Source organism: Fistularia commersonii, chromosome 14 (assembly GCF_037954325.1).
Source record: "Fistularia commersonii isolate RoL2024-O1a breed Wild chromosome 14, RoL_Fcom_v1.0, whole genome shotgun sequence".
Classification (NCBI taxonomy): Eukaryota; Metazoa; Chordata; class Actinopteri; order Syngnathiformes; family Fistulariidae; genus Fistularia; species Fistularia commersonii.
The window spans coordinates 7,815,555-8,090,109 of record NC_141297.1 but is presented as its reverse complement, the minus strand read 5'-3'; the positions used below and the strand labels follow the sequence as shown (position 1 = coordinate 8,090,109).

Genomic DNA, 274,555 nt, shown 5'->3' with positions numbered 1-274,555 from the left:
TTAAAGCGAATCAAATTAGGTTGTACGATCCGATATTATTCGACTTAAGAAATGATTATGAAGATGCACAAGCGATATAAGCAAACACCCATGTGTTACCAGTGCAAAGACGGAGAAGGTTGAACTCTCCCTAACCTGGAGGGGTGAAGGGCCGAGTGTGTGAAACAGGATGGTGCTGCTGTCACGTGGCTGAAACGGGTATTACACACTGGCAAACAACTGCAGAAAAATAATAGTCCTGAAAACAAGTTAGTTGCCTAAAGACTAAATATAAAGGGAAATTGTGATTACGAAGAAAGATGATACTACTCTTTTAAGTTGAAAAAGGAAAAAGGACTTGGACTTCAGGTATTTTCGCTTTATATGTCAGAAAATATGGTAACAAAAGTTAAACTTGTTAAATGATAAAATTAAATGAAAATGGGAATATTGCCAATTTCCTTACAATAAAAACCCCTGTGGCCAGGAGGAAGATTGAAAATGCAAAACGGTGTTTCTGATGAGAGGGATTTGTGAAAGTTGACCTGAACGCATCATTTTGATGAGGGATGTGATGCATCCTCTGGTGGCCTCATTCCATTTCCTGTCAATCACTTAAACACCTTCCATCCATCTCTCCACTGTACAGCACCGCAAATCTGCTCCAGCACCTGTAAATGACCAGAAAGACTGGATGATAAAATGATCTCCCATCCTTGAACTCGGAGATTTTGGGAAGTGATGATGCAGCAGATTTGCGTCATGTGAGTTCTTCCCCCTGCCTTGTGAGTTGTCAGCTAGGGAAAAATATCCACATACAATCCACATGTCGTTTTCCCGTCTGAATCCAAACATGGATCAGACAATAACAACCTTCTTTATCCTTTACTGTTTTTTTTTTTTCTAAATTCTTTGCAAATTTGGAAACAAAAATCAGATAAAGGAGACATTAAAGTACAATTCAGCAAGGAAATGGTAAGAAAAGTCTTGCGATGACTATGAAATCAGAGAAAAATCAACAAAATATTAAAGTCCCCAGTAAATGTGTCTGTGGAGGCCCTCAGTCATCAAGGTCATGGTGAATTCTTGTCGAAATCTGTATTGGAATGACTTCACTTCAAGCTGTTTCGCTGCTCATCCAGGAGGCTTCTTTAGTTCTGATGACCTGTGGGGAGTTTCTGAATATAACGCAATATAACATATTTGGGAACTCCCCGCAGAAGCCTCTCGGTTGAGTTGCGACAAGAATTCCCTAGTAAATATCTAAAAATCCAGATGTTTGGATTCAAAGCAAAAGGAAGGATTTTTGAGAATCAGTCCAAATTACCTGAAAATGATCAGTATCTCTTCCTAGAAGCCACAAAAGAGATTAAGGAACAGGTGAAAGAAAAAATAAGCGGAGGAAACACACCTGACCAGGAACCAGGAATAATCTAATTAAACTGTCACTCTTTCCCCTGCACCTGAAAACCTGAAAAGGTATGAACCAGCCAGGAGAACTGAAAAGGTCAAAGTGCACGATCTTTATTGGATATGCAGTGAAGTGCAGTGCCCCGAGAGCGCAAGAGGGCAGCAGAGCAGTGAATCTCATAAGTATATGTATATAGATATATACATATAGAAGGCTTCTCCTCAAACTCCGTGCCGAAAAACAAAAACAGGAGGGACGTCTTCAAATGGCATTTATAAATAGACTGAGCAATCCATTGCCCATAATCCATAATCCCATGTGTTCATGTCAAACACTGGCAGCCTGGGATCTGATCCTGGAATAGCCAACCCTGAGATTAACTCTCCGACGTGCAGGAAATCGCCAGCAAACCTTGAACTCAGGAGCCCCGTGAAGACACAAAATGATCTTAAAAAAGGACTTTTATTATCCTTTCTGCCTGTCAAAATTTTCCTCCATCGTTATTTTCAACATTTTTATTCTATATAAAAAGAGAATCATGGAATATTTAATCCTCATGATGACAGGATAAAAAATGAACAAGCTATTTAAAAAAAACCCTTTCCGCATAAATTATTTTACTTTCAGATGCTCCATAGAAAAAAAAAAAAACAAAAAACAGCTGGGATTCTATGCCGCTTTTTGCTCGAGTCATACGATGCCAGGTCCTGTGGAGCCGTGGACTGTATCATCGTCTGCTGGAGCCTCTGTGGCCACGGTGCCGCTGTCATGGTCGACTGTCAGCCTGTGATCTCCTCACAACTGTCTCCCTGCAGGCCGTGGATTTTCTTCCGGACCCTTTTTGGTTTCCCCTCCAAGCTTCTCATCCTGCCACCGAGGGGCTTTATATGATTCATTGCTTTCCGCTTCAACATCTTTGGCTGTTTGTTTTTTTTTAATGTGATTGCAAGTGCATGACGGGAAAACCAACAAAAAATCTGAGGAAAAGAAATTCGACCCGCTCACGCCCAGTGAACCTGAGCTCCCAGCTTGGAGTGACGTTTGGCCTCCATGATGGAAAAGGCCTCCTGCTCCTCACTGATCTCCTTCAGCCTCTTCTCATCCAGGAAGGAGACCAGGGAGTCCCTCATGTCCACCACCTCAATCATCTGCTGCAGGATGCGCTCCTCTTCTGCCTGCTGCTCCGCCGTCTTGTCTAGAAGGAGAAAAAACAAAGGCAACTGGGATGAAAGATAGGGTTGAAATATTCCCACCGTGGGATGATTGAAGAAATATTCTATCTGATTCTAGCCTGGACAGGTCACTTTTCAATCAAAAGTCAACATATAGACATCCAACTATTCACTCTGTCAATCATACTTATGGATAACTGAAGAGTCTTCAGTTAACCAAATGACTGTTTTGGGAACCTGGAAAGAACATGGAGAACCTAAACAAGATAGCCACTGGATCGGAACCTCGGACCTTCTTGCTTTGGGGCAAAAGTGCCAACCAAACACCAAGCTGTTGCAGCAATGAATATCGATTTTTGCAGCAACCAAATAGGAATGAAATAGTATCCTGAGTCTTCGAAAGAAATACAAAAAAATGTAACAGTATTGTTGTGACTAATTATGATTTTTGAATAGTGTTTTTTTCTATTTTAAACAGACTTTATTTTTCCTAATACTTCAAAAAGAGTAATCCACCCTTTCCTTGTTCAAAGTGATATTGGAATCAATTCAATTAATATTCTAATATCCTAATTTGTGATTTTTATCTCATTCTCACCTCAGACACAGAGCTACTTATTTTGACAAACATGCACAACTGAAGCTCTTCTTGTCGCCCTGCAAGGTGCTATGCTCCTTTACAGGAGAACTGCTGAGTCAGAATAATTCAGCTGATCCCCATTAAGAGGCAGGAGAAACAGGAAGCACTGGGTTTGTGATTTAAGTGTGCACGTTGACACACACCTTTGAGATCTAGGTACTTTCGGAGCTCCATCTCCAGCGTGCTCTGTTTGTCCTCCAACTCCAGCTGCCGAGACCTGAGGCAGACAGCAGCGTCAGTGTGGCAAGCATGGCATTTGAAGTGGTGCCTGGCCAATGAATCGATACAGGCGCCACAACTCCGTTTCAAATGACCTCGCAGGCAACGGCTGTGTGAACACTTACGCCACCATGAGGTCGGACTCCTCCGAGACTAGGGCGTTCTTCTGATGCACAAGCTGGATCCACTGCTCGATCATGTCAGGAGAGCCACTGGTGCCTGGAGGAGGAAGACCAGAGGCTTTCGATTGCTTACGAAGTTACAAAGGCAAGGAGGAAGAGGGGGGACATGATGGGTGATGAAGAAGAACCTTGCAATCCTCAGACCTGCTGACTGATCAGCCCTAACAGCATCAAGATGACTGTGTAGTCATCTGGATGTAAGAAAAAAGTCAGTATTGCACTATTGAGAATTAAAATGATTTTCTTTTTGTTGTTTTGACACAAATTTATAAATCATAACCAAGTCCTTTATCCCTTAAACAACACAGTACGTATCCGTGGTTCTCAGCTGTAAATGGGATATCTTAATTTTGCCTTTTCTTTTTATGAGATCTGGCTATTTTTGCAGATTTTTAATAAAATATTTAAATGCATTTTTTTGCACTATTTCCCCTCTCAAGTCCCATTCATTCACACGTATGTCACATACATTTTAAAGACATTTCTCTCTAACACTTGGGAAATTTCTGGCAAAATCTGAAAATGAATTAATAGATAAGGTTTTAAAGTTGAGGGAGGGGTTTCTGCCTTTTATTTTTAACCAAGACAGAGCCAGCTGTTGCCAGCAGTCCTTGTAGTTAAACTCCCATTTAATATTCTCCACAATTGAGGCCAAATATTCAGCAGCCCTATCAGGGGAGACACTAAAAATTGAATTCTGTTCAAGTCCTGAAAATTAAAAGCTTTAATCTGCAAACAAGGCAGGAAAAAAAGCCTCATTCAGATGCTGCAGTGGCTCATGTTGATGTGAGCGGGGATGGGAGCAGATCAGATCTGAAGCCACAAAAAAACTTTTTTACAAAGTTTTCTAGGCTGGTGGTTCAATTTAAGGCCAAAATTGAGATGACTGTTTCCCTTTAAGACGCCTTACAAAAAACACATCTATTCAAGTCAGTCACATCAAATAAAAAAAATAAGACAAAATAAAGGTCGGATAACAGTTTGCCTAATCCCAGATTGTTCCTGTGTGTGTGCCTTGCATCCTCGCATTTTTACACCATTCACATTTTTTGACAAAATACTCTATTAAAATGACCAAACTAGGTGTTTCAATATTCACAAGAACCAGTTGGGCTATCTCTAAAACATGGTTGCAATGGATAAAAACAAACAATAAAACGGAATGGTACTGTTGACTTCCGGATCTTACCTGCCTCTCCACGCAGGGTTTGTTCCAACACTACACCTTTCTGCTCCAGATCCCTGAAGGTAACCTCAATCTCCTCCAGTCGTCTCTGAATCGACTAAGAAGCACAGAAATACGGAAGCGGAGTTAGTTGGTATTTTTGGGGATTTATAATATCTATAAAAGAACCACCATTTTAGTTGTATTTTGCTTTCCTGCATTTCATTAGCAGCAGGCCTTTCCTCTACACATATTAGCTCTATTTACACTGGATCCACCTTATGCCAGATTTTTCCACAGAATATTCACTTGACTGTTTTCAAATCACGGGAAAACAACACAAGTCAATCAAGAGTTAGTCACCTTTAAAAATCAGCAAGTCTGGACCTACATATCAAAGACTTACGAAAAAAATTTAGTAAATATTATTTCTATAAATACTAAAGAAACAGACAAAACCCTGCATTTTTTAAAAGCAATTATGAGAAAATGATCAGCAAACGATAACAAAATTGATTGTAAAAAGTACACATTTATTATTCATTAAAAATGTATTAAAAGCAAAAGTTTAATTAAGCGTGATTAAACTAATCCAGACAATCTGGAGCTTTTAAATTTCCACCAGCTTCAGGATTATCATCTAGGCATGTAGATATTTGATCAAATAGCAGAGCACCAGCTGACTGACATTATCCCAATGCCATGACACTGACCTGAGCATTTCGGAACCGCTGCAATTCACTCCTCTTTGCCCGCCTCTCCAGTGTCTTCATCTTCATCATCTCCAGCTTTTCAGCCTCGACGGGGTCCTCAGGCACTGCCTGGAACTGAATGACACATGCCACGATTGTGAGTTTGCGGCTGGTATCGTGACATCATCATTATCGTCACAAAAAAAATCTCAAAACAAAAGCCCTTTTCCTTACTTTCTCATCAAATAAATATATGTCATCCTGTTCAAACATGTCATCTTCATCATCATCGTCGTCTTCATCTCCTTCCACACCCTCTTCCGAGGTGTTGTGAACATGTTGAAATGTAGTTTCTGTGAAAGAAACACATGAATAGTTAATCATTAATGGAACATTTTTGTAGCTGGAGCAAACATTGTCCAGTGCCACTTATATTTTATCATTTACTCTTAATTTTCCATTTTAATAGAGGTAAGCTCAGCTAATGGCCACGACTACTTCCCCACCTTCCGTTAACTCCCAAGGCTGTGGGTGATTTGGAAGTGACCAGACCAATTAGTATCAATAATGACACTGATGTCAAAAAAAAAAAAATTGAACATCCAAACATAAGAGATTGTGTGTCCAGAAGACTAACATGGAAAAATATCGACACATTGGTGTCATTTGATAAGAGAGGGGGAGCAATTGCCATGTGGGGTATTTATAGTATTCTTAATATTTAATTCCCTTGGGGGGGGGGGGTTGTCCTCCACGTACCCACTCTCCCAGGCTGATTAACCAGGACACTGAGCCGGGTGTCTCTGCTGATCCTCGGCGAGGACAGATTCCAGGGGGAAAACTTAGACCGGACCCTGGGCTGCCCGCTCGGCATCTCTTTCCTCCTGAAGCAGCGGCGATTCCTCTTCTCCCGGATGTGACCGGCAGTGCTACCGCTCCAGTACCCCTCCTCCTCCTGTCCATCCAGGCCCTCTGCTTTGGGAGGGCTTGGACCTCCTGCAGTCACTGAGGAAGAGGAGCAGGATGAGGACCCTCCGGGGGTCTCAGAGTCCGAGTCGGCACTGAAGCTCTGAAGGTTGACCAGTTGGGTTTTCTCCTCGTCTGTCAGCTGGAGCTTCCGGAGGGATTGTTTTGGACGGGAATCTGGTCCTGGTTTCTCTGGCACGGGTGTTTTTTCTGGAGTGGAGGGGTTAATGAGGTGGACGGTGCGAGGTTTTGCTATTGGGGGCGAGGAGAGGGGGCTGGGCGTGGTCTGCCGGGAATTGCGGGGCTTTGGGACGGGGCAGGGGATTTCAGGAGGAACTTCCACTGTCTTGTTCTGGGAAGGTTTCTCTGTTTTGGATGGAATATCAGATGACATTTGGGATGTCTGCAGCTCCCCTTCAGAGTCTATCTGGTCCACTGCAGGTTTACATGGGCCCGGGGGTCCACTTTCCGGGGTGTGCTCATACTCCTCGTCAGATGGAGACGGAAGGTAGTCGTCACTGGAAAGGCCATTCTCTTCATCTCCGTCCTCATCCTGAAAGCATGACAAAATGTGACATTTAGAATTTTCAGTGATGAAACGATGAGGGTAGAATGACCTTTTTAACATCACAATTTTTGAGACAGTATTTAATGTCAACACCCACACACAGACAACTATCAGGAATCTCGTTTTTTCTTAATCTGTTTTGATAATTTGCCAATTATATTTTTATTCACAGAATTAAAGGTACTGTTGCAATAATGAGACATCCAGTGGATGTGAATGATGACCACAGATGAACCACTGCTGTGAACACAACTGGCTGGAACAACAGTCAATCAGAAAAAAAAAAAAAAAAAATCAGTAAAAAACTGCAGAAACTAATCAGGCACAGGAATTGGGATGGAACAACTGATCAGAGTAGCCGAGGCTCGGAAAAACATTTGGTTGAATGTAGCTCACGACATCAGGGCCAGGAAATCTGATGCTGACCATTTAATTTCGACCCTGACAACAGCCATCATCGATTTTAGGTAATTTCATTAACATTTTCCAAAAATTTGTATATTAGTATACATTACTTAGAAGGTCAAAGGGATAACATCTCCAACAACATTTGTTTTTTTAAAGAAATGGCAAGATAAAAATTAAAAAAAAGTAAAAACAATTTCCAATATTTCATTGGATGAAAACTGAACTGTAGTCTGTTCTTCCCTCCTCTGGCTCTTTCTCTGAACCCACTTCAAACCACTGGGTCTCCTGAAAATAAAGACACCTGGGTTTGAGAAGGGGTTGGCGATGGTTTCATTATTGGGTCGTATATAAAACCCGCTTCCTCTTAAGTGATCAAGCTATGAGTGCAGCCAGCCCTCAGCAGCCCACTCCGTCTGCATATGCATCTGGGAAATGATACGGGAGATGAGTGCCTGAGTATTTCAGGAGGGAATTTTGGGGGCTGGCGGATCTGGAGAGCTGATGGATGAATAGCCGAAGAACCAGGAGAATTTCTGGGCGAGGTAAACCGACCTCCTGTGTTTGCAGTGTAACATCAAACAGCTGCTTGAAAGAGTGATGGAAACCGACAATCTTACTACGTTTGAGTTTGAGCTTTCTGCTGTCAGAATTTCCGTGAATGGTTGCATTACAAAGCACTTCCTGTAGCAACTAGGAGCGACTGAAAAACACCTCGTTCAGACAGGTTTCGGGCTCAAGTTATGAATTATGAAACAATTTCAAAAGAATGAAATTCGGTTTTAAGGAGAAAAAATTATTGTACAGTACTTTTTTTTTCCAAAAAAATGCCCTTCCCTTAATAGCATTAAAAACTAAATTTAAATAACCCCACTCTTCCTTGACAGAACAACATGCTCCTATGCTAGTCAGCTCAATGAGCGTGCATCTCATTGGTTAACAGATGTGAAAGTCAGTTCTGGCAATTAATGATGACACATAACCAGACATTGCAGGTCGGAATGTTCCTCAACAAAGACTAACCAGAAAGTCAACATTGCAGCTGTTTGACACAAAGTACTTTATTCCTGGCCTGTCTGGATTTACCCACTCCAGAATTTTGGCAGAGGCTGCTGTCAAAGTGTAGTTGAATTTTCAGTAGTTTCATTTTAGCTTGTTCAAGAAATTCATTTGAAATGTAAAAATTAGGGCCTGAAGCTCTAATTTACGGTGGACTGAAGTCATAGCTACCCTGACACATCCCCATCTTTGAGGCTAAGGTATAGGATGCTCTGAATTAGGGATGGTAGGATGATTTTAAAAAAAAACACGAAAAAAAAACAAAAACCACAATGTTTCTGACTAAGGCAGTGGAAGTAGAATGGTATGGTCCAGAGGCCGCATTGACCTTGACCTTCAAAATTTCATAATTTCATTCTTTCCGATTCAAATGGACATTTGTGCCAGATACAGTGACAATCCTTCCAAAGAATTTCTAAAATATAGAAAATATATACAATAGAATGAATGGCTCAACACCTTTTGTCCTTTTGTTGGACCATTTCTATCGGTCTATCCAGAAATTCAAGCGGCCACATGAGTTTGGTCCAAAGAAATGCCCTCCAGACAGGGCAAGAGAAGGGGATGGATGTGGGGTCATATTTTTAATTAAAACCACCAAAACCAAATCAATCCACTCTTTAGACCACATAAACACAAAAATAAAAGAAACTCCTCAAGGTGCTCTGGAGATACTGTGTATGGAGGAGCGGGACGGTAAAAGAAAAAAAACAAACCTTTTCCTCAACACATCTTCAGGTTTTGGAACACAGAGAAAATGTCTCATCTGCTGAGTTCAGTAACTCACCTTACAGGAGGACATTCCGGTGGTGTTTTCCACTAACAGCTCCTCGCTATGCAGCTCGCAGTAAAACTTCCCTGAGGGAACGTCACAGATGAGAAGGGTCAGAAACGAGCATGGCGACACCATGTCTCCTACATTATTCATCAGTCACTGCGGATGAGAAACTACTTTTGAAAGGGGTCCGAGTGGAAATGGCCAAACGCACTGCCCATAGTCCTCTCTGCCCAAAAGAGAGTTTTAATGGAGGTGTCCCCCCCTGAAGGAGACCCCAGCATCTCACATCTGATGGTAAAGATGCTTGCAAAAGGATTGCGAATGAGCAGTTACCACAGTTGACTCTCCACGGATCATTTTATATGATCAGCAATCATCAAGCTTCAAGAGATACTAATATTTCCCCTCTTCCCCCTCCTCCTACTAGTAGCACGGATATGTTCCCTCTGAAATCTCACAAACCATTTTTTGCTAAATTTTGCCTAACTGTGAGAACATGTTAACCTCTTGCTAATTTTTAGTTTTAGTCAATTTGTGTCATTTTGAACAACACATTCAGTAATTTGTGGTTAATTCCTTTCTAATCTTAGTTTAATTTCTTTTCATTAACACACATTACAAGAAAACAGCAGATTTTGAATAAGACTAAATTACACATTATCCATGTGTTTTCTGTAACTGTTTATCTAGTAAGAGAGCAGTTACCTGATGCTTGGTCGAAGGTGTAGCCCCCAAGGCGGAGTGTGATGCCGCACTGATGGCAGGTGAAGCAGCTGCGGTGGAAGAACTTGCCCTCTGCGCTGATTCTCTCCAGGGCATAAACTCTCAGGTGGCAGAAGTAACATTCCTCGCTGTTAGTCAACGTCGCAGTCTTTTCGGGCTCAGGGGACCGAGGGGTTGTGACTGCTGAGGGGGCAGGGGAGGCAGGGGAGGCAGGGGCCACTGCCGCCTGCAGGGACGACAACAAAACCCTCAAGAATTAGTAAGTGTTTTTAAGACCTAAGTGGGATTTTATTTTCCAATGACATTTGGATTTATGAGTTTGACAGGGATGAGCAGTCACCAGCTTCATAGGAGCGGCAATAAAAGACATTTCCACACGACTGTGAGAAGTCACTTAACCTTATTTGTATAAAACACCTATTAGAGAACTTCTTGAAAAATTATCTGTACTGCCTTCTTTTGCTCACTATTTGTTTTAGCTAATTTTTTGTACTGATTTTTCTTTAATGCTTTGGTTGTTTTCCCATGAAATTTGAGCAGGTTTTCAGGGAATGTCTGAACTATTTTAAAGGTAATTTTAGGTGAATTTTTAAGAGATAATTTATTGATCGCTGTCAGATGATTCAGAGGAAATCATTTGTAACTTTAAGCCCTTTAAGTAATTTGAGGATTTTTTTTTCCAGGCATATTCTCACCTGATCTAAGGAACTTTGCTGATTTTTGATTGGTTTGAAGGAATTCTGTCCCTTTCAGTTGATTTCTTGCTGATTTTGATTAATTTCTTGGCTACATGAAGAAAATATTTCGACTAATCTATAGGTTGAAATCTTGCAGGTTTTTGAAGCCATTTTAGTTTTAGTAATTATGGTATTAAATAAAGTAAGTAAAGTTTCTCTATCATGTTACCAGCCACAGCTACTTTGTTGCTTTGGCATCAGGATATATGAGAACACAGCAGGATAATGTCAAACTCAGAGCATTCTGTAGGGCGTACAAAGAACCCCCCTGGAAGAAGGACAGCATAAACAAACAGCTTCATCTCTGTTGGGATCCTAGAGGTTCCTCCGGCACAGAGAAACATGCCTTTGGATTTTTACTAGACACCACTGCTGGACAAACACCAGACAGTTTATCCATGATAATCCTTTGGTCCCAGAGAGATGAGAATGACTGTAACAAAAAATTAGGAAGTGGCCATTGCAGGTCAGAAATGATTTTGTCCAAAAACACTTACACTGTCCTCATCCCCCATCGCTGTCTCTCTTCCACTGCCGTGTTTCACAGATGCCAGTTTCTCCTGTAGAGAAATGAATGACAAGTTATATGATCGAACAGTCGCGGGGGCCAGGTGACCTTTTTCATCTGACTGTCTGGGGACAAACTTCCTGGAAATAATGTCCAACATGATGCCACTTAACAGGACAAACCACGCGTGTCACGGGAGCTCAGACACAGAGTCCTGCCGGCATTTGATTGGGTTGTTGGCAATGTTTTCTGTGCCAACAGTTGAGTGATGGTACCTTGCGCCTCTGCAGGGAGTTGTGCTTAAGCTTGCTGAGGAAGAAGATAGCTGACTGGGTCCTGGAGAGGGTCAGGGGTTTGGAGGAGGAGGGCAGGAGGCCTGCAGGACCTGCAGGCCCTGAGAGCAACAGGGGAGAAGACAAAAAAAAGGAGGAAGTTTAAGTTTTTTTCCTGTTCTTGAACACACTGAAAAAAAACGAAACAAAAGAAAAAACCTTTCTTGTAAATTTTAAGCTTTTTTCATGTTTTTTCTTTAAAGGTGAGTTTAAAAAAAATTTCAATTTAAGATACTTCCTTGTTAATATTTAGATAGAATTTTTGCTTGCTCAAGTAAATTTAAATGATTAATGCCATGACTAGTTAAAGGTGCTAGAGCCCCCCCCCAGCTTCCAGGCAAACATGACTGAAAATAAATTAATAAATAATAAAATGGCAAAAACACATGATAAATTATCTAAGTCTTTCTATGAGAATTTTTAGTATGTCTAGCTACATGTTTACATCTTTTGGAATTTTTCCTGCAGATTGACTGATAAATTAATTTCATCACTGACTTTTTCTTTGAAGTATAACATATGTAAACCCAGAGGGCATCAAGTTGATCAGATCTATAAACCAGACAGCTATCGGGGGGCTGAATGTGAATGGGAAGCCATGTTGAAGTTGCATTCAAGAGCAGCCTTACTGTTAAATTGTGCAAATGTGTCTCTTGAGTGAGACACTTGGTTAAAGTCAGACCCTTACTCATACTTCCTGTTGGCAAAAATTGTCTTCCATCTTTCAGATAAACCAACTGTTTTTCCGGGGTGTGAAACATGTCAATAAAGTGGCCGATAATAATGATAAAATATATTATTATTGGCTGATTCGGATCAGATATCTTCTCACTGACAGTCAGAATGTGTTTCTGCTTGAGAGGATAGAACAGTGCCAAGCACCAGTTAAAAGTGACTACCTGGAGTTACTCAGCCTTGATAATTGGGGCCAGTAAAGTGACCTGACAAATCCAAGGACAGCTCGAAATTTTTAAACCCCCCCCCAAAAAGTGTTATTCATATTCATTAAATACAATAAAATTCTCTACATTCCCTAATTTTTTTCAAATCTACTGAGAGATATATTCATGCAAGAATGAAAACGCAAGACTCTGAATACACGACTCCCAAATCACGAGAAAAATTCATAAGAATATACTGTATAAAATCCATGCACATATAACAGGGTTATTTTGAGGTAAACTGGTCCTTGACAAAGTCTCCCATCATCCAGGTAAGCAGTGAGTGACAGCTTCCACCTGCATGTCAGTCACCATCACCCACTCAGGCAGCAGATTTTAGGGCGGTAAGTGTAATTCTACACAATCACACCCACTTCAGCCTTTTTGACGGTGCCGCTTCACACTAGAGAGACACAGACGGTCAGTCAGTCAGTCAGTGACACACACACACACACACACACAAACACACACGCACACACTCACACGCACGCACTCACACGCACGCACGCACACACACCTGAATCCGGAATACCCGTCCGGCCCCCCAACAGCCGAGGAGGCCGATGAAAATACCTTCTGGGGGGAGGGGGGTACAAGCAGAGGATCCTGGTCCGGTCGGACGAGCCAGGGACGCCTAAGGAGCTGCTCAGTGGCTGTGTGCTGCTTCAGTGCAGTGGATTCAGTCACTTTGCCTCAATGCATTGTGGGAAAACAGGCTCTTAAAGAGACACAATCCCCTTCTGATGGCTTATCAGCCACATACACACACACGCACATACACGCGCACGCACACACACAGACGGGCGCACGCACACACACACTCACACACACAGATGGGCGGACGCATACACACGCACCCAAACACACCCAAACACAGATGGGCACACATGTCATCTGGGAAGATTAATGAGCCTTTTAAGGTGATGCTTGTGCTGACTGGTGCCTAAGCAACACTTCTTATGTAAGAGTCTTGTAGCCAGTGGCTCCAAGGATATTTTATGAAAATGACATTTAAGTCACTTTCATAATGACAAATGAGTGACAAATTAGCAAGAGATTCCCAGTAAAACTGAAAATGAACATTTCCCCTAAAATACCAATATATTTCTGCACAATTCAGCCAAGACTTTTCAGTGAAACTGCCAGAAATCATGGGGGAAAAAACAAGGGTTGTAATGGATACTGAATGACTGACAAAATAGCTTGAAATTGGGAAACCGTGTTGAGAAATACAAATGAAATTGGTGGACAGTCAAAGATCAGCATCAAATAGCTAGTAAATCAGTCGTAAATTGCCGGTAAAAATCTCTATAAATTTCTATTAAAAATGGCAAAAAAAAGCTAAAAATCCACACTGTAAATTTTTTGCAAAATATCTGCAAGAATCTACCAACAAATCAAAAAACACCGGAAGACATGTACAGAAAAAATAACTAAGCGAGCGATTACCATAAGAAAGCAAGAAATTAGACAAAAAATAAAAATAAATAAAAAAATTAAAAAGAAGATACCTCTTGAAATTAGAAATGTTTTTTTTTTCCCCGAAAAATTGGCCAGAAATAAGTAGATGTTTTCATGAAGGTCATTCTGCTGCTGGCTGGTGTCTAAGCAACCGGGTTACGTAAGCTTCATGCGTCCAGCAGCTCCTGAATTCTATTAGATTATAAATAAATTGCTTCTGGGATGTTGGTAAATGGAACACAGGCAAACACTTGATTGGTAATTGCATTATTTCGAAAGGGGATCTGGATAAATTACAAAGCTGTAGACATGAATTTCTCCAGTTTTCCTCGATGTTTTCAATGACACTCCAGGTGGGAGGTCTTCTGATATCTGAGCTGTCAGCTGCCACAGAATATATTATCTCTGCCTGTATATTCATTTAATTGCATTTTTTAGTGACACATTTATTGGTCAGTTATTGAGTTTTGATTGATTCTTTCCCAGCTCTGCCCTTTTCTTGTTATGTTACCACTGTTCCTACCTTCAGTCAAGTCATGTGAAATTACCTTGAATATAGCGGACTCTAAATCAATTTAAAAAGTCAGTTAAAAAAAGTTGTGAAAAAATATGCAAAGAGTAACCTTAATATAAGCAAAAAATTAGGGGTCAATATGTAACAAATTTCAGGTGTAAAAAAAATTATTTTGTTAAAAAAATTGAATATTTATCAGATATATCCAAATTATTTAAGGTATTCCAGGAAATTCTGTCAGACTTATGCTGAAGATGCCTATGAACTGAAACTTATGCTAACATTCCAACCCCCCCCCCCCCCAAAAAAAACGGATTATTACCAGGCAATGAGTGAGAATGACCAGCAAGACATTAAGAAAACTTTGTGCAACATTACCTAAAAATCAGCAAGAAATTCTCCTACAGTAGGCAAGAAAACCCTAATAAATCCGTAATAAACTGAACATAATCAGCCATAAACTAATAAACAACTGTAACCACATTAAAGCTAGAAATGAAAAAAGAATGAAAGAAAGACAGAGCCAACTATACCGCGAGACAGAAATAAAAACAGAAAAAAATTGAAAAGAAACATCCATAAATACACAATAATACCAGAAATTTCAACAGAATCCATCTAGAAGACGATAAAATGACATTCTGCTATTAATGCAGGATTTTACTCACCCCACCTCCAAAAAAAAAAAAGAAAAAAAAAAATTGACAACACCTCTCTGCTCCCTTTCTTGCAGATTTGTCTTTTTGACATTTGACCTCAGTATGTCGGATTTTTCCCGTGACCCTTCCGGGTAACACCCACCTGAGCCGGAGCCTTTGCCGTGGGGTAGCCCGGAGAAGGCGTCCATGACCTGGGTAAGGTAAAGAACCATGGACAGCTTGTCGATCTGTCCACTACTGGCCAGGTCCCTGGCAGACATGACAGGGTGGATGCCCAACTCCTCTTCCAGGATACCGAAGGCCAGCTGATAGTTGTGCACGGGATCAGAGGCATCAAGGGAGCTCATGTCTCTGAAACGGAGGGAGATGCAACTAGATATTCAAAGGTCATTTCACTGTGGCGGCGCACTGGATGCCAGCTTCTGAGATTCAACTGACATACATCAAGCAGAAGAAATATTTAGAAATAATCTTTATCAAAATAAAAAGGACACTTTACAGAAAATGGTGTGATTACTTAACAGCACAGACCGGATGAGGGTGCCGGAGGCTTCTGACAAACTAGTCCACACATTTTTATATTTCCTGTTCATTTTCAGCATAAATACATTTGACCAATAAAACGTCAAAGGAGATCTTGATCGCAATACTTTTTTTTCAGTGCTTTTAAAACATTTCAAAAGGGGAGACTTTCAATGTCACTTGAAAGAACGTCAATTGATTAATCTCAGCGTCCACACTTTGTTAGGGCTCATACGGCTCCACACTATGGAACTCTGAGGAAATACCCACATGGCCTGGGGTCTGAAGTGATGGATGAGTGCACACAGTGCCAAGCCTGACTGCCATGAGTGGGTGAAGTCCTGGACGTGAACGTTGTCGTAGCCTGCTGTGTGGTTCTGGCACCACTTTAGCAGCTTGTCAGAACCACTGACCGAGCCTGAGTCTATAAACACACATACAAATACATGCAGGAAGACAGGCAGGCAGACACACAGAAAATCAAACTTCTTCCACTTCACACATGCTAACTATTCCTGAAAAACTTGTGTTTGTGAGGTTAACAATGAAGAATTATTCACATTGCCTCACCGAACTTCGCTAAAATTCATACAATCATTTGATTAAGAAGAGGTCCTTTGAGTGTGTATGTGTGCGTGCAAGCACTCACAGCTTCTTTAATCTAATGTTTCCTTAAAAAAAGAAAAAAAAAAATAGCTTTTTGTTAAGAAGATGGAGCATGTCCTTGGTGATAGAATTACAGGGGCTGAACGTACTAGGTTGGAACCTAAAGACACACACACACACACACACACACACACACACACACACACACACACACACACACACACACACACACACACACACACACACACACACACACACACACACACACACACACACACACACACACACACACACACACACACACACACACACACACACACACACACACACACACACACACACGACTGACCTTGACGCAAGAAAGACCACCTGCTCTTCACTTTCTTGCTGGAGGAGTTGAGTTTATCTACATCATAGAGGTGCTGCACCTGAACCACGTGAGAGATTAGACAGATTAAAGATTTAAGATTGTGTTTATATGTGAAACAACAGAAGGTCATATTTGTTCTCTCCTTTTTGTTCTGTTATTTTCAGCAGAGTCCAGCTGCCAAAAAAAACATAACTCAAATAATTGGGTTTTTACTGGAATTCAAAGAGCGGCAAAAATATATTTTCTGACGTCATATTGTGGATATGATGGATGTGTATGTGTGTGTGTTAGGGAGGGATCACCAATTCTGAATTCTGTCACATTGGAGATTCCAAGTAGGACCTGGGACTGAGGTCAAGGAGGATTAATCAGGCATTATTTACCTGGATGTAAGGTACATAAAGGGCTTCTGACCTGGCTTGTCTGGATGGAGGACATGTTGACCCTGATATAGCGTGTCTGTGGATTGATGCTGTAAGCGGCATAGCTCTTGCTGGTGTTCTCTGGTGTTGTCTGTGATAGCAGCTGGTAGACACTCTCTCTGGACAAACGCACAAAAAAATGAGACTGCTATTAGAACCGTGTGGAAAAAGGAAAAAAAAAACCTTCGGAATTCACCCTAAGAATTGTTTTTCCTGACAAGACACCAATATGACAAGAAATATTTTAATTCTACTTCATACTGATTTTTCTTTTAGGTTTTTTCAGCTTTTCATACAGATTTTAGGGACATTTCTCATAACACTCCCCTAAATAATGTCACATTTCCTATTGTTAAAAAATAAACAAAAATACTATTTTTATATTTTTGCGCTCCTTCTCGGACAGTTTAGTTTCTTGACTACTCACATTTTAAATGAAAAGAAATTACTGAAATAATAAAACTGATTTTCTTTTCAGAGAAAAAAAAAATAGCCTATCTCATTTTTTGACATGTTTTCCTGAAGCTCGATGAGTGAAGAAGTCTTACCGCTCAGCTAGAACCTTCAGATGTGGGACTCCCAGACCCCAACTCCTCACCATCCACGCAGTATCAAACGCCGCCATGAACCCTCGGGCAATTCCAGTGCCCAGTGGCCAGAAGGGCTGTTACCGCAGAGGAAGCAACAATAATGTTACAAATCATGTGACCGTGTTTGACCTATGAAGCTAATCAGGGGGTCTGACCTCCACTAGGCAGTCTCCGACCAGCCCCATCAGCAGTTTTTTGCCGCGGCGCTCCCGCACAAGTGAGGCGTTCTCGGCGCGGTGCATGCAGGTGAAGTCAAACATTGCGACATCAGGCTTGTGGGCGTGGTTTTCCACAAACTGTAGGTCTGGCAGTTGGCCCCCAGTTGAGAAGTTGGCTGCGTCATGAGCGTAGCTGCACAGGGCCTCATTATCCACATTAGCGGGAGCCAGCAGATCGTCTGCGTTGCTGTGGTCCTAAAAAATTGATTACATTTTCCAATTACCAATAGTTGACATTAAAATCATGACCAAATTAGCTACCCTTACTCTGTAATTTATTCTAAAATGTTCAAGAAACTACAAAACACTTGAGAAAGCATCAAGAAATATTGAAGTATCGGGGGGAATTGATGACAGTAACTGAAAGCTTAAAATGAGCAAGAAACTACCGACACATGCATAAATTCAGCAAAACGCAAAAAAAACAAAAACAAGAAATAATGAAAAACAATAAGGGGAATGATGAAGAAATCAATTTTGGGAATCATCAACATTAAGATTTTACCATGATTACAAATTGGCAGTCAAGGAATGACACCAAATTAGAATATATTATTACCAGAAAAAAGCTTTCATTAAAGCTGTGAGAAAAAAAAATAAATAAAAAAATCATCAATTCAAAACATTCTGCGAGCTGCCATTAACAAGCAAGATTCAAAATTTTATCTCTCCCTTTTTCCGAGGAAACCAACTACAAAGGCTACAGACAGACAGAAGCCCGGTCTTCCCCCAGCTGACAGACCTACTCCTCACCTGTTTGATGACCCCCTTCTTCAGCAGGCTCTTCTTCTTGGCCGTCATGACAAAGTAGTGGGTGTCGTCCTTGTAGTAAACAATGTTCTCCAGATCGATGCCTGGACGGGAGATACAAGCAACAACAACAAATCAGAATCCAAAGAAATCAGAATCCAAATCCAAGATGCACACAACTAATCTGAGCAACAGATGAAGGATGCTGAGGTGTGACTGTAAAATTGCTGCTGCTGCCATTTAGGCCTTTGAACCGAAGATAACTTAACTCTTTCAACCCATCGAGTTTCCTATGACAGGAAAGTTACTGGACAGGTTTCCAGGCTTTTCCCAGGATGCTTGGGATACCAAAAACAAGAATTAACACCGGGATCATACCGGTCTGGGTCAGCAGCTCCTGGAAGAACTTCTGGTTGTAGATGCGAGCAACGCCGCTGATCTCGGCCACCTGGGCCTCAGCCGCAGTATTTCTGTTGACAAAGTTGGCTGTAATGCCAATGGCCAGCTTCCCCCGCAGCTCCTTGTGCTTGAACCCTGAGAGTTTGACAAAGTCAGTGAGGCGGGAACGAACTATTCAGACGGTAAAAAGGAGCTGTCGCTGCAGGAAGTTTGTGACTTTGCATGTTAAAGCGGATTCTCTGCTCTCACCGTCAGGGATAAACCTTCCTCCTGCAGCCGAGATGAAGACATCAAACTGGAAGGCGCAGGCAGGATGGGTCCCTGGAACAAGCTTCGCTGTCCAGCCTGATGTGACACAAAGTATTTTTAATGCTACTGACATTTGGGTCGTGACGTAACACCTGAGTTTACAGGCTGCTGGTCTTTACTAAAGAGAATTCATGTTGAAACTCCATTTCTTTTTTTTTTTAAAGTAATTTATTGAGATTTCTTCATTATTTTTTTAGGGGGTAAATGCTTATTGTTTTCTGCTATTTCCTGTTTTAGTCATTTTGTCCTTATTCATCGGGAAATTCTAGTGAAAAGGTTTACATCATTGTTCATTTTAGGGTCATTGGACTATAAATGTGTCTAAAATATATCCATAGAATAAGTTAAGTTGGAGGATAAAAATAAGAAGGTTTAAACCAAATTTCTACTTGAAGTAATTTTTTGATGAATCTGAGGCAATTTCTTAGCAACCTTTAACATTTCTGCCAATTCCTCCAGATTTTACTTTACCGCTCACTATTTTTTCTGTAATTCTCGCAGTTCCTGCAGATTTTCAACTTCATAGCTTGCCAATTCACAATTTGTAACCTTCAAAGACAGCTTTTATAAGCTTATGGTAACATTCAAAGTCATTCTTCAGTGATTTATTTCCCATTTCAGGAATATTTAACACCTTTTAATTTGTTTCTATTTATAAATACCCAATAAGCCAAATGCACTGCAGACAGCAAAGTTGGAATTTCACTGTACAGGGAAACATGTTTCTACACAGTACATGTGACAATAAACACTTTGAATCCTGACTCTTGAATTACATGTCTAAATCATTTTCCAGCACTTTTGGCTTTTCCCTGGTTTTGGATTTGAGGAAAAAGGCAGGGCACAGAACCTTTTTCTCCTGACGGCTCAATCAGACCCTGGAACTCGACTCCAGTGTGAACTTCCACCCCAAGGAGCAGCGCCACCTTTAAGAGAATCAGCTGCAACTGACGGATACCTGCAAACACACACTAGCCTTTCAGTTGAGATTAGACGTTGTAAGTGAGAAGAATAAATTCCCTGAAGTGTCCTTTACGTATATATATATATATATATATATATATATATATATATATGTGTGTGTGTGTGTATACATATATATACATAAAAATATTTATATACACGTATATATATACACATATATATATACACACACATATATATATGTGTATGTGTACATATATACACACACACACACACACATATATATGTAAATATTATATTTATAAATGTATTGGTAAATGTTAAAATGTCTGTTAAATCACATTAAAATTATAGATTTAACAAATAACGCATATAATAATTGCATAATTTCATTTTATTTTCAATGTGATTCTCTTTTAATGTAATATTCTTTCATTACAAATTTCATGAATTTTACTGCATTTTATCAGTGATACATTCAAGCAATTGTATAAACTCACTGATATGATCCAAGGCACCGGTGCAGAACTTCCCATAGAACTTCTTGGCCCCAAGGCTCCGTAGGTCACAGATGGTAAAGGGCCAGAGATGGAGTACGTTGTTCCGAGAGAAAGACTCTCTTTTCTCCAGAACCAGAACCTGGGCTCCCAGCAAGGACAGTTCGATGGCCGTCCTGAGGCCGCAGGGCCCCGCACCCAGAACCAGACACTGATGGTCAGACACAGCACTAGTTACTCCCAAATTAAAAAAAAAAAAAAAAAAAAGAAAAAGAAAAAAAAAAGGACTAAGTCGTTTCTGCTTCTACTTCTACTTCCTTCCAGCTGTTCCTTTCAGTGGTCGCCACAGTGAATCATCAACCGTCAACTAGCCTTCTCCTCTGCGTCCCCTTCTCTCACACCCACTAATTTTATGTTTTCTTTCACCAATGATAGATCTCCTCTTTGGTCTTCATCTAGGCATTCCTCCAAGGCAGTTGCAACCTTGGCATCCTTTAACCCAGATCTTCACAATCCTACCCCTGTACATGTCCAAACCATCTCAGTCTTACCTCACTGAATTTTTACAAAAACGTAACCTGTTTTATCCCCCTGATGGAGTCAATCTTTGTCCTATCCATCCTGGTCACTCCAAAAGAGACTACATAACTTGTCTCACCACCAATTTGCACAGCTTTACTTTGATTCTGGCTTATACTTTATCACTTGACACTTTTCCCCACCCGTTCCGAGCTGCTTGCACACATTTCTTCAAGTCTTTTCCACAATCTCCATTGTTCTGGACTGTTGATTCTCAGTACTTGAATGCTCCACCTTCTGTTTCTCTCCTTCCTGCATTCTCAACAGTCCACTAGGGTCCTATTCAAGCCTATGTCTATATCTCCACCTTTTGAGATTTTCCTCTTCCTGCTTCCTTTCACATCATAGTCCAAGCCCAATTATTAGTGAAAAGAAAACTGGCAAAAAAATAAGGGGAAAAAACCCACACCTGAGTTTTGGAGAAAAATATCAAGTACCATTTTGAATGGATTCTAAATATACACATATACATAAAAGTTGGGGGTGAATTTCATTACAATAATTTGTTATCCTCCACTGATCACACAGATCACCAAAATTAGGACATATTGTTTATAATATCAATATTAAAAAGAGTATAACGTGAACATTGATGAAGCTCTGAGGGGAATTTTGGCAATAGGTTACATTTTTACATTCATTTAATTTCCTCCGGGATCAATAAAAAAAATTCTGAGTCTGATTAGAAAAAAAAAAAATTCAGGAAGCTATTACCTTAGAAATTATGAGATATCACCTAAAGACAGGTAAAAAGCCCATGATAGATCTGAATTAAAAATGAGAAACAGTAGAATAGCATCCTTCTCGATCACATAACAATGACATAGGCCACCCAATAAAAATAAAACATTCTAATGTAAACAATTGCAATATACTAAAATGAAAAAAATGACTATGGCAAGGGAATACCTTGTTCTTGCTGCAGGCTTTCCTCTGTTGGTAATCTGGGTGCGAGGCTCGTTTGTCCAGTTTAGTCCACAGAGCCTTGGCCTTCCAGTAGTTGAGCTGCTCTTTCAGTTTATCATAGAAGCTCCTGAAGTTGGCAGAGTCGATGTCCAGCTGCTTGGAGAGCGCTGAGAAGCTCTCCTGCACGTCCTTGCAGGTCTGGGCCTGGACGAACTTGTCGAACAAGGTGTGCGAGGGATTAACGGCATCCTGGTTCGCCATGGTTGGGGTGAAGTGGCCTCGGCTGGCAGTCACTGGGTCTGACTGTCAGCTGTGAAACAGGAGATGTTTGGCTATTAATGGACAAAAAGAGCAATTAAACATAAACATAACAAATGCTGTCCGACTGTGATAGTACTGTGAATTATTTTTCAGGGATGTATTATATACTGCTCAAAAAAATAAAGGGAACACTTGAACAACACAATGTAACTCAAAGTCAATCACACTTCTGTGAAATCATAGTGTCCACTCAGGAAGCAACACAGATTCATTTTGACTTGTTTTAAGGACATTACATCAAAGTTGGATCAGCCTGGAGTTTGTTTTTACACTTTAATTTTGAGTGTGATTCCTAATCAGACCTCCATGGGTTAATACATTTGATTTCCATTGATCATTTTTGTGTGATTTTGTTTTCAGCACATTCAACTGTGTAAAGAGCAAAGTATTTCATAAGAATATTTCATTCATTTAGATCTAGGATGTGTTTTTTAAGTGTTCCCTTTATTTTTTTGAGCAGTGTATATGCTGGCTGCTACATCTACACTATTACTATCACTTGAATATCGGGTAGAATTGACAAGAAATCAGTGACAAATGCTCAGAATTACCTCAAAATCAGACCGAAAATGACTAAAATATGTCTAAAAACAAGCAAAGAATCCCCTGAATTTCAGTCAAAAAAAAACAGCATTTAACTAAAAGACACCTCCATGTGTGGAAGAAAATTAATGAAAAATAGAGAAAAAAAAATATTGCCCCAAAACCAGCAAGAAAATTCCTTGAAATTTATCTTAAAGAAACAAAAAAGAAATAAAGAAATAAAAAATACATTTCACAGAATTTGCCTGAAATTCAGTTTAAACACAACATAAAAATCGCTTAGAGAAGAGAAAATTCACACCATCTAGGCATTAAGAAATGCAATCACAATTTCCAAGAATGCAGCGGAAAATAAGTGCGACAGTACAACATCCAGAAATCAGTCTTTGTAGGTGGTGATTTGTGATGATCAAATGTTCCAGACCCATAGTAACTGTGTTGTTCTTTGGGTTGCGGGTTGTGTACGTATGTTAACCCTTCCCCCACATTCCTAATTATGGTCCTGACATGTCAGACGTTTATCACCTAGCTGGCTGAGTCATTACCAGCTTCCTCATTGGGTTGCTTTTTATGAGTGCAAATATCTCAAGTCATTTTATACAGGCTGCGTTATAATGTGGGCATGGGTGGGTGAGTGAAGAACAGTGTGTGTGTGTGTGTGTGTTTGTGTGTGTGTGCGTGCGTACGTGCGTATGTGTGTACGCTCGCTTGTGCAAACAGTTTCAGTAGGTGTCAAAAGCTTGAGGGAAACCTGCAACAGTAACACATACAAGTTATTGCTAACTTTAAAAACAGGAAGTTCCATATTCAAGATAATGCTAAGAAGAGTGTAGAACCTGTGGCTGCTGATGATTTCAGATCAACTTTTTCAGTATCAACACTACTAACAAGTGACTAACAAGCTAGATGTGGAGGAAAAAACCCATGGCAGATACAACACACTAATGACTGTGTTGTTTTATTCTAGCTTTTTTTTTTTTACCCTAACACCTGTTAAGTTTGTGAGGCAGCCAGGCTTTCCTCCCCCTTCTTTGACTGCTGACAGATTTCTGGAAAGATTTTTGTCCACTTTGTGATTTGAACGATTGTCATTGTGATGTGTTCATTTCTTCCTCATTTTTTGGATATCTTGGAGTATTACTAAACAAATATTCTTGATAACTGTTGGGTAATTTCTGGCTAATCTTATGATGATATTTTAAAAGTACTATGATAAATATTTTAATTGTTGCCTGTTTTTTGTTAAATTTCTTGATATTTTGGGGGATCTTGCAAAAAGTGCAATACGATAAAGGTTGTTTTTTTATGTTTGTGTTTTGTTAATTTTTTATGAAATTTCTTGATTATTTTTTTTAATAATTCTTGGACATTTTCAGGTAATTTCCCATTACTTTAAGATCATATTTAGACACTTCTAAACGTTGATTTTTGAGGATGATTTGCTATAACTTGCATAATGATTCTGAGGTCTCCATTTTGGCCAAGTGGACCATCATCTAGGAACATTTAACTGAATGCAGAGAATGAACTTGTGTATGGATTTTAGTTGTAGTTTTCCACACAATGCAACTGCTATTAATTACAGAGTGTATAAAACGTGTTTATACACTGTCCCGGACTGACAGGAAATTCATGTTCATTTATAAGTTATATTTACTCTGAGTGTTTTTTTAAGACACTAGTCTTTTAAGTCAATATCCAGCAGACAGACATATGCACACTAACAAACATACAAACATGAACGCAGCCCTACAGTAAAGTGTGTGTGTGTGTGTGTGTGTGTGTGTGTGTGTTCATGTCTTCCTGTAAGCAGTGTTTGCATCATTTCTTGTCAGCTTGGTGCCCTGCCTCTATCTGAGACATAAAAAAACCTCACAAACTGTAATTACTAAGACAGCTGCACAACCCCTGTGCGCAAGTGCCGTCACGTGGTAACTGCCTCGAGGACAAAACACCCTGCACGCATTTTGTAAGCAGTAATCGAGCAGGATTTATTGTTTCACCATAGAATGACTCTTAAGGCCAGAAGATAGCAGATAGGTTTGTTTGCCTTCAAACATTTAAAGATGACGTTTCATCAACCACTAAACTTATTTAGTTAATGAATTATCATAATCTTTTGGTGATTTGATGAAAATATGAGGGCAGGTTTTAGCCAATTTTTTTCAGAGGTTTCTATCATTTCAAGTAAATATTTTCTTTAATTCTCAACATTTTTTGCTGGTTTGGGGTTATTTGATGACAGTAAGTAGATACATCTCTGGTGACTCCGAGGACATATTTTGTTGATTATTTAGCTAAATTCTTCCAGATATTTTAGTATTTCTCCCTGATTTGATTGTGATCGATTGTTGCTCTTTGTGTATGACATTTTTCCTGTATCAATTCAATAATTTCTAGACCTTTTTGGTTCAAATTTTTCCAGTCCTTTTGTCAATTATGGACAATTTTGTAATGGAAAAAAACAACAGAAAAGGAAACAGTAGTAGAATACTGTTCACTTTAACTTTGCAATACATACAGTGCAACATCAGTTAAATTTGACTAATGCATTTAATCAATCATGGATGAACCCTGCCACTCAACAGCACCAGGGGAGCAGTTAGGAGTTCAGTGTCTTGCTCAACAATACTTCGACAGGCTAGGAGGAGCACAGGAATCAAACCAAGAATATTCGGTTCCAATGACGTCCGCTCTAACCCCTGAGCCACGCCGCATCTAAAAGCCACATCAGACTGTCGATGCAGTCAAGTGAACTGACCTTTGACCTGACAATAATCATCAGATTGTTACAAGGAAGTAAAGGGCTCCAGCTTCATCTCAAGACGTGAAGCCTGTCCAATCTAAAAATAATTGCCTGGACCCTTTCATCTGACGCTGCTGCTCGATGCCGTATTTATACCCTCCGCCTCCAAAGACGGCGGCTGAAGCGGCAGGCTATGAAAACATTAAAGCACATCCTTTTTCTCAGCGAGTGACACTGCCAAATATAGTCTAGAGGTGGTCATGTTGTTGTGCGACTCACCATCATCTGACTGCAGTTAACTACTTCGAGGAAAATGTGGATCATATGGTCTGAGGTAATTTTACCTCAACTGATTACTACTTTCCTACTGATTTCAGATGCCTTTTGCATTTTTTTTTTGGATTTATAAGTGTTTAAATTAATGTCATACTGCATCAATGATATAATTCAGATATGCATAATATGTTTTTGATAATATTTTTGAAACCTCATCTTAATTATTCTTCCTTCAGCCTGATTTCTTTAAAGGTGACTTACTGTCAATTTAAAACGCATTTTATTGCAATTTTAATGCAATTTCATGGTTGACTCATGCTGGTTTGATATACTTTCAAATGTATTAATTTCATACTTTCTATCTGATTTTCAGGTAATTGCTTACTCACCTCTTGCCTTTACATACATATTTCAGAATCAGAAATACTTATATATTGATCCCGGAGGATGTTGAGTGATATATACTGCCCAAAAAAATAAAGGGAACACTTAAACAACAAAATCTTACTCCAAGTCAATCACACTCCTGTGAAATCAAACTGTCTACTTGGGAAGGAAAACTGATTCATTTTGACTTGTTTTAAGGACATTGCATCAAAGTTATTCCACTTTAATTTTGAGTGTGACTCCAAATCCAGAACCCCATGGGTTAGTAAGTTTGATTTTTGTTAATAATTTTTGTGTGATGTTGTTGCCAGCACATTCAACTATGTAAAGAGCAAAGTATTTAATAAGAATATTTCATTCATTCAGATCTAGGATGTGTTATTTTAGTGTTCCCTTCATTTTTTTGAGCAGTGTATGTATAGCGAGAGAAAAAAAAGAGATAAAGAAAAATATATAAATAAATTGGAGCTTTAAGTGCCAAGCCAACAGTAAAGATGAATTAACCTGATTCTCCTCAGAGTATCTGCTGAATAGGATTGACCCACCTTCTCGACATATGCGTCCTACTGTAAGGCGCTGTATCAGGATATTGGACAGAGCACAGAGCTGAGGGAGGATAGAGAAAGACAGAGACAGATTGAGTGAGTGATTTAGTTTGCAATGTCTTTAAATACATCCTTAGGAGAAAACAATTTGAAAAAATGTTGCAATGTTTCCAAAACAATATTCAAACTCCGTATTTATAGCTCATTTTTAATATTTGTATTTTGTATTTGCTAACATGAATGTCACAAGTTCTTTTCTTAACTTGATTACTTTGGCTTAGTAAAATATCCTGTTGCAATTAAGTGTTTTTGATGGAATATGAATTGGAAAACCTGAGAGAAAAACAAGATGCCCTTTCAAAAAGCTTTTAAAAAGCTGCAGTATGTTTTTTTTTTTTTTTTTTAATATGAGTGTAAGCTGTATCCCAAAGGCCTGCGCTTTCTCGTACTGTCTAGTGTTATTGTCTCGAGGGATTGCACAAAGTAAGAATTTCATTGCACTGTCTGTATTTCCATATTTTTACAACATACGACAATAAAAAACCTTGAATCGTAATATTATTTTTATAGCACTGTGCAATGATGGGTGAGAGGAGGATGTTAGCCAAGCTGACATCCATCATGGACAATCTCTCTCACTCTGTATGACACTACGGGAGCTTTAAGCAGCTCCTTTAGCTGCATCCACACAGCAAGAAGGAACACTACTGCAGGTCCTCCGTCCCATCTGCCTTAAGACGGTATATTCCACAAACTAATGAGCATTTACTTGTATATCGCACAGCGTACATGCTGGTCACGGGCATCACAGAAATATGTGCTTCTTTTTCTTTTTGCACCACCCTTCAACCCCCATCCATGCAATACTTATATTACCATACATTTCTCTCCAGGACACATCTTCCACTTGTCCCCCCAACAATATTTTTTTTTCTATTCCAACCTCCACGTTTTTATTTGTGTTTTTCCCCCATTGTTGGCTGCACAACTAATCTTTTCCCATTTACTTTCACTAGAACCCCGCTTGTGTTGACACTGTAGGCCTGCGTGTGTTGGCTTTGTCAACGTGGTTGGCGTGTCAATAAAGTTCGTTTTGAATAACCATGAACGGCAGATGAGTATACAAGTAGGGAGCGTGGGACAGAATGAGAGACACAGAAAATGGTTGAGGAAGAGAGAGACCGACAGAGAGAAACCAAGAAGGTGGAGGGGAGATGGCGAGAGAGAGAGAAAGAGAGATTGAGGGCAGTCATTTCCTCAACTTCAGGGTTAAAAATCGTTGCCCTCCGGTTCACAAAGATAGGAAGCCAATAACCGTCTGCGAAGGCGTGGCTCCGACGCCAGACCTCAGAGTTTAGCCCGCGGCACATTAAAATTGGGTTTCAGAAAAAAAAAAAAAGAGAAACGCGAAGCCCCTGACTAGGTGACACGCCGCGCACGTTTAACATCGAGGCGCAGTCTCCAAACGCCAACCCCCCCCCCCGATTCGCGTGTCGGACCGGGAGAGTTAAACGGCAGCCTGACCCAGAGCCGGACCCAGAGCCGGACCTGGACCCTGAGAAGTAGCTAGCAAAGAGCGAGGGCTAGTTGATGGAAAAACACACAAAATAGGGCTTTTTAACAAACGGACACGGAGCGTCTCCTTAACAGAAACACGCGACACACACACCTAAACCAACCTTAGCCGTCTTCTTTTTCTCTCTTTTTCTTTTCTTTTTGTTTAAAAGGCAGGCATCGCGTCGAGCCGCATACCGGAGTCGGTTGGCCGCCCCTCCTTCTGTCGTTGATTACAGATCAAAGTGGGGAGCGCGCGCGATATCACCTGCGCGCACGCTCTGTGCTGCGCGAGCGGAGTGAAGCCTCTTCCGGGAGTTTCTGGTAAAAGTAAGCGGCGGTCACGTGATCACCGGGGGGCGCCATCCTTCATAACATAACATAACATAACATAACATAACATAACATAACATAACATAACATAACATAAAATTAGATAAGATAAGATAAGATAAGATAAGATAAGATAAGATAAGACAAGATAAGATAATCAATCTTTGTAGTTACAGTTAACAGTTAAGACAATTCATATTTCATTGTATTTCTTATTCTTCCTCCTTTCTACTATTATCTATTACTGTTATGTTCTTTACTTGAAATTCTGGCACAACAATTTCCTTCGGGATAAATAAAGTTGTTCTCATCTCATCTCATCTCATAAGATATACTTTATTGATCCCTATAGGTGCAATTCTTTTGTCACATAAGTGCAACAACGGTATCAATAAATATGAGCATAAATATAAATAAGAGAGACAATTGAAAAACAGCAAAAGACATCTGGCAGAGTGAACAACAACAAGGATAAAAATAGACAACAGAATGGAAAAAAAAGACAAGGGTGAGAATAGATAACCAAAACGACAACAATAGGGATAAGAACTATCAGCACTATATACGAACAGCCATTATTGGCTAGTCAATATATATAGCCAACAAAGGGATAATAAAGTACAGTAATAAAGTACATATAATAATAAAGTGTGTGTGTGTGTGTGTATATATATATATATATATATATATATATATATATATATATATCCTTGTCCTTTGTCAAATTGACCTTTTTGACTGGATGTCTGTCTGATGTTGAAGTGACGTATCATGAGAGAAATAAAGGTAAACAGCTACTTCTACTCGTTGTTTAAGCTGCAGTGCTCAAAGCGTGTGAAAAAAGTACTGGCTTAGTCCATTATTGTCCATTATTGTCCAGTCCCTATATAGAGTCAACAACATAAATAATGATATAAAATACATTTTAAAAATCTTTTTCTTCGAACTGTCATTATTGTAGTTATTTTTTATTGCCTCTAAGTAAAATCTGTTGACATCTATCACTGATGCATGTCTTGCTTCAAATTGATCTTTTTAACTGAATGTCTGTCTGCCGTTGAAGTGCCATTTAGTGCAGCCGGTATTTACAGAAATATCACATGGTCAAGCAGTCAACGTGTCAATTCAGCGCCAATTACTTTTAGTCACAAACATTGTTCCATTATGGGTTGGCCCTCACTTAACCCATTAATGAAACTACTTAATTCCCCGCTCTCACTAAATCATTGAACGTACAGCAAGTGCATGACTTCATCACACAGCTAGGGGACATTTATCAATCACATCCATATAATCGATCGATGTATCGTAGTTGACATGGACCTATTTATTCATCAGTTTAATCAATTTCTCTCTGTTAAGTTTCTTGTTATTCTGATAATGATAAGATCCACAGAGGTTCTCCAGCAGAAGAACAACCCCGTAATGAAACCTTTGATCGTGGATTATTAATCCCAGCCAACACGTCGCTGGCCTGCACAGATCCTCCCTCCTTATCTGTAAAACCAAAAGTCAGAACTCCATTTTAAAAACAGGATGAGACATACAAGGCATACAAATCTTTATTCAAATGTTAATATCAAATCTTAACAATTCATCATGATTTTATTTTTATTTCCAAGAGGTATTAATGTGAAAATTCCCATTGGTTATATTAGAAAAAAAAAAAAAAAAAAGAGTATAGAATGGGATTATTACAGATTAAATAAAACATCTGCATAGAGGGAAAGGAGGGGTGAACGAACCAGCAGGAAGCGATACATCGACCCGTTTGAGTCCCAGGTATGTTTGGCTGTGAACGCATCACAGAGCGTTCACTCGTCGTGTTGAGCGTAGCCCATCAGTTGGTTGGCAGTTTTCGAGCTGAACACTCAGAAGAGGAGACTCCTGATGCTTTGATGAAGAATAAAAACCTCGAAGTTTAGTTTAAAACCTGGTTTTATTTAAATGTCTTCTTATGATTTTAGAAAATATGGAAGTTCAGCTAAAAAAGTAAAAAAAAATAGTATCTCCTATTTGACATTCAATTCTCATTTTTATGATGTTTTCTCATTTGAGATAGTTGTATGGTAAATTTAGAAATGAAAGAAATCAACATTTTTTTCTGTTCTAGATAGTGTTTCTTGCCAGATTAAGAGTTTAATAACTTTTTGCTGGTTTAATGACTTTTTATCCTCCTTTTATCCTTTTACAGATAATATCATTATATAGACCTTTATTGACCTTCCCTTTGACTTCAAATAATTTCACCTCAGAAATGTTTAAAAAATATACCAGGCATGATTTTTGATTAAATTCTAAATGAGTCACCAACTGATTTGGGTTGATTTAACGCTGATTAATTTGGTCAGGTAATTTTCTACTGCCCTTTTTTTGGGAAATTTTATCTTATGTTCAAGGTGTGTATCTGTTTCTTTCCAATCCTCATAAATTTTTGCTAAATTTCAGTTTTCCGGGTGGAATTTCAGATTTTCAGGTAAATTTTTGTCAAGTTCTTGAATTTGTTTTGAACTATTTTATCAGTAATTTCCTTCTGATTTTGGGCTTGAAACCTCAGTTATTTTTTCCATCGCTACATTTTTCATTCATATGTGAGCTGCATTTCATCTTTAAATCAAGTTAATCAATTACCAGTGAGGAAGAATTACGGGTTAGTTTGTTGTGAAGAATTTAAAATGTTATAAGTAGTTGCACTGCAGAACCAAATGTACTTGTATCAAAATACATCAAGTGGTTGGCAACCTGTGTTCTTCAACATGAGTGAAGAAACAGCGAGAATCAAGGGTTATTTTATAAGGAATAAATTATACAGACAGAAATATATATATATATGATTATATACAAGATATAAACATTCAGGATATTTATTTACAATCAACGTTTAATAATACCAATTTGTGAGCAAGGCTGTGGTCGGCTCCTTGCAGGCTGGGCGAGGCATATTGACACCGCAGCACATTTTAAACTTTCTTTTCTTAATTCTAATAAAGGTTTAATGACATTTCCAGTATACGATTGGGTTTGGGTGAAGCTGAATGACGTCTGGTCAGGAACATCACGACATTGAATACCTTAAGTGTGTCTCCACCATGAGGAGGAGCTGTGAAATGACACTTTTATTATTATCATGATCATTTGAAATGGAAGATGGCACCATTGTATATTTGTTATTGCAAATGTCATGCGATGAATTTTTTTTTTGTTTGTTTTTTTTACTGATAGCAATCTCTTGCTAATTCTGAAATCATGACTTCAGGATCATGAATGAGGAAAATTATGCAAACTGTTTTTACTGAAGAATAAAATTTGACTGGATAATTAAGAGGGTAAAAAAAAAAAAACAACTGTGGAAAGTAATATCACAATATTTGATATTAAAAAAAGAAAAAATTTCCACATTATAACCACAGTTACACTGACATACAGGGATAAACTGCCCAGCTTGAAGAGCAATCGACTTAATTTAATGAAGAGCAGAATTAAAAGGAAAAACAAAAAATATTAAAGAAGATTCACCTCATTTTCATTTAAACACTTTAAAAACCCCAAAGAGCAGCTGAAAACCCTGCTGGTGAACCTGAAGGTGCAGGACAAGTTTTCAAACAGTGTGTTTTCTTCTTTCATTGAGTAAAAGCCAAACATCCACTTCCACCAGCCCTCTGACTTCATGGTAAGAAAAGTAGTAAAATACACTTTTTGCACGGTAGAAGAAAAGTAGAAAATAACCATTCTCATTGGCACAAGAGAAGTCCTTTTTGCAGCGAGGCGGTCGTCTCCTTGCCCCCGAGTCGACCACCGGGGGATCAGTAGCCTTTTTATTTTGAAAGAAAGTTCGTACAAAAGTTTGTACAAAAATCTCACAGCAGTCAGAAGCAAAATAAAAAAAAAATAAAAAAAAAGGAAATTCACCTGATTCTTTTTTATTCCAGTCAATCCAGGTCAAATCAGATGAAAAAAAAAAAAAAAAATCAAAATAAAAAATAAAAGCAACTTCCATGTTCTCCTGCTTCATGAGCGTCCAGGTTCTGCCTGTCGGAGGGGAGGCCGGAACCAAACCGAAGACGAGACATGCTAAGTGTGTGTTTTAAAATAGGATCTTCCAGAAAAAATGTGGCAAAAAATTGACTTTTCAGCAGGACAGGCGAGGGGGCGGGTTCAGGAAAAAGTGCATGAGGAATGTGTCCTTTGACAGGAGAAAACATAGTGTCCTCTGTTTTTAAAGATTCAAGGTAAAATAAACTTGTACCCTCTGATGAAGTAAAATTAATCCACAGAAAAAAACAATAATAATAATAATAATAAAGCAATGGTGACTTTGGAGAGACGAAGTTGCTGACACTCCTGCAGGGTGCTGATTGTACCAGAATGTATATTGTACAAACACACTCATACACACACATGCACACACACACACACACACGCACGCATTTACACACACTCACTGTCAAGTTATTCGGTGCAAATTTTTGTAAAACTAATGCAGTTTGATATAAAAGTCCTATGGGAAAAAAAAAATCTTTCTGGAGGATTTAAATGTCCAGTTTTCATCGAATACTTTTACAGATGGTTCATGTTAACCATTGGTTTGCACTATCGGCATTGAGAGACAATGATGATTTAACCCCCCCCCCCTAAAAAAATCTGCAAGAAATTCAAAAAAGTAAAACATGAGCTTGAGGGGAATGACCTGCAAATCTGCAAAAAAAAAAAGCCCTGAAAATTATCATTTAAATTAAAAAAACAAAAAACTCTCTGTTTGTAATTTAAAAGATATAATCATAAACCAAATTTTAAAATCTATATACAAGAAGAATCACTTGAACCATAATTTGTTTTAAATTAAATTAAATTTTCTTTTTCATTAGTGAATGTGGATGTGTGTAGGCTGGGTGCGGAAGCCTTTTTTGCATATATTTAAGAAAATATGATCTATTTCTTTTTTAAATCTTAGAATTCAGATTTTGCCAGCCGCTGTGAGAAGGAATAAGTATTCAAAATGCATATTCATTAAAAAGAAAGGAATCTATTAGATCAGTGCAGGTTCAGATTCAGTAAACTGTAAAATATGATATTTTTGATCCTTGTGGTTTTATCCCCCCGGACTACATATCAAACTGCGTTACTTTCACGGTCCCTAATGAAACAGCGGGTGTTTTTATCCACCCAGCCCGGTTACAGGTTTTCTCCCGGCTGGTACTGCGGCTCCGTGGAGGTGAAATAATCCTCCAGGAAGCCCTGCAGGTACTCGAAGGTGGGTCGCTCCTCGGGCTCCTTCCTCCAGCAGGTCAACATCAGCTCGTGCATGGACTCCGGGCACTCGGCGGGACACGGCATCCTGTAGCCGCGCTCCACCTGGTCCAGCACCTCCCGGTTTACCATGCCTGGGGTAAACAGAGCCACGGTCACATGATGAGACAGGGGGATCGACTTTTATTGTGGGTTTTCTATACATCCATTTCAGCTGAGACTAAAAGAACTACAAGGAATTGTCAGAAGTGACCATCAAATGACCCAAAGAATCAGCAAGAAGTGACCATCAAATGACCCAAAGAATCAGCAAGAAGTGACCAAAAACTTCCATATAATCACCTGAAAAGTTGCACTATTAGACTGGAAACCAACTAAAAACTTCCGAAGAGATGCAAGAAATCGCAGAAACTCTTTAGAGACCCGTAGGAGGTACGTTACCTGGGTACGGGACTCGTCCCTTGGTGGCCAGTTCAGTGAGCAGGATGCCGAAGGACCAGACGTCCGACTTGATGGTGAAACGTCCAAAAAGCGCCGCCTCAGGCGCCGTCCACTTGATGGGGAATTTGGCTCCTGTATTCACACACCCGCCACATCAGTGACTTGGACTCAATAAGTTGTCACTCAAAACCCCAAGTTTTGGAAGTCACCCTTCCCTCCCTGAAGTCTTTACGCTGGAAACATGAGTACCAACATTTAAAACCCCAGGTTTTACCATGTCCTCATTCCCAACTTTCCAGTCTTTACACTCAACATCGAAGTCTTGACACTCAAGCCGCAAATCGGTTCACTCAAAATCTGAGTCCCAAGATTTAGGAGGCGAGTTTTTTACACCCGTGACCTACTTTTTCAGTCAAGTCGAAAGTTTTTGCTCTAAATTGCATGGCAAATTTTAACAAATATGCTAAGTCTCGAGTCTTTAGACTCAAGTCGTATGTCTTTACTCTCAAATACATTGTCTTTACTTTCTTATTCCAGGTCTTTCTGCTCGAGTCCCGAGTGTTTAAACTCAAGATGATACACGTCCTGAGCCTTTACTCCCAAAAAACAAGTCTTGACACTTTAGTCCAAAGTCTATGCGGAAGTGGGGCGACCCTCGTGTTGGCGTTCTTGCGTGTGTGAGCACATGCCCGCGCCGACAATTTGTTTCGCATGCTATAACAGGGCAGATGGGGTGGAGGTGCTTAGCTTTTCATAATGTTCCTTGCCGTTGATGAGTCCCTTCAGCGGCAAAACGGGGCCGTCAAGGAAAAAGGGAGCATTTGTTGTGGTTCGATCTTTATTGGGTCTTTCATGGGGATGACGGAGGCGGCCCAGATCAAGCCGCCCTATTCAATCCCTTTGTAAATCATTGAAATGTGTTACATTTTAATATCCCTGTTGGCAGGCTGTTGTTTAAGTATTATTGAATACTTCATAACCTTTTATGTCATTGTTTGTGTTGGTCGATTATGTGTCCCCCCTTTCATGTGGCAAGGGTGCTGACCGCCCCCTATATGTAGGTATGTCTAGTCCAGGGGTCGGCAACCCGCGGCTTGGGAAAATAAATTATAAATATTTAGTTGAAGTGTATATCATTTGTGTTAATTCCTTGTTTTAACTTTTAGTTCTAAGTTGAAAGATTTTTGTGATCTTGAAATATTAAATAAAATTATATTCATTATTTTTCGCCGCTCAAAATAACGTCACACTCGCGGAAGCCGGTATACCCGCCAGCCGGTAAAGTCCCGATTTGCGGATGCTGTGCGCAGAAGTTCAAGAGCAGAAGTCCCATAAACCAGTTAAAATAAATATTTATGAAGATATTTTGCAAATATTTAATTTTTATTGTTTACTGACACAGTGATTTTTTTCCTGATTTATTTTTAAAATTCAGGTCAAGGCTTCACTGCACGCTCTGAAAGCCCAAAGCTCAAAATGAGTTCATTACATAAATAAAATTTAATTTTCTCTGTAATACTTTGTGAATTTCAGAAGCAACACACTACGCACTTGTTTATACAAAGTGTAAAGGTAATAAAAAGCAATTTATACAGTGGTACCTTTATTTTAGACGTCAAAAAGTAATTGCGTCTCCCGGTGTTTTCTTTTCCGAGGAAACCGGGTCCAAATGGCTCTTTGGGTATTATGGGTTGCCGACCCCTGGACTAGTCGCATGTCGAGGAGAGATGTTTGTTTTGATTTCCCCTATTACGTTTGACCTTGATACTATAGTTCTCGGCTTTCATTAGAGACTGACCAAGTTATTTTTGAGTCCGGTATTTGATTTTGTGCATTGCATTTACTCTTGCTGCATAGTTGTTCTCTGTTCATATTGGAAACTTAGCAAGTTTTGTTTCGGGGACACGATGAGAGTTTGACCTGGGTTTTAGGTAATGACACATTTTACCGCCCAGGTGTTGACAGTGCTGTGCCGCGGAGGGTGCGCCGCTCACCTTGCCTGGCCGTGTACTCGTTGTCCTCGATGAGTCGGGCCAAGCCGAAGTCGGCCACCTTGCAGACCAGATTGTCTCCCACCAGAATGTTGGCGGCGCGCAGGTCCCGGTGCACGTAGTTCATCCTCTCCACATACGCCATGCCAGAGGCTATCTGAAAGGGGCAGGGAGCATCCCATGAGTAAATCGGGGCCCCGGCTCAGTAGAAGAAGAGACGGGTCCGACGTTTGTGCTCACTTGCGACGCCATGTCGACCAGCTGGGGGAGGCGGAGCATCTTCCCCATGTCACCTTTCAAGAAGTCCAGGAGGCTGCCTGTCGGCGCAAAGTTTCTCCAGTTTATTTCCTAATCTCAGATTATAAAGTGAGGACCGGGGCTGGAATCAGATGTTTACATGCGGCTATTTTCTAATGTGATAAATCATGTTTACAATCATTTCGACTATCTAAATCACTGGATGTTATAAATCTTTAAAAAAATAAAAAATAAAAAAAAAAGCGCGGTAGACTTTGAGCGATCAAAGATGGCCAACCTTGCCCCATGTACTCTGTGACGATGTAGATGGGCTCCTCAGACACCACGGCGTAGAGCTGGACCAGCTTCTCATGGCGGAGCTTCTTCATGACCTGCGCCTCCTGCAAGAAGGCCTCGGGCGACATGGTTCCAGGTTTCAGGGTCTTGATGGCCACCCGCGTCGTCCCGTTCCAGGTCCCTAACGGGGTTGAGGCACATCATTAATATAAGCTATAATCATTCAATATCACCGAATCCTGAATAAATGGCTTAAACCAATGATCGGAAAAGTAGTCGTTTACTGTCGAGGAATGAGCGAGAAACGGCACTAAAACCTGCCTGCAAGACATTTTAATACTTTTTTAATAAATTATAAGAAAATGAGCATGTACGGTACTGAATTGTTAACCACTGAACAACGATCAAACCAGTGAAGCGATGAACAAACCAGCAAAAGAGCCATCAAAATCAACAAGTTTTATTTTATTTACTTTTTATTTATTTATAGTTTTCATCATGCACCGCCGAGGAACTCTTATCACAGCAAAGCAAAGAAGGGAAAAAGACTATCATGATTTTAAGAACGGTACAAAAGGCTCATGTTGAATTCAAGCTAACATTAGCAGCTAGCTGTAATGCTAGCTCATCCAAGCACTGATTGACAAATGGGATACTAACAAACAATCAGCGAACCACCAAATCACCAAAAGTCACACAGATATTAATTTTTAAATAAAATTCCTCAAGCAATGAATTAAAGAAGTGGCAGCTCAAGTGATGATCATGAAAGCAGGAAGTTGTTTTAAAAAAATGGCAGGTATTGTTCAAGCATGCTAACAGAAGGAAAAACAAAAAAAGACGAAACATTTAAAAATGTTAATATTCAAAATAACTGAAGGATCAGATAAGTGATGAAGTACTATATTTTTTGGTGTGAAATAACCAAATGGTGTGAAAGATGTGAAATAAACTTCAATCAAATAGATAAAATTTGGGGTTTGTTGCTCACCCATCCAAACCTCCCCGAAGCAGCCCTGTCCAAGTTTCAGGTCCAGGCGGAGCGACTCCCGGGGGATCTCCCAGGCGTCCTTGGCCAAACCCTGGGTCTGAGGCTTCAAGACGGGGCAAATGTCCGTCAGACTGTGACACAGGCCGTCGGCGTGCTCTGGACAGACATGCAGACGCACAGGATCAGGGAGTGGCCGCCACTGGAGCCGATAGCGATACATGGGATTATAGGGCTTCAAGTTTGTAAAGTGGTACCTGGGGGTTACCAAATGTGTCTTGGCACACCAACAGAACTGTGGCTGATGAATAAACTAACTGCTAACAGGCTGCTCAGAAAGAGTCGCTAAAGGGACTGTACCTTCTCAAATAAGAAGCAGAGTCATCAGCATAGAAACAAGGTTTTCTAGGCTATCTTGGGCCCATAATGACTTCTAGCATATAAGGCTTGTATTTTGGCAGGTCTGGAACAAAAATTGAAATATCAAATCAGATGGAGGTGGGCTGGGCAAAACTGTGGCTAACAAACAAGCTAACCGCTACATGGCTGCTTAGACAGAGTCACTAAAGGGAGTGTACCTTCTCAAATAAGAAGCAGAGTCATCAGCATAGAAACAAGGTTTTCTAGGTTCTCTTGGGCACATAATGACTTCTAGCATATACGGCTTGTATTTTGGCAGGTCTGGAACAAAAACTGAAATATCAAATCAGATGGAGGTGGCGGCTAACAAACAAGCTAACTGCTACCTGGCTGCTCAGAAAGATTCGCTAAAGGGAGCGTACCCTCTCAAATCAAAGCAGAGTCATCAGCATAGAAACAAGGTTTTCTAGGTTCTCTTGGGCACATAATGACTTCTAGCATATAAGGGTTTTATTTTGGCTGGTCTGGAACAAAAACTGAAATATTTATCAGATGGAGGTGGGCTGGTTGGGTGCGGGCGGGGCCGGTACTCACTGCGGTAGTGGTTAACCAGCTGCTGCAAGGTGCTAAATTGTGTGCGAGATGTGATGTAGAAACCTCCACTGTCCAACTTCCTGATTTTATAGTGCTTCACGTTCAGCCCCTTGGCGTTGTCGTAGTCCAGCACGGACAGGCAGTAGGCCCCTGTTCAGGAATATACACAAGTGTGTGTGAGTACCTGCATAGCTTTTGCACCAGTGTCATGGACACAATAACACATTATCTTATTAATTTGCCAAAATGTGTTTTTAAATATGACTCAGATGACTAAAAATAACTCTCAAGAGGGGTTGGTGTTGCACTTATTGGCCACCAGGGGGCAGTGAGAGTAAGCTGCTCCAGGGGAAGCCCCCCCTTTGACACACACACACACACACACCTTCCTTCCATGTTTGAATCGGGCAACGTGCCCTACGGCTGTACAGCCCTCAGCCTCGGCTGCCTCCGCACTGACCTAATTCTGCCTGACATGCCCACCCAGGACCACCACCCCAACCACCCCACACACACACACACACACACACACACACACACACACTCAACATCCCCACCCCGCTGTCTCCTCTCGTCTCCAGCTCGCCGCAGCACTGCACACGCTGTTACATCCTGTAATAAGAACCAACAGGAATTCTGCACTACGCGAGTCTACACACTCACACACACACACACACAGCTGAAGCCGAGCAGCTGCCTATCAGAAGTATCTCCAGACGGCGTCCCACAGGCGTCACATCCAACCTTCTCCATCTGCCCGACGCGTCTCTTTCTAGACCACGACTGACGCTCACAGTTGGGGGCCGCCGGAGCAGCGCCGATCTCGTCTCTGCTGCTGGAACGAATTAGCTTTCTTCTCCTTCGGCACCGCGAGGCGTGGTGGAATTCAAACCCGCCGGGATGCAATATTTGAAATAAAAAAAAAAAAAAAAAAACAAACAGGAAAAGAGCACGCTTTGACAATCCGGACGTAGCTGAAGCCTGCTCCCTTTCCTTGTGTGTGAGATCGCTGATCAATCCACATTAATCGCAAATTATTTAGAAGTGTTGCGTAAAACACCAGGGGTTTAACCCGTATTGTTTGCACGTATGAAATTTCCCAAAGCAGAAAAAAACACAGATCTCTCTTCAGATAAAATCTCTAGAGGCAGAGACAGAAAGTGATTTTAGTAATTTAGAAATAGGATAAAAATGTAATAATCATAAATCAGCCAAAATTAAATAAATGTATCTTCTTCAACATGAGTGTTATCTGCCTGTTTTGGAAATTGGAAAAAATGATCAATAACTAACTCATTTGTTTTTCATACTTTTTTTTTTTTGGTGGTGGGGCCCTTCTATTGCCCCAATAAAAAAAATGAGAACAACGACTTTATCTTCTATTTTTTTTTTTGGCTCATTTTAATCAGTGCATTTGATTATTTGCTAATCTAGGATTTATGTATTACCATTTTGTTAAGCCTCCATTTTTTTGGCTGACCTAGTAGGAAATGCGACATCTCCTTTTCCTTTTGGCTGTTCCCTTCCAGGGACATCATCTTTCTCCATCTAACCCTCTCCTCTGCATCCTCTTCTCTCAAAACTAACTTCATGTCCTCTTTCCCTCTGTCCATAAATCTCCTCTCTGGTCTTTCTCTAAGCTTCCTGCATGGAAGTTCCAACCTCAGCATCCTTCAACCGATATTTCGAAGTGAAGACGAAAAAATATTGACATTTCTGGTCAGGGCAGGTGTGTTGTGGTGTATTTTTTCTGTTTTTAAAAACATTCCTGGGTTATGAAGAATCTTGATTTGTGGGTTCCCTGAACCCACCGAGTTCTGAGAACATGTTGCATTTAACTCCGTCAGGAGAAATTTGTTTTTTCTTTCTTTTTTTTTTACTATTCTGAGGCAGGAAGCCCCTCAGACATTGCGGTTCTACTGGTTCTCTTGTGACTCGATGAACGAAAACAAATACCGGGAGGCGATCCGGGGTGTTGGGACATCCGTTCAGAAGAGCTGAGAATGTGATTTAATAGGCCACAAAAAAACAAAATAAAACAAACAAACTCATGTCTTAAGCAAGTTTTCTGCTGGATAATGAATCCCTGGTTTCTCTGCAGTTGCAAAAAAAAAATAAATAAATAAAATAATTAAAACCGAATATAATTTCCACCGGTTTGGCAAGAGAAAAAAAAGAGTAGTCAAGGAAAGAAATGAGGGTTGTGACCACAGACGGTGACGCCACTCGCAGTCACCCCCAAAGAAACAAAGGGCGAGTGTGTCCTGATGTGTTTCCAGACGCATTATGAGGCGTTCAGGTGAATCACGAAACACGGGCCGGAAAAAAAAGGGACAGTTAGGACTCGGGAGCTGTCGAGCTCGAGTCCCGGTCGGGTCATGAAAGGAGAAAGTGACTGAGGCAGGAAGTTTATCCTGTGAGAAACAGAGGCGGACATGACTGTCCTTGCCCTTTCACTGCGTTTGGAGGCTGACTTGTATGCTTGTACTGAAGAATAAATACGGTTAAATAAATGTAACTAAAATACATAGGATAGGAGTTGAGTGTGTGTCAGAGTTTGGGGGCGGGGGGGCACCCCCCCCCCCCATTCTGTCCTTTCAGTTGCTGAGTCACTGCATTATGTTGGGTGGCAGGAAGTAACAACATTCACCAAAAAACAGGGGAATCTTGATTTGCAAGCTCACGAATTCATGAACTTTTTGAGAAATGTGCCAGGCACTATGGCACTTTTTTTTTTTTTTTTTTGTGATACAAGCTGTGATCTGAGTTACGAGGGAGCCGGATGAGCGTTCGACACTGTCGTTGCCACCGCTGTCCGTGAAGCAGCATCTAAATACAGTCAGGCATGCCATCCGCCACCAGGTGGTCTTGCAAAAATCATGGAAAACATGAGCGAGGTGTCCCGACTTGTAACATCAGCGGCATCAGCAGAGTCATCCCCAGTAGGGGATGATTTGATTGTTTTTAAAAGAGGATCGGGTTTCAGTCATTCGCCAAATCAAGTTTAGTGATCAAGTGTAGCATAGTGAGCAAATTAAAGTTAGCAATACATTGCAGCATTAAGTGTGTAGTATGTTAAGTGATAGAGCACGAAATGAAAACTCCCCGAACCTCAGCACCTTCATGGCAAACAAACTTAATGAAACCAGTTCATTTCATTACATTGTCTTTTATTACGCATTATAATTTTTAATATTTAACAAAATCTTCTTCTCGTGGCTTGATTTTTCTTCAAGTTCATATCAAGTCTAGTTTTGTCAAAGATTTTGACAAGAATTAACCATGACCTGGATGACTGAGAACATCTACAGACATTTTTATACATTATTTGTTATTTATTAAATACATTTTTACTTTAATGGATTAATAGGAAGTAATTTTAACGGTGAAATTTAATTTGATATACAAGCAAATTCAGCTACGAGCTCGGTTCCCCTGTGCATATGGAGATCGGTTGCCGTAACGACGGCAATGCCTCGGAGGCGGAGGTCTGTGCATCGGTGCAGTGATTAAGAATAAGAATAAGAACAATTTTATTTATCCCGAAGGAAATTGTTGTGCCAGAGTTTCAACTAAAAGATAACAATAATAAATTGACAGCTGGGGAGGGAGACGACAAAGGTGGCAACAATGCATCGTGGGCAAGATCTGTTCCCGAAGTTGCTACAGGATGTCGTCCCGAATTTCGCGTCAGGACCAGAACGTCCGGACGATCTAACAGATCGGGACGAATCTTGGGTGGAGTTCGGCGAGGGGTGACGGTCGTACCTTTGGTGGTCTCGCTCTCTCGCACCAGGAAGGTCCCCCTCCGGTTCTCCAGGCTGAGCAGCAGCCGCTCCGAGTCGCGGCGCGTAATCTTGCCAAAGTACCACCTGATGGAGCGGAAGCCACAAGGTAAACACGACGGGCGAGGAGGAGGAAGAGGAAGAGCGATGAAGCAGGCGTCAGGTGACGGGTTCACAGAGGTTACAGGGATCTTACCTGGACTCTAGAGTCAGTCTGAGATGACTGGAGGAGGAGAAGATAAAGAAGAAAAAGGAGGAGGCACAGGTGAGACGTGGAGCTGTTAGAGAGAGTTAGCTTAGCATACCCATGTTAGCAGTGGATGTCCTCCAGAGCAGGGGCTGGGTTTAAATTGAATTTTAAAGATGATAACTGGTCCCGGTTTGCGGGAATTACTAAAGGAGCTGACAGCTAACATCATGATCATTGGAGGTGTTTCCTCCAATAAGAAAGTTTTGGGGACCCCCTGCTGGGGAGGAAGAAATAAACACAGTCAAATGTAAAATGGGACATTTTGGGAAATTTATTCACTTTCCATCTCGGGGATGAAACGAGTTCCTATTTCATAATGAGGGTGTTCTCCAGATTAATACGTTGCTGCAACATAATAGGTTGCTGCAATCCTGGTGACATTAGTTCCAGAACCCGCTTTGCTAACCAGGCGACAGATATGTGCTACTTAACGGTGACTAGACTAGGGTCAAGCAGCAAATCTACTTTGGGAGATTTACCAAAAAAACACAGTGGAAATAGTACAAATGGAACTGGCGTTTCATTTTGAGGACTCCAGATTCAATGAATTTGTGTCAATTTGTGGGAATTCTGACGTCACCAGGAGATGAACCTGTATTTCTTTAAATATTGACTTGAAAGAAACAAGGCATGCTAAGCTAAACTATGCTAATTGGCTGCCGGGCCCTTCGTCACATCTGTGAGGTATTAGGCCGCGAGACTTCTCGTCTTACCCGCGGCGTGAAAGCAAATAACCATCCTGAAATGTCTAACTGCCAAATTGGGTTGAAACCGCGTGGAGATGAAAGGCTGGAGGAACCTTCCAGAAGATGTTCGGGGCTCTTTTATCCGTCACATGCTCAACAGATAAAAGAGGACGACGCCTGAGACGGGGGGGAAAAAAATAAGGGAAAAAGGGAAAAGACTTTTATACTCTTCTGCCTGGATGGAGTCGGACGGAGCCACATAATTGCTGGGGATGTAACCGCTCTCTCCGGTGGTCAGGGAGCGGGCCAACCACCAATCCCCTTCTCTGCAAATGACCAGAACCAGAACACAGAGCGTCACACTTGCCCAGAAAACACACACACACACACACACACACACACACACACGCACGCAGTATGGGGTTCAGAGCCGGGTTTTATCAAGCCTCTTGGGGTAGAAATGAAATTCGGCGTGCAGAATTTCTTTTTTTTTTTGTGTGGGAAGGGAGGGGCGGAGCCTGTGGTTGCTGGAGAGGCTCGATAAACTCCGGACCGGGCGTCTCCACGGCGACGTATGGATGTCATGGGGTGGCAATGAGACACATGCGCTTGGGCGGAGGACGTGCACTTTAACAGCGTTCGTAGCCTCGCAGCACCGGACGGAGAAGCCCGGAGATTTGTAACGCTAAAGGTGCTAAGCTGAGAATAAGAGCGTCCGACTCTTGACCAATCAGAGCAGGGGAACCAGGAAGCTGCGGCGCCCCCAGATGTCCAGCTCAGATTCATTTCCTTTTTCCGCGCCGGCAGCCATGTTGGATCGCCGAATCATTTTGACGTCATTAGCCGTTTTGACGAGCGTTGACCAAAACCGGTCGCGGTGCTGCAAAGCTTTCGGACAAACATTCCCCGGTGTCTGCGCTACCATGACGTGTCACTTGGCGGGGAGGGTGGCGGAGTTAAGTGCGGCCTCCTCTCGGAGGTAGGCGGCATTACAGTGGAGCGTCACAAACCTGCAGTTCACCTTCCTCCTGTAAAGAATGGCGGTGGCAGTTTACGGGAGGAGGAAACGGAGAGGAGAGATGGATGATGGTGGGGAAAAAAAAAAAAAAGACAGGTGGGAGTCAAAGCAGAGGCAGAACGGCTGAGTAAACAAGACGGACGAGTAAAGGTGAAATCAATCAATAAACCTAGAATTATTGTATTGATTCAAAAAATTGAGACGCAGAAATGATTGGAAGTGGTGTTCATAAAAAGTTTAAAGTTGGATAAAATGAGTAATAAAATGAGAGAAACAGCTGAAAGGAAAGGAGGAAGCGGCAAGTTACCTCGGAATCAGCAGACAGATGTGAAAATTCTCATAAGTTCCTCCAAATTTGCAAGAAATGTTCAAAAAGGTTTAAATTGAGCCCTTTATGGATACTCTTGGTAGATACTGAATGATCGTATTTGTGTCAGACGGCGGAAAAAAAGTGTTGCAAAAGCAGAGTCGGGGTCAAAGGTCAGGAGATGAACGGCAACAAACATTATTGTTATTATTCACAGCGAACAATTAAAGTGGGCCAATCAGGAGGGCTGAAAGCCCACTGTCTGATACCTGATTGGACGGTGAGAACCTGTCTCTCAGCTCTAATTTTGAAATACATTTTGTTTTCTGTTTTCACTAATGATTTTTATTTTTTTTTTCAATCTGGGTCAGATTTTAATCTTCAACTTTTCATTTTCAAATGCTTTTAGTTTATAAACCCATACCTGGTGTTTATTACACATTAATAGATGCTATCACGTAATCATACTGGTGTGGAAGCATCTCGGAGGTATCCAAAGTAGTCGCTCTCGTGTTTCCCAGTGTGTGTGTGTGGGTGTGTGTGTGTGTGTGTGTGCACTCCCAACCCTCCACCTGTGCTCAGACAGGAAGTCTTCCGTCACTCAATGCCCGAGTCATGTTTGCCCTCTTCTGTTGTCGCCGCCGGTGAGGAACTTCCTCCACCTGACTCTACCACTTACCATAGCTGTATGTTTTACACGTTCATAATCAAATTTTACATGATTCTCATTTAGTTTAGACCATTTATAAACGTAAACGCCAGAATTGTACCGTTTTTACAGCACTGCTGAATTACTTAATTGGTATCATCACACCGACAAGGTGTGTCTGTGTGTGTGTTTGGTTCGTTTCCTCACGTGTTGTTGACGATCTGCAGGCGTTCGCCCTTCCTGAAGGAAAGGTCCGAAGCTGTCCGCGACTCGTAGTCGTACAGCGCCACAAAGGTGGTAACACCTCCTGGGGCGCAAAAAAAAAAAAAAAAAAAAAAAAAAAATTGATTTTTGCAATTTTTTTACCGCCTGGCATTTTCTAATTTAAAACATTTTTTTTTTTAAACAAAAAAATTTTTTTTGAAAAAACACCATTTCTTGCACTCGGGAAATTCCGACTGAGGAATGAATGGAGAGGGTCCCGAACCTGCGAGCGTCATCCGGTTGGGTGAAGCCACGCTGTTGGTGTCGACACCCCCGAAAAGCGCTAGCTCTGCATTGCTGCTACCCAGCGCCTGGCTGCCGGCGAGGCCTCCGTCCACCGTGGAGCTGCGGTTGGGCGTCAGGGTGTGTTGGCTGGCGTTGAGGTGGTGACCTCCGACCCCTCCCCCAGAGCTGAGGGTGGTGTCCAGGCTGCGGGTTCGCTGGCCGGCATCCTTGGGTTTACTCTTGGATCCCCCCATCTTCAGGCCTGCGGGTGATGGACATAGAGAAAAAAAAAAATTGGTTTAAAAAAAATTCAAAATAAGTAAAAAATATCTTCCACCCTCAGAAAATTTACAAAAACTTTCTATAGTCAAGGAAGACTGAGAGGACTAAATAATGAGAAATAATAAAATGAAATAAAAAAAAAATTGGAGGGATATTTCTGCAACTCTGCACCCCCAGAGGTCAGTTTGGGGAGAACAAGTCTGAACCCTTTCCAGAAGCTTGTCGTGTCACCGGATGCACGAAGCAGCTGCCGTTTCTTGCTGTCAACGCATGCAGGAGATTCATGGTGGCATGCTGACACACACACACACACACACACGCATGCATGCGTGCCTGCGCGCACACACACAAACACACACACACAGACAAACACAGACACGCACACAGTATGGGGACATGTTCCAGCGTCCGTTGGTCTCCAGATTTATATATTGGTGGGTGCTGAAATATTTTCTTTTTCAGTTGCCATGACGACAAATAAGTCAGGGTCATTTTACCCTCCACTGGGATCGTTTGGATTTTTTTTTTTTCTTTTTCCTTTTTTTTAAGTTTGCATTTTCCTTAATTCAGTGTCTTCTAATAAACAAGTGTCAATTTCTGGAAAAATACATATCAATGAAGAAGGAAGTTAATTTTTCACCATGTTTGTTTGGAACATCAAATGGAAACGTTGAGGATGAAGACGAGGACGAAGACGGTCCTTGGGTACAGTTTGGAATCTGTATTTCCGAGCTGCCCCTCCCCCCCTGACCTCCGCCGATAGAAGAGGCTCAGATCACAGATTAGGCCGTGATTACACTAATCCCGACATTGTTTTGCTGCGATGGAGACGAGGAAACAGCAGGAGGTCCCGCATCAACGGCTAATTGACTTAAAACGCTCCGAGGCCGGAGGCGCGGGAACCGAGGGGGGTGCGGGCCGGGGGGGGGGGGCGGCCGGGTGGGTCGAGAGCCAGGTCAGAGAGCAGGGCGCTCTCAGATGCTCATCCTGGGCTCGGACCAGCACAGACTACAGATTACACTGCTGTAATCTGAAGCCCCCTTTCCTCATTTACAAACATGGCCTGATATCAGTGAGGGGATTATCTGACCTCTCGTCCTGGATTTACTGTCCAGTGGGACGGATGGATTCACACACACACACACACGCACACACACACGGATACACGAACATATACAATCACTGACAACAGCTGAAAGACACACAACCACTTGTAAAAACTGGCAAACACAGGCACATACACACACACACACACACGCACACACTACCACTGCTACACACACACAAAATCATACAACCATTTCCAATATCTGACAGACACCAAACCTCTTGCAACAACTGCCAAACATGCACATACAAATACACACTTTCACTGACACACATACAACTGCACATGCATATACACATGCACTGTCACTGATTCGGATACACAAATTCATACAACCACTAAAAGCAGCTGATAGACATGCAACCACTTACAACAACTGACACACAGGCACACACACAACTACTGACACAGACACACAAACACATCCTACTGACAACAACTGATTGACGGACCGATACTACTACCACTGAGATGAAAATACACACAACCACTGACACCAACGGACAGACACACACGCACACACAAATGCACTCGAGAACCGGCAAAAGCTAGCAGACACCTGAAGACGCACGCCGACAAAGAAACAGACACACACAAACATTCAACTACTGACAGACGCACAAAACCAATGACAGAGACATGCAAATGTGTCGCACAAAGACAACACAGTTGACTGAACATACAGGTTACTGGGTTCTCTTCGCCCACACCCAAAATCCCCCCCCCCCCAACCACCCTCCAGAGATTTCTTGTCATCCTCATATTTTTAAAACAAGAGACGTGCATTTCTGAATTAATAAATATTGTAAAATCAAGAGAATATGTTAGTTTGAAACATTCAACAACCAATAAATTACTATTCATACACACACAGATACACATATGTGTGGGTACATATATTTATACATATATACACACACACACACATACATACATACATACGTATAAAAAATGTATAAAAAAAATTCTGTCAGAAAATATGAAAAACATGAATGGTTGATGCCACCACCCCCCACTTCACAACCTTAAGGGTGTGTCTGCATTAGCGGAGCCGTGTCACACATAGTGCAGCGGTGACACACACACACAGACATGCACACAAGGATGCATGTGCACACACACACACACACACACACACACACACGCACACGTAGCCGGCGGCTCTTTGTGTGTCTGAGTCTGGTGTCTTGAGGGTTAACCCTGCAGTGGCTGCCGGCGTCCGTTATCTCGGGTCACATGACATGGCCATGGCCGATCCACGTAAATCTTACGTCAATTACTGTACGTCGCCATGGCGACATGACTGGGATGGAGCCTGAATAATACAATACTCTGCAGGCGTGGTGATTGATGGATGTTCAGAGGATGAAATGAATTCTTTCAGGATAGAAAGGATTTTTTGAAAGAAATTTTCTTGAATTCAGAAATTCCTCATGAAGTTTAAATAATTACAAATATTTTATGAAAATTTCCCTCAATTTCCTCCTGATTTTTTAAAGGCCTTTTCATCTTAATGTTCGAATAAAAAAAATCTTGGTCATTCTTTGAAAAACCCCAAAGAAATCAAATGTCAAATGAGCTGTAAAAAATCTGGAAAAAGTAAAAGAAAATCATCAAAAAAAGTCTTTCCTGTTGAAAAATTACACCAAAATTGTTTACATAAAATGTTTTGAAAATTAAAATTGGAAAAAAAAAAAAAAAAAAAGGAGAAAGGAAAAAGGTTTCCCACAATTTTCTCATGATTTATTAAAGGCCTTTTCGTCTTAATTTTTGAAAAAAAAAAACCTTGGTCATTCTTTGAAAAACCCCAAAGAAAACAAATGTCAAATGACCTGAAAAAAATCTGAAAAAAGTAAAAGAAAATCATAAAAAAAAGGTTTTCCTGTTGAGAAATTATTTTGTTTACGTAAAATGTCTTGAAAATTAAAATTGAAAAAAAAAAAAAAAAAGGAGAAAGGAAAAAGGTGGAATTCTTGAAATAATAACTAGAAATAACAACGAAATTCTAGGCTCCGCTGCAAGAACCTGGGAGGCACGGAAGCATGCAACCCCCTCTGGCATGGGGGGGGGGGGGGGGGGGGGGGGGCGATGGGATCAGATGAGTGGGGGTCTGTGCGGGTGCGAGGGGGGTCGTCTTAATTATGCATAAGATCTGGGGATGAGTTCTGTCTCCAGGGGGTGTGAATGAAAACCAGCCTGCTGTTTGCCTCTGCTCACCCTCCTCCAAAACTGTTATTCAAACATTGCCCTACCGTTTGTAGAATTAGAATAAAACAGGATTTTTTCATCCATCCATCCATCCATCCATCCATCCATCCATCCATCCATCCATTCCCCCGCCCCCCATCATGAAAGTCGGGCATCTGCTTCTCCTCTACATCTCTCAAGACGGATCAAACGGTGGCGAATATCAAATTTGAACGCGTCTCAGATGTTTTGAACGCAGCCCCTTAATAAGGAAGGATTCAGACGCCGCCCCAATATGGAGGAGAAACTGACAGCAGCGGCTCCATCATGAGAAATTTTGCCAAAAAAACAAACAAAAAAAAACCACACACATACATATATATATATATATATATATATATATATATATATATATATATATACACACACACACACACACACACATATATATATACATCATATATATTTATATATGACATATATATATATTATATATATTATAAATAAATATAAACTTTGTCCAAAATATAGCAGGGTATCATATAATTTCTGTGAAGACTAAAAATGATAAATAACATGTCCAAAAATGACAAAGAGCGTTAGATGAGATGGAGAGTGAGAAATAATACAAAAATCATTTGTAGGAAATTGTTGCAAGAATGCAACCAATGCAATCAATTAAATAAATAAGAAAATGAAATATGAATATGAATTTAAAAAATCAAGGAGAAAAAAAAAAAGGAAAAAATTGACCAGGTGTGTAAAAAAAAAAAGCCAACAAATCTTTAGCTCGCAAATGAGCTAACTGCTAACAAGCGGTAGCTGACACACATCAGTCTTACTGCAGCATCCCTTTTATGGACAACCCACTGAACTTAGTGCTCACTAATTTTTAGTGCTTTGATTTTAAGATTCAAACCAAGACAGGTGAAAGAGATCGTAATGTGAACAAGGCGTCGGTGTTTGAACGATACTGCTAGATCACTTCTCTGTTCCTTCCTGAGGGACAAAGGAGACAAAGGGAGCTGACGTTCATGGATATGAAGATGAGTCATCAGCATAGAAAATACTTTTTCCATGCTATCCTGAGCACAGGACTTTAAAAACCCTTAAAAAAAAAAAAAAAAAAAAAAAAGCTTTTATTTTGGCACTTTCGGAACAGAATCCTTCCATTGTCTCTCATGGGAACATTTGTTTTGGATCGCGAACATTTTGGTTGAAGAACAACAATAGGAACGAAATCAATTGGTAAAAAACGGAGGCGATGCTGTGTCAGAATCAGCGTTGCCAGAAAATCCCCCTAAAAATTGTTAAGACAGGATATTAACAGCAGTGTTTTCCAGTGTGTGTGTGTGTGTGTGTGTGGACACGTAAAACCTGCAGCTTGTTGTGTTTGGCCTGCAGCCTCATGATAATCCCCCCCCCCTTCACCAGCCCGCCGCCGACATTGTACAAGCGTATCACAAACGACACGTTTGTTGGCGTAAAGACGCAGAGCGAAGGGCCCTGTGCAGAAACAATGCAGGAAAGAAAAGCAGGATTAGACTCTCTGACCCGCAATGCTCCGAGAAAAAAAAAAACAACCGGAAAAGAAAAAAAAAAAAAAAAAGGTGAGGCCGGGTAGGGATCCCAGCGCCACACCCGATCTTACCCTGTCGCTCGGAGGCCTGTGAAGATTTGTTGAAGGATGTGATTTTATTTCTCTAGCAAATTTTTAGGAAATTTAAGTTGCTATACTCCACAAATCACAGAGAAAAACGGCATTATTTTTCTCAATCTTTTTTTTCCTCCCCTTAATCAACCCTTAAATGACTGGAGTCTAGAATGAGAATGAATTTCTCACTTAAAAAATGTGTGCAAAATTAAGGGAAAACTCAAACTTTATGAATAAAAACATATAAAATAAATAAAAAAAAAAAAAAATCACCCAAAATAACTGATCCCCTAAATTTGGATTAAAACACTCATTCAAAAAAAAAAATAAAAATAAAAAATAAAAAAAAGCGATTTTTCATCTCCAAGAGCCAAGAGCAAAAAGCCAAAGTTTGTTAAAAAAAAAAAAAACAAAGAAAAAAATGGGTGACCAAACACCTGACTTTGTGTGTGTGTGTGTGTGTGTGTGTGTGTGTGTGTGCGACTGTGAGGTCGCATCCTGCTGCATCCTAATACTCTCTATGTAATTACTACACAGTGAGAGATGGGGGTGGTAGTAGTAGGAGTGGGAGTGGGAGTGGGTGAAGTCCTGTGTCAGCAGCCGCTGCCGGTAGCATAATCCAGCCGCTTGTAACGTCCAGATTACCAACATCCATCCTAATCTCATTCCATCTGGGGCCCTGAGAAAGAACACACCACTGCAGGGACCCCCCTCAACAGGAAGCTGGGAATGTTTCTTCCTTTGGATGCAAAAAATTTAGAATAAAAAAAAAAAGAAAGAGGAAAAAAAAACTAAAAATGAGCAAAAATGTAAGAAAAAGAATCAGATTAAAAAGGAAATATAAATAAAAAGGGAAAAATAAGTTTAATAAATGAACAAGTTGAAAAAAAAGGAAAAAAAAATCTGATTAAAAATTAACAAAATAAGGGAAAAATATGAAAAAAAATGTAACAAACTAACTGGATACTCTAAAAATTATTTAAAAAAATCTAAGAAATCAGTAAAAATGAGCGAGAACTAAAAAAAAAAAATCTGTGGGAAATTATTTTTGCATGAATTTCAATAAATATTTCTGTCTGAAAAACAACAGAAAAAGGTCAGAAATAAATTCAATTCTGAAAAAACAAAACAAACACAATGATATTTTTGATTACATCTTATGTCTAATTTAATAAATATGATATAAATACTCAGATTGTTTCTCCGGTGTCACCTTCTTGATCCACTGATCTTTCTTAGATCTTTACAAATATATGCTGTCGCCATGGTGACAGGTCAGTCACCTTTCTTATTCCTCTCTAGGCACCTTTATACACACACACACACACACACACACAAACAACAAAGAGCTGTTGCTGGTATTTCGGCAACACACACAACCCTCCTCCATGTTTGGAGTCTGAAAGTAAACACACACTGACGCCACAACTCTGCTGAGCCCTGCTGGATGAAGTGTGTGTGTGTCGACCCCCCCCACCTTCCACTGCCATCCTGTCGCAAGCAGACACTGGGTTGAGAAGGTGCTGAAGTCAATATTTACTGCTATACATACAAGCGCACACACACACACACACACACATGAAGCCGTTGCCATGGATGCAATTCCAAGCATTCCACAAAGCAACAAAGTGCACAGATGCAAGACAGCGGAGCGCTGAGGGGAAACCGCGCGTTACTCCGATGGAGGTCTGAGTTCACGTGTCATCAGGAGGAAGGCGAAAAAGAAAGGAGGGAGGGAAGGAAGAAAAAAAGAAATCAGTCAGAAATGACCTTAAATCAAAACTGGGGGACGTCGAACGGGTTGGAAAAACAAAGTGGCGTAACAGGAGGCAATGTAGAAAATCATCCTGAAAGTGGAAAAGAAAGAAATGTGTATGTGTGCCTTAAAAAATGAGAAAGACTAAGAAGAAATGTATGTTGAGGTGGGACATGATATGGAAAATTATCCTTAAAAAAAAAAAAAAAAAAATTGTAACATCGTGAAATTCTCCAAAAAAAAAAAATCATATGAATAATAATATGTTAAAAAATGAGATGAAAAGATAAAATACCCTCAAATGTTTCTAAAAAAAAAAAAAACTGAAGAAAATTCCTTAAATATTTAAAATGAAAGGTATAGCCGAAAAAGGAATAATATTAAAATAAAAAATAAATTCATTAAAATTCAGCAAGAAACAAACTAAAAATCAGGCCTGCACCCCCTCCTGAGCTGGTCCAAGTTTGGGATCACCGTTTTTTTAACTCAACCAAAGAGTGTGTTCTAGTCTGCACTCCCCCCTCCAACCGTGGCCTCGCCAGCTGCTGCAAGCCGTCCCAGACCCCCCCCACCCTCCCGGTGTACGTCCTGCTCAGATTAGGAGTGGGATCACCGAAAATCCCTCAACCTGCCGCCGCTGCCAGGACTGTTTGTTATGTTGGACGAATAAAACTCCAGCATGGAGAGGAGGAGGAGGAGGAGGAGGGTTTGACGTCCAGCTGCCCTCCTCTTGCCCCCCCGCGGGTCATGTGGTTCTGCGTTTTAGCGAGTCTGATCCTATTACAGGCCGAAGCTGAGGGACGCGAGTGGGCACACCACACAACACACACACACACACACACACAGAAAAGAAAACATGAGAGAAAGTGAAAATACAGAATATTTACTGGTGAAATCGTCATTGTGCTTCATCCCAAACTTTTCAATGACGGGAAACTTGTTGGTTGATCTGATTTATTTTTGGCTACTTTTTGCCAAATTTTAATATAATGCTGATTTTCTTACAGAAAACTGTTTTTTTTTTTTTTTATCTTTTAGGGTGGATTTTTTTGCCACATTCATATATTCTATATTCCAACATTTTTTATAGTTTTTAAAAATAAATATACTTATTCAAAAAAAGGTTATTTCTTGCTCTTTGTGAATTTATTAGGATTAGCTTTTCAGGTTAATTTTTAGAGATATATTCAAAAAGAATCAAATTGTATACGATTTCCTTATATTTTCCTTATATCCTTATATTTACAGATTTATTTTATAATATCATTTATAATTAGAATTTATCCTTTATTAATCCCTTGTGGGGAAATTCATCTCTGCAATGAAGCCATCATGGATGAACCATGAGCAGTCGGCTGCCCGTCCTCCAGTGCCAAGAGTTCAGTGAGGTTTTTTTTTTGGTTATTCTTTTTTGTCAAATGCTGCCAATTATAATACAAATAACAAAAATAATAACATATAATGATGATAATATTTACTGAAAGGAAAGGTGTATAAGTGGTGAGACCAGCAATGCTGTATGGACTAGAAACAGGAACAAGGACGAAAAGACAGGAGGCAGAGGTTGCAAAGATGAAGATTTATGGACGTAGTGAGAGAGGACATGAAGGTAGTTGGTGTGAGAGGACGATACAGAGAAGAGGGTTAGATGGTTGATTCCCTGTAGCGACCCCTGAAGGGAAAAGCCGAAAGGAGAAGAAAAAGATATATTTTTATATTTTTTTTTAGTTAATTTTATTATATTTTTAATTTCATATTTTAATTCAGTCAATTACTCATACCTTTTTTTTTTTTTACAGTGGGGACATTTTCAGAAGGAATCAATAAAATTGATAAAAAAAAAATAAAAAAAATCAAATAAACAAGACAAAAAAAACTTGACATGTTTCATTCAGGAAAAAAAAGCAGCATGTAGTTTTTATGTAACTGCAGGTGTGTTCCAACACTTCAGCAGCTCCCATTTGTCCTGTAACTGTGAACGCACCGCATATAAACAACGGCAAAAAAAACATAGCCCCTCCCCGGTTGTCATGGAAAATTAACATGTCAAAATTTCAATTACGACACAACAGCATCCACATGGAAGAGCGGTTACGCAGGTAAGTTACCTAATAACCCTTCCTCAACCCCGGTCTGCACACACACACACACACACACACACACACACACACACACACACAAACAGACACACACACACACACACACACAATTGGGAATAACACATTGGGTGTGACCTCTGATTCCTCCACCCCAAACAGCGGATAAATCACAGCAGGGAGTGTTTTTTACGCCCATCTTTCAATTTGATTGGACCAAAAAGTAGCCCAACGACTTCACACAGAAACATCAGAAATGATTAAGCGGTGACTTTTAAACCTGTGTGAGGTTGGAGTATAATCAGCGGGTTATTACTCAGTAATTAATTCAATAATAAGGGGAGAACAACAGGTATATTACGGAAAAAAATACACAAAAAAACTGAAATTTCAGGAAAATATGGAATGAAAATTGTAGAAATTCTAGTTGAACGTGACATTTTTTTTTTAAATCAGCTGAGAATCGACAGAAGATATAATCCTCATAAAATGACCCCCCCATCCCACAAAAAAAAATTAGAGGGTAAATAAAATGATCAAGAAATCAAAATTGAAACTGCCCAAAATAAAAGAAATTTGTTTTAAAACATGAAATTGAAATGTAAAAAAAAAAAAAAAGAAAAAAAGAAAAATTGCAGAAAAAACGAAAAAGATCAGCAAAACATTTATTGACAGAAAAAAAAATCAACAGAAAAAAAGGACTGAGGAATCTGAAAAAAAAAAAAAAATGCAAGAAAATAAAAATAAAAGTGTCTCAGAGCTGCGGAGTCTCGACTGCCCACAGGAAGTGACGCCGCTGCATCCAAATATGGCCGATGACAGGACAGAAGGGGGAGCAGGACGGAGGAAGAAGAGGATTATCCCCAAGGGCTTTCACTTGCTGCTCCCCTCCTCCTCCACAATTCCTACCTCCAATAAATCTCCCCACACACACACTCACACACACTCACACACACACCTTCCAATCCTTTCAGGAGATTTTCCAAGAGAAACACTGGAAATAAAGGATTTCACTTCCTGTCAGGAAGGAAAAACATCCCTTTTCTGCTTCCAGAGTCGATGCGGTCCGCACTGTGTGTGTGTGTGTGTGTGTGTGTGTGTGTGTGCGCACTTTCACAAGTTCTTGCTATTTTCTTCCTGATATTTTTTGGGTCTGCGTCACTTATTTTCATGTGTCCCTCTGTCTAACTTCTTTCAAACCATTTGTTGAAAAATGCATTTTTGCTGATCAATCAGGAATTTTCTTGTTTATTTCTTGTCTATTTTTATTATTTATTGCATTTGAAATGTATATGATGGGGTGACTGGCTAAGTTAGAGCAATCGAACCACCTGCCCGCATACGGAAGAGTCCTTGGGCAAGACACTGACACTTTTATATTAATTTTTAAGTTCATTTTCTCAACTTCAATCTTTGCATTATTGTATTTTCAGCTACTTATTTTTGATTGTATTCATTTTTTTTTTTTTATTTCCGGGTGTTTTACAATTTCTAGAATCTGTTTTTTTCTGGTGAGGTGAAAGAGGAAAAACCTCGGTTCTCATCTCGTAACGACACGAAACTCAGCGATGTCAACGTGTTCAGATATGAGCGAGGCATGCATGTGCGTGCCTGCACGTGCACACACATACACATTCGCAGACAGGCATTAGGACATTCCCAGGTTGATAGTTATCAGGTGAGTTCTCGTTTTTCTTTCTCTCTCTTTCTGATGCAAATGAGCTTCTAGTCTTAATCTCCATGCGATCTACTCGCGCTTTTCATCAAAAATCTTGAAAAAAAACAATAATCGAATTAATCTATGGATGCTTTTATTAGGCAATTCGACCATCGGTTACTCCGATGTAAAAGATAGCTTTTTCATTTGTTTGTGTTCATGAGTCCCTGCAGATTTGTCTTTTTCTAGATCTCTAAGACAACCATCCGGATTTCTTTCCAGATCTTTTGTGGGGAAACTTTCGATCGCGAGTCGTAAGACAGAGGAAGCACCGGATTGCAGTTTGTAACGACAGCTAAACTCAACTATGTCAACATGTTCAGATCTGAGCCAGGTGTGTGTGTGTGTGTTTGCGACATTCCCAGGGCTGTTGCAGCAGCAGAGACTATGAAGCCACTCATGATTGAGGAATGCGGAGCGAAGGACGAAGGCGAGTTTCAGCGGCTCTCCTGCTCCGGCAGCCCCCGGCAGGAATGTCGGCGGGGAGCAGGTACGAACGGCGTCCGGCGTGGACGCCTCCCCCCCCAAATCCCAAATCCTGAAGGCCCCGCCCACATTCCCCTATCCGCCTGGCAGGCGGCGGTGGGAAGAGGCGCGACGCTAACGCTCGGCGGCCACGTTGAATCACGGCACGCGAGGACGAGAATGCAAAAGAAGGTCGCCCTGCGGCCTCTGCCCCTCCGTCCCGCCTAGACTTTATTTACAGATTTCAATGTGAACTACAACTTCCATTTAGCTTTTTTTTTTTTTTTTTTTGCTAATCTCAATGTCATTTGTTCCTAAATTTCATGCAATTGTATATTTTCTTACATTTCGACCATATTTCTTGTTGATTGTGATTTTAATTTTAAGCGCTTGATATTCCGCAGGGAATCTTCAAATCTTTGTATTTAAGACCTTAAAACACTTGATAGCCTTAACCTTGACAATTTATATTTTATTGTATTTCTTTGTCTCCCTCCTTCCTACTATTATCTATTATTGTTATGTTTTTGCTTGAAACTCTGGCACAACAATTTCCTTCGGGATAAAAAAAGTTGTTCTTATCTTATCTTATCTTGCTTTTATTAGTCATATTTTTTGAATTTAAAAAAAAGTGATCTTTTTGATATTTTATCCAAATTTCTATTCAATGTATTGCTTGATTTTAATTGATTTCATTGTAATAATAATCTCTTTAATATTCAGGAATTAACATATCCTGTGAATTTCTGCCACTCCTCTCCTGGTTAAATGTGCAAATATGAATTTAGAATAGAAAAATATCCATTCGGCGCGCCATTATCGCGGTGGTGCTTCCTCGCTAATAAACAAATAAGGCCATCAGAAGGGATCCACGACCCACCTCCGTCCCCCTAAACCACCTCCCCCTTCCCACTGTCCCACACACCCCTCAGAGATTGTTATTAAAATTTCAAAATGAGTCCATGTCACGCTTGATCATCAAAACATAACCGCTACCCGCCACGACATTTCCATAGCAGATTGGAGGGCGCGGCCCGCCGCCACCGCGATTTCCTCCATGGCTCTCAAACCAGCCCTTTGTTCAGAGGGCCGCCATTTCAATATTCAAATGTGGCTCAGCAGGGTGGCGAAGCCCGTGAGCGGGAGAGCCGTCGGGAGGGGCGAGCAGTGAGGTGGAAGTTCCACCTTCACCGGTGAGAAATTTACGACAGGGTGCTTGGAGGTAAAGTGATGTCACGGACCCGCCAAAAAAAAAAAAAAAACAGAGCTTCATCCACGTCAACAAGAGGCGACTTTATCAGGAAACATCACGCTCTCTTCATATATGGGATGTTGTCAAGTAAATGCTAAAGCAACGTTGTCAAGTTAGCATTGAAGAGGCGTCAATTTAGGATCGGAGAAAAGAGACGTCCATTCAGTCAAGTTAACATTGCAAAGATGTTATTTATACCTTCAAGTTAGCATTGTGATGACGTCCAGTTAATGTCATGTAGATGTCAAGTTGAATTAATCATGAGACAGATATATCTCATATCTTAGCTGAATTTACATCGCAGGAATATCAAGTTAGCTTGACGTAAACCTCAAGTGAATGTTAGACAGATTTTTGCGTGGAAATTGGGCAGATGCCCATCAAAAATCGCAGAGACGTCAAGTTAGGGTCAAAAAGATGTCAAAGTGGCATCATGGAGTTGTCAAATAAAATCCCGAACATGTCAAGTTAAAATGACAGAAATGTCAAGTAAACATGATGGAAACATGAAGTTGACAGCATAAATGTCAAGTTAACGTCACAGAGTTGTCAAGCTAACGTCACTGAATTGTCAAGTTAACGTCACGGGGTTGTCAAGTTAACGTCACGGGGTTGTCAAGTTAACGTCACGGGGTTGTCAAGTTAACGTCACGGGGTTGTCAAGTTAACGTCACGGGGTTGTCAAGTTAACGTCACTGAGTTGTCAAGTTAACATCACGGAGTTGCCAGGCTAGCTTTACAGAGTTGTCAATTTAGCTTTACAGAGTTGTCAACTTAGCTTTACAGGGGTGTCAACTTAGCTTTACAGAGTTGTCGACTTAACTTTACGGAACTATCAAGGCGACACCAGACTCATACTGAGAAGAGACAACTTCATAATGTCAAGGTGACATTATAAAGTTGTCCAAGCAAAATCTAAAACATGTCAAGTTAATGTCACAGAAATGTCAAGTTAGCATCATGAAGTTGTCAAGTTAACACCACGGAATGCTGACATCACGAAGTTGTCAAGTTAGCTTTAGAGAAATATCAAGTAAATATCAAATAGAACTATTAGTGAACATCATGAAGGCACCAGGTACAAGTTAACAGTACATAGAAGTCAAGTTAACGTCACAGAGATGTCAAGTTAACGTTATAGAAATGTCAAGTCAACATCATGGAGACATGAAGTTAACATCACCGAAATGTTGAGTTAGCATCATGGAGTTGTCAAGTTAGCGTTACATGTCCAGTAAATGTCAAACAGAACAATGAGTGAAGAATCATGGAGACGTAACATGCATCCTGGAAAGACTTCAAGCTAACAGCACAGAGAAGTCAAGTTAAAATCCAAAATGTCAAGTAAGATACATAAATGTCAATTTTACAAGTGAGGGAGCGAGAGTTGTCAAGTTGAAAAGCGGTTCAGTGTTGAACTCCAACTTCAAACAACTGTCCATTGTCCAATGGCCACATCAGAACGTCTGAGCAACATGACAACTAGCTGAGATCTTAGAACAAGCTGGCCAAATCTTAAACTTCAGGTATTGATTGATGACAGACTGATATTAGGTCACTCAGAAATCGATCGACAGGAAGTGCCCGGACAAAAGACGGCCAACGTACACAGTGTCGTTCGTATCGCCGTGAGTCACAGCAAGTTTGAGGATTTGCTTTTTCTAAATCCTTGTGCGACTCAGTGAAGGGATCATTGTGCGTCAGACATCCATTAACGCATATTTTGGCTTTCTGGAAAATTCCACACACACACACACACACGCACAAAAACAGAGTCTGGTCCTCTTATCTCAGATTATAAGATCTGCTCAGGCTGAAAGGTCGATTCTGACACAGCCGATCATGATCTGCGCGGTTCTGAGAGCTGGAACGTGTTCTCCTCCTCTTCCTCCCGGGCCGGGCCCTGCACAGCTGCGACCCCACAAAGACACAAACAAACACACACACACAGACACACACACACACACGTCACATCTACACACACAGTAGTATCTTTCTTAAGGCCACAAGGAGCGAGGACAGAGCGATGGGAACGAAACTGTGAGAGCGAGGGCGTCCCCTCAGAGGACAACACTGGCTGGATTATTGATGGAGGGGACGCCTGGGCCCGGGTCACATTGGCTCGGCCCCAGAGGACGGGTGGGGGGGGGGCAGGAAGTGGCCAGGGGTCCCCGGAGGATACAAGTCATCCTCTGTTTATATGTTTCGGACCATCAAAATTCACCATTCAGCGGCGCGAAGAAGGCAATGGGCTGCTTTGTGGATTCAGTTTTACGCCGACGATACTCTGCTCTGCAAGCTCAACAGTTGTCGGTTTGTCCCCTCGTGTCGGGGTCTGTTTTGGACCCAAGTTCGGTAAATGCATTTTTCCTTTTTTAATTCACCGAATTCATCCATGAGAGAAATGATATCCTAAAATCTTTTTTTTTTTTTTTTTTTTCAAAAATTATGCAAAAAATTATGAAAAAAAAAATCAATGAGAAATCAAAAAATGCCTCCAGGAAAGTGTAAAAATGATTATATACAAATAACAAAAGACCCCAAAATTATCTATATGAATAAAAAATACAGGCAATATCATTTTTTCTGGAAAAACAGGAAAAAAAATATTGAAATGGAACTTGCAGCCGATGTTAAGCGACGCTACGTCAAGACATTCATGATTTATTAATCTTAAAAGTTGGAATCAAATTTATCCTCGTCCCACTTCCAGTTCTTTCAGCCAGGTATTAGAGGAAAAAAAAGGGGGTTCAAGAGAAAACTAGGACAGCGACGCAAAGCCGAACAGGTGGCGCCGGCGTTTCCATGCCCAACCGTATGTCCTCCAACGCAGCCGGGCAATAATTAGCAGAAATATGGGCCGGGGAAACAGAAGTTTAGTTTCAGTCTCATCAAAAATTTACAGATCTTTGTCAGGAGGAGGCCATCGCGCCCCCACCATCTCCTGTCTAGCCACACTCCCTCCGTCTAATCATGTTCGCCGACAAACCCGGGGCGGACGTCGGGTTTTGTCGCAGACGATCGCGTGACCTTTCATTGTCGGGGCCCTTTGGTCTTCGTGCCGTCGTTACCGTATCAAGAACAACTACAATATGTCGCCGGCGCTCGGCGCCAATTAATCCTTATTTGCCTGAAAGTGGGACACGGGCTGCGTCAGATGACGGACGCCGGCAGAGTGTGTGAATGTGTGTGTGTGTCTGTGTGTGTGTGTGTGTTGGCTTCAGCGCAGAAACACCCAAGGGAGAATACACGCATCTTAAATGGGAGGGATCTTTCTGATTTTAATGTCAGGCTGGTTTTCAGGGGATTTCTGGTCATTTAAGGGATTTGGCGCTGATTTATAATTATTTTCTTTTTTTAAAACACAACTACTTGCAAATTTTTCTGAAAGTTTATTCCTGCTATTTTTTCTGCTAACAGGATTATCTTTTTTTTTTTTTTTTAATGATTGTTTTTTGTATGATTGTTTAATATTTAGGCTGATATTTTACAGCTAAGGGATTTGGCGCTGATTTATAATTATTTCTTTTCTTAAAACACAACTACTTGCAAATTTTTCTGAAAGTTTATTCCTGCTATTTTTTCTGCTAACAGGATTTTTTTTTTTTTCTTTAAATGATTGTTTTTTGTATGATTGTTTAATATTTAGGCTGATATTTTACAGCTTAAAAAACAATACTCTCCTGCAAATTTCTCAGTTGTTTTTTTTTTAACTTTACTTCTTTTGTACTTTCAGAAGTTTGAGTTAATTTACAATCTTTTAGTGAATTTCTTGCAAATCTTCATGCCTCTGGGTAAGTGTATGTGGGTGGTGGTGGGCTTAGGGGGGGGTCTCAGCACTCAACATACCCCTCCCGCCTCTTAGGACGCGACCTGTCTCGATTCTCTGGATCGTCACGGAAACAAGCGACTCATTGATGGCAGGGTCTCACCCTGACATACAGATCCCAGAGCTTGGGGTGGGGTGGGGGTGTCGGGGGTTCACACAAAGGAGCCACGTTGCCAATTAGCAGGAATTTCAAACTCGAGAGCCACTTTCCAGCATCTCGCCGGAGCCGACAGGAACATCCAGGGCTTTTCACTGCAGGCATTCATGGGATTCCAAGGAGCTTTAGATCCCGGAGGCCATTTCTCGACCTGCCACTCAGGAGCCGCAGCGCAGCCTCGCCGACGCCCAGGTGGAGGTGGCTGGTTGCGAAGCGTGAAACTGATAATGTGTGACAAGCCACACACAAACTAGCACCCTGCGCCCAACACGCTAACACACACGGGAATGATATGAGAAGGAAATACCAAACAAAAAACTGAATGAAATTTCCCCCCAAAATAGCAATAGATAAATTAGATTAAAATCGAATTACCTTGAGAAAAAAAAAAAAAATGACATCGGAATGATGCTAACCAGAAAATCTTTTTCTTGAACAATCACTGCCAACAAGCCGTGACAGTCGAACTCCATCTCACACACACACACACTCCAAGTAGTTGCTCTTCAACGTTCCCATGAGCTTTGACAGAATTTGGCAAAGCAGCATTTTCCTATGGTGCCCAATGGTCATGGAATAACATCCCCCCCAAAAAATGACAATTTTCATTTCTGATTTTAAGAAGATTCTAAAGAATACAGCGAAAGAGGAATTTTTATGTAATAATTGTGTGTGTTTTCTGTCATTTTTACATGGTAACTATCTTGGCCGGGTGTCCCTCACAAAAGAGATTTCGTATTTCAGTGGGACTTCCTGATATTATAAAAGTTAAATAAAGAAAAGCGTTGCAACATGCATGTTGCCTGTTGACCTGGTAACTGACCGCTGGCGTGTTTAAGGACATGGAATCCACAGGAAATAATATAATGAATCATAATGTTTTTTACTTCCCTGCTGCCAAAAGTCTAGAAAAAATAAATAAATCTAATGCCTTCAAAATAATACACACACACACACACACACACACAGATGCGCACGCATGCATACACACACAGCAAAAATCTGTGTGGGATTAGTCCGACGCACGACTGACCTGACGTTGCCATAATTTCACTTTTAATTAAAAAGATTGTCACTCGCGTGAAACATTTCAGGGCCGGATTATTGAAACGGAAAGAACACAAGCTGGGAGTTCTGATGTTTGAGGGCAGGTCAGGAGGCGGGAGGTGGGAGGGCGGGTCACAGCACTTCGAAACTGACTGAAAAATGACCCAGAAAGCAGGAAGAAATCGTTTTGATATGAATTAGAAATTAACAGAAAACTGAAAAAACTCAGCAGCAAACAAATCGTAAAAAAAGTTTAAAAAAAAAGGCATTAAAAGGGGCAAAAATTTGAAGGGAAAAGGGTCAAGAAATGGTTAGCAGAAAGAAATTATAAAAAAAAAAAAAAATGAATAAAAAAAATCAGCACAGATTTAATAAGGAAAATAAGTTTTATTTTTGGTATTTTTGGATTTAATAGAGCCTTTAGCCTGAGTTCGTCATGTTTGATTTCCGCCTGATATTCCAGGGAAAAAATACACCAAAAATCACTGTTTTTTTTTATTGTCCTTTTTTTAGGAGCTGAGATAAAAACATTGAAAAAGGTAGATCAAAAATAGATGATCCAAAAAAAAAAAAATTGCCTTTCAATTTTAAGATGGCCGAAGCCCGGGTGTGGATGAATAGTCCACTGCTTCATCTGGAAAAAAACATAACATCTTTGGACTTTGGTTGCCTAGACATTGAGGTGGATTCTGTATTTTAGGTTTGCCTAACAACTAAAACACGACCCGATTTCAACACTGGGATCAGGCGTCCACGAACAACAACACATCAACATCTGACCAACACGGTTTCCACCTAGGAAGATCCACGTGACAAAATCATCGGATGAAATACCGATCACGACGGAGTTTCCACCCGTTCACACTCTGTTGCCATGCAAGTTGCCGAGCTAGCCGTCAGGGGCAACCGGTGGGTTCGGTATGTTGCCCGAGGCCAACATGGCACACAGACGGGAGGGCGCGGGAATCGAACCGACAACCTTCTGATCAACAGACCTACCGGCTCCGCTGATGGTTCATTCATTAACTGACTTCAGTCTAAAACTTTATCACGTACACCTAAAAATGTAGAGTAGCACATGTTGGTGTAGCTTCCGTGTGTGTGTGTGTGTGTGTGTGTGTGTGTGTGTGTGTGTGTGTGTCACCACCAACTGATATTTAACAGTCTGTCTGATTGAGATACTAAAAAAACTGGTTTTTAATTTCCCCGTTGAATGACAAAAGACTTAACTCTCACACACACACACACACACACACACACACACACACACAGACAGTGGTTACCATGCTCAGTACAGACAAGGTCAGGTAGTTTCAGTGACAGGAAGTGAAATATATTCAAATATATTTGTGTAAGATTAGACGTCTTTCGGGATACCATTTGAAATAAAGTCACGTCCCAAGGTTTTGTTCATTTTAACTGTTCAAACATTTTAAAACTAGTTCTTTGATGAAATGTTTCATGACTAAAAACACATTTCAATCATGTTTTTCACGTCTGAGGCCAGAAATTCAAACCAAGAAATGACAAAAATGCAAGTGAAACTAGCCATGTGGGGGGAAAAAAAGATGCAAGAAATCACATTACAATTAGAATAAAAAAACATCTTATAATATGTCTAGGACGCCCCTGGAGAAAAAAAAAAAAAAAAGTATTTTTGTTGAAGTAGCTGGGAAACATATTGCAAATAAATACACAAGAAACAAACGCAAAGACACCATTTAAACCTGCAAAACACACATTTTTTGTTTTTGAAGTACTAGTGAGCGCTTCATCAAGTACAACTCTGACTCCCTGCAGATACACAAGTGACGTCACTAGATATCCATAGAAATAAAGTCCTTACAATAAAACTCATGAATTGAAAATAAAAGTCTGCGTGCGTGTACGTGCGTGTGGACTTACCCCGCCGTTACCGGAGACCTGGAGTCGTCGTCGCTGTGCTCCCGTTCGAATTGTGTGAAAGTGTGTGTGTGTGTGTGTGTGTGTGTGTGTGTGTGTGTGTGTGTGAGGGGGGGATCACGGATCCCGGTGAGACACGGCGGGCGGCGTCTGTCGGTACCGGAAGAACCGAGCGGCGATCCCGGCCATTCAAGTGGAGGTGGTCGGTGGTGGACGGTTGGGCGGGTGGAGGAAGCCGAGGAGGGGCGGCCCGGTGAGGTCACGGCGGGGAGGAGGGGGCGGAGGGAGTCTCCCGGTACCGGAAAAACATCTCCGGTCCCGGAGGTGAAAACGGGATCGTCTCGGGTGAAAGAACGAAAGAAAGAAATAAAGGAGAGAATAATCAAAAAGGTGTCCGTTCCCGCCGCGATCACGGACGCCAAATACCGACCAAAACACCGGGGCGTGTGTAAAAAGCAGGGGGCGGGGCTCCACCGGCGGAATGCCCCGCTCTGATTGGTCGGCTCCTCTCACGCATAATTGACCACGGGTTTAGTTGAATGGCGGAAGCGCCGCCTCACCTGGAGAGGCGGGGCTTAGTGGAGAGGGGGCGTGGCTTCAGTGGGAGGGGCGGAGCGATTTTACCGTAAGAGCTCAGTTGCGCTTGCGCGGTTGAAACGCGTGTTTTGTTTTTGTTTTTTGTTTTTTTACCGTAATTAAAAAGATAAAATCGCGGAGTGAATTAAAAGCGCCCGGATTGAGATTGGTCAGTCCTTCAGGTGAAACTATTTAAAAAAACCATATCATTATCAATTTATTTATCTTTTTTGAAGAAAAAAGACGTTTATCATTACCCACCTCCGCTTTCGAGACAATGCTGCCCTCTGCTGTTAAAATGAAATAGCCACGCTTGAACGAGTGCTAATTTTACCTTATCTGTTAAAAACACTTTTAAATGTTTGCATTTTAAATGTCTAAATTTACTCTGTGAAATGTATGTGTTTATAAATTTGTATTAAAAAATTTGGTTAAATGATTGGTATGTGAGGTGTATTGATAACTAGAAAAACTATATGTTTTCTACCTTCCATTGAAGGGATTAGCTGTAAGAAATTAGATTTTTGTTTTTAAATGTTTGTTTTAAATGATTGATGTTTTTCTTTTTTGTGTAGGAGACAAGTTGCCGCTGGAGGTTCTCACAGCATTTTCACAGTACTTCTCTATTGTACTCGCTCATGCAGTAGACTAGTCTGTCACTGAAAGCGGTGCGGCGGATCTACAGGTTTTACTGGTCATTTGTTCTCATGCTGCTGAGCAAATTCCCCTCACTGGGAGAAAGGTCAAAGGTCAAATCTCACATGTCTTAAGTTTGATGAGGGAAAAGTAGTAAATGTGATTTTAAATTCATGCGAAATACATGCTTGTTATTTTTTGCATGTTCATTGAGATGTTTTGGTTATGTACTGTCTGCAGAATATATATTGCCAGATGTTATTTATATTTATTTATAAAGGCTGGTTCCAGGTGATGCATTGTATCTATGAAATAGGTGTTCAGTGTATTACACATTACATACATGCTTTTTCCACAGTTAAGTTACAAATTTATTTTTTTTAATTGAAAAAAATTTAAAAGGCAGTTGTTTTTAAGAGAGAATTTTTTTCTTGAGAAAAAAAATGGATTCGTTTTCTTCCCAATTTCATTTAATTCTTAGTCTTTTTTAAAAATGTGCTATTTGCAGTCAATTTTTGAAAATTCAATTTCCAAGGTAAATATTGTGATTCCTAAGGTATATTTTGCAGATCTGTGTGTACTTCTGAGACACTATTCAAATCACCACACGTACCTCTGTTTTATGGCCACTCGGGGACGCTGTGAGTAAAAACAAAAGAGATAATCATTAAATACACCGAAAACCAAATTTTAATAATCACAATCAAAATGACATTGAAAACAGTAAGTAAAAGGAGAAAGACAGAACTATTTTTTAATGCAATAAAATTAGATTAAATTCACTAAAATCCATCACAGGAATCAACAGATGCAACAGAAACCTCCAGCATCTCTGGGAGTTTGGGTTTATTGAAATAATTGTCTGTCCCCGCGGACAATTCTACATTTCAGAATAAAAGCGTGAATTTTCCAAGACGCTGCTCTCTCATAGTCTAAGCTCTCGAGAAAATTTATCGTATTTTAGTTCCAGTTTTCCCCTCATGTTGTTATTATTTCTGCTCACATTGGGTTTAATTTTATTTCATTATTGATAATTTCTCTTTCATCAACATTTTTTTTAAATTTGTCATATAACGATGTTTTCCAAAGGTCCTCTGCCTTTAAAATGTAATCAATTGATTAAAAATCTAAATCAAACCAATCATATATTTATATACATTCTTTGCCTGTTTGTTTTTCTAATTTTTTTTTGTTTGTTATTGTGGTTGCTGTGGAATTTTTGAGTGCCACTTCTCTTTGGCACTCAAAAATTGAACTCAAAAACGAATTTTTTTGAAAACTCCTTTGTGAGGCTGGTAGCTTCTCGCCCCCTTCCTTCCGCCGTTTTTTTCAAACCGTCAATAAAATAAACGAATAAACAAATCAGACACAACCAGAGATGGTTCGTCCAGAAATATGAAAAGTCGCTGCTACACCGAACGGCTGAATTTCTGGGAAGACGTTCACGACGAGCCCTCCTCTTCCTCTTCCTGCCGAGCCTTAGTCGTCCAGGCCGCGGGCGTCGGACGTACCGATGGGGAAGAGCATGTCGCTCTCCAGCGACAGGTTGCTGCCGAGGCCGGCCACGCGGCTCCTCAGCAGGAAGTGCGTCCTCCTCTGCAACAGCCGCTGCTGCTCCTGCTTCAACTCCACGTAGGAGCGCGAGAAGGTGTGGAAGATGGAGGTGACGGGGAACGCCATGAGGAGGATCCCGCTCAGGATGCTGCTCAGGGCCACCACCTGGCCCGGGATGCTCCTGGGCACCATGTCGCCGTAGCCCACCGTCGTCATGGTGATGACGGCCCACCAGTAGGTGGCGGGGATGCTGGTGAAGTCGTGCGAGGCGGCCATCTCGTTCTCGATCAGGTAGAGCAGCGGGGAGTAGAGGGCGATGGCCACGCAGAGGAAGAGAAGGAGCAGGCCGAACTCTCGCGTGCAGCGGCGGGCGGTGAGGCCGAGCGTCTGCAACCCCAGCGAGTGGCGCGCCAGGCGCATCACGTACAGGATACGTAGGGCCCTCAGGACCCGCAGGACCAGGCCCACTTTGTCAAGGTAGCTGCTGCCGGAGCCCAGGCGCTTCTCACCCGTGGAGGTGCTGTCCACCAGCAGGGTGATGTAGTAGGGCAGGATGGCCACCACGTCGATGAGGTTGAGGGGTTGGCGGAGGAAGGTGAGTTTGCTGCGGTCCTGGATGAAGCGAAGCGAAAACTCCAGCGAGAACCAGGCCACGCACACCGTCTCCACGATGAAGATGTTGTAGCACATCCTGGAGCAGGTTCCCTGCAGGGGACGGACACACACACACACACACGTGAGACCGTCTTACATGCTTTTCTGTGTGGAGTCTCCATGTGCTCCCCGTGTTCTCTACATGGGTTTTCCCCTACACATCCAAAGACACGCATGTATTCATTGCCAATTTGTGCAAATGAAAGAGTGAAGGAGTGTCTTTGTATTGCGTGCTAACGTATGTCTCTATGTTATGTGAATGGAAACGTGAGCAATTGCATGGGTGTATATGACATGCGACATGTGCATGACGTTTATATGGCGTGTGAATGAGAGTGTTATGCGTCAATATACCCTGAGTGCGAGATAAGCCGAGAGGTTAATGAATGAATGAACGATTTAGACATTTAATACAAATCATTTCAAAAGGCAGAAGATGGACAGCTTCGCTTTCACAAATTTTCTTTCTTACGCCAAATGACTCATTGGTAAAGAAAAGAAATTGCTAAAAAAAATGCAATTGGTAAGGCGATTAATTCTCAACCAATTGGCTTCCCTGAAGCAGGTGTGAGTATCAACTTTGACCACCAGGGGGAGGTAGCACCGCTTCGTGACAGCTTGAGTTCACAGAAAGACTCACAAGAAGAATGGCCTGTTTCACACCTTCATCGTGTGTGCACGTGTGTGTGTGTGTGTGTGTGTGTGTATGTGTGTGTGTGTCATTCACACATACACATGCATGACTTTCATCAGGTGCATGCTGAGGTGTGTTTACTGACCTGCCATCTCAGTGGTAGTTTAGATGTCTGTCTGAAATGTTGTGTTTAATTTCTAAGAGACTATAAAATAACTGAAAAAATACATTTTTCTGTTTTTGATTTTTTTTCAGAAGTATCAAATTTGTCTCTCCCCTCTCCTTGGCGGGGGATGAAAAGAGGATTTCTTTTATCTGATCTGTGACCTCATCTCATTTGCACGTATGTCTGCAAGACTATCGTACAAAATGCAGCAGGCAACTACAGGGCTGACAGAACATCCGGAGGGCGTGGAGAAAACAGACACTAAATATCCATCGTCTGCCACTTCTGATGTACGAAGGGTCGCGGGGGACGCTGGATCCTATCAAGAGGTCAATCGCAGGGCCATGCCACTAAATATAATATAATATAATATAATATAACATAATATAATATAATATAATATAATATAATATGATGCTGCTGCTGATGGGAAAATTTTGAAGCAGACTATTTTCTGGATAGGCAAAATGTTTTTCATTGACGAAGTGCCTGAGACAATATGTTAATTCAAAAAGTAAAATGTAAATAAAGATGAAGCTTTTATAGCTTTATAACAAGAGACTCAGTTGTTATTTTAGATCAGATATAAACCCTGTAATAGTCTCATATCATTGTTTTTTTGTTTTTTTTTTTAATTTAAATCGATCTGGAAGGGATTAAAACTCTTTTAATTGTCTCTGGCCCCGATGGGGACAAATTATCCTCCCCTTCCCTGGAGAGACGCCTACGAACGCCGATGAACCCGTTGTTTCTATCAGGAACTCAATCCCTTTCGCTTTTTAACGAAGGGGCTAAAAGCAGAAGCGAGGAGGTGTGAAAACTCAACGAGTCTCGCACCTCCAACATCAACCTGTGACTTTAGAACGACATTCGTTCTTAATCACTGATTCTAAAATCCGGCTGAACACAGATCACTCTTCTTTCTTTTCGGATCAATCCAATTTGTTGACTATTTCTTTTTTTATTTAGGTGTAAATGCTTATTATCAAAAATAACTATGTAAAATAATAAAAAATAAAAATAGATAAATGAAAAATAAATATATGAAAATAATTCTCAGATTAAGGTAATCATCAAAAGATGATTATTCATCGAATAAAACAAATTAAATCAGATATGAGTGAAAATAAAGTCTAAATTCCAAATAATTAAATATGTATAAATAGCAAAGAAATCAATTTTCAAAAAATATTTGAATTTAAAGTTAAATAATAATAATAATAATAATGGAAAATGATAATAATAATAATAATGATAATAAAAATCTGAAAAATGGGGGATTAATCTGAGGAAGCACGAACTTTGGATCCCAGATTTAGAGCCCTGAAGGATGCTGGTAATACGGCAATTGAAAATTATTTTCAATACTTTTCTACTCCAACCGGGAAAGTCATAATGACTGAGCAGCGATCAAAAGCCGTGAGGGAAAAATTTGCATAAACCAGCCAATCGCCAGAAAAATAACCCCGCCCCTCCAAAAAAATACCTGAAAAGTACATTAAAAATATATTTGAATATGAATATTGATTTGAATGAAAATGAATTGTAATTCTCGCAAAATAATATCTTAAATAATCGGCAAAGGATCAGCAAGAACATTCAAGGCCCCAGGATGGAGCCCTGAGGGACACCCAAAATAAAAGCATGCCAAGAAAATATTGTAATACATCTTGTAAAAATTGGAGAATGCTGCCAGCTGTTGGAAACAAACCAGCGACCTTCTCGCTATGTAGCAGCGGCGCTGACCACTGGAAAATCCTAAGAAATAAGAATAAATCAATTATCCTTTTTTACGATTTCATGAATAATGCATGAAATAAAACTTGACTTATAGGACTTTCCACCGCAGCTTCGGCAATAATCAAATTCCCTGTCACGCTCTCCCTCCCGCCAGCAGGAAGCGCCTCAGATCCTGAACACACACTTTAACTGAAACTGTTGTGTCCACAAACAGCGATTAAAGCATCGGCTCTTCACCCAGAAGCGCCAGAATTTCATTAAACCGCTCCTATCTGCTGAAAAGACACGCCTGTGGTTGAAATGCTCCGTTTGACAAAAGAGACAGATTGTCGTGGTGGAGCTAGAGAACGATGGGAAAACTAAAATAAACTAAATGACCTGATAAATTAACAAGAAAATAATGAAAAACTGACTGGGGGTGCTGAAAAATCTGCAAAAATGGAAGCCGGAATTGAAGATTAATTGACGAGAGTTGGGAATATTCAAGGAGAATGCACTTAAAAATAGTCAAAATGAACTGCTGTTAATTTTAACAAAACAAAAATTATAAAAAAAAAAACATCCAAACACATTGTGACATCAATAACACATCAATAAATTAGAAATCAATCTTGAAATTATCCACTTGAAAATCAATGATTAAGCTGATCTATAACTTGGATTTAAAATATAATATTGATGATAAGGAAATAAATTGGCTAAGATTTGACGGATGTTTCCTGTCGGGAAATAAACTGGTGGTTGCAAATGAAATAAGGGGCCTCCTTTAAAACCTCCATCCCGCTGGAAGAACTTCATTAGTTGATTCAACTAATGAAAGCATTTTTTAATTTCGTCCCAATTTGTCCCACAAATCATCTCCTCTATGTTAGTACAGCTGCTATTTATTCTATCTATTCTATCTAATTACTGGGTATGACACGTATTAAAGTTCCTCTTGCCGCCCGAAACAATTGTTATTAGCACTATGAAAATGATGATTATTATTATCATGTAATGTAATTATCATGTTGTTAGCGCCTGTTAGCCGAGGAGCCATTCATTCTGAAAACCAGTGAAAGTCTCACCTCAAAATTATTCACGTGCCGGTTTTCCGATAAATTGTCCAAGAAGTATCATAATCATCGAGCTTGATGAGATTAAGAAGATTATTACATGGTAATAAACATGACTGTGACAGACAAAGGTTAAATAAAAAAAAGTATTTAAGCTACGTCAAAATGTCACAACAGCAAGGATTATCTTTGCTGTGACAAAGACCGATAAATAACAATTTTATCTTTCATGGCAAAAAAGTCCGGCCTGACCTTTGGCCAATCAGAGTGAAGGAGGGAAAGTGGTAAGAGCCAATCAGAGGTGCTCACTGGAAAGTAAACAAACCATTTTCTGTCTATAAACCCTAATTTTTCTTTCATTTGTTATTTGCTCAGTCACATAATTGGACATCGCCCTTTATTTTGAAATTGTGATCGGCTTAGGTCAGAGGTCGCCAACCCGCGGCTCCGGAGTCGTATGCTGCTCTTTCATCCTTACACTGCGGCTCCGAGTGGCTTGGAAAAATAGATTATATTTTATTTGTGTTAGTTACTTTTTGCAATTTTAGATCTAAACTGGAAGATTGTTGTGATCTTGAAATATTAAAATTAAATTATATTCATATATTTTTCCACGCTCAAAATATACGTCACACTCGCGGAATCCCGAACACCAGCCACGACACCGTCAATTTGTCGTAGGCAAAATACGAAAAAGCAATATATACAGCGATACTTTTTATTTTAGACGACAAATAGTAACTGTGGCTCCCAGTGTTTTCTTTTCCGTGGAAAACGGGTCCAAATGTTTGGGTGTTGAGGGTTGCCGACCCCTGGCTCAGGCTGATGTGGACTGAAGAGCGATACGGTCAGATTCCTCCGGTCACCACGGTAACCGCCTTCTATTTACATCGCACCCGAAGACACCCCGGCTCGACGACACTTTGTCGCGCCCCGACCCCTTTCGGACTCACCGCCTCCTCCTCCTCCCTCATGGCGGGCATGGTGCTGATGGACAGGTTGACGGCGGTGACGGTGACGAAAAGCACCGACAGGCAGGCGAAGATCTTCCCCGGCAGCCCGGAGTGAGGTCTCTCCACCATGTCCCTCAGCCTGGCCATGCAGCGGCTGACCCCTGACTCCGCGCGGCGCCCGCCGCCGGGATCCGACAGCTCCTCCATCAGCTCCTCCTCCTCCTCCTCCTCCGCCCTCTCGATGGCCTCGAACTCCTCCACCCGCTGCAGGAGGCGTCGCCGGCAGCACCACTCCAGGCTCTCCTCCGGGACGCCCCAGTAGAGCAGCTCCTCGCGGAAAGAGAGGGCGCACGTCTCCCGGAGGAGGCGGAGCTTCCCCGCCCGCAGGAAGGTGAGGATGGTGCGAAAGGCGCAGGGGCTGCGGTCGAAGAAGAACTCGTTGTGCGTCACGTCGTAGTCGTCGCAGACGCGCATGATCTCGTCGAAGCTGGTGCAGAGGTGGAGCCGCCCCAGGCGGGACAGGGGGAAGTCCTCCAGGGTGGTCCAGGGCAGCTGGTAGCGCAGGCCGCCCACGTTGATGATGGCGTGCAGCCTGCGGGCGTTGCGCGACGGGGCATCGTCGCGGTGGCGGTGGAGGGCGCCGGGCTCCGGGGCCGGCTGCGCCCGCTTGTAGAAGGCCCCCTTCTGAGCCTCCTGCTCGAGGAGCGGGGGCGCGTTGAGGGAGGTGTCGGAGGCGCAGCTCAGGGCGCTGTAGTCGTAGTCCGATCCATCGCCCGCCAGCAGCGTCATGGTTACCGGCTGATCACATCCCGCTGCTCCGACCGCCGGCTGCAACCGAGAGAACAGATGGCCATCGGCGACCGTTCCTGTCAAAGGGCGATTTATATTTCATTTATCCTGACGGAAAACACAAACGGGAAAAGGAATGAGACGGTGAGAAGGTCATGTGACCGCGGCCTCGCTAGGGATTTGCTGAAAGGTCAGCGTGATTTACACCTCGACGTGAAAGTGACCCTTTAGGTAAAATAAGAATAATTTATCCTTTATTAATCCCCATGGGGAAATTTGTTCTCTGCACTAAACTAGCAGGGGGGGGGGGTTCCAGACATGCTGCCCCCTAGTGGCTGGGGGTGAAATTGCGCCCTGGACACATAACACCAACACAAATCCAATTGTTATCCGGCGCAAACTCCACCTACAAATAGTAAAATTCACATGTTTAAATCATCAATCTTCTAAGGGGACAATGGAAACCTCCAGGGGGGTTGAAACCTTCCCAGCAGTCACAGAACATGAATAACATCTGCGTGTTGTTGGAAAAAAAAGAAGGCTGCAAGCTCACGGAAACATCTATTTACACCGTGTGTGAGTGCATGTGTCTGTGTGTGTGTGTGGGTGTGTGTGTGTGTGCGTCGCATCACTCAATAGCGAGTGTGGATTAACACACTTAGGTGTGTTTAATGACATCATCCTGTTTTTCTCCTGCAAAGAATTTTTTCCATTTTTATGACAACTGCTCTGCAGTATATCAAAACAAAAATCAGCAAAGCCAAAATGTGAAAAGAATACATGAAACTAAAATAATTTTTTCTACAAATCAATGGGAAAATTACACAGTATGTCTAAAAATTATGTGAAATTTCAAAAGAATTCACAAAAAAAGCAAAACATATTACCCGTATTTATTTTTCATCAGGGTGCTCTTACCGTATGAAAAGAAAAATATGCCAGGAATTATCAATAATAACTCTAAAGGAACTTTAGTGGAGTCAAGTGAAACATATTTTCTCCCATAGTTTGAGATTATTTCCCCATTTTTGTTACATTTCTTTGTGCCTTTTCAGGAAATGGCTTACAGCCTTTTAGGTTATTACAGTAGAAATTTGGCATTCAAAATAAAATCTTGAATTTTTTTAAGATTTTAAGACCTCTCAATAATATATATTTAGAGAGGTATTTTAGCATTCTTTATAAAGTAGCAGCTGTGCATAAAGAACCACCATAATAACAAAAAGAATCAGAAAATATGTTCAGATATAAAACATACATTTAGACATAAATGTGAATTAGCCGGGAATATAACTCCATATTTGATAAAAACGTGCACTTCCATAAATATATATAGATTCATTTATTGATAATTTTTCCTTTTTTTTTAACCTTATCTAGTCTTTTTTTTTTCATTTTTCAAAAGGGACCATCTCAGTTACATTTCCAAGATGTTCATATTGATTTATCTATATTTTAAAGATTTTAAAAATTAATCAAGGCTTTTCTTTACACACACACACACACACACGCACACGTACTTCAGGCTGTTCAAACACATTGTGTGTGTGTGTGTGTGCGTGTGTGTGTATGTGTGTGTGTATGTGTGTGTATGTGTGTGTGTGTGTGAAGCGACTGCTCAGGATCACTCCATCCTGGCGCCATGGAAACGCCTACATCAGTGCCGGGATCAACATGGCCTCCTACCATCATACTTCACCCCTCAGGGCTCAACATTCCTCACGCTGGGCTTTTATTTATTATCTATTATTTTCTAAGTTGTGTGCACCCCCCCCTCACATGCACGCTCACGCACACACACAAATCCCAGGATGATGAGGGGATGGGATGGATGGAGACAGCAGCCCGGCTGGCATCGGGCCCCGGTGTGACGATGGCGGCTCAGACGCCGGCCGTGTTCTCCAGATTGACTGGTGACTCACCGCCCGGCGAGACGGCTTTGTGCGTTACCGTTGGTAACCACGGCGCTGTCAAACACGGCGGGGTCACGTGACCCTGCAGAAAACACTGGGATTCTTGAAAAAGCGACACAAATGTTATTGATAATAAATATTGAGCTTTGTTTGTGCCTGGTGCAAGATGAGATGGAAATACGCGCGCGCGCGCGCACACACACACACACACACACACACACACACACACACACACACACACACACACACACACACACACACACACACACACACACACACACAACTGTTTTGTGGTAAATTCCAGTCAATTTTTCAAAATATCCCTCACAAATGTTCTTGTAAATTATTTACTACATTTCTCAAATAAATTTTGCGAAATATTCTGATAATCCACTCGTTCTCAAGCCATCTTTCCACTCCGTTTTCTCTTGATTTTTTTCCCGCTTATCTTATAAAATCTCCAGTAAATTCAAATTGACATTTCAAGTCATTTTTGAAGTTTTTTTTTTTTAACACTCAACTTCAAGTATTGCACCATCAGACAAACTTTTTTTTTTTTTTTTAAATAATTTCCCCTACAAACAACATTTATTTCTAATCCCTTCTCATGATTTCTTTTTTTTTTTTTTCCTTCTTTTTGGGCGGGGGTTATTTCTCTCTGAACTCGCAATTACATCCTCACCGACTTTGCTTCGGCGTCCAAGATGGACTGATGGGACTCATCACTCTGTCATTTCGTGCTCTCAGTTTTACCGCCATCCAGACGGCCCCCATAGACCCTCATCACCCCCCCACCCGCCTACACACACACACACACACCTCCGCCCACTATAGCTGCACCCGAAAAACACCCCCCTTCCCCTTTCCACCTCCCGCTTCCCCCTGAAGCTAAATTTATACATTCCCTTCCTGGGTGGGATTTTTTTTTTTTAACCGCCGAGCTGGTGAAAATCATTGGTTTCAGTTTTGACCTGATTGATACGTTGAATATTGCTTCTCTTTCTTTTCCAATTTTCCAATTATCAGAGCCACTGGTCAAAAGAGTCGCTGCAGAATTGTCAAAAATAAACCAAATGTGTGGATTGTATCACTCAAAAATGAAAACTGTGAACGGTCTCCGCTCATAATTACACCTGATTGCATTTATCCAATTCACACACCCTGCCACGCCAGGCGCTGTCAGTTGTGGCCTAAAATCAATAATCCACTGGATTTTGAGGAAGATTGTTTTATTTATTATTATTATTATTATTATTAAATATATTTATTTATCTGAAAACAAAGTTCAAAATTCCCTGAGATGTCAGCTTCCAGAAAAGTTATTGAAAAAACATAAAAAAAAGGAAAATGAAGTAGGAAATATGAAAGATGTATAAAAAAAATAAAGAATATTCACAAACTTATTAATGTTTTGCAATGTGGGCACAAGGAGCTTTTTCTTGATCTTTATTCCATCTTCAAATTAGAGAATGATACAGTATTTTTAAGATTAAAAAAAAAATCACACTCACTTCAGGGTTTATCTCAAGATTAATGGGGGGGGGGTTGATGATCATTCACAATCAAAAAACATGAAACAATCGCCAAGTATGTAGAAATTTGCAAGCAATCGCCCAACAAAAGCGAGATTACACTCCTTTAGATTGAGTTAAAAGCAGATTATAATTCCAGATTAGCAGTCTCATTGAACCCAAATCAGGCCAAAACAGTTTCCTGTTTTGTTTTGTTCTGTTCAGACTAAAAAGTTGTGTTGCAAAAACCCGATTTCTGTGAGACCGAGATCTCAGAGAACCCCGTCCGTGCACACCTCAAACGTGAACTCACCTGGGAACGGAAGATTATAATCACTTTCCCTTTTTTTTGTCTTCCGGTGGCCGCGGAGTAAGACAGACACTATTAGCAGTTAGAGAAAAGTCATTAGTTGATCTCATTACGGACGGAATGAGGAGGAGGAGGAAGATAGATCTGGTGTCAGATTTCACTGATGCGCAGTGCTCTGATCCCGAAGCTGCACGTAAAGTGAGAGGACGATGAGCAAAATTGGTTTTTATTGAACGCTCGAGGAAAATAAACGTTTTATTCATCACTGGCCAGAGCGAATGAAAGTCCAGGGTTTATTTCATCTGTTATGTATTTAAATCATCCACATGTGTGTATGCATATACACTTGCATTCACAAATATATGAGATACATATATTGATAAAAATAGAACTTTTTTTTTTCTGATGATGTATATACAGTGAATATGTGTCTTAAAATTTGGTACAAATAAGCCAAAAAAATGAAATAAATATATGTTTATTATTATTTCTGGTTATTTTTGGCCTGAAAATGAATGGATGTACTTATAAAAAAAATTACTAAATAAATAAATGTGCCTGAACAAAGGTCAAGGAAATCAAACAAAAATAAACAGGAAGCGATTTCTAAAACAGAGATTATTTTTATGAGTCAGCTGAACTCTGGCGACAAACTAAGTTCTTCCACCTAACATCATTGCAAAAAAAAAGACAAATAAAAGCAAATTATTTTGCTATCAGTGAAAGTTATTCTACAAAGCAAATGAAGGCTTTATCCATTATTACAATTTGTTTAAAAATGTGCATCAAAATAAAAACTTGGCTGCATTAATAATAATAATATAATGATAATAATAATAATAATAATCTCACCAAGGGACGTCTTTTAATCAAATAAAGTAAATAACTATATAAGAAGGATTCTATTCTTTCTGAAATTGGGCCCAATTTTTCCTTTGAATCCTGATCCTCTTAATCCAAACGTTTTTATCTGTTTACATTTAATTACTTAGAGCTCTTATTTTAATTTACTGCAAACTCATTTCCGTGCAATGAAATGCATAGTATAAAATTACATCTCAATATCAAGTATTAGATTTATCAGCATTGTCATTATTGTAAGTTTTTTTGAACGTTTTGTTTTGTAGTCAAACACACATACATACACATTCACACACACACACCCACACACACACTTGCGCGCACACACCCGACGTTGCTACGGATCGCCCTCCCGTACTATTATGGGATTGATGGGGGTCGGGACGCAGTCGGCCTCACACACACACACGAATATGCACACACACACACACATGCACGCACATACGCACGCACGCACGCACGCACCGTGTCTAAAACTTCGCGCGAAAAGTCCGGCAAGTCCTGCACAACGCGCAACAGCATGAACTTCGAATGATCGCAAACCAATAATTGAATATCGATAAGTGATAGCAAGGGCGGGAATGGACTCACTGCGTGTCGGAATCCGTCGCTCCGGAAGTTTGGTTGATTTGTTTTGTTTGTGTGTTTTTTTTTAATTGATTTTCTTAAAAAGAGCTGGAAGGGGGAACGCCGCGGAGGGACGAGACGCGCACGGGGCTCCTGCTGCCGCCGCCATCTGCTGCACGACGGTGATGAAGAGGAGGATGATGAGCAACAGGCTTCCTCCTCCTTCCTCCTCCTTCCTCCTCCCTCTGGCGCGGCTTTAACTCCTTCCCTTCGGCTCCATCTTCTCCGCCCGATGACGTCACTGGCGAGGGGGCGCGTCCCTTCCGCCTCAACGCTTTGATGTAAACTCCATGGCAACCGGTTTCAGGAGAGCCACCTGTGTGGCACGTGCGATCGTTTGTACGCATGCGCGACACCTCCAACTTCATAAATTTGTCATCCCTCGAATTTTTGACTTTATTGTTTTATTCATTTCAATTTAATTTGATTCTCCCGTTGGTTATTTAAAAAAAAAAAAGATGTTTGAGGATATTCCCGATGATAATCGGATATTTGAGAGGCGAAGTGGCTGCGTCTGTGCGCATGCGCGGCTCCTCCCCCGCTGCTGTCTTTCTGTGGCGAGAAATCATACATTAATAGGTGAATTTAGTCCTTAAAGTTTCTGCTTATTTCTGATTTAAATTACTCAATTTAATTTTATTCAATTCTGTTTTATCTAATTTAATTTCAAATTAATAATGATAATAATAACTACATTTGAGGATATATCCTGATGATGATTGTTTGGTACAATCTGGTACAGCAATCTTGTACCAGATTGTTGGTTTTGATTTATGGCCAGGGTATTGCAGAATTTGACGGTGATTTATTTCCCCTTGAAGTTGTTGCTTATTCAAAATTGAATTAAATTCAATTCAATATTAAAATGTCCCCTTGGTCATTTTGAAAACCACATTTGAGGATCATTTACCGGTTTTGCCCCAGGGGGAGGGTTAGGGCAGTCGTCCTTGGACCCTTATGATCCAAGAACCTTGGATTCAGGAGGAGCAGTGTGATTTCTGTCCTGGTTGCAGAACAGTGGACCAGCTCTACACCCTCAACAAAGTCCCAGAGGGTGCATGGGGGTTTGCCTGACCAGATTACATGTGGTTTGTGGACTTGGAGAAGGCATTTGGCCGTGACCCTCAGGGATTTCTGGGGTACCAGACCCCCAGTATGACTGGTGTCAGAGCTTGGTGTGTATCAATCTAGTCGGATTGTGAGGTTTGGACTCCACCAGTGCTGCCCATAGTCACTGATTCTGTTCTGAACTTCATGGACAGAATTTCAACGCCCAGCCATGCCATTGAGGAGATCCAGTTTGGGTGCCTCAGGATTGGGTTTCTACTATTTGCAGACGATGTGCTTCTGTCAGATTCATTCAACCCTGATCTCCAGTTCTAACAGGAGCGTTTTCGCAGCCGAATGTGAAACACCTCTCCCTAAAAGAGAAGTGCCCTCCCTGGGTCGAGGATGATATCCCGCCCAAACTGTCTTGTGGTCTTGTTAATGGGAGTAATTATTTCCAGTGGTGGCTTGTCAATAGGGGGCACCACCTTGCTTGTCCCGCATGAAAAACAACAAGAAAAGCGTTGCATAGGATTTTCCAAAACGTGAAAAATAAAGGTTCCAGTTGGTGAATACAGAGTACGATCGGTTGTCAAATGTTGTTTAAAAATGTTTGTTTACAGTAAGCGAGTTGTCAAATGAGACATTTCCTCAAAATACAGAATCTCACCAGCCGCCACCGCTGGCGTTTAAGGTCATTTGTGATCGATATCAGCTGATATTCAACTGCTGACGGACGCCGGAGAGGGTAATGTGGAGTTCAAAAGGTTTCGCCGGCAGAGAGACGATCGGCCTGAAACAAAGTCACGTGATTCTCATATACTGGGTTTGGTGTCAGCTTTGCTTCCTCTGAGACGATCCAGACCTGGCCGGCCTGACCGCAATCCTCGCTGATTGATGGCCACGTCCCGAAACTGAGCGCGCTCTCCCACAGGCGGCGCTGACACCAGAACTGGATTGGTGGATTCAGTCCAATGTCTTTGTAACTAAATTTAAAGCTTAATGTGCTGTTTTCCTGGGGGGGGATTAAAAAAAAAAAAAAAAAGATTAAATAAAAAAATCAATACAGAATTGGCTATGTGCTGAATTTGAAAAAATAAAAATTATGAAACTTCTTGATAATTTTAAGTTGTTTTTAATTCAGCTTCCTTATGAGTTTTGAACCGTAACAAACTAACTTCTAAGAACTTTTTTTGTAATTTACCTAATTAATCATATATTTTCTTTTCTGTGGTTGAAAATAAAAATAAAATCTTAAGAATTAGAAACAATCAGCTAATTAGCAAAAATTAGCTGTCAATGGTTGCTGTCAGCCCCTCAGTTAAACCATTAGATTAAACGATCATTAAAGTTTTTAATACATAATTAATTGCAGCCATGCCTGCTGGAGAACAGACACCATCACAGATTAATGTGAAATTTGTAATCAGAATTCTTTATCATTATATTTCGTCGCCATACGCTCAATTATTCTCTGGATATTTTGATTTAACCTTTACTTTCTATACATCCAGGGTTATTTTACCAATAATTCCCTTCAAAGCTTCTAATCTGTGTCAATCCAGCGGGTAGAGGTGGCGGCTCTCCGTGAAATGTTTTTATTTTTAATTCCTGGCAGCAGTGCAAAAACTCACAGACAGCCGGCCCATTTCCACCACTGGCCCACTTCCTTAACAACACTAGGTTGTTAATCCTGACTAATTATCCGGCCCAGGTTTGGGTTGCAACGGCAACAGAGGAAGACGGCGCTTCATCTTCGGGGAGTTTTTTTTTTTTGTGGAAATCAATGACTAATAATGGTAATTAGATTACTTTAAGAAGTCGATTTGTAAAATGATTTTGTATCACCTAGTTGTGAGGTGTGCTGGTTTAGTGTTTTTTTTCAGTTCGTGCCTTCACACGTGCAGTGCTTCGGCCTTCATATCTGGGTTCTGATCTGTCATTTCTGAGTTGTGCATTTGGCCGTGGAACAAGTTCCCTGTAATAGATGGATCCGGTGCAGCTTGAAATCCTGCCTTTCATGCTTCTGCGTGCGTGTTTCCGAGTCCGAGGTTCAATCTCAAGTTTTGATCAGGCATTTCTTTATGTTCTGTTTTTTTTTTTTTTTTTTCTAATTATTTACCATTTTAAGATTCTCCAAGGTTTCAACGTTTGAAATAAATTATTTGAAATGATTAAGCTTCCTCTCCAGAATTTTCAATTACGCATTTCACAACACAGACTGGCCCAGGTTAAGTTCCGGGCTGGTCTCGATTTGCCTTCGATCAGTAGACAGGTCCTATTCGGGTTTGGTTTTGTTTTGGTCCATAGCTTTCAGAAAATAGATCCAATTTGTTTACAGATCGGCCTTTTGCAAGAATCCCAACAAGTAGACAGGTCCAGTTCGGCTCAGGGAGGTACATTTCCAGCTCTCTCTGGGTTTGGAGAGAAGTTCTGGATCTGCAAAGAGCAGGGGCAGTGGCGTCTGGCCGCCCGAGAGCCTCTGAATATTTTTATCTCGGTCGGGTTCGTTCCGTCTGCCTGGCCAGGTTCTCTCAGGGGGGAACCTGCTTCAGAGAACAGGCTGAGGGTGAGGCGTCGGGGTCACCGTTTCCCACAATGGGAAGAAGAAAAAAAACAAACTCCCTGCATCTTGAACAATAAAATTCAAACGAATCTCCGCAGCATTTTCTGAGAAGTTCATCCCACCATTGCTTCAGTTTCTCATAAACGGAAACCTGCTGATAATGACGGTTTAATGACTCGCTTTTTTTTTTTTTTACCCGTCGACATTCTGTTATTTACCAGACTGCCTTCTTAAGAGACGGCAGAGAGCAATAGACTGTTAAAATGGACGGGCAACAAAACAACGTGGGAGGCGTTTAAACGGAAGCGTTCTTTTCCACCGCAATGTGGAAATAAACACTCAAACTGTAATTTGACGGAAAAACAGCTGCTCAGCTTGCTCACTGACACTGCAGCTGCTCTTTGTAATTAGCAGCTCCGGCTTAAATATCCCCTACAATGTTATTTGCCAAAAAAGAATCTTAAAGAACTTAAAATGTATCCGGTAAAACCTGATAATCAGGCCCTTTTGTTATTAGCTTTTTAGAATAATTTTCAGCACCCCTCCGTTTGCCACTTCCTCGGATGTTGCCGCCTCGTCAACCATAAAGTGAACATTACATCATATCAAAACGTACATGATACGTAATCCAAATAATATATTGAAGCAAAATGCCCTGGTTAGCATCAGACACCTCTAAATGTATGAACTTAGCCTAGCACCCTGCTAGCATTAGCATAAGTTACATAGGAATTCAATGAGATCACTGGCGTAACAATGCTAATGTTCATATAAAAGACTAGAAATTATTACCTATTAGCATCCAGCAAAGAATATGGACTTTTGAAGCACAATTAATGGCCCAAATAAATGTTCTTATGTGCAGCCTCGCTTGCCTACAAATAGGGAAAGCAGCGAAAAATCAAGTTGATGATAATGATATATCCAAACTGTAAACTTACAGGATTATGTGGGCCAAATATCACTATTTGTCAGGACGGCGAGGACCTTCTGTTGACCTGCTGCGCACTACAGGTATGCGTGGAGCTATTATTGTTTTTCTTGCCACTAGATGGTGCCAAAAACTCCAGAAATAAATCTCCAAAAAAATTAAATCCACAGTGAAACGCAAGAGACTAACAGAAGGCTCAGTGCAGGCTATTGCAGCTAATTATTAGCATGGTCTAGCATGTTTGAGCGTCATTCATGCTTTATTTGGGGGGGTTATATTTCTTAATATTTTGGGACATAATCACTTCTTTCTGACCATATTTTCATTTAACTTTATTACTTTTTAAGCCATGTCTTAAACCTCTTGACGGGGCTAATAGGTGACACAGGGGAGCGAAAGTGGCTAACAGATATCTGCTACCTGTCAGAGTGAGGCTAATTTTGGCCGATCAGTTTTTTGCGGGGGAATATCTCAAAGAAATTAGCAGACGCAAACAAATGCAAAAATAGACAGGGAAGAAATGTACTAATTTTAGTCTAAAGGAATTAATCCGCTTCGGAATCGTGCCAAAACACAAGAATAATTGCACGAAATTACTCAATAAATAAACACATGGAAAAAAAAAAAAAAATCAGCTTTCAAGTACTTTTAAAAAAAAAAACAAAAAAAAAAAACAGATGACCAGCAGTGTGAAATCCATCTCTGTCAAGGGAACGATGGCAGCCCGTGATACAATTCTGCCCGCGAACGGTACGGAATTGGCAATCCTGCGGAAAGTAACGACAAGCTTTAATGACCTGAAGCGCTCTGCGAAAGGCATTATTTCAGGGGCTTCAATGCAGCCGGGCCTAGTTGTGTCCATAGCAGCGAGGAACCCTGGGTGGGTGCAGTGGGAACATGAGACCGATCATCTAATTTCCTCATTATCTGACTCGTCTGCGGGGGGAAAAAATACGTTTCTCCGCTGCCGGCGGGTCGATGCAGCGCCGACCAGGTAATTGCGTTTCCTGCAGATGGCACTTAGTTTACCGACGGAGGGATGCAATGACCTCACACGTAGATCCGGATATAACAGGCCGAGAGGGAGAAAGAAAAGAAACACACTGCTCGGAGAAGCAGCTGCGCCTGTTTGACAGATCCGGCTTCGAGATGCCAAATTGATTTTGAAACGGGGATGCTGATGTTGAGTTTTCTCAGGTGACGACAGGAAACTTCCGGGGGTCCTGCGTGACGGGAACACGGTAATTCAATTTATCAATTCTTTAGGGGGAATTTCTCATCTCATTTCACGGATCTCGATCCGCTCTGATTTTTTATCATTTACACCTTTTTTCCATGACTAAACCCAATTTTGGCACTTTTTTTTGGTGCGTTTTTGTTGTTTTTAAAATTTTGCACAAATTAGCAGGTTGTTTTTTGTTGGGTTCTTTTTGCAAAATTTAAAGCAATTGTGATGCTTGATAAGCTACAGCTTAGAACAGGATGTTATAACTGAATGTTATATTCAGACCAAAATATTTACAAACCTAAACAAATGTTCCTGTAAGAAACAGAAAAAGATAAATCTGTTCCTGACCTGCCAAAATAAAGGCTCTTTTTGCCATTTTAGTGTCCGACACACAGGATAACCTAAAAAACTTTTCTATGCTGATGACTGTCCCTACAAAGCAAGACCTGAAACACGAAAAGCACTAACTTAAAGTAACGACAACTAACAAGGAGTTCTGCTAAAGATTTGCCTGATGGATGCTTGACACGCGCGTCTTAACTAGCAGCCTGTTAGCAGTTAGCTTGTTTGTCAACCAACATTTTGATGTTGGACTGAGTCATTTTTGTTTAGAATTTTTTTATCGTAAATCAATTTGTTCAGGAAGCTGTCCTATCGTGAACCAAGGTATCCCCATTCAGAATACAATTTTAGGTGAAGTACTGCAGTTTTTGTGTGTTTTTTTCTACCCTGAACTTCACCAACTCTATCCAAACATGGACTGTTGAATTCTTCTGAGGGGGACTGGGCTTTTGTCAGAAAAAATTTATGCTAAAATTAGCAAAAAAAGAAATTCCATCATACAAACTAGAGGTCAGATTTAGAGAAATTTTAAAGACAGGTTCCTGAAGATCTTTCGATCTCCTCCCTCCACCATTTTCTCATCTTCCTCTTGACAATGTCTTAGATGCAGACGAGGATGTTTGGCCCAAGCTGAAGAGGACAAGGCCGCTCTTCATACAACCAGTGCCGGCTTTGGAACTGAGCTTCCGAAAAAAAGGAAAAAAAAAGAAAGAAAATGTCGGACTAACTGGGCAAAATGAGTGAAGAGCTCTGTCACCGGCTGACCTGGTAATTGGATTGTAATTTAAACGGCAGCAACTTAGTTTTAATTTGTTCGCCGCAGAATGAGCCACCTGCCCGGCTGTAATTTTGTTAACGGGCCGTAAAAACACCATGATTCACAGGACGGGTTTGTTTTCAGAGCCGACACTTCGAGTGTCTGCTTCCCCCTGTAGATTCACCTTCCGGCAGAACATATGACTCTTTTCCACGGTGCAATTCCAGTGCAACTTAGCTGCCCTTTTTTTCTGTGTTTTAATCATCAAAAGAATTAAGAAAAAAAAAAAAATCCTGCAAGAGCGCTATATGGCTACATGTTAGCATGACTGCTGTAGCCCTTTCTGGCCCTTATTTTGGAGAAGCACCCAAACAGAGCCGAAACTGTCCGGTTGCTAGTGTTTTTTAATACTCTTCACATTTAAATTATTTTTGCATAGTTTCAGGCACCCACATTTATTCTCTTCTTTTTTCCTTTTTGTAAATTATCAGGCGGCTTTGTGATGCGTCTCAAGTCAAGTTCTAATCACTCATTCAGCAAATCATCATCTACTCCAGGGTCGGGCAAACTACAGCCCGCGGGCCACATACAGCCCATTGGTCTTTTTCATCTGGCCCGCCAAAGATTGGTACAGACTTCATACTTGATTTAAATGATTGAATGATTGGATCAATGAATGCGGGAGCTCAAACAGGAGATTATGTCATTTTTGGAGCTACTTGAGAATTTTCCTGAACTGAATGACGGATTGGCTTTCTGATTTAGCCTTTAGCTTCTAGCCAAACAAAAAAAACAAACAAACAAGAAATTAATGTATGTATATGGTTTTGAGATGGCTATTTGGTAGAATTGGTTATTGAATTGCAATTTTTTGTAAGTCGCTTTGGATAAAAGCGTCTGCTAAATGACTAATGTAATGGATGTACTGACACACATTAATGAGCTGCACGTGAAAATACAAGGGAAAAAACGATTTGTGCATGAAATGCTAGCAAACGTCAGAGCCTTCAAAACCAAGCTGGTTTTATTTTCAAAGCAAGCAGGCGAGTCTGACACGTACTGTTATCAAATGCGTTTTTTTTTTATATGTATCATATCTTGTGCTGACCCGGCCCGTTTGTCAAATTCTAAAAGTCAATGCGGCCCCTGAGCCATAAAGTTTGCCGACCCCTGATCTACACCCTTTGCCCGGGTCATTGGAGCCTATCCCAGCTGTCATTGGGCCACAAAAAGAGACATACAATCATTCACCTTCTTATTTAGGGTCTCCAATGAATCTTCTGCATGTTTTGGACAGTGGGAGGAAACAAGAGGAACCCTACCAGAGACATGGAGACTCCTCACAGAATCAAACCAGGGACCTTCGTGCTAGGAGGTGGAAGCGCTAACTCCTCTTCCATTGGTCGCCTTGATCAGCAAACCATCCGTGGCAGGTCACATGTAACATTTAGTGATGTTGAGAGTGAAGCCCTTCCCTCTTCCTCCCTCTCTGGCGTGCCACGTCTTTCAGGGTGAAGTGAACCCAGGGGGAAACGGTCGGCTCTCGAGCCGTCTGGCGCCGGGGCGAGTGTTTCACAGAAGGCTTTTAGAGGGTCTTAGATGAAAAAACATCTCTGCGGGAAAAGTGTCGGAACAAAGCAGCCAAAAAAAAAAAAAAAAAAAGGTGAGGCTTGAAAGACGAGGGGAGAAAAAAAAAAATGTATCGATGGGCTTTTGAGATTCTCCAAAAGGCGCAAAACAACTTGTTCATTTGAGGCTGGATCAAAAATGCGGAGGAGGTGAAGGAACTCTAGGCTGACCTACTTTCCTTTTCCCCCAGTGCTTTCAAGTAATTACACTGATAAATTAATAAAGAACATAATCAAAATAACCACCTTAAGTTGGACCCACATTACATTTATTTATTAGACTAACAATGAATAATAAATAATAGTGCTTTTACATCTTATTTTACAAATGTTTGAAAATAAGAAATAAAAATGGGGTGTAAAATGACTTAAATCAGTGACGTGAAAAAAAAAAAAAACCTTTAGTTTTTGAGAGATACAGTAAATAAATGCAATATTAGAAAAATGTAAGTAATAAAATCCAAACTATTTTTAATAAAAATATACATAACGGCAAGCCATGAATTTGAAGTCATGAAATGAAAAAAAACAAATTTAAAACAACCTCTTTCAGTTCAACCCACATCAAAACTTGTATACTAATAAGACGAATTATAAATAATAATCAAAAGAAAAAAAACTTGGCTTTTGATCCTTTCTTTACAAATAGCTGAAAATAAGAAATTAAAACTGGGGGTGTAAAATGCAAAAAGCCACTTTAAGTTTGTTACAAAAATTCCACAAAATAAATTCAAATTCATTAGGGAAAAGTATATTAAATAGAAAAAGAATATTTAAAAAAAAAAAAAAAGTCAATAACTGCTGTTACAAAAAAAATGCTAAAACAAATTCTAAATAATTTTAGTGCGAAATGTCGGACGGATGACGCCGCACGTTTCCATGAGCGTGAAACACCCTAACCGCCAAACGTGCACGCATGAGAACATAATGTTGCAGAGGGCCTATTGTTAGACGCCAACGCCGCTTCAGCGTTAGCCGTGTCGACGCGTGATGAAGCACCGAGCCGGAGGGCCCGGGAGCCGAGGAGGTCCCTTTCATTACAGCAGAGCGGAGCCATTGATTTCTGCAGACATTAGTAGAACATGCTTCATGCTACAGCAGCGATGGCGCAGGATCCTCCCGCGCTCGCTGTGCCGCTTCACACCCGTGACTCAGCTCACCTTCGTCTCTGAGCAACCGCGCTCGGGAGGCTGGTAAGTGAATCGAGCGTAAGTCAGGGCGGGGGATTGGGGTGAAAAAAACAAAACAGGAATTTAGCCATTCCCTCTCCTCCTTTAATTTGAAATTGTTAATTGGGTGGGGGCAGATAAGCAACTGGCGATGCTTTTCTGAAACGAACATTGTTTACTTAAATTAAATTGGTACATTCAAATTAAAACTGAGATTAAGTCTTTGTGAGAAGAGGGTTTACGTCTAATCCTCCGGTATTAGAGGAGGTGGGATTATTATTGTCTCTTCCTGAAGTATCTTTTTAATTGAAATCTCCCCCCCCGGCCCCTCAACACTGTCTCGGTGCAACATAAATAGCGGTGCATTTCCATAAACACTGGAAGAAACAAGGTGCCTGAATTAAAAGCGAGCATCGTGACAACTGCTGAGGACAAACTACGCCGAAATATACAAAGAAAAAAGCCGAAAGGCCTGAACACAACATAAGTTCTGTACCAAGTCACAAAGAAACAGTCATTTAAAAATAAACGCATTTTATTTTAATAGTCTTACACTTTTTAAATTTTGTTTTAAAAAATTAACACGTTCACCTCACTCCTGCGCTTCACTTAGTCAAAGGGTTATTTGGCAAGTCAGCAAGCTAACTCTCGCTAAAATGGCCCAAATATAACTGGAGAGCTTATTTGAACTTTTTTTTTTTTTTTTTAAATCACATCATCCCCCATGGAAGTGAGGGTTGGGAACACTGTTTAAAAATTAAAAAAAAAAAAAGTATGTGAGCGGGGATTGAAATGAGGATAACCAAAATAAGAGCACAACCAGAAACCAGAGATTTAAAAAAAAAAAACCTGAACAGAACCTAAATGAAGTCTTGAAACCTGAAAACGCTGTCTGGAGGTCCGTTTTTATGGCTGACAGGAAGCCGATGTGAGGTAAATGTGTTGCGACATTATCCTCGTTTTATCCAATCACTCGGATCAACGATTCGACTGGGCTTGTTTGCAAAATTTTTGCTGCCGGAAGGAAATGCAGCAGTGATAAGAAAATGTCAGAAAGGGAGCAAGCTTTCCCCGGAAATACATTTTGACCCCGCGACGATGCGCTGCCACACACACTAAAAGCAAGGATCTTAAAAAAAAAAAAAAAAAAAAAGAATAAATAAATAAGTAAGTAATATCGATCTTTCCACAGACAGGAAGTCCGTCTCAGAACCACTCCGCCACTCTTAGCAGGGACTCAGGCAGCTGCGCCCTGGACCTGATGGACGCTGTTAATGGAGGCCTGTGAGGATTACTCAGGGTCAGTCTGAGGATGCTCCGGTCCCAATCCCATTCACACACTGTCTTTTTTGACCCCGGACATATATTAAGGTTGCAAACTGGCTTTGCAATGCTCCTACTTAAATCAATTGCTAGGGTTGTTTGTAAAATTAAATAAAAAGTTTCGGTACATTGCTGAGGGTTCTATAGAATTACCTTTTTTTTTTTTTTGTTTGTTTTTTGTAAATGTTGATTTGTGTGCCATAAGGTCACATTTTTATTTTTATTCCCTAATCTGAGCTGGGGGAGGCATAAAGGTAGCAGAACAGAAGAGGACCCGGGGTCGACCCCTGAGGCGCTCAATATTTTCACTTTGTCAATCATGCTGGGCTTATACCTTAATACTAAAGATTTTTAAAAAGACTTGTGTAAACATGACACCGGCTCACATCTTAAGACTATTTCTTTTTAGAGTGTTTAGTCTCAGCATAGTCTTATTATTCACTAGACTCTCAGATTGAAACAAGATTTTAAAAAGACTCGTGGAAATTTACAACTTAGTTCTTTTACCATTTTTTTTGCCAGACGTGCTTACATAACCACTGTTATTTCAATAAAAAAAACAGAATCAGAGAAACTTTACTTGTTCCCAAGGGGCAGTTGGAGGACACAAAGAGAAGCACAGCAACCTAGAGCAGAGGAACATTTATAGATATATTTAATAAAAATCAGATTAAAAAAAAAAAAACTCCAACATCAATAAGGCACTCTAAATAAAATGTATTATTATTATCATCATTATCATGTTAGCTCCACCATCTGACCGTCTTTACTGGATGCTCCATAATGATCAGGACATCCTTCGGCGTTCCTGTTCATCCATGCCGCCAACAAATATTGCCGCTGCCATCAATAACCCTCTTGATCATTTGTCTTCCAGGTTTCCTGTTTCCGGAATTGTCAGAGCTCATGTATTGGTTGTTGATTCAGTATTTATGGGGACGTAATGCTAAGACTTGCGAGAATATCAAACATGTCATAAGCCCTAAGACTAGGAAAAGACTGAGCTATGACTGCACTAAGACTTAAGATGACCAGGTCACACTTTATGACTTAAAAAGTGCGAGGTGAGCACCCCACGACTCCGCTGAGACTTTGGCTTTCCTTACAACTGCAAGTTGGAAGTCTGTGACTGGAAAATCGTAAGGAGGCAGCCTGGAATTAATCAACAGCCAAGCCAAAACTGAAGTGCTTTTTAAACCGTCTCGATGGCGCTGGAAGCAGATGGTACGAAAACAAACAAACCAAAAAAAAAGAATTCAGATGCATTTTAGCCAGTCTTTGAAATTCACTGCTTCAGGGTGCTTCCACTTCCATGAGAACTGCCGACAGCAGGGCACTTTGGATTCGATGGGTATTTTAATCGACGTATCTACTGTATCCGAGCAGAACTCGACCAGAGCTTTCTTTTGCTTTCTTTTTTTTTTTTTTTTTAAATAAATTTTCCGACTTTGTTTTGGCGGAGAGATCTCCCAGGAGTTTTACATAAACAGCAACAGCCCACACATCAAAAAGCGCATTTTGATCGTGTCAAGTATCGAACGACTTCTGGTCACGTTTAGAGTAACCATGGCAACAACACACATAAAATGCCATTGGACTGAATGCGGAATGGATTAAAATGATTCCTCCGTGGGTTTGCATACAACACCAGTTAGATTGAAATGTGCATGTTGTTTAGGACAAGGGTGGCGTAAGTTTTGGTGACGTGTTGAGTTACCGTGACGAAAAAAAAAATAAAAAATCTAAATCCCATGGGAACTGTAAGTAAACTGATTAAAAAAATTTGAAAGAATTACAAAATTTTTTTTTTTCTTGCACCAAGTACCATCTATGTTCAACAGGTCGGTGGGAATGCATAAATCATTCACATATTATCTATACCAGGGATGCCAAACTCATTTTAGCTCAGGGGCAACAAGGAGGAAAATCTATTCTAAGGTGGGCCGGATGGGTAAAATCATGACATATGAACTACTGTTACGTACCTATTGTTCAATTCACTATTCCAATATGGTATTTTTTAGCTTTGCGAGCCGGATTAAACCTGTTCACGGTCCTAATCTGGCCCACGGGCCTTGAGTTTGACACCCCTGATCTATACCCTCCTCCATGAGCTACCATGGTGGAGGGGTTTGCACATCCCGGTGATCCTGGGAGGTATGTTGTCGGGGGTTTGTTCCTGGAAGGGTCACCCGAGGCAAACAGGTCCCAGGTGGGAGACCAGACAAAGTGTGGCTCAGAAGACCCTGATAAAGTTCTCCCTTGCCCAGACGTGGGTCACCGTCCCCCCTGAGCCAGGCTGGGGGGTGGGTCTCAGTGGCAAGTGCCTGGTGGCCTGGCCTTCACCCATGGGGCTAGGCTGAGCACCGCTCAAAGGAACAACATGGTCCCTCTTCCCCCGTGCTCACCACCCACAGGAAGGGCCAAGGGGGTCGGGTGTAGTGTGAGCCGGGCTGGACTCTTTTTATTCTGGAGTTCGAGGCGCTGGGCAGGGGTGGCAAATTGATTGCCCCCCAATCTTGGCAACGAGAGGGTAGCCTCAGAGGGTGTGCTCCAACTACAGGGGGATCGCACTCCTTAGCCTGCCTGGTAAAGTCTATTCAGCAGTGCTGGACAAAAGGGTCCACCGGATCCAGGAGGAGCAGTGTGGTTTTCATCCTGGCCGTGGAACAGTGGACCAGCTCTTTACCCCCGGCAGGGTCCTCGAGGAAGCATGGGAGTTTGCTCAACCAGTCTACATGTGTTTTGTGGATCTGGTGAAGGCATTTGTCAGTGTCTCGCGGGCAATCCTGTGGGGTGTGTTCCAGGAGTATGGGGTACAGAACCCCATTATACAGTCTGTTCGGTCCCTGTAGGAGCTTGGTTGGATTGGTGCGACGTCTGCAGCGATGCAAACTCTGTACCGGTCTGTCATGGTGAGGAGAGAGCTGAGTCAAAAGACGAAGCTCTCAATTTGCCGATCGACCCCGGATGCAAGCGGACGAAATGAGAGGTTTAGTCATCTGGGGGGAGCTCGGAGTAGAGCCACTGGTCCTCCATATAAAGAGGAGTCCGATGAGGTGGCTCGAGGATCAGGTCAGGATGCCTCCTGGACCCTCCCGGGGGAGATGATCCGGGTATGTCCATCGGGGAGGAGACCGCGGGGAAAACCTAAGACAGAGAGACTGTCTCCAGGCTGGTCAGGGAACACCTCGGGATCCCCTAGAGGAGCTGGAACATGTGGCGGGGGAGAGGGAGGTCTGGGTCTCACCGCTCCGGCTGCTGCCACCACGACCCGACTCCAGGTAAGCAGGGGAAGATGGATGGATGATCATCTATACCGGTTATCCTGCACAGCCTTTCCCAGCTGCGATTGGCCAAAATTTGGCTCACGCTGGCCACCGGCCTGTCAATCACAGGGAATTGTATACGGATACAGAAACAGACAACCATTGTCTCATCTGGGCAATTGCAGGTCTTCAGGGAACTTCCTGCATGTTTTTGGACTGAAGAGAATGTGGAGACTGTCGGAATCAAACCAGAGACCTTCTCGCCGCGAGGCCGAAGCACAGCCGCGCCGCAACGATAACTCGACTTCAATCGATATCCTGGCTGAAAAAAAAGTTAATCATCTCAGTTTCTTTGGAAACGTGCCCGCGGTTCTTTCCGGGCGCGGCGCGGGAACCATAATTACACAGCTGCCTCACGTGGAAGCGAGAGGGAGGACGAGGCGAAACCGCAGTTGGCATGGTAATATCGTGTGTCTGCGCTCCCTTCTCGTCAGGAGTTCAACATAACCTGATGCCAAAAATAGAGCGAGGTCGCGGCCCCGCAGACGCTCCGACGGAACCACGTCGCTGCAGAAGAACAAGGTTCCTGTGTTCTTCGGCTCCAGCTGCTGCCTACGAAACTGATAACACACACACACACACGCGCGCCTAATCAAGTGATAGAGTAGGTTCTCCGTGTTCTCCTTCTCCATCTTCCTCCCGCAGTCCAAAAACAGACAGCAGGTTTACTTGAAGTTCACTTAAAGAGAGAATGAACGGTTGGATGATTGACAGGTGGTAAAACCACGCCTCACCGACAGCTAGGATTGGCTCCAACGTGATTACTCACACACACACACACACACACGCGCACACACACTTTCCGTTGTCAATGTAATCAAACAGTATAAAAAGGTTAGGGATCCTCTATCACATACTATGATACGAACAATAAAATTCAAATTGCAAATGTCTTGCTAACCTTCCAGGACAACTTTTAAAGGGTGTGTGCATTTTTTAAATGGACTTCATCTGGAAGTAACTGCTGCATGATGCTATTTTTTTGTTAATTTAAGTCATTCATACTTTTCCTTTATTTACAGATTTAATTTGAATATAAGGATTTGCTGCCATTCTAACAGTGCGAGTGGGTGGGGGGGCTCATACTGTAGAGGTACCCTTCCAAAAAAAAAAAAAAAAAAAACTAATTCGAAATATGCCTGAAGTGAAAATATTTTTCTTTTAAAACAGGAAAAGCAATAGCTTTGACTCAGTCATCACGCAATTGCTTTACAGCAGCGGTCGGGAACATGTGGCTTGCGAGCCACATATGGCGCTTCCGGTGACGGCATCCAAGACAATTTTGAGTTTAACAAAAAAAAAAAATTTTTTTAAATCAGTTAAGAGCTGATATTTCTTCATAATACTGTGTCATTTTTACAGTAAACAGAAAATAGTTTTGAAAATAAATTTTACGGGTCACCCGTTGGTCGGGTCGGTAACCAATGGCTTCCGAGCATGTCCGGGTCATTGTAAAAGTGAAGAAATTAATTTTATCAGATAGTCAACTAGTTTATCCGCTTCAATCCTTGTAACGGAAAAGATGGTGAAAAGAAAAAAAAAAAAAAAAAAAAAGATTACCGTGCATTCCAGGCTGCGTGGACAGAGGAATTAGCATTTTGATCCGTGGTATGTCTAATATTCAACATTAAAATTGCATCAATGAAACTGGTCAAATATAAAGCGGCACTTTATAGTGTATAAACATGATTTAATTCATTGTACGTTAAAAACACTATATGAGTCTCAGTGAAATATATTTCGAAATATTTGGCTTTTATGGCCCTCCAAGTTAAAAAGGTTCCTGACCCCTGCCTTACAGGATCGTCACATTTTTACCCGGTTTACTTGGAATCTACAAAACGTCCCAACGGGAATTGTCGTAAGTCAGATTACTTCCGTTATTTCTGTTTTTCCCAATCAACATCTCAAACCACAATATGACCTTTGACCTCACAGCAACCGTCGATTTCCCTTTTTTTAATTTATATATTTTTTAATTGCAGTCATTTCTCATAGATTTCCAGTCTATTCAGATACTCCCACGCTAATTTACATTTTCAACCAAACTCTCCATCAGGATGTTGCCAAATATTTGGTAATTCCGATAAAATTCACAAGGCTTTTTTGCTGATCTAATGTCATTTATTACCATGCACTGTTATTCACACTATAAGTAAAAAACTGTCAATTTGTAATATATTCCCCTGAGGACATCAGCCGGCGAAGGGTTAAATCCGGTCAGAAGGATCTGGACAAGGATGAGAATTGATAGATACCTAATTAAGAGAATCGACATGACAAGTCTCGGCTGTAATTTGCAGTGCGGGGGCACGGGGTCGGGCCTCACCAGGATTGGAGCCGCTGACCTTCATATTGTCTCTTCATCAGTATTTTTCCACACTCGCTAGAGAAAATTTAATGAGTGGGATCAGAAGATCAGAGCATGCGAGGGGTGGGATTTGTGGCGGCGAGTGGACGGAGCTCGGCTTTCCAGAACGAAACGCCCTCGGTGCGGAAGGGTGGTGGTGGAAATGAGTCTTCAATAACCTGAGGCCTTAATTTAGGATTATCGCAAAGTCAATAAAGTGAACTTGAAGCCATGAGAGAGCCAGGTCAACAAGGTACATTTCCAGGAATTTCTGTTCATTGAAAATCTATCAGGGAAGAATCAGGCGAACCAGTGCCGCCGAGTCCCGCTTTAATTCGGACTCTTCCAACCGACAACCCAACTGGACAAACGTCAAGCCATGAACACCTTAATAGCAACATGGCCTCGCCCAACAATCCAGTCTGTCCAGTAACAGACAAATCCAAGAGGGGGCAACTGTCGATATGCTCCACCCAAGCTTAGTCACTATAACAAGAGTACTCTGAGGAGTCAGGACTGGATATTCAACAAGTGAAGATGTGTACACAGCCTGCGCGGTGAGCATGGTAGCGAAGACAAAACTATCCAGGACAACCCGACGTGCAGGGGTATGTTTCAAAAGAGACCGTCTATCAAGCTGTTGTCGGGATTGTCCGACAACGAGCCGGGAGTACAAAAAAAAAAAAAAACCAAATCAGCCACGACGAAGACCAACAAAACTGACACCCATGAAACCATAATCACCAACCTTGTGCAGAGTCCCATTGGCTGCATCCAGTCTCTGACCAGAACGGTCAAAAGAGCCCCTGGGAGTTGCTGGGTTGAATCTCTTCTGGGCTCCCAAATCCACCAGAAGGTGCCAACAGGAAAACAAATATTCCAAGAGCACCTACTCATCTCTTTGGTTAGTGGCAACAGCTGCTACGGAGCACTGGTAATTCCCCATACCAAGAAAGCACAGAGCTGCATGCAGGGCTTAAGCACAAAATGTGGTGGTAGAGAACTCGGCCCTGGTGGCAACAAAGTTTGTATGCTGTTTGTGAAGCATTCAAACTTTGTAATGATTTACAAAGTAAATTGTTCCCTTGCAAATAAGTAAAAACAGCAAGCATACAAGTCTGCTAAGAGTTGCTGTTACAGAAGTAAACTGAACAGTTCTGACACCTTGGCAGCAACCCAGCCCCGCCCACCATCCAGGTCAATTTGATTCAGGTGTGCAAGACAACCTTGTGCCTCCAAACTGCCGCAGAATGAAATCAAACATTTTGAAAATAATCAAAATTGCTCAGAGTTGAAGAACCTCAAATAGAAGTTCTGTGAAAAATAAATGTTTTCCTGTGAAATTCAAGGAGAAATTCAGTAACCTGAGAAATCTAACAAGCAATATTCAAGAGCAAAAGTAAAGATAAAAAAATAAATATCAGTTGAATATTACTTTGACAAAGGTATTAATGGTAAATAAAAAAAAAATGAATAAAAACAAATGAAGAAAAAGGGTTTATTTCAAATGGATAATAAATTAATAAATAAATAAAATTCCTAAAAAAGATGCCTATAATCTCTTTTAATTTACACGCAAGCCATCTTGGAATCACTAAGGATTTGTCAGAAAATTGAAAAATTAAAAATCTGTTTGCCAGAAGTGACTTGAGTTCCGAGTCACATGATCCAGAGGGACGGCAGAAAAGGCCAAGATGCCCCCGGGAGGGGGGAGGAAACACTCCCTCACCCGGAAGGCCCTGCTTCAGCCCACAAAAAGATTTCATTTGGGGATCAAGGCGGGATAAAGAAAGGTCAGTTGACGACCATCAGGTGAGGGTCTTTGCAAAGGTCACGCCTGAGGTCATTTCTATGGCAACGCCCCCGGGGCACGGACATCGTGGGCCCGACCACCTGACCGTCCTATTTTAAACTCGACTTTTCAAAGCGACACAGGGCTGAGAGGGTAATAATACCCTTTGGTATTTAAGTTTAATTCCGTTTCCATGACGATGTAGCGGTTGCCACATGAGGGCAGAGGGACGAGAGTCACATCCTTGCTTCCTGTCTCCAAATGCTGCGAAACGCTGGAGCCTGATTTCATCGGCCCTTGAAATCGATCAATAAAAATATTGGTGTTTAACTTAATCAATGATAACATTTATAATAATGATAATGACAATAATAATAATAATAATAGTACAAGGAAAAATCACCATCATGCCAAAGGTATTTGTGTCCTGGACTCTGCAGGAAAATTAGGAGAAAAACAAAGAAACAAAAAAAAAAACAAAGAAAGGCAAACGTGGCTTTTTTTCCTTTTTTTTCAGGACAAATCAATTGGAGGTCAAAGGTCAGGGAGGGACCTTCAGTGAATGCTTGCGGTAGATTCAACATTTCCTGGAGAACATCCAATCAGAACTGCTGAAAGGCAAGTTTCCTTGCGTTTTCAATGAGCCGTTTTTATGTTTTCGGCCTTCGTTTAAATAGAGGCTCACCTAATTACCATCATGTCGCAAATATCACGGGATCCAACATTTCCTGACACCTCAAAAGATTTGCATCCCCACTTCCTCTTCCTCTCTCGGGCGGAGGGGAAGGCGTGGTATCGGGGTTTGATTGGTATTATTGGCACTGAACGGACTGGTGATGCTGAGATTGCTATGGCGACCGTTAAGACTGGTGCTCCTGGTCCGACTGGTGTTAATGACGGCGCTCGGAAGCGCCTGCAGGGAGTCGGCAGGGAGGAAATTAGGCCAAATTACTGTCGGTGAAAAAGGAAAAGGCTCCGTCAAATTACACATATCAATAGTAATTAAAGAGGAAAATGTAATAATGGACGGAGAAAACAAATCATCCCCAAAATGAATCCCCGAAAAGTTGAATAATGTTTAAAAACATACCGCCAAAAACTCTGGTGCCGTTTTATTAATTATTATTTCAACTTATCAAACAATATGCACAGAAATGAAAGCGTTGCCGGCGGCAACGTCGGCGTTGATATTCCCTCCGACCTTTAAGCCGACGGTTCACCCCTGGTGGAACCGACCGCCAATCACGCCCCTCATTTTCCCGCCGCTCTGCTTTTTGACCGACGTCCAAAATCCCACTGACCGGCGCTAAATCGCGTCGCCCTCCCGGTCTGGCGGCGCAGACGGCGGCGGGATGCAAATGAGCTCTTGGACTGGATGTAAAAGTGAGACGAGGGAACAGGAGGCCGACGCTGTCTGTTCCCCACTCGGCAGATGGATTCCTGTCCCTTCCTCTGTCTCTCTCAACGAAAGACAATATGGCGCTCCGGAGAAGAAAACACGCTAACGGGGGCAACGGGATTGGTCAATGAGGAGATATCGGGATATGACGGATTCAAGAGACCAATCTGAAAAGACTGATGTGATTTTCCCTTGACGCTGCGCTGGCTCAGTTTGGTTTAGCACCCCCTGCCCCGCCTCCCCCATCGGTGGATATAAATAAACTCGGAGGGAAATTCTCCACAGACATGACGGGAAGTAATGGGGGGGGGTGTAAATGCAGACCAATCGCACAGATGTCCACGCAGATCCACGAAAAAAAAAAACAAAAAAAAAAACAACCAAGCACTTGCTAATATTTGCATGACGTTATAAAGTAAATGTATGGGAAGTATTGATTTTCAAAATTAGCTTTAAAATATACAGAAAAGCATAAATAAAGGTCAGTGAAGCTGCCATGAAAATGTAAACCGGTGATAAAACATGAGGAATTTAATTATCAAGAAAATACTACGACGTCTCACTCACACACGCAAACACACACAAATGAGTTAAATAGCAATAAGATTTCAGTCCAATATACTAGATCAAAATAGTGTCCATTCATCATTGAAGGCAGAACTAAATGAAACACTTTTTTGCCGCCAGGGGACGCTTTACGGTTTCAATGAGACAAAAGGGAAAAATAGCAGGCGGGCGGGTGGAGGAAATGTCAGAAAATGTCAAAAAATTGGTTACAAACTGAAGATTTCTAAACCACAATTAAATCAAAATTTTTTTTTTTTTTTTTTTTTTTAATTATGCTGAAAAGCGTTGACCTTACAGATCCTGGTGCGGTATGGACTTTGGTTACCATGGCAACGCCTCCTGCCAAAAATCAAACCACAAAAAATTGTATTGAGACCATATATATGAATAAAAGTTATTCTAAATAATCATAAATCGCCCAAACTATATTACATGATAGTTATAGTTACACTGTAAACATCCTTTAACATCTTATTTATTAGGATCTCATACTGTCAGTATCTGATTATAATCCCTTCAATCACAGATTATAATCTCATCAATCTCATTGGATCTGCTGCTGGTGTATTCCTGCGTATTGATAGTGTGTATGTGTGTGTGTATGTGTGTGTGTGTGTGTCTGTAGGGTTTGTGTGTACTATATGAAACCCTACAGAGTGTAGGTTGTGTTTGCGGTTTGCTTGTCCTTGAACTCAGTGTGCGTGTGTAGTGCACGTGCCCCTGAATTTCATAGGTGTGTGTCGGTTTGTGTATCAGTGTGTGTGTGTGTGTGTCTGTGTGTGTGATATAAGTGTCTCTGGACTCATTGTGTCAGTCTGTATTATGCATGTCTGTAGTGAGCGTGTTCCTGGACTTCCTATTTGTGTGTGTGTGTGTGTGTGTGTGTGTGTGTGTGTGTGTGTGTGTGTGTGTCTGTGGTTTGAGTGTCTTTGGCCTCAGTGTTTTAGTTTGTGTGTGTGTAGTGCATGTGTGTGTGCATATCTGTTTGTGTGTCTATACTTCTATGGCATGTGTGTGTGTATGTCTATACTATGTAAGACCATGGAGCCTGTGAGTCTGTGTGTTCATGTAGTATGTGTGTCTCTAGACTCTCTACGTGTGTGTGTGTGTGTGTGTGTGTGTGTAGTGTGTGTCCCTGGACTCAAAGACAGTCTGTTTGCCCAATTACTTAATAATCTTGATTTTTCACCCCCTCGCTCCTCCCACCTCAACCCCCCTTCCTTCCAAATGACTGAGTGAATCCAGCAGCTGCTCTTTTCAATCACGCCGCTCTTCATCGCCTCTTCCTCCTGCAAATGAAAGGAGAAAAAAATTACAATAATAAAAAGAGGTGTGACTCCAGCGGAGGAGGAGGAGGCATCATCGGCCCCGGGTTCCGGATCTAGCATGAGTTCCTGTCTCCCTCTGCAGGTCGAAAGGGAAACTGCTGTTGAAATATCACTGATTTTAATTATTAATAATACTTTATTATCATTCTTATTATTGTTGTGTGGTTCGCACTTCGCCCTCACAGCACGAAAGAACCTTGGTTCGATGCTGCGTGGAGTTTGCATGTTCTCCCCTTGTCGGAATATTTTCCATCATGTATATTCCATCATTCATTAATAATGGTTATTGTTGTTTTTGTTATTGTTGTTGTTGTGGTGTTGTGGTAAAGTCACGTGAACATTACCAGGATGCTTCTTCTTTTTTTGTAAGTTTTGTAAACAAAGATGGTCAACAGCTGAGGCAAGTAGACGCCTACAAGTATTTTGGTAATTTGCACTTGTAATATTATTTGCTGCAGCATTACTTGTTCCTTTATTTTATATTCCAATGTTTAGATCTTACATCACCTGACCATGATTGGCTGCCGTGTCCGCGGCATCATCACGACGAATGACATCCAGACTCTGAAATAAGGTCATTTACTCCTGTCTGGAAAATTTGATCAATAGACTTAAACAACACAGAAAGGGAAGTTAGCAGACGCAGTGGATTATAGTTTTTTTTTTTTCTGTTGATTTACATTTATTAAATCTTGAACCGCGCTGTTGTGTCCCCCAGAGGTCGACACCGGGGCCTCTTATGTTCTCAACGCTAACGTAAGAATTAGCCTCTGCCTTGTTACAACCCGGTTGCCTTGGTGATTTAAAGTTGTTTTGAGAATTTTTTTTTTTTTAAAAACATTGAAAATGTGAATGAAGGGAAAAATATGACGTGATGGAAAATGTAGAAATAAATTAAATCACTCTTGCAAAAAAAAAAAAAAACAATGGATATTTGAGGAAAACTTGGGTTGTCACTCACACTGACGAAACCCCGTTGAGATGAATGGGATGCCGAAGTCCTGACGTCTGTCATTCACGTGTCGTCCCGAAACCGGTTACGACATCCATCTTTATTCCAAAGGTCGTGTGAGTCATCTGGACGAGGGGGGCGACGAGAAGGCCACTCGCTGCCATTTCTCCCATTCCTCCTTCTTCTACATCTGCGCTGATGTCATCGTCCGGAGACTTCCTGAACACAAGGTTCATTCACCGAGACCCCCCCTCAGCCCCATCTCTCTCTCAGCCGGCAGCAAACAAGCCATCTCCATGGCAACCACAGCCTCCAGGCATGCCAGCAACCCCCCCACCACCACCACCACCACTACCATCCTGCTATTTGAGGCAGTTTTAGCATTATGTTCTGGTCAAATGTGTGCGTGTGTGTGTGTGTGTGTATGTGAGGAGCGGGTTGCACAGTGACTTCTGTGTGTTTATATGCTGCTGTAAACAAACGTGCATGCGCACGTGCACGTGTGTTGCCGTCCCGGGGTGGCAGAGCAGCATGATGAGTCACTGTCCACTCCATCCACAGTTTCCTCTCAGCACCTTTCCGGGACACGTTTTCTTTTTCAGGTCTTTTTGTGTTTCTTTTTGCTGATTTTTAATGAATTTCTCATCTATTTCGGAAAATTTAAGGCGATACGTTGCTATTTTCCTGGAACTTCCTGTTTCGTCATTCCTGATGCAATTCCTGGCCCGAGGTCATCAATCAGGCCCTAAAATTAAATACTTTAAAAAGGTTTTACCCATACTCATGGGCAAAAAACATTTGTGTACTAACTCTCGGGTGCCGGCGGCCGGCGAAATAAATCAGAGCAGGGTTGAATGAATACTTCCGTTATTTATTGCTAATTTCAGGATACAAAAATAGCGGTGAAACGGTCAAAAAGAACAAGATGCCGAAAAACACAGAGGCGTTAATAACTCTTCTCTCGGCCGACACGCATTTCGTTTTAAAAAGATAATAATAATAAACAGATAAAAATACACCAATAATCAGATAACTGGATCCTTCAGATTCCTATTTTCCCCTCCTCTTCCTCAAAATAAAGCAGATAAAAAGGATATGAAATCTAACATAGTGCATGTTATAAATGCAACCGATGGATAAAAGGTAAAACAAGACGCTTCATTTTCTTTTCTCCTAACATTAGAACGGAAAAGGGTTACACTTGAAAAAATATATATTTACACAAAAAAAGGGGGGGGGGTTTACATTCAAGAAATGTCAGATGCACCTGTGCTGAACTGGCTCACTGGGAAATATAATTTATATCCTTATTAGACTCTTGTAAGAAAATACACTCTCATTTTTCTATAAAATAGGTCCATTTGGTATTTAAATTTTTTTAACTTCTTTACAATCAAGTAAATGCCGTTTGCATTTTTTTTAATTAAAAAAAAAAATTCAAAGAAAAACTCAAATTCTCCTGGTTTAAATACCCCACTTCTACAAAAATATTTCTTTTCAAAATGTAGATTTTTTTTCTCTCTCCCTAGAAAGGTGAGTTTTTTTTAAATGAATTTTTTAATGATTATTTTTTTAAAAACTTTTTGGCATCATTTATCCACACAATCAGTGTTGCAGGTTGTAAAATAGGGAGGGGTCAAAGAGAAGGCTGCATAGGCAAGGATTTGGCTTTTTACCGATTGTCTTTGCAAATAAAAATAAAATAGAAATAGACCACAAAAAAAATTAACGTTGTGTGGGAAATTGAAACTAAATTACATGCCAATAATAAAATAAAAACACATTTGACTGAAATAAAAGAACTGCTTTAAAATCTAAAGTGTAAAATAGGTTCTCCTTAAAATGACGGGAGCCCCGTTACTTCCATGAAAAATTGAAAAAAAAAAAAACCACAGTCACGCGCCGTGAGGCCTCTGCGGCATGTGGCCTGAATGAATGGCCATGATGAAATAGATCTATGTATAAATTTATATAAATTTATGGATATAGAATAATACAATATTCACATGACTCAAATATACCCCCCCTCCCATGTTTGAAAAAAAAACAAAACAAAACAGTGCATTTCAGGAGGTTTTCACAAGAGTCCCCCCTCCGGACTGGAAAGGCGATGTAGCGCTTAGCTTGTCGCTACGACGCTGCGCTTGTGAGATGATGGCTGCGTGGTCGGCGCCCGCCGACGCCAAACACACACTAACGACACTTGTTTGAAAACAGCAGGTTAAACAAAAATGAAAAAAATAATAAAATAAACGGCAGAGGAAAAAAAAAAATACAGAAGGCAACTTGTGGTGAGAAACATCCGCTGGAGTGACTTCCTTTTCAAATGGAAAGCTGTTTATAAACATGTAATAACAACACTCTGTAATGTTATTACACAACGTAATGTTATTACACAATGTCATAAAATGTGAGAACGCCCATTTTTTTGTAATGACCTGCTACGCGTGCTTGATAAACAGCCTGATGTGCACATCTTTCGTGCACTTTTGTGGTAAACAATGACCTAATAAAGTCTGAATGACATATCGCTCAACAGATGGAGCCAAGATCAGCCTTTTTGCTATCAATATGGAAACTTTGCTGATCGATATTTAAAAAGCTGATCAGGGTTGGTGTTTCTATAACCTCTTACATACACGTTACCGCGGTTACGACTAACCTGGAGGGAAGCTTTCTTTGGGTGTGGCTTTAGAAGGTCCGTCCGAAGACAACGGCGAGATAAACACAAAAACATGGCTTTTTGAAGAAATGAGCAGACACTGCTCTTATTACATAGTTATTAAGTGTCATATGTGTTTACGGACACAACGGGTGGGATTTCAAATCATATATTATATTCCTGGTTTTGTGTCCTTCAAAAATGACACTGACGTCTTTGATCATTTCACATTTATCACCAACATTGTTTCATAAAAATAAGCCAATATTTTATCGAGAAGGTGAACAGAAATTAACTGAAACTGAAAAGCCACAGTTTATCATGGAAAAGCGTTTGGACGAAAAAAAAAACCATTCGTCATTAATTTTATATTATCGGAAAATTGTCATCGACCCAAAACAATCGAAATGTTTATTATTTTGTAATTATAATGTTATGACATCACATATTAATTTCTTAACTTCAGGCTGTTTTTCACAAAACCTCGTATAATTGAAACGTGGGTTTCAGTCGGAATGCGAGACATTTGGTCGAGTTTAGATTATTTTACTTTATGGACCCGAAGAGGAAGGCACAATCCAACGCTGCCTCTGATTGGCTGCCCGGTCCTGTCACTTCCTGTATCCCAAAGGGCTGCAGGGGATGAGGAAGGGGAAGGTGGCGGGTGGGTGAACGGGGCGTTGGTGTGTGTGTGTGTGTGTGTGTGTGTGTGTGTGTGTGTGTGTGTGTGTGTGTGTGTGTGTGTGTGTGTGTGTGTGTGTGTGTGGGTCCCTCCTTTATGTCTGGCCTCTGGCGTGGACCCCCGTCAGGTCCTTTCTGATGATCTCGTTCACTGTGAAGCAAAGAGAGACAAGAATGTTCAAATTATCATAATAATATCAAATCATAATAATCTTGAAATGTTTTTTATCAGCACAATACAGATAAAAATTGAAAAAAATAAATAAATAAAAAACTGTCCTGACGTCACGCCGTCATGCCAAATAATAAACAACCCCAAATATGGCCGCCTTCCTGGCGGAGCGGTAAGGGCTGCACTGACAGCGAGTGTCCGCTAGAGGTTGAGCTACACAAAGAGCCGTAAACCGTTGCTTCCTGTTGCGCTGTGTGTATGCGCACACACACACATGCACGAGGCAGGGTGTTGAAATGGAAACTTTCACTGCGATGTCGGTGCTCTAAAAATAGAAACCGAAGAGTCTAAGGGTTCAGCTCTTCAGATGAAACATCACTTTTTTTCCGTTTTTAGTGACAAGTCTCGCCTCATCCTGTCTTACTTCCTGAAGTGCGACTGCCTACCGGCGTGTAAGTGGCGACAGGTAGCTGTGCGTAAAACAGGAAGTGGTTCCTACATGTATGATCTGCTTGTATGAGTGTGTGTGTGTGTGTGTGTCACTTGGGCAGACCATCATGCCTCAGAGAGCGCCAAAAAGGCTTTCTGCCCGCGGCGGAATTAGCCACTCTATTTATACCACTCCTCTGCAACAGAGAGAAGTCCAGCTAATCGGCATTGGATTAAACAAAAGATTAAAAGAAGATATATAAGTTGGGTTTGCTCCGCAGACCGGGCAGATGCCCCTTTGTGAGTAAACACAACAGAACTGTTTGACTGTCGCTACGGAGACACCCTCGATGTCCATCGTGCCCGCAAAATGGATGTTCGATTTGGCCTGAAAAAACATTAGCGTGGTCAAATACGGAAGTCAATAGCTTACATGTTGTTTTGTTTTTTTGCAGCGCTTTTCCACCTTGCCTGCCGTTATGCTAAGCTAAGCTAATTAGCTGCTGGCTAAGGCTGAGGGTTATCTGTTTAAAAGTACACAAGGAGTCCAATGATTTGCAGAGAAAACTACTTTGTGATACAAATTGTATATTAAGATGAGGACATGCTACACAACTGTTAGCGGGATCAGACGTTTGCGCATCAAACTCTGTCCAGAGCCACAATCTCCACGAAAATGACCATTAAGAGGTTAAACAAACATGCGCTGCGGCCGCTGTTGCACGCCAGCATTGCTTCGATATTCCCGAAGCGACGCCGCAAGCGTTGACCCGCATTCAGGTCGGCGATCGGCACTCAATGGAGTCGGATCAAAAGTTCAAACATGCTTGAATGACACCTTGATGGACGGATTCGACCCCCGGGAAACGGCGTTTTTCAACAGCAACTGAAGATCACATGAAACGGCGTTAACCGCAGCCGCAACCACCGCCATTTCCATCAGACAGAAAAACCCCCCAATAGCTATAGTTGGTGATAGTCAAAACTCCATTTGCAGGCCCCCGGGGTGTTTACATCCCCGTTTCCTGTGCAGGCTCAGGTTTCAGTTGAAACCACAACAAATGGAGCGAGTTCTATTCGATTGACTTTTTTTTTCATCCGTCTCAAAGCGGACGTGAAGTCCAAGGAGCTCGATAGGTTTGGGCTTCAGGGTTCTGATTTGGTTATTAACGTCTTTTTTGGTCCGATTATGAAGCGTTACGTCGGGATGTAACTTGTTTCGGTGGCCCGGTGGCGCGAGCACAGCTGATTCGATTCCGACAAGGGGACCTTTTTGCGTGGAGTTTGCATGTTCGCCGCTGGCGAGTAGGTTTTCTCCGGTTTCCTCCCACAGTATAAAAACATGCAGGTTAATTGGAAAACAAAATTGAACTTGAATTTTGACTTTTGACAATTTTGACTAGGTGAACTGAGGAAGTCTGGATACTGAGAACCTCCACAGACAGGGAGTACTTAATGTTATTTAAAGAACTGAAAATGTAATATGATTTTAGTAAACATGTTATTTACAGTTGAAACATTGTGACTTCATGCAGATGAAAACAACAGATAGTTTGTGTTTTTGATTTTTAGGGGCCAAGGATAAAAAGTTGAAGTTCCAAGTTGTGATTAACATTTCTTTTTTTTTGTTTGTTTTGTTACTGAAATAGAAACATGAATTACCTTCTTTTTTTTTTCTTGAGAAGTCCTGAATTTATTCTGAAAATTCACTCAACTATTTCCTTGATATTCAAAATCTGTTTCTGAAAAAAAAGCTTTAGATTTTTGTTATTTAATTATTAATTTCATTCTGGAGAAAAAAAATCTCAAAATATTTTTCCCTTTAGTAATCTGAAACTACATTTTCTTCAAATATTCCAATTTTATTCTTATTTTTTCCATTTCCAGTCTCTGCCCCCTGACTGACACTCTCTTGGTCCAAAGGGAGTTTAAAAAAAAAAAAAAAATTGGAAAAGGCTGAAAGCTAAGATGATCACCCCACCCCTTAAAAAAAAGCTAAAAAGCTAATCAAGCAATCAGACAGAAGCTTCCCCCGTGTCTCCAACGCCGCATTTCTATCTGATAGTTTGCAGATGTGAAACAGGAAACAGCAGCGCTAATTTACAGCCGAGGCAGAAAAAAAAAAAAAAAAATAGTGCGAGCGTCCAAAACTCGCTCGCCGCTCCTGTTTATCTTACTCTGGTTGCGGAATTCCCTCGGTCCCTGAACGCCTCAAAGAAACTTTCATCTCCACGGTGTCGCTGCGGGATCCCAACCCCCCCCCCCGACCCCCACCCGCGCCACACTCGCCGCCACAGCCTCATAAAAAGGGTCTGGGAGCGCCGCGGGCACACAAGCGGCGCTTTGCTGGGCCGAATGAAGGGTTGGCAACGGGCGGCCATTTCTGAGGTGGGCCCCGTGGGGAGACGGGCTTCAATAGGTGAGTGTCTGGCTCCTCAGCTGCCGGCCAATCAGCTGCAGTGTTTACACAGCCATGGTGCATGTGTGTCAGGGTGTATGCGCACTTTGCATGTCTTAGCGGGGGCTGCTGCGGTCTTGCTAAAGGTAGCGGAGAGCTTTTTTAAATAATAGCGCAGGGCGGGGGAAGGGGTGCTTGCACATCTAACCACCGAAAAAAGCTGCAGATAAGCCGCGTGACGCTCTTCACACATGCAAACGGGTGTGCCCCTCTTGTTGCTGGGAAATGCCCGCTTAGCTTAGCACAGGCAGTGTTAGCCTTGTAGGGAAGCAGGCACGGCTAGGGGGGCTAACTACTTGCCACGCGCATAAATCATTTTTAACAGCGAAAAAAAGGAAAAAAAGAGAAGTGACAAGAGCACGATGCCGACACCTACCAAATATCAACTTTTTTGCAGCGCTTTTAAAATGCTTGTTTTTCCCGAATTGTAACAGAGTAGATACTATCAAGGAAATTGTCGGGCTGGAGGGACAGATGGGGCTGGAGGTGATGATGGGGTTACCACAAAAAAAAATGACTGAAAACTGCTGAAAAATCAAAGCTTTTATTAATGACGATGAAAAAAAAAAAAAAAACAGCAGAAGTGCAATAACAGCTGTGCTGGAAGGGAGAACCGAGGCCGAAGGGCTGACCTGAGAAAACGGGAAGGGGAATGTGTTTCACAACGGGTTCCAACCGAAGGTCGCGGGAAGGACAAATCTCAGAGGACGGGATCACGCGTGACGCGCCGTGATCCACGCCACGTCTAGTTGGCACCTTCAGACTGTCCTCCTCCTTGCGTGGCGTATTTGATCAGGCCTTTTCCAAATGAGCCGTAACTAATGCATGTCCAGCCGGGCCGTCGCTGTGTGCTTTATCTCCGCCGCCCTCCCGACCCCTGCGAGAACACATTCGGCCTGCTCCGCTGCCCCCGAGCTTTATTCCACCAAGCCTGCGGCTCCGCAGGTGGATGTTTCTTTTCCCTCTTCTGATTCCCCATGATAGATGATGAATGTGCAAAAAAAAAAAAAAAAAATGGTTCTACCGGTTTATTCCTTTCATTTTTACTGATTTTTGTTGCCATGGTTACTGGAAATGTCCTTCCACCTTTGTCCCCGATCAAAAACACACACTGATTTGTGTGTAGATTAGTGTAGTTGAGCTGTAAGACTCTCCCATTTATTCCTCTGGGACGATTAGTTTAGTTCTTGATTAATTATATTGCCATGGTTACCAAAAATATGTTTTAACCAAAAGTCACATTACACTTGCTCAATACTCAGATTATTAAGTTTGACATGAAGCCGCAAGACAGGTCACCAAAATCATCAATCGGGTAATTCATCTTTGGTCTAAGTGACTAATGTTGCCATGGTTACTGACTTTTTACAAAAAGTCATAACGCATTTGGACATTTTTGAGATGTAAATTATTGGGCCGTTACGTAAAGCTGCAGGTTGAGTCACTAAAATCAAATTCTGCTGGATTATTCTTCATTTATCAAAGTGTTTCATTCGTTACTGTTTTTTTTTTTTTTTTTTTTTTTTTTTTTTTAACTAAAAGTCATATCATACTTGCGCAACTTGATAGATACATTATGGGGGTTTTACGTGACGCTGTAGGATGAGTCACCGATATTACCGACTTCTATGGGATTATTCGGCATTTCTTGAGAGTGACAGACGTTGCCATTGATATAGATTTTCTTTTTTTTTTTTTTTACCAAAAGTCATATCGAACGTGCACATTTTGAAATTTACATTATGGGGGTTTTACGTCAAGCTGTAGGACAAGTCACCAAAATCATTGACTTCGAAGGGATAATTCTGCATTACTGAACATGACAGACGTTGCCATGATATATTGTGTTATATGAAACTAACACAATTTTGAAAATAAAGTCAGCATAATCTTGAACCCCTGACGCTTATAAACGGCTCATGGTTCATCCAAGATGGGTTAAATACAGAGAAGGAATTATCCCATGAGGGATTAATAAGTATAAATGAAACTTAATTAATCTACACCACATTCACTTCTAAGGGATAATTCTGCATAATTCAAAGTTGGCATGATTACTGCATCAAGATGCAGTTGATGTTGATTTAAACATTGTTGCGTAATGTGTAAGGCGGCAGTGGGAGAGTTCCTTTGCAAAAAAAAAAAAAATACATGTAATATATATTTAATAACATTATTTAATGTAATAACAGAATATAATAGCAACATTTAACGGCCCCGCTTGGGTTGTGGTGCAGCTCGAGGCCTGGGAAACTGTGCGCAGGCCGGGCGGTGACGCCGGCTGCGTGGGAGGTCGATACGCCGCTTCGGTTTTTGTTTTGTTTCATCGAGAACAAAATGCCTACATTTTCATTTAGGTAATTTCAATCAGTCAGCTCAGACCCGATTGCTCGCAAACCGCGACAGTGACAGTGAAATGCTTGCAGGATGTGGCGCCTCCTCGCCAAACAAAAAAATTTAAATGATGACTTAAGAATGAAAACAGCGGGGCGTCATTCTCACTCACATTATCTTCACACCTCCAGCACGCTTTTGAAAATTCAGGAGGTCCGTTTTGTTTTCACTAGCGTAGCGGCTGAGACCTTTCGGAAGATGTCGTTTTCAGAACTCTCGCTACCATGGAAACCGGTATTACTGTATTTATCGTAAAAACATGACTCTCTGCAGACTCACAGGGGGGATCGATATCAACATCAGAAAACGGGGACTTATATATAACAAAACGAAAAACGCGGGAGCAAACCGGGGCGCCGCCTGTCCATCATGGTTAATTCATGATGTTAATTCACAACCGTACAAACTGTAGCTGTTTACCGTGAAGGGAAACCCTGCCGCTTCCTTCCAAAAAACACAAATTCCACAAAAATCACCGTCTTCTTCGTTTCATTTTTTCCACACACACACACACACACACACACACACATGCACAGTCCCTTCCCTTTTCCTGCCAGCAGCCGCCCTCCGCCCTCCCGCTATCTCACAAAAATCAGGCCGGGTTTGCTGGAGGAGAAGCAGCTGCGAGGAGGAATTTCTTGTGCCAGATTGGCAGAACGTGGTGGTCGGAAAAAAAAAAATTGAATCCTCTGGTGGGTTCCCTCGGAGTGGTGGGGGGGGCGTGGTGTGTGTGTGTGTGTGTGTGTGTGTGTGTGTGTGTGTGTTTCGGGGGGGGGGGCTAGGGAGGAACCCCGGCCAACTATAACAAACAAAGGAGGCTTTCCCCAGCTCTCCCAGGCAGCCCGTTCCACTGTTTGACAATGGTTGCCATGGAGGTTGTTTTCACTTCATAACAGTGTCAACATGTCGGCGCGCTCGGGACCAGCGGCACACACGCATACAAACACACTCACACACACACACACACACACTGGTCACCCCCCCTGCCTTTCTGGCTTGGATGTAGAGTTTCCTGCCGCCGAGATGGAGTGAAAGGAGCGGCGGCCAGCTTGAACCTCACCTGACCGCCGCCGCCGAGGCCGCCGGCCAATCGGCGCTCGTGTCACCTGATTAGCCCGAGGTGGTGGCGGTGTGGGGGGGGTTAGGAAGCTCGACCTCCCGCTTCGCCGCTGGACATTAATTCAGCCGGAGGGTCCGGAGGTTGACGGGCGGGAGTATAAACACATGACTCACTGCGCCTGTTATTTCCACCTCGAGTGGAACATGAAGTGCACCTCCACGCCGGCGCTGTTTGAACAGCGCGAGCTCGCCGCGTCGGCTTTGTTAGGAGAGACGGCGCACGGCGGACTGGACCGGGGTCGCAGATACTGTAAATATCCTTGAATTGTTCTCGGGACGGGCCGTATCTCTGTGGGCGGGGCTTACCCGCCGTCCCTTTGACAGGAGGCCATTTAAGCAGATCCATCAATTTTGCCCAACTTTTTTTCACCTCGTTTGACGCCCGGCGAAACCCATTTCACCTGAGACGAGAACTGCTAGGAGCCCAAAGCGGCGTTATGCTAGCGGACCAAGCAGCTAATAGCATCAGTGCTTCTTTGTTTTGCGTCATTGCCACGCAAAGCTACTATGCGTGAAAATCGAATTCACAGAGGGACAGCTAAAGCTCGGACTACGGTTTCAGATGCAAACTTTGCAAGTTGCACAACAATGCCCGAAAGCTAACATAACGATACACCTATAAGGGGGCGTAGCTTCAGGGCTAACGCTAGCCGCGTGTAGCCGCCGTTAGCTACGTAAGCGTTCCCGGCATAAGAGTTCTGACTGCGTGAGCTGCAAAACAAAAATAATAAAAAGCCGGAAAACTGGATAAAAACACAGAATGCGGTTTTAAGAATAATGATTAAAAATGTAATTAGCGCTAATCGTTGCCACGGCGGTGAGAGTCACATTCACTCGGAGTAGACGGGCGGGAACTTACACTCACCATCATCTAAGTAGGCCTGGTCCAGGTTCTCCTCCTTCACCGTCACCCTCCTTTGTCGGTCACCGGGGCCTTCCATCGCCGCCGCCGCCACCGCCGCCGGGGTCCCCCTGGCCTTGGCCGGGCCCTTCTGCACGTAGGGCTGCTGCTGGATCACGGTGGGATACTGCTGAGGGTGGACGCCGCCCGCCACCACCTGCGGGGGCGCCGGGGAGTGCGCGGCCTGGTGGGAGTAGCCGTCGCAGTAAATGATCTGGTTGTCGGGGTGAGCGGCGACGGCGGCGGCGAGGGGTTGGTGGTCCACCCCCCGCAGCAGGTGGTTGTTGGTCGGGGAGAACTGAATGATGGACGGGTGCTGGCCGGCGCCCGCCGATTGCGCGGGGGAACCGGTGTGGACCAGGACCGACCGGTGGGGGTCTTGCACCGCCCCCACGGGCTGATGGTACAGGCCGGGGCCGCCAGCCAGACCCTTCCCCCCGCGGGAGTAGACGATGGCCGGGCTCGGTTGCGGGAAGCGGGCGTCCTGGCCGGGGAGGGCGGCGCCGAGGCGCTGGCAGGGCGCCGCCAGGCCGTTATCCGGGTGGAGGGCGACGCCGCGCGGGGGCTGGTAGTAGGAGTGGGGGGACAAACCCAGGACGGGGGGCACGCCGAAACCCAGGTGACCCTCGTACTCGTCTATCGGCTCCGTCTTGATGGCTGGAGCTGCGTGGAGGGCGAACAGAAAAGGCCATCACATTTTAGGCGAAGGAACTTGTAAAGTTCCGGCGCCGATAAACTGTCAAACTGCATCGCCCGCGCATTTCTCTCTTCCTTTCTTTTTTTTTTTTTGTTTGTTTTTTTTCACGCTTTGCGAGGAAATCAGCGCGTTATCAGCAGCGTTCCGCCTCCGTGTTACATCGGGCTGAATTCTTACACTGCAGGGGCGTGTAGGTGAAGTGCTGAGGCTGACTGCGCTTCCGCTTGCTGTTGATGACGTAGAAGTTGACTTTGACGGGGCGGCAGACGGACGTGTCCCGGTACGTCGGCACTTCCACAAACAGCATGCTCTGCAATGCAAACAACCGCCGGTGTTATTCTGTTCTGCTTAACTACTTATTTAAAAAATAAAAAATAGAAATAAATAAACTCACCGGTTGCCTCTTATCTTTATCAACTGTTGCTTCCATCTCCCAGATCTGCTGCCCATCTAAAAAAAAAAAAAAAAAAAAAAAAAGAAATTTCAGTAAAGTCAAAGTCAGCACAGTGACATGAAATTAACAAAATAATAATAATACAGTTCAAATTAAACAGTAAAATATTACATTAAACTCTAAGGTATAATATGCGAATTGCTGGTAAGGTGAAAAGATGACATTTGAAGGTATGAAAGAATAGCAGCAGTTTTTTGGTACAGTTTTGTGCAAAAGCTCAGTAAGTAATACCATTATGCTATATGGTAAAATGTTTGATGCAGTAATCAGCGTATTACAGTGTTATTACTCAAGAGATCAATTTGTGTTATATCCTTACTTGCATTTATTTTCATTAATCTCGTTTTCTCAGGCCATTTGATAATTTGATGTTAATGTTGCTGCTTTAAGGTCAAAACTTGCCCCAGCTTCATCTTATAACACTTTTATTACCGTTCTGTAACGCACTTTTCATGCCGCAACTACGTCGTTACAACACAAGAGTATTTTGTTAACAAGTATTTAACTTGCTGGACTGAACATCTCTCGTGCTAGCCTTTAATACGTCGTTATAACAAAGTTATTACACTGAGACATGACGCATGGTGACATGATGAGGTGATAAAATGTGAACTTGAAAAGTCTCCGTTATGACACGAAGCAAACGGACGTGTTTTACTTGATAACTATGTTGTAAATTGAAAATAATGTTTATAGAGACCCTTGCTATAATAACAATGTTATAACACAAATTTATAATGTAATAACACAAAGCCGACACGTGACGGGAGTAGGTTTTTTTCGGTTGCCGACTCTGCAGCTCGGTGCCGCAGCACTTTTTACAGACGCGTAATTACACAAATAAAAAAAATAAAGAGTCGTAAAAGCAGTATGAGCGCCGCCCTCTCGCATAAGTCGGTGTTAGCAGTTAGCCGCCATGAGAGCGGAGCATTCTAAGGAAGAAAAAAAAAAAAACGCCTGAAATGACAGATTCCTGACATTTTCGCTGTCAATCGACAAACAAAAAGAAGAAGAAAACGGACGGGTCGCGGGAACGGCGTTCGCCGCTCCGACACGTGCCTTCCCTCCCCTAAGGTGGGAAACCTCCACCAATTAGCAACACATGGCTTCAATGAGTCAGCGGGAAAAAGGGGATTCCACTCGTCCTGCCAGCTTCTCTCTTTCTCTCCATCTATTTTTTTTTTTTTCTTGCAATCAACTCTCTCCTGCAAAAAAAAAAAAAAAAAGAAGGCTCCAGCTGCCTCCCGTTCGGAGGAGGTTTGGCAGCTGCTCTCGTCCCGTTGTACAGAGACTCTCCAAAACAATGGCGGCCTTTGGAGTTGGGGGTTGTTTTTTCCGCCGCTATCTGACTCGTTCCCCCGGCGCGTCGTAACACGGCGGCAGGGAACCCCGGAGAAGGAAAAAAAAAAAAAAAAAGAGGAAAGAAAGTAGCTGGCTCGAGTGAGGATTCTGTTTTTTGTTGTTTTTTTTTTTTCCCCCCCTGCAAGTTTGCAGCCGTAGAGGCTGCAGCTGTGGAGCCGTTGAGTCACGGCGCTTGCCTGACCCCGTGGCGACGGCGTCCCCGGGACGCATCCTCCAGGTTTGAAAAAGAAAACGCCCGCAGCTGAGAACTGATTTTTTTTTTTTCCTTGGCAGCGGTCGAGACGTGCAACGTTTCCTTCCTGCGGGATTATTATTCTCAACGTGAAAGGTGACTCCCACCCCCCCCCACCTCCCCGCTAATCTGATGATTGACAGGGGTGTTCCATGCGTGCACGTGCTCGGAAACACAACGTCACTGTTTTTTTCCATAATAGCAGAAAAAGCAACAGCCTCTCCTTCGCTTCAGCTGTCATTAAATCACGTCTTCATTTTTTTCTTTAAATATTGTTTTGCACAAAAAGTTGTTTGTTTACACATCGTGATCGAAATGTGGAATTGCGACTAAAAAGAAAAAAAAAACAAAAAAAGGCGGAGAGGATGGATGGCTGTATGTCTCTATATAGCCCTGGGATTGGTCCATTGAATCCCGCCTTTCGGCCAATGAGAGCTGAGATGAGACACCCTGACTGCAGGACAAGCGACATAGATAATGAAAGAATGAATGAATGAATGAATGACGGAAAGTGAGAAAAATGTCTGGATTCGCCACGATCCCAAAACATTCTCGAAAAGTCCACACGATTTAAGCTTATCAGACTTTTTCAGACTTTTTAATTCCTCGTCCCTCAGCGGCAGGCAATCTTAAAATCTTTGTACTGAAGACCTTAAAACACTTGATAGCCTTAACCTTGACAATTTATATTTTATTGTATTTCTTATCCTCCCTCCTTCCTACTATTATCTATTATTGTTATGTTTTTGCTTGAAACTCTGGCACAACAATTTCCTTCGGGATAAATAAAGTTGTTCTCATCTCTCATCTCATCTCATTATCTGTGTTTCAGCATCTTAATGCAAAGATGGAAGATTCCATTTTTCCCAGGAAAGGGGGGATGGAAGTTGAGCCCATCTTTTGAAGACGCCCATCTCATGAGAATTAGGTCATGTGATCGTGCGAGGCCCCGGTTGGTTTAAACCGTTGCTAACGACACGGCTAGCTACTGTTTACCTAAACAGGCGTTATCTTCCGGCGAGCCAAACAAAAAGATCCATCTTAATGCGAACATCCTGCATCCAGGACAGATAACCCCGCGCAAACGTGTCAACACCCGCCGCCGTTAAAGCTATGCTAACAGTGATGTCAACATGCGTGCATTTGGAAGCGGAAGGCCGGGCGCGACTTCCCTTTCCCCCCACTTAGTTGGGGACGAAATCACAACCCGGCCCACTTGATGTAATCGCTCTCAGACCCAGGTGACATTTCGGAATTATCTTCCCATCTGCTAATCTGGGCTAAATTAGCTGCCACGCAATCTGCCAATTTGTATGGAAATGAGGTTTTCAGAACGCACGCAGACCAACGCGACGTGACCGCAGCCAGCAGGGGAGAAGCGTCCCGGCCAGGCGACACGATAAACGTGCGCCGGTTCAAATCCGGGGGCGTTGAGAGCGATGATCGGACCGACCGCAAAGGCGAAAAGGCATCTCGGGGAGTCAGACAGGAAGGAGGAAGGACAAAAAGGAAGCTGCGCGTTATCGTAATCGGCATCATGCAAATACCTCGCCGGTGGAAGGGAAGGTGTGTGAGGCCCGAGGGTTGCTGGTTAGTCACCCCTTATCTCCTCGCCCAGTGTAGCCGACAAGCCGGTCTGGTAAATCCAGTCCACAAGGGGAAAAGCGTGCGCTGACTCACCCTGGGTTTTCTCCGTGAAAAGCACCTTGGAATCGGAGCTGAAGTTCTGCCCGGTGAGGATCATCTGCTGGCCGCCCAGCACCGAGCAGCTGTCCATGTCCTGCTTCTCCACCATGGGAAGTTCGTGGGCCGACCGCTGAGCTGTGGAGGGGGGGGGGGCGCACGCCGCGTTACGTTGGAAGCTCACATAAAATGCGGCGTTTCACAAGAGCGAGATACACTTAATCCAGGAATTTGGGAGGAATGTCTCTCAAGTGTTTTCTCCGGCTGCTGTATGCTGCATTTTTTAAGAGATGACATTTCACACCCTGGCGTTCCTAATAATAATAATAATAATAATATTTTATTATTATTACTATTATAAAACATTGAATTGGATATATAAATATTGTATCAATAAATATAAGAAACTTTATTATTTAATTTAATAATAACAGTACTTATTGCTGTTGTTGTGATAGTCTTATTATTGTTATTATCATCCTTTGGAGAGCCTAGAATAATAAAGAAATGTATTCAATTTTTTTTTTTTTTTACCGTTTCTACAATTTCCTACTATTATTTATTATTATTATGTTTTACTTGAAACTCTGGCACAACAATTTCCTTCAGGATAAATAAAGTTGTTCTTATTCTTATTCTTAATATAAACCAGAAATGAAAATCAGCAGAGAATTACCATAGTGTATGTAATAGATGTGTAAAAAGAATTTGCATGAACTTTGCCAAAAAATATCATGAAAGAAAAACTCAAAACTTGAGAATCTGAAACATTACTTAAAAGAAATTAAGGGAAATGTGAAAAATAAAATGAAAATCAAAATGTATTTAAAATTTAATTTGAATGGTATAATGATAATAAGTCATTAAATGACAAGTTGTTGATTAGCCTCCTGTGTTTTTTCACAAAAAAAGAGCGTTAAAAATTCAAATCTTTCAAAATGCTCAAAATAATAGAAAATAAAACACCTCCTTTTTAGAGTCAGTTCAAGGTTGATGTGCTCGCACTGGTTCACACCTACTTTGGATCACAACCCTTCGTGAAAGATAATCAAGTACACCCACTGACTTTGGATAGTTCCCACATAATTTGCAAATACATTTTTTGCAAATAAAATTTCATAACTTGAGGCCACTTACCCATTCATTTCTAAAGGTTGTAATTTATGCAAATTTTTCTTTTACTTTTTAAAAGTTTTTTTTTAAATTTGAAAAGTATTTTTTTCTTTTTTTTACACCTGCTTCATAAAAATACAGCTTTTATTATCTTTTTTTTTAATTACTTTTGAGAAGGGCCATGTCACCTGCTCTCCCCCCCCCCCCAGGACGAGGAGATGATATATTTTACTTCAATTCTTCTGTGCCAAAAATACAGGTAAATAAATCAGAATGAAAACAAAACAACAATTCAGTTTTCTAGTTGGTTCTACATTTTCTCTTCGATCCGTCGTATTTATGGCGAAGTCGGGGAATTTAGGGGAAGGGATGAGGCCGGGGTGACAAACAGGAAGTGGGAACAGATGAACGGATGCTGAAGAGGAAGTAAAAGGAGGAATATCTGGGGTTCAGTCTGGGTAAATAATTCATTCAATGTCTAGACAAAATAAATACTAACAATAATTAAATAGGAACATTTTCAGCACGACTTCCTGATCTTGCACTTTGTCCCGCTCGAAACGTCCCTGCACGGCAGTTGCCAGGTCTGGTGGTCACATTATTTGTAGCCTTTTTGGGCTACAAATAAGTTTAAAAAAACAGCAGAATTTTTTTAAATCAAGGGTTTTTAAGGCTTCGAGAGCCGTAGAGGGCAGGAATTATATGACTGACCCTCGAATCCACACCAAAGAGGTAAACAAAGTATCCTGACGTTTTAGGATGTTTATTTTAATATCATACAATATTACACTATATCGTTTGCATTGTTATATCATGAGATATCATATTGTTATATCAACATAATAATTATATTATATCATATCATATCATATCATACAAGACTACTGCTGTATTATTAACATTGTTTTTTATTTCTTTTCCCAGCAACTGTCAACATGCTTGTAGTTCTAGGTTTGGCCACTGGAGACATTTGCACAGATGCCTGAGTTCAGTAGGTCACATTTTAGCGGCGTGACGCCTGCGGAGCTACTTGCTGCCATTGAGAAAGAATGAAAATAAAATGTTCAATTGGAAAAAATAAATAAATACACAAAACGCGAGACGGGGAAAGTAAATTAAACCGCTGACAACAAAGTATTTGGACGATCCCCAGGAACCGGGGCCAGGATGTCAGTGGGGAGCAGTTACTCATGTTTTTGTCTATTTAATATTTTAATGCTGTCTATTTCTTCTTTTGTTATGCTCATAAAGAAGAAGCTGCGGGTTGGCTGGGTCGACTTGCATTCGCAGCGGAACGAGAGTTAATCTCACTAATCCCTCTGAGATTTGGTTGTGTTGGGAGGATTGAGGGGGATTGACCGAACTGTCCCTTTAAAAGGACCGACGACCCTCGCAAAGTTCAGCCGGCAAAAGAAGCATCCAGAGACTTTAGTTTAAACACTAAATAAATAAAGACGATTCTGTGTCACGCGCGGCTACGATGAAGGTTAGCGCCTGTTAGCCGGCGCGCCATAAAAAGGGCTACTTGTTTGAGTTTTCATTGCGCCAGGTGCTTCGGTAACACACACACACACACACACACACACACACACACACGGGTACGCAAACACGGAGACGTGCCGCGGGCCGCCGCCTGGATGGAAGCCCTGCGAGCATAAGGACGTCTCTGTGGCGGCGAGTCCGGGCGCATTTGAATGCGGCTTCGTTTTTTCACGCCGTTTACTTTGCATTAAGTTTTGTTAACTGATGAAACGTAATGGAGGAATCTATGAAGGCGGCCCTGTCTCGCCGCGCTAACCTCACGACTGCCTGGAGGGTGTGTGTGTGTGGGGGGGGGGGTGACACAGGTCAGCAGGTACCTTACTTTTGATAGTGTTTTACATCAAGGCTTTGGAATCGGTCACAAATTCTGGGGAAAATAGTGTGTGAAGCCTACGATTAGCATGCGGTTGCAGGCGATTAGCTTACAGCACTCGATGGGATGCGACGCCACCTGCAGGGGGACGGGCTGCCCCCCCGGCTGGGGTATGTGAACGCGGAACACCAGGCGGACTCGGGTGTTCTTCCTCCCCACGTCGGTCTCGCCTTTCCTCAGCTCAATGTCGGCGTTCCTGAGCTTCAGGATCCCGGCGCAGTCGATTCTGCAAGACGTCGGAGGGAGGGCACGGTTTTACCTCGGTGAACTACAAATCCCGGGTCGGGGAAACACGGATGCATTTCCCGTTGCTGCGCTATGTCGTTCAGATCACATAGCAGAAGAAGTTTCTCGACTTTTGCTGCAAAGGATCATGTGTACATGAACATCTGATTTACTACGGGAGAAATAAAACCTTGCTAACCTAGTGGCCTGCTAACTTACTTGTTTGGTGGACCTCCTGACTACTTTACATACAGACCAAAAAGCCTAATTAAAGACTGACTTAATTTTCAACTGTTTACTTCCTGACCTACTGACTACATCACTCACTTACTGACCTACTTAGTGACTGACAAACTAACTCTCTGACTGACTGACTGACTGACTTAGTCACAAGCTGATTCACCTCCTGACCTACTGACTAGATCACTCACCTTGCTAACCTACTAACCAATATATCCACTGAGTACTGACCGGCGGACTGACTGACTGGTGTACCAATGGGCATATTTTCTTACAAACTTAAAGTTAACTTATAATCTCTCAATTACTTATCAACCAAACAACCAAATTCACTGTCTGATGAATCGATGGACGTAACCAAAGACTTACAGCACTGCCCTACAGACTAACTTACTGAGGGACAAGATTTACCTCCCCTCCATGAGCTGCCACCTTTCCATGGTGGCCGGGTTTGCACGTCCCAGTGAGCTATATCCGACTATATATCGTCAGACTCACCCCGATGCACAGCTTGGGGTCTGGAACCAGGCCTCTTGAGAGGGGCTGGACTCTTTTTTTTTATTCTGGAGTTGCCCCCGATGAGAGGCGCACCTTAACTCAAGGTGTGGGCATATTGATTGCCCCCCATTTCGGCACCTGGACGTTGGGGTTCAACCCGGAGGAGGAGAGGGTAGCCTCCCTCCGCCCTCAGGTGGGTTCTGACTGTTGTTTGTGGTTATGCACCCAACGACAGTTCAGTCTACCCACCCTTCTTGGGGTCCCTAGAGAGCACTTCTACAGGGGACTCCCTTGTTCTACAGGGAAACTTCAACGCTCACTTGGGCAACGACAGTGCGACTTAGAAGGGCGTGACTGAGCGGGACGGCCCCCCCCCGATCTGAACCCAAGCAGTGTTTTGTTATTGGACTTCTGTGCTCGTCACAGAATGTCCATAACAAACATAAAGGTGTCCATATGTGCACTTGGCACCAACACACGTTAGGCTACAGTTCTTTGATCGACCTTGTGGTTGTATCGTCGGACTTGCAGCCACATGTCCTGGACACTCGGGTGAACAGAGGGGCGAAGCTGTTAACTGAGCTGTTAACCCCCCTGGTGGTGAGCTGGCTCCGATGGTGGGGGAGGATGCGGCAGATCCAAACGTAACGTGAGGGTCTACTGGGAACGTCTGGCAGAGTCTCCTGTCAGAAGGAGTTTCAACTCCCACCTCCAGCAGAACTGCAATCATGTCCAGAGGGAGGCGGGAACATTGGGCCATGTGCGGTGCTTCAATTGTTGAGGCGGCAGACTGGAGCTGCAGCCATAATGCGGTCGGCACCTGTTGGGGTGACAATCCTCAAATCCACGGTGGACTCCAGCGATGAGGAATGCCGTCAAATTGAAGGAGTCCTATCGGGCCTCTCTGGCGTATGGGGTTCTGGAGGCAGCTGGCAGGTACCGGCAGGCCTAGCGGCATGCATATTTGGTGGGTGCTGATGCAAATACCCAGGCGTGGGAGGAGTTTGAGGAGACCATAGAAAAACTACTTCCGGTGGGCGGCGAGGAGATTCTGGTCCACCACCCGGCGGCTCAGGAGGGTGAAGCAGCGCTCCGTCAACAATGTGTACAGTGGGAGCGGGACAATACTGACCTCAACTCGAGACATTGTTGATCAGTAGTAGGCATACTTCTGAGACTTCCTCAACCCCATTGAAACGCCTTCCAATGAGTAAGCAGAGCCGGGGGTCTCTGGAGCAGACACGCCTATTTCCGGGGCTGAAGTTGCTGAAGAAGTCAAAAAGCTCTTCAGTAGCGGGTCCAAGGGGTGGATGAGGTCCGCCCTGGGTTCCTCAAGGCTCTGGATGCTGTAGGGCTGTCCTGGCTAAGACATCTCTGCCGCATTGCGTGGACGTCGGGGACAATGCCGCAGGACTTGCAGGCCGGGGTGGTGATCCCCCTTTTTAAAAAGGGGGATCGGATCGGAGGGTGTACAGTGGACCAGCGCTATACCCCCCGCAGGGTCCTTGATGGAGCATGGGAGTTTGCCCAACCAGTCTACATGTGTTTTGTGGATCTGGAGAAGGAATTCGACCGTGTCCCGCGGGCAATCCTGTGGGGGATGCTCCAGGAGTATGGGGTACCGAACCCTGTCATACGGGCTATTTGGTCCCTGTATGATTGGTGTTATGCTGGTTGTAAGTCAGCCCTGTTTCCTGTGAGAGCTGGACTACGCCAGGGCTGCCATTTGTCACTTATTCTGTTCATAACTTTTACGGACAGAATTTCTAAGCGCAACCAGGGCGTCCACGGGATCCGGTCTGGTGGCCGCAGGATTTAGTCTCTGCTTTTTGCAGATGATGTGGTTCTGTTGCCTATATCAGGCCATGACCTCCAGCTTTCACCGGAGTGGTTCGCAGCCGGGTGTGATGTTCAGCACCTCCAAATCCGAGACCATGGTGCTCAACTGGAAATGGGTGGAATGCCCACTCCGGGTGGGGGAGAAGGTCCTGCCCCAAGTGAAGGAGTTCAAGTATCGTGGGGTCTTGTTCACGAGTGAGGAAAGGATGGAGCGGGAGATCGACAGGCAGGTGAAGAGGGAGCTCAGCCAAAAGACAAAGCTCTCAATTTACCCGTTGAGCTAAGTTCCCACCCTCACCTATGGTCAGGAGCTGTGTGCAGTGACCGAAAGAACAAGATTGGGGATACAAGCAGCCGAAATGAGTTTCCTCCGCAGGGTGGCTGGATTCTCCCTTCGAGATAGGGTGAGTTCTTGCGGGAGGAGCTCGGAGTAGAGCAACTGCTCCTCCACATGGAGAGACGTCAGATGAGGTGGCTCGGGCATCAGGTCAGGATGCCTCCTGGACGCCTCCCGGGGGAGGTGTTCCGGGTATGTCCATCTGGGAGGAGACCACAAGGGAAGACCCAGGACACGTTGGAGAGACTATGTCTCCAGGCTGGCCTGGGAACACACTGGGGTCCCCAAGAGGAGCTGGACCTTGTGACAGGGGAGAGGGAGGTCTGGCTCTCACTGCCCCTGCTGCTGCCCGTTGATGGATGGATGGATAGATTTACCTACCGACCTACTTTCATTTTGACTGTTGACCAACTGACCAGCATGACCCATTGATACACCTACTGACAAGCACAGGCTGAAGTACTATCTCATGCACTGTCCTTCTTATTAACTAACTGACTTACTAACTTACCTACTAACCTCCTGAATGAGCCGAGTTAGTTACTAAATTTCAAACTGACTTCCTTACTCACTGTCACACTAACCCCCTTTTACTCACTGACTTGGTTACTCACTGACTGACTTCCTGACTCACTAACCTTCTTCTTCCTGGGTAAATGAGGTGCTTAGTTACCCATAAGCACTATGATACAAGCTGTCTTCTTGGTCTGACTGTCTGACTTGGTCACTTAGTTACTTATTCCCTCGCTGACTTCCTGTCACACTAACCCTCTACTTACCTACGGACTCAGTTACTAGCAGATCATAACCCTCTTCTTACTAAGTGACTTGGTTACTCACTGACCGACTCCCTGTCTCATTGCCCCACCAATGGTCTTCTTACTGACTGACTTAGTACTCACTGACTGACTTCCTAACTGACTAACCTTCTTACTGACCGACTTAGTTACTCAACAACTGAGTTGCTTAGTTGTTTAGTCACTCACCGACTTCCTGTCACATCAACCCTCTTCTTCCTGACTGACTTAGAATACCTGGTTACTGACCGACTTAGTGACGTGGTTACTTACTGACTTACTTCCAGACCCGACGTCAAACGCGTTTTATTCTCACCGACTAACTAAACAAGTTATCCCTAAGCTAGCAGAATGGGACTAGAGAGGTAGGTTCTCTTACATGGCCTTCATGTTGTTCTTGGGTTCCAGCGGTATCTCCAGGACCTTGGTCCCGTTGAAGATCTTCTCGTAGCTGGTGGTGGTCACCGTCTTGCCGGTGATGCGGTGGACCTGGTAGAAAGCGTGAGGCTTGAGGATCCGCTCGTCGGCCGTGCCGATGAAGATCTGCAGTCGGAGCGGCTCTTTCCCCCGGTAGCCGTGAAGCTGCGGATACGAGAGGGTTGGCACAAAAACACGCCGCATTAATTACCGTGTTATAATATTCACATGCGAGACGTTTTCTACGGTCTTTCAGTGGACATCGATAGTACCCTCTATCAATATTTTACCCAAATGATGTTATAATCCAATTGTAGATCAATATATTCAATAGATCAATATATTCAATAGATTCAATATATGATATTTAGTCAAATGTCAATTGCTAAGTCGACGTCAGGACGTCCAGTGACTGATTTTGACCCCAACAACTTGTTGTTTTATGATTATTATTAGGTAATAACACAGTAATAACACATTGTTTACCAGTAATGGAGAAATCAAACACAAGTGTTGAATTTTAACATCGCCCTACTTTTCATTTTTATCTAGATATATATTTCTGGCGCCCACGCCCTCCTGTGATGTGTAGGACTCTCAACACATCTTTCAAGAATATTATCGAATCTATCTTTAAGATTCTGCAGGATACAAACATTTGTTTATGTCAATAGAATCGGAACCCCTGACTCACTCCTACTGATGCGCTGTCTATAATTAGCCGATGCCGTTAATGTCATCAGCCCACATTTCTATATTCGACATCAATTTCTTTTTTTTCTTTTTTTTTCCTTTAAACGAAAAAGTTGAAGAGTCGGAAGGCGAAGGAGGTGCGAGGCGGAGCGCGGCCCGCCGGCGTCGCCTCCTGAGGAAACCTGCAAAAACCACAGAGCATCAAGTTGCAACCACGTTTTCTCTTTCTTTTCATGCGTGCCTGTGTGTGTGTGTGTGTGTGTGTTTGTGTGTGTGTGTGTGCGCGCACAGGGAGCAGCGAGACAGCTGTGCATCATCTGCAAAGCGACAGAAGGTGGAACACCCAGTTCCTCTCACCACCCGTCCCTCTGATTGGAGTAAAACTAGAACTATGAAGAATTAATTGAGCGGATGTGTGTTTATTGCATCCTAATGTTGCATCGGTGGAAACCATGGCAACCGGAAGGCGAGGGCTCCAGGTCCAGTTGGGAAGCGACAATTTTTTTTTCTTTTACCATCAATGTCTTTACACACATCACTTCCATCTTCAGGAGGCAAGTTCTTCGGAAACAACCTCCACGTCACGTGCTTCCCTTTTCTCTCACCGAGTTGCCACGGTGACGGCGGCGGCGGCGGCGCTGGCGGGTGAGCACCTTCAGCCCCCGTGCGCAGGTAGAAAACACAGGAAACGGCCACGGACATTCGCGGGGCCTCGCGAGCCGCCCCGGCGGTCGCCATGGCAGCGGCAAGAGAGGTGAGTCATGACAGAGGCGACGGGCTAGGAAAAGTAAAGTGGGGCTGCAGGGGGAAGGAGAGGAGGAAGGAAAAAAGGAGGAGAGGAAGGAAGAGGGCAGCCAGGCCTGACCATCTGATCGGACGCGCAAACCGGGCAGAACCGACCCGGGGGGGGGGGGGGGGGCAAAGTGTGTGTGTGTGTATTTTCTTCATTGAAAAAAAACAACAACAAAAAAAAAAGTTGCCACAGCAACAGCAGAGGGGTCAGGGTGTTGTCTTCTGGAGAACATTTTCCAGGATACAAATATGTTCCTCGTTCCATGACCCCCCCCCCCGCCCTATGCACCCACACACACTCTCATGCATCCATGTATACGCGCACACACACATACACACACCGCACCTTCTAATATGTTCCCATCACGTGGCTGCCTTCTGATATAAAGATGGATTTTAAGGATGTTTCGGGGATTCTTTTTTAGTTTTTGAATTTGATATATTTTTGTGAACCCCCTCCATTCACACACAAATGTCTCTCCTGAAAAGTGCGTAGGCATTTTTCTGGTTATTTCCAATGTCATTCTCAATAATGTTCAACTCTCGAGCAATAATCTATAAATCCTTTTTTCTTTCATGAATTAATAGGCCAAATTTGTCTGGGGAGAAATGTTGCATTTTCATGCATTATTTTTCAAAACTATTTAAATAAATGAATAAATTCACAAGTCATGATAAAAATCCAGATCACCATTTGTTATTCTTTGGTAAACCATCATTCCAGCCGGACCCAACTGACGCCTAGAGGCTGGGTTTAACCAGGACGGTTCACCCGTCACCTGACGCATCCGGTCGTTCCCTCTCATTCACACTTTATTTAAGAGATTTCGATGAACCTCCTGACCGTTGAACCGTCTCACCTGCACCACGGGGTGGCCCTCGGTGTGGGCTTTGACGGCCCCCCGGCTGCCCTCCGTCTCGTAGTGGGCCCGGTGGTAAGGCTTGGGCTGCACCTCGATGTGCAGTTCGTACTGGTCGGTGCGGCTCGGGATGGGCCACTCCAGCGGGGGGAGCGAAGCCAGAGGCAGGCTGGAGCACACGGAAGGGGGAAGCGAGGGGGGGTTATATAGAGGAAAATATATGCATATGTTTAAAAAAAAAAAAAAAAAAAAAAATGACGTATGAACCGAGAGTCCTGAAAATTTCACAATGAATACTGATTTTAAAATCAAATTAACTTCTTAGCATTTGTAATGTATATAACAAATATTTAATGTATTTTTACATTTGTATCATTTATTTAAAATATGTATACATTTTTAATATAGTATTTATGATATCAAATGTTAATATTTTCAATTTTTCAGATTTTTTTGGGTCACAAATATGAGTTGCTTATGTCCATCCGTGAACTGTCTTGTTTATACCGCTTTTAACTGTCGATTCCAAAATCATTTTATTCCTTGTTATATTTTACTTTATACATCATCTTTTTTTCTTGTTATTCCCCATAATGTTTGTCCATGAAAAATATTTAATTGGATTGTAATTTCAGTCTTATATTATTATTATCATCATCATTATTATTATTATTATTATTATTATTACAAGGAGCAAATGCAGTCTATTTCCCATTTCTTCCCATACTATGTCATATTTTACATAGACTATAAATAGTCTATAATAATCTATAAAAGCTAATCTACAGTCTGATAACATCAGGCTCTATATGAATGTATACCGCAAATGAGACCCTGAAATTATTTCGATATTTTCCGACCAATGTTCAACTAAATATCGGTTGTTCCTCCATCGTGCAGAAGCGAGGATCCGGGATTTGGCGTAAAGGTTTCTAGGCGGGTTCTCGGCCCCCAAGTACCTGCAGATGCTGGGCACCAGCGGTTTGGCCCAATGGGGCGGGATGACGAAGACGGGCTCCGGCGCCGGTTTGGGTTTGATGTCCTGGTCGCACGGCAGCAGGAAGTTCCCGTCGCCGTGGTTGTCGGGGTACAGGGCGTAGGCGGAGCTGCTGGTCTTCACCAGCTTGGACGGAACCAAACCCGGCTGCGCGCCGCCGTTGAACCCGTTCATGGCGTCCAGGAGGCCGCCGCCGGGGTAGTGCGGCGCCATGACGCCGTGCTCGTCGTGGCCGCCGCCGCCGTGCGGGGAAGGGCTGCGGGAGCGTCGCCCCGTCGCCAACCCCGGGATCCTGTACATGTCGTAAGTGCGCTTGCCTTGCGGGGAGTTGGAGCGCGGGCGCGGCGAGGGCGAGCGCGGCAACAGGCAGGCGCCGTCCTCCGTCAGGCTGGTCCGGGGGGACGTGCCGGGGGAGGTTCGCGGCGAGCCGGCGTGGATCCCCTGCAGGCGGGAGCACAGGTCGCCGGAGTTCTGGCCGCCGGTCGGGGACACGCAGGGGGACGCCCAGGGCGAGCAGTTCTCCGAGTGCCAGCTGGCGGAGGAGTTGCTGCTGGCCGGGCTCAGGCACTGCGGCTCGCGGTACACCACGCTCTCGTGGCCCGGGACGGCGAGGGTGGGCCACGGGTGGTTGACGCTCAGGTGCTGGTTCTGCAACGAGTCCCGGCCATGGCTGTAGTGCTCCCTGGACGGGGTGATCTCGATCCGCGGGCTCAGGGTCAGGCCCGCCGGGCGGACGGCGTCCGGGTAGCCCCTGATCTCCTGGGGGTCGTAGCCCGGGAGGCCCTCGACGGCGGGGCCGTAATGGGAGGCGTCCTCCAGGGGGAAGGCCAGCTCAGACTCCGAGCCCAGGACCTTGTGGGACTCGAGGGCGGGGTCATCTGGGGACGGGAGAGGAAGAGCGTTAAAATCCTCAAAACAACATTTGTCTGACGGCCGCGACGACGCCCCGAGGCCGTGATCCCACAGACGGTCAGCGTAAACGTTGAAGATCTGCCGGGAGATCCTTCCCGAAGAAGATCCTTACCAATATGCATGGAGATAAACTGCTGGGGGGAAACAGCGATAAGAAAAAAATTAAAAAAAAAATCAAATAAAAAACAAAATAATAATATCTGCAAAAAAAACAATAATACCTGCATGAACATGTCGAGATTATAGTCCACATTAGAAATAATGGACAAACTGAGATAATCAAAGAGACATTTAGAATGGAAACCCCTCAAAAGAGTCAAGGGGGAAAAAAATAATCCGCGAGATTAAAAGCGGGTTTCAATGTTCATTTTTTACTCCGATTTTATTCAGATTTCGATATTTTCCATAGTTTCTGCTTTCTGGACCGGAGCAGAGACGCCGAGTCAGATGATCGACATATGAATGAAGAGTTTCAGGCAAAAATGATCCGGGATTGGGATGGATTAATTCAGCGTGTGAGAGTTTTAACCGGATAAATAAAACCAGATAAAGGAATCCGGATCCTGATTCATCCTAATCTCCGGCCTCCAACTCTGAACCTCAAATTGGATTAACCCCGACTTCCCTCTACATTTAATCCTAATTTTTCTTATTAATATAATCCTAATTTTTCTCGACGTGCACGCGCGTGCTCGCACCCACTTCCTGTTTGGTCTCCGAGCGCCGCCATGTGTCAATTAAACCACCAAACAGACGAGGAAGAGCGAGTGTGTTAGTGTGTGTGTGAGAGAGACACACGCACGCGGAGACACGTGCACGTGGCGCACCAACCTTGCCGTCCCGCGGGAAAGTCTCCCGGGGGGATTCCGTATTCAAAAAGATCCTCAAATTGCAGATCGTCCTCGGTGTGTACGCGCTCCAGCACCTCCTCCTCCGCCGCCGCCGCCGCCGCCGGGCCGCCGAACAACGCGCTCACGCTCATCCGTGCGTCGATGCCGCTGCGCACCTGCTGCCACTTCCGGTTTAGTGCTGGTTTGTTTGTTTGTTTTTGTTTCTTTTGTTTTCTTTTGTTTTGTTCGCAGCGCAGCTGAGGGTGGGACGCGGCGGAGACGCGCACGGACACCGGAGAGGAACCTGCTCAGAGTGACGGGCGAAGCATCGCGGGAGGTGGCGCGCGTCCACTTCCTGTTTCGGTGTGCGCCAGAAGGCGGGTCCTTGCACATCTGCGTGCGTGTACGTGTACGTGTACGTGTGAGTGTGTGTTGATGCTTTGGAAGCCGGACCGGATAATCGAGCTCATCGCTCCGCCCTGTCAGGTCAGGCGAACCAAAAAAACTACAAAACTACAAAAAAGTGTAGTTTGGACGGGATTTGACGAGATTACGACCCCGCGCGCTCATGGTATCGCGATACTGCCCCCAGGTGTCTGACACGAGGAAGAGGATCCTCCACACCCGCGCATCATCCACGTCTCGTCTGAACAAATTGATGAATTAGACCATTAAGTCATTAAGTAATATTAAATAAGCCTCTACTTTTCTCATCTGTCCATCAATCGTCTAGGTGAGCACGTGTGACATTTTTAATCCCACTAACCGGTTACAGTAACCGGGATTTGAGATTTCCCGTGTGTGTGTGTGTGTGTGTGTGTGTGTGTGTGTGTCGAGAGAGGGGGGCCCACGGAGGGAATCCCCGTGGGGTCTCGCAGGAACCCGCAGTCTCGCACGCCCTGTCAGCAATTTTTTTTTTTTTTACAGACACACACACACACAGGCACACAGGCACACACGCACATACACACACATACACGCACGACCAGAGATGAGTGGCTCGACCGGACACACGTGCGAGCGTGACGCCTGACGTCCCACAAGAAAATCAGTCATGCACATCTATAACCGTCTATAACACATTAATAAGACAGCTATAACACATTTTTAACACAGCTATAATACATTAATAACACATCTGTAACATCTGTAACACATCTATAACTCATTGATATCCCCTGTATAACAATTTATAACACATCTATCACACAACTATTACACATCATCTCTATAACCTAGCCGTATCACATCTGTAACACATATATGACATATCTATAAACAGTCTATAACACATATATACATCCATCCATCCATCTTCTAACGCTGCAAGCAGGGTCACGGATGACACACATATGACATAGCGATATCATCTGTATTACCAATCTATAACAGCTCTATTACACATTTATAACACCTCTATTACACATATATAACAGCCTTGTACTGCATTTATAGTGTCTAACCGGCGCTGTGAGTGAAGGGCGAGCAGAAACGCCCAATCACGTGTCGTTAAAAGACGCGCAAGGATCAACATCCATGTAATAAACCTGTAATAACCGCCCACGCAGGAACATTACCCCCCACCCACCCACCCACCCGCGCAACTAATAAAGTTTTAGCAGGAATTGTTCGTCGCGTTTGTGTCAAACATCCCAACCATCCCTGAAATGTAACACACGCGCACACGCACGGGGGGTGACACCCCCCCCCACACACACACACGCACACGCACTATCTCCACGCGGAACGGTTGAGAATCAAAGGGGTTTTGATTACCAGAGAATCACAACACTTCAGCAGTACCTTGATCCACGGACCTCACGGCGGGACTGTGGTACTGAGCCAGTCTCCAGGTCCCGCGGAACATCTGGGGCGGGAAGGAGCGGGAAAAATAGGAAAAAAAAAGAAAAATAAAATGTATAAAAATTTTAAGTTAAAAAAAAAAGAGGAGAAGATCAAATCGGGGAGGTGAACATGGCTTGGAGGAATGAAGAAAAGCAAAAAAAAAAGGAGAAGCGAGCGTTCCGGTGTTTTTTTTTTTTTTTTTTTTAGGAATAAAAACGAACGCAAGTCCGCCTGGAAACACGCAACCGCCTTCCACGTCCACGTCCACGTCCACGTCCACGTCCACGTCCGCGGGGTCTCCGTGGCGTGCTGTCGTCGCCGCGCCGCGGGTGTTTATAATGGCCCATCGCTGCAGAATAACGGGATTCCCTCAGTGTTTCCTCCTGTTTGCGCGCCTTCGCCATGGAAACCTGGAGCGGCTCCACGGCGGACACGCAGGGCTTTTCCTGCGCGCCCCGTGCTCAGGAATCCATGACGTCATCACGTCTACCCGGCGTAAAAAAGCTGCGGCCGCCGTGGACGCACAACGGCCGCATTGTGAGGAGCGCCTGCAGCGGGGAGGGGACGGCGATGATAAAAAATAAATAAATAAAAAAAATATTAAAAAAAAAAAAAAAAATTATATCATCCAAGAGATTTTTTTTTTTACTTAAAATAAAATTTAAAAAATAAAAATAAGAGTGAGGATTCCAGGAGGCGGAACACAGAGGATTCCATTGTTCCCGCCGGGTGGGGGGTGGTGGTTGGTGGTGGAGGGGGGGAGGTTTTCTATCTGTTTCCATTCCTCGGAGTGGAAATGTGGGCCGCATCTTTTCTCTCCTTCTTTCTTTTCTGGAGTGGAAAAGAAAGAAGGAGAAAAAACGAAAAGAAAAAGAGCCGAATGAGATGAAGGTATAGAGTGACATCATCATTAGAATGACATCATCAGGAGAAGGCCCATCTTTGAACGGAAAGGTCAGAGGGTTCACGCCATTTTAAATGTCCATACGTTCTGTTCTGCCATACCTGATTATAAATATGTATAACCCTTTTTTTGTATATTTTTGTATATTTTTATGTATAACTCACTTCCTTGTCGCCTGATTTACGCAATCATTTTCTTGCGATCCAAATGTGTTGGAGATCAATTTTCAGAGTTCCTTATTGGTGCAAATCCCCGTGTGTGTTCCCAGTTCCGGCCACTGGGGGGAAGGAGGTCTGAGGTTCCACTGTCATTTGTGTCTTTACTTGAAGAACCTTGATTTGGAGATACTTATAGACGCCCCAGCTAAGCGTTTTAGTCGCTACGCCATATATTTGGCACTCGAAGAAGGGAATGTTGATGTTCGGCGGGTTGGAATGAACCCTGGTGGGAATGTGACGAAGAGCTTGATGTTCCTCAGGCTTCAGGATGATGTTTGGTGTTGGAAGACTGAGGTTGGTCTGGGGAGCTTAGAACTTGGAGCACCAAACATGCTCACACTAACAATGCCAGACGGGTATTTTGACGTCAAAGATGACCAGATGACCAAAGTAATAATATCACAACAATAGCACTTTCAACTTGCAAAATACATATTTTAGTGCCTGTTTATATATTGTATAGTTATTTTATTGCCTATCTGTATATTTTATATATATTGTCTATTTTGTACAGTTTTATATTTGTATTGTCTTCCCACGACTATAGATGGAAATTAGCTATGAGCTACATCTTTGCCTCTGTGCTCAATGTAATTGTACACTGTCCTAATAAACTTCTAAACAAACAAACAAACTTGGAACACAGGGAACGTAGATCCGCGTCTGTAGGCTACATCAGATCTGGAGGACGTACAACACCGACCTCCGAGAAAGTGATCCAACTCCTTGAGAACATCGAAACCTCGGGAACATATGAACCTGAGGTTCATCAGACACGGGGGAACAGTCGACCCATTCAAGAAGATGGAACTCTGGGCAGATCAAATATGGAGAACACGGCACCTTGAGAACCCTGAGGAGAGCATTAAGGCTGAGAAGATGGAACTTCACCTGCATGAAACACTGGGAATATTTACCCCAAAAACATGGAACCCTGGGCACATCAAATATGCCTGAGAACCTGAGAATCCCAAGAACGTTGAAGCCTTTGGATAGCAAATAGGGGACATGTTAAACCTAAAGAACATCAAAAAAAGTGACTATTTAACCCTGAGAACATGGAACCCAAGGTATGTCGAACACGGGGATCAGCAAACCTTGAGATCTTGGAACCAGAGGTTCGCAAGCGGAGAACACAGAGACCTGACAATGTGGAACCCTGAGAATATCGTACCTTGAGAACATGGAACCAGAGGTACATCAAAAACAAATAAAATATGCAAAATATGGAACTCTTAGAACAGTGAACCCTGAGAACATGAAATTTGAGGTTCATCAAATATGGGGACCTTGGAACCCTGAGAACATAGAACCCTAAAAACATTGAACCCAAGAACATCTTACAAGTTTCTGGCCTCTTTCCTTAAGCGGTTCTGGACATGCAATCTTTAAGATGATTAGATGAGATGTACTTTTATGAGCTTGTGCTTGGGAATTTTTTTTTTTTTTTTTTGCAACAGCAGCAGCAGCAGCGAGACATACAAGGACAAGACGGTGACAAGCTATAAATACACTTAGAAAAATAAAATTCTGAGGTGTAAAAGAATAAAGTATATTCTAAAAAAAAATCTAAAAATAAAATTAGATAAAAAAAATTGAAAAAAAAAATATCTCCATATTTAGCAATGTACGGGAATAAATTATGTTATTGTATAGGGTCACCTAATTTAACCTTCTTCCTGTGTTAGTTTTCTGGCGTTAAAGAGACGGTTTCGACCCGTGTCTTAAATCAGCTTTAAAATACACTAAAAATAAAAACTTAAATTCCAATTTTTTTTCTCATCTCTCGGTTACCTTGTTAGGCTTCCTTATCCATGAAAATATTGGGTTTAATATTTTTGTTGTGGTTCTCTGGGCCTTTTTATTGTTATTAGTATACCTCTTGTTTTCAATAAAAAACAGAAAAATTAACTTCAAGAGAATAATATAAATAAATTAAAGGATGTTGTGTTACCAGAATATTGGTAAGGGGTATAGAACACATCTCTGAAATGAATTTGTTGATTTATTTTCTTCATTTTAAAATTAATAACCATTGTAACATCTATGGTGTTATGGATCATTTTCGACCCATATATATTTTCTTCAAGAAAATGCCAAAAAACAAAAAAATGTCAGCAATAGAACTTTAAATATGAATGTTTTTCAGACAGAAAGACACACACACACACACATACTCACACACACCTGACACCACTCTAATCAGTGATATAATCAGGAAGATTCTTCTGAAGACACAAAGCAGGAGGGGCATCGGATCATCAGATCATCGGAACATCTGATCATTGGAACGTCGGAACGGTCAACGATCGGATGAATTTAAAAGACCGACGTCAAAACAAACAAACTAACAACGCCCAGAGTCCAAAATCTCGACGGCTCCAGATGTTCTCGGTCACGACGCGAGTCTGATTAGCATGATGTAGCATCGATAACGGACACCCGCGTCGTATTTCCTGACTCGTGACTCGGCTCTGACTCGAAATACTCCCGTCAGACCTGAGGGAGGTCAGGGAAGTCAACGACTGACTTGGAGGTTCAGTCCGCTCAAGTCAATCTAGCGCCATTCAGGAGTCTGTGCCGTTTCAGACCCCATTTAGGACATTTCTCCCTTGACTGGGATACTTCTTTGAAGACCTGACTTATATTTCAGGACATGGTAACAACTCAGACACTGCACTCCATTTCTCCTTTTACCACCTTGGACTTGTCATGGACTCTGGTGTTTTAGGTTCTCTAGTCATGAATATTTATATCAAGGAGCTCTTCATCATTGACTTGGACTCAGGTACCAACCGGAGCGTCGACTCAGAAGTGACCTGGCCTCTGATGTTAGTGGTGAACTTCCTCTTTGGGGAGTCTTTCCCAACCGCCAGGAATCGACTCGCAACTCGGACCCCTCGACCCCTTTCCGGTTAGTTTTTCGTATCTTGTTACTTTGAGTGGGAACCGAAAACGAATCAACACGGCCGGTTTCACCCAACAGACCTGTTAGCTTATGCTAGGCTAACTATACAAACACTAATTAGCAAGTCGGTCTGCGCGTTCCTTGAGAAGCGGTCGGCCCGTTTCCTCGGCCGCCGGTTACAAACCGTGGCATCCTCTCCCGTCGCCTCGAACTCCAAAAGCGGAAAGGATTTCACGGAAAAACACGAAAAACAGAACGCCAGAAGGAAATTACAAAAAAAAAAAAAAAAAAAAGGCGAGTCGCAAAGCGGGGAACGTCTGTGTCCCGTAGCTTACATCAGCCGCATTGACCCCGACGCCACTGGTTGGAAAATGTTCGTACTTGACGGTGGAAGGGGGGGGGGTAAAAAGGGGCGGTTCGGGGGGCAAGCTGCAATCAGGGGGATCTGTTTTGAGTTGAGATGCGGATTAAACCACGTTGGGGTGAACATGACAACCGCAGCGCCGCATTTGTGGCGACGACAACGGCGGGGGGAGCACCATGTAAATTCCTCCACTGTTATGGAACTCTTATGCAACCCCCTGAAAATCATGAATGAGTAAAAGAAAATGGCACGCGCTTCAACGACCCAGAGGAAAAAAAGTGCCTGCATCCAGACGGCCGAGTTTGCACTTCCGACTTCCACTCTTTCCGATGCGGCGGCGGCGATTTCCATGGCAGCGACATCGGCTCGCCGAGGTTCTCCGCCGTCTGGGTCAGAGTGCCGACTTTTCCAAGTGTTACATGTGTGGCTGGGCTTTTAAATCCGAGCAGGCGGAAACTGGATATGGAAATGGCAGGTTGCGCCGCATCTCATGGAAACATGTCGGAGGAAACTGCAAGGGGGCGAAGAAGAGGCGGTGCAGGGGTGTTCCTCCTCCATTGGCGTGTTTTACCCGCTGCGTCGCGAGCCTCCTTTCCGACCGACTCGTCCGTAGTTTACCAAAGTCCGTGTCTCTGAAATACCGTCTGTCTGAAAGTGGAAACAGACTGCATTTCCTCCGATGTTACTTTTTGTCGACTGGCTCGACTTGGACTGTTCAGTTGACTTCACCCGAGAACTAATCTGTTGACTTGACCTGGTTTCTGCATGAGACTCGAGTCAGAGTTTGTCTCTATCGGGAGACTCGAGGCCAGACATGGAATCCTTGATGACTCAGCTCGAGGTCTCCTTGGAAATGACTGGACACATGACCGGTGACTTGACTTTTACCTTTGTTTCCACATAGCCTGGACTAGTTCCAGGTGGCTAATGACTTAAAATTGACCTTTGGAGTCAGAGACTCAACACAAACACTTATTTGGTGACTTGGCCTGGACTAGTTTCGGGTGACTGGTGACTTGAAATGGACCCTGGGCTCGACTGAGACCTTTTTCAGAGACTCGCCACTGGCACTTGTTTGGTGTCTTGGCCCGGGCTACTTCTGGGTGACTGGCGACTTGAACTAGACCCGGGGCTTGACTGAGACTTTTCCTCGGAGACTCGACACTGACGTTTGTTCGGTGACTTGGCCTGGACTAGTCCAGGGTGACCGGTGATTTGAAATTGACCTTGCGGTTGACTGAGACCTTTTTCAGAGACTCGCCACTGGCACTTGTTTGGTGTCTTGGGCTGGACTACTTCTGGGTGACTGGCGACTTGAACTGGACCTTGTGGTTGGCTGAGACTTTTCCTCAGACTCACCACTGACTCTTGTTTGGTGACTTGTGACTTGATTTGAACTTCCAACAGTGAGTGTTGTCCTTTGACAACTTGATACATTTTTTTGATATGCTAGCCAGTAACACATACTTCATTACATAGCTCTACACTTTTTCCCACGTAACACTACCGGATGGGGCCGTGGACTCGGGTCACTTGATTTTGGCCGGTGTCAGACCAGAGTCACAGACCCGATGACCTCAGAGCAGGAGCGTTTCTCATGTCTCAGCCGGACCGACCAGACCTGAACCAAAACAGTGACGAACCAAAATACCATTTTCCAGCAGTGACGCTCGCTTTGGGATGACTCAGCTGTGACCTTTGACCCTCGCTTTCCACAAACGGAAACCCGCCACCCTCAAGGCGTCTGGAACTAAACCCCCGTTCTTGGTTTCGGACGTTGGTTCGCGACCTGCCGCGGGGCTTCAGGTTGCCGCAGACCCACAAACAGCAAATTCAGGCCCAGGACTGAGTTCCCTGCAAGCGAAAGTCCTAGGTCATGTTTTGAGAAACATCTAGATCCATGCTTTTCCAGCGTCACATAGTGAACAAGTAGCATCGTTGTCTACAGAGACCGCTGACGTCACCGTAAGTGACATTAAACTTCGACATGTTAAATTATAACCAAATAGTTTTCTTATGATGAACCATTAGCAAACGCACACATAGCAACAGTGGAAATATACTTCCGATGCTACGATAACAACAATGCTGCAGTAGTTGCAACGTAACGACGGATATGATTTCATGTCGATACAACAGTTCAGCGTCACAGTTTTAGCATTTGCTCAAAGGCACGCCTGCAGAATCCAGGTTTGAACCAGCAACCCCCGATTTATGTGCCCTGTTATTGCAGTATTTCTAAGCCACGCAGTAACAACATAGTTATTAGTAGTGAGACTCAACCTTTGTACTTAGGCATATCATGTATGCGGTACAAATATGCTAAATAGACCCAGTGTGTGCAAGTGTGTTACGTAAACTGTATATATAAACACACACACACGTCTTGTATTTCTATACACGCACATAAATATCTTACTTATCGCTGGTTTTGAGAACTATATGAACATATATATACATACACACACATATACAGCATACAGACACAGCATATACAGTCTGTACACAGTACGAATATGCAAAGTAGTGTGTGTGCATGTGTGTTGTGTATATACACACACAGCACATGCAGTGCATTTTTATGGATGCATATATATATATATATGTATTTATATAGACATACAATATATGTATAATATATACATATATATGTATATATAGTTAAAGTACTTGGATATAAAAAGTATAGTGACACAATAGCATACAAATGGTACACTAATGCAAAATAAAGTGTGTGCATGGCTCGCATATATACACATAAAGCACATGTAGTGTATCTTAATACACAAATGCACACATATATACTTTTTATACTTGTATATTAAAATGATACATATATAACGGTATGTTGTGCATGTATGTATTTATGTGCACAATATCTATGCATGCAGACTTAATATGTACGGACACATATCTTAATGTACATATATATGTACATTATTTTGAGCGTTCAGAGTATATGGGAGAAGTAAGCAGTGTACATGTACATGAGGGGAGTACCAGTGTGTACTTTCAGCTCCGAGCCGTGACTTCAGGCTCTTGTGCAACAAGGAATCCTGTTTCCTTCCTGCCACAACTTGAGATCCTCTAAAAACACCCCCCCCTCCTTTTTTTTTTTTTTTTTTTCTTTTTCCAAATTGCATGAACTAAAACGTTCCATCAACATGGAAACTACATACATCTATGCCGGAGCCCAACAAAAAAAGAAAAAAAAAAAAAAAAAAAAAAAGGAGCAGCCTCCTTATGTAACAGGATTCAGATCAATACTCAGATGTTTGTAAAAAAAAAAAAAAAAAAAAAAAAAAAGCGTCGTGTCCCGGGTCTGAGTGGAAAAGCGGCAGACAGACTCGCTCATGGATTTTTCCCATCTGAGTTTGGTCTCATGAATTCCCATGAAACAATGTCACCCCCCCCCATCCCCACCCGCCGACATGCCCCTCCCCCCCACCGCCGCCGCCGCCGCCTGTTGGTATGTTCTGTCTGGTCCAGGTTTCCTTTTCCAGCCTTCTGTATTTTGTAACTCCCACGTCTCTGTACGTTCTGTCGCCACAACGTGGACCTGGAGGCTGGGGAATAAATAAAAAGTAAACCGAAATACATGGCGTTTTCACCAGATTCTGGAAGCTAGCCGCGTGGTGGTGGTGATGGGGGGGAGCGGGGGGGGGGGGGGGGGGGGCTCACCTGCACCGGCTTGTTCTTTCCAGGCTGGGCTCCTTCCAGCTCCACTGTCAGGTTCTGCTGTTCTTTCCAAAACACCTGGCTGCTTCCACGTGCAAACCTGCAGCTGCACCATGGATCTGCCCTGGGGTAGCGGGGCACCCAGGTCACTAGTGTGGGGGCATCAAGGTGGTACTGCGGTTACTGGCGGCGGCCAAAATGGGGGCGCCTAAGTCACCGCAGTGGTGGTGGGTGGGTGGGTGGGGGGCAACATGTTGACCCCGTTTATGTGAACTTGACTGGGATTTCAGCTGATAGCAGGTTTTACTCATCAACACTTCAGCCGGCAAAGACACAATTGGCCGGACGCTAGCCTTGCTATGATGTCCCATGCTAAATGAAAAATATTGGGCACTAATTTACCCAATAATCAATGACGTCGCAGGTCCATCATTAAAATAAAGCATACCGTGTATCTGTGGGCACATGTACTATTAATACTTTGACAAAAGTATTTAATATATGAAGACGTGAGTAGTGGCGCTGCATGTTTGTTTGCTTTCAATAAGATGTCAATCAAATATTACCTCCGTTTGTTTTTTTTTGTTTAAACTTGCTAACAACGCAGGCAGACATCGTGATATTTCCGATGCGCCGGCAGCCCGGTTCTGACGGGTTCGGTCTCTCTAAGAAACATCGGAGGGCGCTGACGTGGTTTTCCGCTGGCATCGGATCAAACGTGGTTCCGTGCTACAGCGGCGGCGGCGGCTCCGTGACAATGAAGCTCGATGTCGCATTCGTGTTCTGGCGGCCCCGTCTCTCCCTCGCCGCTCTGTCGGGGGGGAAGGGGTTGCAGCGTTTTCCAAGCCGGAAAACTCAACCCCGGCCTTGAAAATGCCGACGATGTAATGCGGAGGCCCCGTGCCGCCTCGACGCGGGGCGTTACGTAACAGCCCTCGGGTTACCTCTCCGTCAGGGGCTGGTCGAGGGAGGGAGGGAAAAATAAAAACGTTGCAAAAATGAACAAGTTCTGATCTGAATGTTCGGCTGTCACACAATTCCTCTTCACGGATTCAAATTGACGGCGGCTCTTTTCTTTACTTCCAATGGTATGAGTTACGTTTCCGTGGCGATGGAAGGAGCCAGAGAACAGCGAACCCTGGGACCAGATGGCGGAGAAAATATTAACTGTACAAAGAAGAATGAAAACAGTCTTCCTCTGGTCCGACGATAGAGCTACGTTTCAAAAATTCAAAATGGCGTCCGTGTCCTGTCGATGTTGTTTACAGGAAAAACAAACAGAAAGCAAAGGGAGGGGACAAAAGAAGAAAAAACGGTGGCAGAGGCTCAGGAGACGCGACGTCGAGAGAAGAACGGTCAGCTGATCACAGGACGCTGGCACAGGAAGGAAGCTGATTGGACGAAATGCCAAGATATGGGTAGACAGGAAGTGGCGCACAAAACGACACACGTGAGGCCGACTGTCAAAATAAAGCAGGAAGTGACGTGACAAGACGGGTCGACACCGAGAAATGAATTGATCGACTAACCAATTCATCGATGAACTCATTTTTTTTTCATTTATTTTCTACACACCTTTTCTTACAGTCAATCCGGGCGATTTAGGGTCTTAAATGAACCTCAAAATCTGTATTTCAAACAAGTCCGTCCACCCGTGGCGGCGCTACCTGCCGGTGGAGACGTCTCGTTCTCGCCAGTCGCTTCGCACCTCCACGGCGGCGGAGTGGAACACCGCCATTAAGGAGCGATTGTTTCTGGGCGCAGACGGAGGCGTGCACGCTGGAGGAAGGCCCTCAGATAAGGACAGAAACAATGTTTGTCTTTCCTCCCCGCCGTGGCGTGTCGGTGGCGTGATGTAATGTTTTTGAAATAATCCTGATGGAGTCGGTGGGAGTTAATGGGTTTTTGATGTCATGTCTGAGGCTCGTTATCATTATTATTATTATATCAATATATTACATATTATGTGTAAAATATGTACATAATTTTATTACATTTCACAACAGAAAGAATCTATTCACAATTTAGTTTAAAAAATATTTTGAAAATTACAAAAAATAGATAAAATCTCTATTTTTATATACATATAAATTTACTCACATACTTTTGTAAAGCTGATAAACACACTACGCTATTATTGGCTTATTCCAATAATCAAAATAAAATAAAAAAAAGAAAATTTATATAATGTAAACATTCAGACAATCAAAATGACTGCGCTAATTAAATTGCATAAATAATTCAATGACTTTTTCTAAGGCTTCCATTGCAGCAGAATGATTCCAACTCCCCGAATTCGAAATAAGTTGGAAATAAACAATTGGGACAATCGAGTGAGAGGAGGCAGTCGTCAGACTCTGCAGGAAGGAGTTTTCCTTTTGCCAAACCACTTCCTGTTTAAAGCGCCGCACAAACGCTGGGCAGAGATCAGTCGGGGATTCCTCAGCAGGACCTCGGACTACGTAAACAAGAAGGCCACATTGACATTGTGCAGTTGCTATGTTTTTTTTATTCATTTTATTTGCGCAATACGGACACCATATCTATTCTTCGGTTAAATAAAAACATTAAATGTGCATACAAGTATGTATTACTTTTGGTCGTGAGTCTTTTTGCTGACACTCAATTAAATGAATATTAATCGTGATTAATCTAAATTATTTTTTTCTAGCATGAGCTGAAACAAAATACTTTTATAAACGTGTCTATAGGACATATAATTTTTTTTCCATATTTGTCAATGGAGGCTTTGGAGTTTTTGAAACTGAAGGAAAAATGACAACAAGAAACCAAAAACATGAGATTTATTAATCTTCATTATCATCATCATCATCATCACGACATTGACACGGACACGCGACTCCCTTTTTTGTTCTGCTCATAATCTGAACCGTTTCATTAAAAAAAAGAAAAGGTTAATAAATAAAAACGGGTTATTTACAAAGCGACCGCAAGTCGTGCTCCACCGGTCCCCGTGGAAACACAAGAACACCCTGGTTTCCACGGAAACCAGAGTCTGGCTTTCAACCGTGTTCGAACAGAACGAGTTTGAAACCGAAAAAAAAAAAAAACGTTCCGGGTCTAAAAGCGAACCGGAGCGAATTCACCCGAACCGTTTCTTTTTGGGGGGGCGGAGTCACAACCTTTTTTTTTTTGTTTGTTTTTTTTTGCAGCTCCTGAATTCACAGACCAACGAATGGAGAAGGCGAAGATCCGAAGCGGCGGAAGAGCGCGAGCAAGAAAGCGACGACATCATCGTCGCCGTACCGCGGGTCGAATGAGTGAGTATCCACGGTAACCATCCGGCGTGGTGCAAAGGCGGTATTTACAGGTTAGTAGGCGAAGGGTTCACTTTTGATACGATTCCCTTTCTTTTCCGTCCCCCGGCTTTTTGAAGCGGCGGCGGTTAGACGACACGTGTGGAAGGGAGGGGGGGGGTCGGCGGTGTATTTTCGGCTATGGCTTTTAGGTCAGTGTTACGCTGAGTCATGGCGGGCCGGGCCACATGAGAGGCGGCGCATTCCCGGGGCCGGAGCGCCGAGGCTGCCGGCGTTTGCACTCCGGCTCCCGCTGTGGGACGCGGAGACGGATTTGACATCAAAAGGCGGCGGCGGCGGCGAAAATAAACAACCACACCGCCTCCGCTTGGAGGGAGCGCGTGCATGTATGTGCATGTGGTGTGTCTGTATGTGTGTGTGTGTGACGCATAAACAAACACACACACTCTGAAAGACGTGTGTTTCCTGCCGGTGGCGGAGCCAATTCCAGCCGCGGAGTTCACCAGTGTGTCCCGAGTGTGTGTGTGTATGTGTGTGTGTGTGTGTGACGTCAAGGGCGACTTCCAACGGGTAAAGAAAAAAAAAAAAAAAAAGGAAACAAAAAAACATAACAAAAAAGTGCGTTGGTGGGACTTAGAGGCGATGATTCCCCGCCGGGACGGACGCTCACCTTGTTGTCAGGATTATAATCCCATCCCATAATATCTGTGTGTTTGCTTCCAGGTGTGAACGCTGGATGCAGGGGGGGCGGGGCAGGACTGGGGGGGGGGGCGCCGGGGGTCCGGCTCTCTAGGAGGTCAGCTTGGAGTAGCTTGGCGGGGAGAAGCGCCGCCGCAGGTACTTGAGGATGTAGAGCGGCAGGCAGCTGACCAGCGTGATGACGGTCACCTTCCACAGGAACGACGGCGTGGTGATGAAGTGGACGTCTGTGGATGGGGGTCAAAGGTCACGGGGGTTAGACGTGTTTGATGGCGTTCCGAAGGAACCCCGTTTGCGCGGACGGCGTTGCGAAATCCTCGCGCGCTCTGCCCGCCGAAAGGGACGACCTTACGCGTGACGTCGGGTCATTACACCGTTATAGCACTGTAATTACACGCTAGTACCGCGTTACTACCACCGCCACGCACTCCCTCGCCAGTCTGGTTCTATTTAAACCGCTCAAAACCCACACCTCGGGGTATTTTTAGGGCCTGAAAACGAAGAGGCCGAGTTTTGGGATTCCTGAAGGCGCAGCAGAAACCCCGCCTTCGCCTTCAATTTCCGCCGTGTCCAAAAGCAGAAGGCCTTGGGTGTGCGGCGGCGGCGGCGGTTGCTCAAGCCGCTCCGGGGGCGAGCTCGGCGTCCGATTCCTTGAAGGCAGAAAAAAAACAAAAGGCGTAAAAATATCCACCGCCTGTAGAAGAAAAAAAAAACCAAAAACCTCCGTAACAGATTTTTTAGGATCCACTCCTGCCCACAGACGGGAGGAGGTCATGTGACCGCACGTCTGAGGCTCCTGACTCCAAAAAGAGGTCTTACTCGTGAGTGTGACGTTAAAAAAAAAAAAAAAAGAAAAAAAAATCTTCATTTATTTCGTCGCCAAGGTAACGGGATGCTTTCGGCCGTCTTCCCTCTGGTGGCGGGAAGCCGGCCGCCTGATGGTATTTCCTCTGCGGTGCCGGGACGCATCCAAAGAGCCTCGTCCACGTCGGGACGCTTCTTCCTCAAAAACATTCCTCAGCTCATTGCACGCGGGGGGATTCTTCAAGGTCGTCCGAGGCTTCGGAAACATCAGGACGAGCAGAAACCAGAGACAAGGAAGGGGGGGAAAAAATAGAAAGCACTCTCCTGGTTGTTTTGGTTCATTAGCTTCCATTCAGATTTAAATTCTAGCTTGTTTTTAATATATTTTAATCTAACTGTTCTTGCAGCTTTCTTAGTTACACCTGGTTCTTTTCTGCAGTTTGAAGGATCGTCTCGTGTTTACAGGAGTGGCTGCGGATATGCACGTCAGAGGGACGTCAACCTTTTGCCCAAATGTTAGCAAACGGCTAATTAGCATGGCGAAGCAGCAAAGGGAGGAAATAAAAATATGCTGGTTATTATTCGCTCCGTGTTGTCAGTGTTCCTCTTTCTCTTCTCCCACTGGTTTTGGTTTTGAACGTAGCGCTAAAGGTGCACCGCTCCCTACTGTGGTCCCTTACTGCCCGTGGGAACGCAGATCTAACGCAGCCCAAATCTGCTAGCCCTACATGTTAGCATGTAACCGCTACTGTAGCCTCCTTCCTTTGGAACTAAGTGTTGGTTTGCGGGACCGAGCGGCGTCTCTCACCGATGAAGTCGTGCAGAAAGACGAGCGAAGCGATGTAGGAGGCCAGGCTGAGCAGCTCGGCCACCATCATGAGCCAGTGCCACGTCTGGATGGTGAGCGCCACCATCAGCAGCTCGGTCAGGATCAGGGAAGTGAAGGAGATGGCCACGATGTGGACGAACTCCGACTCGAAGAGCAGCAGGGCGCCGTACATGATGATACTGCCTGCCACACACACACACACACACACACACACACGAACACGCACGAAGATCAACTTGAGACAAGAAATTTGCCGTAAACACTTGTCTCAAACTACCCGATGAGTGTGCCTGTGTGTCTAAATGACAAAAAAAAAAGTCACAGGAAACCACGGGAGCTTTTTAAATATCTCGACATTTATGAATCGGTGACGAAAACGTTTGCTCTTTTTTTAAAAATGATCTGCTGATTTGCAGGTAATTACAGTGTAATCACAGTGTAATTACTGTGTAATTACAGGGCAACTTCCTGCTGAAGACTTTAAAATGACGGATCGGTCGTTTCCAAAATAAAAAGCTGTGTGTATTTGTGCGTTACCTTGATAGATGCTTATGAGGACCCAGATCAGAAAGGTCTTGAATGACAGCGGCCGACCCTGTCGGGGAGGGGAGGGGCAAACAACAGGGTTGAGATGTGCTACAAACAGAGTGTGTGTGTGTGTGTGTGTGTGTGTGTGTCTCTCATCGGCCACCTTTAGTAAGTCCTTGTATAGTTCCGGGTACAACATGGCCACCTCTGACTTGACGTCCTTGTCCAGCACCAGGGAGAAGACGGGGAACATGGTGTAGATGGTGGAGTAGCTGCAACCAATCAAGACGTCAGAGGCGGCGTCACCGCGGCAACTCGGAGCCGTCAGTCACCGGCGCATTTCTACGCCCAGCCATCGATAAAGAGTGTGTGTGTCTCACCCAATGACCAGGAATCCTTGGTAGAGCGGCACCGAGGCAAAGTAGAAGACGGAGGAGAACACCGCCTACATATGCACACACACACACACACACACACACACACACACACACACACACACACACAGAAATCAGTTTTCCCCTTTGAGTACAGAGGCCAAACAGAAGCGGGTCATGAGGCCGGCCGTCTGGGATCTCTTCAAATCCGATGCCCGTCCCGACGCGCCCCGGCTTCCTCGCTCGGTTTTCTCGGTTTCCCGTCGCCATGGTTACCCGAAACCGTTTCCCAGTTGTCCCGCTGCGGCGGCCCCTGAACACGCAGACCGGATCCAAAACACAGACGGGTTTATCCCAGAAGTCGTCCGGTTCAACTTCCCCTATTATTTTGAATTTTGGCGGTTTCCTGGGTAATTTTCAATTTGAATAACAACAATGATCTTGTCAGAGGATCGGGGTTAGAATCCGGAGGATCCGGTCCAAGCCGCGTTCACAGTTGAAATATCTTACTCTTAAATTCTTCTTGCTGTGGCCCGCACCAGGAAGTCAGAAGCCACTTCACCTGGTTCAGCCGCGATCTTGTAACCTTTGACCTCCCCTTCCCGGCAGGAGAGGAGGTGCTAATTCTGTCCGGAAGAAATCGGACGGGTCAGCGTTTTCACTTTCAAGGGTTTTCTCGCTTTTTTTGGATCAACGTACGCTTCGGCGTACTGCAGCTCCACCCTGACTCGCCGCGCGAACACGCAACCTGTGATTCCTATATATGAACAATAACAGATAATGGATTGTCCCTTTTAAGAAGGCAACAACTGGGACCCGGTCTGGGGCGAACCCCGCCTTCTGCCCGATGGGTCAGCATCCCTGTGACCTGGACTGCAAGATAAGCGTTGTAGATAATAAATGAATGCATGAATGTGGCTTGTGATGACCTCGGGGGTCCACCAGAACATCCGTTTGCGGTAATTAGAGTCAAACCCACTGGTGAAACGGGAGAAAAAGGAGAATTGGCTCGTCGGGCACCGAAGGCGGAGACAAAGGACGGGAGCCGGTGACCTCAGCTTGTCCCCCCGCGATCACAAATACAGATGTGAGTCCTGAGTGGGTACAATGGCCTCGCTCAGGACAATAACCCCCCGCCCCGTGTCACAGACCCATGATGGACGGTCCCATAGGCCGAGGAACTCATTAGCTTCAGGACCGAGTTTCGCTTCCCACGCACTTTATTTAGGAGCCGCCAGAGCAGGCGGGATCTCTGGAGCCGGAGTTCGGGGGAGAAAAATATCTCCATCGGTTGACGTCAGGTTGAGGTGAGGAAGGCGCCAAAAATTCGCCGGTGATAAAGGCGGGGATTTCAGGTCAGGAAGGATGTGGGTTAAACTTCGAAAAGACGTCATTTCTCTTCTTCATAGTGAAATTAAAACAAGCCGGTATCGACGTCAGCCGTTGTGTCGTACGTATCAAATCAGATGCTCTGACACTGAGGTCACATCCGAGTAGCGACCTCTGATCGTTCTCCACGCCAACCAGAACGTCAATACGGGTTCTTCACGGGATTAACAGCCCCGTCTTCCAGCTGCTAGCGCTAGCTGACGTCCGATTTCGGTTGGCGAACTTACTGTCTTAAACCAGATCAATGACAGGCAAGATGGTGGATCCTTCTGATCGGTGGCAAACTCCAGTTTTGTTTCTACAGGTTGGGGTTTTGGTCCCGAAAACAGGGGTGGGACTATTGGGTTAGAGAAAACCCACTGTCAGCCAACTCTTCCTCAGGTTCTCCAATACACTGACTATCTGATCCAGTGCTTCCTGACCTTTATTTTCTTTTTTTTAGTCAGTAAGGACCAACTTGAAGGTAAACCCCAGGTTCCCTTGACCGACTGTTACCGTTACTACATCCAGCTACCGCACGTCAACACCACTAGTACCGATCCTGCTCTGAAATCGCCTTTCTGCCTCTGACTTGGCGCTGATGCTCCAAAGGTAGGTTTGGACCGACATGGAGCCCCGCGATCCGGGTACGAGTCCGCTTATGCTTGAAGACACCTGGTCTGTCGACCGTCGCTTGAACTCAAGCTAACTTCTCCAAAACTTGGGGCAGGAAGCAAAGTTTCCGATGCGGACGGCGATGTGAGGACGTATTTCCATTATCGGCGGTTGTATGAACGGGTGGAAAGACGCTGACGACGCAAAGAGCTGATTGGTCACATGACATCGCTGTTGGGTTAGAACCGCGTTGAAGAAACGCCTCGTGTTCGGCGCGTCACCGGTTAAAAAAAAAAAAAAGAAGAAAACGACAAATACATCTTCGAATTAAGACTATTTTTTTCAAATCGACCATCTGAAATGATGACGCCCGACATCTGGGAGCTCACCTGCATGGTGCTGATGCAGAGGCTGCGGTGGATGACAAACTGGCTGAGGGCGGCGGACCTCTTGTAGCTGTTCCGTCCGTGGACCATCAAGAGGCGGCCCAGGTGCTTGAACTGAGTCACCGAGAAGTCGGCAGCCAGCGACGCCTGCTTCCCTTCCTGTCGAGACCAACAGTTACGACGCCTTCATTAAAGCAAAGAAATGCCACGAGTCTTTTGGTCTGTTTATTCTTCTTGCCCTCGATTTAACCCTTTTATTTAATCGCTGCTTTGCTTCTGGTAACTTAAATTTACTACCGTGGCAAATTTCGTAGGAGATGGACCGCCCTGGAGGACTCCAGTTGCACATCGCAATATTTGGAAGCTAGTTGTTCTCCATATGGATACGGATCGGCGTCGGTTCCAAAGTGTCGGACGCGCGACGTAAATTTAAACACGAACGCTCCTTTTGTTTTCTTTGGAAAGTATCACTGCTCCCAACTTTTAGAAAATCGAAAGAAAAAGATTTGTGATCATGGTTTCTTTGTTGTTTTTTTTTTTTAGGGCATCATGTTTGCAGATGACACTGTGATGTGTAGTGAGAGCAGGTGGAGGGAAATCTGAAAAAGCGGAGGTATGTTCTGGAAACAAGAGGAATGAAGGTTAGCAGCAGCGAGACAGAATATAAAGGAGTGAAAGAGGCGGCTGAGGCTACAGGGAGAGGAGACAAAGAAGGTGGAGCATTTGAAATACTGAGTGTCAACAGTACAGAGGATAGGAGAGTGTGCAGAAGAGTTGAAATGTGTGTGAGTCCGGCCAGAGGTACGGAAGTGTGATGTAGAACAACATGACTGCCATCAGACTCTTTAAACACTCCTTTTTTTTCTGCACTTTACATGCAGCAAAGTCAATGCACATGTAATTACTCCCCATTTAAACTCCACTCCTCTTTGCATTTGCACTCTGGGAGTTGCACACCGTGCTGGATTCAAATGTTTTATCTGCACTTCTAACTGTGTTCATATTTAAAAAATGATTACACTATCATTATTTCTCATCATTAATATACACTGCTCAAAAAAATAAAGGGAACACATCCTAGATCTAAATAAATGAAATATTGTTATGAAATACTTTGCTCTTTACACAGTTGAATCTGCTGACAACAAAATCACACAAAAATGATCAATGGAAATCAATTGTATCAACCCATGGAGGTCTGGATAAGAATCACACTCAAAATTAAAGTGTAATAACAAACTCCAGGCTGATCCAACTTTGATGTAATGTCCTTAAAACAAGTCAAAATGAATCTGTGTTGCTTCCTGAGTGGACACTATGATTTCACAGAAGTGTAATTGACTTGGAGTTACATTGTGTTGTTCAAGTGTTCCCTTTATTTTTTTGAGCAGTATATATCTAAATAGACTGTGGACAGCAAAGTAGGAATGTCACTGCGCAGGGAAACATGTTTCTAAACTGTGCACGTGACGATAAACGTTTGAATCCTATTGTCTGTTGCTGGGTCTCCGGCAGCTTCTACTTCCCTGCTGAATGGTGCTTTTTTTTTTTTTTTTATTTAACTTCTTAACGGTTCAGTTGGATTGCAAACTTTTTTTTTTTTTTGTTAAGTTTCTGTTTTCTCTCTCATGCTGGGGCAGCTGCGTGTCTTGGAGGTCGTCCACACGTCCGATCGGACCGCCGCTCTATCGCGGGGGTTGTTCTCAATGTTCTGCCCCGCTCGTGAATGGAAATGAGGCGGACAGAGAACTAGGACGCGCTCCGGGCATTGCGTGGTCCCGCCCTGCGCTGCTGAAAACTATAAATCAGGATCACAAAAATGAAATAACTCTACTTTTATGGCCTTTTTTTTTTATGAGGTTTTTATATTTTTCCAAAACGAGACAATCCAAAATGGCTCCAATACTGTAAAAACTCAAGGATGTTGGCAACTAGTGTTTGCATATATATATGCACACATACACACACTCACACGATCACATTTAAACACATACACACACACACATATATATATATATATTTATATATATGAATGAATTGTTTGGGTTTGAACCATCACATCAGGAACCCTTATTGAAGAACTGTCTAATAAACCCCCCCTTCATGCTGATTTTTAAACTAGATTTTCAAGTCTTTTTTTTTTTTGTTAACTGACTGATTTTATTTTGATTAACCCTCAAAAATTCTCTGCAAATTAGTATTTTGGTCGTCTTTTAACAGGATTGCAGGACTGTTGAAGTTGCTGAACATCTTCAGGTTTATTTATTTTTTGAACATTCTCAATATTTAGGTCATTTTAATATCTAAATGGCATAATAAGCGATTTGTTTGTTTTGTTAATTTTCTTGATAATTCCACGCTGATTCGTTTTTAGGCTCATCCGTCTGGGTTTTTCTTGTCGAAATTTACATTCTTGATGCAGATTCCTAGTTATTATTCAGGTATTATTCAGATATTGAATACAAAGGGGCCCGTTTGAAACAAAAACAGAGTACGGCAGGAAAAGGGATGGCGATGTTACCCTGTTTCTCTGCTGACACATGCAGGAGGTTTTAGGGAACTAAAGGCCGGGGAACTTACAGAGAGGAGACGCTGAGCGACGATCCACCTCTTACTTTTGACTCCGACAAAAAAAAAAAAAAAAAAAAAAAAAAAGCATCCTGTCTCTTCTCTCCATCTTTTTTTTTTTTTTTCTTTTTCGGGTTTCCTGCACACCCGAGCGATCCCCGATCGCCGGAAGAGGAATCATCTGCGTGAAAACGTCCCCCTTTTTTCTTTCCGTGTTGCTCGCGAAACGTGAGAGAGATAGGTCTCGGCAGGAAACGGCGAGCGGCAGAGAGCGGCGAGAGCGCGGCGCAGCGCGAGGTGACGGGACGGACGGAGTCTTACTTTTCCCTCCACTCCCACGCCACAGTCCGCTTCCTGGATCATGCTCACATCGTTTCCTCCGTCCCCTAAGAGAAAACAAGAGCCGCAAAGGTGTCAGGACTCAATGGTGACAGCTGTGTTTTTGTGTGTGTGTGTGTGTGTGAGTGTGTGTGTGTGTTCCTCCGGGCGCTCCCTTCTTTTTGAGATCAGAGCGGCGGCACCGGAGAGGAAGATGAAAATGTCTGGAATGTGACAGATAACAGTGGGGTGTCCCGGCCACCACTCCTCTAGATAAGAATGTGCAAGGCGCAGGCGATGACACACACACACACACACACACACACACACAGAGACACATGCTCGGACCTCCATCGGACATTACGAATAGTAAACATAATGCTGAAAAAAGGTGGAGTGTCGTTCCACTCTTGCGTCGCAGAGTTGAGGGAAAAAGAAAAAAACACACTCTTTCAATGAAGATAGAAGATCAAAAATATAGGCAGTTCACACACACACACACACACATCTGTTTTAAACATGACATGCGCAGCTACAGTGAATTTAACTGCACGGCACAATGGGCTTTCCCACCGTATGTGTGAGCTGCATTTCGAAAGCCTACAGACTGACTTGACCTTTATTTTGATGGGCAGAGGTTTCGCAGGGGAAGACGACGGTGGCGTGTTTGCGCGTCCGAAAAAAAGGCCTGCCCTTCAAAATAAGAGACTTATTTGAAATGGGGAAAAAAAAAAAACCCGCTGAGCAACCCGCTCACCTACGGCGCAGGTGAGTTTCCCAGTTCGCTCCTGCAGCAGCCGGATGATCTGGGCCTTCTGCGTGGGAGCGCAGCGGCAGCAGACCACCGCAGGGCACTGGCAGGCCAGCTCCATGAACTCGTACTCGTAGTACTTCAGACACACCTGAGGCGTACGCAAAAAAAAAAAAAAAAAAATCAAACTTTCAGACGATTCAAAAAGGAATGTTCTGGCTTTTTTTTTTTTTTTTTTTTTTTTTTTTTTCCCCCGGAAAGCGCCTTGGCGGTTGAGCGTCACCTCCAGCGAGTCTCCGGAGATCACTAGGGCGCAGTCATGTTTCCTCCTGAAGGCGTTGAGCTCCAGGTGGGCCTCTCCTCGTGTGGTCACCTGACACACACACATTCACACACAAAATGTGATATGCTTTCATATTTTGGTGATTATTAAAGTATATTACAACTTCCTTTTCTTTGGAGTTGGATTTCCACGGATCACATCACTTGACATGGTACTTTACAAGGCATATGAATCATAAATCTGATATTCTACTTTATTTTATTTGTACGCCTGTGATATGAAGTGTTTTATATTTTCTAAACATTCTGCATTGCGTGTTCTATAATTTTTAGTGCTTTTTTTTTTTTTTTCAATCTTCATCAGAATCAGAAAAAAAACGTTATTGTTTTAAAGGGGCAGCAGCAGCATCAAATTGTGAACATCAATAAATACATGGGTGACTATATTTATTATATAGGTGTAATAAATAACTGCACAGAATTGTGAAAATTGTGAAATTGCCAGCGGTAAGCGACTATAATGTGAGCTGCACTCTGCAATTATACGATAACTATATCATGAGTGGCATTACACTCGGCGGTGAGGGGCTGGTATGGCAATGAGGGGTTTGCAGGGTTAATGGAAACTGAGGAGTTGGGCGGTTCTGGGTACAAAGGTTGCTCTTCTCTGGGTTTTGCAGGCAGGGCAGCGGCGTCTGTGACCTGAAGGAAGCCGCAGGAGGGCCGGCTTTAAGATGTGAGACTGGTCTTGGAGGATTTCTGTTGTTTTCTTTCACTGCAATGCCTCACTTCCTGCCGTAGATCTGTTTTTAACTGTTTCTTCTAGGAGAGCCAATAACAGTTATCATTGTCATTAAAAGAAAATAAAGTCATTTACAGTATTATAGAATGTAATGTACTACAATGCCTTCTAATAAAATATAATATGTAATATTATATATGTATGTATGTGAGGAATGAGGAACTAAAGCTTATCAGGATTTTGATGACTGAAACACCCCTGTCTGGCTCCAAGTACTTCAGCGAAGGGGATGTGAGCTGCGTTCTGGTGTGTGAAGCTTCAAACGCTGAGGGACGGGAGGGTGTGCGTTTGTGTGTGTGTGTGTGCGGATACACGTACGGCGGGAATAGACTCCCCTGGAGCCGCGTCACGTTCAAATATAGATCTGGAAACCCTTGTGAAAGTGGTGGCGTTGACAGGCCGTGGAATGAATCTGTCAACAACAGTTATGCTCTGGAATGAATATCCTTCGACCGCGGGCGATTTCGGACGTCATTCCGCGGGACCGGGATACCGGTGGTGAGCAGGAAAGCCATCCAGATGTGCGTGATGCGGGGCCCAGTCAGCACTACTAACCCCCTCCCCAAACCCCCCTCGCCCCGGTCCGCCGGGACCGAGGCTTCCAACGCGTGCCAGCCATTGTTGTTCTCTTCCAGTGACCGCGCTCAGACGCAGATCCTAACCTTCCTCTATGGCAGGCTCTCCTCCTGCTCTGGCTCCACTCCAGAGGCAGGAGGAGAGGCCATCAAAGACCCCTGACACCCCCCCGTCCCTCCCCCCCTTTAAAAAAAAAACCCTGCAAAACAAATTAGGAAGTGACCCCAGTGCATGTTCCCTGCGGGAGTTGCTGCTCCGGCTTCAGCTGTTTGTGACAGGAGAACCGCTTGTCATCGCCGGCAAGAGATTTATTAGTCCATGTGTGTGTGTGTGTGTGTGTGTGTGTGTGTGTGTGTGTGTGTGTGCGAGCACTCACGGGTCTGAAGACGTGGATGTCCTGGTTACGGGTGATCAGGTGAGCGTTCTTGGCCGTGCACGTGGCCGTCTCCAGCTTGTCCCCGGTGAGCATCCAAACCTGAAAGACAGCGGTGGGTTCAAACTGATAGGAGGACACACCGATCAGCATTGATCACTCAATGCACCGATACTGATATCGATCCGTCGATAAAACTCTGTTTTGAGGAATCCCTCCGCCAGGTGGGCGGAGAAGCGTGTCTCGGACCTTGATGCCGGCGTTGCGGAGGATCTCCAGGGTGGGCCGTACGTCCGCCTGGAGCTGGTCCTCCACCCCGGTGAGGCACAGCAGCTCCATCTCCATCTCCAGGCTCTCAATCACCGTGGCAACCTTGAGGGAGCGGTCGTGGACGCTCAGCTTGGCCTGGACGTATCGCGCCTGCAGGTTTGGGAGCGGGAGAGGGGGGGGGGGGGCTCATTAAAACGAGGGGGGGGGGACCCTGGGTACAAACCAAGACGATCTCCAGGAAGAAAAATGCGATAAATTACAAAGTTTTCAAACTTGGGACTAAATTGTGAGAGCGGTCAGGGGAGTTCACAAAAAAAAAAAAAAAAAAAAAAAAGTAAATATTTGGGGGGGTTTTTGGCAGCAAAGTTGCTGGATGATCTTTATTTTTTACCGAAGTCGTAAGAAAAAAAACAGAAGGGGAATAAAAACAGGCAAGAATTTTACATTTATAAAATCTGCCCAAACATCCCGTGCAAGTGTGTGTGTGTGTGTGTGTGTGTGCATGTGTCATCCACTTCCAGGAACAGTGAGTCCCCACTCGCCTGAATTTTGTGGATCGGCGCCTTTTCACCCCCCCCCCCCAACGCCCCGTTGTCGTCCAGACGTTAGCCTGTGCCCGCTCTGAATACCCGCCATTGAAAACATCAAATATCAAAGTTTAAATTTGAAACGTATTCTTTCTGGTATTTGCCCCCCCTTTTTTTTTTCTTCTTATTCTCAAAACCACAGAGCGACTCCGAGTGGAGACGCGATCGATTAGCCGACGCCCCTCGCCGCGGCGGCCCCCGGGGCCATTTGGGAGTGAGATAACGCCAAAACAATCCGAGCATGACTCACACAGGAACACAAACTGAATGTGTCATACAGTGTGTGTGTGTGTGTGTGTGTGTGAGTGATTGAGTGAGTGAGTCACCACTGCCCACCAGTTCTGCTCGACCCATTATGTGCTGGTGCGACAGGCCTGGGGGTTGCAGCAGCCTGCAGGGGAGGTTTGCCCTGCCCTGCTCAAACAATGAAGGGCCCATGTGTGTGTGTGTGTGTGTTTGTGTATCAGGATGTATTGTATGGATGCCAGGGGTCAGAGGTTACTCTAATTACCCCCTGAAAGATACTTTGACATAAACTGAGCCTGGATGTGACGGTGGAAGATTCCACTCGATTGATGGTGGTGGTGGTGGGGGGTGTTCTAGCTCTTTGGCCAGGGCAAAAATGTTCAAAAGAAATTGAATAAAATGTGAATTAAAAAAGACAAATTAAATGAAATACAGGTTTCAATATATTCAAATCCATATTGTTTCCTCTATGATGCTGCATCTGATATTTTACCGTCCCAAATTTCGAGGCTTTTTAAGCCACCCCGTGCCACTCGCCTCGAAATCCAGGTACTGCTCCTCCGTCAGGGACTTCTTGGAGACAACCAGGACTCTTAGACCCTCCCTGGCCATGTTTCCGCACTGGAAGGGAGAAAAAGATGGGGGTCGGGTATTGCAGGAGTAATGAAAGCGTAAGAGGCGAAGGGTCTACCTCTTCCTCCAGCCAGTCGTTGTACTGTACGATGCCGGCCATCACCACGTCGGCCCCCTTCATGTAGAAGGTGATCTCTCCCGTCGACTCATCCTGGAGGGACAACCGTTTTAATGTACGTTGACCCTCGGCCCCGTTTCCCGCGTGAATCCCCTTAGCTGCACACACACACACACACACACACACACACATACGCTGCTGCGTTTACATTCCTGTGTTGCCTAGAAAAGCCCTGACCTTATTTTGGTAAGTAACGCGGGGTGTGAAAAGTGTTTTTCTTTTTTTTTTTTCATAAATATTATGGCAGGGAAGTTTCTCGATCCCAGGCTTCCTGTGATGCAGCGCGGCCAATGAAAATACAGTTAGTCATCGCAGACTTGAGTCACAGTTCATTATGAGTTGAGCTTTTTCTCAGACACTTGGCTTCAACGCACACTCATTTTCCCTCCGCTCTCCCTTCTTTCCTGCCCCCGTGTCATGTCTGTCTCCTAGCAACGGCCCCCGCACCGTACCCTGGCTCTAGACGGGGGTCATCACGCACACACACAATGTGGGAGCGGCTCGGACCGAACCCGAAGGGTCCCGGCCTCGGCGATCGGAGGAAGGGGGAGCCACTCACTCGTACGATGATGCCCATCCTTTTGCTCTCGTAGGTGAAGGGGAAGATCTGCAGGATGGTGAAGTTCAGGATCTGTCCAGTAGGGGTCCGCAGCTGCATGGACGACTGGTCCCTTCCCACCAGAGTCAGGCCCACGCTCTCAGTCCACTGCACCAGCGACACCTAGTGGCATCGTAAGGGGCGTAGGCGAGCATTCGGATGAGTCAGTGCGAGGGAAAGTAACAGTGCGGGGGGGGTGGGGGGGTTGAAGGGTCTCCAAGAATAATATTAACTACGGAAAAAATTCTTCTGGAAACAACTGGAGCCCAGAAATCAGTCACGGCAGCACTGTACACAGAAACGGCTCTTCTAATATTTAAGAATACAGTTTTCCTAGATTTCATGTGTTTGCCATATACATATAAAACATGTATAAACACACGGAATCCTCCCTTTTGCATCGCAGTCAAGTTATCCGGAAGAAGTACAAGCGTAAATGGGGAGTGTGAGTATCTGTGGGTGTGTGTGTGGGGGGGCGGGGGGCATGTAGAGAAAGAGACAAAAAAAAAAAACAAAAAAAAAAACTGCCGTGCGCTATGTTTAGTGACTAAATGACTTTCGTCACTGCAGCGGTTCCGCCGCTCTGTCAATACTGCCGGCCAGAACTTGACTCACTGGCGGTGGCGACACTCTGGGATTGAGAGGGTCGTGAAGGACGGGGTCAGCGTCCGGCCCGAACGATGGCTGGCTGCCTACGCTCTCAACACTTCAGGCTATTGATTGATTAAGATTTCTGAAGGTAAAATATTGTGTCTGAGGACGCAATGAAGGACATAACGCTAACACGCGCGTGTGTTGGCGGGACGTAGATGACACACGACGACGACAACAACAACGACAACAGCGGCTCCTCTTTGCTTATTTTGGAAACTACGTCGAGCGCGTCGGACAACGGCCCAGTCCGGGAGCGACTCTCACGTCACGCCTCCCCCCCGGCCGCCCGTCATGTTTGCCGTCCCGGTTGGGAAATGTGAAGCTCGACGCTGAGTCACCGTCCAGAAATATTCACCGCGGACCGCCGGCCCATGCCACAGCAGCACCGCATCGTTATGGCGGCATCTGGAGCCACTTACAGTTTATTTATATAACACCGAATCAGCAGAGGAACCGGCTGCCGATTTCCAACAAAAAAAAAAAAAAAAAAAAAAGAATCAGCTGTCTCCAATCATTTTTACAGCAACACGCCTTGGTGATTTACAAAATAACATTTAGATAAATAGGCCGGAGAAAAACGTTTATTTTCCTGGGTCACCAACGATATCTGTAATGAGGTAATTGGTGAGTGGGAGGAGGGCAACGAGGCGTCGCGGCCGGGAGTCCAAAAATGTTGCAAACTACATCGAAATAGGCCAAAAAACAAGGGAATAACAATATTGGATAATTACAAAGGGAGAATGACCTAAACTCACTGGAAAGCCAGAAGGAATTTCCTTAGGATTGGGAAAAAAACACAAATGTTTAATTTTTTTTATGATACACAAAACCCCGAAAACAAGCGAAAGCAACTTCATAAACAACAACAAAAAATGTACACAGACATCGAGGGGAGAGAATTTTTTTCTAACTTTCATAAATTCGAAAAAAGAAATAAAAAGTTATGGGTCGATGATGAGGTTCAACAGAAGCCCTGTCGCCAGATTATTGACAACGTATTTATTAATTGATGAATGTTTCCATTGATAACCATTTATTTTTATTTATCTATTAATTTATTTTCTATTGATTTATTAGACTGTTTATTTACAGTTTATTTATTCATTTTTTTGGTTGTTTTATAAAATCAATGCCTTGCTTAGTTCAGTAAGATCACCTGTAAGTCAGGAAAAATAAATGTATAAAAACGCCAAGAAATACATATTTGTTTTTTACCAAAAGGCTGTTGTCCGGGATGAATGGAAGAAACCAAAACATTTATTAGTACCTTAAATATGTAAAAAATACTTCAACAATAATCCTGTGTATGGATAAAGAAAAACAAAATATTAGACAAAGTACTGGAAAAAATACTTGAAACTGAACCAAATCAAATACACAGTCAGAAGTTTGAGATGAAATTGACTTTGGAGAGGAGATGAGATAAGGAGTTCTCCTCGACTCAGAGGAGAAGAGAAGAAAATTGTGATGCTTTGTTTTGTTTTCCTTCTTCCTCCATTAGTAACAACACGAGCGTGTCAAACCGCGAGGCTCCTCTGGGCTGTCCAAGTCGACGGCCAGCCCGGTCTACTGTTTCACCCCCGGGAGGGCAGTAACTTCTCAGTTTTGACAGCGGTAATAAAAACCACACGCTCGGCGGCGGCGGCCGCGGCTGTGGGCTTCCTGTCAGCGAGGGCCCGACCGGATCCCATTGGGCTGGCGCGCCTTTCAGCGAGGCGTCGGTTTTGATCCAGCGACGTAAACAACAACACGACAACGGCCCGTGGTTTGGGTGGTGGTGGGGGTCGCTGGGCCGGGAAGCACATTAAGGAAATCCGAATTAACAAGGCAGGAAGCGGATCGAGTCGAAATTCATCAGACGTTTTCCTGGCGTTCAAAAGCCTTTTACGCTGCTCAAGGACGCAAATGTTGGGCGCTGTTTGACTCGCGGCTGCCGGAGGACAGGGGCGGCGGAGACACTTGACACGTTGACCCCTCCGCCCTCACCACCAGTATACACACAAAGAGCCTCGGCCTTGAGGGATGTCGTCTTGTTTATGTCTGCTGAGTGCCGCTTCCCAAACAGGTGAAGGCTTGTGGGTGCCTGTGTATGCGTGTGTGTGTGTGTGTGTGTACGCGCTGCACGGTGGGAATGGATGTGCCGCAGCTGTGTGTTCGCTATGAGATGCGTCAGCGCGCGTCTCCATGAGCCATAAATAGAAGTTATTCTATAGGGTTAATCCATCATGGGGTCTGGACGGCGTGTAAAAGTACGACGACAACAAGGACAAGGACAGATAAAACTCATCATTTAGAGCCGATAAGTTATAAAACATATGCTCGGCCTCCGGAACATGATAAACTAAGAAAAAAATATATATCATGATAACAATATCAATAAGTCAAATTTCGAGGCAATATTTAAGACCAGCAGTTTGCAGGTTAGAAGATCCTGGACAAACCGTTGCTGAAGTCCAGCTCAGTAGCTAAAGCTAACTCTTAGCCTGCAGATTAGCGTTACCTCCAAGTCCCGTGCTAGAGCTAAAGCTAAGGATACAGCTAGCTTTGAATCAATAGCTCCTGTTTAGAAAACAGCTAAAAAATGTACAGCAAGCTCTGCTTAGCATCGGGCTATGGCTCACTCTCAGGCTAAAGTTCATGCTTGCAATATAACAAACACTCGAGCTCCTGCTAACTTTCACAGCATAACTAACTCTCCGGCTCCCTTTGCAGCATGGCTAACTAACTCTCAAGTTGACTGTCGAGCCACGGTCAGCTCGGAGATCGTCTCCAAATCCTTTTAATGAAAAGCGGAGCAGTCCGGTGTTTCTAAATGAAACCACCGTTAGCATCCAACTCTAAGCAGAATCGCATTGTGTCCCGTGTCTCTATCTGGACTTGAAGAAAGCAATGCGGTTCTCGGTCCCGGGGCTGCGGGGGCGGAAAAGCGGGAATGACAGCATTCCCGCTTTTCTGCATTAACCACACCCACCTCAAATCTTTGACCAATCCCACAAATGTCCTTGGACACCACAGGAGAAAAAAAGTTCTGCCACTATGCTGCTAACAAACATCTCCTTCCCGCTCTCCGGGGAACGTTCCTGTCTGTCGGCCGTACCTCGTCGGGGCTCGCCGCCTGGTAAACCCTGCAGGTGTCCTCGTAGTGCTGCTCCGCCTCGGCCTGGTCCGTCACGCCGTTGGACTCGTAGATGGGCGTCACGTTGTGAACCAGCGCAATGGCCTTCACCGCCTCGTGGATCCGGCTGCTGATGGTCTTGCGCACCTTGGTGGCGCCGGGGGTCCTGGATGCCGGGAGGTCGTGGGAGGGCTGGAGACGACAGGGGAAGGAGGCGGAGGGGGGGGGGTCACACAAAGCTCTTCACCCATCGTTTTTATGATGTATACATGAATATCTACAATTCTGTGTGGAAAAGCACTTTGCCCATAAAAAGTATTAAGGACAGGAAATCCATCATCTGGATGGGATGTCGCGCAAAAATAATACAGGCCTTCGGAGCAGGATTTACCGTTTTATACTAAAAGCTGGGGCGGTGAGAGCTCCATCCTAATGGACCTCTTTTGTTGTGTTCAAGGTTTTATTTTTTTTCCTAGAGTGTTTATTAAAGCTGAAGATATTGATTGATTGATCGGTTGGTTGAAAAAAATGCTCAAGCAAGGCTGTGGCTCCAACTCAGAAAAAAGTAAATGCGCACACGCCCACACACACACACACACACACACACACACACACACAGTTATTCTAAACACACAGAATACTGAAGGGTGATTATAATCAGCCCCTCCCTCCCCCAAAGTAAGGACAACCATATGTGTGAAGTCAAAGTGCGTCCCCATTGTGACCGCCTGGCTATTTTTAGGAGGCAGGGCGTTCAAGGGGTTAATGGTGGCATCATTAAAGAAGTCCGGTCGGCGCTTTGCTCGTGGGCTAATCCTGTTTCCTGCTCGGCCGACCCCGGTGTCACGGGGGGGACAAAGACTGCCGTTCGAGGTCAGGAAGCACTCGACGCAACAATAATCACACGCCGATATCTTTCCTGAAACAATGCGCCTGCTTGTTTGCTTTGCCCTTTTCCCGAGCGGCTGGAATTTCGAATTATTTATTTTATTTCTTTTTCACACACACACACACACGCTTGTTGTACCTGTGTGTAGGCGCTGAACACGTGACTCTGCACCTCGTCCATGGAGTCCATTCCGTACGCCACCGTGCCCAGGTGGAGCCGCCGGAACACCATCTCGTTCTGGGTGAGGGTCCCTGGGAAAAAGCTCACGTTAGGGGACGCCGGCACAACTGGAGCTGGATCAATATATTTGGCCGATCACCGACGGTTACCGGCGTCGGTGTAAGAAAACTCTACGGATCAATACTTAGCAGTTGATCGGTTTGTTGTATCTGCAATCCTGGCAGGTCACCAACATTCACATGTTCCTATCTCTTTGATTGTTGGTTCTTACATGGACATGTTAACTGTTTGTTTAATTGATTGACTTATTGATTAAGTGAGGTATTTCTGAGAAGATGTGTTTCAGGCGTTCTAACTGCATTGTGTTACAAAAAACTATAGGTTTAAAATGCCAGGTACAAAAATATGATTCAACTTGTCTGAAATTATCTAAAATTTGAGTCGGTATCCAGATGTTCTGTAGATAGCGCTCTGACACTACACCACAAGACAAAAAATAGAAATAAAATAATTTAAAAAAATGAAATACATTGGTATTATTACATCCATCCAGATCACATCAGACCACAATAAAAAATACACACCTTTTTTTAATTGTATGGGCTTCTTGCCACATGTGGAAATTGGAGAGGAAAAAAAACAAAAAAAAAAAAAAAACAAAAAGCAAGTTGGGAGCCTTCTTTACCTCACACTCACTTTAAAAGTGTTCCTGTCCAGTATATCACAAAGAGGCGAGGGGCCTCGCCCCTATATTAGCCCGACCCCCCGACCCCATTGGGGGCTTCTGGCCCATCCACTTTACTGGTGTGGGAGGCAGTAAATTCTTACGTCCCAGCGCTCAAGAGGCGTAAGTGTATGTGTGTGCGTGTGTGTGTGTGGCTCCTTGGGGGTGGACCGGGGAACCATCCTCCTGGTTACTTCCTGGATAAATCCTTGCGGCTACTACGTCTCACTTTAACCCGGTCGCACCGGAACGGCAGGCTCTTTGAGCCGCGCCGTGGAGGACATGACACGACCCCGGGGCCCACAATTCAGGAGGGAAAAGACATGGGTAAGATCTAGCACCTGTGGTATCTGATGGAACTTCATGTATGGGATGGAGGGCAGGGGGGGGGGAGTTCTCAGAGGGTCCGTGAAGTGAAATGGAGACGGAGCCCCGCCCACCTGTTTTGTCCGTCAGCAGGTAGGAGATGCGCCCCAGCTGCTCGGGGATGGTGCTCGCTCTCACCACCGTGCCAGGAATCTTGGAGTCCTTCTTGATCATCCAGCTGAACACCATCTTCCCCATGTCCAGGTTGACCCGCAGGCTGCGACGGGGAGAGGGAAGAGGTCAGATGGTGCAGCAGAAGCGTAACTCACTCATTCATTCATAATCCAAGCTGCTTATCCTGCACTCAGGGATGTGGGGGTGCCAAAGTCAATCCCAGCTGTCATTGGGCGAGAGGCGGGCTTCACCCTGGACTGGTCACCAGTCCCATGTGGACGTCATTCTGAAGTTTGCAGACGACACCACAAGAGGTGGCCAGTCTGACCCTGACCCGACCTCACCCTGTCCTATAGCGGACATGACGAAGTAGAGGAGACCTCATCAGCCACTGATCCTCCGGGGTCTTGAGGCTGAGCATCTGCAAATACCGGGGTGTCCACATAAGCGTCGTGTATTTGCAAGTGTATTTGCAGTCCCTATGTCCTCTATTATAAGTCGCTTTGGATAAAAGCGTCAGCCAAATGCAATGTAATGTAATAAGCCACGACCTCACCTGGTCCCTCAACACCACGCGGATGGTTAAGAGAGCTCAACAGAATCTGGACTTCTTGAGGAGGCTTAGGAGGTTTGACAAGTCGCTTAGGATCCTCAGCAACTTCTACAGCTGCGTGGTTGAGACCATCCTATCCAGCTGTATCACCGTGTGGTTCGGCAGAACCGCAGCTCTGCAGCGAGTGGTAAAGACCTCAGAGAGGATCACCGGAACCCCACTGCCTTCTCTGCAGAGCATCTACCACCGCAGAGTCCACAGGAGAGCTGCCTCCATCGCCAAGGACCACGCCTACCCCCAACACGGACCGTTCACACGCCTACCCTCCGGCCAGATGTACAGGAATGTGAATGTAGAACGACACAATTAAAGAACCCGTTCTACCCGACTGCCATCGGACTCTTAAACAGACGACACTCACTCTTCTTTTTTTCTGCACTTTCCAAGCAGCACAGTTAGTGCTGCGCTCATCTGCACACGATACGTTTGTCCGTTTAACCTGCACTCATCCTTGCACCTGCACTTCATAATAATGTTTACAATATTATTATTTCTGATCAATACACATCTAAATGCGCTGTGGACAGCAAAGTAGGAATTTCTTTGTACAGAGAAACACATTTCCACACTGTACATGTGACAATAAACACTTTGAATCTTGAATCTAGAGACATGCAACAATTCACCCTCTCATTCATACATCATATAGAGACAGCCATTCACTCTTATTCAACGAGTCATATAGAGACATATTACTGTTCATTCTGTCATTTATGCGTCACATTGGACATACAACCATTCACACATCACATATATATATATATATGTAGAGACATACTACGATTCATACAATCAATCACTCTCTTTCCCACGTCTGGCCAAATACGTTTCTCCAGGGAACGTTTTGCATGATTTTGGGACACGCTGGTCGACCCGCCGCACCTGATGGGCACGATGTTGGAGAAGAGCAGCAGGAACCGCAGGATCTGCAGGTACCAGCGGCCAGCGAAGTGCTGCAGTGCCACCATGACCAGCGAGACCACCACCAGGGCGCCGAACAGGATCTTGGTCAGGCAGTTGACCTCTAGGTCGAAGAGCCCCACCTGTGAACGCACGGAGAAATGAAGGACGACGGCTATGACCCTCCTCATACAATTGGTTTCTCCTTGCTGGATGATTTAGATCATTGCTTTTTCAATATATTCTCCAAGGAGTTTATCACAACACGACGGATATTACGGCAGGAGATTTTTTTTAATACAAGGTAAAATGGCCAATTCTCTCAATTTGATCTTTGTGGGAAAACAAAAGTATGACGTGAATAAAATTCCCAGAGGAGGTCCAGATGTAGCTGCTGCTTCACTGAACCCTTCAGGCTAAGGGGTTGGAAAACTCCCGATGGGATCTGTAGATGGGTGGTTTATTCGCCGTTTTTTTGGTGCCGTGATTACGGGAAGCGTCGTTAAGGCTCATTTGGGTGATGAATCTGCGCAATCTGATACAAACATTGGGGGGGCTGATCTGAGGCAAGTTGGTTATTAAAATATACACATATTTCTGCAGAAGTTCTGCAGGTACTTATATTTCACTCAAGGTGCTATTAAACCGGAGAATCGCTAACAAGGACGCCTTGTTTTAAATAAAGTTCTCATCTACCGATGTTCGACCCGATCCCGCACGTTAATACACGTGTAATAACCCCGGGAAATAGCTAACAGCTGGTGTCAGTGCTCCCGGACGTTCGCACTTACTGTACCTTGTGCCGGGGGTTGGAGGTGTTCATGACGCTGCGCAGCTCCTTGCCGGTGTAAATCACGACCCCCACCACCGTACCTGCGGGGAGGGAGACGTGCTGAAAAGCGGCCCCCGGGGCTGCCGCGATAAAAGGGGCGACATAAAAAGTCGTGAGACGTCGGAGAAGACGTTTCCCAGACGCTCCCGCCGCTGATGAATGGACTTGTTAAAATGAAGAATGTCATTTTGGAACAGAAGATGCCAATTTCCAATTACGTGATGGGAAACAGGTGTGTGTGCCGGCTCAGAGCGGATCGGGCCGCCGCGGGCGAAGGCCGCGGGACGCATCGGGCGCAGAGCAACTTAATGCACCCGTTATTTCCCGTCGCCGTTCGGCCTTTAATAATGACGCTAAAAATAAAGAGGTCATTTACAAGATGTCAAAACAAACCTGAAATACCTTTGTTGCGATGAATGACCTTAAAATCAACCGCAGCTCAAACCTGCCACACAAAACGACTAGAAGTCACCTCAGGCATGGGCTGACATCAATTATCTTTTTTTTTTTTTTTTTTTTGATTAAGAAATAATTCAAAAACATGAAAAAACCTGTGTACAAATAAATGCAAAAATGTCCGAATGCACAAACTAATTTCCTCACAAGTCAACCAAGAAATCAAGGAAAAATATTGGGAGAAAAAAAGTCAAAAATTAAAAAATTATGAGAATGAATAGGATAGCGAAAGAGCAAGAAACTACCTTCATAAGACTAGGGGGGGGACAGTTGTCAGACCATACACACAGATTTTTGTGGAAAATATAGAGGCATGTAAAAAGAGAGGTCGACACAATCCTGGTCAGACGTTCACCTGAGGCAATAACAGTGCTGGCCCACAGGGTGTTCTCTATACTGAGGCTCTCACTGACGGGGGGGTCGCCATCTTCCTGTAACACACACACAAACAGTAAGTGACAGGGACAGGAGTGTGTGAGTGTGTGTGTGTGTGTGTGTGTGTGTGTGTGTGCACTCTCACCCTGGTGAAAGTCCCAATGAAATTGTGGATGTCAATGTTGGGTTCTTCGGCATAAACGTAGGATCTGATCTGTAGGAGGTCCTGCGGTACACGGACGCCGGAAAGGAAAAAGGCAAATTTCAAAACAAATTTTTGGTCAAATGAATTAAAAAGTGGAAAACACGTGAGTGAGGAAAAGTGAAGTCAAATAAATAATCAAATTAAACTAAGAAGAAGAGGCTCAGAAAAGGCCTTAATGAAGTAAAACTGTCGTTCCATATTTATCTTTTTGTGAGGTTTCTCCATCAGAGCAACACTTCCTGTGTCAAAGGGAAACACAAAAAAAAACAAAAAAAAACGATCTTTTATTTTTGCTTTTTTTTTCGCCGGAGCGTTCCAGCTGCGTAAAGGCCTTCCCGGTCAGTCGGCGGTTTCTGAACAGCCGGCGGTTCAGAAAAAGACTCACGGCAGCGGTGGGCAGCCTCTGCGTGCAGGCCACTGGGAGGCGTAGTTTCCAGTCCGTCTCCCCGTCCAGCTGGTCTGTGCGGAGGAAGCAGGAGCCTGGGGGGGTTGGAGGGGGAGGGGGGGGGACACACATGTTGACCTCTAGGGGGCAGCAGTGGCTTTTATTTGGAGAGCATGTTAAGGGTGATGACACTGAACAAACATCTGGACACACACACACACACACACACACACGCAGGCTTTCACTCCACTGGTTTTGCTGGTCCAGGCCGGGGCTTCTTAAATAGAGGGGGTGGGGGTGGGGGCACTCGCGGCTCCCCCACCCCCAGCCGTGCTGTCCCCAGAGGAGGGTGAAGGGCACAAATATGCACTCACTGTTGTGATTGTTATCTTTTGTAACAACTGTTTATAGAGGTCGGCTCTGCGGCACAACTCTGAAGGGGAATTCTTCAGTGACGCCTCCGCACGCCGCCATTTCTCTGACCGTTCTTTCATTTTTTACTCCTTTATTGAACGCCGTTTCTCACCTTTACATATTACTTTTACATTTAGTGAAATGTATCACTGTCTTACGGTGATGTCTGGAAAACTTTTGATTCATTTTTTTTTTCTCACTTTCAGTGATTCCTGGCAGATTTTTTAAAAAAAAAGAACCCTATCTTGTTTGACGTGGATATTTTTTGAATCCTGTTCAATAAATCCTTACTAATATGCTCATTTTCTCAGCAAATGGCGAACCTGATGTGTGGAAAAATTCATTAGCATTAGCATGATCTTTGTGGCACCTCATGTCGGCAGCTTTTATGGTAAAAAGGAGACAGCTATAAATCTTATTTTGCATCTGACTCGCGACACACACACACACACACACGCACGCACACACACACAGCCTCGCTTGAATAATCGCATAATAAAGACTTATCAATCAATTTCAACGCACATGAATGGGTGGCAACTTGAGAGAATGTGCCTGGTCTTATTGTGTGAGACTGGAGTGAAGGCATCCAGAGCCAGCGCCCATCCCCCCCCCCGTACCCCCCCTCACTCCCCCCTTCCCCTGCGTGCGTCATCCTGCCCACCCCTGGCCTAGGCTCCTCATAATTGACCTAATGGCCTCCACATGGAAGGGAGATAACCAAACACTATTTCCAGTAAAACAAAGCTGTTTTTTTTTTTTCTCTTGCCCCAAACAGGAAGCGGAGAAGAAAACCTCCCGCTCACCAGCGGATCTATTTCTTTTTTTTTTTTTCTTTTGGGTAACGTGCCGCCCAGGCGACGAGTTTTGTGTACGTGCAAATAGTTTCGGCAGACGAAATCTCTCCTGGATGCGAAATTTGATTATGCAGACGAGCTCTCCTCCTGCGTTTAATTTCTGCACGCTCATTTGAAAGACAAACGGGTCGGTGGCTTTTGGGCCCTGCTGGGCGCTGAGTGATGGTGCGGCGCTGGACCCAATTACAATTCAGACATTATAGGGCTTCCTGTCGGGGCTCAGGGCTAATCCCCCCCCCAACACAACACAACACTCACACTTTTTTTTTTTTTTTAAACAAGCTCTTTTCCCGGCCGGCTGTATGAGCGGGTGTCAGATGTTTACCGTTTCTTTCGGAGGTCCTTAGAAAGATCATATCGGCGGGGACGCGCTGGTTCTGCAGAAAGAGAGTGGGAGAAGCGAAAAAAAAAACAAAAAAAACATCACTTTACCGTCGCTTCCTGACCCCCCCCTTCCCTCCCCCTTATTCTTTGACTGTATGAGACATGTTACTAGCACTCGGTCATTCATTCCGCATAATAAGAGCCGCCGCAAATCATCCAGCCCCCCCCCGGGACCCCGGGCACAGGGGGGGGGGAGAGGTCTGCAAAACCAATTCCTCATCCACCTCATCTGGAAGGGCTTCCGTACAGGAACAGGGACTTTTGCTAAGTGATGTGTATCAGGGCTGAACAAAAGAGAGCGCCTGGGGGGAGGCTGGCAGACAGGTATTGGGAAAAAAAAAAAAAAAAAGGTGCTGATTTTCAAATACAAAATGTGAAATTGACCGTTACGGACACGTCAAGGCTACATGGAGTGAAAATCAAAATGTACTGGAGAATAGCCGATGTTGAATTCTCTTATTTCTACTTTGCTAATTGTTCTGCTGGTAGCCTTTTTTTTTTCCTTTAGCACAGAAAGGCAAGAATGCAGATAAAAATCAGTGAGAATCGGGGGGGTGAGGGCTGGGGGCTCAAGAAATGACATCAAAAATCTGCAAAATGCCAAACGTGTCTTTCGGAGATATCTCCTCAAAATCCCGAAGGCTATCAAATGCGACGGAATGGCACCAACATCTTTATCGGGAATGATATTCAAAAAGTGCGTGAATGGCCGGCAGATGGGGCAGAATGTCCCACCACAGTGAGACCAGATAAAGACAGGCCTGTTTGACATGCAGGGACAGTGAGAGAAGGGAGGGGGGTCGGTCTGAGGGGGTCGCTCTCGGCCCCTCGGTTTTAAAAACGGGCCGATTCTCTCAATTTGATATTCGCGGGAAAACACAAATGTGAAGCACCCCTCCCTGCCCCAAGTCCGGCCCTCACGTTCTCGTGTTCTCATGTTCAGGGCGCTGCCCTCGGGAGAACCCGACAGGGTGGATCCCCCAAAAAAAAATTAAAAAGGTCCCCTCCCTGTTACTTTTCCCTGTTCGAATGGACCCAGGAGGCCAAACCGCTGGCAGATGTTCACCAACCTTCTCCACAATGATCAGGTCGCCCACTTGAATGCTGCTGCTTTTCACCTTAACAGTGCCTGGAACACAAGGAACACAAGAAGGAGGACACACACACACACACACACACACTCCGGTGTCCAGACCCCGGCAGGAGACAGTTTTTCGACCTTTATCCGACATGCATTGCACAGAGGAGACACCTAATACGGTGTAAATAACGTGGATTTGAGTTTTACAAGCAAACGGTCACTTCTGTCCGTTCAGTCTCGATCTGTTTGAACACTTGCATTTTCCACACATAGTTTTTAACCACTGGATTTAAAAAGTGTGTTGTTTCTCGATCAAACGCCGAAATCTGAATGGAAATAAAACAGTTAAAATACTGGATGGAAAAGCTGGACAGACTTCTAAACATCGAAACCGCAGGTGTTATTGGGACGAGTGTTCAAAAACCGGTTAACCCCCGACACAGGGTCGTAAAAACACCCTGTTTCAGGATTTTATTTTATTTACGCTTTATTTGTCAGCTTATAACACGCAGATGACGCAGTAAGTGAGATGTCATTGACCATCTGAAACACCAGCCCCCTCTGCTGAGCTGACTCACTCTTACAATAAGTGTGATGACATTTTTTACAAGACAAAGTAAACCCCCGGCTGTCCTCCTCTGCCTCCAAGCCCCGCCAGTTTGGGAAGTAATTTTCCATCCAGATCTGAAAGAATGCCGGGAGAGAACCCCCAACACCCCCACCCTCTCATTCCAGTTGGAATTAACAGGCAAATTTGTTTGGAGGGGGGGGGGGACCGGTGACCCCTGACCCCCTGCCGTGACCCCCGCAACTTTGCATATGCAAGACATTAAAGTGCATTAATATTGCGATGCTCAGAGCTCACGGGGACCTCGCTTCCCATAACTGCAATCAAATATCAGATAGTTGGAAAAAGAAGGAGTGCAGGGTGGAGGTTGGAGTGGTGGGAGACCAAGTGGGCTGGAAATTTGTAGAAATGAAAAAAAAAAAAAAAATCTCAGACTGTCTAGAAGGAACTTGACCCAAAAAAGGAAATAAAAAATTGGGTGTGAATTACATTCAGATTTTAAAGTTAAATTCGTGAAAAAACTGAGAAAAAAATAGCCGAGTGTGAGAAAAACAAACAACTCAGGAACATGGATATACTACTGAACTTCAAATTACAACTCAAAACACATCCTCAAGTGGCTTTGTCCATCTGATGCAAAGTATTTATATTTTTTTCCGCCTTGTCATTTTCTTTTTTTTTTTTTCTTTTTATTGCTTCTTTATATCAGTATTTCGTGTACATGTATATATACCTTTACGGTGTACTTGAGTGTCAAGTAAGGCACCTTGAATAAAATTCTATTATCATTATTAGTAGTAGTATTTAGAAAATATATTTTCAAATTCAACCACACAGTGTGAAAAAATAAAAAATAAGCCTATTTCAGTGAAACATAATGAAACTGAATGCGAGTTGAAGACTTTCATTCAGTAATTCAACGTGAACTCTTTGCGATGATCTCAGCCGATTTGGTATTTGCAAAAGCGGGAAATGGATTCAAAATTGTTTTTGTAAGACATGGCATGGGAGTAGGAGGGGTGGGGGGGCTCTGAGGGCAGACAAAACCCCGAAATAAAGGAGGAATCTGCTAATGACGCTAAAAAAAAACAGCTTCGAGAACGTAAGTGAGAACGAAAATGTGTTCACACGGAACGTGCTTGAAACTTACTGGAATTGCAGGCGTCGTAAGGTTCTGTCAACATTGTTTTGGGGGTCTGAGGATATGAGGGGGGCGGGGGCGCTATCACGGAGGCGAGCAGCCATTGTGTTTATGGCTAACACAAGCTGCCACATCAAAGCGGCCGTGTGATGGAAACCACAAGAGGTCTCTTGCTTTTTATTGCTGGTAGCACTTTATACTAAGGCCTCTTACACTCACTTCTGAGTCTCTGCTTTGAATTACACCCCCCACTCCCCCGCCCCGCCCGGCCCCAATAAGTTTTTTAATGGGACCGGCCCCGGACGGTTAATACGCGGGGACCCGGATCACGGCGGAAGGCGGACGCCCCTTACCTCGGGGGGAGAGGCGGCTGTAAATCTGTGAGTTCACCTCTTTGTCTCGGAGGTAGCATCTTATCTCCTCCACGGCCTCCCGGATGATGGTGATTATCAGGACCAGGCCCTGTGGGACGCACGCCGGCGTTACCGGGGGAGACGTCACGGTACGCCAAAGCCACACGGGAGATATCAATCCACTTATCATTTGATCATTGATTATTTCGCAACCTCTGGGTCTTTCATCTTAATAATTTCTAGCCCTTTGTGTAGGCCACGTTTCTTTTTTCGTTTTAGTTTCATTTAGATGTATTGACATAAAACATGGCCTTTGAATCAAATCAAATAAATAAATAAATAAATGACTTCCCTCCTAATCCAGAGTGATTTTATTCCTGCTTTTCTGGCTGCTTCCTTTAAACCACATTTTCTCCTCATTTTTAAGGTTGACTCATTTTTTTCCCCCTCCGTGACAACGTGTCGTTTACTTTTTAATTTCCTGGTCTCTTACATTCTCCAGCTTTGCAAAATGCTTTATCACATTTCAGTTAGATTTAATAGCCTATTCAATCGTCTCTTCCTCCCTTTGCTGATATCGTCCCGAAGTATTATCATCATTTGCTGGTTTCCGTGGGACCGTGCCACGATTATGCCGACTACGGCCACTAGGGGGAGGGAGGACACGCCAGTCCAACTGCAAACTGTGCCGGTACTTGTCAGCACTGTCTTGAGCTTGGGAGTTTTGAAACTACACCAGAGATATTTAAGTAAATACTTAAATATAATTATCTTCATTCTTTATTATTGTGGTTAAAGGGGCAGCATAACCCACCAGAGGCACCCAGTAGGTGTAGAGGTCTCCTAGGCGCAGCTCCTCCACGAACTGGGAGCATGCCAGGAGCAGGAAGTACAGGTTGAAGAAGTACTTGAACTGGTTGAAGAGCACCTGTCCAGAGAGCACAAACAAGCTTTTTCAAACGTTGTCAGGTGATGGGACAGGAGGAAAATCCTTGGGTTTGGGCATGACAAGTGACAATTAATAAAAAAAACAAAAAAAAAAACACGCCACCGGGGTCACATGCAGCGACCAACAAGTGGGACTTCAGCTGGGACATCAGACTGTTCCACAATGTTGGACCTTGGGAACACAAAAGCCTTGAACCCTTGGGAGTAGTGGTCTGCTCTGGTACATATGACTTAAATTAAATTGGATAAATTGGATGGTGCAATGCCGCTGACTGTTCTGTGGGTGAGGAGCAACACCTTGGGGTCTTCTCTCGCCCGAACTGGAAGCCAGTAGAGCGCGGTCAGCACCGGAGCAACGTGTTTGAATGTACTTGCTTCAGAACATGACAGTAATTTTTGGGAACCCGGACAAAAGGGCTTTATAATAATTCAATCGCTGTGTCACGAATGCAAGGGTTAAATCATCTGCAGAGTAGTGACAGCTGATTTGAAATAAGCACAGAATCCAGCCCAGTGGTACACTGTTTAACAAAAACAACAGCGGACCCATAAAAGAACGTCACAGCACCGGACTCAGAGATGATCCACAGAATCAAAAGCAGCACTCAGGTCTAACAATAATAAGACAGAAGATGATTCTGAGTCTACTGCTCGCATCAAATCAGTCACCGTCTCTTTGATGGCCTCTGCAGGGGAATACTTTGCTCTGAAGGCAGACTGAAGGGACCCAAGGAGTTATTTGTTGATAGATACTAAAGCGAATATGTGACTCAAAAACCTTCGTACTTTTTCTGCAAGTCAGTATCCAAGCCAGACTAATTGGCTCGATTGCCGGATGATGATTAAACAAGTTTAAATCCTTACACTCTATAGTATCATCGTTGTTTTCTTGGTCACCCTACTATTCTGTTCATGTCAGAAAGATTGGCAATATCTCATTTTTATATTTCTTAAATAAATCATCAAACCAGTCAACAGGATAAAATGGACAGCCTGCGGTGTAGCTTTCTCAGCTAACCATGCTACATGAGCCTGCTTGCCTATTAGCTGTGAGACGGTAGGGAAGCTAACCTAACACCGCTGCTTACATTGCGAGTATCACAGAGACATCAGGTGTCACCTGGCCCACCGCACATCTTTGACTAAGAGTCTTAATGCTAATGCTAGGCTAAGCTGTGATTAGCCTAGCAACAGCGATTGGTTCAATAGATGCGGCAAGTTGGTAAGAGCAGTTGTCTTGGAACCTCATTCAATCGGCACGCTTCTCCTAGCCTACCCAAGTGTTACTGGGCAAGACACTGAAGATTAATAAGGTATTCAAAATTGCAAAAATAGTTTAAAAAATAACTTGACACAATCGAATAAACACTTTGAAAGTGTTTAAGAATATACCGCTTTCAGATAAGTGAACTTCCGACAATCAATATTGTGACCCCAACAACCGCTGCCCCAACAACGTTTGTCTCCATTGGGAGACAATTTGAACTATTTTGAAATAAATCCTGGTGCCTTTGTTTGAGATTTCCTCAGTTTGTCTTCAAACACTGTCCAAGGAAGCAAACCCACAACCTTCACTCCCAAAAACACCCCTTAGGATCAAATTTTTCTGAACAATTCAGTGGCTGAAATGTTGAACACGATTGCCTTTGGTTGCATAGAACCAAGTCAGAATTAAATGTCAGTTAAAGGTCAGAAAGATGTAACTATACATCCTGAAATATCATCTATGATATTAAATGAATGTTTAATTAAGTAAGTAGGAAGTGAAGACGACGTTGACATTGAAATCCAACCTAAAGCCGCTGAAACATCTAGCTGAGTGGAGCTTCACGTATGGATAAAGCTGGTGTCCATCTGAGATCGTAAGTCAACAGACCAATCAAACGTGTTAAAGGTAAAATACTGATTGGTTTCCAGCTCATGACATTGATCGAAAAAAGACTGATATCGGCGGATAAAATCAGCCGATCTATTCATCTGACTCTTCGGCGGTTCTGCACAACATGGAACAACGCTGTTGGTCTGAGGCAGTGTCTTTATTAAAAGTAACACTCAGCCTACAGCTTGACTTTGTCTCATTACCACCAGCCTGCCACATCATCACCATGGAAACACAGAGCTTCTCCTGCTACCAGGCCTAGGGCCGGGCCCAAGAAACACATCGTGATAGTGACAAATAAGGGTAGCGTGTTAGCGCGAAGCGGAGACGGCGGAGAGCCTCGTGATTTGCATTGCAAAAACCAATCGCTCCCGTCGTTGGCTTCCAAACAAATGTGAGTTCCATCACCGTCGGGTTTACCTTCTTAAAGACAACTGGATGTCTGGAAAACAAATCCGCAAGCAAATCGCAACAGAGAGAGAAACACAAAGCGTGGAAACCCCTTCTACGAGGACCTCCAACGAGGACAGGCTCGTCGGAGGGGGTGTTTGTGTATCAGCTTTCAACAGCAAAGACTATGGACCACCGGTGAGTCCACATGTGACCTGCTCTCAGAACCAAATCGAGCGCTATGTGGTTATTCAATTATGAACTGTGGCTAATGTGGGCTTTCAATGAAACATCCTCCGGTCGGAAATCAAACCCAGAGGATGGAGACAGAGCAGAGTGAACGCAAACAAGACAGCGCTAATTCAGTCCTGCCAGATGGTAACAGGCTCCTGGAAACGATCCGATTTGGACCCGTCGATTGGTAACCGCTTCAATTTTTAAAGACGCCGTCGGCGGCTTCGGCTAAACGTGATTTGCTCAGTATACTAAAGAACGGATAAGGCCAGCCAAGGAGAACCAAGAAAATATACGGCCCCTTCAGATTCACGGAAAAGGATATTTATCACTTGTTTGAACAATTGACCATCAGAAAACCCAAATCTTTTTTTTTTGTGTGGTCGTCCCCCACCCGACGAAAGTAAAAATGACCCCGAGAATTTCAGGATACCAAAGAACCCCAGATCTCCTTGAATTGTCCACCTCTACAACTGAACTTTCAAGGGCTTGCAGGTATAAGGCCTCGCACCTACCCTTTAGGTGGGTATAGTGTTTGAACCCCGGCCACCGAGGTGAGGTTAAACTATTGCTCATCATAAAAGTTTCTGGGACTTTAAAACAAATAATAAAAGAGCCTCATTATGAGGTTGAATGAAGACAACCAGGGTGTGCACACCTGAGGTCTGTCCATGCAAGACAGAGCGTGATACCAGGTGTGAACGGAAGGGGCCGGTGGGCCTGGTTGTTGCTGTGGTGGTGTTTTGGTGTAGCGGCGACGAGACGGCGTCCTGCTGCGGCCAGACACTCACCCCTGGCAGGAAGGTGAAGAAGTTGTACTTCTGGTTGTTGATGACATTTCGGGGGTAGCGTTGCTCCCTCTTCTCGGGGTGGCCGAGCCACACCGTCCGCGGGCGGAAGTCACACATGCCGCAGCATTTGGACCAGGGGCAGCACCTGAGGACAAGGGACGGGACGGAGAATAACAGTTTCATAATGTTTGACGTCCAATGGTGGCTTTGTGTGCACAAAGAGTAACTTTAACTCAAGATACTTTTAGATAACTTAAACTTCCTGCAACATTGGAGGTTATTTTCCAAGTTGGATAAATGTTAGGTGTTGAACTGATGACAAATACGTCCCTGGAACATCAGATTCTTGGCCGAGACGCCACAGCCGACATCCGGCCAATGATCTGGAGTCACTAAATGCCAATCTGCCCTGTCAGGAAATGGATGGCACGCCTCCAGATCTCACCGGACACAACATTCCACCCCGGATTAATAATTCAACGGGTGGGTTAAACACCAAGTTAAATAGAAATGGAGGCACTAACCCGAGGAGATATTTGTGACGACCAACAGTTGACTGAGAGTACACTCGGGCTGCCACAGGAAATCAACCCCGGTCGCTAACAATGATCCCTCTAATTTTTCATATGTCTGGGCATACAAACAACCTCCCTGAGCACACTGAGGAAAACTGTGAGCAACATTAGATGTGCATGCTGTGGCCACACACCAGTATCACACCTGGGATCAAGTTTCATGGCTTATTAAAATAATCAAATTACAAAAGCAATTTCCATTAGTTTACTTTGAACATAACTCATTTGGCCAACTGATACATTCATTTTGATGGCAAGTAAGATATTGTCAATGAGAACTTTAACTTGCTCAGGGTCAGATTTTTTTTTTGTGTGACAGCTCGTTCTCTTTCTCCCAGTCGTTCGCGCTCTCCCACAATAATGCACCAATCCCTCTTCCCATCTTGAGTCTTTATATAATTCCGACAGTATCCACGTGACTTTTCTGCAGAATGTTTCCAAATGAGTCCATATTTTTCCTTCAGAAAACTTGCTTACCACTTTAGCGTCGCTGCATGTTTTGCAGAGCAAGACCTTTCTCACTCGAAAAAGAAGAAATCTCACCCAGTTTCACCGCTTGTTCTTCTATTTGCACATTCTCACACAGCCACTCCAACTTAAAAGAACCGCATTTCTTCTTCACTTAATGCCTGTACGTATCACATTCACAGCCCACTCGTTTCACCATGATAAGGGGATTGGCAGCGCGTAATTGGATCATATCGTATGATTGGCTGGGCACCTGTCACTCACTGAGTTACACAGAAAAATTTTACAGAAAAAAATGCTATATACCTAATTCATTTGCAGTACGCTCACTGCGCTGGATAGGTTTTCTTGTGCGCTGAGACACACACACGCACACACACACACACACACACACACACACACACACACACACACACACACACACACACACACACACACACACACACACACACACACACACACACACACACACACTGATTTAGCCGTCAGTCAATGCTGCGCCTGACTTCTAGAGCAGCTGTTCGGCTTCTACGGGTAGCTGAATGACTAATGAAGATTTCCTCTTTTGTTTTCATGCGTTAAAGATTTAGTTGGAATCGACATTTTAAAACAACAGACTACTGAATTTTCTTTTCATTCAAACACTTCAAATTACTGGCAGCAGGCCTGGCTATGATGTGAATAGAAATAATTTGGTTTTTTTTCTGCCGAATAAAGGCAGATATAAGTACATATCTTCTCATGTTTGAAGGGAGCCAAGGATATTAGTGTGGGAGGGCAAGTTTAACCAATAAAAAATAATACAAAATAAACTGATATAAATAAATAATAATTATTACATTTTTAGAAGACCTAAAACTATTCAAAAAAATCTGACTGGAAAATTGGCTAAAGAATAACCATACTGGGAATGATTGTCTAATCTAAATGAATAAAGACAGAACAGAAAAATATAATTTTAAAAATCCCAGCTATAATGGATGGGACTGAGGTGTTTAAATGCTTGTAGGTGGTTGAGGGTCCCATTAGGAACCGTGTCGCCAGGCCCTTAACACTGTTTCCCCAGACAGTGAAGTACTTATAACTGGCAGGACTAAACAAATCATGACACGTCAATATGGTGAGTTCAGACCGGTGTTGTAAGAGCAGCGGCAAGGGGAACGCCTTGAAATTTACAAATCTAAATCAGCTTGAGGAAATCTTTAGAGGAGGAGAAATCTAAGATGACCACACTGACATGCTTGTCAAATAAATACACTGAATTGCACACTTTATGCACGGTCATGTCAATTTCAATTTTTCCTTCTTCCTTGCTGATTTTCACTAGGATTTTTGCTGATTATCATGGATTCCATTGATCATTTTTGATGCAATTCCTTGCAATTTTGTTGTGTTGTTGTCATTTATTTTCTAAATGATTCATTAATTTACCATTTTTTGCTCTTCCTGGTCAATATATATTTAATAGTCTTCCTAATTTCCAGGTTGATTCTTTAGTATGGCTAAATACCAATTTACTTGCTCATTTTACATTCATTTATTGCTGATTCTGAGGTTACTTCTTGACAAGTGATAATTTTAGCGAAATTTCGACGATTGTGTTGTCATTCAATAATTTTTTGCAGGGATGTGCAGGCGATTTTCGAGGGGATTTTATTTTTTAACCCAGTTCTACAAGATCATCACGTCATAAACAAAGCGCAAACTTTCCCACGGCACCTGAACGTCCCAGGCACTGTTTGCTTCCGGGAATGACGTCACAGCGGTGACGTGATCACCTGCATGTCATATCTCCATCCGCACGCAGCAGGAGGCCTGGTGCTAAGACACACACACACACACACACACACACACACACACACACACACACACACACACACACACACACACACACACACACACACACTTTCATACATGCACACCCTACTCGAGTGCCGTCACCGAGCAAATATTGACAGGGGCGTCAGTGCACTTGCTCGGACCGAACATGCCCCGGAACAAGGATGTCCGTCGGAGCCGCTCCGAGCCGACCGTCCCCCGCACGCCTCGCCCTGCCGCGGGCACCCACCCCCCTCCGGAAGCTGCGTCCGTTTGTGCCACCATTTCGTCCCCCCCGCCCCGAACTCTTGTCTCTCCGTGACTCGGACGGCGCCGTCCAGCTGTCGGCGATTCAACGGCTAACTTAACAAGCTAGGCGGGCTACCAACATGGCTCGCTCATTGTCACCGGTAGCCGGTGCCAGTCGCCACCGGCGGCCTCACCCGTTCCTGTTTTTGTTGTGGTTTCTCTTCGGTCGCCGGACGGGCTGGAGAGGGATATTGTCGGTCATCCCGGCAGCCCTCGGGTGGCGGGGTAGACGCGGTGGGCGGTCAGCCCGGACGTCTGTCGCGGTTCTGGGCGGAGGCTTCCAGCGAGGACGGGGAGGCGCGACTGACACAGCACCTCACCATTCAGGCCTGCTGGTCCAAAGAGCAGGGCGCTTTATGAGTTATTTTGTCCTTGTTTGAGTCAAAAAATCGGAAAAAAAACTTATTTATGAAGTGGGTAGGATTGTTATCGCTGGCATGGCCGCATCAACCTGCTCCAGGGGCCCCGGGCGAGAAGATGTGGCCGGCGCATGCGCAGTTTGCGACGGCTGCAGGGCGCTCACTGAATCCCCTGTGGTCAGAGCCGGTATTGCATGTAGGAATTTTACTTATTCAAATTATTAAAAAAAAAGGAGATTTTATATTTATATTTTGATAAATTAAAAAAAAAAACAATTAGCGTAATAGCATAATTACCTGGAAGTAACGCTATGTCTAAATTTCATTTTGTTTCAGTGTAAAGGGGAACTGGTAATTATGAAAATCTTTATATGTAATGAACTGCTCTTTTAAAACACGACAAACAACCTGAGATTCATGAAGAGAAGTAAGTGCGATTTCAACAACACTATGCCTCAGTTCTGTCTTCTCAGCTCTCCCTGCATTTTGTTTTATTTGATTTGAGGCAGGGGGCCACAAAATATTGTTCCTGCGAGGGCTGCGAGTCTGAGACCCCTGGTCTGCACGGTCTGTGATTTCTGCTGACGTAATGTTTATATTGTCTGTCGAACGCTCTATTCGGATGTGTTCCAACCAATGCGAGGGGATTTCAGTGCATTTTCTGCACGAGGAGAAAATAAAAGATGGTTATGACAAACTGAATCGACTTCTGCATTGTGAAATTGGTCAAAGTTACATCAGAATTAGTGTGATATGTAAAGTCCTGGCGTTAAGATAAACTTTATAGGAGCTGCAGCGACAGGCCGCCGTCTTCCAGCGCCATCTTAAGAAAAAAATAAACTAAGCAAATGAATCAGCAAGTTGGAAACAAAAATACTTCTTTTTAAATGCAACCATGATGTGAGGTGCATAGTTGCCCCAAACTTTACCTATAGTGTTTGAGTGTTGTTTTAAGTTGACAGAAATAATCCACCTTGAAAATGTAGATTTTTCCCCAACCAGGCCCTGTCATTATTGCTCATGTTTTTTTTTTTTTGTTTCATTGTAGAAAAAAAAAAAGTACCAGAAATACCTTTGAAGGTCATTTACCTGAATTTTTACTTCCTATGTTGAACACCAGCAGCTGGATATGGGCCCAGCTGGCATGGGAGTCATACACTCACACTACAGTAAGAGTTGTGGATACAAGAAGGATTAATGACCGCAGGTGGCGTTCCCATAATGGGAGAGGGTCACCTGAAGGTGAGCCGATGTAAATTAGTGATTTCTTGTGCACTCGTACACTTCTCTGCTGCCTTAGAAATCCACTGTATTTCAGTACCTCCAGCGAAAACGCGAATGAACGAGAGGACGTGTTGAAAAAAAAGTCACCCTGATTTTATTTCTCAAAACCAGAAAACACTTAAGATGACAGAGACATTTTTGGGGGAAAAAAAAAAAAAAATGTACATTGTAAACAAGCCGAACCGGCTCAACATTGAATTGTAGACATCTTGAAAAGCAGTTCTGACATGGTTTGCTAAAGAAAGGCACAACTTGGCAAATGCATATCGATAAGGAATGTACAGCAGAGGAGGGGAGGGGGGGGGGCCTTCAAGAGAACTCTGAGCGTTCGGAGTTGTAAAGTGTCCAGTGATACATTCATTAAGAGTTCAACTCAGCAGATTTGAGAATGTAAGTTTAAAAAAAAAAAAAAAAATTCTCATGCCCAAGAATGTATCGCATCATGTACAGAGCATCGCATTGAGAGTAGGAGGCACAGAGGACAACTAATATCTAAAGAGAGGTAGAACTCACCTCCTAAACTCAAGCCTTATGGATTATAAATAAATTAAGTGATGCTACAAGTTTAAGAAATCAGAAAGAAAAAGGGGAAGAAAAAACAAACAAAAAACAGTTACAGCTGACAGAAACTCTGCGGTAACTGAAAACGGGAAAAGTGACAGACTGGGGAAAGTCGGTAGCCCTTGGTCTGACTCTCGGGAAAAAAAAAAAAAAAAAAAACAGTGTCAAACTGAAATGTTGTTTTTCCGACCCGGCTGTGACCTGGGGAAAAAAAAATGAAACACACACACTCACACACACCTTCAAATAAAGTGCAGGCTTGACGACGGTGGGGTTCGAACGCTGTTGGGAGCTCAGCCAGCTTGATTCTGTTTCACTGATGGAGAATTTTGGTGAAATTGGAGGTGGTGGCAAAAAGAGGGAAATGCTACAAGTATAAATTCAGACATACAGCCTTCATTTGGGGAGAAAAAAAAATAAAAAAAGACAAATCGACACCTTCTGGTGCAGAAGGACGACAGCGACATCCACAACTCAAGCCAGGCACTTAAATGTCTCACCGCTCTGCAGAGCCCCAAACCAAAGATCATCGGTAAAATGACAACTCTTGTACCAGGCAGACGAGATGCTGGGAATAATCTACCCGTTTGATTGAAAAGCCCCCATCAAAAAAAAGACAGTTTGTAACAAAAACAATAGAAGGGGAAAGGAACAACAAAAAAAACAAAACAAAAAGCAATGTTATAAAACCCATGGCACACAACGGGAGGGGAAAGTAGTCATTTTGGACACTTTGTGTAAACTTTTTCTGAACACTGAAACACTTGCGTCTTTATAAAAGAAAAAAAAAAAAAAAGTCATGCCCTGAAGTCAAAAAAAAATCCTTCAAAAAAACAAACAAAAAAAAAAGACAAGATTCCAAATTTAAAGCAGTTTCAAGTAAAGTTATACATTCAAAACTTCTGGATAGACAGCAATAAACAAAGATGTCACAGGAGAAGGGGGAAAAAAAAAAAAATACCCGCATATATATTTGTGAAATAAACAACTACAGTAGTTATATTAAGCTCAACAACTAAAAACGGTAACACTTGAGAATCTTTCAAACAAAAAAAAAAAAAAAAGGAGAACTGTGTCCAAGTCACTGGGATCATTTTATCAAATCTAAAGCAGGATCCTACCAGATTTCCTTCTGGATGTTGATTGTACCTCATTTGAAATATGTTCTGGATTGATAATCTGGCCGACGGGATTAAAAAAAAAAAAAAAAAAAAAGTCACCACAAAGCTCTAGTTGACAGCGATCTTGCCCTCCTCCATGAAATGTGGAAACTGGGATTTTGGCACGCTGTCAGAGCTGTTCTTTTCGATCTCGGCCATGGCGGCAGGGAGGCTGGAGTGCGAGCCGTCCATCTTCATCAGCCCCCCGGTGGATCCAATCAGGGGTCCACCGGCGGGGCTCCCCGGCAGCGGCACGCCGCCGCCCTGAATCACAGAGATCTCGTTGGTCTTCATAGTCAGGCCCCCGCTGAAGGCGGCGGCGGCGTACTGGTTCCACACCGAGGGGTCGAAGTTCACGGGCGGGGCGTTGATCTCCTTAGGGGCCGACATCATCTCCGGAAGTATCTTGGCCTCTGAGTTCATGGCCATCAGCGCCATGGGGTTCTCCAGCGAGAGGCGCTGGCCGCGCCGCGACGTGTTGTTCCACATGTGAGTGCCGATGTGCACCTGGAGGGCAACCGGAACAAAAACCATTGGTACAGTTTTTGATCTAGGAGAATATCAAAAAAAAACAAAACAAAAAAAAAAACAAAACAAAAAAAAAAACATGCTTCTGGAGCTTTCAGGTCATTGAGCTTCTGCTTGCAAGTGAAATACTGCTTTTGACTCGAGAAACCAAGAGTAAGCAGGGTTCCATCTTTTTAAGACTTCTCTTCTCTAGCATGCATTTTTGCACACTAGCTAGGACCTGTGGTGACATACCTTCAGGTTTCCTTTCGTGGTAAAAGCGCGGCCGCAGATGTTACAGGCAAAGGGTTTCTCCCCGGTGTGGGTACGCTCGTGGATCTGCAGGGCGCTGGCCGACGAGAAGTTCTTCCCGCAGACGTTGCAGACGTGCTGCTTGGTGGAGCGCCGTGGCGCCGGTGAAACGGTGGCGGGCACAGCTGTTCCCTGAGGCATGTGGGAGCTGAAAAGGCCATGAGGGCCCAGCGGGTTCTCTGGAGGGATCTTCATCTCCAGATTGGCGAGGCTCGACGGTATCCTCATGAAAGGCATGGAGCCCGGAGCTGCCGGCGACAAAACAGACCAGGTTAGATGAAAAGTACCACCGAAGAAGAAGAAAACGTTCCCAGAGTCGAAACTCACCGTATTCTCCGTTCGTGAACGTCAGGCCGGGCTCTTCTTTGATCGCTTTGGGGGTGAAGCTGCTGGAGGCCGTGAGGTCGAGGGCTCCGCTTGTCTCCGCTCCATCATGTAGCCCGCCTTCGGGATCCGGTTTCAACCCACCGCGGGCCACTTCTTCGGCGACGGACTCGGGGGACTTGCCGCTACTCACATTCACGGGGGAGGATGAGTGGAAGGAGACGGCAGAGTCGGAGACGGCGGGACTGCGCCCGTTGTGGTACTCCTGCTCCCTGGGGGCCGACGGGGACTCCTTGGACGTTCCCTCGCTCTCAGACGCTGTGCTACTCTGGCGTTTTAGTGCAAGGGCAGAGGTGAGGTTTTTCAAAACATCCAGGCTGGAGAACACCGTGGACGGGGCCTGTTTCGGGTCCTCGCAGGCGGACAGGAGGGGTTCAGAAACCTCGCCGGGCTTCTGCGAGTCCAGCTCTGACTCTTGGTCCTCTAGGCTCGCCTCAAAACCATTGATGTCCACGGGCTTCTCCTCCGGCAGCGTTGCGTCCATCGCCTCGGCCGACTCGAACTGGGCCTCCGTCAGGGGGGTGTTTGGGATCTGGCCGCCCATGTGCATGCGAATGTGCTGCTGCAGCACCACGGCGTTGGTGAACTTCTTCTGGCAAATGGGACAGGAGTGCTGCATCTTGAGCGGCGTGTTGGCCCGGTGCACGCCGTAGTGAGCCTTCAGGTTGCCTTTGGTGGAGAAGGCGCGGCCGCAGATTTTACACTTGTACGGCCTCTCGCCGGTGTGCGTGCGGTAGTGCATCTTCAGGGAGCTCTGGCAGCTGAGCACCCGGTGGCAGATCACACATTCGTTGGGGTCGTTGGTCCTCTTCTCCAGGCCGTCCACCATCTGCTGAAGCTTGGCGGTTCCTGAGCTTTGTTCCCCGGACGTACCGGCGCCGTTCATGTGCTGCAGCGTCCCGAGCAGGTCCTTAGCATCCTTCTGGGCGGCGTCCATCCCCGACTCTTGGCCGAAGACGTTCGAGGACACCGACGGGGAGCCGTCGCTGGTCGACGGCGAGGGTCTCTGGGGAAACGGGTCGCCCCCGAAGCCGTCGAACGCCTTGAAGCCAGACAAAGACGACCCGTGGAAGCCGGTGGCCGGGTGGCCAATTACGGGCTTCATTTCCGCCATGTTTGACTCATCGATGGGCACGGACATGCCGAAGGGAATGCCGCTGCTGGTAGGGATGTTGTCAAGGTGCTCAGGAACGGGGTGGGGGTTCATGCTGATGTTCGGATACTTGTCTTTGTGCCTCTGGAAATGCACTTTGAGGTTTCCTTTGGTGGTGAAGCGATTCCCGCAGATGTTGCACTTGAAGGGACGCTCGCCGGTGTGAGAGCGCAGGTGGATCTGGAGGGCGCTGTCGTTGCCGAAGTTCTTCCCGCAGTACTTGCACTTGTGCTTGTACAACGTGTCCCCGTTCTTCGCCTCCGTCTGCAGGCTCATGATCTTGGTCTTCACTTTTTTGGACGAGTCCATCGCCCCTTGGACACCGAAGGCGCCGGGGAAACCCACCACGCCCGCCGCCGTCTGCGGCAGCAGAGCGGGCAGGCGGCTGGCCAGATCTGGGATGCCTTTCAAAATGTCCATCTTGGCAGCCATATTTCCGAGTCCTCCGGGCACGGGGACGCCGGCCGCAAGGGGAAGTTTACCTTGTTTCATGGTCTCCATTGAGAGACTCTGGCTGCCCGTCCTTTTCCCAATCAGAGCGGCGGCGGCGGACAGCTGCTGAGAGAGGTGCGCGCCGAGGGCCTTCAAAGGGTCCATGGTGGCGCCCACCGAAGACTGCATGCCCTGCGGGGTCATCATGGCCACCTGGATTCGGATCTGCTCTGTGAGCTGAATTTGCTGCAACTGCTGCTGCTGCAGGCACACCAGCTGCTCCAAGATCATGGGGATGATCTGCAGCGCCTCCTGTGAGCTCATGGCCGTATGATTGGACGTAGACTGGGACGCCGACGCTGCCTTGGTGTCTCCCGTGGCTTCCAGCGCGACATTTTGCTCTTGCGCCTCGAGCGAGGGCTGGTAGGTCGCCTCCGGGCTACAGGCCCGGTCCTGCAAACCCGAGTCATCCATGTTGGCGCCGGACTCTTCCTCGGCTCTTTCCAGCTGGTCCGAGGTGGCGTTGGGGGCGGAGTTGCTGCTGGACTGGCTATCGTCATGGTCGCTGGCGAGACCGTTGGGGGAACCTTGCGAATATTCCTCAAGCCCCTCGTTGACGTCGCTATCTTTCATGATGACTACCTGCTGGCTTTTAGTGCAATTCCTTTCGTGCTCGGCGAACTCCGCCTCGTCGAAGAACTCGGCGCAGCACTTGTTGCAGACTCGGGTCTCCTCCACCCGGAACCGCTTTGCGTCGCCGCCGGCTTCCTCGGGCTGATCATCACGGATAATCCCTGAAGCACAAGGTAAAGACTTTAGATTAAAAACTCCTCACTTAGTTGGACCTCCATGAGAACACGATACAGATCCAGGAATCGACATTAAGCACGTACTAATCTGGATAGTCGATTTTTACTGAATTTTCTCAGGAGTCTTTTTTCCGGACTGCACAATAATCTAGATTATTTCCCGTAATACCGGTCTCCACCTCGGTGCGTCTTCCTGCCCCCAGAGGTCACGGAGCCGGGCTACTGGCTATCTTTGAATTTGTCCATTGTCCGAAGGGCCAGCAGAGGGCAACCACCTCCCTCCCAAACAAGACTCGGAACAATGTCCAGGAAGACAAAGAGCTGTGGGGCATTAAATTACCATGTTCCTGGAAAAAAAAAAGGGGGTAGGGGGGCTCATCTCTTGTTATAAACTAGATCTGGTTTCAGAGGTAGGGGTTTACCGAGTCAAAAGCAGTTTTGTATAACAAACTGGAAACGACAAACTGGTTCCGAGTTGGATTCGCCACCAGGTTGACAAAAAATACGCACAGAAAAAAAAAAATATAAAAAAATTATTTAGAACGTTGAGGGAAAATAAAAAAAGGCACAAACTAACATGATGTTGCTTATCTTCAGAAATCCCCAGAGCCCTTGAAAGCACAGCGAGTACTTCAAATGTGCATTTTAATTTGCCTGCTTAAAACCAAGAGGCCATTTCACAACTGGGTGTATTGTTAGATGCTAATGCACCGGGGAGGGAGCTGGGGGGGGGGGGGGGGGGGCTGCCAGACCACCTGTTTGCATTTGCCCGGAGAGCTGCTGGACTTGTTAATTGCTCACCGGGAGGCATTGAAAGCAGCCTCTCACACACACACACACACACATGAAAAATGTTGCATTACAATACACTTCCATGCACTGTGACCCCCGCCTTCCCTCATCCATCTCAAGTACAAACTTATCAATAAAGTTTATATTCCAAACTGAAGGGGGGGGGGGGGGGGGGGGGCGTTTCCTGGTCTTTCTCTGCAACTTCACAATAAAACTACAAGTTCCATGAAGCTTAACAATAACCGTGGGGGGCAACGCACCGGATCGCCACTTGACGGCGCATGACCTGCGTGTGATCACCTTTTGGTGTGGGGTACATGACACGAGGTCAGGCAAACACAACGACCACCATATTTAAAAAAAAAAAAAAAAAAAAAAAAATTAAACATTTTTATGTAGGAAAAAAAAAATGCAATTTTAAGGACCTCGAATCACAACTTTAGGGTCGAGTTTGAATAGGAATGAGGGGGGTAGATTGCATATGGCAACACCAAAACGCACCCCCACCCAAGTCTCCACAAAAAAAAAAAAAAGAAAAAGGTCCGGAGCTCCATCCCCCACCCCCCATTCGCATATGTACGAAAGGAAACAGTCATGCATTAAACTGGGGGATTTATTGCCTTCAGGTCAGCTCACTCCAGAGTCACATTTCAGACAGTCCGGGGCACCTTTGTTTAAAAAAAAAAAAAAAAACTGCAAAATTTAAATCATGATTAATAACTTTAAAGTTACTGAACTCCAAGCGAGTGTGTGTTTAAAAAAAAAAAGGAAACTCAATAAAGCAGCTTCCATGTGCATGGAGGCTTTTATTTAAAAAAAAAAAAAAGTTTTCCAATCAGGTAAAACACGAGGTTGAGAATACGTTTGTGTTAAATCGATTTAAATTTTTTTTTTTTCAAAATCCTGTTTAAAGTAAAAGCTAAAAAGGTGCTACAGGTAGACGAAGTGGTTTCGAAAGGAGGAGGGGGGGTCGTTTGTTTGAAACTCGAGGAGAAATAAATGATAGGTTTGTTTTTTTAATGAATGAGGAGGAGGAGGAAGGGGGGGTTAATTCATTTGGTTTCGTCTGGATTTTTTTTTAAGCGACTTGTAAATCGATAACCGAATAATCATTTAATCAGAGAAGGAAGGAAATAACCCGTCCAAGCCACGCCGGATTTGATCAATTAAAAGAAAAGTTGCAGCACCTTAAATTTTTTGTTGTTTTTGTAGTTTTAAGCTCCGCAGATAAGCAACAAGTCAAAGAATAAAAAAAAAATCAATAAAAAAAAAATCCAGCAAAAATCAAGAGGATCGGTGCAGAAGCGGAAGAAAGAAATTAAAAAATATTAAAAAAAATTAATAATAAAAAGCAGAAATGGGAGCGGACTCACCGGTGTCGGCGGCGCCGGGCTCGTCGGAGTTGATGTGCTGCGGCTTGGCTTGCTTGCGCCTCGACATGCTGCGACCATCAGGGGCAGAAAGGCTGGCGGACTCTCCTCCTCAGCTTCTTACGCGGATTCTTCAGCTCTGGGAGAAAAAAAAAAAAAAAAAAAAAAAAAGGGAAGGAAAAAATAAAAAAAAATAAAAAAGTCGACCCCCCCTAATTCTCCTCCTCCTCCTCCTCCCCCTTCTCTCAAGTAGAAACGCGCATGTCAACGTAATTATTATTATCAATAATGCATTGCGATTTATCCCCGGTGCGCTGACAGCTGATTGGCTCCGGTCCAGAAGCTCACGCATTATTCAAGCGCCCCCTCCCCTTTTCACGCACGGCGCAAAGGAGGGGAGGGGGCGTGGAGAGCCACGCCACTGGCCGTCCTGCAGCGTGGAGGTGGGTCGATCGACCCCCTCCAACCCACCCAACCTCCACCTCCACTTACAACACTGACCCCCCCCCGCCCTTCCTCCCTCCTCCTACACCCTCGCCAGCTTTTCCTGGTTCACCAAAAATACAGCTACATCCGGGACCTTCGCACACACACACACACACACAACACCACGTCCGAACAGCTGACGGGGACAGCGGAACCGGAAGTAGTCCCCGAGTTTTTTTTTTTTTTTTTTAAATTCAAGGGGTAGTTGAAAAAAATAAAATAAAATCAATACTTTTTAAAACTTATGTTGTTTTTTTTTGGTTTGTGATTCAGCGAAAAAGCGAAAGCTAAAAAAAAAAAATCAAAGTTCATTTACATGAACAAAGTTCTTAAGGCACAATCAAAAATGAAATATAAAATATAAAAATTCATTTTTTTTTTGGTTTGGAAAATGTCAGCGGAAAATGATTTTATCACGAGTGAGAACCACTGAATTAAAAAAAAACAGAATTAGAAACAAAAAGGATCATATTTGATATTCAAGGTTTATTCAAGCCACGATCATAAAATAAAATATGAGTGATCAACTTTTGATGCTTTTTTTTTGATTGAAAACTGTCAGCAGAAAATGATTTAATCAGAAGTGAGAATCACTGCAATTTTTTAAAAATAGAATTAGAAACAAAAAAGATAATTTTTCACATTCAAGGTTTATTCAAGGCACAATCAAAAAATATATTATAAATGATCAAAATTGGATGCTTTTTTTTGTCTAAAAACTGTCAACAGAAAATGATTCAATCAGAAGTGAGAATCACTGGAATTTTTTGTAATAGACTTAAAAACAATGAAGATGCTTTTTCAACATTCAAGGTTTATTCAAGGTACGATCAAAATATGAAATATAAATGATCAAAAGTGGATGCCTTTTTTGTATGAAAAATGTCAGAGGAAAATGATTTAATGACAAGAGAACAATTGCAAATTTTTTTTAGATAGAATTAAAAATAAAGAAGATGCCTTTTATTCGGGTTTCTTCAAGACGCACTCAAAATAAAAAAAAAATGAAAAGAATTTGATAAAAATTGATACTTTTTAACTTCTTACTTTGTAAATGGCAGCAATAACATATTCATTGCAAGTGAAAACCACTGCAAAAAAAATCTAGATATAATAAGAAACACTAAAGACACTCTTTTAACATTCAAGGTTTATTCAGTTTTATTCAAGGGGTAATCAAAAAATGAAATCTAAATGATCAAAATTAGATCCTTCTTTAAGACACTGTGCTGAAAATTTAATAAAAATGATCAAAATTGACTATTTCAAAAACATTTTTTGTTTGTGAATGTTAGTGGAAATAAATTAATCACAATCAAAAACCACTGCAAAAAAATCTGGATATAATTAGAAACAAGAAAGACGCTCTTGAACATTGTAATAATTTCAAAGTATCAGTTTACACAAAGAGATCAAGGATCTATGATTTATCTGAAAAAAAAGTTTGGTTAAAACATTTTTAAAGAGAAGTATCAGGCAAATTTTATATAAGTGACAATCGTCACTCAGTCAATCAATCGATCAAAAAGACTAATCACATAGTTAATATCTGAATTGATGCAACCGTACTGTCCTTTTGCATAATTGATTGATTGTCAACATCTGCTGATCACTTCAATGACACTAACCTAGAAGTATATCACTCACAAACAGACATGCTACTTTGCTCAAACTTACTCTCAAAAAGTATTTTTCAGAATGGCACTTTCTTTTTTCTTTTTTTTGTCATTTGTATTTATTTTGGAGTAGTGAAATGTGTACAACAAGATCATCTGTACTGGAGAAAAAAAAGAAAAAAAAAACACACAAGATGAAAGCACAAGATGACATTTGGCGACAAAGTAAAAAAGTTGAACTGATAAATTAATTGTAAAAGCTGCATGAGAATAATAAAGCTAGGTTACCCAAAGGAGGCCAAGAGTCTCCACTGGATAGCAATCATCATTATAATTATTATTATTGTCACTATTATAATCATTATCATAAATAACTAATCAATTTAGAAATTTTTGCAGGACACCCCCTCTCTAGTCAGACTGGGGGGATTTATTTTTGACGTGGCAACAACATTCCAGGCCCCTGCTCCGGCGCCGAGGATCAGCTGACATCAAACCAACCCCCCCCCCCTTTTGGACATTAGTTTGGAATCAGACAACAGGAAAGGCCAATTCCCCCACGAGTTGTCCTGAGAGTGACGTTCAAATATACATCTTATGGGTCAGAGAGAGGATATAAAGATTAGAAGTCAGCAGAGAAAACCGCCGGCGCCGTCATTAGCCTTTTCATCGACCGTCGAGCAGCAAACATTTGGACCTTTTGTTGTTGACTGGTCTTGCTTTCTGTTTTGTTTGTTTAAATTAATAAAACCTAAAGCTTTATCTCCCTGCGATCGATTCCCCTTGTTGGACAAGAGACACAGTCAAGTCTGTACCCTAATATTTCACCCAAGGTATAGACATCAAAACACGCCATTAATGCCGCAAATGAAATTACAGAGGCGCCGCCAAAGAAAACCATATTGTCACATTGTTCCTGGTTATTGATCAGCCGCTCTGACAGCGAAAACTAAGAAGGCGTCGGCTGCTTGGATGCGAGGATTTCATCGTTAAAATGACCATTTTTTTTCAGAATAAAAAAAACAAAAACAACTGATCTTTGTTTTCCAGATGCTTCCCTCTCCGGTTGCTCAGTAATTTTCGATTTTTTTCTTCTTATTATTTCGGATTAAAGATGAAAAATTAAACTGATTTCAGAAAATATAATAAATAAAAGTGAAGTTGAAGGGGACAAGTTGTACAAGGCGATAAGCCTAAGACAAAGGCCGGCCAATATATCCAGATAAACAAATGCTCTTCAAGGGGCGGGCAGAAGGTAGGAAAAAAAGGAAGGAGGGAGGGCTGTCTAGACGCTTTATGGCCCCCCAATAAGGCGCTGCGCTTGAATACGCTGTTTCTTCCTCCACGTTCAATCTGCCCAAGTCAAACTGTGTGTGCTCGTAAAAAAGAAAAAAAAAAAAAAAAAAAAAAAAGAGTCGTGGCAACCTGTGTGACATCGGCGTCACGACCCATGTCCTTTTGAAAATGAAATAAGACAGTAAACGGTAAATTATAACCGCAATAAAGCAGTGTGGGGAGGATGGGGGGGGGGGGGTCTGCTGTGTCGAGGTAGACGGCCACCCACCCTGAGTCCCGATGATCCGGTCAAGTTGAAGCAAAATAATCATGTTCTTTTTGTTTTTTTATTGATCGGGGACTAATTATTCCGAAGTAGGCAAAACAACATAATCTGCTAAAAATGATAAACATCCGTGAAATTACAGGCTTTTTGTCCGACAATTACACAAAAAAAAAACTGTAAAATAGGTCATGTTGTTTGTCTGTGCTGTATTCTAATCGAAAATAAAGGGTTCTACTCCTGCGGTTAGCTAAAAGGCGTCAGTTAAAATTAGCTGCGCGTTAGCCTGCCACCTTTCTGTTATACAAAAAGGTTAAAATTAATAAATGTTAGCACTTTGTGCTAGTTTGCTAATGTAATTGTCAAAAACATTCGGAAATTACAAGTGTAATTTAGAAAATGGTAACTGCTTTGTCTGCTAGCATAATACTTTGCTGAAGAAAGACACTTGGTTTCACTTAATGTTAGCTGTGTTTCAGCATGCTCCTTCAGTTGCCCCAGACATACAGCGAGTTAGCATTAGCTGTATTTTAGCAAGCTACTCAAGTTAGTTGAAGCTTCTGGCGCCTGTTTTTTTTAGCATTGTGTTTGCACGCTTCTGTGATTAGTAAAGATATTCTGTTTCACTTTTGCTAGCTATTTACCGCCACGTTGTAAGACAGCTGACTCGAGTGAATGTGAGCTGTGTCTCAGCGCCATATTTTAGCTAGCAAGATACTGAGGGACATGTTTCTTTGGTTTTGTTTTGTTTTATGGTCGGCCATGTTTCAACCTGCTCCTGTAAAAAAAGAGTTACTCAAAAAAAAAGAAAAGTCTGACTGTGAAACAATTTCAACACAACTTGCCGCTTTTTTCTCAAAGCAGCCGGTGAGATACTGGAATTCCTCTTCTTCATCCCCCTGTCCTTTGTCAAGTTGATAGCTGCGAGCCGCCTGCTGATGCCTATTGTTATCATTTAGCACTGGACAGTGTCACTAATGTCATTTTTGTGAGGGGAAGAAAAAAAAAACTGCAAACAACAATCGAGGTTGATAAGTTGCAGCTCGCTGAGAAGAGCAAGCCTAGCGCCGAGTCCTTGACCAGGTCAGACATCAGACAATGGTGAATGTATACCGTTCACAGATGAACAACCTCATAAATAGCCCGCTGTTGTTTGAGCGATAGAATTTTTTTTTTCCCGTTCAATCGACAACTTCTGACCCCTTCCATCACACACCCTCCCGCTGCCCACTCGATTCAAGTTGAACGGCAAGATGCGGCGAGCAGAAAAGGCATTAAGGTTGTCAGATGAAAGATTTGCCGCGCTTTTTACGGTGACCTTGTAGTGGACAAACAATCACTTTGGTATGTTTATTCTAAAGGCACAGTAAAAGATGAAAGTTGGGCAGCCCCACAACACACACACACACACACTCATACACACACACAGCTTTCTCACTCATTTATACAAATATGCATGTAAAAATGGGCTATCATTTAAATCTAAGTGATCATTGTCTTTGAAATTAAAAGAATAAAATACATTTTCCAAAAGCTCACAACTGCGTTGTCTTTGCCTGCTAATCCTACTGTTAGCTTGAACCTGTAGTGAGATAATGCTACTGGACTCAGAGGAATTTGCCGTGTAATGAATAATAATAGCTGCTGCAAAACAACACACTTGTTAACAAAACAAACCCTCTTAACTTGGACCAACGCCCCCAGCGGTTACCTACTAAAATCTGCTCTACCAAACAAATGACAAATGGGCAAAGTGTGTTACCGTGACATTTTGGAACAGGAGAGGTGCTCCACTACACTCTCTGCTATCTTTGCTTTAGCATTCAGCTCAGGAACTCAGCATTTTGCATGTTTAAGCTACAGCTGGCAGCTAAAGCACAATGAATGTTCACTGTGAATTTAGATATCACTGAAGTTAGCACAAACTTTTGGTGACAGTGATATCTAGCCGTGCTGTGGCATGTTAGCATTGCTAGCTAAGGCACTTGGCTTCAGTCACCGTTAGCTATGTCTTATTATATAACTATCATAGTAAGCTGATAAATTTGGATACAGTGATTGTTGCTATCTGTTAGCAATTTCTCGACAACTTTGCTTTAGCTAACATTAGCATGATACTCTAATAAGCAAAGGTTTATCATCTTTATGGAACTTAATTTCGAGACGTTTGAGGATTAAATAATATTTTCAGGGTATGACTTTCAAATATTCACGTCACATCTCGCAATTTTCCGGGTAATTGGTGTCTTTTCCTGGGTTCTCACATTACTGTTTTTCGAATAAATGCTGGAATTTTGAATGAAATGACAAAACCGAGTGATTTGTGGACTCCTGTCTTCAATAAATGACCGTAATTTAAGCAGGAATTTGGATTCAACTCGTCTTTCTGAATATCCTCCGGGAAACGCAACTTGCTGTAGACCTTCAACGTGCCAAGCCAAGACCTTCTGAATTGGTTGCACCCAATTTCCGCCTTCGTTCATGCGATTCAAAGCAGATAATGAAAAGCCTGTTAGAGGCCATTTCCTCCGCATTTACTCTTCATCCTCAAACAGACTACTTAATGGCGCCTTTCCCAGACGCTGTTTTATGACTTGATCCTCTGCTAGTTTTTCTTCAGGTGTCTGTCAAAGCCACGAGTGACATGTTATTTCACGACACAGATGGTCCATCGCACATTTCCCGCAAATATGGCAAAGTCCGATAACTAAAGTATCACAGAGTCTTGTTATTTGTTTGCACCCCTTCGTTAAAATTTGTGACAAACGACCTGACGGGTCAAACCCTCTCCTGATGTTTTATACATGTTTTTCTTTTTTTTTCGCTGTCGCTGATTAAAGCGAATTTCAATTGTTTTGGCCAGTTTGTTAAGGGTGTAAGAAGTTTTCTGATTTTATTTTGGCATGCAGGACTGTTTTAGAAAATTAGAATAGCGTGAAGTTCTTTATCTTCTGTAATGCAATTAAAAAAACAAAAATTACTTTTTCATAATATTCTAATATTTTGAGATAGGATTTTTGAGTTTTCTTCAGATGTAAGCCATAATCAGCTATATTAAAATAATAAAAGGCTTGCACTATTTCAGTTGATTTGTAATGAATCCAGAATGTATGACATTTTTGTTTTTGTAATTGCATTACAGAAGAAAAAGAACTTTATCACAATATTCTAATTTTCTGAGACAGTCCTGTATGCTGAAATAAATAATAAATAAAAAACAACTTCATGTCATTATTTGGGGTCTTTTTTCATGTCGTTTCCTTCATTTTTTGGATGATTTAATGTAATTGCTTACTATCATTTAATGGACATTTAATTAATTACCATTGTTAAACAACTATAATTTAGACTTTGTTAGAAATACTTTTGTTTTCTTCTCTTTACTATATTTTTTTTCTTAATTGTTCCCCTTTTTAAAGCAATTTGTCATTCATTTTGCAGGGAACATTTCATCAACTGCTCAGGACATTTTTCCATGACAGTGGGGAAACTATCAGGTTGAATTACAAAGGATGGGAAAGTGTCACAAGACAAAAGAATAAATCTAGGGGAACAAAAAAAAAATCCAACGTGCACTACAGAAGTGAGAAACAGGGTCTATGCTCATGTTGGAGTGGGGACCCCTTCTCTGGGATCCTGCAGATCTGACAGCAATTCCGGCCCAGATCGCCTTTTGCCTATGCGCTCCTGACTCGATTGGTGGATCGAAGTCTTGAGCGTGGCGTTCATGTCCCTGCAATCGATGACCCCTCCTCTCCCCACGCACTGAGCACATTCAGTCATTTTCCCTGCCAGCCTTTTGTTTTCGTCATCAAAACAGGGTATTATCTAGCAAACACAAGTGTGGAGGCTGTGGCCCATAACTATAATGTCAGATTGTTTTCATTATTGATCAGCAAACAGCCTTTCCAATGTTTTTCTTTTCACCGACGCTCGTATTTAGTCCCTTTGTGTGCCAACGATGCCTCTGAATAGAGCGAGGGCACCGAGGTGAAAGGTATCGGCTGTTTGTGCAAATATTGTTTATCATCCCTCCCAGCCACACTGGTTGAATGTTGGTCTTTTGAGAAACACCTAATGTAACCTCCACATTTCTGCTTTTCAACCGGCAGCATGAACAACAACCACAATTGAAATATTTCACCTGGTTTCCCCCCCAAACACGCTCCGGTTCTGCCGTTAGGGGTAGCTGATGCAGCTGCCTCGAAGTTTGTTGGTAGTTCTTCTGGAGTGAAGCCCTCCTGTTGTGAAAGGGGTGGGACACAGAATATTAACCTACGAAGGTGATCGTGAGCATACTTTAAGCAGATTGCATCTGATTTTTATCAGAAATAGATAAAATAAGTCACTCATTTTTCTAAGCTACTTGTATTTCAAATTTCAATAACAACAACCATATTAATTATGTTAATGCCATTAATTGTAATAATAATAGAAATTACAACTTCTAAAACATAAAAAAATACAATTATAATAATAATTGTAATGATGTTGATAATTATGATAATCTGGATGTTAATATTAATAAAAATGATACACTTTTTAATAAAAAAATATGCAGGACTACTACTTTTACGCTACTTCTACTCTTACTGATACTAATAATAATAAGGAGAAGAAGAAGAATGGCATACATTTTTGGATTAAAAAAATAAATAAAAATCTTGACCACACCTCTAAAATAAGACTTCTTAAACTTAGACTGATAAGTATTCATTTGACTTCCAGAGAAATGTTTAACAGTAATAGAAATAGCGGCACATTTAATCTTGTATATTTTTTCAAGTAACCCTACTGTCACAAATACATTAAAGTAAATGAAGAAATGAATATAAGATAGAGTGTAAGACCAAGCATAGTAGCTTTACAAGAATCTGAGTACATTTGATAGTAATTTTTACATTTTAGAACTGGACAGGAAGCAGAAATCCAGACAGATAAAAGGATGACCTGGTCATTTGTATAACACCAATAACTGAAAACTTCTTAGGGGGGTGGGTTAGGTCTGTGTGTATGTGTGTGTGTGTGTATGTCTTTAAAGGTCTTTGAGGAAATTATGTGGTACGACATTCCACAAACAAGCAGTGCTGCGGCCTCAAGGTGACTTGGACATGTTTCTGAGTTTTACCCTAACACTATGACAAAAGATGGCCACTGTGTTATTGTGACGTTAATATGTGGTGGCTCTCTGGGTGTGGGTGTGTGTGTGTGTGGGTGAGGGTGAGGGTAGATCTGCAGTCCACACATGGCTGTAATTTAATGGAGAATTGCCTGGTGGTTCCTGTGCAGAGGTAAACACACACACACACACACACACACACACACACACACACACATAGACGGGCTTTTGTTGTTGCACGACTCTAACAAGTGGCTGCATCAATAAACAATGGAGTGTCGCAGGAACAAAGATTCACTGTATCAGGAGAAGCTTGTCAACTCCCCCCCGACACACACAAACACACACAAGCACGCACACAATGGTATGAAACATATCAGTTTGATTAGTGGTTTTCAGAGCCTTTAGAGTGTTTAAAGTACTAATGCAAACACAAATTTACTTTCCAGGTTTATTTCAAATTAATGTAAATTCTCCATTAACTGTCAAACTTTTCCACTCAAATTCCAGCTGTGTGTGTGTTTGTGCGCTGAGTCTCACTAATCATTATATTGTTGGACTCTGTCTGTGTGTTTTAAAAAAAATGGCATTGAGATATTACTATTATCTCCAGTGCTACAGTGCTTCTACTCACCCTGCTCACAGTCACATAGGCGGGGCCTGAGCCAATCCCAGCTCACACTGGGCCGGGAGGCGGGGCTTAGCCTCAACAGGTCACCTGTCAATCACAGGGAGACACATATAGAGACATCCAGTCAGTCAGTCTCATCCACACCTACAGACAACTCAGACATCCATCCATCCATCCATCCATCCATCCATCCATCCATCCATCCATCTTCTTACGCTTATACTGCACTCAGGGGCGCGGGGGATACTGGAGCCTATCCCAGCTGTCATCAGGCAAGAGTTGGGGTACACTCTGGACTGGTCGCCAGTCAATCACAGGGCCACATATATAGACAACTATTCACTCATTCATTTATTCGGGGCAATTTTCACAATGTTTTCTGACTAACCTGTGGGAGGAAACCGCAGAACACAGAGGAAACCCACGCAGACACGGTGTGAACATGCAAACTCCACGCAGAAAGTTCCACTTGTCAGAATCAAACCGGTGTCTTCCGTGCCACCCCAACTTAGACATAATAATGATAATAATCATAATCATAATCACAATAACAATGGTAATTTTTTGAAAATATTCATGTTTTTACAACTTTTTGATTTTTAAATGTCAAAATGACAAATAGGAAATTGAAATAAAATACGATTGAGGAACATAAAAAATGGTTTTAAAAAAGTAAGTTGTTAATTTAATTATATGTTTTTATCCTCCTGGCTCTAGTCAAAAAAATATTTAGACAATGGGCAGAGCCTAAAGACCAGGGGCGACATCGTCCAATGAAGACATCTGGGGGAAAAAAAAATGCCGCCAGATGGCCAAGAGATCACAATGTGAAATATGGTGCTGGTGAAATATTTATGACCGCAACACACTCGGGTACAGTAGCCACAACACACACACACACACAACTGATAACCACAACTCATGTTTAAAAATTCCGACATTTGATTTACAAGCTGAAAACATCCGTATGAAAATATCTGAAAAGTTTATCATTGTGTTTTCGGTCTGGCATTTATACATCTGTTGTTTTGCCTCTGATGCCGAACCAAGTATTACTACTGCGTGGTACAGCGTTGGGAGTATTCAAGCCAAATACAGATACCTCAAACTGACAGACTGCGTTATAAATCCCACAAAAGAACCAATGTCGCTTTTTGAATTTGTAAAAAAAAACTGATTTGTTGTTTTGTTTTTGTTTGACAAAAAAAAAAATCACTTAAAATGGATTTCCAGCTCCCTCTTTTTTAACACCGGACAGAAGTGATGGCATGAATGACCCTCTGGCAAACAATGACTGGAGTCATTGGAACACAGGACTGGTTAAAAAAAAAAAAAAAAAAAAAAAAAAAAAAAGTTCAGAAGGGCTCTTAGGGGATTTGAAGGTGGGGGGGGTCTGGGTGAGCAGGAAATACAAAAGGAACACCCGACATGGAGCACTTGACGGTGAATGTGGTCGTTCAGCCCAGGATTTTAAACAGCCTGAAAGACACCTGGAGGGTTTTCAGCCCATTCAGCCTGTGTTTCCAGCCGCCAGATACATTCTGCGTAAAAAAACAACAAAAACAACAGCATCACTTAGCCACTGCAGCTAACGAGTATCAAGAGCATTTACTTCCTGCTTAAGCTTCACACACAGGTGTTTTTCTGCCATTTTTCTACCAAACTATCTTTTTAGAAATATGCCGTATTAAAATGTTAAAGACATTAAAACCCACCCTGCTTTTTATTGAATTACATCTGCCTTATTTTAGAAAAAAAATATGCTAATATACTAATTTTATACTCCTTTTTATTTTGTAAAGTACCAGGTGGGAAGTGTCTGTCCTAATACACCTGTTTTTTGTTTTAGACTTATGAGCTTAGTGTTTTGTACTACTACATATGTTTTTTGCTCTGTAACAAATGGTCTGTTATATTAACACACATGTTTATTTTAATACTAATACACTCAGTGTGTAGTATATTAAACTGAGTATTAGTGCACGGTAGAAAAATCACCCAGAATCCTCTGGGTGTTTTTTTTTTTTTTAATCTTCATCTCTTTCATTGTTACTTCAGTCAAGATCAGACAACCTGAGTGCGGGGACATGGATACGAGTGTATTATCGTTGTCATGGCGACTGGAGAAATGGCTTCTGCGTTGGACAATAGTCGGACGGAGGCCTTGTGGAGCCCCCCCCCCCTCCCCCCGCACCCCTACTCCGACTTATGGGATGTTCTGCCGATTACTTTCTCCTTTCAGAGCCGACGGTCCGAGAGAAAGAGAGGAAACCGGGAATTCTGCCAACATCTGTCCGCTGGCCCGCTCCGCTCCGACAGCTCTCAGACCAAGGGGAGGGCAGGGGGGTGAGGAGGAGGACGGGGAGGAAGATCCGCTTTTTCTTTCTTTTTTTTTCAGTCAAAAGTGTGAAAGTGTGTGACAAACTGTAAAAGACTCCCAGAGGAAGAGCCCGGATCCGGATCGGCAGGGAAGCCCCACTGACCCACCGGAGAGAATTGGTGTGTCGTTTTTTTGTTTTTTTTTTTTCCCCCCAAGCCGGAATCCAAAATCACAGCATCCAAAATCCTGCGTTTATTAATCCCAAGTCTGAACACATTTCTGACTCCTAGGTGCAAGGAAGGCATTTGGTGCTTTCAACCCTCTACAAAAAATAAAAAAAGCTGAGTTTGATGTTCTGCACTGACATTTCTTTTCTTTTCTTTGCTTTGCAGAACCCAGAATATTCTGGATTACAGTTACAGATTAAAAAAAAAAAAAAAAAAAAAAAAAAATCGGAAATAATTTGATATTTTAAAGTTAGAGCCTTAAGAGGTAAAATACATTGTTTTGGCAGAGGTGTTACATTAAAAATACAAAACGTTTAAGGCAAAAATGTATGAAATGTATATATGAAAAAAATGTAAAAATGACACAAAATTTTCAGCAAAAGACCGACAACTGATTGACTGACCAAATTTAAACCGAAAAAAAATTTAACTTTGTTAAACTGTGTCATTCTCTTTCACTGCAGAAATGTCCCTTTCAGATTCCCCAAAATGATTTATTTGTGGTGGTTGAAGACCAAAGGCCTCACTTTCCTGACGGGAAGTAGTGAAAAAAAAAGTGTGTGTGTGTGTGTGTGTGTGTGTGTGTGTGTGTGTGTGTGTGTGTGTGTGTGGGTGGTTTACTTTATAGGACGCACAACTGTAAATCACTAGCTCACAAAAAGGGAAAAAATAAAAGTGCTTTTGTCCTTTTCAACTGTTGGACAGAAGAAGACTGAAGCCACCTGGATGCTTACACACACAGACACACACACACACACACGCACACACCCCCTCACGCTCTTACGTTCCCAGGTCCCTGCTGCCTGTCATGAAGATGCAAAAGGACGAAAATATCGGTGAAATTCCTCGAAATGGCTTTATGTTCTGAATGAGATAATTTCATCAAAAGTCAAAGCAGGAATTAAATTTAAAATCATCTAGCGGCAGGACACACACACACACACATAGACACACCAGGTACAATCATATCTTCATGTCTCGTCATCAAATTTCGAGTAAACACTCAAAACTCTCCACATCTTGAATCGTATTTATGCTTTCATTTATTGTCTAGCTCTGCTCTCACTGGGCCGACAGGTGGGGTTCACTTGTCGATCACAGGGTCACACACGGAAAAATCCAACTATTCACCCTCTCATCAATACCCGCGGGAAAACACGGAGAACCCAAAAGGATCACCGGATTATATATTCTAGTTGCGTGAAAAAAAAACACAAAAATATTCATTCAATTATTCCTATCAGCCAATCCTAGCTGTCATTGGGCAAGAGGTTGGGTTCAACCAGGACGGGTCACCTGTCAATCACTGGGTCACGCAGAGACTCAACCATTTAGTCTCTCATTCAAACCCAAACCACAATTTAAGTCTTAAACGAAGCTACTGATTTTGGACTGCGGGAGGAAGACGGACAATCGGCATCCAAAGGATCACCGGATTAGAACTGGGAACCTTAATTTTGTGAGAAGAAATGACAAAATCGCAGACGATAAAACAAACACCTTGTTCAGTAAACACTATGAAATGTGAAGTTTTTTGCCAGTTACATCCCTCAAACCCTGGAGGTATGCGTCTGAAAAAGCGTCGGCTGCGGCTCTGATTCATCGGGTCTCACTGGAGACGAGAAGATGGCGACTTTAAAAGCGACTGTAACCTTAATATCGTTTGTGAGATGGAGACCTGAGCAAGAAAACAGAGGTGGCCCTTCATGACACTGTAAATACTTGTCTAGAGCACATATGTTATTAAAACCCTGATAATATCATTAAAAAAATAGTGTATTGAAATCTGAATCAAAAATATTTTTTTCTAAAGTACATGTTTTTTTTTTTAATGGTGCTTTGACAAACTAATACTTGTTATGACACCAGACAGGAAGCGGTGGTGGAGGGAATAAAGTGAAAAGAAACAAACCAAAAAAAATGATAGAAATAAAGGTAGTTAAAATCTAAAAGAAAGAAGCTACATGGGGAGTTTAGTCAGAATTTTTCTGCCGAGCAAGACTGGAACTGAAGTATTTGAGAAGTCACAAATCCAATAGCTCCGCCCCTTGAAACAACACTTCCTGCATTCCCGTTCCCCATAAACGGAAAAGCGTTTCTGGTGGGTGAACCAGCTCTGTGCGGGGCTTCACATCAAACACTTGCAAAAAAAAAAAAAAAAAAAACAACCCAAAAAACAAGAAGAACCAAAAAAAAAACACCTTTTTTTTTTTTTAGCAAAGGAACTTTAAAAATAAACACACAACTCTTTGTTTCCTCATTGTTGAAACATGTGTTTCCTCTCCTGATCAATAACACCTTTCCTCTGAGGTATGCATAGCCACAAAGACACACACACACACACACACACACATACATACATACACACACTCAGTGATCACTGATGCATTTACAAAAAAAAAAAAAAAAAGAGGTGAAAGAAAGAAAGACTTCTGACTGGGGAGGGGATCCAAACCCCCCACATCCATATTGATTAAACAAATTTGCCACAAATCATTTTACAAATGCCCGGCAGGGGGGCTTTGGAGCTCGCTGGAAATACCCCATTCACGCTCTGTCCTCCCCCGCAGGGTAGAAGCCCCCGACTCTTGGCTGGTTTAAGCGTGCTGACAGCCTCTGATCCCCCCCCCGCCCCCCCTCAGCCATCTGCAGGGTGGGCCGGCCTGAGCTCTAGGGCCCTTTGTGTTCTCAACTTTAGGAGATTTAACAGTGGAAGAAAAAAAAAAAAAAAAAAGACATCCCCCCCAACAAACACACACACACACCATTCAGCCACCTCCCCATAATTCAGCTCATTTGCAAGACACACAAACCAAACTGTGAAGTTGAGCCGCTGATAAAGAGGAAACGCTGGCGTTGTTTGCCGGATTTTCACAATAAGAGCATCGTACTGGACCCTCGACGCCGATCTCAGACCCCCCCCCCCTCCACTTCACTCCCTGTTTGTGAATGAAAAGGGGCGGCGCCACGAGTCCGTACGTGCATGTGTTTGTACATGCGTATGCATGCATGTGTGTGCGCACGTGTGTGTGTTTGTGTGCGCAGAGTGGGAAGTCAGCAGGCTGCAGGGACTTGACGTCACAAGTACTGAAAGTAGTATTTGGTACACATTTTCTGTTTTTGTATACTATTTAGACAGCAACATACGCTACATTTAAACCATATATCTATATGTTCTATACTTTTAAGGGTCAAATTTAAATTCAGATTTTTTTCAATAAAAATTTGTATTTTTTTAAACCCAAGATGTTTCTTCAAGTTTTTTGTTTGGATAATATAAACATACACTTTGTATAAAGTTATATATATAGGAATTGTGTGTATTAAAAAAAAATTGAAGTGAACAATATGCTCAGTACAGTATGCCAACAAATATGCTTCTGTGTTTATATATATATACGTATATATATATATACATACATATACACACACACATACATACACACACACACACATATATATATATACGTGTATATATATATACGTGTATATATAGGTATGTATATATACAAACACAAACACATATACATATATACACAATGACTCAAGCATGCACACACACATGCAAACACATGGTAAAACAAAGGATAAAGTGCAGTGGTGCAATGAAAATGATGACAACTGCTGTTTTGTCCTCATATGCTATGGATTCTCTAGGTTCTAATAAAGCTAGAGTTCCAACTAAGAACGGGTTCGGGGTCTGAATGTGTGTGTGTGTGTGTGTGTGTGTGTTTTGGGGGGGGGCTCTATAACCTCAAACACATGGTCACCTCCTATTATTTTAACTGCTTCCAGTGACTTCAGACATCACTCGACCTCTGAGTGCAATCAAGAGGAGAAACTGGCATATTTTTAACAGCCCCCCCCCCGCCCGTTACCATGGCTACGCGCCTCAGACGATTATGGCAGACTGATCGGTGTAGCAGGAGATGATTCCTGAAGGTTAGAAGTGGTAAACAGGGAGGGAAACCGTGATTCGGCGACCCCGCGGACATCGAACACACGTCTGGAAATTATCTCAGCATCCTCACGGGGACCTGTTGTTTTTCTGATGAGACGTGCACACGCACGTGCACTCACACACGCACATAATGGATAGAGCAGCTGTTTGTTGATACATATATGCGATGAAGAATTCACATCCTCCTCTCCTCTGCAAGTACTGTAAGAGTACCCTGCAGCAAACAAGGTACAACTTCTGGGAAAGGATGAAGGTCAACTAAATAAAAAAAAGAGTTCAAACATTTCAATTTTTTTCAGTATTATAAAATTTTGAGTTTTTACAAAAAAATGAGTATAAATATGAGATAATATGGTCAACATACACATACACACAAACATATATACATACACAGACACACACACATGCATATATTCATACGTCATACATACATATATATGTGATACATACATATATAAATATACACACACACTTACACATACACACACTTTTCTTATTGTCATTTTGGCTTTTCCATCTAACCCTATTCTCTGCATCCTCCTCTCTCACACCAACTAACTTCATATCTTTTCTCACTACATCCATAAATCTTCCCTTTGGTTTTCCTCCAGACCTCCTGCCTTGCAGCTCCAATTCCAGCATCCGTCTACCAATATATTCACTATCCCTCCTCTGTACATGACCGAACCATCTCAGTCTGGCTTCTCTGACCTTCTCTCCAAAACATTCAACATGTGCGGTTCCTCTGATACTCATTCCTGACCCTATCCATCCTTGTCACTCCCAAAGAAACTTCAACATCTTCATCTCTGCAACCTCTAGCTCTGCCTGTCTTTTAACCATTGTCACTGTGTTTTCTTTATTTATATTTATATATACATGTTTTTTTTTCGAATTTATTTATTTTTATTATTTTACTTATTTTTTTGTTATTTTTCGTAGAATTAGAAAAAAATATATACTGATTTGAAAAATGATTTCCCATGAAATATTTTTTTTAATTTTATAGATGACTAGCAATATACAGAGTTGGGGTAGGGTGTCTGTCTGACTGACTGCTACATGTTATGATGCAAGGAAGAATTCCACAGCAAATAAACATTTCCCTTCAACTCAGACTTGTACGTGTGTGCTTGAAGTGTAAGCGCTGCAGTATAAAATGGTAAAGCAAAAATTGAAAACATGCTAAGCTAAGCTAACCATTAGCTACCTTGCTGTGTTTCCTCAGTTGTTGCGCTTCTGATCATTCAACCAACGGACTTCAGCTTCAGACGTTTTTGGTCTTTATCTGTTCACCAACGTCACAGTGTCTGTATTGTGTTAGTGGGCAGGTCATGTGCATTGACACACACACACACACACACACACACACACACACACACACACACACACATACACGATTTGATAAGTCGGGGTCTTTCATCCTGGGATGTTGGGACTAACACACGGGCAGGTCGGGGTTAATGACGGACTGTCATTGGACCTTTTATGTACAATGTGTTGAGTAAAGACTCCTTACTTATCTTCCAGGACAAGCATGTAGGCTGATCTTCCAGGATATTCAAGACCCCTTACTTGTCCCCCAGGACATTCAAGACCCGTTATGTGTCCCCAAGGTCAGTCAAGGCCTCTGTTTCATGTTCCAGAATGATCACAACCACTTAAACTTCCAGGACATTGAGGACCCCTGACTCGTATCCCAGGACAATTGAGACCCCTGAACTGTCCTCCAGGACAGTCAAGGCACAATGGTTGTCCTCCAGGACACCAAAAGCCTCTTAAACTCACTGTCCAGGACAAATCAAGGCCACCCTGACTCATCTTCCAGGACATTCAAGACTCCTTACTTGTTTGCCAGGACATTCAAGACCAGTTAGGTGACCCCAAAACCTGTCCTCAGGACAACCAAAGCAGCCTAGACTCATCCTCTAGAATGGTCTAGGCCACTTAGACTTTTCCAGAACATTCAAGACTTCTGACTTGACAATCAAGGCCACCTAGATTCATCTTCCAGAGCTCATCCTCCAGAAAAGTCCAGTACATTCAAGGCCCCTGCTTTGTCTCTCAGGACAAATGAGACCCCTAACTTGTCCTAAAGGACAATCAAGACTCAAGAGTTGTCCTTCAGGACAATCTAGGCCACTTAGACTCATCTTCCAAGACATTGAAGACCCCTGACTTGTCCATTGGAAAACTGAGATTCTTGATTTGTCCTTCTAGGACAGTCCTGAGCCCAGACTCATCCTCCAGGACAACCAAGCTAATCTTAAATCATCTTCCAGGACATTTAACACCCCTGACTCAGCTTCCAAGGACAACTGAGACCCCGACTTGTCCTCCAAAACAATCAAGACCACTTAAGACTCATCCTCCAGGACATTCAAGATCCCCTGACTCATCTTCCAGGTCGATGGAGACCATTGAGGTTCATCCATCATCAATTCCTAAACAAACTTAATAATTAGATTCCAGCTGCTGTGGGAAAGAATGGAACTCTTTTTTGGTAAATGCACCTCAATCCATCACCTCCCTTACATTCAGAGCTAAGCATTACACACACACACACACACACACACACACACACACACACACACACGTTTAAAAAAATGCTTGAACTTCTTTCTTTTTATTTGCTTTAATTAGATATTTGGCTCCTGCAAGGACTGTGAATCATATTTTTACAGCGAGGGGCCGGGGGGCACCAGAACCCCAGTGCCGTCACAAAGACGCCGCGCTACCCCCTTTTCTCCCCCCCCCCCCCACTTTTTATCCCCCCCCCCCCGCCAACTGTAACCAAAAACTTGTTAAAAAACACAAGAATGCGCTTTAATTTGTCAAAGAGGATCTGAGCTGACAACTTTAGCAAAGTCCACTATAACAACCTCCCCGGGCCCCTGACCCGGGGAGGGAGTGACCCCTGACCTTATTTGGGCCTCTTTTATGAGGACCTTTTTCGGCTGCGGCCAGATGGCTAAACTATCAAAGGGATTTTTTATGAGAAAAATCTGCGGGCAGGAGTGGAGTTGTATATCTATCTGATTGTGCGCCGGATGAAGCCTCTGCTCGCTTCCGCCTTGATACTCGGAGGGAGTGGAGGCCCGCTGCCCTGCCGCCATTTTTTTCTCTCGATAATTTGTCCCTCGCTTCAAAATACAACCATTAAATCAGTCCATTTGTTGTTTTTTTTTTTTTTCTGTGTGTTTGGCGTGGAGTTATAAAACTAAACTCTGATATTTGTTCCTCTGGACCTTGGTGGCAAGATCGTCTCATCGCACAGGAAGGAGAATATCAAGTAGCTGCAATCTGACTGTTATAAAAAAATAAATAAAAAAAAAAAACTAACAAAAAAAAACAAAAATCCATTCAAAAGGCCCCCTCGGCTTCCAGACAAACACGGTGGGTTTTTTAAAAGGTAACGTAAAACGCTGAGTGTGACGGCACTTTGCGACTTTGTTTCACAGGGATCGCGGTGTGTGTGTGTATGTGTATGTGTGTGTGTGTGTCCCGGGGTTGCTGTAACTGACGGCACTCACATCACTCTCTTTTTTTTTACGAGCCGTCGGCCGGTTCGCTTGGATTGGGTTTCTGGGGGTCCAGATTGTGATGCAGGGGTGGAGGGAGGAAGGCCTGGATGAGGAAGAGGAAAAGGAGGAGTCAGTAGCACCTAAGGGGAGGAATATTTGTGGATGTTTTCATGATTTTTTTGTAAAACTCACCTTTTCCTCCCATTGGACAGTAAGAAAGTATTTTTACTCATAATTTTACTTTTACTATTTTTAGGGTTTCAAACTGTTTCTTGGCACAGGATATATTACATCACAATATTTGAATATAACACATTATCTTAATGTATTTGGAATTAGATGGAGGTTTCGGGTGAGGAAATAAAAATGATAATTATGAGACATGCACAAATAAAGATTACTTGAAAAAAACGGAAAGACAAAAACATGATTAGAATGACTGATGAGTTCATTTTGACTTTCTAAACTGGTTTGACTCCAAATGTGATGGACAGAAATGCTAACGGGTGCTGGACCTCAGAGGACCAACTGAGGCCTCATCCATCCCATCCTGCACCTTATGTCTTCATGTTTTCCATTAAAATTGACAAACCGTCGAGGAATGCACTTCTTTTCAAATGAGCTCTCCGAATAAAGTTAGCTGCGGGTGTGTGTGTGTGAGTGTGTGCAAGCACACTGTCAACAAGCTGTTTTGACACACTTGAGGTGTTTTTTTCCCACACCTCTAAATATTTTCCCACAGGTGTATCGGCTATTAGATAACACTGAATCGAAGCTTGCTTATTTCCACACAATTTGAATTAAGCCTATTATCAAATTCAATTTTTGTGACCCTTTCTTGCTAATTTTAGCTTCAGTTTCAATTGGGAAAAAAAAGATTACTCCATTCTTACATTTGTCATTGCTTATTTATCCTTTTCTAAAGATGTCAACCTCCTAAACCTGAGCCGAGATGTAGCACCTGGCTGCTTTCAGAAACACGTGTTAGCTGCGCTAAGTGTTTTAGCTTCGCACAGAATGAATGATCGGGCATCAGTCATAGACTTTTTTTTGAAAATCAATCAAACTATTGTTTTGATGACCGGCCGGGGGAAAAAGAAGCCACGGCCGCGTGCTTTTCCTCCCCGTTGTCTAAACTCTACACCGGAGGAATCAAAGAGATGTGCGTCGGCGTGAGCGGAGGCCAGTGGTTTTTTCCCAGCGAGCGGCTGCCATAGAAGACCATTTGTCTTTTGGTGATTGCTGTCCAGTGGCGGAGGAAGCGTCACGGCTCGGCCGCCATGCTCCACTCACTCCCTAAAAGCGGCGGCGGGATGATACATGGCTGGATGGGTCCAGTTTCAGAGCAGAGAATGGGGGGAGAGGGAGGTGATGGGCTCCATTTAACATGGCGGGGGAAGTCGACCCTAAGAGGACGTCCGGAGACATCAACACAGGTGGGGGTGCAGGTGTTAGATTAATGTTTTTTATCATTCTTTTTTAACTTCCAAGACAAAAAAGGAAAAATTTATTTGTGATTTTTTTTTTCTTTTCCCCCCTGTGTTTAATTCAACTTTTTTTCTGAGATGTAAAAAAATAAGTGGACATTTCTTGACCATTTCAGGGCGAATTATTTTCTTGCTCGTTTTTAAAAGACCTCTGGGGAATTTCAGGTTATTTGATTTGATGCGATTTATTTTTTGTTTCTGTCTAAAGTTTTTTTTCTGTAAAATTTTCCAGATTTTTCAGGGAGATTCATTAATTTACTTATCAATTTTTGAACGAACTGTTGCTGATTTTTCATTTAAATATGCTGTATTTTCATTGCTAACAGATTCCGGTAAAATGTTCTCAAATTCTTTTATTTTGGAATTTTGCTTTACTTTAGCCAATATCTCACCTGATATATTACTGTAATTTTTTTGAATACATTTCTTCTTAGTTCAGTCCTGGCAATCTAGCAATCCACAATATGTAATTTCTTTTCATTTTTTCAAATAATGACTATCGCCAAAATGATCTTCGATGATTGAGATGTATTTAACGCCCCCCTCCCCCCAAACCCATCAGCCTCCACCCCCAGGGGTCCCAGCGCCCGCTTGGCGGACCTGCAATGGATCATTCATTTGATCATTGTTTACTCAAGAGAAGCTTCCAGATTAGATGAAGGGGAGGCTTTGTTTCCAGATTTTTCCGCAGACCGAAGACGATTCCTACATATTACGTCTGTGGCCAAACACGCAGGACAAACACACGTCCGACTCAATCCGCACCCTTTCACGCCGTCACAGGAGTGGGATTAAACTTGATCTGAACAGCTGAATGGCGCGGAGGATGAAATTCAGATTTGAATGTATTGGAAAGAAAGGGATTGATCCTCTATGCCAGTGACCCGATGACCAGAGGTGTGTGTGTGTGTGTGTGCATGGGGGGTGGTGGGATAAGAGGGGTAAAAAAACAAAAAAAAAACTTCAAATTCCACGCAGAGAAGAATGCAGTGTCTCCAGTTTCTTATAATCAGCATGACTATGAGGGCAAAAACAAACAAACATTTTCTCACAGATCCCGGCCTGGGGGAGGGGCAGGCGCTGGAGAGGGGGCTGGCCTTCGTCGCTGGGGGCAACGCCATCCAAAGTTTTTATAAACCGATCGATGATCAAATCCAAATCAAACTGTCAGGAGCCTTCGGACTGGGAAGGAGCAAATCAGCTTCTGGAACAAATCAAGTGATTTTAATTTGCACGTCATTTAAACATATTTAATCACACACCCTCCACATCCTGTACACTGGAACTTGCACAAAGCCTGCAATTTATCGACAACACTTCCCCCCTCTTTTTTTTTTTTTTTTTTACTGCCATCATCAATTTTTATTCTGCTATCATCTTTTTTTTATTCTACTGTGTACAACCTTTCTCCATTTAAATTTCTTGTGCATTTTTCTTATGCATGCCTCTGGGCAGGAGTCCAAACTAATTTTTGTTTTGCTTGTATAAAGACAATAAAAACTCTTGAATGTTGAGTGTCATTTTGTATTTCTGGGCTGATATTTTACTAGTACATTCATTTCCTGCTATTAATAAAATTTGTAAAGGTAAACAACAAAAAATGTATTTATAGATATCGAAATCACGTCAGTTAGATTTCATATTTCAATTTTATTCAATTTCACCTTTATTCTATATATTCATTTTTAGCTTATATGTTTATAGATGATAGTTATCTGTTTTTTTTAAGATTGAGTCTGATTCAGATTCTGAAAAATAATCAAAAACTATTAAAAAAAAAAAAAAATTGATGTCCGACTAACAAAATAAAGAGGTTTTGAGAAAACATTAATTTTTCTGTTCCACTGTACACCCGCCAGCTTTGGTTAAACTTGTTGAATCAAATTGCTAATTGTGTTATATACATCATCTTGTTGACACACACACACACACACACACACACCTGACACACACATACACACGCTCCTGTGATGCGTATCTGAACACCCGTCATCCGAAGTACCGGAGCTGATACGCGGCGGCGGCGGCGGCAGGGAGACGTCACATGACTTCGGCAACACAACTGGCATTCCTAGCGGGGCAGCAGGGAGGGAACGCATCTCCGCTGATCTTCCTCTTCTTCCCTGCTCCCCCCTCCACATGGTGGGTGTTTGACTTGGTGGAGGATGAATCTGGAAGGTGGCGAAAAGCATTTACATAAAGAGGTCAAACTATGAGGACCCCCCCCATACACACACCCATTTTGTTTGAAGTTTTTTTGTAAAAGACTTTTTTTTTTGTTTGGAGTCAGATGAATAAATGTGAAAGAGGAGGGACTAAAAAATGAGCTTTTCTATTTTTTACCTTTTAAGTCCGGGGGGGAAAAAAAAAAAAAAGAGTTTGTTTTGTTATCAAAAATCTACTTTTTAATTTCTGTCTCATTCTGAAAATGAAACTTTGCACTGATTGTCATGATATTTTATTTTCTTATCTTGTGTATTCTGAGGCAATTTCTTCCTGCCTCTTCAGATAATGAGACTTTTTTCCTTGCAGGAGAGCGCCTTAATTCTGGTTCTGTGTTTGATCTCAATGACTTGCGGTTAGTTTTGAACCTCTCAGTACTCACTCTGCGTTTCCTCCGACATTCCTGGGATTTTACGTCCCAAAAAGTTACAGGGATTTTTTTTAATGGTCCCATAATCCTCCTGGAATCTCCTCATCTCTGCTGGGAGGTCTGACAATACACACACACACACACACACACACACACACAGAAACAACCAGGCTTCCGAGTTTTGTTTTCTTTCTGCTGTTTTTTTTCTTCTCATTCAAAAATATTTGTAAGTGAGGACTTGAACTCCTTCCTGCTTTTTTTTTTTTTTTTTTTAAAACAACTTTAAAACAATTGCTGCTTAGAATAAACCGACCACGATTATTAACATATTATTGCAACACATACAATTAGACGTAAAACAAATGGGTCGGGGGGGTCGGGGGGGGGTCGATCGGGAAGTCGAAATGTGGAAATAAATAAAAAGAAATAAAAGTTGCAAAAGGCTGTTTGCCTAATTAGACGTCGAGGTCACATTGAAACCTTTGTTTGGATTTCGAGGATCTGTGGCCTCTTCCTGCTGTGACCCTGCATTTTCTCTTATCTTACCCCACCGCCACCCCTCCACGCCCCCCGGACCCCCCTCCCACCCACCGAGGGGCTAATTAAAACAATTTCAAGGACAGGGGACGCGGGACGGTGGGGGGACAGGGGGGATTCGCCAGGCGAGGGAGGCGGAGCCAACATGGGCGTTGCGGCGCAGGTGCAGGTGGGGACGTATCTATGTGAGGCCCGGCAGAGGCTATATAGAGCCACCGAGATTTTGATAATCGCGGGGTTGTTCCCGCTCAACGTTTCTATGACAACCCGCCTCGGGCTCCCAGTACAGGTTCTTCAGTAGAGGTGGACGTTTGAGGACCTATTTCAGCTTCAGCGACTCCAGATTTGATTTTGACATGAAATTTCACGCGGGATTTTTTGAAGGTGATTTTTAGGTTTCAAGTTTTTTTGTGCGAGTCTATCGTGGCTTGTTGAATGGAGGGGGCCGTAAGGAGACAGGAGAGTCGGGATTCTGCCGGCAGCGTCATCCGATACCGAATTATCAAATGAAACACAGCGGCCATATTTAGCAGGCAGATATCATTGACCCGCGGGGAGGTCAGTTGGATAGAAACCCCCGACACCCTGGGCTCTTTTCACATTCCAGAGCCCCCCCCCCCCCCCCCCACGCACACACACGCACACACACACATACACGCACACACACACACAGGCAGGCAGGCAGTAGTGAGATATGTGACGACGAGCCCCCGCGCTCACTTCCTGTCCTTCCTCCATTGGTCAGTGATGAAGCCTAACTCACTTCCGCAGCGATAATATATATCCTGATGCTTGAATGTAACGTGCTAACCTTTCCCAGTTTAACCCAGCAAAGAGAGTGTGTGAGTGTGTGTGTGGGTGGGGGTTAGAGGTTGGGAGGTGGGCTATTTGGGCAAAATTAAAAAAAAAATACTTGCCTTCTGTTGTTCAAATAGTAAAAGGTCTGCGGTTATATAGCGATTTCTTCACCTTTTTTTTCAAAGTGCTTTACACTGGATACCATTCTCACACTCACACACACGCCGCAGAGCGGACATGCAAGGCGCTAAATGCGCCATAGGGTGCAAGAGTGTGTTTGTGTGTGTGTGGGGGAGTTCGGCATCTTGCAAGAGGAAAACAGGAGGAGACAGGGGTGGAACCGCTAACCTTCTGATTGGAGGGACACCCGCCCTCCACGCCCACCCTAGTAGCATTTGGTCATTTATGTAAAAAAAAAAAAAAAAAAAAAAAACACACACACAAACCAAAGATACATTGATTTTTAAATTTGAAAGATTTGGTATGTCATATGAATAATAAAGCTGTTATTGCATCATGTCTCCTGTAAGCATGTAGCTATTAGTATCCCTGTTATTATTAGTCTGAGTTCATTTGTGCCTGACCCTCCAAAACTTCTTAACCCCCTCGTCTCTCTTCTTTAAAACCCAACCAGTCAAGACAGTCGTCTGAAGATCTGCGGGGATCAAGACCAAAATTCAATCAAAACATCACCCAAAAGCCACATGATGCCACCCCCGAAGGAAAAACTGAGCACAATCACATGGCAAACGCCTTCCAATTGGGGGGGGCGGCTTTCATTTCTTGGGGCCTGACCTTAAATTTGAGACCTCCGGAATATTCCAGTGTCTTCGCTGCACCTAAGCTTTTGTTTACCCCCACCCTCGCACCCCCAAGTTTTGCGGGCTGTGGCGCTTCCTGTGTGAGACTCTAAACTGTCAGGGAGGTGGTCGTGGGGGGGGGGGTGTTGACAGTGAACGTCCCATTGGTGCTTTTAAGGTCCATTGTTGTTCTCACACTTTATCTCTCTATCGGCAGGAACTGTATGAGAGCAGATTGAGTGCATTCCAGGGGGCGGGGGTTGTGGGGGGGGGGGGGCGGTCGGATGGTCTCATCAAATATAAAGTCATTAATTTACCTGACGGGGAGAGGGGACGACAGGAAGCGCGCAGCCTTGCACGGAGGCACCCACGCAAAACGCATCACAACCCAAAATGGGCAGGAAATTGTTCAAAAAACACTGCATGATTAGGAGGGGGTAAAAATCAAGGAGCTGGAAATGAGCAAGGAGTGACGTTTCAGACAGAAGGTGAAGGTGCGAGAAATGTCCCCTACAAGAAATCGGCAAAACAAACGCGTGAGGTAACCTGAAGTGACGGGTAGAGAGATGATCATGAAAGATAGCATCTGTGGAAATTGGCTAAAAATTACACTGATTAAAAAACAGAGGGGGGGGGGGGTGTTGAATTATATTTTAAAGATAACTTAATTTGAATTTAAACCCCGATTCGCCGTCCTTGCCTCCCGAAACCCCCGACGCCACGTCACTTTCACAACACAATAACGCAGTTATCCTGACAAAGGGAATGGTAACGACCGGCCCCTACCATTCTATGAACAGGAGGGGGGGGGGGTCATCTGTTGCAACCTGAGAGTTTTCACACCGGAAGAATCTGGAAAGAAAAAAAAAAAAGTGTCTTTTCACAAACATTCAAGGGAGCTCACTTCCTTTACGGAAACATAGTCGTCGTCATCACCTTCATCACAGTTTGTTGAATAATATAACACTGTGAGTTTATTAAGGCTACATAATCTTGGATTTTATTATCATCCCTTATGTGTCATTTTGATTGTCAACAGCGGGGTCTATTATTTCATAGTAATTCAATTTAATAAGGTAAAGCTGGTAGTGGGGACAGCAAGTCCATCACTTCATTAAGACACAGGTCATAAAAGTACCTCAAAACAAACGCAAAACACAAAAAAAAAAATCAGCAATGAAATGATTTTGAAATAACCATACAATTAATCTGCCAGAAGCATGGAATTATCTTCAAATTCATTAAAAATGTGCCTTGAAAAATAGGACTCTGCAAAAAATCCAGAAAATATAGGAAGTGTGTTCTTTAAAATGAGCCGAAAGTGCCTTAAAGTTACATAAAGTGGCTTAAAATTAAATCAGTATTTGATCAGTGAAAACGAATCTGTCGAAGAAATGAACGTAAGGTATCCCGAAATAGAGATGACCTAGAAATGGACGGTGATGACCTTGAAATAGGAAAGAAATGACCTTGAACGGACTGAAAAATGTACTTTCAATCAATGCGGAATAAATCTCACCATCGCATTGGACACGCACTCATCTTTGGAGTTGCTGAGTGTGCATACGTGCGTGCGCGCATGTGCGTGCATGCATGCATGCATGCACGTGTGTGTCCTGGTCCCAAAAAACTTTCCATGACACTGGAAGTTTCTGAATTCATCAGCCATTGTTTTCTCTGCAGGCATTTATGATGTCACTGCAAACATAAGCTTTGTCCTCAGATGAAGGATCACCATCCCCTTCTCATCCACCCCCAGCACTGCGGGGGGAGCGGGCTGTCAAACAAACAGCAAATATGGACGGGGGTGGATTGGGGGGGTGGGTGGGGAGGGTTGGATTCGGATGCTTCACCGTGTGGAAAAACTGCCACCATCACACAATGGGAGCACTGTGCCCAGGGAGTAAAAATACTGCATTGAAAGGGTGTGAGTATGTAACCATCAAGAAGTATCTCTTGTTAGGGCATAACGTATAAATTTCATTTTCTTTTCTTTTTTCCCCATTTAATTTTTGAGCTAATTTCTGGAGACCGCTCCATCAAGTCTGATTTCATTTTTATTTTAAATTGTCACTCAATGTATTTCAGTGCCAGAACTTTTATTATTCCTAATAAAAAGACATTAATATTATGATTATCATTCCTTTGTTTTACTGTATACGCGAAGGGGTTATAATATTTAAACTATCATAGGCTCATATAAAACTAAATGCAGATGAGATTATTTCTTTTTCTCCTTTCTGCATTTAAAAAATAAAATATCAGCTCAATAACTTCTCTGTCATGAATTTGCAAATTGCTTGGGAATGAATATATGTGAAATGAGAAGGCTCTGAGCAAGTAAAGTAAACAGACACACACACACGCACACACACACACACACATACACGCACACACACACACAATGGCTGGCATGTGTAAAGATCAGATTTCCATCATGTTTGTTTTTTGGGATGAAGGCGTGTGTGAACAAAGAACGGGCGTCTGTAGAAACCGGTGGAATTTCTAACATTGTAAATACGTGGTTCTGACGTTCCACATCCCACTCATCCACAGCCTCGGCCTCCCGTGGATGGGGAGAAGCGACCGCCGGCAGAATTCGTGTGTTTCGGCAAGCTTCTATTTTTAAAAGAATGAAATGAAAAAGAAAAAAAAAACACTTTTGTATTCCTGACTTGTGGAACCAGACTATTTCCTGGATTTTCCAGACGGAAAACACTGCTAGATGTTTCTCACCATTTTTGGCAACTTCAGGGTAAAATAGACCTATAAAACGTGAAACAGATTGGGAAAATGTATATATTATTGGTTTCCATCTATTATTCTAAAGGTGAGTCCATGTTGAGTAATGTTTCCTGTTGTCTTTTTCAAAATACCTCTGAAATCCATGGTTGGCAATGGTCAGTGTGTAAGACTGGGTGTCAACAAGTATCTGTGGGTGTGTGTGTGTATGTGTGTGTCCACAGAACCACAGTGAAAACAAAGCGGGTGCACGCACGCACACACACACATACACAAATACATACACACACGCCCACACTGAGACACAAAGCAAAATGCTGACGTGTGAAAACCTTCAGGCTGCAAAACCCCAATGAGACAACAGATTGTGGATCAGCCTCGTGATGATGATGATGATAACGATGAAGAGGATGATGATGATGATGATTGTCATCATCGTCTCGTAAGTCAACAAACACACCGAAAAAGGACGACCCAAATCGTAAAAATCTGCACAAACTCCCTAAAAATAGGAGGGAAATACAGAATCCTCTGATTTTATTTGGGGTCGGTTAATCCTGAATTTACTGTACAATCATTCGATCATCTCTTGGTGATTTTAAAGTTTATTTCAAGTGGATTTCAAACATTAAAACTTTTTTAAGAGGTGATTTCATCCTTTAGAATCAACTCCAACATTTTTCCAAAGATTCTTCAGAAAAATCATTTTCCAATTTAACCGACTAGTCTTTTTTTTTTTCTTGTTTTCCTGTATTTTCATGCATAAATTGACAATTGATTTTTTTTTTTGTTTTTTGAGTGATTTTTTTTTTTTTGTCACTGAATACTAGGTAAATCATTTCCAGCTTTTTTTTATCATTTCTGTTGGATTCTTACACCGCATTATTTATTTTACAAAACAGGGGCGACATTATTGATTCCACTCCAACAGCGTAATAATGTCTTCGCAAATAATCAGGGTGATTCTCTCTCTCTCTCTCCCTCTCTCTCTCCCTCTCCTCCCCCACCGCTCAGCTCATCAAATGCCTCTATCAACTTGCATTTTCTTTTCACAGAGAGAATTGAACAGAGGCCAGATAAAAGCCTCCAGTCAGGCCAGAAATCAAAACTCACTTAAGATGTCAATAGTGCCGCAGCGGGGAGGGGAGAGGAGAAGGCAGGGAAAAAGAAGAAAAAAAAAAGAAAAGAAAAAAGAAAAATAGGACCCGCGGGGTAAAAACAAATCCGTGTCAATACCCGGACAATCAGTTAATTTCATTAAGCCATTCAATGCCATTTGCTGATGTGACGTCGAAGGGAGCGCAAACAGAGCAAAGGTCACGTTTGGACTCTCCGCTGTTTATAAGCCGTTTATAACTGATGAGGCAATAAATGCAGGTCGGCAGGCGATCTGTTGTCCCGATGGGCTTTGAATGCACCAGGAGTGAGATGCAGCAGCCTACGACTCCTTCCAGCAGCTGCGGCTGGAAATGGCTTTTTTTTTAGGGGTGGTGGTGGTGGTGGTTTATGACCCCCACTCAAAGGAGTGAAAGACAGGAAGGAAGGAACTGAGAGGAATCTCACAATATGAAGACGGGCGCTCAACCTTAATGTGATGGTAAAACTGAAATCAAAGGAAGAAACTATTGACAATAAAAAGAGGACAATAAAAGTCAATTGAAAGTCAAAATTCCCTGTGTTTTTTTGTTTGAAATAAAACCCTTCCAAGAGGACCAGACTTTCTTTCACAACTTGTTTCAGAATTTCAAAAGCTATTTTTTTAATTTCTTCCTTCTCTTTTTTTTTGCATTGTGAATTAAAAAGATTTATCTCAAAGTCAAAAAATCTATTGTTTCGGCAAATCCTGATTTATCTGAGACAAATGTAAATCAAAATTGATCTGATTTTAGAATGAAGTTGTTTTTTTGACAAATCCAGGTGTTTTGTCCCTCAAATGTACGCATTTCCCAATTTCTCTTTTGAATGCTTCTTTTTTTTTTTTTGACAGAAATTGACCTGAAACTGTTCAAATCTGTCTTTCTCCCCTTTGCAATCATCTGCGAAGAAAAACCCAGGTGATGAATTTGCTCGGAGACAAATGATCCAACAAGATAAACTTCTAGATCGTCATCCCTGTGGTTCAGACATGTAAATCTGTTATTTGGCAGGGAAACACAGGCAACACACACAAACACACATTTCCACAGAAACAGCATTTAATCCCGCCGTACATGTCACTAAACTAACTTTTGTACTTGTTTACAGCTGGACAATATGGTCATAGCCTATCAAAAATAGATATTATAAACGAACGTATGAATGTCCTATTGAATTTCATCTGTTACTTAAAACATATGCAGTTAATATATCAACATTAAATTAGTAAATATTAATAAATATTACTGCAATTTGATTTTTTTTTTTATTTTAACCAAATGTTTTTTTGTGTTTCTAATTTTGACTAAGCAGGCGACAAATGAAATAAATTATTATGGGTTTTCGTATATTATTATGGCTTTTCATACATTGTAGTTTTAATATTTAGATTTTATTTTCCAAATATCAAAATATAATTCTTGTAAATGTATAACTTCATCCAAACAGTAGCATGGTGTTCCCAATACTTCACTGTAATTCCAAAACTAAATCCTGTAGGTAATAAGTAAAACTAAAAGAAATTAAAAATAAATGAAAAGTAGTCACATTATGATGTTCTCAACGGATGACGGCACATTACGTGACAAAAATGTCCTTTACAGTGATAGAGAATATCAATAAGTCTATCTGTGTCGATACAGATTCTTCTAATGTGGCTAACAATTACAGACAGTTTTACAAATGTGATATATATTGATTTTGTCTGGGGGTGGGGGGATGTAAAATGTTAAAATAACCGAGCAAAGAAATTGGCAATCAGGCAAAAGTATTGATGTAGGTTCCTTCATTGTTACATGTGAATATCTGAATATACTGCAGTTTTGGGGGCCACTCACGATCATTTTATACTCTATGTGGTACGGGTACTTAAGTAAGGTCGCCAAAAATAAGGTATCAACTGTAAAAGTACTTGATGATAAGGCACAAATTAACCATATATTCATTGAAATAGGTAATAGAAGAGGATACCAGTTCAAGTTTTGTCATATTGAATGTCACTATTGTTGATACACATGCACACACTGGTGGGATGAAGAAAACTTTTGTGTACAATGCCAACACGTTTTTTTAGTTTTTAATTTGTCATTTTTCCCCGGAACTGCCAAATGAAATCTCGCGAGGTTAGGCTGCACCTTATCAATAGTTTAGCGCGCTAAGTCTACTACGTTCCGAACACCTAGCAATGATGATTGTTAGCATCGTGACAAGCTACAATTGAAACGGCTAGCATGATAGCATGATAAAACGGTGTGTGCCAGCGAGTACGTTCCGTTCTGTGGCAAAATACTGTGGCGATTGTTAGCATACTAGCATGATGACTTGACATAATACAATGACCACTGTTAGCATGATGGTAGTTCACACGACAGCCTTCATGGCGATTGATAGCATGATGTATATTTGCATGACTGTCACAGTGCGGCGACCCAGCGTTTGTTCGGTTTCACCCTTAAACTCACATAAAAAAATTGCTGTCCGTATTGAACAGAAAATGGTGGACATTAAAGTGACACTTAAGTATATTTTGAATAGAAGTCGGGAACGTTAATTGACCGTCCATCCAACTATTCCATCCGAGATCGTAGCGCCCGAGACCAACAATGGAGCTTTTTTTTGTAAATTAATTTGTTTGTGCATTTATTGATTTATTTGCATCATCGAGTCCATTAGTGCCGAAAATCGATGGTCTCGGGAGTGTCCCTTTCAGGTGCAGCCTTCACTTCAAGCTAACGTTAAGTGGCGAACGCTCAGCAGCAATAAAAAGGGAGGAAAAAAATGGACGAAATCGCAGGAGCAGAATTGGTGCGTGATTGAAAAATCTATCGTGAAAAATGCGGCTTTGCGAGCCTTAAAAGCTCGATGTATGTATTTAATGTTTTTTTTTAATCATCGACAAAGTGGTTCGATTTATGAAAAGAAGTTTTTCATCAGTAAAATAAAACGCTGCTACTTACCGATTCCCTCCTGGCGTCTGCTACCCCCTAGTGGAGAAACCGTGGAACAGCACCCCATGTTGCGTCACTTCAGACTTTTTATTTTCTTTTTGTTCGACGTCTCAAAAAAAGTTGCATTTGAATCCAAAGTGAATCCAAAATGATCACCTTTCATTTCTGAATCATTCCACTCAGCTTAAAAAAACAATTAATTATTCTAAAGTCTAGCAGCTAAAACATTGAAATCTATTTCGTAGTCCCAACAGCTTCACAGAGGCCGATCGAGGCTCCATGTCCAAGGAAATACAAAAAAAAAAGATGACATGAGCATAAAAATATAAATAAATGTTGATTTTTTTTAAGATAAATCCCAATTTTTGATATTAGAGTTTCCCATGGAGAATTTCCAAAATAATTATTTTTACATTTATTTATTGATTGATGCTTATGTCATTTTTATTCACCACAGACAAATGGGATGAACCCTCATCAGAATATTCCAGCAGATTATTTGAAAAAACCAGGATTCAACAACAAGTACAAAAGTTGTTTTTCACCAACTGGGGGGTGTTAGAGCCAGAGTGAAGTAAACAGCAACATTACAAAATTATCAATCAAGATCCAAAGATCTTGCGTTATATTATGATAATTTACAAATAAGATTACAAATAAGCATGAAATAATCTGAAAATCCATGTTTGACTAAATAAATCGGTAAAGAGCAAACTGACATGGAAATCAGTGATAAGTTTTTTCGGAACATCAGTGATAACGTGACGCTTCACGATTTCAAGGTGCTGCTCTTTAAAGGTATTAAGTAAAACAAAGTTTTCTCCCTTTTCAGAGGACAATTAGTTTCAAGATTTTTCCAGGACTTTCCCGGTGACAATGTGGTCACTGTAAAAAAAAAAAAGTATTTGATCTTTACTTTTTATTGACATATCTAATTTCTTACATATTATGCTAAAATTATTTTTTAGTAACTTCTTGCTCCTTTTTGGTTGATACTTCTCTCATTTCAACGCCAATTTTTGCTGATTTTTAACGTGACTTTCTTCAGCTTTATCTTTTTATTTTTGATTTTTCTTGCAAAATTTGGTGATTTTTCCATTTAGGGTGATTCCATGCTGGGAGGAAAGAAAGAAGAATCCAAAAAACTAACAGCTTTCCAAAGAACCGTTATGAAGTTGAATGAGATGAAAATATATCGGTAATCTTAGTATCAGATTGCTCCAGGTGTACTGACAAACCTTAACTGATTGATTGACTGACTGACGGAAAAAGTAACCTATTTGGACACGAGCCTTGAAGGATCAGAAGCTGAAGCTGTTTTCTTGAGACAATTTTTACACCTGAAGGTTCTTTTCTGGCAGAAAAAAGTAGCTTATGATGCAGTTTGAGTCCAACCACACCGCCAGTGTGTGTGAGTGAGTGTCCTCACATAGTGAGACACTGTCCCCGCCCGCAGCTCTCCCTGCCCGCTTGAACTTGTCCTCCGGTCCCGTCGGGAGTGGCCCCCGTGGTAACCATGGCAGCTCCGCCCTCTGTCACCACGGTGACCTCGGTGCTGCTGCCCTGGATTAGGGCGTTGAGGCCCTCCAGCTCGGCGCAGGTGGTGATGAAGGTCTGCGTCCCGCCACTGGAGTCCTGGGCCGTGATGGCCGTCTGCAGCAGTGCCTGGTGCAGCGGGTTGGCGGTGTCCTCGGCGCTCAGCTGCGTCAGCACCACCGTCTGGGGCACGAGGGTGGCGTCGGTGCTTTGCGTGGGCGCCGGCTGCAGAGGCGCCAGCAGGTTGACCTGCTGGATCATGGAGTTGACCACCACATCCTGGTTCTCGGGGCTCAGCAGGACCATGTTGGCTTTGCTCTGGGTGTCTACGCTGGCCGGGGAGACGATGATCTTCAGCTGGGCGCTGCTGTACGGCGCCAGCGAGTCCCCGGGGAGGAGGGGCGCCTCGGGCCGGGGGTCCACCTGCAGTGCCGCCAGATTGGAGGTGGGGGCCGGCGGGGACAGTCGGAGCTGGGCGTCTCTGTGCTGCTTCTTGTGGCTGCGCAGGGAATCCTCCCGCACAAAGGAGGCGCTGCAGGAGTCACAGCAGAAAGCTCGCGCCGCCTCCAGCTTGGCCCGATAGCGGGAGCTGGTGGGTTTCGGCACCTCGCCGCCGCCGCCTTTCCCACCACCTCCCTTCCTGCCGCTGGCCTCCTCCAGCTTGTCCGAGTGAAACTTCTTTTTGTGAATTACCAGGTTGCTGCGCTGCTTGGAGGCGAAGTTGCAGAAGTCGCACTTGAAGGGTCGCTCCTCCGAGTGGATCCTCTCGTGCACCCGGAGCGCCCCCTTGCTGGAGCAGGAGTAAGTGCACTTGGAGCACTGGATGGCCTGAACGGGCTCATGCTCGCGGGAGTGCTGCCGCAGCGCTGTCTTGTTGGCACACTTGAAGTCGCAGTGGGTGCAGTGGAAGGAGTTCTCGGTGCCGTGTTTGATCTGCACGTGGGACTTGAGGTTTCCCTTCATGGCGCAGCGGTACTCGCAAAATTCGCACTTGTATGGCTTCTCGCCCGAGTGGATGCGGATGTGTCTCTTCAGGTCCGAGTTTATTTTGAACTTGGCGTCGCACTGCTGGCACTGGAAGGGGGCATCGCCTGGGAAGACACACAAGAATATACACATGAAATTGTAACTTTACAGTAAATCAACCTAGTCAATGGATAAAAGTGATGGAATTCATCGGTTTATTAACAAGGAAATAGCCACAACAGTATATTAATATGGAAAAAATAGAAGAATTGTTGCATTCATAAAATGGTTGTGTCAACTAACAATAAATGTAATCAATTAATTTATAATTTAATTGCTAAATGATGTATAAATAAATCCAGCGCAGAAGTAGATTGATAAATAAGCGAAAAAAACAGTGAACAGAGAATTTAACAACATAAACACACGAGTAAAAGGGAACAGAAAATTACACGCAAGTGTTTCCTAAAATTACAAACAAGCGCGCAAATAGACGAGTGAGTAAAAAAAAATAAAACCGGTGCATGAATAAATAAATGAGTATACAAAAGACGAATGAGTGGTGAATCAAACATGTAAACAACCTAGACAAATAAAGAGAAAAAGAAAAAAAAAATCGAAAGTAAAAATATATAAAGTAACTGTATTGATACAAACCCAGCAAAGCAAACAAAGTAGCAGACAAAGGAAATAGCAAACAGAGCGGGGTACCGGTGTGCGAGCGCAGGTGCACGATGAGCTGGCTGGAGTTGCGGCTGGCGTACGGACAGATCTGACACTTGAAGGGCCGCTCGTCATAATGAATTCGTAGGTGCTTCTTCAGGCTGCTGCTGTCGGCGGCGGCGTACGGGCACAGCTTGCACTTGTGCGGCTTCTCCCCGGTGTGCGAGCGGCTATGCATGTTGAGCTTGTCCCGCCGGCTGAAGCGCTTGTGGCAGAGCTCGCACTCGAATGGCTTCTCGCCTGCGGGGGGTTAGACGGAGGGGGATTTTAAAAAAGAAAAAAATAACAAACGCACCAACATCTACGCAGGATCGGCTCTGTGTTCTCTGGCCCGCTGGCACCCACGTACCGGTATGGGTCTTCAGGTGGCGCTCCATGTCTTTTTGGCCATACTGGGTCTTAAAGGTGCATCCTGCAAAGATGAAACACTTCAGAATTCCTGGCCGCCATGATTACTTTGGGCTGTTCCCTGGGCCAAAGGTCTCGTTGCGGCTTGAAATGTCAGAGCCATGGACCGATCCCCCCCTGGTGCTGCCAAATTACGTCACATGATCGCGGGTCCGGGTGCCAGGTTCAAAGGTCCTGCTAAAGTCCTTACACTAATCCTCGTGTGTGTTTTGGGCCAAATACTAACGAACCAAAGCAAAAGGCTAACCCACGCATCCTTCAAGAGGCGTCTTTTACAGGGATGACGAATAACTGTCTGTGGGAGACAAGGTCAAACATGGACACACGGATTTTTGTGTGCATGAAAGTGTGCGCTGTCACCAAAGAGGGACTAAGAGTCAACACAGACATGTCAAACAGCTGGACACAAAGTCACGGGCAGGACTTCTTTCCATTAACTATGAAAAAAAGCTACTCTGGGTCACATGATGCCAAGAAACAAGGATGAAAACCTTTTGCTTTGGCCCAATTACGTCAGGTGGCATCACCCAGCGCTCTGAAGTTAAAATCTTTCCATCCTGCACTGATTCAGATCTCTGCAAATGTTTTTGGACCAAACAAATCAAATCAGGAAACTCATTGAAAAGGTTATTTCAGGAATTTCTTTCTTAATATAAGTCTGAACACGAGGAAAGAGAGGAGACCTCATCAGCCACTGTTCCTCCGAGGTTTTGAGGTAGAGAGGGTGAGCAGCTTTTAATACCTGGTTGTCCACGTAAGCGAGGACCTCACCTAGTCCTGCAACACCAAGCAGACGGTCAGGTGGTGCACGTGGAACTACTGCCTTTTAACTGTTCTCACTGTTGCACCTGCACTTTGTGAGTTGCACACCAAGCTGCACTCGATGTTTTACTTGCACTACCAACACTGGTCATATTCTTTATATAGTTTACAATACCTAGTCATTGCCAATACAAATCCAAATGCACTGTGAGCAGAAAAGTAAGAATTTCACTGTACAGGGAAACATGTTTCCACGCTGTACATATGACAATAAACTTGGGGCCCCAATGAGCGATGTCACACTTGCAATTCCTAAGGTTGACCACTTGCAGAATTTGCATCAACCCCCCTGCACTTTTCAGCATCAAGCATTCCCACTTTACACATTTTTGTATTTTTGGAAAACTGGAATAAAAATCACTGGAACAATGTCGAAAACATGTTTTCTGGATTGTTACGTAATGGCATAGTGCCGTTCCGGGGGATTTGTAATTAAAAGCCACAATTTTTAAATTTTCATCATTTCAGCATGATGAACGTAGACAATCTATATCACTGTGAAACATGTCATTATTTTCTATGTTTAAAATCTGTAACTGAGCTCATAACTCAATTTGCACTAATATCACATTAAATTTCCCCATTTATATGAATAGAACGCTGTTAATCAGTTACAGCCCCCAGTTTGTTGGCTGTTTTTAAATAGGGAAAATGTACTCAATAAATAACATATCATGTATCAAAAAATAATAATGCATAATAAACGAGAATATAAACAAATAAGCTGGTTTTATTAAGTGAAATAACCTTGAAGATCGGACAAAGATACTGGTGGATGGCAGAGGTTAGAGGAGTTTTTCATTTTGTGCTCTATCACTTAACTTACCCACTGCACACTTAATGCTACAATGTATTGCTAAATGTAACTTGTATCCGATGCCACACTTTATCGCTAAACTTCATAAAGCAACAGAGTGAAGGCCAGTCCTTCCTCTGTCGCTTCAAATGATCAAACCATGCCCGATTGGGTTTGAATGAGGATGCTCTCGGTCATGGTACCTAACCAACAACAACTTCTCCATCTCTTCGTGGATAAGTCGACAACACGCACACCTCGCTCATGTTTTTCCATGATTTTTGGTGGGCTACCTAGTGGCGGGCAGCCTGGCCGACTTCTTTTAAAGTTGAGGCAAGGATCACCTGTATTGGTAAATGCCTCAGCCTTCACATATAGTGATGCACTTTGTGCCTGACCCCCTGTGGTGAGAAACGCCCTTGTTGGCACCGACCTGAGAAGGAGCAGCTGTGTCTCTTGGAGGCGATGGCGGGCTTGAGCTTCTTAGAGGGCGTCTTTTGTGATTTAGTCAGGATCTTCTTCACTCCCCTCATCACGCAGGTCTGGTATGTCTCCTCCAGCACGAACTCTGCATTTGGATCTGAAGACAGAGACGGAGCAAGGTCTGGCTTTTTACGGACAACAGGATCCTGCAGAGAAATTGACAGTGCTTCACCTGCCAGGGTGGAGGCCGCTGCCGCAGAGACTGCAGCCGGGTCCGATGTGGGCAGGGAGCAGCCATTTTGCTTGTGGGCAAGAAATACCTCGAAGTTGTTGTACTGCTGCTTGCAGAAGCCGCAGATGTGGATGTCCGGGCTGACCTCCACCACAACGGACTGACCTGCAGTGACTTCATATGAAGTGAAACGTAAATCACATCAGTTCATCATCATTCACACGGGAGAGGAAATATTCCAGGGGTGAGATCGCCTGGATGATCACCATAAGATCAATAAAGTGAAATTAAAATAAACAATTTCAAAACGCAAGAGGAAAGATGACAAAGAATTTAAACACAATTAAAGCTCAAGTTAAACGATCAATGAAAAATTATAATTATGGCATAAACAATAATACATTTTATTTAAGGCACTTTACTCAACGCTCAAAGACAGTGTACAGACATATACATATATACAAAATATATTTTATTGGATTAAAAAAAATTAAAAGAGAGAGTAGTATTTTTTCAGAAAAATATAAGAGAATAACAAACAGTAAAGATAAAAACAATAAAAGGGACTAAGTGATAAAGATAAAAATTATTTCTTCTCATAAAGTATTTGAAGACATCAGGAGAATTTGTACAGATTTTTTTGGGCACAATTAAACTAAAAAAATCGAAAAATAATTTAAATAACTTAATCAAAGAATTGAATCTCCAAAACCTCTTCCATCTCGGGTTTAAATTTCATTTAAAGTAACATAAAGGACCAAATTATATGCAGGTGAAACCAAATCCAGCTGGTTTGAGCTTCAAGCTGAATGAATGCTAATGGGCTGCGATGTAAACAAACTCTGCGAGACGGAGATACGCTTTTAATTGGAAATGTTATTTGAAATATGGCTTATATTTGTTAGTTCTCTTCTTCTTTATAAACATTTAAAACACATTAATGAAGAGACGAGGCGAAGTTCTGTCGGCTCTCCGGACGCTAGCTGTGGGCTCTACCTTCCGCGGTGAATGTTGCCATGTTTCCAGCTCCCCCGGCCGGATATCAGCTCATTTTTCGGGTCCCCCGGAAGCTCCAGACAGCGTTCGTAGTGACATCCAGCCGCCGCGCGTCAACATTCGGACCAAAAAGCCGGCGACGAACACACCTTCCCCCGCCAGTGAGACGCCGACATGCTCGCCGTTCCCTGCTGCGGTGACAACCGACGCTGGTCGGCTTCGCGACATGCTCGACGGGGTTTACGGCAGGAAGAGCTGCGCATGCGCGAATTTAATCTCATGACCCCTTAATTCAACAGCCACTAAAGTTTAAATACAAAAAAAAACAAAAAAAAAACAACTAAAGTTAAAATACGTTAAATTATGAATAAACATGTATTGATTGTAAAGGTTATTAAGACCCATCATTACATTATGTGAATTCTGAGGACACTGACCATTTTTTGTCATCGTTGTATACAATTTCCTACTATTATTTATTATTGTTATGTTTTACTTGAAACTCTGGCACAACAATTTCCTTCGGGATCAATAAAGTTGATCTTATTCTTATTCTTATCAGATGTTTTATTCATTTCTTAAGATTGAAAAAGCAGACACGAACGTACAGAACAGATGATGTGATTGTATTTTCTGCTAAAATACGATCGATCATCCGAAGGAAATATCAAGGCTTGATGCATCAAAGTGTTTATTGTCATATGCATAGAAAGGTATCGAGTGACCCTAAACTAAATGAATGTGCGCCTGTACTTACTGAATAAATGTGAATAGCGTTTCTCGTATATTTTCTACATTCACATTATAAATATCGAGTTCCATCCTGAAATTCTGCCATTTTTGATCCTTTGAATTCCAGTTTTTATTTATTTTATACACGCCGAACCGAGCGGCTCTCACTCGGGCAATTCACCATCAATTTACCGGGTCGTCGGTTGAGTGGAATGACCCTTTTTATTATTATTTTTTGCCCCAGATGCGTGAAAAAGCCCCCGCAATGACTGACGCGCACTGACGCCTCAGCTGGCAGCAACGTCAGTGTCAGAGATCCGGAGGGAAAATGTCCTGACGCCGGCCTTTTCCCGCTGATTCCTTCCGCGCTGAAGCAGCACATCCTCCACACACACACACACACACACACACACACACACACACACACACACACACACACACACACACACAGACATACATGTCTTCCGCATGGCTTCAATTCGATCCCGGCGTCAGAAGGATATGACGTCACATGCTACTTCCGGCGCAGCTGCCTGCCAGAGTTTCTCCTCACCTTAGTGTCTCTTTTTCCAAAATTTTCTACTTTTTTTTTAATTCTCTTTACTTCTTCTTGCTTTAGAAACAATTTAGTTTAGGAATTTTTATGACTTGTTACTTTGACACTTTATAGTTTTATTTGTATCTCTTATTCTCCCCCCTTTTTTATAATGTTTATACAATTTCCTACTATTATTCATTATTTTTATGTTTTACTTGAAACTCTTGCACAACAATTTCCTTCGAGATAAGTAAAGTTGTTCTTATTCTTATTCTTACTCTTATTCTTACATCAAGACGTGAACAAATCCTCCATCAAACCAGGGTGACATCATCAACGTTTCTATTCAATTTTAGCTGATTCCATTTGGTTAAACATTCATTCATTCATTCATTCATTCATTCATTCATTCAGTCATTCATTCATCCATCCATTCATTCATTCATCTATTCATTCATTCTTCCATCCATTATAATATCATGATCAAACTCGATGATGTCATCAGCGTCTCTGCTCAATTTCGCTGATTCATTTTTTGTTTAACATTCATTCATTCATCCATCCAACCGGTCATCCATTTATTCAGTCATTCAGCAATCCATTCATTCATTCATCGTAATATGATGATCAATCTCGAATGACGTCGTCGGTGTTTCTGTTAAATTTCAGCTAATTCAAGATGGTGAAACATTCATTCATAATGATATGACAAGCAAACTTCAGTGACATCATCAGTGTTCTTCTCAATTTCAGCGGAATTCAATTTTTGTAAAACATTCATTCATTCATCCATCCATTCATCTCAATATGACAAGCAAACTCCAGTGCCATCATCAGCGTTTCTGCTGAATGTAAGCATTATACATTTTTGTTAGACATTCACTCATAATATGATGAGGGGACTCGGGTGACGTCATCTGCATCACTATGGTGAACGATTAATTTATTCATCAATGCTGAAGCCTATCCCAGTTGTGATGGGGTGAAAAGCAAGGTTCATCTTAGACCAATCACAGGGCCACATATAGGGAAATTTACTCAGTCCTTCTCATGTCTTAGACATATGACTGTCATTCACGCATCTGGGCACTTTAGGGTGAATGACTCGATGAACCAATGAATGAATGAACCTCCCTTTGGACTGTGAGATGAAACTGGAGAACCCAGAGGAAACCCATGCAGACACGACGGAGAACATGGACCTTCTTGCTTTGAGGTGGAAGCGCTAGCCGCGGCACCACCAGGTCACTTTGGTTCACACAAACAAACAAAACAAAAAAAGACACTTGCGTTGTAATGAGTACAAAAGGGGGCCCCTAGGGGCCTCCTTGGGATTTTCGGCAGATGTCCATGGTTGTCCTCCAGCCTCCAGGGGTCTCCCCTGCCCAGGGGGTTGATATTTGGGGGTGTCCAGGGGCCCTCCTAGGGGCCACAAAGTTTGTGTACAGGAGGGTGTCGCACAGGTGCATATGGGATTTTTCTTCATCACAACTCGACTCAAACATCCCGTGAGTAACTTCTCCAACGTAAAGACATCAGCGGAGTGGTGAAAAGTATATGTGTGTGTGTGTGTGTGTGTGTGTGTGTGCACGGCAGATGCTTACAGGTTTAATAGGCCATCAAAAGGTATTTAGTCAACTGCAGTTGCGCCGGTCGTCCACTAGAGGGCAGCACCGCGACACCGAGGCGACCTCCGCCCCCTATCTCGTGGTCACGTGACTTTCCACCGGGGCGCTGACGTCATGGCCGCTCCAAGATGTTGGAAGTCCTTCTGAAGTTCTTGTTAGCACAGAAATGCGAAGATGCACTTCTGAATATTCAAAGTTTTAAAGTTTCTGGTGCCTTTTTTTAAGTTCTCGTTACTTTAATGCGTTAAATCGTTATTTTAACACGTTTTTGTTTCAGTACTTTCCATGAAGTTTTCGTGACATCTCTTTCAACTGATTCCGTGTTTATCTGTTTTAAATAGTTATATTTACAATCTTCGTCGAGTTTTGTGTTTTGTTTTGTTGTATGTTGGTGCCACATTTAACCTTCTCAGGTTTTCAGTTTTTGCTGAGTCATTTCATTAACTCTTATGATGTTGTTACAAAAAACATCTATAGTACAATAGTACACTGTTTTTACATAAATAGAACTCCTGAAGCTCATATATTTAAACCCCTTACTTCTCAGTTTCATTGACAGTCCTTTTTTGTAATATATATATTATTACAACTTCTTTGCATCCATCTTACTTGTGTTGTAGGCGTATCAACAATCCCTATTACATTGTTTTTACAACCATAATTGAAAAAAACCTCATCAAGCTTATTTATATTGATGAATACTTTCAATTATTCAACTATATACTATATACAACAATTGACAAAGAAAACAATGAAAGAATTTCCCCTATGGAGATCAATAAAGTTTATCTTATCTTCTTTTTTTCCCCATATCTACAGACACGAACGGTAGGTTTCTCTCTCTCTCTCATGCATATTTACTTATTGGCCGTCATACATGTAATTTTACTACTGATTTTATTTCCCAACATTTTTGGAAAAATGTGTAAGGTGATTTCTTTCTAATATTATGTTTTTTTTTTCACATTTCTAGGTAATACATTACGTAATTGTAGATACTGTAACTTCTTGCAAATTCCTCTGAAATGTTTTGATTTTTGGAAAATTATTTAACTGATTCTGGATTTACTTCATTTGCAGAAATTTAAGTAATTTTTTTCTTTATTTTTGTGTTTTTCCCTTATATTTAGGTGATTTCCTACAGATTCTTAGGGAATTTTCTCCTTCTAGATTAAATCTGAAAAAAAAAAATCGGTGAGAAATCTGTAAAATCTCCCTGCAGCTGTTTGTTTTGAGCCAGAAGACAAATGATACACCCAGCCAGGAATTCCTTTGGTCGTCGTCTGGTATCTGAGCATCAGAGGGAGCAGAGCCTGGAGTCTGGAGCCCATCACCTCCTCTACACACACACATACACACACACACACACACACACACACCGGTGACTGCCACACAAAAGGGCCTCTTGCTCGCTCACACGCAAAAAAAAGAGGAGAGAAGAAAAAAAACCAGCATGTCTTTGTATCTGCCAAGTGATGCAGATGATGATGAAGCTGCAGACGAAGCGCACGAGAACAGGCGGCGGTGGCGGCGAGAGAGAGAGCGAAGAGCCGCCATCTATTTTTCATCAGGCAGAGAATGTTGAACCTGCCATGAATCATACATGGGATTTGAATGTTTGAATGACAAATGAGGAAGGTTGTGACAAAGCAGTTTAACTCACATTTAGCTCTATGGAGATAAATAAGTGTGTATATGTGTGTGTGTGTGTGCCCCGCACCCCCATATATCCATACATATAAGCGTGAATTTATGTAGAACCCCTCTCAAATGCAACAGAAGTCAACCCAAGATTGTTCTCCAGTCATGCAGATAAAGGATAATGGAGGCAAAACACATTATGAGAAGATGAGTATAAAGCGTCAGGAAATGTACAAAAATGTATTACTTGAATTTAATGAAAAGCAAAAGAAAATAGGAAAAAAATCAGAAAAAAGGAAAATCAAATGGAAGCGGAGGCGCTCGAGTAATTGGCAAAAGGGTGAAATTAAATTAAATGACTAAATGAAAGCATATGTCGAATTAAGTTTTGTTTGTTAGTTTTTGGGTATGTGTGTGTAGCTGTGGGTAAATGAATGCGTTGGTTACGTGCAGTTCCTCTTCTCACCAGCAGGGGTCGCCAAATCCCCGCCCACGGACGGACGGGGGGTGTATGGGGGGAAAGGAACCCACCCCTGCACCCCCCACTGACATTTCGGAACCGGCGGGTCAGCAGAAAGAGCTGGGAGATGCGTCAAAGCGTGCGTGAGCGCGGCCACGCAGTCCGGGCCCGGTCCACGTCGCGACATCCCCTCCATTACCGTTGCTCGGGGAAACGGGCCTGTGACATTTTCACGCGGCGTGGGTTTCTCAAGGTACAGCCGGCGGTCAGGTGACAAGGAAGTGACCCGGTTGACTTTTCTAGTTTGAGAGAGAAAACAGGAAGGAAATAGGAAGTAAACTCAAAATGTAAATAAACAAACTAACAATCAAACTGAAGAAATAAGTGCATACATAAATATAGTTAATGAACGTTTACAGAATGTAGTCAAGACAACTGAAATATTTGAGAAAAAAATGAACTGATGGAAACAAGTCACACGATTGGCGAATGATTATGAGGTGGAAAATAAAATGGATGAATAATTAGTCTTTTTTAATTAAAAAATGTCTAATAATTATCAAGCTTTTATTTTATTGTGTTTCAAAAAAAGAAGAGATAGATTTTACAACAAAAACAATCATCATAAAGATGACTTGAAATGACTTTTGCGGGATTTGGCAATTAAAATCATCATGATTTGACCTGAAAATAAGAAAACTAAATGTGCATCAAAAAAATCTTGAAGGAAATGACCTTTTGTTTTTCTTTAGATGGAATTTTGACTTTCCTGAATTTAGTTGAAAAAGAAGGAAAGGCCCAATCTTGATGGCGCAACAGAGCATTTAGAAAAGTAGAAACTAGAAACCATAGAAATGTAGAGAAAATGTTTATGATGAAAAATGTCTATGAACGCATTCAAACATTGCTAAATTTTGAGAAAATTATGAATAATTTGTTTGGAAAAAAAACAACAATTCTGCATAAACAGCCCCCCAAAAATGAGATAATTATTTAAAAAACTACAAAATAAATATATATAGAGAAGATAAAATGTCCTGTGAATTATTTTGATCTAAATAAGATATAGATGAAATAAATAGATTAATAAAAAATGTCAAACCAGCCATGAGAGTAAAATACACTTAACACATCGCCTCGGCAGGAAAGTTGTGAATAGAACATTTCGATGGATTGGGTAGTTTACATACACACACACACACCTGTGTGTGTGTGGCAGTGGTGGCGGTGGTGGCCGGTAATTGGACGAAGGTGTGTGTAGATAATGAAGCCAGACCTCACACCTGCCAAACCTCTGGGATTTCACTTAAATCTTCCTCACTCTACGGGTCTGGAGGGCAAAGAGGAAGAAACTAATGGGAAAAAAGAAAAGAAATAAAAAGCCCCCCCCCACCTTGTCCGCACACACACACACACACACATACACACACACATCTCATTCCATACTGCACTTCACTTCACTTCACTTCCCTTCACTTCACCGTAAATCCTCTTGTGTCAAGGATTTCAGACAGAAAATGGAGGGGGGAAATGCTGCACCAGCTATTTTGTTTCAAACTCTCTGCTTTTCACCCAAAAAGTTGTCATTTGGTGACAGTGTTGTCGCGCATGCATGCGTGTGTGTGTGCGTGCGTGCACTGCGTGCGCGTGTGTGTGTGTGTGCGTGTAAGCTTTTAGTGGGGTGTCACCGGCAAGGTACTGAAAGGGAAATCACAGCGATGAGACTCGGCAGAGTAAAAGACTTCAGCGCGGAAATATTTACCTGACAGTCGTCGCCGGCGACAACGATGACGATGGCGGCGTGGAGATGGATAAAGGGAAAGAAAGAGGAGGAGAAAATAAGAAAACAAAGAAAAGACGACAGCAATTAAGGATGTGGGCTTGTGGTGGAGAACATGAAGGAAAAACAAAACAGGGTTTTGTTCCGTTTTTTGGTCTTTAGCAACAGATAAGAAATCCGGTTGGATTACACACACACACACACACACACACACACACACACACACACACACACACACACACACACACAAACAGACGCACAGACACACAGACACACACACAGACACACACACACAAAGGTGAGGCTCTAAAGGTCAAAGGTCATCAAATATCCTATCACCTCATAAAACATAAGAACGAAAAGGCAATTCCAAAATTCCAAAAATCCTTTACTTGTGTGTGTTGTGTGTTATGTAATATTTTCCAGGGGGCATTGTTTTTTTGTTTTGCGTTGTGTATTTTATTAAGTTTCCGGTGTGTGTTGTTTAATCCATTGGTGTCTTCCGCTGTTTATTGTGTACTATCTAATATTTTCAGGTGTGTGTTGTGTGATACACTGGGTTTTCTGATGTGTGTTGTGTGTTATGGTGTTTTCTTGTGTGTGTTGTATGTCATCTTATGTTTTCTGATGTGTGTATTCTGTGTCATCTTACATCTTACCTTGTGCGAAGTATATAATACTGGGTTTTCTTGTGTGTTTTATATTGTATCATCTCATATATATTGCGTGTGTTGCGGGTATTTCCAGATGTGTGTTACTTTCTTTTTTCTGGTGTGTTTTCTGTTTTACATTATGTTTTCAGGTATGTGTTGCATACCGACTATTGCGGTGTGTATTGTGTGTTAGATTGTGTTTTCCGGTGTGTGTTTTTGTTTTCTGGTGTGTTCAGTGTGTGAGCAGATATTTTCAGATACATGTTATGTGATACATTTGTTTTTCCAGGGTGTGTTTCGTGTAATGTGTTTTCTCGTGTGTATTGTATGTTCTTTTATGCTTCCAGGTATGTGGAATGTGTTTGATTGTGTTTTCAGGTGTGTGTTACTGTTATGTTTTCTGGTGTGTGTAGTATACTGCAGTGTGTTCTCTGGTGTGTGTTTGTGTTTTCTGGTTTGTGTTTGATAGCGTGTCGTGCGTTCTGTTCTGTACATTGTTTGTTTTCTGTGTTCTAACACGTGGTTGTGTTTTGACCTCCAGGGCCTGCGTACTGTTAGCCTGTCATACTTCACACACCGCATGCCCGTCTGAGTGTGTGTGTGTGTGTGTGTCTCGGCTGTCACTAAGTTTGTACTGGATGCAGAGAATCGATACCCTTCTAAGAGACTTTTCTCAAGTAGTTTTTTTCTCCTTCCTTTTTTTTTTCCCCTTGACGGATAACCATGTTTGTCTGCCACTTTCCGCCCCCCCCTCCCCCCAGGTCATGTGACACCCCATTATCACTTGTTTATTACGGGGTTATAACGCGTAATGCATCGTGGCTGTCTGGGAGTGACGTCATATGATGTAACGCGAACTAGGCCGCAATCATGATCATCTCCCCCACAGTTCTGACGTCCACGGAAAAACTTCGGAGCCCCAGATGGCTCAAAACTCAGAAAACAATAAGAAGAACGCTAATCGCAATGTCGTTTGGCAAAGCGCTAAGGCGCCAAAACAAAAAGATTACAGCAAATCATTTAAAACCGAATTGTAGATCTCAGGGATGAGAGTCGAGGGCGACAAATTTGTTTGTTTGCGGACACGGAATGGCTTCTGCGTGGGAAAGTATGTGGTCTTTCGTCCATTTTGGTTCAGGAGGATTCGTCCAATCATAGCTGGGCGTTGAAGCGAAACATAAAATGCGAGTACGGTGCTGCTTGTCTGAAGAGACCGTTGCCCCCGACGATGAGAGTATAAACCGACCAATTCGTGTAGCTGAAGGCTAAACAGAATGCTAGCAAAGAATGACATTTGTCTTACCGCACTGCAGACTCGCAACCAGGACAACCAGGAAAATCGTAGTCATGTGACCCCGAGCAGCTATTGATTGACAGGTGAGGCCCCGCCTCCGACTCAGTATCCGATCGCCTCGGCTCGACGCCCGCTGGCTACATCTTGTCCTTCAAGCACATCTCGTTTTTCGCCCTCCGCCGCGATCGGACCACAGATAGGACAAGGATCGCCGGGTCGACGGTCTCCTAACACGGATCGCCTTCCTGATCCGCCACGATAAACGGCGCCGTGAAACGGAACCGCCGCGTAACCGGGCGTGGGGGGGGGGGTTATCAAGATCGCCCAAGAGACGCCAGGATGGGGTAGGCGGGGGGATGATCCACCCTCTGCCGTATTCCTTTGCGGGGTTGAGGAGGGGGGACCCATCAGCTGGGCCTTAATTGAAATATTATTTTACTCCACTTTGAATTATTTATGGAGCGGCCGACTGGATTTGTTCTTCGGACGAGTGGGAAAAAAAAAAAAACAAACAAAAAAAAAAAACAAAACAAAACAGCCGGGTTGGAAAATGGCGGGCGGTATCCACGGCGAGAAAATCAAGCTGCTTGTCTTTGACGCAATTTTCAGGAGATCCGGCAGCCAGAGCTGTCCGTCGGCCCAACCATTGCTAATGAGATCGGGGGGGGGGGGGATTGAGAGGCGGCGGGCCGGCTGTCATCCGCTAGGTGATGGTTTTAAGGCCAAGCAGTGATACTTCATTAATTAACCTTCACATTCTATGTAGATCCGCTCATCAAGATGCAGTTAATTAAAGAAAGGTCAGTCCAAGGGCTGCCGGGAAGCCGCGTCGTTACAATGGAGGGACGTCGCTGCTTTGAGGGAGATAACACCCCCCGGGGCGGGTGGTGGTGCGGCGTTCGTACAGTCATCGCTCAAAATGGCAGACGACTCACCAACCTGCCCGAGCGCGAGAAAGCGAGAAAGGGTGTTTTTTTTTTTTTTTCCGGAAATATTCGCTTGAAACTTTGTCTCGTTTTTTTAATGGGGGGGGGGGCGTTGTCCTTTTTAATTTATTATTTTTTTTCCCGGGTGTTTTGGTCGGGGATCCCTGCGAAGGACTCCCACGGACTGTTTTTGGTGAACAGCTTTTATTTTGGTGATACTGCTCCCCTGCAGGTCCTCATTATGATTGGATGACGTTTTCTAATCGTTCGTTTAATTCACTTTTTATTTTGAAGGGCTGGATTACAGATCGCATATTGATGGATCAATTTCTCACTGGCCTTTCCTGTTTGATTATATATTTGTTCAAGATGACTCCTTATTGATTATTGGTGTTCATAATCTTTATTTTTTAAAGGGAGGGGCTGCATTTTTACCTTTTTTCCCCAAGGCAACGAACCCAATCCCCAAATAAACCATTTCTTTTTTACTTAGTTTTCTTTTTTATTCTCCTTCTCACCCCCACTTAACCCCCTCCACCCCCCCATCACCCCCCACTCCTGTTTTATATAGAAACAGTGTTGGAAAAAGCTCTAATGGAGAAAGTGGCCGGTAAAATATTCATTACGCTCAATCGACAGCATCCATCTTTTAGCGGTGTCTCCGCTATAGTTTTTTTTTTTCTTCCTCCCCTGCTCTTGTTTTCCTCATTCCTCCCATGCCAATTTTCCCGGAGTGAATCCTTCTCTCTCTATCTCTCCGTGACCTCGCTAGGCGGAGAAGGGAAATAAAAAAAAAAAAAATGGCCAAAAAAAATTGCGGCTGCGGGAAAATAAAAGGCGGAACTCGGCAGGACATGAATTAGTGATGATAAGTGAAATCCACTCCGGGCTGCTGACTTATTTATTTTCCTGACCTGTGCATCCATCCTTCCATCCATCCATCCATGCATCCAACTATCCATCCATCCATCCATCCATTTGACCATCCATCCAACTAAAGATGGGAGGCAGAAAGTCCTCGGAGTTTTGTCTTCACCTCCTCACCGCCCTTGGCCTCGAAAGATGTACTGATATAAATGTGTGTGCATATTCATTCATTCATTTGTACACCCATTCATTCTCCACTTACCGTATATTTATATATATAAAAATATAAATAAAGCCATGCAAACATATATATTTGTACTGTATATATATATATATTTTTTTTCTAAATTATAGCGGAATAATCTGACATTTAGTAATAATATAAATTTTTCTTGGTGTTTTTCCTTTTTTTTTTTCGTTTTTGGGTACTTTTCTCTCTGACTTTACGGGGAATTCCATTTTGTTTTGTTTTCTTTGTTCCTTTTTTTCAGCTTGTGTAACATTTATAAAATTTTTCCCTCCTACTTTTAGGGACTTTTTAAGAAAAATAATTTTCTTTTTTTCAGCATGTGTAATCATTTATAAAATTTTCCCTCCTAATTTTGGGGACTTTTTGAGAAAAATAATTTTCTTTTTTTCAGCATGTGTCATCATTCATAACATTTTTCCCTTCTTATTTTAAGGACTTTTTAAGAAAAATAATTTTCTTTTTTTCGGCATGTGTAACATTTATAAAATTTTTCCCTCCTAATTTTGGGGACTTTTTAAGAAAAATAATTTTCTTTTTTTCAGCATGTGTAATCATTTATAAAATTTTCCCTCCTAATTTTGGGGACTTTTTAAGAAAAATAATTTTCTTTTTTTCAGTATGTGTCATCATTCATAAAATTTTTCCCTTCTTATTTTAAGGACTTTTTAAGAAAAATAATTTTCTTTTTTTCGGCATCTGTAATCATTTATAAAATTTTTCCCTCCCTAATTTAAAAGTGTATTCCACCAGTTTTTATTTCCTTGGTGATTTTCTACACTTTCTTTCCCCAATTTTTTTTTTTACATAATTGAAATACAAAATTTAAAAGGGGCCACTTTCATTAATAAATCATAGCAAGAGACATGTAGGTCTTATAAAACATTCAATATTCATGAGACAAAAAGATTTACTATCAGAGGACATGTGAAGCTCTCACCCGCTTTCTCAAATTCAGGAAACATCTGGATTCCAAACATCATGCAAAGCAAGTTTTCACCACTGGTTAACCCCAGGTTCTCCATCCTTCTCCGCTGAAGAGCCTAAATTGTCCAAGGTGTGCTTGTCTGGCCTGTTCGGCGCTCCGTACTGCCAGATGGACGCTCGGTCTGAAGCCGCAGGTCTGCAGAGTTGCCCTCGGGCAAAACCGCAGCAGGAATTCGGACTGCAGACCCCCAGCCGACCCCCGGGGGTTTTACGTGCTGATCCTGCGTTGTTTTGCAGACGTCGCTGACTTCCATGGCGCCCATCCGGCGAGCCAATGGTGACACCAGACCAACCGCAGCTGAGTTTTAACCAATTCCTTGTTTGTTTTACGAATTTGGGTCTTTTCTTATGAAACCTTTGCCATTTTTGATCAAAAATTTTTTTTTCTGTCCTTCACTTCCTGCTGGTAATTTTAGACCTTTTTTTTGTTGATTTATTTTTCATTTCTTGGTAAATCATGAAACATTGATTATTAAGTTTTGGGTTAAACTGCCACATTTTTTTTTTTTCATTTTCTCTACGAGTTTTCAGTTGTTCTTTTTTTATCCCTTTTGAGGATATTCATTGGTAAATATTGGCCGGCGTGAGATTTTTACCACCCTCCCCTTTCCAGTTCTCCCTGCTTGGAGCCCACTGAAATGGGGGTTCAATGGCGGGGAGGATGGCGAGGGGAGGATATTACGGCGAGCTTCGGCGGATAATTGATGGCAGGAGCTCGGCGAGGCTTCATGTGGGCCCTGACAGACAGAGAGCGGCGGGCGGCAGTTTATCAGGACGCCTGTAAATCAGCGGCGTGTGGCTGCAGACGGCAACACTGTTTGATCTCCTTCAGACACTCTAATAATCTGCTCCCTCTGATTGATACCTTCACACAACACAGCACATTACACCAGCAAAACACCAGCCCCTATGTGTGTGTGTGTGTGTGTGTGTGTGAGGTGGTCATCAGTATTGCCTGTGGCCTGCGGGGGGGGGGGGAGGAGGATGAATGAGTCCTGTGAAGAAACACAGGGTCATTTGGAGTCTCTAAACCAATGACAGGCTAACGGGTTCACACAAAACCATCAGGGGGAGAGGGGGATTGGATTGGGGGGGTCGAAAGAGAGAGAGAGAGGGAAAGCGTGAGAGAGGAAATATAGCCAACAGATGAAAAATAACACTATTCAAGCTTTTTGCACTCTTGCTTTTTTTTTTTTTTTGCCTGTTTTCCAACATTTTCCCATTTGTGATAGTCACATTACGCAGGATCTAATTATCAACATGAAGCAAGATCATTATTATTATTATTGTTATTATTATTATTATTATTATTGGTACTTTCAGTATCATCGTCTTCCTCATCAGCATTGTCAGCATCATCATCACTGTTATGATCTGATTCTTTTTTTTACAATTATTATTATCATTACCATATCGCATTTTAAAATGTGTTTTTAATCATATTATTAACAAAATACTACTACTCTTTAATTGTAATTTTTATTATTGTTATTATTTTTTCATTATCATTAATGGTATCATTTGTATTATTGTTGTTCTTCTTATCATTATCATTATCATTATCCATTTTTTAAAGATTCTTATCAAAATACTACTACTATTTAATTATAATTATTATTAATGTCATTATCATTATCATTAATGTTATAATTTTTATTATTGTTTTTGTTCTTGTCATTATCATTATCATTATCATTATCATTATCATTATCATTATCATCACGATCCATTGATCCATTTGATCCGTTTTCATTATAAACTGATCCAAATGATCATCTTTCATTATTATTAATGTTACCTTTTTTGTTATTGCTGTTATTGTTGTTCCTATCATTATTATTATCGTTATCATTATCTCCATCATAACAATTGTCATTATTATTATCATTATAAAAATTAACCTGCGGGTGACCTCACTATGACATGTTCTCTTTTTTTCTTTCTTTTATGTTTCTATATAATAAAGGAACAGATATATATTTCTCTCTCCATTGTCTGCAAGGGCTTCTCTTCTATTTCGGATTGTAAGAGGAAAACGGAGAGAACATGGAGAACATTTTCTTCACACTGTTTTTTTTATCTTTCCAATTTTGGTTTTTAAATGTAGAAAAAAAAAGTTTCTTCAGTTCTTTCAGTGAGAAACTACCCCAATATAATACAATAAAAATGGCCCCAAAAGTTAATTATCTATGAATCTTCATCGAAAAACAAACAAAAATCGCCTGGGAATGACCGACAAATTGGCTGAAAATCAGTAAAAATGACGGTAAAAATCAAAGTACTTTGAGATGTTGATTCACACACACACACACACCCACACACCCACACACCCACACACCCACACACACACACACACACACACCTAGAGAAGGGTTAGTAGGTCCAACACAAACAGAAAACTAAAAATGTAATTGATATGTCAGTTCTATGGCAGGATGGATGAATGGATGGATGGATGGATGGATGGATGGATGGATGGATGGATGGATGGATGGATGGATGAAACAGACAGACACACAGATGGATGGATGGATGGATGGATGGATGGATGAAACACAGACAGACAGATGGATGTTGGATGGATGGATGGTTTACAGTTGAATGATGGAAAGATGTATGGATATGATGTACGGACGACTAATTCAAAAATGATCCAAGAATTGTTTGTGTAAAAGGCCTGAAAAACAGAACATAAGAAATAACGATGTAAATGAACTTATAAATTACTTAGAAATGATAGAAATTATCCCAAAAAATTAGCTTGAAACTCAAATAAATTGTCAAGAAATCACCTGGAAAGTCACCACAACTTCCACAAAATGTTAGAGAGGAAGTGCTTAAAAGCAACCCATAGAGTTCTTCAAAAATCAGCAAAATAAAAAAAAAAATTCTTTAAGATCAGAAAAGAAAATGTTTTGATAAAAACCTGTGGAAAATAATCCAGAAATTCGAGATGAAACCAAAAGTTGAGGGAAAAAAATATCTGAAAAAATCAGCAATTTATGAATCAAACAGATAAAAAAAATTGTCATCTTAAATATAAATAAAACAGAATACCTGCCTTGAATCCTCTTTAATAAATAAGATCGGCAATAAAAACTCGCAAAGGTGATCCATATTCTAGAAATCGCAGAGAAATTGGCCTTAAAAACCAGCAATTTGTTTGGGAGATTCATCCGCCGGATGAGATCTGCCGAAAATGAATCAAGAAGCCGACGTTAAAAAAAAAAAAAAAAAAAAAAAAAAAAAAGAAACCGGGGACATGTTACAATCTGGGATTGATCTTTTTTCCTTTTTCTTTTTTTTTTTTTCCTTCCTGTCTGACTGATCCATCGGCTGGCGTTCATTTTCCCCCTCTGCGCCGTCCGCGTCCACAAAAGAAGTATCAGTGAACAATAAAGAAAATGCAATTATCAGCGTGTTTGTGTGTGATGTATCAGCCTCGTCCGGGGCCGCGTAATGAATGCGATGCGGCGTGCGCTCGCTGAGGCGTGCACGCCCGCCACCCGGCATCCCCCCCACACCCCCACTGCCTCCTCCCTGCAAATAAACAGGCCCGATGGAAATGGTTCTCATTAGCACTGTTTTCACATTAAGTCCCTCGGACAAGGTTGACCAACCCCGAGCCGGGATCCTGGGGGAACCGGCGCTGGCCCCGGCCTCACGCCATTACGGCCCCCGCCCCGGCCTCCCCTGCGGACCCCACTGTCTACAAAGACCCGAAGAAGAGGAGGAGGAGAAGGAGGAGGATGGATAAATAGATAAAAAAATAAAAGCATTAAGATCTTCCAGCGGCCGGGAGAAGGAGGCCGGCTCCCATCGATCAGCGTCGCCGTCGGCCTCTAAAAGCGCCGAATGTCCGTCCTCCGTCTCCCTGCTATTGGAATCGCAGCCGTGTGTGTGTGTGTGTGTGTGTGAGATGGATATTATTTCGGGCTCTGAGGCGATCAGGAAGCGGCTGAGGCTGTTATTAACGGGTAATATGTGTGTGTGTGGGTGTGTGTGGGGGAGGGGGGGTGGTGGCTATCAAAGGGGAAATGCAAAAATAAATGAATCACTATAAATGAATGTGTGAAAAAAATATTAAAAATGTTGAGCAACCCCCCCCTCTCCCGCAAAAGAAAATATATTACTTTGTAACTAATATGTTATTACCAATGAACTGATAAGAATGACATTAAAAAAGAATTGAATTGAAAAAAAAAATCAGCAAAATCCTTTGAAAAACTGTAACTTATAATGTGCTGTTTTAGTCAGAAAACAAGCAAAGAAAAAAATAGATATTGGTGGTGAGATGTGAGAAAAAAAAGAGCAGGAACCTTATGGGGGGTTTGGGTTGGGGTGATTTTTTTTTTTTTTTTTTTTGCCATAAAAAAAAAAAAAAAAAAAAGAACTCAAGAGATGCAAGACAAAGTATTCAACAAGATATCAAGAAATCACCCAAAATAATGAAAAGAAAAAAGTGACCACAGTTTTCCCCACAAAATTGACATTAAATATTTTTACCACCAAAATTGAGCTTAAAGTGGAGCAGAAACGTTATACAGAAATGTAACACTCCCAATAAGCCTTGAAATTCATTCCAGAAAAAGAGCAATAAATATTAAGTCACAGATGAAATTAAAAATGAACTCGCTAAAGAGGGTCCTTAAATTCCTAAAGAAAGCAAAAATTTAAAAAGGATGAAATGACAGGTAATAATTAAATAGTAACAAATAAAAACTTGAAAAAGCACCGAAAACATTCATAAGAAAATTAACAAACTATCGGAAGTTTAAACTTGCAGATTTGTGAAAAATTACCTTTAAAAAAATCTGAAACAAAGTCCTAAAAATATGGAATCGTGTTCAGTTCTCATGAACAAGTGTTGACAATAGAAATCAACCATGAATAGTTTTGATAGATGATAGATTAATAAGTAATAACTCAACTAAGGTTAAAAAAGAATGATGGCATTAAATACGGTATAATTAATTTTTAACTATCCATCCAAACGTCCATCTTCTTCTGCTTATCCTGCACTCAGGGTTGCGGGCAATTTTAAACAAATAAATAAATGAATAATGATAAAAAAAAATGTACGTTAAATTTATGTGCTTAATACCCTGTGTGCACAATTATTAGGCAAGTTGTATTTTTGCAGATTAATTATTTTACAACTGCAGTGCTCTTGGTCAATCCAAAATGTTAACAAACCCCTCAAACCTGAACATTTAAGTAGCAAAAGTGACATTTTGGCTTTTTTAAAGAGAATATCTATTGTAGGCAACTATTAGCGTGCAGAATTATTATGCAACTACTTGTTTATTTTCACCTGTTAAAGTGAGAATAATAAACAAACTCAAAATTTACAAAAAAAAAAAATTAAAAAAATCTGAAATTAAAAAAACAAAACAAAAATAAACTAAGTGACCAAAATAGCCAACCTTCTTTTTGAGTCAGTTTCTTGATCTGGTCAGAATCAACTTTTTGTTGATCGCTCAGCGAGGTGTACTGTTGACGCATGTGATGGAGCGTCGTCTTACTGAGAGTTGATTTTGAGTCAATTTTCAACCCGAAAAGGTCCTCTGTGTCTGTTTCTGATCCAACCACGGGTCAACCAAGAGTCACTCTCATCTCATCATCCTCAAAATCCGACCTCAGATATTTCTTCGCCCATTTTTGACGTTTCAACATATTTGTCTTGCCTTTCTTACCTCGGCCGTGTCTGTAAGAACTGAACGCTCGTTACTTTTTGGTACCCCAGGTAGGTTGCAGTTGTGGAATATATCAGCGCTGGAGGAGCTTCATGTTTGATTTTTCTCAAATCTTTGGCGGTTAATTTGTGTTTTTTCTTCTCAACACGTTTCTTGCGACCCTGTTTACTGTTTGCAATAAAACGTTTCATGGTTCTGTGATCACACGCCAATATCTTAGATATTTCAAGAGTTTTGCAACCCTTTGGAAGACTTTTTTTTTCAATTTTTGACTTTTCAGAGTCACTTTAATCTCTTTTTTGGTGTATTTTTCCTGAGGAGCAAAATCTGCCCAATGACTATGCATAACATGATACAGGGTGTTGATCTCCTTAGGCCACACCGTTGTTACACAAATACACATCACCTGATAAATATTAAATCCAATGAGCATTCAAGTTTATACAGCTTGGAGGTGAAATTGCGGATAAACTGACGATATGGTCAAATTAATCTCCTAGGGAGGGAGAAGGATTAAGATGAGGGAGGGGTTGAGTTGAAGGAGGAGTCACATTAAGGGAGGAGTAATTTTGAATAAGGGGTTAACTAAGTTTAAGGATGAGTTAAGATACGGGACCATTTTAGATAAAGGACGTGTTAAGTTAAGGGAGCAGATGATTAAGGGAGAAGTTGAGATAAGGGATGATTTAAGCTAAGTTTAGGGACGAGTTTAGATATGGGACAAGATTTTTTCAGATTACACATATTTTTCGAGATAATTTCTCTGGGATTTTTTTTCTAATTTTATATTTTGTCTTTTTGTTTCCAGCCCACTGTCTCTATAACGCGTCTTAGTCACTCAGAAAGGGATTTTTAGAAGATGTGAATCCGCCGCTCTTCCCGGCACAACCTGCAGAAAGGCGGATTTCTGCTACTGTATTTTTTTTTTCCCGCTGCCTCTGTAATTCGGCAGGTTTTTGTTGCTTCACTCGCCTGACAACGCAACTCGGTGAATTACCTGCCGTCCTGTTGTTCTCTGGGTGACGGCGGGACGACGGCGGCGCCCACCGGCAGGCGGGCCTTCATTTATTGACAATAACGACACTATTGAACGGGCGCCCGGCAAATGAAACCGTATTCGGTTGCCGTCGGCAACGCGTCTCCTCGGTCCCCGTGGCGTCCCCGCCCCCCAACCCCCCCCTGTAATTCGAGGCGGCGTCCGGACCCCCCTCTCACAATTTAATATCGCAGTATTACCTCAATTTGAGGCGCGGGATAAAGTTGTATTTCATTTCGTGGTATTAGCTTAGCGGGCGGCTCGGCGTCTCAAGGTATTTGTGGTGTTTTGTTTTATCTATGAATTATTTAGAGGCCTCAAGAAAAGCGAGCAGCTTTTTCAAGTCTGTATGTGTGTGTGAGTGCGTGTGAGTGTGTGTGTCCCACCCCTCCCACCTTCAAATCTCGGTCAGATGTTTAATTTGGTCGGCTGCCGCGGAAACACTCGCCGCGGCTGGGATTAGGTGGCTGGCTGTAATTTCCCTGAAGGAGGTGCATGTTGAATTGGAGTTTAATGATAAAGGAGCAATTGAAGATGTGAAACAAGGAAATATGGAGAGGAGGTGGTGTGTGTGTGTGTGTGTGTGTGTGTGGGGGGGGGGGGGGATTGGGGGTTCATGATTTCCAAATGTATTTGAAAGTGTCATGGATATCTTTTTTAAGTCGTGGTAAAAAACGCTACACATGACTCCACAAAAACACACACACACACACACACACACACACACACGCACACACACGTACACACAGATGCACGCTGCGAAGCCATTCACAAATTAATGAATAAATTTACTTTTTAAATTCCTGCATCCAACCGTTGCTCAATTGAACCGCCAACCTGGCGCTCTGTACTGGTGGTTCCCAGAGTAGCGGGTTGCCCGTGGCGACGGCGGTTCGGGGACCTCATCTCATTTCCCGGTACCCCGTATTTTAGTTTTTTTAAATTTTGATTTATGTTCCTTTTGCAGTTTTTGGTGGGTTCACAAAATGCTAAAAACAGCCAATGCTAACCAATAACGAAGCCAAACCAGGAAGCTTCATCGTGTAAAAGTACACAACTACACATGCAAGTACTTTATTTCTCAAGACCTTTATGCAATGTTTTCTGTTCAAATATTCCCCTCTAAGTATGAAAAGTACTTCTTAATCAAACTCCTCTCAAGTATTTGTATTGTTTAATTATAATTTGCCACTTGTAGTCCAAGCAGTTTTGTAGTCCAAGATCATGGATGAGTCCATGTTCTAATCTGAACAAGTACTTGCATGGCTAAAAGTAATCCACTTGTAACTTTGTGTACTTATTTTATTTAACTTTAACTATTATTATTCATTTTAAGTACTTTTATTGCCCTCAACCCCAAATCTTGACACCTGATTCCTGTGTATCCTCATTGTTTGTTTGTAGTACATTTGCTGTTTACTTACCAGATATTGATAATAACGTACTTCAGTTGCCTGCAGTAAACTAATTGTGTTGTCCAAACCTAACAAGTACCGTTATTGTCTAAAACACACTATACTTGGTATCCTCTGCCTGAGCCCAACAAGTACTTTGTTCGTCCACGCATAAACAAGTACTTTTAAACATTCTCCTAAAGTCCAGCAATCACTGTTTTTTTTTTAAACATCCGTTGTGTCAAACGATGTGAAATTATTTATACTGCTTAAAGTTTATAGGTACTTTTTTTGCCTTAACAAAACGAGTACTTTTTACTTGGCCAAACACTTCTGCGGACTTGAAGTACTAAAGAAGTACTTTTTTGTCTCTTGGTCTAAACCAGTAGCATTGCTTCAATTCTATCGGCAGTATTCATACTTTTCTTGTTTTGACTTACAAGTGCTTCCTAAAACTATCAAAGTACTTTCTTCTTCCAAACCTACCAATAACTTTGTCCAAGTATAACCAAGTACTTTGGTTGCCTAAACTTACCAGAGCGACTTTATTACAACTACCTCACCCAAAGAGTAGTTGTACTACATAAACTGCCACTGGATCCAGGTTAACTACATGGAGTTGGAGGCAAGGAACTATTAGTCATTAACTATTAGTTAGAAGACCATTTACTAATATGCAGTACTTTAACCCAATGTTGCCATTTATACTGAGATGCAAAAAAAAAAAAAAAAATTAATACAACGCCCCTGGATGTTTTTTTTTTTCTTTTTTTTTTTTTTTTTTTATTTTCGAAAAGTTCAGTGCAACCATTAATGAACAATCACCTTGTTTTTCCTTTTTAAAAAATAAAGAAAAAAATAAATCGATAAAAAATGCTAACGGCGTGCACCTGGGCGGGGATGAACGTGCCCTCCTTCCCGCTCGAAAGGTCAGCGGGATGAGTTATGGCGGTGGGAGCACCTGAAGGCGACTCCTTCGGTCGGGCGTGACAAAGGGAAGCTGCCATCACGCACCCGCCCCACCTTTTTTTTGTAAAAATAGTGTCGGGTAATAAATGAAGGTTGGCCGGGAAACATGGCCGCTACCGGCGCTGACTTTTCCACTGACATAACTTTACTGCTGGGTGATTTACAGCCATCCTAACCGTGTACCCCCGCAACCCCCTGGTAAAACAGTGCACATGGTATTTCTGTTTGTCGTTTCTAAATGAGGGGTTTTATTCATTGCGGCGGCGGCGACGCACAAGAGCTCTTTTTGCGCTTTTTCAGGAGGAAACGACTAATTAGTCAACTGAAGAATGGAAATGAGCCTTATTGTCCGTCGTCCCCCGCAACGCTCAACAACACCACAAATCCGCAGTTTGGAGATTCAACTGTTGAGTGCAAAAAAAAAAACAAAACAAAAAAGGTAATTAGTGAATACAGATACGGCTGTTTTGAATATTAAATCCCAAATGCATGTATGTTTTTTAAACACATTCACAATTTTAGAGTCTGCTGACTGTTACTGGACTGGATACGGCTCAGAAGCCTTGCTCAAACAAAGTTTAATTGTAAAGATTAGATTGGAATCAGCTCATTCATTATACGTTTAAACACAGCAGGAAATTAAGGGTGACTCCCCGTGATTGACAGGTGACTGGTTTGGGTTAAGCCCGCCTCTCACCCCAGCGTCGGCCGTGATTGGCTCAAACCTCCCCCAAAACCCTGTATGCAAAATATGTGGAATTGATAATGTGAGAATAACAAATACATCAACTTAATATCAAATATCCATATCCTTCATATGATAATTTAGATCTATTTCAATTTTTTAAATTTGTTTATAGTAAAACAATTTAGGTCGTGCTGTACTGTATTTTTTTTTGGTTTTTTTGAGAATGCTGGGAAATGTATGAATCAGATGAGGTCACTTAAAAATTAGCCTAAACATATAAATACATTTGTGAAAAAATGTGTGACCATATTAACAAATAACTAAAATAATTAAAAGCGGTGCAAAATCACCCCCAAAAAAGGGAACAAAAAAGTTTGAATCTCCCAAACCATCAGATGATGATCGATAAAATAGAAATGTTACAAATGTAGTTAAATAGATAAAAATCAGAGATAAAAAACCCTCCAAAAACAAACTAAGGTAAAACAACTTCAAATAAGTGACATCCTGGAAAAAAGCGACCCGCGGGGGGATTGACACCGGAAATGTCAAGATAGAGTATTATAAAATCAAATCAAATCAAATCATAAATTAATATACATTTATAGTCAATAAGACTAAATAGATAAATACATTAAAAAATAAAAATGTAGTCAACTAAAATGAATTAAAAGTAAATTAAAAAAAAAATTAAAGCTTAGTCAAAAAAAATGAATAGACCCCTGGACGAGGACAAATATTTCAGAATATACTAGCTGAAATTAGCAAAAAAAAAAAAAAAAAATCACCCAGTAAAATTATTTTCAAAACATATTTAAATAAAAATGTTGAAAATTAACTGTTCATTCCAACCCAAAAAGTGAACAGGAAATACTGAGGAAATCAACTTAAATCAAACAAATACAATGTGTGTGTGTGCCTCACATCTCAATCTACCCGCTTCATAATTTCACCCTTCTGAAGATTAAAAAGCGAAAAAAAGGCACGAGGCTTCGACCCGGGCGATTGGTTCCCCAAGATTCCCCTTCAGGAGGAAGATTACAATCCAAAGTCTTCTGAGATACGAGCTGAGATGTGGTGTGGAAAAGGAGGAGGACGGCCGGAGGGGTCGGAGGTGTGACGAAAGGCGAGACGAAAACCAAATCATTCAGTCAAACACTCAAGGGGGGAAAGCATGTTTTTAAATCTATTTATTTATCTCTTTTTTGCCCCTGATTCTCTGCCAGAGGTGGAGTCAGACATTTCTCAGTTCAAGAGATGTTTAGACCAGGAAGAAGAAGAAAAATAGAAAAAAAAAACAGAAAGGAAAACCCCAGGCACGGACAAGGGAATCTGCGGAGCGGCCGGGCTCACGAGGGTGTTGGTCGCCGCGGTTACGTGAAACCTTGACGACCGTTGTTGCGTTCTCGTACCCCACGGGGGCGCCCTTCCTCATGTAAACACCGCTGTGCTTTATATGAGACACTGCATTCAATGGCAGTAGGATTATTTTTTTGGCCAAGTTCGATTACCAGCTCTTTCTGCCTACATGCAAGAAACGGTTACTGCTCTGGTTAGACCGTAAACCGTTTTTCCGGTGATTATCGTTGCCATAGTTATCGGAAACTCTGCTCGAATTCCATCCCCGTGTGTGTGTGTGTGTGTGTGTGTGTGTGTGTCTGTGATTTTGGCTAAGCGGCAGGAAGAAGACAAACACGGAGCGTTAGCTAGCGCTGATTCCCGCAGTAAAAGGCATCTGTCTCGCTTAAGAGCACGACGTAATGACTTAATGATGACCTTGAGTTACCATGACGACAACAATATCACCGAAAGACAACATGGCGGCCCCCCTCATTTTAATATCTAATCACCAAATGTGCGACGTAAAAAGGAACTAGTCACGGTATGAAAGGAAATTTAAGATGAGAGATGAAAAAGAAATGTTAGCTTAGCATTAGCTATGAATAGCTCAAAAAAATGTGCTTAGGAAATAAACACAAAAGTGGTTGAGAAGATGGCTGGTGTTGCATCCAGAATATTGACAGAGACTATTTTACCCCCCCACCTCCACACCCACTGCTATGTTTGTGTGCACTCAACATGCTGGGCAGACATTTGATCCCCAACAAATAGACAGGATATACTCAGAGCTGCAGCCTTGGGGCGCAGCGATATATGGGCATCACAAAAAAAAAAAAAAAAAAACGGGGAGGGGAGGGGTTCAATTCTGCAAGAAAGGCAGTAAAATTAAAACCTTTACTGCCGTCTTTATGGCTTCCTTCCCCGCGGCAATTACATTATCTATGGAAAATGACCAGAGCCTTACAGCCGTTATCGGGGAAATCTCGGCCGAGGAGTGTCTGATGGGCCAGGAGGGAAAGTGACGGATTTCAGAGACAGGGGTGTTATCAAGGTGGGAACATGCCTCGGGAGGGGTTGGGAGAGGGCAAAAAAAAAAATGTATAAAACAACAAACAAAATCGAGGTAAAATCTGCCCGATGATAAGGAAGAACCTACACCTGAACAAAATTCTGAATTTTTGCAGCTTTATTCTGGATTTTTCCCACTGCCTTTTTGAATTTTGAAAATTCGTTATCTACCTGCATTTATAGACATTTCTTGAATGTAACATAAAAAATACGTTGTCCGATCGTCACCTTATGTCTTATCATTTTTGAATTTTTATTTCAATTTTTTTTTAAATGTCAGATCAACTCTGTTCAATTTCTAATTCACCTTTACTCAAATGTAAGGCGGGAAAGGCTGAATATTTAAAATAAAGGTCACCTTTCAAACATAGTTGAAGTTTATGTTATTATATAATATAGGACAAACAATAGCGGAGTGCAGTGTTTATCTATTTCCCCCCACGACGCCAGATTGTCAGCCCTCACTCCAAATTAATGGTTTTATTTTTCCGCGGCGTCTCCGTCACTAACCACGCGAAACCTCCCGCGCATCGACTTTCCCCCGCACAGATTGCAACTCATCCGTTTTTTTTAATTGCGTCCTCTCTCTCTTCTCTCGCCGTAACTGAGGTCCCATCGGACGAGTGGCGGCGGTGGTCGTTGTCATCCGTCTGCTCTGACAGGAAGAGAGAAAAGAGAGAAAACGGGGTGGCGGCGGCGGCGGCGGAGACGGTGGAGGCGCCACTTCCCACCCTGAGCTGATGTGTCAGGCTTATCACACAGGCGAGCGGTCCTGAGGTGACATCCTCCACTGAATCAGTGACATTTCACGGACGCCGCGGATCTATCCATCTTTGTCAAGCATCCGCCTCGATTTTAGCATTCCCCGCGTTAGCATATTGATCACCGCCGAAACGCTTCAGCGAGGCCTCCTTGTTTTCTGCTCCTCTGAAAAAAAAAAAGGGCCTCCCCGAGACGCCAGCTTGGGCCTCTGTGTGCACCCTCCCCACCCGAAGCGGAGCGAGAAGAAGCGGAATCACGCTGCCTTTGTTTGGAATTTAAAAATAAAGGTGCATTCGTTAGCGTTAGCGCCCATGTTAGCACTAAGCTACTATTTTTTAATTGCCTTTTTTTCTTTACCTCTTTAAGCAGGAGAAATACACTCTGTTATCTTCTCGAAATTCGCGAACATACTGATAGCAAGTGAAAAACTATCCTGAAACTACTCTCTGTTTGCCATTAGCCATTTAATGGTAGGAGGTTAGCCGTTAGCCATTAGCTGCTAGATTTCACCTGCCTTTCCTGTAAGGCTAGACACGACAGCATTTCCTCTGGACGCTACGACCCCCTTGCGCTTTTGCGGCTAGCAAACACAGAACCTCATCAGCTACCAGTGACAGCATTGCTACATCCCACTAGCATCTGGGATTTTACCCAGGAGATGTCACAATACATAAGCCGCTAATCGATTAGCATCTGCTGACAGATACAATACGGCTTAAAGTCTCACGTCTTTTGCGGTAACTTCCGACCCTGCATCCTTTGGAGGGCGCTCGAGGAATTACGTTTGCAACCAAACAATAAAATTAGCTGGACCCGCAGCCAATCAGAGAGAAGGACTGTTCAAGGGGTCAAAGCGTAGCAATCTGGCAACTTCCTGTCAACAATGCAGCAGCTGTGTGTGTGTGTGTGTGTGTGTGTGTGTGTGTGTGTGTTTGGATGCACACCTTTCCAGCCCGACAACAAACCAGCATTTGTTTCCAGTGCTGGCGCGTTTGTGTTTGTGTGTGTAACGTTAAAACACCTAATAAAAAAAAGTAGAAAAAAAAAACTGCTGGTGATTAAGAGGTCTGGCCCATCTGGGCTGGGAGAGGCTTCTGTTATTTGTTGTTCCAGGCATGGGATGTAATAATTGATTAATAATGCAAAGCTTTAGGGGAAACCATAACCCCCTAAAACGAGGGGCGATTATTGCATCTGCGCCGCCGCAAATCAGCGTCGACGGAACGGCGGCGAGGGGATTGCAACATCTGCGGCGCCGCGTCGAGGTTAACTGTCCTTTGATTACTAAATAAAATAAATAAATACGTAAATAAATAAATAAGGTCTCAGAGGACACACAGACGCTGCTGTGATCATGTGACCCCGGGATGTGGGGGTGGGGTGCTGCGACAGCCAATCACACGCAGGTAAAAGAGCGTATGAAATACTTTTAAAACTGAAATTTAAAAAAAACGATGCTATGATGTGTGTTTGTTCTGAGGCTTGGTAAAATAAATGAAATGAAAAAATACAAGGAAAAAAGAAAAACATATTTTAAAAGGAGATATTTTTCAAAAATAATTGCACAAATTTTTCTAAATACTTTATTAAAATGATGATTATTTTTGTTGATTCTTCATTCAAAGCAATGAAATCGACACTGGCATCATGAGGTGTTTATAGAGAAAAATCAAGGGCATCGGTTTTAAAACAAACATTCACGTAACGGCACGACAACACACACACACACACACACACACACACACACACACACGAGCCTCCTCAAACTCTGTCGCTATTTAACACACATTGAAATTGGCACTGACCCCCCCCCCTCCACTGTCATGTATCCAATGGCTCCTAAAAAGGGGAAGGGGTGTGTGTGTGTGTGTGTGTATGTGTGTGTGTTAGTTTGTGTGTGTGTGTGTGTGTGTGTTTGATGATGCTGGCTCTAATTCAGCCTTCTAACAGAGAAGGAGGTCGACACTTGCCCCCCTCCTTCACACAGACGTGAACTGGAGAGGCAGACAGTCAGAAGGGGATAATCCCCCCTCCGCTCCTCCTTCGCTGCACAATACAGGAGATTACAGTGAGGATGTGCCAATCCGCACTGGATTAGCTCAACACTGGATCTGTTGTCCACGTCCATTTTTATTTATTTATTTTTTAAACTGAGCCCTTCATTCATGCCTCCCCCTCCTTCGCTAGTAGAAGATAATTAATTAGCACTATCACATGGGTGAGACGTATATAAATGGATATATATGTGGGTTAAATTATAGAAAGACCTTAGCGGAAAATTTTAAATATTTTTAAACAAAATAAAATAAGATAAAATAAAGTATAGTAAAATATCCCTTAAATATTGTTGAAATGCAGAGATGGTTTCGGTGGGAAATAACCCATTCTAAACAGAAAATTTAAAAAAATAATGGTGTATGTGAATTGAATCTGTGTGTGTGTGTGTGTGTGTGTGTGTGTGTGTGTGTGTGTGTGTATATGTGCGGGCAGACAGTCACCTTCACAGCCTGCTATGTATCCGGCCAGGGTTTCCGTGGGCGTCGGGTTGCCAGATAAGATCGACAGTTCTCAGCCAAAATCGCAGCTTCAGACCCGGAAGAAGCATGGAATTTTACAGATAGAAAACAATAACCGGTTGTTAAATAAATATGTATAAAGTAAGGGGGGGAGGATTTTCTGTTGCAAGTTTTTTTAAATCTCAGATAAAACATAAGAAAAATGCCTGACATTTTGTAAAATGGAAATAGGTAGTTTAAATTAAGAAAAAAAAGACAATTTATTTCAGTTTCATCAACAATGCAAGGATTTCTATACATATATTCTTTTTTTTTAATCTAAATTTTTACTTTTAAATGAACAAGGATTGTTAGGTCTAAAAAAGTCAAGATAACTGTTAATAATAACAATTGAAAACAATACTGGACCACATTAAATCGACAGCTGTATTTAATTTTGATGACTGCTTTGTCTACTGTCCCTCCGTCTTAAAAAATGGCAATTACTAACGAAAACAAGAAATCCAAGTAGAACATGATTGATGTCTCTATCGGTAACTCTATCTGTAACAGCAGGCTGCGATTAACACCCAATACATCGCTTATTGTTCATTTTCTGCCTCGGAAACAACATTCCGACCAGGAAACGACAGGGAGTATTGTTCAAAAAAAAAAAACTGGAAACAAAAAAAGCTGAATTTTGTCAGAAGCCTCCAACGTCAACAAATAGGGCACCATATTTCCTCCAGACGTCAAAAACCATTGGCCGCGGCCTCCAGCTGCAGCTGGCTGACAGTACACTCTAGTTTTTGGTGGGGGGGAGATGGAGAGACTCTGTGTGCGTGTGTGTGTGTGTGTGTGTGTGTGTGTGTGTGTGTGTGTGTGTGTGTGTGTGTGTGTGTGGTGCCGGGTTACATGCAGTTAATAAACCCCAGGCTGGCTCCTCGCCTTGCCCTCGGAGATCACTTACATCAAAGCACCAATCAAAAACCGGTGCAGATATAATTTGTCATGGGGGATTTCCTGCCGGGGAGTTATGGAGAAGATACAGGCCGATCGATACTATGGATTTCCACCGCGGCGGCTGATTGTCCAATTGCCGTGAAACATGTAGCGAGATAAAAGGGCAGGCCTGCCATCTTGGCGCGGACCGCCGAGTCAGCAGCGCTTGTCAGATACTCACGGAAAATTATCATGCTGCAGTGTCCGAGTACTAGTTAACGGACCCCCCCTCCCCCCCCTCGGCGGGGACGCGATTCATCACAAACGCCTTCCTCCATCCCCCGCCGCCCAACACGCGACCCCACCCCGCCATCACTCTGCGTCACTGTGGAGCCTCAGCCTAAACCACACATGGGCGGGCACCATGCTAACGCCGCCGCGCTGGGTTGGGGGAGGGGGCATTAGCCTGTGCTAACGGATAAATAACATATTGCCTCCATTATGTTCCGGTAATCGGGATCGCTTGTTAGCCCGAACAGTTAGCCGATGAGCTAGCTAAAGCGAAATAAGTGATGCAAGACGGTGTGAAGAGTGAACCAGGAAGTAGTCAAGGAACCGTTCCAAAGTATATCACTGTTGGATCGGATCTGGTTTTGGATGGCAAAGAAAGGTTGTCGGGTTGTTCCCGACCGAGTTCTGTGTGTGTGTGAGCTCTCCATGTTTTCCCCCAACAGTCCAAAAACAGTTGGTTCACTGGAGACGATCTGTAGGTGAACAAGATGCTGATTGGTCGATATCTCATGTGAGGCCCTGTTATTGACAGGTGTCAATTATATATGGATGTACATAAATATTAATTTAAGGGAACCTTCACTTACAAGGTTGTAACTCAGTTTGCTCGTATATTAGATTCCATTTTCGCCATTGAAATTAATTTAAATGCTATAATATTTTGTTCATTTTTTTTAATTAGAAATAATGAATTAAAAAAATTACACGTAGTACCAGAACATGTAAAGAAACTGATTTTAACCCATTGGGTTAAAACCCAAATTTTTAACCCAATTTGACCCATTGGGTCAATGGGTGAAATGGGTCAAATTGACCCTTAACATAATATGAGGGTTAAAGTGTGTTTACCTCAAAGATTGGAAGCTCAGGGAGTTGTTCATTTTGTGGACTTTTTCTTAACTTATTTGCTCCTAATGCTACAAAAAGTGTCACAAAAGTAACTTGAACACTATGTGACACTTTAATGCTGAATTTAGTGACGTAGTGAATGCCAATCCTCTTGTTTACATGGTCAAACCATCGCTGAATCGCTTTGAATGACACTTCCGATGCCTCTTCCGTCGGCCTTCCTGCTGTCTGCCGCACTGAATCCCCGTAAATTTGTCGCACTTTTCCCCAGATGACGTGCTCGGACACCGTATCTCACCACCAACAACTTCTCGATCCAAGCTAAACCTCGCCTCTCGCCCCATTGTTAACTGGGATCGGCTGCTGCGCGAAGGAACGGCGATGTAGACGACAAATGAATCTCGGCCTTGGCGGTAAATCGACCGGTTCGGGGCGACGACATCAGTGAGCCGTCACGTCGCGTTCCAGCTCTGCCCCCTCCTGAAAAGGCCGACCTTTTTGGTGAAGACCGGGACGTCGGGAAAAAAATTCGCGTCATGTCGCATCCCCTGTCTTCGGGGCAGCGGAGCGCCGGAGGGAAGCAAACATAGAAACTTGATTAGCAGCTTGATTTATGGAAGCGAACGCCGGCCGCCAGCTCGTCCCCGGACTGAGGGCGGTGACTTATAGGACTCGATGTTCCGCCGTTGGAAAAAAAAAGGGGAGTCTGCCGCTCGGCGACAGGAGCGCTGACCCCTCGGCTCCGGCCGGGTTCTGTTTATAGATGCGCTGTTTCCATAGCGACCCACTTTTTGAAGCTGCTCTGCCACTTCAGGACGTTTTTTTTTTTCACTCCGCGGCGGTTTGAAGGAGAGTCTGCCCCGCTTGGCCCGACATTCATCTCAAAGTTCGGAAGACGCTGTAAAAGAAAAGTGTTTGGAGGAGGGGGCGCAGCTTAGATCCGACACGAAAACTAACCAATCGGGTTTGTGTTTTCCGAAAACGTAGAGAATCAATTCCCGCGTGTGTGTATATGGCGCCCTGTGATTGACAGGTGACCCGTCCGAGTTAAGCCCCGCCTCTCGCCGCAATGACAGCCGGGATTGGCTCCACCCTCTCCAAGAGAAAACCCATTTGTGGAGTGGATGGTGAACACGATGAATGAATATTTGAGCGGAGGATTTACCACGTGGCTACCATGGTTACCGCCTTGTTTTAGCAAAGGAGAGCTAAGTGAGACAAATATTTACTCACTGATTTTTTTCTGTTTTCTACTTTCAATTTCTGAATAACATACAAATAAATGTGTAGATTTTGTGTTTTTTTTTTTGTCTATTTGCTACTTTGTCTTTTTTCTAACCCAAGCTGGAAGGCATAGATTCAAACAAACAAACAAAAAAAAAAATGGTAGCGGTCAACGATAATTCTCTGGCGCTGCATCGCTCTCTCACGTCATTGATTTTCAATAAACATCCAATAAAGACACCTGGAGGACTTCATTACCCAGAAGTCGAAATATGCGGGAACATGGCCGACACACACACACACACACACTCTGCTTGCAAATTTTCCATATCTTGATTTCACAGTTTTACAGGATGTTGCCAATATTTCACCAAATTTATATAGATAACTTATAAATCAATATATAATATAATAACATATGATATAATGTTTGGTTGATTCATCAAATTTTAAGCAATTTAAGGAATTTAGTAAGTCTTTGGTCAAATTTTCATTTATTTCCTGCAATAATTGAATAAATTTCTTAATCGTATTTCTTCCGACTTTAAACGTTGTCGATTTGAAGGTAGCGAGCCGATGTCGCTGTGCAGCTCCGCCCCTCCGGCTGCTGCTGAGAAAGATCGATGCGAAGCGACCCCGGACGCGACATCCCATAATGACATTCAGGTTAAAACCGTCCCGCAGTAGATTCAAACTAATGCAAAGGCGTTCTCCCTGGCTAGCTTTTAGCCTATCCTGATCAAGGTCAAAGGTCAAACAAAACTTCGCCGCGTATGTCACGTTCTCCTCTTCCCGTTTGCGGCGGGAGACGGAGGCGAGCGCGTGCCGTACGGCGTAACGAGCCGTAATGGTTATTATTGCCAGACGCAAATTGAAAAAGCATCACCTGCGCGACACCAGCTATCGGTCGTCATTGCGGCGGTGGCCGGGGGAGGGGGGTAATCACCGCCGACGGCCGTCTGCTGATGCCCCGGAGTAATTGACAAAGTAGTGCGGCTGTTGGAGGCTCTGAAAAGAAAAGGGGGGTGGACGGGGGGCTGATCACAGCGTTTTTATTACGCCTTTCTGAGATAATTTGATTTTGCATAATGTCTGTTTTATGGCTAGAAATGCTATTAATTTACATGATAGCCGACCAATAAGTGACGTGTTTTTTTTTTTTTTTCCGACGTCCACGCGACGAATGGGGAAGACTCCGCCTTCTCGCTGTTTGTTTGTTTTTACCCCCCCCACCCCCACCTTCTTCTACCTCTCTTCCTGTCAGTCTTTCTCTTCCAGCGCCGGCGTCTCCTTATATCACATCTCACAGCTCAATAGCCGCTCCTCGTATCAGATCGTTTGTGTCATTCTTTTTTTTTTTCCCCCTCTTCTAAAGTGGCGTCAGGAGGGAGGGGGAAATGGTTTTATTGTCGGCGGGGGAAGTCGGTTCCGCGATTCACCCCTTCGTTGCCAAAGAAAAAAAAAAAAACAACAACAAGAGAGCCATGAAAAGGGATGTGAAAATCCCTTGCCTTTGGCCACAAAGGCAAGTCAGCAGGTAGCTGCTAGCTTAGCATCTCAATTTTCATGGTGACTCAGCAGCTGGGTGATATTTTCCTCTGCATTGTGACTGTCTGGGTAAAGTTCGTTTTTGATTTTCACAAAGTTAGCTTGCATAGCGGTGGAGCGCCACATCGGACTCTTAGCTTTGACATTAGCTGCTAGCGTTACCGGCGCCGTTCGCTTTACGTCTATTTTTCACCAAAGTGACAAGTGGTGAGCTGCGACCATAAGCTGCAGGAAACTTGAATACGCATTTAGAATTTCAAGAACCGTCAGCCCTATATTTGGAGGTAATGTTGCTCATGCTAAGCTAAGTAAAGGTTTGTAAATGATCACTGCAAATGATCTGCCCTCTAGTCCCCCAAATTTTGCTTTTTGCCCCAAAAAAGAGGACGAGGTTCTGTGACAAACGTTGACAACAATGGTAACAGCAACGGCAGACAAATCGAGCTCTGTGAAAATTAGCTGAAGGATTAGCATCTTCACATTAGGTGCTGCGTTGCTAGCCCACTGATCGAGGGTGAATGTTCAGGATTGCGTCAATTTTTTTTTGATCCGAGATTTGCCGCAGAGACACTTCCATTTTCCGATCCAGGAACTTAACACACGTAAAAAAAAAAAAAAAAATTAAATGATTACTTTCTTTAGAAAACTAGCCTCCCGCTAGGAGCTAAACACGCACAACTTTTGCAATATGAAAGTCCCCTTCCAATTCGCTAAAATACATTTGCAAAGCAAGCTAACTGCATGCTTGCAAAGGACGTCAGTGGTTAATGTAGCCGGTTAGCTACGTCAACAGCCACTACCAAAGTGCTAAGAAGTCGGATACGACTGAAATATACGGTGGGGGGAATGCTTTCTGCCGCTGGGTGGGGGCGGAGCTTAACTTGGACGCCCGTCAATCACAGGGCCCACAACTGTTCACCTTCTCATTTAATTTAGTGTGATTGTTTTTTTGGACTTTTTTGGGGGGGGGATGGAGAACCTGGAGAGAGCCGGGACTGGCACGGGGAACGGAACCAGGACTATCTCAACCTACTTCCTGCTTCTGACTGGAAAAGGAAAAAGAAACTAGCTTGGTACCGCCTTTGGCCTCAAGTTTTAATCACAAAGTCATTTCTTGATTTTCAAGTCATCTCTTACATCTAGGAAGTTATTTGGGAGTTTCTTCTAAATTTTAATCTCATTTCTGGCAGTTTTGTAATTTTGGACTTTTTTTTCTTTTTTCTTCGACACATTCGTAGCCGATCAGGAGTGTATTGGTGCTAATTCTGTAGACAGTCCTTTTTGTTTAACCAGGTCATTTCTTATATACGGCTCAAAAAAATAAAGGGAACACTTGAACAACACAATATAACTCCAAGTCAATCACACTTCTGTGAAATCATAGTGTCCACTCAGGAAGCAACACAGATTCATTTTGACTTGTTTTAAGGACATTACATCAAAGTTGGATCAGCCTGGAGTTTGTTTTTACACTTTAATTTTGAGTGTGATTCCTAATCAGACCTCCATGGGTTGATACAATTGATTTCCATTGATCATTTTTGTGTGATTTTGTTGTCAGCACATTCAACTGTGTAAAGAGCAAAGTATTTCATAAGAATATTTCATTCATTTAGATCTAGGATGTGTTTTTTAAGTGTTCCCTTTATTTTTTTGAGCAGTGTGTGTGTGTGTGTGTGTGTGTGTGTATGGGGGGGTTGTCACTCCTCCGGCGTCAGAAAACGGGCCGAGTCCGATCACGGCGCCCGCCCTGGAGCGCTGGAGCGAGAACACGGTTTCCTCGGTTTCCCCCCGGTGAACTGAAGCCGGGAGGTGAGGGGGCGGCGGGTGCCCCAGAGAAGTAATTTAATCCCCGGCTCTCGCCCAATTCCCCGGGCGGCTGGAGTTTTAGGAGAGGTCACGGTGGAGGAGCAGCCGGCGGTGACCCCCTCCCCAATTACGGAGGGGGGCAGAACGTATCAGAGCCCCGTCCAAAGTGACAGTCATTTAGCGGCAACTCATCTGAGGGGAGGAAGCAGGAGATGGATGATAAGGAAATAAAAAATGATTTGCCGGGACCTGTTAGCCACTCTTCTCTCTCCACACACACACACACACACACACACACACACACACACAGTTCCACCCTTGTCTGATTCTCACACACACACACACACACACGTGACGACTCCGCGTGATTATTGGCGCAATCAGTCATGTAACAGCCTGCCCGGCTTTCTGTGGGGGCTCCAGTATTTGTCACTGTCACTTCCCCCAAGTGCTCCGCCATTGTCTTGGAAATTGTATGTGTAAAAAAGGCAAGACGAGACGCCTGTGACCCACTTCGACAAGGGATGGCCGGGCAGTCATGCACACACACACACACACACACACGTGTGCACACGTGCACACGCACAAAAAAACAGCAGTTTGATGTGTCCTATTATGTGTCCCAGCAAGAGCCATAAATAATTGTGACAAGTTTTTTTGTTGCGCGTGAAAAAGTCCTTGACTCGGCCTCCTGTTTCCCTGCACCTCCTCCTCCTCTTCTTCTTCTTCTTCTTCTTCTCTGGTGCGGGGAGGAGGGGGATGCTGCCAAGGCGCCCCCGATGATAGATGGCACGGTGCGGCAAATGACAACGGGATAGATTTTTAGTTTGTGCTTTTGGAAGGGATCAGTAATGGTGCTTTGCTGTACAAAGCAATAAAGAAGAAGGACAAGAGATGGAGGGGAGGAGAAGATCCGGGGGTGGAGGGGGCGACAGACGACGGATTCTACAGCAGGGGTGATGGTTGTGACACTTCATTTTTGTGGAGGGAGTTTGTCAGGATGGGAAGATGGAGGGGTGGTAAGAGGGAATAATAATCGATTCAAAAGTCGGACTTAATCTCGACATTACCTCGGTTAATTCTCACTTTTTCAATTCCTCGCAATTTTTTTTTTTCTATCCATTTTTTATGCAATTTCTGTCAATTTTGAGTGACACTTTTGATTTTTTCTTTTTTTTTATTTAATTATGTCAGTATTACAATTATTGCTCTATTGAAAGTCGAACAAATGAGGAAAAACTATCCAAATTTTATTAACCAGGTGTATTCATTTAATTTTATTTTTTTTTTTTTTTTAAATTGATGTATTTTTCCTGAGTTTTATTTGTTGACAGTTTTAGGCAAATTTTCATCATAGCATTTCGTTTACTTATCTATTTGTTGATTAGATATTTTGTAATAGTTTTAATTTCTACATTTTCTCAATTATTCATTCCCTTTTTTAGCAACCAAAAATAATCTGTAGTATTTTAATATTTAATTATTTTTTTAAGCTACATTCTGAGCAAATTATTTGATACTTTAGAATGTTGTTTTTGGAGCTTTATTCATGCTTTAACTAATTAGCCAGGTTTGGTGATTTCCTGCTGATTTTGAAGATTTTCTAGTATATCTTTGTTTGTTTTTTTTGCATTAATGCATTTTTAAAACCAATTTCTTGTTGACCTGCTAAGTTTAAAGGCATTTAATATTTTTGATTCTTTTTATCATTCGATCATTTCTTCATGAATTTTCCATGAATTTCTTGTTGATATTTCTGGATTTCTCCTCATTAAAAATGTATCCGTTGTATTTTTCTTAGCTGATATAAAACAGGGCATTATCTGGCAGTTCCTTGCTGATTAAACAGACGCACGCGCGCACACGCACATGCATACACGCACATAAACAGGGCATTATTTCATCCGCTGTAATTGAAAGCAGATTGACATCACATTAAACACAGCGAGGCTGAACCCGGTTGTTCAAACATCCATTAAAGCCCACACTTTTCCCTCCTCGCCGCCTGCCAGGCTGCCGCCCCGCCCAGGATCCGGGCTGAAAAATGGAGCGGGCCGGCAGATAAAGAACCACCTGCGGGTCCAGGGTGCCGGTCGGGCAAGGATGCGGCCCGACAGCGCCATCCGTCACCGTAACGACGCGCCAGCTCTCAATTATACGACTTTGAGGCGTCGCCGTGTTTCCCTTTATCTGCTGGCTCAAGCTGGGACGTCGGGGGGGCCGCAGACGTCGGTCCTCCCGCCGCGGGAAGACGAAACAAACGAGGAGCCGAATCGTGCGATTCCTCAGCCCGAAAGTCGGACGGCCTTTAAATCTTGTTGACGAGCGACATTAGACTCGGTGGACGTCATAGTCCAAAGAGATAAAGCTTGTCATGCCGACTCCTCTGCCTCTTAAGGTTGTTTTCGTTTCATTCCAGGCTCTATTTTTCTTAAAGCTAGGCTACGTAATGCTATGCTAAATTCAAGATCTCAATTTTCATAACTTTTGGCACTTGATTTAACTCTCAGGGATTTTAATTGCTCATTTTCGGGTAGTGTCTTATTTTATTTTTTGGATTTTTAGGTTAATTCTTGTCGCTTTCTGGGTTATTATAATAGTTGTTTTTTTTTTCCAAGCTAATAAAGTGTTTGGTGCCAGTTTGGCACATTTTTCTTTCTATATCCTGCCACTTTGTGCCAATTGTTTACAATCAATTATTTCATTCAGGAGTGCTGAAGCTGATCCCAAATATCATTGGACGAGAGATTTGGGGTCACCCTGACACGGTTGCCAGTTAATTCCAGACATAAAACCTATTTACCCTCTCATTCTCGTTGGATAGACACACAAGCATTCGCTCACGCATAGAAACAGCCATTCACTCACTCATTCATTCATGTTATATAGAGAAATTGCAGCCATTCACTCTCATTTACATAGATGAGGCATACAACTATTCACCCTCTTATTTACATGCCATATATGGACATCCAAGTCAGATGTCAATATTTTTATCTACTAAAAATGTATTTATTTATTTGTAATTTGTAAGATGTACGGGACTTCCTGGCTTTTCATATTATTTTACATGTTCCCTGAAAATTCAAAGAAGTTTTATACACATATTTTTAAAAGTGACATCTGACTGATTGACGGGTTTTTAATTAGGTACTTTGACAACTTTATAATTTGTATGGCAGTTTGATGTGCTCTAAAAATATACTTATTATAATTAAATCTTTCTATTGGAGATTATGCATATTTATTAGAAAGTTATGGGTGATCCTGCCAATTTTTTGTAAAAGTTGATGGAATTTCTACCTTTTTGTTTTTTGCAACTTTATTCAGGAAGTTTTCTGGCAACTGAGCCTTAAATTCTTGTTAACTCTTAGGAAATATTCACGCAGATTGTACCTGGCTTGATTTCCAGGAAATTGCAATTGAATATTTCATTTTTTTTCTTTGTTTATTAAGATTTTTTACGGCAATCTGATCTTAAGTTCGTGTTTAGTTTTAACAAATATTCTTTTGGTTCTGGCTCAGCTTACTTTTGGATTTTATTTATTTATTTTTTTAGTAATGTCTTATTTGAATTTAAAAAAAAAAAAAAAAAAAAAAAAAAAAAAATGTTTTGCCGGTTAAGCTGCTACTCCACATCCGGTCGTAGGAGACGATCGACGCCCCAAACCCCCGAGCGTTACAACGCGCCGCCGTGTTACCTCTCGTGTTTATCTTCTTTACATTCGCTAATTGTGTTCCTCTTCCTCCATCACAATTGCTCATTCATCTCTCGCCTCCACCTCCTCCTCCAGCGGCGGCCTGCGATCACTCATGTCTCCCCGGCCTCATGGTTCAGAAGTGGAACTTCCGTAAAAATCCATCATGTACATCGATGCACATTACTGAGGTAATTAAACAGGAGGTGATACCGCCAGATATCATAAAATATCAAGGGGCCATGACACGCCCCTCTGCTCGCCCCCCCCAACGCCACGTACGGACGCAGAGACTGCAAAAAAAAAAAAAAAAGCAAAAATGTAAATGTAATTTATCTATCTTAGAGCATCTGCACTTTCCTTCTCCGCAGTGAAAAACACTAATTATTTGAAATAAAGCGATGGCAGCAGGCTGAGAAAGTGGCATTAAAATAATGAGTTGTGAGTCGGTACCGCCGCGCCGTTAGGAATAATGTGTCCAATTAAAGGTTGCGTAATTAATTAAGTGCACGTTGTGTGAAGAGGAAGAGCAGGGAGGATTTATCAACCTGCAGAAATATGACCTATCGTGTCCAAAAGACTAATATGTTGAAACAAAAAGATGAGAATTGATGGCGTCGTCGTCGGTTACGAAATGCTCGGCGGGCGGCCATGACGCATCTCCTGTGTCGGCACTTCACCTCCGGGCCGCCCGGAGAGGAGGGGGTGAGGAACCTTCGGTCCGCGAAGGACGTCCAGAACGTCGGGAGGGAGTCAGCAAAAAAAAAATAAAATAAAATAAAAAAAGAAATAATGACCTCAGGTTAGCAAACGAGCCAAATCAAAGTGAGTCGATCATTCATCCATTCGCTCATTCATTAGCTATACCGCTAACCCTGCGCTCAGGGTCGTGGGGTGCAGGAGCCTATTCCAGCTGTCATTGGTCGAGAGGTGGGGTTCACCCAGGACCAATCACAGGGCCAGATATAGAGACATACAACAATTTGCTGCCTGATTCAAAATGACAAACAACCATTCAGCCTCTCATGCACACGTCTGGGCAAATTAGATGCTCCGAAGAACCTCCTTCATGTTTTTGGACGTTGAGAAACAACCAAGCAACCCGGAGGAAACCCATGCAGAGACGGGGAAAACATAAGAGATGCCACGGGGATTTGGGGAGAAATCCAGAATAGACTAGGCTGAGTAATCGAAAAGTCAAAAAAAAAAAAAAAAATACAGAATGGCGTCAACGTTAGCGTGAAATGTTTTTCCATCAAACAACGAGGAATCATCAAACTGGCGCCAAGGCATCGACCGATCGCCAGAATGCCACTTCGCTATCATCCAGATGGTCGAGCGTATGTGTCACGCACGTCAAATCTCCAGGAAAAAACAAAAAGCAAACATGGCGCTAAATTAGCAAATCCACTAGGATATTATCAGGGAATCCTTTAAATTAGCAATAACTGAACCCCCACACCCCCAAAAAATAGAAAGAGAAAGTCTTGAATTATTTAGAAATCATACTAAGATTGACAAAACAGTTTTGTCAATTTTAATATGATTTCTAAGATTTATATATATTATATTAGATATATATATATTTTTTTTTAGATATATAGTTTTGTCAAAACTATATATCTAAAACTGAAAAAGTACAGGGTAAGAAATAATTAAAATTCTCAAAACAAAACTTCATCAAAAAAAAACAAACAAAAAAAAAAACAAAACAGCAAAATCCTCCTGAAATTTGATCAAAATCCTGAGGGGAAAAAAAATAAATAAAAATAATTTGACAATGAGCATGAGCACCTGAGAGAATGGGAATGAAAAGATCCTCAGAGAAAAAACAAAAACAAAACAGCGTCCTGGGCGCCAACATGTCCGTTTTCTTCTGAAGGTCAGGACCTTGAAGCCCCTGCCTGGGCCAAGAAGCGGATTTCACGGCGCGTGGGAGGCTGAGTTGGGTCCGTGGACAAATATAGCTCGTGTGACGGTATGGACAGGAAATGAGGACGTGTTTGGCAGTCGATGGACATCCTGCCCCCCCCAAATACACCCACCCCACCCTGCCCCTCCCACACACCCAGAAGTGTAGTAGAGCAGAAAACACCTTGCTGTGCAAAAAGCTGTCGGGTCGTTTCAGTTGCGGCAACAAAATGTCAGCCAAAGTTGTGCGCACTGCGTCCCGCCTCCTACCTTTCGATTGCACGCTCTTTGCCTGCCTTCAGTTGGTTTCCATCCCTTAACAAACAAAAAAATGACGCTACCTCTTCCGGTGTTATTATATACGTAGTATTACACAGTGATTCAGCTTCAACGTAGCTGCAGTTCCTTGTTTCTTTAGGAAATGGATGTAAAGAAGCTGGCAATGACAATTAGGAAAACTCAGAAGGAAAATTTAACACTGATTAAAAAAAACGTTTTAAATTTTTTTTATGAGAAGCATTTGATGACAGAATCTAAATGAAAAAAATAAACTTTAACGAATGACGCATTTCCTGTGCATCATATTGATACTGAAATTATTCTGAGAATATCTTTCACAACTAAAAATTTAATTCCCTGCCATTGATTTGTCTTTTGGTAAAAAACAAAACAAAAAACACCTAAACACACACACACACACAAAATAGGTGAAGAAAAAAAAAAAAAAAAAAAAAAAAAAGTTATGCAAAAACCCAACTCCTTTTAAAGTCCTTGAATTCCAGGGAGAGACGAGGGGGTTGGGACTAAAAATACATTTCTACCTTTCTTGTTAGAGGAAAGCTGAGGGCCTTTCGAGCCGGACGATGAAGGTGAGGGCGAGGAATTGGGACACGCCAGTTACCATGTGGCTTCTCGCGGTTTTCGGATCCAAAATGGAGGCCGAGAGCCACAGAGGACGACATTCCGGGGACGGAGGAAGGGGAGTATAAATCCCATGTCCTATATAAAAAGAAATAGTAGGGGTGTCAAGGAAAGGTGGGCTGCCCTAAAATGAATGATAACAGACTCATTAAAAATAACGGGGCGTCGAGGTGATAAATCGCCGGCCCGTCGAGAGAAAAAAAAAAAAAAAAAGAGCTTAGGACAAATGAACGGCGAGGAGCGGCGCTGCCTCCGGGGCCTCGCGGACCTCCTTTCTTTGTCCTCAGACACAAACTGGCTCACCTGCTTGGGTGGGGCCTAGCCAGGTAGATTAAAAATACATATTACAAGTTTGTTTTTTTTTTTAAATATTAAAAAAAGTTGCAAAAATACACTTGAGGAAAACAAAACAAACAAAAAAAAAAAACACAAATAAAAATGCCAATTATTTATTTTATTTTTTTGAAATGACAATTTTTTTTTCCATCCAGAAAAAAGGTAAATAATCTGTAACAAAAACTAAATCGGGAGACTGAGGTGAGACGTAAAGTGGTTTATATGATTTTGTAGAATTAGAAATAAAAGTATAAGTAAGCTTTCCTCTCTAGTCACGTACATGTTGACACTAATCACAGGCATGATGCATCCTAACATTAAACATTATATATGTACATAATCTAATAAAGTTTGTTGGGGTTTAAACTGTCAGAGAAAATGAAACCTTACTAATTACATTATATTTGACTTATGTATCCATGTTGGTGTCATATCGATGATAAAACCCCCCAAAACAAACAGTTGGCATCTGCTGTTTTTTTTTCTGTGCTGCAAACAGACCGGGGGCCGTTAAAACCGGCGGGGGCCCCCGACACACAGCTCGCCCCCCCCCGATGGTCGTAAATTAAGCTCGGAGTCGGAGCACGTCCTCTTTTTCCAGCCCGTAAAAACCGGGGCCAGCGTCCGTCGAGTGTAAACATTTACACCAGAGTGACATAAACAGATTCCAGCGCTGTAAATACTGCGGAGAAGAGCCAGAGCCAGGGGTCGTGGTGGGGGAAGGGGAGACGGGGTGGACTCGTCTCTGTAAACACGCATTCCGCTTGCATGAGAGACGAGTCCGACCCGACACGCTTCGCCAGGTTTGTTTCTGGAATTAAAAGATCGTCCCCTTATTTTGCAGCGGGGCGGAGGAGGAGCGTGTTTCTTCTGCATTTCACGATCCTCCGGTTCACTGGGTGGCGCCGGTGCAGAGCAACAACTGGGCTTCCGCGGACGTTGTCCGAGCCCCGGCCTGTGTTTGCACACACTGCTGCCCCCAGTCACCTACAGGTCCACCAGAGGGGGTTTGAAGAGGAGATACCCGGGATTCCTGAACCCCGGTCTACTCAGGACCGTCCAATCCGGTAGGATTGCTAAAAGATGCAACTTTAGCCAGGCCTTTGGCTAATTTACCCTAAACAAGGAAGCAAAGCCGTTGAGCTGCTAAGTAAAAGAAAAGAAGGTCCCCTTCTTTTGGGGTCAAACCTGAGCATTTTTTTAAAAATTCCAAGATGTTCTTAAGAAGTAGAAACCTGAGGAGGAGCTGCAGGAGCAAAGGGCTGCGACTAAGCTGGGATTAAATGTTTCTTCTCGTTCAGATGGGCCGAGGCTACAGGGAGCTGGGATGAAGAAGGTAGAGGGTTCAAAGTACTTCAACAGTCCAGGACAATGGAGAAACGGGTTCAAGCGGGTTGGAACGGCTGGAGAATGGCATCCGGCACCGGGAAAGGAAAGAAGTATGGTTTGGATACGTTGGAGGTGGCAGAGATGAAGAGGTTCTCGTCGGCTGTAAGAGCTTCTGAAGACAAAGTCGAACTGAGATGGTCTGGATGTGTACAGAGGAGGGAGGTGGTGAAGATCTGGCTAGAGGGATGCTGAAGTTGGAACTGCCAGGCTGGAGATTCTAGAGAAAGACCAGAGATGTAGTTTATGCCTTTGGCAAAGAAGAAGTAGTTCAGGAAACACCAGAAGTGGAGCATATCTATCGATTTGAGGAGGACGTCTGCATCCACGTCCAACTTTGACACGTCAACTTTCAAAGGCTGCCTGACTTTGCCCTCACAGATAATAACACAACTTGAGATTCGGACATAGTTGTCCCGATGTGTGACCGAGGTCCTCGTGATGCGTTCTTGTGAAAACCTCACATTGAGCCGGTCTAATTTTTTTTTTTTTAAGTCGTCCGATGTGATTTTTTTAATTTCCTCTAAATCAGGCGTTGCTGGGCGACCGTGCATTGAAAAAAAAAAAATGCGCTTGTCTTCACTAACAAAACAAACAATTTCCCCCGGTAATGACTTCTGACAACAACAACAAAAAAGAGGAACTAAAAGCCGTTTAAAAACAAAACCGTCGGTCGGAGCGTGAGGGTACGCCGACCCGGGGACGCTTTCCGGCGCTCGATGGTACACGGCGACGCAGCGATAAGGCTTTATTGGAATTTACAACAGGCAATCTCCGCCATATGGAGCCGCCAAATGGAGATGGCAGGCTGGCGAAAGGCAATCAGCTTTTTAATTAACGGAATTAACAGCGCGATGTTAAGGCGTAATGATGGCAATAAAAACAGTTGACGTGACAATCAAAGAGCAGCCGAACACATCCATAACAGTTACTTCCAGCGGCCGGCGAGGAATACAACAGCAGCCGGCTGGAAGGGGCGGGGGGTTTAATCAAATCCACAAGTTTTATCAAATCTTAAAATTGGGATTACTGTGAACTTGTTGTCAAAGTCATATTCCTGTAATAGCTCCTGCTTTTACTTTTAGCATGACGCTATTCTTATTTCACAAGTTTATTTGAAATGTTAAGACTTTTTAAAATATTTTTTCTGCAATAATTTGTAAAATTCCCTTTCTTGAAACAAATATTTCAAATTTTATCATTAAAAAAATATTTATATATATATAGAGAGAGAGGACTTTCATTGCTGGAAAAGTTCTCAGAATACCTTCATTTTTTTTTTTTTTCTTTGTTAAACAATTAAAGTTCTTGCCCTGATGCAAATAGATTTCCTAGTTGTTTGATTTTTCTTTGATTTCCATTGTTTCTTCTCATTGAAACCACTGATCATCGAGACCAGCTGACAATCATGTTTATTCATTTTATTTCCGCTTTGCCTTTTGATTTTTTTCCCCCTTCATTCATTCACGGACTGTCTATACCTGCACAAGGGGTCAAGGGATGACCCAAAAGGTGGAGTTTAACCCTGAACTAGTCACCTGTCAATCACAGGGCCACATAAAGAGACATCCAACCAGTCGCAACGATGGACAATTTTTTTTTTTTTTTTAGTGAACCCAGTGGTGGTAACCGCAGAGAGAGCCCATGTTGTGCAGGAAAAAAAACTTCCTCTGCCGGCTGCTAAGATGAGACTCCGGCGGATCGCTCCGGAGAAAGAACCCGGAAACGGCTACCTATCGACCGCCATTTGCTTGCATGTGTGTCAACACGAACACACACACAGGGAGATAAAACACTGTGGCGGTGGTGAAGTGGGTGGGGGGTGTCAGACCCCCGGCAACAGCTCACAAAAGAGTCAAATTATTAGAAATAATGAAAAGCCATCAATAAGGAGTCGGCGGAGAGGCATTTCATTCGTTTTTTCGCCGGTGCCTTCAACCCATTATTCCCCCGTAAATGTTAACATGGGCGCTCCTGCCTATTGATTCTATTATTTTTGACCTTGCATTAGCGTCGGCTAATCTCGCATGCTGTAAAATTTCATTTCGCCGTGAAAAAAAAAAACCCTCCCCGGGCCCCCGGGGGGGTGTGTGTTGATGCGTGTGTGTGTTGTGGGGTGAGTTATACACAGGTTGCGGCGCCCCTGGGATTCATAAGTGCACATGCGGGTAAACAAACCGTACATTTAATGTTTCTTAGATGAGTGAGCAGCACTGGAGGTGTGTGAGTGTGTGTTGGGGGGGGGGGGGGGTCATTTCTCCCAAAACCTCATGATTTCTTTTTTCCCCATATTACATCCCCACCCCCATCCTATAGCGTGGCTCGAAGCGAGAGGTCGCTCATTCAAAGATGAATGTGAGCATCTTCTGGAGTATTGCCCCCCCTCCCCCACGAAACACCGGCCCCAAGAAGAATGCTGATCCAGGAGAAGCCAAATTCCTTTTCCTCCCGCTCTCACCTCTTCTAGCGTACGGATGAGGCATTGCCTTCGTGTCGCATTGAAGCGGGTGACCTTGGCCCCGCCTGGATGGAGGCCCAAGAAAAGAGGTGTGTGTGTGTGTCTGACTTTCTACAGAATTCACTAAATTAGGAGAAAAAAAAAAAAAAAAACACACGTCAACGTTCATTTATTTTAGGTGTAGACGCAGGTGTTCTCCTTCACGGGGTCGGTGCTGCCAAATTCGTAGAAGTCGAGAAACACGACGTCGGCGCGGAGAAGAGTTACGTAAACAAAACATAGTTGGACGAGGTTCCGTCCACGTCATGTGATCGATCCCATTAATCCAGATGAACTGATATTCCCTGGAAAAACCTGCCCACTGCACCGGTTGAGCACTATGACTTTCATTAAAGTGAATTTTTGCGAGTCTTTTTCCGCCCCTTAGTGTGGAGGCAGAGGAAAATCCGTCTGGTGCAGATCCCCAGACAGCAGTTTCAGGACACCCATCTCAGGACCACTGTGACTGTCCATTTGTTGTCACAAATTGCACTGCAAAATGGGAAAGAAAAAAAAAAAAAAAAAAAAAAAGCCTCCATGGCATCCATTCTCACAATGTTAGCCTGAACGATTGTTTCCTAAATCTAATCCGGCTCCTTTGTTGCCAGGGCAACGACTCATCGGACTAGGCTGCAGCCCCAAAGCTGCTTTCTCCAGCCAACCCCACAGCAGCACAGAAAAGGTAATAAGACCAAAAAAAAAAAAAACCTCACTAATAGTTGTTGCTAAAAGGCTCATGTGGTAAAAATTAACCCCACGCCACCTGGATGTGAAGCCACGCCCCCAGACGGCGGCCCCAGACAGTCCAGGGGAGGCTCAGATGCCGACGACCCTCCGACCAGCTGGGCCGGAATAAAGGCCTCGGCGTTCAGCTGAACACTTCATCACGCGGCGTGTTGACGACGTGGAAATAATCAGCGAGTACAAACACACACACAGAAATGATAGAGGGCTGGCGAGGGAAAGCACATCCGCTTTTCATTAATTAAAAAAGAAAAAAAAACTTAGAAATAAACAGAACGCAGACACATTTGTTACGTTTCTTTGCGGGTTCATGCGACCCAGACTCGGCCAGATGGTTCCGATTTCCTCTTTTGCATAATTCGGAAATCATAAAGCCATTAAACGGCGGCGATCGATAGGACAAATCGCAGATCCAGGGTTTTATTTATCCAATAAATTCTTAAGTGATTTTACCCGCAAAAGCGACAACTGTGCTCGTACCTTGCGGTCCCCAAACCCACCCACCTCACCCAGATGTGTGTTTATCCATATTTAATGTCCCTCCTTCCTTATCACACTTTTCAATTTGGTACTTTGGACACAAACATGCCGGTGCACTTCGCCACCGCTCCAAAATTAGAGATGCGAGAAAAAGACAGGACGCGGGCGAGATAGAGAGAGAGAGAGACTGGGTGATTTTCCAACTGTGGACGCCGGCGTTCTGGGTGTCACTTTAGTTAATAATCTCCCACCAATCTTTCGAGTCGGCTGCACGTCGCCGGCGCTTCAAACCATGAAAACAGCTGGCTTTGTGCAAACCCGACTGTCAGAGTCTCCTTTGCTGTCCGTGATGGAAATATCAAGCCAGTGAGCCGTGAGGTGGACGTCTCAATCTGAATCTCTTCAGCTCTGCTAAACCGTAGCCCGCCCCACCACAACACCCCCCCCCCACTGATAAGTCAGCTGGCGCACAACGCAGCCCTCCGCTCATGTACCGATACATCATCAAGTTCAGCGTTTTTTTTTTTTTTTACCTTTTCCCCAAAACAGTTGCCAGTTCACCTAATACCTGAAACCAAGACTATGGAGCGCCCTCTTCTGCAAGCGGAGAAGATCTTCCCAAAAATATCGTACATTTGGTTGCAGGTTCCAGCAGGATTATCGATAAATATCAGGAAAGAACTGAGGACCCCCCCCCCCCACCACACTAGCTTATCCAGGTAGTGGGACGTGTAGTTTTCCGAATTTTCAGGAGACGCCGTTTAGCTGCACAATAAAACCCGCCAGAGTCACTCATTCATCTACTTCTTGATGGGCATGATGCACTGCTTGGTTTCAAGTGGACAACAGCTCTAGATGAATGCGGTTGTCCAAAAAAATGATTCTCTCTGAGCTTTTTTTTAAAAAAAAAAAAACACACAATTTGTAATGTTCCTTGGCAAAAAAAAAAAAAAAAAAAAAAAAAAAAAAAAAAAAACTTGTCCCACCAAACAGAAATATCCGGTCTTCTAACAGGCTAGCATTAGCTACAAGACAACAACAAGGCCTGCATACAGTTTAGTTAGCTAAGTGCTAAAGAGGCTCTGGGTATCTTGTTCCAAATCGTTGTCTACAGCCCCGCCCCCGATCCACTTTCACATCCAAACACCGCTAAGTTGATGCTAATACCAACAGCTAGG

At 42.9% G+C, this 274,555-nt stretch overlaps 7 protein-coding genes across 20 annotated transcripts; all 7 read right to left on the bottom strand.

The window, feature by feature from the left end:
* Positions 1 to 1,487: 1,487 nt before the first annotated feature.
* On the bottom strand, positions 1,488 to 28,862 carry mical1 (microtubule associated monooxygenase, calponin and LIM domain containing 1). Of its 7 annotated transcripts, none has more exons than XM_086159332.1 (25): positions 28,691 to 28,862; positions 27,022 to 27,082; positions 22,207 to 22,513; positions 20,722 to 20,929; positions 20,148 to 20,255; positions 19,238 to 19,333; positions 18,968 to 19,123; positions 18,593 to 18,693; positions 17,777 to 18,034; positions 17,580 to 17,695; positions 17,024 to 17,150; positions 16,589 to 16,667; positions 15,904 to 16,057; positions 15,254 to 15,462; positions 11,480 to 11,598; positions 11,194 to 11,256; positions 9,942 to 10,185; positions 9,246 to 9,316; positions 6,220 to 6,979; positions 5,695 to 5,813; positions 5,482 to 5,595; positions 4,793 to 4,886; positions 3,547 to 3,640; positions 3,346 to 3,419; positions 1,488 to 2,585 (listed from the first exon to the last, which is right to left on the bottom strand). In XM_086159332.1, the coding sequence occupies exons 3-25, from the start codon at positions 22,462 to 22,464 to the stop codon at positions 2,392 to 2,394; spliced, it is 3,816 nt and encodes a 1,271-aa protein (XP_086015458.1). In that variant the 5' UTR covers positions 22,465 to 22,513; positions 27,022 to 27,082; positions 28,691 to 28,862; the 3' UTR covers positions 1,488 to 2,391. The 7 variants fall into 7 exon arrangements, with proteins under 7 accessions (XP_086015458.1, XP_086015457.1, XP_086015456.1 ...); XM_086159331.1 differs by having other exon boundaries at positions 22,207 to 22,506; XM_086159330.1 differs by having other exon boundaries at positions 26,981 to 27,082; positions 28,701 to 28,862.
* Positions 28,863 to 31,754: 2,892 nt separating this feature from the next.
* On the bottom strand, positions 31,755 to 66,101 carry src (SRC proto-oncogene, non-receptor tyrosine kinase). 4 transcript variants are annotated; one of them, XM_086158920.1, is made up of 14 exons: positions 65,703 to 66,101; positions 46,246 to 46,509; positions 45,966 to 46,065; positions 44,795 to 44,812; positions 44,012 to 44,110; positions 43,045 to 43,071; positions 42,832 to 42,935; positions 39,064 to 39,213; positions 38,113 to 38,268; positions 37,123 to 37,302; positions 36,828 to 36,904; positions 36,591 to 36,744; positions 34,597 to 34,728; positions 31,755 to 34,289 (listed from the first exon to the last, which is right to left on the bottom strand). In XM_086158920.1, the coding sequence occupies exons 2-14, from the start codon at positions 46,499 to 46,501 to the stop codon at positions 34,081 to 34,083; spliced, it is 1,662 nt and encodes a 553-aa protein (XP_086015046.1). In that variant the 5' UTR covers positions 46,502 to 46,509; positions 65,703 to 66,101; the 3' UTR covers positions 31,755 to 34,080. The 4 variants fall into 4 exon arrangements, with proteins under 4 accessions (XP_086015046.1, XP_086015048.1, XP_086015047.1 ...); XM_086158922.1 differs by lacking the exon at positions 43,045 to 43,071; XM_086158921.1 differs by lacking the exon at positions 44,795 to 44,812.
* Positions 66,102 to 67,945: 1,844 nt separating this feature from the next.
* Positions 67,946 to 79,856, bottom strand: kcng1 (potassium voltage-gated channel, subfamily G, member 1). The gene is made up of 3 exons (XM_086159804.1): positions 79,643 to 79,856; positions 73,668 to 74,495; positions 67,946 to 69,170 (listed from the first exon to the last, which is right to left on the bottom strand). The coding sequence occupies exons 2-3, from the start codon at positions 74,454 to 74,456 to the stop codon at positions 68,391 to 68,393; spliced, it is 1,569 nt and encodes a 522-aa protein (XP_086015930.1). The 5' UTR covers positions 74,457 to 74,495; positions 79,643 to 79,856; the 3' UTR covers positions 67,946 to 68,390.
* A 23,380-nt stretch (positions 79,857 to 103,236) lies between these two features.
* nfatc2a (nuclear factor of activated T cells 2a) lies at positions 103,237 to 132,362 on the bottom strand. 3 transcript variants are annotated; one of them, XM_086159681.1, is made up of 10 exons: positions 131,899 to 132,362; positions 128,316 to 129,231; positions 127,357 to 127,525; positions 124,974 to 125,176; positions 120,712 to 120,884; positions 117,628 to 117,768; positions 114,294 to 114,349; positions 114,077 to 114,209; positions 113,161 to 113,865; positions 103,237 to 105,880 (listed from the first exon to the last, which is right to left on the bottom strand). In XM_086159681.1, the coding sequence occupies exons 1-10, from the start codon at positions 131,960 to 131,962 to the stop codon at positions 105,825 to 105,827; spliced, it is 2,616 nt and encodes an 871-aa protein (XP_086015807.1). In that variant the 5' UTR covers positions 131,963 to 132,362; the 3' UTR covers positions 103,237 to 105,824. The 3 variants fall into 3 exon arrangements, with proteins under 3 accessions (XP_086015807.1, XP_086015804.1, XP_086015805.1); XM_086159678.1 differs by lacking the exon at positions 131,899 to 132,362 and adding an exon at positions 130,097 to 130,325; XM_086159679.1 differs by lacking the exon at positions 131,899 to 132,362 and adding an exon at positions 130,097 to 130,325 and having other exon boundaries at positions 113,167 to 113,865.
* A 10,437-nt stretch (positions 132,363 to 142,799) lies between these two features.
* atp9a (ATPase phospholipid transporting 9A) lies at positions 142,800 to 179,360 on the bottom strand. Its single transcript, XM_086159677.1, has 28 exons — positions 179,168 to 179,360; positions 175,864 to 176,008; positions 172,436 to 172,549; positions 171,622 to 171,730; positions 169,549 to 169,607; positions 168,420 to 168,471; positions 166,824 to 166,918; positions 166,379 to 166,459; positions 166,214 to 166,289; positions 165,367 to 165,443; positions 164,553 to 164,713; positions 163,018 to 163,160; positions 161,812 to 161,924; positions 160,767 to 160,976; positions 156,977 to 157,138; positions 156,358 to 156,450; positions 156,204 to 156,287; positions 154,813 to 154,983; positions 154,567 to 154,665; positions 152,814 to 152,903; positions 152,537 to 152,681; positions 151,783 to 151,847; positions 148,897 to 149,052; positions 146,531 to 146,595; positions 146,314 to 146,422; positions 146,160 to 146,217; positions 145,602 to 145,805; positions 142,800 to 144,216 (listed from the first exon to the last, which is right to left on the bottom strand). The coding sequence occupies exons 1-28, from the start codon at positions 179,233 to 179,235 to the stop codon at positions 144,080 to 144,082; spliced, it is 3,141 nt and encodes a 1,046-aa protein (XP_086015803.1). The 5' UTR covers positions 179,236 to 179,360; the 3' UTR covers positions 142,800 to 144,079.
* A 3,087-nt stretch (positions 179,361 to 182,447) lies between these two features.
* Positions 182,448 to 188,353, bottom strand: sall4 (spalt-like transcription factor 4). 3 transcript variants are annotated; one of them, XM_086159832.1, is made up of 6 exons: positions 188,150 to 188,353; positions 186,031 to 186,053; positions 185,579 to 185,979; positions 183,544 to 185,530; positions 183,160 to 183,464; positions 182,448 to 182,904 (listed from the first exon to the last, which is right to left on the bottom strand). In XM_086159832.1, exons 1-6 carry the CDS (start codon positions 188,224 to 188,226, stop codon positions 182,467 to 182,469), a joined length of 3,231 nt encoding a protein of 1,076 aa, XP_086015958.1. In that variant the 5' UTR covers positions 188,227 to 188,353; the 3' UTR covers positions 182,448 to 182,466. The 3 variants fall into 3 exon arrangements, with proteins under 3 accessions (XP_086015958.1, XP_086015959.1, XP_086015957.1); XM_086159833.1 differs by lacking the exon at positions 186,031 to 186,053 and having other exon boundaries at positions 183,544 to 185,494; positions 185,579 to 185,998; positions 188,152 to 188,353; XM_086159831.1 differs by lacking the exon at positions 186,031 to 186,053 and having other exon boundaries at positions 183,544 to 185,979; positions 188,160 to 188,353.
* A 32,295-nt stretch (positions 188,354 to 220,648) lies between these two features.
* zfp64 (zinc finger protein 64 homolog (mouse)) lies at positions 220,649 to 227,741 on the bottom strand. The gene is made up of 6 exons (XM_086159835.1): positions 227,540 to 227,741; positions 226,544 to 226,717; positions 226,322 to 226,468; positions 224,212 to 224,274; positions 223,851 to 224,102; positions 220,649 to 223,264 (listed from the first exon to the last, which is right to left on the bottom strand). Exons 1-6 carry the CDS (start codon positions 227,559 to 227,561, stop codon positions 222,063 to 222,065), a joined length of 1,860 nt encoding a protein of 619 aa, XP_086015961.1. The 5' UTR covers positions 227,562 to 227,741; the 3' UTR covers positions 220,649 to 222,062.
* Positions 227,742 to 274,555: the final 46,814 nt, after the last annotated feature.

Coding starts and splice junctions, on each gene's coding strand:
- atp9a (XM_086159677.1), bottom strand. CDS start 179,235: ATGACCGACAATATCCCTCTCCAGCCCGTCCGGCGACCGAAGAGAAAC. Junction 168,472..169,548: donor ACCTGATCATTGTGGAGAAG/GTTGGTGAACAT, acceptor CTCTTTCTGCAG/AACCAGCGCGTCCCCGCCGA. Junction 152,904..154,566: donor ACATCCACGTCTTCAGACCC/GTGAGTGCTCGC, acceptor TGTGTGTGTCAG/GTGACCACACGAGGAGAGGC.
- zfp64 (XM_086159835.1), bottom strand. CDS start 227,561: ATGGCAACATTCACCGCGGAAG. Junction 226,718..227,539: donor GGCAACATTCACCGCGGAAG/GTAGAGCCCACA, acceptor CTTCATATGAAG/TCACTGCAGGTCAGTCCGTT. Junction 224,275..226,321: donor ACACAGCTGCTCCTTCTCAG/GTCGGTGCCAAC, acceptor TCATCTTTGCAG/GATGCACCTTTAAGACCCAG.
- mical1 (XM_086159332.1), bottom strand. CDS start 22,464: ATGGCGAACCAGGATGCCGTTAATCCCTCGCACACCTTGTTCGACAAG. Junction 19,124..19,237: donor AGGAAGGTTTATCCCTGACG/GTGAGAGCAGAG, acceptor TCAAACTCTCAG/GGTTCAAGCACAAGGAGCTG. Junction 3,641..4,792: donor AACCCTGCGTGGAGAGGCAG/GTAAGATCCGGA, acceptor TTCCTCCTCCAG/GCACCAGTGGCTCTCCTGAC.
- kcng1 (XM_086159804.1), bottom strand. CDS start 74,456: ATGACGCTGCTGGCGGGCGATGGATCGGACTACGACTACAGCGCCCTG. Junction 69,171..73,667: donor TGAGGGAGGAGGAGGAGGCG/GTGAGTCCGAAA, acceptor CGTCCCCTGCAG/GGAACCTGCTCCAGGATGTG.
- sall4 (XM_086159831.1), bottom strand. CDS start 188,226: ATGTCGAGGCGCAAGCAAGCCAAGCCGCAGCACATCAACTCCGACGAG. Junction 185,980..188,159: donor GCCCGGCGCCGCCGACACCG/GTGAGTCCGCTC, acceptor CTTGTGCTTCAG/GGATTATCCGTGATGATCAG. Junction 183,465..183,543: donor GTTCACGAACGGAGAATACG/GTGAGTTTCGAC, acceptor TGTCGCCGGCAG/CTCCGGGCTCCATGCCTTTC.
- nfatc2a (XM_086159678.1), bottom strand. CDS start 130,247: ATGAGCGTGAGCGCGTTGTTCGGCGGCCCGGCGGCGGCGGCGGCGGCG. Junction 113,866..114,076: donor CACCTACACGCCCCTGCAGT/GTAAGAATTCAG, acceptor CCCTCCACGCAG/CTCCAGCCATCAAGACGGAG. Junction 105,881..113,160: donor CTACTTAGATGATGGTGAGT/GTAAGTTCCCGC, acceptor TTTGCTTCACAG/TGAACGAGATCATCAGAAAG.
- src (XM_086158920.1), bottom strand. CDS start 46,501: ATGGGGGGATCCAAGAGTAAACCCAAGGATGCCGGCCAGCGAACCCGC. Junction 46,066..46,245: donor CAACCGGATGACGCTCGCAG/GTTCGGGACCCT, acceptor TTTGCGCCCCAG/GAGGTGTTACCACCTTTGTG. Junction 43,072..44,011: donor GACTCCATCCAGGCAGAAGA/GTATAAAAGTCT, acceptor CTCCTCCTCCAG/TCATCTCAGACTGACTCTAG.